The sequence below is a fragment of the Echeneis naucrates genome, chromosome 7, assembly GCF_900963305.1.
Source record: "Echeneis naucrates chromosome 7, fEcheNa1.1, whole genome shotgun sequence".
Lineage (NCBI taxonomy): Eukaryota > Metazoa > Chordata > Actinopteri > Carangiformes > Echeneidae > Echeneis > Echeneis naucrates.
Genome location: NC_042517.1, coordinates 16,112,676 through 16,393,565, shown reverse-complemented (window position 1 = coordinate 16,393,565; position 280,890 = coordinate 16,112,676). Strand labels below are relative to the sequence as shown.

Sequence of the window (280,890 nt, the reverse complement as noted above, 5' to 3'; positions counted from 1 at the left end):
CTGAGATAAACAGCCGATTCAACTCTTTGCTCAATTGCATAAATAAAAGCATGACGTCATTTGTCATGCCAAACAATGACTAAGACCTACTTTGTCAGCCACTGCAAAGTGAAGACAGCCGTGGCAGTCAAGGTGCCACGGGCGCAGAATTTCAAAATGAATGTTGAGATGACAGAAAACAAATCTTTTTCTTACCAACCCTTGTCTAAGATCTTTCCTCTGTGACTCTGTCTTTAATCCCTGCTTCTCTTATCTCTCCTCATCCTCTTTCTGTTTATAACTCCCCCTTGTCCCCAGGTGTGTGTGCGTTAGTGTAATGAAACCCCTTCACCTCATCTATCTCTCTCCTCTTCTGCTGGATGGCTCTGTCTCGTGCCGCCGTCTGGCTCGAAGTTAAAGGGAGCTCCCTGTCTCTGCTTTGTTCCCTTTCTTTGCTTTTGGTCCTCCTGTGATCTCTCTCCCTTTGGTTCTTTTCAGTCTGACAAATCTACAGAAAGAAAAAGAGAGGAAAAGGAAAGACAACAAGGCAAGGGTTAGACTAACGATCAGAAAGCAGGCCGCAAGCAGCAGCACCAACGGTGATGGGATGGTAGGCTGCTGCCGCTTTTCTTTCAACTTCCACATCAGCATTTAATACTGGAGGTTCTGAGGTACAGAATTAATTCAACACAGATCTGTGCCTTTAGGCAGCTCATATAATCAACAGCAATGAGCATGACACTGTTGGAAAACAGCTAGCCATCTTTGATTTGTCACCATCTCTTCACTTTGGACTTCACTGCAGCAGTCACCAGCAGTGATTCATTATGCGCTGCTCTGCTCATCGCTGTGTTCAGGTCAGCCAAGGAATACAACCATTTGTTTTCAGCCTTTTGTGTAGCACTTATATTATAGTTAAGTAGATCTCTCCTTCAATTAAAAAAAAAACAAACAAACAAAAAAAAACCCTCGAGTTTCACAGAAAATTTTTAACTGCTAAGGAAAAAAATTTTGGACGATAATTTGGACATTTCTTTAAAATCATTTTTAAGCCTCATCCATTTGTTCCAGTTTCTGTCTTTCAGGGCTGTTGGAGAGAGAAAACAACAAACAAACAAAAAAAAAAACAAAAAAACAAGACATTTCAAAATGTCATGTTTTAAATTGTATTAAGGCTTTTTACAGTCTGTGCTGACATTTAACAGCCCCAAAAATTATGAGCAGTTTAACCAATAAGTACAATACCAGCTTGTTGAAGCACTTTTTTGGATAATGTGTTGTCACGTTTTATCCTGCATGTGACAGAAAATGTCCCTACATCCAGGTTTGGACTGTAACTGATTATTATTGTCACTGCCAATCGATAATTTTAATTACAGCACAGTAAAAGTGGCATTTAGCATCTTCTGTAACTCTGGACTTTGGGAATCTGCATAATCAAAATCATCTTGATTAGTTGCAGCGCCGACATATGAAATGGGATTTTATACCAATCGCTGTTCGCACCATTTTCTTTCAACGTTAAGTCTTCCAATCAGACAAATACAAGCTTTCAGACCATCTGAGGACATCTGAGGCGATGTGGGGGAAAAACAACCGCGTCAAGTCATTTTCAAGACAGGCCTCACTATGTTTCCACCTTTCCTTACTAAATGGAAAAGCAGGGCAGGCGCAGTGCTTGTGAACTTACAGTGAACTGCATGTCCTTGTCTCTGCTGGAGGTGGATCTGGATAAGAAAGGTGTAGTAGCTGGAAAACAGACAAGCCACAATGTCAGCAGTCCACGATGAGCATGTATGCGTACAATCTATGACTGAAACATTCACAACCATCTTTTTTCAATTGAACATACCTATAAAAAAAAGCGGGTTTTATAAATGAGGAGTTAAAATCAATATAACTTGAAAAATATCTGCTGATATTTAGGAACTTGGCCGTTCAGTGTTGGACTGCAGTATTCCTATTTGAAGCGAGAGCTTTGTTATGGTCCATTATATACTGCTGGCCGGGCTCTCCCTCTCCTTCTCTCCCTCACTCTCACTCTCATATACACACAAATCAGGGATGAGTCACCATCATCGCACCATCACTCAGGCACACACACACACACACACACACAAAAAAAAAAAAAAAACCTGTTCCACACTCACACATATACAAACACACACCTCCACAGTGCTGCAGTGTGTGCACAGATACAGTGCCGGAGTGAAAGGAAAGACAACAACATACAGTACAGATGGCGCAGCGTCAAAAAAAAACAACACGGCATGCAACGTCATACAACACATATATAAGACAGAATAAGAGCAAAAGATCAAAAGGAGTGTTAAACTTTACATTAGATTAGATTTAAAAACAAGGCAACAACATGGCATTTCAAAGCCCTCCTGTTGATTTCCACTCTCTTCCCACAACTGATGAGGTCATTGTAATAAAACACATCAATCTACCTGTAACTGACTAAATCGTGCAGCTCCTATGAGCTGAACTGAGGCATGCACTGCACAATAGCTTGTCTGCTATCAGTTCCCTGGTGATATAATCCATGTATTGAGTCCAGGAAAAGCTTCTTAGTGGTCACCATTATGTAACATTGGTTTGTTGCTACCAGAGTGTGAATGCCTACCAAACAACAGATACCGCGATGAGCAAATGCCTTCCAAATATTTGTAATGCAAAGTGCTTGAGGAAAAAAAATGTGCACTAGCGTCTGTTTTCTTATACTGCCACCTGTTGGTTATTTCATAAAGTGCAGACATTGCACGGCTGTGGAGCACATTATGTAAATTTACTGTATGTCTGTGTATGTCTGTATTTTCAAATATGTTAATACTTACACAAGGTGGCGACATGGTGGATTTTATTTTATTTTTTTTATTTTTTTTTTTTTTTAGGTTGGCCTGTGGTTGTGTTGCAATGCATTGGATGCATGATTCACACACTCAGAATCTATCCAGTGCTTCCCGATGAAAAAAACAAAAAACAAAAAACAAACGAACCTTGTAACCCGCAGACTGAATGGCTTAACGTATTTTGACATAGCCAAACATGCCTCAGCATTGATCAAAAATATTGTGTATTGTGTAACCTGCCAGCAGAAATGTGTGCTCCCTCTGCCACTTTTCGAGTAATTCACGCGCACCACTTTTATTTTACATTTTCATTGTCTGCGAAGATGAAACTATTGGATGGTTTCTCTTTGATGTGTGAAAGAAGTCACTTTCAAAGCTTGTATTTTATTGAATATAATTTTTTTTTTTTTTTTTTTTACTTCAGATACCCATTTACCAAACATTAGTACAACAGAAAACGGTATTATTTTGCAATCATAGTTTTGTCAACTCTGGAGAATTTTCTAACTTGCGAAACAAGGCAGTTGTTTCGGCAACCGCATATCCAATATGAGAAAACTTCAGAAAAAAAGTCAAATTGCAGCAAAATTCTTTGAAATGTATTTTCTTTCCTTTATGCTCAGGCCCTTGGTAAAAGAGTTTGATTAGGAGGCTGCATCACAGCAGCTCGACTGTATGATTACACACCCTTACAAATGTTTTGTTCTACTCGCCGGTAATCAGCAGTCTGTACATTTTGGTTTCAACTTTATCTCACTCCGAAACTGGGTGGAGGTGATACACAGTACCGAGTACAAGTTGGGTTAAATCATTACCACCAGTGTACGGTAAATGCATCTTATGCACGCAGTGACTGGGGTGTTTTATCACTGTTTTCACAGACTTTTTGCAAACACACTTACTGCTGCTTTGTTCTGGGGGTGATTTTTTGTCAAAACTCTCTCTTTGCTCGTAACGCTCCTTCTCCTTCTCTCGCTCCCTCTCCTTCGGTGCAGCGTGGTGAAGTTTAGGATGTGAGTGGTGCCTCTGGTTCGAATAAGCCCGGGGACTGAAGTGCTGGTACTTGTGGCTGCCAAAGCCAGGTTTGTGGAATGAATGGTCATCCTTTATAAAACTACATCAGAGACAGAGGGGAAACATCTTTCAGAGCAGTGTCAGTTTCAATTTTGTCTTCAAATGCAGCACAGACTAAGCTGACTGTTGCTTTTGTGTGTAGAGAGAGCATACTAGGAACAAAAGGAAAATGCAAGGTGCCCCCTGCTATTGGCACCTCAGCCTTACTGTGATCTGTAGGATCGCCCTACAAACTTTGGTTTGTAAGAATTGGGCAACCATACTCTCGGTCTGGAGGGACTTAGCACTCGTCTGATCGGCCTCTTCTCATTCTGAACCAAAAGGGGTTGAAAACATTCATGATACTGAGGTACTTTAAGAAGCTAAAGCAGAACAACTAAAGTGCCTAAAAATGCAAGTTTTGAGATGCAACATCTGAGAACAAGATGTACCTCCATGAGATCCACAGAGCTGTCAGAAGGCCTCCTGTCCACAGACTCATCACTGGCTTCCCGGTGTCTCAACGTGGAGCTCTGAAGGGAGAAAGCACCGGGTTCACCAAAGTCAGTTCACTGTGCAGGGGGGTGGGGGGGTGCACACTGTCATCTGAAGAACTATCTCCAGCTACTACAACATTCATCATTTTGGTCATTTTCAAAGCACAAATGCCAAACATTCGCCGATTTCAGCCTTTCGGATGTGAAGATCAACTGTTTTCTCTGCTTCTTATGTGGCAACAGCGTGAATGTGTTTTAGTGTTTGACTGACAATTGGACAGAATTACATTCGGATTCAATCTATCTTTATGTGGCGTTCTAATTTTCTATGGTTGTCCAAACCAATGACAAATCAATTAATCAAACAAAACAAACACAAACAAATAGCTGGGGAGCTGCCTGGTGTTTTTATTGCTCAAAAAGTAGAAGCTTCCAAAGTCCACACCTTAAATAGAAAGTTAGATTGGAAACCCAGGCTGTGTAATTGACATATAATTAAATCCCAGCAGAGTAATATCTTGTTCCACCACACAGACAGGAAAACGCATCTACAAACGACCAACAGCAATAAACTCTGCTGGGTGAGACAATACTGAGAGAAAACGTGCTTTTAAAACTCAGTTTAGAGAGAATCTGCTGTGGAACTATTACATTATCGTGCCATTGTTGTTGTTGTTGTTGTTGTCCTGCCCTCTTTTTGTGTTTGTTTGTTTGTTTATAATTCGGTGTATCAGCAGGTGTTCGGATCCTCGTGCCTGCAGCGCTCAGGTGAGTTTGTTTGTTTGTTTGTTTGTTGTTTGTTTGTTGTTGTTTACCTTGCTTTGCTGTGTGTCCTGCAGTCGAACAGGATCCATGTCCTCCAGCCGGCAAGCGGTTTCAGATATGTATAAAATATACGCGTCGACTTTATTGCTTTCGATTCTCACAGACAAGGAAGTGAAGCACGGCCTCAGATTTTGAACCTGTCCGGCCGACACGTTGGGAGAATTAAACCTTTAAGTTCTCCATTCCCGTGTGTATCCCCTCTGCTCCTCTGCAGAGCCGGGAAAGGTTGGTTTGTTTGCAGTTGACAGCTAACCTGAGTGGATTGTTCGGGGGGAAATAACGCAGCGGGTTTCTTTACTTCCCGGTCAGCTTCAGACTGCTGAGGTAGAGATGAATGAAAACACACACACATTAAAAAAAAAAAAAAAAAAAACTGTCCGACCCTACTGCCGGAAACACGCAGGCCTGGTTCCTCCTGTCTGTTTGCACTAACTTTAATGTTGTGCAGTCCATTAGTGACTGTGAGTCACCACGATGTCTCCAAACGATGGCGCACTTCCACTAAAGCAGAGGGAGGAACTCAAGTGATTGTCAAGTTGAGACAAAAAAGAACAACAACAACAAAAGCCTTATTAAAAATGGGATTTAGACTTTAAGTGTTGTGTCCTTAATTCACCTTCAACACAAGTGAGGACATTACTTCATCCTTCACACAATCAGCGGTCGAGATACTAACTTTAAATGAAATGGAGGTGAAATTATTGTCAGTGTTTAGTTTCTTGCAGGACTCAGGGAGCTGTGTTGGTCCCCAGGCTCCATTTTTTAAACCTCCGGCTCTGTGTATAATAAACCCTGCTTCTATGAATCAAATAGGAAAGTAGACATTGGAGTCCGTTCCCAAAATCATTTTCTCGCTGAATGATATTTATCATTTTGTATTCCACATGCAGTAAATTCCCCGGACCCCGTGGCCCCTGAGGCACCTGGTGCAGTAGCAGTACTCTCTCTAAAAAAAAGCCTGAGCTTATGTTGCACCAAACTCAGTGAACCAAGATAAGGTTTCCTCCCTTAAGCACATGTTTCCATGCGGCTTGTCCATCATTAATCCAGAAGGCCTACTCCGAAAAACATTTGAATTCAGAGCATGGCTCATAAATGATCACAAGTGAAAGGACAAAGTTGTTCAGACTCGACGTCCCCACTGCATTTTTTTTTTTTTCCTGAGCCATCGGCTCTGTCACTGCTATCGCCTCTGAAATTCACCAGCTGAAAAATGACCGAAGGGAGCAGGCAGTCACAACACTGCCAAGTGAGGAAATATATTTTCGGATACCACTCGCTCACTCATTTCCTACCACTTATCTGTCAGTATACCGTACATATTTGATATATTGAATGGAAATGTCATATCGTGCATTAAATCAAAAGCATATGTCCATTGTGACTTTTAAATTACAATCGAAAATCATAAATACAAAAAAAGAAAAAAAAAAAAAATCTGTAGGCCTACTATGCCATTGGAGACATTTCTTCCAGGAAAAGGCACTTTTTTAATCTAGTGCTGGGACTGAAACAGTTCAAACAACAGAGTCCATCCCAAACTGACATCCTTCCCTGGAATTTAGCTTTCCTATCTCCACCCACTGTCTCCACCCACCAGACTTCTTCCTGCAAGGAGAGAGTGAGACAAAACATTCAGAAGATGTCTTGGAGTAGTCCTGTCCCACCATCCAGCTCTGTTTTCCCTCCATCTGTAGTAGATTTAGATTTTTCATCAGAGGCTGACTTGTGAAGGTAAACCTGAGACGAAACCACGACACACACACACACACACACACACACACACAGTGTTACTGCTGCTATTTTTGTTTGCGGTGGAAAACTTGTTGGACCAGATTTTCAACTTTGCTAACTCAGTTTCACTATATTCTGTGTGAATGTTGAGTTGACTTCTGTAAACCGTTCTTTCTGGGAGGAGAGGAATAATACGATCTGTATTTATTTCAATTTTCCTGGCTTGATAGTAAAACCTGACGATTTACCTCAGGATGTCTGTTACAGTTTACTCTACGACTTTGTCACTGATTTGAACAGGCCTTTACCTCTCCACAGTACCAAATGACCCAAAGTCCTTACCACGTTTCATTTTAAAGGTCCAAGGTCTCCAGGGAAAGCCATGAGGTAAGGATGACACAGACATCCTTGAAAAATCCTGCAGATGCTAGATAGTAAACTCAGCTCGTTCGTCAAAATGTTTTCTTTGAAGAAAGGTTTTGTAAGCAACCTACAATAGCTGGGCAGAGTGAAGAGCAGAATATGTTGCTCTGACATTACTCAATAGTGGATTTAACATTGTGTATTTTCAGCTTCTAATTTGATGTAGTTGTTGGTATTTGCACCCGCTGGTCTGTGTGTGCATTAAAATAAATAACTAATAAAAAATAAATACTACTGAGCCCGTATTCTCAGTAATAAATGTAAAATGTGTTTGGACAATAGAGGTCCTCAGCGAAAATAAAGCCACACAGGGCATACAGTTAATAATCATGATAACTATTTTCTTTGTTTTTTATTGAGAATGTGGTTAACGTGATGACAATGCGACGAGCCAATCTGAGTACTTCCATGATTAAATGAAAAGACCTAATGTAACAATTGTTTTTTTACAGGGTGCAAACTTTCCCAAGAGCTCAGATTCTGCAGGAGTTCCATTTTCAATGCCAGGCTCTTGCTGCCAGTAATAACCGCGGTTTTAAACAGGAGTTCGAGGTAACTTGTACGTTTATAAATTATATTTTATATGATTTCATGATTTGTGACGCTAGAAATGTCTGTCATGAGTGCTAACGCCTTTGGCTCTGTGAAGGACCTGAGTGAAGTTGGAAAGGAGCTCACTACCAGAGCTGGGGACTCAGAGGCCAATAGAGAGAAGAACAGATACCCTTTTATTTTACCGTGTAAGTGTAAAACAGGACCACTTACAGTCTCTCTTGCTTCTATGGCTACGTGGAAGACTTTCATTTAACTGACTTCCCTTTTCCAACCAACGTAGATGATCACTGTCGTGTGAGGCTGTCTGTTCAAAACTCCCATCCACACACTGACTACATCAACGCGAACTTTGTGCCTGTAAGAGCTCACTCACTGCATCCACTGATCTTTATCCCTTTCCTGCTCTTCTATATCCATCACTGACTATGAGTCTGTATTTAGGGAGGAGGATCAGAGAGAGACTTCATCTGCACCCAGGGACCTCTGCACAACACCACGATTGACTTCTGGAGGATGGTGTGGGAGCAAAACGTCAGGATAATCGTGATGGTGACATCTCTAAGAGAAAAGGAAATAGTAAGAAAGATGTTTCCAGCCTCTGCTAATGCATAGCGATTTGTGCGCCTGTGCCCGACAGTTATCGCCTCACCCCTAATTTCCAATTTTAGTGGAAGGGTTTGATGTTGTGGGAAATACTAAATAATGAATAAAATTCTAACAGATATTCTCTGGCTCCAATTTATGTAAAATCCACAAGAGCTCAAGTGCAAAAATGACGAGTTGTGGTTCTTTAAGCTGTTTTCAGTGCCTGTGCTAAGCTCAGCTAAGTGGCTGCTGGGTGTAGTTTTATGTTCATCATACAGACAAGAGCGTAGAATCAATCTTATCTTACACCGAGGTAATGATATGGTATATTGCAAAAACAGCAAAAAGATGAATTGCGGTTCCTTTAAAATGTTTACTGTGCCCCCTGTCCTTGTGTTCAGGTGATGTGTGAAAAGTACTGGCCTCTGGAACAAGGGACAGTTTATCATGGACTGATCCAAGTGACAACAGTGTCCCGCAGACAAGGTCCAGATTATTTTATCACCACCATTAACCTCAGACAGGTGAGAAAGACACATTCATCATCTCCTTTTGTGCCTGGCAACTGCTGCTGTTGACTTCTTTGTTCACTCACAGCAAAAAAAAAAAAAAAAAATCAAAGAGGAGGAAATCTTTTGGTTACTGATGCAAACTGCTTGCATTTCAGAAATACTGTGCAACAGACAGGATTATCACACACTACCACTACCCTCCCTGGCCAGACCGGGGCATCCCAAGAGACGCGTCTTCTCTATGTGCCTTTACTGACTTTGTGCGGCAACATTTAGAAGCCATTCCTCGCCTCGGGCCAACTGTGGTGCACTGCAGGTCTGGCCTCTGACTTTAAGCCATCCATCCCTTCAGGAACTCCATTACTCACTCATAATCCAGATATTTTCAGATCATTATCAGCCAGATGGGTGCATCCGACAACATTTAAAGTCAACCCCCCCTTTGTGTTTTTCAGTGCAGGTGTGGGGCGGTCAGGGACATTTATCACGCTGTTGTGGCTGATGCAGCTTGGCGCTCGGGGCATCAAGCCCAACGTCCGGGCTGCTGTGGAAGATCTACGGCTACATCGCATGTGGATGGTCCAAACTCTGGTCAGTACTGATACTATCAGTTTGTGGTCTTTACCTTGATCTAAAATAATCCATAACAAGATGTGTTTATAAAAAAAATAATAATAATTCTGGTTTTCTTAAACATTTAGACATATTAGCAGCAAAATGTACTTTAAATATCAGAAAAACACTCCAGCACTCAGACAAAAGTGACATATTTCGGTCTGTTTAAAAATATTACTGTTTACAGGATTTTAATGGTGCTTTTAATTTTAAAAGCCTCTATGTAGTTTAATCTTCTATAATAAAAATGCTTTTTTTCATAAACATGTAATATACACTATATGCAAAGCAGGTCATGTATTAGTGTTACAGATTTTAGCGAACACTGTCATTAAACTGTGCAATGTTTCCATGTGAATTGTAGTGGTGTGAAGCCCCATGCAATAAGAATCAAGTATCGCACAATTTCTTGTGTTGAATTACATTGCAGCTGACTTGCTATTCTTTTAAGGGTACTGTCCGACTACAACTGCTCTGTAACAGTGTTATGTTTATAGCAGAACCTTTACGTGTTGGTAATATTCTAGTTCAAACTGGAGTAAGAAGTGTACACGAGGGAATTACAAGTATTCACTTTGATATTCTGTTGTGTTCTATGACTCTCAGAAAACCAATCATCTCTGTGGTCATAAACACTGTGCGCGTAACTGGTTCATCCCGAACCCCATTAAATGAAGCATCATTATGCTGATTCCTTTGTGTGCACTCAGGAGCAGTACATATTTGTACATCACTGTCTGCTACAATGGCTCTGTCGAAGAACAGGAGGAACCTCAGCATGGTGAGTGTGCAGAAATAAGCTCCTGCTGGGCACCAACACACAACTTATTGAATTCCAGCACAGGCAGCGTGCTATTATTCACCGCAACCTATGATGGTATTTTAATTAGGTTTCTCTTTTTCATGAAAGCCCACAGATTCAGGGAGCTGCCACAAATAACAACCACCGCCATCAGGAACGACCTCATACTTCTGGGGGAGACCGAACAGGGAGGAGACGACGTCGTCACAGACAGGAGCCTCCGCCTGACCCACCTCAAAACACAATACAGCAGATTTTGCACCCAGGGAACCTATTAAGGAGACTCCTGCCCTCCTCAACCCCGTTTAATCCAGGCTCACACACGCCCTGAACTCACATACTGAGAAACATTATGATAGAAAGACATGCAAGATGAAAACAATCGCAGTACATGAGACAGTGACAGAGAATGTTGAAATAATGCTGTGTGATAACTGACAGCTCCTGCAGGTGGAAAACTAGCCCATCAGCATGAAAGCGAATGGTGGCAGAGAAACCAGACTGAGGCGTTCAATGTCACCAGGGGCAAAAAAAAACAAGCAAATCACCTGCCAGTCAGGTCGAACCAGTCCCTCTACTGAGGAATGTCTCTCATGACATTTGTGAGAACATGATGCTGCAACCTATGAATGCAAATAGTGCTCATAGGAATAAACTAAGGCCAATTCTTTCCCGGTTCACATCTACCAAAGACATCTGAGCGCTTGTGTGTTTTTTGTAAATTTGCATGCCTCCATTAGTGATAAAGTTGTGTGTGAGATGACCTTTATTTAGAAAAATCATTGTGCATCATTTTATATCACACAATGCAGGCTATCAGTACTTAAGGATGCATGTGCAGAGTTGATACTAGACTTGCTAGGAAGGCAGACACATGGTATAGTGGCTGTACAAAAAAGGTCATGTTTCAAAAACACACAGGCACTGCCATTCTCCTTAGATGACTGAAACCCATTACAGTACATGAAGGAGCTATGAGTATTATACATTATAGAACATTAAGGGCTATTCACTTAGAGTCTTTCATCTGTCATTTTATAAACATGTATGATACAACAGAACCCTCTGCGGGTCACTTTTGGGGTTGATGATGTACTGAAGAGGAAGGAGGCTCCAGTACCAGTCAGTATCCGGCATGCTCTCTCTGTAAAGTCTCCACCATGATGCAAATGATAGTAGCTGCAGGTTGAGCAGTGAAATATTGCGATAAAGTTCTCATTTGATTTAAGTCCGGATGTGATTTAGTGCTGCTGAGCAAGTCCAACACAGCCCGAAGCAGCATTCACTAACAAGCAAGTCATCTCCAGAGTTCAGTGTGTGTTCACGAGTGAACTCAGCTCAAAACAGACATGTGAAATACAAAGAAAAAGGAAGAATTCACACAAGTTGAAAATTCACTTTTACCCTATGGTTGTCTACTTAATGCAGTCTTAATACCACTGAGGTATTCACTGAGAATCAACAGTGACCAAGGCAGATGAGGGAAGGTAGAACAATAAAGAGGGATGTCGAAGAAAATCAGCACAGGCCAACCCCAGATAAAGTATATATGGAGTACATTACAGATCAAAACAAAATTGGGAGAGAAAATTAACTGTTCCAGACCATTGGAAAGGTGAACCAACAGCAAAAAACAAAAAACTTTAAATTAGAGTTCAGGTCCAATAAAAAGTTTAGACACTACATCCTTTGGCCAAAACAAAAAGAGAAAGAATTGCGCGATTGCCTCAATAAGACAAATTATTTGTATTGTTTGTATGTGTATGTACAGTCCATGAGCGCCAGATATGCTGACACATGATGAATATAAACATATGCATGCCACCCTTACAGACCACAAGAGGGTGTGAGAGAATAGAAAACTACTAATAATGAGCAATCAAAGGCTGGGTGAAGAGAAAGAGGGGAGAGTCTAGTCCGTTAACCTCACTCTTTCCGGCCAAACTAGTGCACGCTCTCCGACATGTGAATGGCTTCCTGGATTTCACGGACAACGAGGATGCGGGCAAGCATCTGTTCCAGCTGTTCTTTTGGGATTGGCTGAGTCGAATACCAGATGGGGCTGTTGGGGGCCACCACAGGCTCCGGAGTCAGGTAGAAGGTGTCATTGCGTCCTTTAGCACTCTGTGGACTGAGAGGACCAGAGAGTAAACAGTGAGAACGCTTTTATAGTGATGTTTACACTTAATAAATTGGATGTGAAAAATACCCTTACAACTTTTTTCTGCCTACAGAAAAAGACATATGATTCATGGGAACAGAGATAGCAAGGAGCCTGTGATTTTATATAAAATATCTGATGTCCATCCAACACTAAACAGAGGTAGTAATTTCTAATGTCCATTTGTTATGCAGTATTTAATTCCATTTGTATAGGTTGCTTTGAAAGGCAGCAAAGACCAGAGTAGATACTTTGTTTTATTCCTCAGCTCACAAGAGGCATAAAACACCAGAAATCGTCACCATTTTTGAGAGCAAAAAAGGTTATTATTCAGCATCTATGTTATTTGTCAGTTGCCAAGCAACAGTGATCTCACAAGTTTAAGCACTTGAACACAGTCCACTGTGTACTCCACATCACATGTCAATAATACATAAAGGTAACAGCAACAGCAGTACCTCCAAAAAAGAAAAACATTTCATGATAGCAGTGAGAGGCATTTTTACATGTTTTTTTCCATCTCAATTACGCCGTTTTCTAAACGTTTGTATTCACATTATGTCACGTAGAAGGCACAGAGTCAGATCATACCTGATAATATGTTTTCAAAATATTTACCCCTTCCTTTGTCATCCTTAAATTACGTTTTATATTTACCATTTGAAGAGGTAGAAATCATAGAGTTTAATGGGGCATCTCAGCGGATTCTCTGGGTCCTCCAGCTGCTCTGAGTACATGTCATCTGTCACTGAGCCAAGAGAGAAAATTGGTTGGTTATTAATTCTGAGGTCTCCTATCAGACATTACAGTAAAAAATTAAATGAATGTCTGCTCTTACCCTTTTGACCTATGTACCTCTCTGAGGATTTAAGATATCTAATGCTGGTGCTCTTGTCTTTGGGGTTGTTGGGACTTTTCCTGGTGTGTCTGAGCACCTTAGAAAAGGCCAGTTTTAGATGCTGTTCCACAGTTTTTAGGGTGAAATACCTGTTTAAAAAAAAAAAAACGGGGTTCTAGATTAAACTCTGTTTTTATATACACAAGAATGTAATGGACAGTATTGCGGCATGTATGCTAAGCAGTATGGGGAAATCAATGCCACATGTGGAAATGTATTTCAACTCACTTTGTGTTGAAGAACATTAGAGTTGTGAGCAGTGTCGAGGGCGAATGGGCTCCCAGCTGTTTACATTCCCATAGCATTTCCTCTGTCACATGACTGGGGATAACGTAACCTATTAGGAAATGTAAAGAGCAGCTTGTAAAAGCGTGACATTTTATATAACTGGGCAAACAACAGAGGATTTATCAGTTTCAAAGGGTGGGGGGGGATATCAGCACATAATCTGTCATGTTTTTCGATTATCACAACTTTACTCTTCCAACCACTGTAGGTCTGATAAGAGAGCTGCTTTACTAGAGTTACTTAAAAAAAGACCTGACCCATGATGCAAATTAAAGTTCTCAGTGATGAGCTGAAAATACGGTAATTCCTCTTAACATAGGTGCAGTAAAGCTCTGAGCATGACAGAGAGATGCGAACAAAGTGTAGCCCCGGCATCAGTTAATATTTATAGTGTGACTGAAAATAGATGAGCATTTCACAGATGTGCCACCCCTGAAGCGTCACTGTTAGAGAAAACTTCATTTAAACCTTGGCATGTCATTTTTAAGTGGAGATTGAAACCAATTTCCTAAATGGCATTACCAAAACCATCACAATGAAAATATGTGAGTCAGTCATTCAGTTCTGAGAACTGATGTAATAAGGTGAATAAACATTTTTCAAAAACCTAGATTAGGTTTCAATTTTAACTGTGCAGCTGTATCATATAGGTAAGTTTGTGTATTCACTTGTGGGCAACATGCAACTTTATATAGATTATAGGGAAAGATGCACCGAAAGGACATACTAGGTTTGATAAATACATTTAGTTCTCACCTAATGGATGAACTGATGGTCTCCATGGCTCCAGAATCTGGTGCAGAGCATGAGCAAAACGAGTATAGTATTGGTCTGAGAAAACGTCATCCACGCGACCATTATCAAATAGATACTGGAGGAAAGAAAATACACAAAGAAAGATGCAGTCAAAGTGTGCTTCCACGTCAAAGGCAAGGACGAACTAGAATGAATAGATATTTCATGGGTGAATAGTGCATTTGTGTGGCAAGGTGAACTTACTTTCTGTATGCACAGAAATACATAGTAAAGAACATCAGCCTCATAAGACTCTCCTTCCAGGCCCCGGGCCTCTGTTGTCATCAGAGAGAGTCCCATGCAAAGCTCAGCAACTGCACATGACACCAAATCCTCCTGGAAACGTAGTGCCTGACGTCCTAAAACAACACACACGTATCTCAGTGATCAACTTGCAATGAAATAAGTAGAAAAAAATATATATATTCTCTAATTTCTGAAAGTCCATGCATGTACTTACGTCCAATTGGGGCCAATTTGTTTTTGTCTGATTTATCCAACTCTGCATTTTTCCTCTGAGCCCAAAGCCGCCACACATCAAGCCCCTCCTCCGGCTTCAATGTGGCAGGAAGCAGCAACTCCTGCACCTGCACTTGCTGTTGGCCTTGGCCATCTACTTCTGCTACCACTGTCTGACCCTATGCATGTGCAAACAAGTCAGAATGATTAGGATACACAATACATTCATATTTCTTCAAGTATATGTGGTAAAGATTGAAGACGATCCATCCATCAAATCATATTGTAAAAGTACCTGTAGCTGTTGTGCATCTTGGCCTGTCAGTCCCTGCGTGTGCAGTACCTGCTGCTGCGGGTCCCAGATAAGAGACTGCGTAGCATTGGAGTAACCCTGTACTGCCACTGGGATGTGAATGTTTCCATTCATCAGCTGGGCAGGGAAAAGCGTGTTTGCAGCTAGAGTGTGCACCACTTCTTCTTGCCCTCCCATTCCTCCAGAGCTTGTGATGCTGGAAACAGCCTGAGCTGTTTGACTTTGACTGGCAGGATTTTTCAGCTTGTCATTTTCAACAGTAACTTGTGTTGGCATTGTGGTCATTGTTGTAGTGTTTGCCCCTGCGACTTGGACTGTTCCATAAGCCTCTTGAGGGATTGCAATGTGTGTCACTTGCTCACGGCCTCCAGACCCAGCAGGAGCAGAATATACAGGGATGGTCCAGGTCTCCCCTGTGGGACTAGTGATAGTGCCTGTAGCACTGTAAAGGTGAGAACTGTCCACTGTTAGGAGGTCTGGCCGTAGGGAAACGTAACTTTGCTGCTGGCCCTGTCCCTGAGGGATAGCAAGAACTGTGGCTACCTGCTGACCAGGCAGGGCATAGGACACGGTGATGGGCATGTCCACCTTGCGCTTCTTTGCTGGCTGGAGGACACCTGCTCCCTGGGTTGTGGCAACTGTGGTTCCCAGTACCCTTCTCTCTGCACTATCTTGATGCTGTGTGGGAGACAGGGCCCCAACCGTCTGGATTTGGATCTGTTGTCCTCCTGCAACAGCGGCTACCAACTGGGCCTGCAACTAAAACACATAAAAATAGATGATAGCTAGTAATTAAACAGAAATTCCGTCTTTGCAATTCTGTGTTCATTACCTGTAAATGTGTGAATCAGTGTACCTGTTGGTGCTGTTCCTCTGTGAGTTCCCCAGGCTGAATGAGCTGTGCAGTCGTCACACCTTGTAGCTGTTGATGGGAACCGGAGGGCACTTGGAGGACCTGACCCAGCATCTGACCTTGCTGCTGGCTCTGAATCTGCACCTAAAAATGTGTAAGATGGTAAAAATGTAGTGGCTCTGAAATAAAATGGAGTAGAATTGCATAAAAAAAAAAAAAAAAAAAAAAAAAAAAAACAGCACCAGGCTGCAATAAGGGCACAAACCTGCACTATCTGTTGCTCTGTAGTCTGCTGTACAGATTGTTGCTGAGATGTAGACTCTTGTATCTGTTGCTGCTGAGGCTGGACCTGCACCTGAACCTGCAACAATTTTGAAAAAAAAAAAAAAAAAACTTTATTTCAAGGCCAGAACTCTTTAACAGAGTTTTTAATGGCCATTTAGTAAACCAACAAACTTACTGGGCAAGCCAGTTCCAACAACGACCCTGCCACCTCTGTACTGTCAGTGTAGATGCAGTTAGCCTCTTGCTGGTAAACCATAGTGGCGGTGGTGGTAGTAGTGTCTCCACTTTGCTGGCTGAAATCCTGCAGAGCATCCGGACCCTTGGTGGCCAAGGACTCCAGGAACTCCTTCATGCGATGCTGAGGGATACTCCGAGCTTTCTGCCTTACTAGCTCCTCATAGGAGCCTGCACCGTCCAAGGAGTTATTCATCGTTGCTGACAATGTCCGCTGTAGAGGGAACCTGCAGACAGGGAATATACACAGTTGTTTTGTGGTAGTTTACCATTCAGGCGAAGTTACGGCAATATCAACATGGAATGAGCGTTGGCAAAGGATCAACACAAAAAACACACATTAGCGAGCCGAACAACAGCTGACACAACTAGAAAGTTTAAAGCGTTGAAAGACCTGACCTGCGGTTCGCCGTCCAATGGCAACATACACAGATAGTAATAGGAAAGGGTTAATTCTAGCTGCGTGTATACGAGCTGGGACAAAAGCGCGGTCACTTTCCAAATCCGATGCAGCGTTCAAAGTGGCGATGGAAAGTGCTGCAGGCGGAAAACACGTCGGCTTTGCACTACAATGAAGGTATGATAGTACATTTCATACAGCAGCTCAGTTTCAGCTAATCTAACAGCTGACTGCACGACGCGCTAGGTTAGCCAGATACTCGGCTAACTAGCCGCGTGTTGTTTGCAAATAATATGCAACCACAGCTGTGTATGACAAACGCCACCGTGTTCGTGAACGACAGTGGTCTGCCTTCGTAGCACATGGTTCATAAGAAGAAATTAACGGGAGGTGGCATAGCCCTCCGTTACACCTACTGTATTTTTGTGATCTCTGCTGCTAGCAGGCTAACGTTAGCAGGCGCGTTAGCTAACGCTCTTCCCCAACCGGGCCGATGATCGAGCCGCCCACTAACGCTTCTCTGTCCTCCAAACTGCGGTCTTCTTCCTACCTGCAGAAAAGCGAAGCGCTAATGGTGTCTTTCTGTGTGCGTTTTTCCCCTTATTTTCGCGGTTTTAGTTAGATGGACGGCTGTAGTTATTTCTTTTTCTCAACCACTCATATTTCGCTGGGCGCCATCTTACAACGGTGGGCCCAGACCAATAGGGAAGCCAGTTGTAATTGTGTCGTTCTGTCGCGATATTTGCATCGCATAATATCGCGGTAGGTGACGCATGTCGCGTGGTCCGTTAAAGGCGACACGCACAGGTAGAGCAGCAAGCGAGAGCGGGTAGATGTCATTCCACCTTAAAACCCTGTTATGCCAGACAGAAGCTCCTAGTGGTTCACTGACTTCTGAATCTTTTAAGGTAGTCCAAGAGAGATCCGCTGAATATTTGGGTGGTGCTCAACAAGCCGTGGGCAGCTGAGGGTTAATTCCCACGCACTACACTTCGGCATGGTCTGCGTCCAAGACAGTAGTTTGTGTTGAGCATATCTTGGGTATTTATATTGCTTATTATGGAGAAGAATACTAACCACACACACTTAATGTAGATATATTTTCATGCCTGGACCACAAATGTCTCGCTCCTTGGGGCAGCAAATGTACCCAAATTATATATTGTGCTTGCTCCCTAACCCACCACCTTTAAATTGCTATACCAATTAAGGTCACCCATTTATAATTTAAAACGTACTTAGGTAGGAAAACGTTCAATATCCATGTTGTCTTTCAGAAACAAAATGGCATATATTACTCCAGACAACAAAACAGCTCTTTTTCTTTGAAGTATCATTTATTCTTGTGCCATGTGAAAAAGGACACATGCAACCATCTGAGTCTTAAAAAAAAACACATGGTGGTTTGGCACTGATCCACCATCCTCTTATAAAGGTATTGTATGCCATTTGAAAGCATCTCCTCTGTGTAACGCCAGCTTACAACCTATGCATGAAGTGCTTGTTGAACGAAGTTGCAATACATTCAGCGAAGAAGGGAAAGCCAGCTGACAAATATTGTTGTTGTAAAAATTGAGACAAAAATCTTTGACTCCATCACTGACTGGCAAAGCGTGAGACTGACATGATAACATGATTTGATGGTTTTGGTGGCACAGCTGACACTCAAGAAATAGAAATATATTTTGCAGTTTCAATGGGATTCATCCACATGAAAAAAGTAGGTAAGAAATTTTACTTTAAGAGATTTGTGATTTGTGTCAATCTCAGCTTGAGCAGTCTGTGCGCTTGCCATTGTTACACAGTAAGTGATGCAAACAATTTGGGCATGTATCCGTGGGCTCATAGGAAGAAGGTTGTGCAGCTTGATCTTGTCAATTAGATCTTCCCAGGGTCTTCTTTGAGTGTGAGTGTTCTGTTGAACACAAGCTGTGGTGAAAGGAAGATTACATTTAGAGTTTATCCTCAGATAAGACAGGTTCCAAAAAAGTTTTCAACCTGACTAGATTATCAAAGAATTTCTCAAATAAAAATAAAATAAACATAAGCTTTTTAGCAATAGTAAATTATTTTAGTTTGTGTTTGTTTCATGTTTACTTTGTCTGTGGTGCTGTCAGGGTCCAAGGAGAAATAGCCAACTCTTTCAAACTGGAATTTATCAAAGACCTTTGCTCCCTTGACTGAGGTATCCACTAAGGCACTGCTGATCACCTGCAGGGAATTCTGAACACAAAAAATACATATTTTACACAGTCACTTCATCCATGAAGCGCAATGAAACCAAAAAAGGTCCTCTGTCACAGTAATGCTAAATGACTCACAGGGTTAATGTCACTCAGGAAGCCGTTAGGTACTTCAGATGGATCCTCTGGATGTTTGTGCAAGAATCTAAAAAGACAGGGGGAAAATGTTTTTACATGGAAAAAATTGTGTTTCAATTATGTGACGGTGTATGTCTGTGACTTACAGTCTATCATAGAGACGAACTTCACACACCAGCGGCTCGCTGACCCAGTGGATGAAGGCCTTCGGTTTCTCTGCAGTGTCTGAACTGCAGCAATTCACCTCCAGCTCAACCACTTTACCCTGAGCATCCTGAGAAACAAAGGAAGAAAAAAGAACAACGTGTTGTGAGGAAACTTTTCATAACACGTACTTGACAATTTACAACTAGTTCCCACCAAAGTGTGAAAGATATCATGAAACCCAGCAGAGATAGTATCATTAATTGATTGATTAATGGATCACTCGTCACTGGAAAAGGATTGCATGCCAATTACATTTAACTGGAATAAGATCATCGGAAAACTATCACAGAGTGTCTTTCTCTTCCATTACTTAATGTATTGCCAGGCGAAACAGGATTTGCTAACAGTTATAGTTTTAGAAATGTAAGTCATATCCTTCAGATTTAATTGAAATCCTTATATACAGGAAACACATAATATTTGGGGGGGGCAGGATTAGAACTTGGAAAATGGTTGTTTTATTTTTTTTTATCCAGTTTATTTTCAAACTACTAAGTGAAAGGACTTTAAATCTTACCTTAATGACCTTCTGCACAGAGATCACATACCCAGCATGCCTTAGTCCTACAGGCTGTTCTGGGGTGAGACGCTTGTAACCCTTCTCCATCACCTGCAAACAAAAACAAGTTTGTCATCTTGAATTCAATAAAAAACCCACAAAGGAAGTCTTCTGCTTTTATTGTGAGCACATTTATTTTTCTCCCTCTAACCTCTCTGAAGTCGCTCTGTTCAATGAAGATGGTGCGAGTAAAGGGAACTGTGTGGCTACCCTTGGCCTCGTTGGCAGGAAAGTCTGGTACAGACACATTTAACTGAGAAAGAAAAGGGCAACATCAAGGTTTAGCACCTCTGAGGTTCAATATGTAATATGTAAACTATATATAATAGTCCAAGGAACTTTTTGAGATGTAATATTGGCACATTTGTATGAAATGTACAAACCCAAGATTTCTCAGGAAGGTTAGTTATGGTGACTTTGAGAGGTTCCAGTACAGCCATGGCTCTGGGTGCTGCATCATTAAGCACCTCTCGAACACACGACTCCAATAGGTGGGGCTCTGTTGTTGTCTGGGAAACTGTAACTCCCACCTGTCAAGAGATGTAACATATTCATTACATAACAGCACTGCACTCTTACACTTTTCACTAGTTCCTTAATTCAATTATCCTGCATACCCTCGCACAGAAGTTGTTAATTGCCTCTGGTGGGAAACCTCTTCTTCTCAGTGCGGTCAAAGTGAAGAGACGAGGATCATCCCAGTCTCTGTAAAAAGAAAAGAATCAGTTCAGTTATGTAGCACGAAGACAGTTTGGGAGGTATAGGCCTTTAATGAATGGGTTAACACTCGTCAAATAAAATCCCAACAATTTCCAGTCAGTGAACTACATTCATGATTGTACATGTTTGAATTAAGTTCACAAGATCTCACAACACTTTGATTTTTGCTGTTACAATAAGTAGCAATAATTGGAAGGAAGGAAGCTTTTTTTGTGCAAAATAAATAAATAAAGGCACAATTTCTGAGTTGTTAAAGTGATGTCTTTTTAATCACTCAGACATGGGCAACTTAAGGTAAATATTCCTTACATCTTCATTAGAATATAGCAGGTCTTTGCGAGCAGATCAGCATGCTTGCCCAATATTTTGTAGTTGCAGTGCAAGAGGAAGTGGTATCACTGCAGGTAAACAGTGAGGACACATGAAAGAGTAATGCTTCCAGTCCTCTATCTTCAAACAGGCTTCACCACAAACTTGATTTGAAAGTTAATTTGTCATTTTAATAAATGAATTATTTTGTGAACTAAGGGTATCTGTTGAAATTTATTTTTAATCCATACAAATGCTCTCTCTTCTCTAATTTTTTTTATAAAGCATACTGCTTCAAACTCAATTCTTTTAGAATAGCAAAACATGAGACATTCACTCTATGTGCCAAATCTATGTGATTAAAACCAAAGCTGGCAACTGTCAGTAAATGCACTATACTTATTGCAAAAAAAAAAAAAAAAAAAAAGTAAAGGGTTGCTTCTCAACCACAATAATTTTCTAACACTGGTAAATTACTGATGGTAACCCACTAGTTTTTTTATGCGGGCTCAGAAATTGTTATAATGACAAAAATAATGGAAGAACTAACAAAAAACACCCCCAAACAAAAACAAAAAAAACATTAATTGTTATTTTACCTGACAACACCAGTCTCTACCAGTTTAATGATTTTCCTCTTGGACACAACAGTGTAGGTGAGGTTCAAGCGCCCGTATTCCCACTGAACAGGGCAGTACACATCCAGAGCGTTACAAAGCCAGTAATATGATGAACGCCTGTCCCAAAAATAAAAGAAACAAACATTAGCATTGACAGATTATCATATCGAGATGCAATATATGTATAACATGTATACCTGGCCTGAAACTCTTTGGTACACAGTGAGTGTGTGATGTTTTCAATAGAGTCACACAAGCAGTGGGTGTAGTCATAAGTTGGATAAATGCACCTGCAGAGAAAGATAAAAGAAAAATAAGTCAGATGGAGTTGATGTATTACATCTAAAATGTAGGAGAAGAAAAGCACAGGTTTTCATACCATTCATCTCCTGTTCGATGGTGTGCCGTGTACTTGATTCTGTACGCCACGGGGTCCATTTTCCCATCCTCCATTACCATCTTCATCCTGAGTGTGGCCTCTCCCTCTGCAAACACTCCCTTCTTCATCCTCTCAAACAAAACTAAAGACTCTTCAATGGGCCTGTCTCTCCATGGAGATGAAGGGACATTATGGCCCTTGAGTTCCTCCCCCTTCTGATGGCACACATACGCATGACCCCTTAAAGTGAACGAGAAAAATGAAACATTATCTAATGGCTTGTGGACATTTACAAAGGTAAAGGTGTTGACAGTTCATGCACTCACTTGCGAATAAGCTCCACAGCAAGCTCATAAAGTTGCTGAAAGTTATCCGATGCGTGTGTGATGGCATAAGGTTTATACCCTGTGGAATATTCACACAACAGTAAAAATGCCACAGGGATGCACTGTATTTCGCAAAGCTTAAATCAGGCCAAACAGTGAAAATTTAATCTCAGCTCACCAAGCCATTCAACCATGTCCTTAATGGCAGTGAAGTATTTTTCTTCCTCCTTCTCTGGATTTGTGTCATCATACCTCAGGAAACAAATTCCATTGTTTGCCTACAGAAGAGGCAGATGTTTAGCGGTCGAAAAGAATGCCTTCACTAGACAACCTTGAACTGCTTTTTGGTGTTGATAGGTGAGAAAGTTCTTTTTTACCTTTGCGTAGCCAAAGTTGAAGTTGATAGCTTTGGCATGTCCGATGTGGAGGATACCATTTGGTTCAGGAGGAAAACGGGTACGTATCTAAAAACATTGAGCAATATCAATTAGAAAAATAAACCATATGCATCATCATTTTCAAGTATTCAACTGAGTCTGTTAACTTTCAATCAATTTTTTGATATATAATGACCTACAAAGTCCCAATCACCCAAACTAACAATTTTGTGTTATTCAAGACAAGGACAAACAATCACAATTTACTGGAACTAAGGAAAACTTTTACTTAAACTAAAAATCTATAGATTATCCATCAATACCTGATTAATTTTATTTGTTATGTATTCATTTAAATGACATCATGTCTCTTATAAACACAGTAAGGTTTATACCTGTCCACCAGAGATCTCCAGGTGCTTTTTAATCAGGGCCATTGTGTTTGGTGTAACCACGTAGCCCTCAGTTTTATAGTTCTCCCCTGTATTACCAAAGACAAAGACAAAAAAATCAACATCTTCAATAAGTAAACCTTTTGAAATTTTCCTCTCGAGTTTGGAGGAAAAATATACAGTGGCATAACTTCATGGTGGTTCACCTGCTTTATGGAACTTCAGCGCCTCTCCTCTGAGCTGTTCCATTAGTGACTTTCCCTCTCCAGTGATCACCTCACCTAAACAATCAACACAGACAAAAACAAGCTATTAGCAAACACAGTTCAGTTCACCCATTTGTGCCATCCATTGTCCATTCTCCACTGCGTACCATTCACTGCCACCTCCTCTTTCTTCACCTGCACCTGATTCTTTACATCTTTCACTTTCTGGGGCTGCAAGATAAATAGTGTTATTTATGTATTAAATGAAACATTTCAAGGTGCTCACAGGTAGGAAATTTTATAAATGTTATTAAGAGCATGCTTTTTTTTTTCTTTTTTTTTTTTACAGCTAGCCATCGGTCAGCCAGAAAAAGGGGTAAACAACTAGTGTGAAAAAAATAAATAAATACAGACAAGAATTTCTGTTTACCACCACCTCTGAAGCTCTCTAATGAACCTGTATTTATTTTTGCCATATTTTCTTTGTTGAAACACCAAGTTGTGACTCTATAGAAGGTTATATCAGTTACGTCTTCTTGGCCAGACTCAGGAGGAAAACAAAGAGCTATTTAAAAAAAAAAAAAAAAAATAGAAGAGTTACCTTCAGCTTCTTCTCCAGGTCAGCTTCTGTCTTGGGTCCTAAAAGGTGCAGGACCTGTAAGATCAAAGCCAGAGTTTGTAGGTGTATACATTTAATAACAACAACCTGGCACAAATAATTTTCTCTTTTTCTGACATAGAAACAGCATATTCTGGAAACTCATGGGCCCCAGTGGCTTGAAGATCAACGCCATGTCCCATACCTGGAGGCCCATGATGCTCTACGTACTCTCCCTGGTGTGGGTTCAAAGGTACAGCAGCCTTTTGTAATATTCGAAAATAAAGTGAACTTGTAGTTGCATGTAATAATGGCTTTGTGCTATCCTGTAGGTAGCAGACTGTGTATGTCTGGTGTCCCTGGATAAGACAGACGCTGTGCCTATTGACACACACATGTGGCAGATTGCTAAACGTGACTACAAATATCCTGACAACGGACAGAAGAGCATCACAGATAAACTTTGCAGACATATTGGTTGGTATTCACACATCTTAGTAACTGTGTCTGTAAGATCAAAGCCAGAGTTTGTAGGTGTATACATTTAATAACAACAACCTGGCACAAATAATATTCTCTTTTTCTGACATACCTGCATGTCCACCTCGTTTTTGATGACCTTCCCGTCAGCCCATTTTAGAGCAGAACGTGCTTCCCCTGCAACAGATATAAAAGCTATATGAGACAATGCGCTGGGCCTCAGGGGTTTACAAACATGCATCTACTTAAGTATAAGATCTTACCCATGAGCAGTCCCATGTTGAAGTGGTACCTTTCCTTTAACAGCTGTTCCTTGTGCTTTTTGATCACACTCTCCACCTACACAACAGCCCATGGTTGTTCAACATACTACACTTTTAAAATCTTACAGGAGGACACACTTCTAAGAGTAAACTATGCACTTACGGCATCTTCAATCTGCTCCGGTGTTATGACCACTCCCACTCCACATGCTTCCTCAAATTCCTTCTGGTTGATCGGGTCCTGAGGATGGCCCTTCACAAAGTCTAGTGCAGCTTCAAAAATGAAAATGGCATTAAGTCCACTGAGAAGGGTAGTATAGATTATCCATTTACTCTTCATTTATTCACAACCTCATCCTCTTACCCAGTTAGACATTACCTGCCAGCTGTAGCTCTGTGCAAATTTTGCGCAGAGCTATGCTTTCTGAAAGGAATGCCAGACGTTTTGTGTCTTTAAGGCGAGATGCCATACTGTACAACAGTGTACCCATGGCTTTGTCCACTCCTGAGGGCCCATGGATATGCTGAGCCTGTTGCAACCAATGAGAAAGGACCAGTTATTTTGATTATGAAGTTGTAATGGGTGATGCTAAAGCTGAGCAACTCGGAGAACAACAATGTCACCATTTTTCCTCATCTTGACTGTAAAGCAATGGTCACCAAACCATGGATAGATTTGCCTTATTAGAGCCCCGAGTGCATTTACTTTCATAACTGATGGATCACTTTCAAGCCGTCTTTCCGCAAATACACAAAAATTTACTGGAACCACCTTCTCTAATGTGACTATTTGCTTTCTTTTTTAAAACAAATTTATTCATTTAACTGTTTCTGTGGTAATTGAGTCAATGTGCGGTTTCTGACGGTGCAAGAGAAAAAAAACAGACATTTTACGTAATATAATATAGTGAACTGAATTCAAAATTAATAAAAGATGTATATTTTATGGCAATGATTGCTGGTTGCAGCATAATGTTATTCCTATGATAGAAAACTACTATATTATTTTCTCTTTCTTTAATCGCTTCACAGGGAAAAGGCAATATGATAATATGATGATAGTTAAAAAGTGCCAAAGATGTAAACAAAGAATTATTTGATCCCAAACACAAGTAAGCAGTAAGAAATCATCTGCTAGGTACAACTTTGTTGTAAACAACGTAAAGGATGTGAAAATTTAATTAAAGTGACCTAACAACAACTCAAGAATGAGAAACTCTATGAGTAATAAAAATGGGCCATTCAGACATAGATTAAATCTAAAGCTACAAATGGAACGCGTTAAGAAAAACTAAAACTAAAAATGGCAGGAGGGATATAAGTAAGCCTGAAAAGTGAATGTCACAGCTGCTGTCCACCAGAGGCAGCTCAGTCTCCCCGCTGGCAGATACCCGAGTAACGGCGTCCTTCAGGGCACAACTCAGCGCTTCGTTCTTCAGCGTTTCTTTTGCTTTCTGCTCACTGAGTCCGATGGAAGTGAAAAGTGTCAACGTATCCGCCATTTTTCCACCTTAATCACCAGCTGCACTGGAGCCACGCCGACGCCGCACCGCGGTGCACGAGTTTGCTCCTCGGAGAGAAGCACACTTCCTGTACATCTCAAAGAAAAGGAAGGGAAGGAAACGCATAAAAATATGAACCAATAAGAGCCTGCGGGTTCACATGTACTAACCAATCAGAAATGATCTTGACTCAAAGCTGCCGCCTACTGTCAGCAAAACAGCCAATCAGCGGCTGTGTTGACATCAGTGGGAGGTGCTACCGAATCAGTGTAATGTTGCGTCAGATTGACAATAACAAACTTTCGACAAATACTAACATTAATTTCAGCATCGTAATTGCTTCTTGTTTACTTCAAATTGACTTTCAATGGAAACATGTCACAGTTTAACACTTTTTGAAAACTTTTCTAATCAAATATACGCGTCTATCCAACACAGTGTAAGGTCTTTGCTGTCCATCAATAACAACAGTGGTGTAGGATGAGTCCCAATGTGAAACCAAAACAGGAAGACTTTCCTGTTGAACCACTTTACGTGGGTGCGTGTGGTTCGTTTATTTACTGACTCACACAATGTTTCATTATGGCAGACATTGTGATAGGTTAGCACAAGGTTGTTTTAACTCATGACTAGCCAAGAGTGTACAACATACAGTTATGGCCAAACACGCGGTGCTGTCATCGGACACTCACCTATGGAGATCTATGACTTGTCCAAAGTCAGAGCTGCGTCTGGACCTCACTCTCGCCTGTGGACAGTCTTTCCGGTAGGATTTAGAAAGATTTTGAACACCACACGAATCGAGAGCCGAGCACTCCCCCGCGCTTTTGCGTTAACCTATATCTGAACCCACAGCTGGAGAGAAACCGCAGAGCACCATTGGACCGGAGTGATGGGGGGACGAGTGTGGACCCTGACCCAGACAGATGACACACTGTGGTACCATGTCTATACAACTGAAGGCAGGCAGACGTGTGGGAGCAGGAAGAGGACAGCTGCTGTTTCTCTCCAGGAGGAAAAATCGCCAACGAAGAAAGTCAAAGCTGAAGTGGAGATGGAAGAGGAGCCGGTGGCTGTGACTTCAGCGCAGGGCCACGAGGAGGAAGAAGAGATGCTGAGAGATTACTTCCAGTTGGGTGTGAATATGGGAGACCTGCGCAGACAATGGGGATCAGCTGACACCCACTTCAAACAAATTGCAGACATCTTCACGGGTCAGTGCTTATTTTTGCATTTGTAATATCATGTTTATGCAGTAAGTAATAATGAAGACAATATTTGTTTTCTGAATTATGTCTGTAATACATAGTTTGGTATTTCTCAGGTGTCCGAATGCTGCGTCAGGATCCTACTGAATGCTTGTTTTCCATCATTTGCACCACCAACAACCAGATCTCTCGTGTCCAGGACATGGTGGAGAGCCTTTGTCAGGCTCTGGGTGCCCCACTGTGCCACCTGGAGCAAACGCCCTACCATGACTTTCCTTCCCTGACTGCACTTGCAGGTGCTCAAAGGCCTTAATAAATTCTGTTGCCAGAACAAAAGTTTAAACTTTAGTCACAACTGGGTCAACTATTACCAAAAAGGCACAAGCACATCAGTGTATATGAACATATACATAAGGGCACAAACAAAGCAAAAGACACACAAAGCTATAGTACATAAGCATCACACACCACATGCATGTCTATATAATATGCTTAAGATTCATGTAATATATTTGGGCTACCCTGTCTATTAACGCGCTCAGATATCTTTTTCTAATCCAACTTTAAAAATTCCACTAATATTATAAACTAATAAAATAAAACTAATATTTAGTGATATTTTGATGTTTTTATCAACATACATGACATGTTTTTTGCATCGTAATTGGCAGACAGCAACGTAGAAGCGTGTCTCAGGGGTCGCAGTTTTGGATACAGAGCTAGATACCTGCAAAAGAGTGCAAAACAGATTCTGGAAACTCATGGGCCCCAGTGGCTTGAAGATCTACGCCATGTCCCATACCTGGAGGCCCATGATGCTCTACGTACTCTCCCTGGCGTGGGTTCAAAGGTACAGCAGCCTTTTGTAATATTTGAAAATAAAGTGAACTTGTGAACTTGTTGCATGTAATAATGGCTTTGTGCTATCCTGTAGGTAGCAGACTGTGTATGTCTGATGTCCCTGGATAAGACAGACGCTGTGCCTATTGACACACACATGTGGCAGATTGCCAAGCGTGACTACAAATATCCTGACAACGGACAGAAGAGCATCACAGATAAACTTTACAGACATATTGGTTGGTATTCACATATCTTAGTATCTGTAAACGTGAACTGTTGTGTTATGATAATGCTTTATGTCATATTTCTATGCAGGTGATTTTTTCAGAAATAAGTGGGGTCCTTATGCTGGTTGGGCACAGTCGGTCAGTGTTATTTTGCCATTCAGTAACTGTTGCTCAGATTCTGTCACATCTTCCTTACCCATACTCTTTATCTGCATATTCACAAAGTGTGTCTTTCTGATTTAGGTGTTGTTCTGTGCCGACCTCAAGAAGTTCAAAAAGCTGAAAGAAGCACCGCACCCTTTGCAGCTCAAGAAAGACAAAGATGCATTCAAAGAAGAAAAATCGACACCAGGCAATAAAACAAAAATTAAGGTGGAGAAAAATGGAAGTGTGAAGCACACAAAAACGAAGTCAGACTGCAGCAAGACAGCAACAATGCCTGTCAAAAATGAGAAGGTGGGGTGAGGTAAACAAGCTTCTTATATTTGGATTCAAGTCAGGTTACAATAACTATATATTGATTCACATTAAGGATTTTTTGTGAAATAGTAGAAAACTGATTCATGCAAATCAATTCTGTTGATGTTTAGCTTAACCTAGTCAGAAGAGCAAGCTGATGTAGCCTCTTGGTTGAGGGGTGAAACGTCTTCAGGGATATAGAAACAAGGGCAGTCGCATTCAACTCTTTCTTTGGACAGCTGCGACCTGGATGAATGAGAACCTTCACAGACTTATGTAGGTATTGCACAATTAAGAATGAAAAAATACACCTATGAATTCACTATTAGAAAATATTATTGTAGTTTTCTTTTACAATGAAATAAAAATACTTCACTCTTTTTTTTTTTGGTGTGTATATCTTGAGAGAAAATTTCGATATAAGCACAGTCATCAATAGAGTTGTTCTGACTGAAATCCAGTAAGTTCATCTGCTGAACTATATTGTAAGTTGCCCCTAGGTGGCACTGTGCACTGGACTAAATTGCCCTGCAAGTTCATAATACTACACAATGGACTAATTGCCTCTGACCGTTTTTTTTTTTTTCCCTCGCTCTCTCTCTCTCTCTCTCCTTTTATTTAGAGAACAAACTGCACTCTTTTGCTGGGTGAATATTTTTTATTAAGCCCCTAGGTTCCTGTTACACCATGTGTTCACACATTGTGACATTTATGTGCGTGTCAGAAAAGGTCATAGGGTGCAAGCATGGTGTTTCTTCTGTTAAATCCCAGCCTAAAAAAAGTATGTCTGTCTATTGGAGAATAAAAAAAAACTTTTTGGTTGGGTGGCCGTGAAGTGCCATAGTGTCTTTATGTGTATGTAGACTCTGTCAGCTGGTCTTTTTATAGAATGGATTGCAGTTATCTGCTGTCACTTTTAGTGTATCTGCATCTGGTGACAGCATGGACATTTCCTTTGATTGATTAATGGCCGTTTACAGCACTGACCAATCAATATTTAAGTAGTTTAAAATATAGGTAACCTTTCTGAAATGTGGCAACAGCATGCTGTTGTGGTTCGTGCCCTGGCCTGCAAGCTCATGGGCATAGGTGCATCATGCATGTAGTTGTGGAATCTGTGTGTCTGTTTGTGCATGTCTCCATACAAGTGTTTGTATTGTTTGTGGAGGAGTGTGCAGCCATCTGAGTTAATTGGAATGTGAGTCAGCTTTCATCTCCACTCCGGTTGAGCTGGGCAGAAGCGGGGGCCCAGCTTTGAGGCAGACCCATGCTGAAAAAAATAAATAAATAAATAAAGAAGGAAAAAAAAGTTAAGAGGACAGGAAAATTATTTGTAGGATAGGTGAAAGTGTGCTTTAGGTGGGGATGTGATTTAAAGAAAAGATATTTGTGCATGTTGACACACAGTGACTAACACAGTGCAACATTGGTCAGTGCATTATGTAAATGTTGGGCCACAGCTTGTGTGAAGCCCTCTGGGATTGTTCAGTTGAGCACAGTTGAGAGGACATTTCTGTATGCAACTTCCATTTCTAAGAAGCTTCTGCAGGCATCAGGGGCACGACTGATGGAGCGCCAGCAAAAGGGGAAAGGCTTTGTCCATTTCCAGATAATAATTAATTAAATAATTTCCAGACATAATTAATACATCTTAATTGCAATTTCCAAAAACGTGGATCATTCTAATCTTCAGGAAGGAGAATTATTTGAAGGACCAGTATATTAGAGAGCATATTTATTTAGGTTTTACTAATGAAGTGACAACTGAGTAAAAAAGAACAAAACGCAAAGCAGCTCTGCTCATTGATTTGCAACATTGCCCATAATGGCCTAGTTCAACCAGAGATAATAAATATAGATTACAATTACTCCTGGTAATAATGTTTCTACAGTCAGTGCTAGTCTAGAGTCAGTAGAGATACTATGCTGTATGTTGTTGTATGTTTGTTTTTTGATTGTATCTTTTTTATTTATTGTTATACGTTGACATATAGTGCTTCACTTTAATGATTTGTGTAGATAATCACTGGGCATAGCTCTAAACAGGGATATTTGTATGACATTGACGTATGTAACAATAATAATATGTATTATCTCACAGTGGACAGTTGATATTTTATAAATTATAATGTAGTTTCCCTTTTTATCGAAGCTAACTATCCTTGCCAAATGTATACACTTAAAAGACATTGTGTAGCTTTCTCTCAAAAAATTATCTCCACATGAATCCACGCTCTGCTACTTAAAATGCTAGATGTTATTATTGCTGAATGTGAACAGATGTATTACGTAACAGTATCTAATACAGTACCTTAGATGGATAACATTTAAAGGGAGTAGTGTTGATTCACCTTAGATGTGGTGAAACCCAAGGCTGCTGGAGACAGCCAGGGCAGGCAGTCCCCACATGGAAGTGTGTCTTTGAGGCCTGGCGTTGGGGAGGTTATTATTCAGTGTCTAGACAAACATAGGTTGAAGGGAAAACCAAGGAAAGCCAGACTGAGAGCACAGTGCTGGCAGAGGTATTTTGGATCCTCAGTTTTCTGGTTTGTATATATGTAGACGGTCATCAGTATATGAACACCTTCACTGTTCTTAATGGAAGTGAAAGAACTTATTTTGCGGAGAAGAATAACAATTTCTCCCATCTAAAAGAATCTGTTTGGCTGCTTGTGATTAAGGTTTAAGGCCTCATAGATTGGGAGGAAGAAAGAGTTCCGCCTGTTCTGGTGTTGAATTTCAGAGCCCCTACGAGGATCAATTCATGACTAAGTGGAATGTATTCCCCACATTCCTGGACAAAGATGGTCTAGAGACCCTATCTATAGTATATACGGGTTTGGGATAGCATAAGTTCCATGTGTGGTTTTGTTGTATGTCAGCATCAGTGATGCTAGCGTCTTCCTTTTTAAGAATTTGTTCATTCAGGAAGCTTTAAATAAGGCTCCCCTCTCGCTTTATTTAAAGCCCACTAAAACTTCACCACAAATCCAGAGCTGTCAGTCAAATTTTAAGGGGGTCACAGTAGTGGAAAGTAACTAAATAAATTTACTCAAGTAATGCACTTCAGCACCAGATTTGAAATACTGGCTTGAATGTTTTCATTATTATGTTCCATCACATTTCTTTATACTTTTATTCTTGGTACATTTATTTTAAGAGTTATTAGGATTAATTAAGATTGAACATTTAACAAAACCTGGAATTACTGCTCAGGGTGATTCACCAGTGTTTAAAACTGCTAATAATAAGTGGATAATGTAGAATTTTGAAAGGACCTTTACTTGTACAGGAAACGTGTTCATCATGCAGCGTTCCTTTTTCATATTAGTGCTTTTATTCAAAGAATCCAAATTCTCCTTCCACCATTTGGGACGTGAAAACCTACAGTAGTTTGAGTAATTTTATTCTTTGTTACAAGGAAAAATTAGGTTATTTCATTGAAAATGAGAAAATGTGTATCCATGTTTTGTTTTCTTTTTTCAGATTGAGTTAAACTATTTCAGGACAGATGGACAGGACAGGAGTGCTGTGACAGTAGAATAAATGTGGGGGTTTATTAGGTTGGATCACTTGAAAACCAGGAATGGAGGAGAGAGCTACCTAAACTCCAGATTTGAAATTTCATATGAAGGTCTAGGTGTAAAACATGTGGCCACCAAAGTACAAATATCTCACCTATGAGTTTAGACCCCCAAGAGCTCTGTCTTATTTATGTTTGCATTCAGACAAAAGGACAGGACAGAGAGGAGCAATTAATTTGAGCCTTTTTCATAGTTGTTCAAGATGAAAATAAATCTGACACAGATTACACTAATCTTATTATAGTAGTAATCAAAGTGAATAACAATCAGTTCATATTAGATGCACTGCCCTCAGGATGTGATAAGCTGACGAGAAATGGAAGTGCAGACACAATGCCTATTTGTGCTTATATGTAATCTCTTGTAGAAACTTGACTCATTGCCTCTAAATATATATCTTGTACATATGGAATATTAGTCATAATCATAGCCCAATAATGTGATTAGTCTCTTGAAATGTCGCCGCTCATCCTGTCCAAACCCTTCAGTGTTTCTGCTGCTTGCTCAGTAGTAAGATAATGGCATTAGCACAATCCTCCTAGCTGCACAGGTTATTTTAGGACTCAGCTGTACAGAACAGACAATCTAATGAAAGTGACAAATGCATCAAGAGAAAAATTAGACCAAATTAAGTGGTGATCTCCCGGTAACCCGGCCCAGTTTGCTTTTTGAGCTCAACCGCCACAGAGCTGGAGTCTCAGTAGTATGTCCAAACTGAAGTGTTTTGTTCTGTTTAAAGCATGGAGACAATCAGGCTGGCGATGAAGGAGACAGACTGAGTCAGTGGGCAGAGTGAGGAAACAATATCTTGTTGGCTCAGACTGACTTTCTCCCCTCCACAAGACCTAGTTGGAGGGCAGGAAAAGAGGGAGAGAGGCTAGAGTTTCATGCACAGCTCTCTTCCCAGCACATAGTTCCTGCTGCTGCTGCATCACTCAGACAGAGATGTCAGGTGTCTCCTCACAACACATTTTAGGGCCTGACAGCTTATATCATCTGAAAACCACAGACAGATGCACTGATGCAAGATGGTGATGATGATGTCAATGCCAGTGTCGTCACATTTCCACTGGGCACCGTCTTAAACAAGCTGGATGCAGCGCATTCGTGTACGCGGATATAGAGACTGCTGTTACGTAACAGACGTGCCAGGCGTTAGGTTGGTAGGTCTGCAGTCATCTTTATCCGGCCGTGAGAGGTAAAAAAAAAAAAAAACGGGAGGGAGGGAGAGAGAGATGGAGCGATCGGAGGGGGCGTACGTCTTCTTCCCGGCCAGCTCATGACCAGAGGGAGCAACCGGGGGAGCCAGGGCGCTGCTGGGTGGACGTGTGCGAGGACAGAGGACCATTTTCACTCTCCATCCTGTTGTCTTGTATAGAGCAAAAAAAAAAAAAAAAAAAAAAAAAACCCTTGAACTTGGCGGACGTCGGCATGTCCTAACCACAGTATCCTGCCGCAGAGAGGAGAGGCCGGCGGAGCGGAGCCGCACCGACCTGCCGCAGGTATGTCGGATGGACTTCAGATAGCAGTTGTGGAGCGACTGCTATGCGGCGACACTTGGCGCAGTAGTAACCAGCGCCTGACGCCTCTCCTGCCTGCCCCCGCGCCGGCAGGTCCTAACAGGCTTTGTTTTGCTATTTCTATTTTCCCGTCGGTTTCACCCGAATTTGGGTTCTCTTTGTCTGCGCTGTTATAGCCGATAAGGGCTAACGTTAGCAGCAGTTTGGGCGCATGTTGTCAGTCGGCTCGCGCCGCCGTAACGCCGTTACTTTTTCTCGACGCTGTCGGTAACTAATGTCAGCTGTTGGTGAAATACCAAGGGGAATCCCGTCTTCATTGAATGTAAGAGTGGATTTAAAACCGCCAAACCAAACACGTTGAAGGTAGGGAAGTTACACGGACACTTCTTTTTGCTAGCGTTACTACCGTGCAGCGTAGTAACGCGTTACAGTTGCTAATGATTACCGAGCTGCTCACGAGCGCCGTTGGAGAGGATCGAACGCAGGACTCGCCTGAGGGAAATACGGCTGTTTATTTGCGCACTTTAGTTTCACTTCACTGAAGACACAACCACCTGGGCAGTTTACGGCTACACCAGATTCACCAGGTTCATTTTCGGTATATTTGTTTCATTCATCTCAACAGGAAACCTAAACGCTCATTTGTATGTTCGTAAAGTGATCATAAATACCAGCACTGTAGCCAGAAAGCAACAAGTGGATTCCTCCATTTGGAGGACTCCGCTTACAGGTGCGCGCAACGTGTTGTATTTGTGTGCTTACGAGGTTTTGCCCAGCCCTAAACAAGTAAAAGGAAGGTTATGGGTCCTCAGAGGACCCAAGTCCACCTGTTCCTCATCAGGGTTTGGACGCATCCAGCGGAGGGGGAAAGCAAAAGAGCGGCGAAACCGAGCCAAGGCGCACAGACGGGAGGCTGCACAGGGCCGTCAGAGTGATTCAAAGTGCTACTGGATATAAGGCAGAGGCAGGGCCCTGCCAGAGGACTTAAATTCAAAAGACAAACAACATACTCTGACTCACTGACAAGAGAAAATGGCTGTATCCTCCTCTAAAGAAGCTCCCGAAAGATTTATCAGCTGCTTTGGTACAATTTTGTTTTGGCGAAGGGGGGTTTTGGAAAAACAGAAGATGATCCATGAAGGCATCCCTCAGAAATGAGTAGTATTTAAATGGCTTATTTTTCTGGATTATGTTTTGAAAAAAAAAAAAATCTATTAATCACTCACACTTCGAACCAGATGGTTTTCAAACAGGCAGAAACTTTAAATAAGACTTTCCAGCTGTCATGTATCATTGCCCAGAACAGATAGTCCTGTTCAGAGTAGTGGAAAATCAAGCATAACTCAAGACTCTAGTATATCAATGAAGCACAAACCCACTTACCACTAGACACATCTGCTATTAAACCCTTTTATGGCTGTGGGTATAACAAGCAGTCTAGTAAATCCATTATCACAGCACTGTAAATATCTCCAGGGCCAGTCAAACACAATGTAATACCATATGCTTATAAACATACAATTTGTTGTACAAATGCAGTGGTTGTGACACAATAGTAGTAAACACAGCAGTCATTTTATTGCATATATGAGTATTGGGTTGAAATGGAGTTGTGGTTAACTGCAGGCACACAGTTTATGACTTGTGATGGCTCTAATCCGTTTTCCTGAAAGTGTTTTGTGGCCTGACATGGTTTAGCAGCTGTCTCAATCCTTCACCAGATCTGCTATCTGTGTGTTGCTGGGAATGTGTAAATGCTAATTTGAAGATATGCATGCACAGTGCTAATCATTCACCAAATCTTTGGTAAAACTTATATCCATGGTCATCTTCTATATTTAAATATTTATGCCATGCATGTGTTTATGCGCAGACAGCTGTTTCTGTTTAAATTTTTGCTGTACGTGTGTATGTGTGTGGTCGGGCGAAAGTTAAAATGCCTCACCCCTTGGCGCTGACCTTCAACCTTTGATCTGTGGCACAAATGAAGGCAGACCATCAGTCAAAGGCGTTGTGAGGCTCAGCACTTTTAAGCTGGATATCCGTTTCAGTTGGGGATCAAAAGCATCTGCGATTGGTTCTGGAGCTTCCTCTCTCTGTGTAGCGTGACCTGTCTGTGTGGCGGGTCACTCCTTTGCAGTTTTGATAGCCCCCCAGGTAGTGGAGCACTACGAGAGAGGCATCCTTAACAGTTACATTTGTGAGCAGCTAAATGGACAGCTTTAGTCTGATCTAATTTTTAGAAGTTGGGTGGAAACTTCTTGGAATGCATGCCAACAAGTTCTATATCTCTTCATTTTTTCATTTACATATATTTTATTTAAGCATAATAGATACTGACGAGTATGTATTATCATGACTGTTTTATTTGATTCATTTTTAGCGTGATGGTGAACAAGAAAGTTCTGGGGAACAAGAAAGTTCTGGGGAACTGTTTGTTGTCCATATGTTATTTCAAGGTGTGGAATTTTTAACGGTCAAACCAGCCACCTCCCCAACCACTTGCATACCAACATAACCACACATACTCCCTCACCCATTTCTCCCCCTTCTCTGTTTCTCTGTGTCTTGTGTCTGCACACAAATCCACTAACATAAACTGCTTCCCAGTTTCACCTTTGCCCCTTTAGAGTGCAGTAAAAGTGTCCATCCTGGGGGGACCCTGGTACTGTATCCTTCTCACCTTGTAATATGGTTATTCAGTTTGATTTTTTTCTTTTTTGGAACTTCATCCCAATCTCCCACTAATCCCTGGTTTGACTTTTAAATCCTGTTTGTAAGTGAGTCAGGTTAACAGTGGATATTATAATGCAACTCAGGTATTGGACAGTCAGTCAAAAAAACTACCTTGCGGTAACACACAGATTCATTCTGTGATCGGTAATCGATATTGGCAGATACTGATTCCAGTAATCTGCAATTGGTCCAAAAGGCTGAGCATTCTTAGTCAAAGCTATGCTTATGTTCATATCTTATTTTGAGAAATATTAACTTGCTTTTGTGCTGAAACCTTGGCTCATTTAACTAGAGAAATTGTGGATAATCTTAGCCTAAATGAAATCTAATCACATTGTATCTGGCTGAGATCTTCTCAGACAACCACTGTGGTCTTTAAGTAGTTGACAGTTTTCAACACTGCTCCTCAGACATATTTTGGTCTAAGGACTCATTTTGGTTATCCATCACCAAACACTACTGGGACTCAACAGCCATTGCCAATAGAGGGAAGTGTTGACTAGACCAGTCTTTGTTGAAAAGACACAGATCCTTCTGTCTCTCAATGGATTTTTAAGTATGACCCCCAAATTAATGGAAATTTTGCCCTGGGAGATTGTATTTGGCAGCAAGAGAGAGAACATTTTCAAGGATGACAGAAACTCTCCGCAAACTTGGCTGCAAACTCCACCCTATCTGCCTAGCTCCACATGACAAGTGACATTAGTTAGTCATATTAGTACATCAGTGTAGACATTACATCACTAGTATAACAATAAATAACATCTGCTGTGGTGCTGAGTAATGTGATTGTATGACCATCAGGTCTATACTGTGTGCAATGAGTTTATGGTAATCTTCAGATTGTTGCTTGCTGCTGTACTATTGGATATTCTCCATGGGCATTTCCTGCTCTGGATAAAGAACATATTGTGTAAGAAAGGGTGACGACATCCACACAACATGCACAGCCCAGTGCAAATGAAACACAGAATGATCTGTCCCCTTGCCCCGAGGGGTTGAATGTGATAAAAATACATCCATCTGCCTTCTCTCCCTCTACAGTCATAGGGGTGCATGCTGTCTTATTTGTGAGCGTGTACTGTATGTCGGTAATTTACTCGGTGTTGAACAGGATGTAGGATATTTGGAAGTGTTATGGTTGGGTGAGAAAATGCAGATCTTTTTTCAAAAGCCAAACACTAAACCAGGTGATTACACCAATCCAGTCTTTGTAGTGTTTGGTAAGAAATGAAATCTAAAAAGCCTGTTCTCGATCTTTAACTCAGACTTCTTAGACGAGCTGGCAGTCAGCTTCCAGTCAGCTCAATTTGTCATACTCCAGTGGAAACTTGTAGTAGTGTTGTAGAGACTTGTTTCACCCAGTGAAGAAAAACATTTTGAGGGACCACTGCTGTGTGTATGTGCTTATGGCCAGCGTGCAGATTAAATTAATGACAGAATTTCGAATGTAGCAGCAGAGTGTTTCTCTCCGCTCACTACAGTTTATTTGCCCAAATGCCTTTTAATCACTCCTGCCTACCTTTAGAGACACAGGCTGATACACGTTGGATTACTTTGGGTCAAGATATAAGCATGTTTCTGAAAAGCTGTTTCAGCTTTCAATTGTCAGTTTGTTTATATCCTGCTGCACCTGCCAGTTAAGTTAAGAGCAAAGATGAGGAAGGCTCAGTTTTTCCACATGACATCTTAGACAGATTGCCACATCTCCACTTGGACCACAACAGATCTGATAATCCCAAAACATAGTTTCCTCATTACTCTTCTGCTCTTTCTCAAATATTCCGCTTTTGCCAAATTCTGGGAACTAATCGATCCATCCTCTCCACATCCAACTTGCAGCCTGCGCCGCTTCCCTCAATCCTAAATTTGTCACAGATCCCCTCCCTTCACCATGCCCATGACTGTCAGCTGCATTACCATCATTTCGCCTCTTCCACCTTATTTGCCCTACCATCTCAATCTATTTACTCATCCTCTCCATCATCCTCTCCATGCTCCTCTTGGCCATTTCCACACTCTTAGATCCGTCGCCTCCTTTTTCGACTTATCTTTCTTCCTTTGGGGCTTTATTTCATCCATCAACCAAAATCATGATGTAGGCGTGTGTTTAAGTAACTCCAGTTAAACGTAAGGGAGGCATAAGGAAAGCAAAGAAAGGGGGTTAAAAACAGGGATTAATCAGGGATTGGATTCCCTGACAGCCGACTAGACCAAGAGCAGAAGGTGTGTCTGAGACAGGAAAGAAAATAAACATTGAGGCTTCTGTAGTGGGCGAATTTTAGCTATATCCCCACTTATATTCATATGAAGAGAATGGCAGCTTTTCTCTACAGCCACTTCACTAGCACCTAGTAATCAGGGTAATAAAACATGGATAAATACAAGACATGCTTAAATGCATGCAGAGACTGTATTTGTTGTGCACTAAATTTCCTCACATACCTTCAGTGTGCTCTGTGACTTCCTGCTTTGTGACTGACTCCTTGTGTACACATACACACACAGTTTAAACCCAATTTTCCACACACTCACACAAATCGGTCACATTTTGCAGTTTTCATGGTACATATACCAACCATAGCATGCAGCTGCAGAAATATCTTGGGAGAGTAAGATGTCACAGCTGTGAATGAGCTCTAGGTTAGTCATAGGGAGCAGAATCACTTCTCCCCGTCTCCTCCCAGTGTTTCAGGCAGAAGTTTCTGTATGATCCTGATTCTGCTCCCAGAGGTTATCGCCCACTATGAGTCATTGGTATGGATAAGTGTGAACAAGGGAGGTTTAAGCAAGTTAGAGGCTGAAACAGTAAAAGAAAACAGGTGCCTGTCAGATAAGAAGTGCATGTTGAGGAGACGCAATTTACAGCTGTTTAACTCGATGACTTGTATGATTGTGTAATCTACCAGAGCCTGAGGGTTTCTACATGTCACCACACTCAGTGTTACAGCTGCCAGTTCCTGGCATTTGTGTAGAACCAGCATAAAAGGGAAGAGGAGAAACGAAAGTGATATTCTTCCAAAGAACATTATATGACAGAGTGGTAAAAGTTAATGTGTCTGTCTACCACTGAATGAAACCATTTGTGACTTCGATTGGTTTTTACCTCATTCATTATGACAACACATCTTATATAACTTTCAAGTTGAATTCTTGCCTTTGTGTTTGTCTCTGTGCCTGAAATAATATACCTGACCACACCCTCTGTGTGCCCTGGTGTCATGCTGCTTAAACCCATGGGAGTTTCATTGTACTTTCTCTCCAAATAAGCACAGCAGTGCTGCAGTATACTTACCTAAAATTAAACACAATTACAAATTGTTAGAGATAACTAATTTCATGAATTACATTTTTGGGAACCATAGAACATTTCTACCACATAGCCAAACATTCTGCAATGGACTCAAGCTTCTTCAGCTGAGCTGAATTCACAATAGCTGTCTTAACTGGATTTCGCCTGTGCAATATAATGTTTACACATCTACTTTATGTTTCTATGTGTAGTTCAGCCAATTATATCAGATTTACAAAATGTCTGTTTTTGTCTTTTAGAAGAAGCACAGACAAAGGATGGAGTGACAGACACAGAGACGGGCAGAGGGACCAGTCACTGCTCATCACTAGAGGCAGATCATGGCTCCCATCTCCTTCCTTTTCTTGGGCTTCTTCCTCTCCCTCCTCCATTGTTTAGATGCACAGACCACCCTTGGCTCCTCCTCCGCCCTGGATCTGCCCAGTAATGCTTCACCTCTACCAACCAAGCAAACTGTTCAGTTCTGGCCCTCTTTACCTCCCAGAGGACGTAGTGATGTGCCTGTCAGAGCTACAGCCCGGGATCGGCTGACAAATACAAATGCAGTGCAGCAGGGGCAAAGAATGACCCGTCCTACAGCACAGTCCGCTCCTTCTTTTATATCTACCGTCTCTATGAAGAACCTCAGCAGCAGGCCTGTTTTAACCCAGCCAACTGCCTCCAGGCCTCGGACTGACACAGCTAGTTTAGTTTTCAGCAGGGCTTTTGGAAAGGGAGAGGCTACTACAAAAGGCTCTCTCTACACCACTCTACATCTCCTGACTTTATCCTCTGCTGCTGTTGCTGAGCCAGCAGGTGGCAAGGCAGTGACAGCAGGCAAAACAGAGGAGGAATCGGTCAAAGAGTCAGAGGACGGTTATTCACAGGGGTTAGGCTCAGGTAGTACTCCAACAGCAGAGGAGGAATTACCTGTTCCCCTACCAACATTTGCAGATGAAATGGCACAGTATCGGCCACAGGCACAGACAGCAATATCTAAACCTTCTGACGTGAAGACACCACGAACAGACAGTCAGACTATAGAGCCTCAATTGTTTGCTCTCACAGAAGCCAGTAAAATCTCAACAACAAAACAGACTGAGAGAGCCACACCATCCCCTGTGGTAACACAAGCAACAGCTCGGTCTGTATTAACAGGTGAGAAATCTGACATGTTGGAGTAAATCTTTTGCTATGTTGTAATATGCCATATGCTTTCAATTGTTTTAACCATATCTTTTCAACTATATTTTAGGTGAACTGACGGTATATACCCCTCCAAAAGAAAGGGTTCCTCCAAAGCAAGACTCTGCCGTGATGACTACCACCACAGGTTCTACAGATAAACAGCCACAGGCTTCAGAACTTCCACTTACTAACCAGACCCAAAAAAGTTCACCTTCAAACACCACAACACCACGAGTGACAACCGCATCTACTACTACACAGGAGGCTGTTAAAACATCATCAAAAGCATCAAATCAGCCCAATAATACAGCAAAAGAAGGAAGGAATACAGCCAACACAACAGCACAGACATCAAAGCCAGGTAAGAGAGAGTATTGTGTTTCATAGCTAACCAGTTTTAGACTCTTCCAAAATCCAAAATGAAATCATTTGTGCAGCTAGGACCTTTTTACTGGAAGAATCTGGAAAAAGCTTCAAAGGGGGAAAAAAATCAGAGACACTTTTCCATGGAAAGAAGGGCAGTAGAGTGCAGTAGACACAGCAAAAGAAAAGTGAATGAGTAAGACATTTGGGGGGGGGGGGGGGGGGGGTCTGAAAAAGAGACTATTGGGACAGATGAGAGAGTAGACAAGGTGGGTGAAAGTGTGGTAGAAGGAAGGTACAGGCGTAGAAATGCAGGGAGTGAAGAAAGTAATGAAAACCAGATGCAGAGAGAACGGGGTGAAGGGAGGGGAGAAAAGTAAATGGAAAAGGGAAAGCATGACACATGGGACGCATGGGCCAGTCTCTTGGATACCATCAGAACAACATCGTGCTAACTTTTAAACTCTCCTGCCCTGTGAGCACGTCCTTGGTATCCAAGTCGGTTCCTTGGCAGGCCATTGAAAGAATTAACACTCTCCATTTGATCATAAGTTCCCATTTGTACGATATGTGTCTGTGTGTGTGTGTGTGTATATGTATGTATATGTGTGTGTCTGTGTGTGTGTGTGTGTGTGTGTGTGTGTGTGTGTGTGTATGTATGTATGTGTATGTGTGTGTTGTATTTCCTGTGAAATGGAGCAGGATATTTAGTCAGTTTGCTGCAGCATGTGGACATTTAGAGCAGTATGGGCAGAGAAAAAACTAAAGGGTAAGTTTAAGTGTATCCAGCTGTGAAATGTGATCAGCACATCTGGAATTTGTCGGGATCTTGCTCCTGTAAGAAAAAAACTTTGTGGGCAGGAAGTAAAACATGATTTTATGTAAATAAATGAGTGTATCTGTGATCTGTATGCAATACCAGTCCATGTGAGTCAAAGAACGCTATATATTAATGTGTGTATGCATGTGCGTCTGTGTTAGTGAGGGAGAGGAGTAACACATGCTGGAATGAGTCATTAGTCACAGTGTCAGCTTTATAGGTGTCTTTTAAAGGGTGACGACCTCCTTTGTCTGCCAAGTTCCTGGTGGATTAAGTGTTTCAGGACTGATCATTTTATTCCACCATCTATCAAGTGAAATGTGTATGAATCAAATAATTCCTTAAAAACAAATCCAAGCACCACTACAATGCATCTGTTCCTCTGTGCCCTGTCAGGCACTGTTCTAATTTGGAGCATGCTTTTTAAACATTTTCTGAAATGATTGCATTTAGTTGTACTTTTTTTCACATAATCTCATTGTGCTGATTTAGCTCCAGTATGTCATGCTGGCTTATGCTATTACTGTCACAGCTGAGTAGCTCAAAAAAAGGCAACAAAGAGACAGAGATCCTTATGATCAGTGAGTTTTTGATTTATACTACAAATTGTACAGAGATTTATAGATGTATTATAACACTCTGCTTTAGTATGTAATTAAGATGTTCTGGTAAAAATATATAATCTAAACCAAATAATTACTGCTGTTTTTCAGAGGATATTTGCTCAGCAAATGATTTCGTTATGAATGTAATGAAGATGAAGTGGTGTCATGATTATGAAGTCATACTGTGCATATTTTGATTTCTTCTTGTTTTATTGTGCTAAATTGTTTTCTAAATTACTCAAACATGTAGACATTCTCCTCTCCCCATATATGTGTGTGTGTATGTTAGTTTGCATTATGTGTTCTATGTTTGCTTCTATATGCACAAATGAATCATGTTAATGTTTTAATCTGTTGCAAAACACAAATTTGACGCAATTTTAATTGATGTTATTGACACTGTAAGTTGTATGTAGACCTTGGACAAAGTGTCTGATTTAAGGTATTAACAACCACTGGCTCATGATTTTGATGGTGAGCTACACCCCCCTAGTGGCTCTGACTGTTCCTATAACATTTTAATTTAACATTTTTTCAATACCTGTTTTTCCTTTTCCAGGAATGTCTTCTTTTCTTACCACTCGGGTTGTTCCAGTCACCCAAACGAGGTTTAGCCCCACCTTCCAGACAGGCAACCGCTCCATTCTACTGGGACATCCTCAACAAGCTCCCCACTCAACATCTTATCCAGCTCCTGCACCCAGTGTCAATCCCTCCCCTAATGGCACTCTTCTCTACTGGGGTGACCTAAGCCGAACGCTGGCTTTTGCCTGGGAGCTGCATGTCTATGGCTCAGCAAGTCTCTTCCTCCTCCTGTTTGCAGGAGCAGCCCTGGGCCTCACCTTGTCCCCTGGCACCAACTGTCCTCACCGGGGTGCGCTTGCGCTCGCCAATGCGCTCTTGTTTCTGGCTGGAGGCCTCAGGGCAGCTCTCTTTCTAATTGACCCCTACGGCACACGGAAATTGATTCCTCGCCCTGCAGTCACAGCCATCTACAACTTACCTCTACATCTCCTGGTGTGGACACATGCTGCCCTGGCATTGCTGGCTTTGAGGGTAGCAGGGATTAGTGTGTTGCCGTCAAATATGGAGCGCCCCCCTCTGGTGGCCGTGCTGGCTGTGCTGCAGTGTACCCTGCTGCTGGCAGCTGATATGCTTTCTCCAGCCCTCTCCCCTGTAGTGCCTGTCACTCTTCAGGTCCTGTCCCTGTGCTGGGGGCTTGCTATCTGTCTTGGCTTCCTGTGTTACGTCTTTCCACGCATACGCTGTCCTCCCATTCCCCAGCCTGGAGTCCCTGAAGAGAGCAGAAGGAAGGCCTGGGCAGGAAGTGGAAGGATAGGTCTTATTCTGGGGAGAGTGCTGGCAGTGTGTGCAGTTATTGGGGCACTGTGCTGTGGGCTGCATGTTCACGCCACCTTGTGGCTCTATGGACTGATTGGAGACTGGACACGCTTCAACTGGGGATGGTGGCTTGTTCACTTCTGGGCTCGGCTGCTGGAGCTTGCCTGGGGATTTTCCCTCTTACTGCTGGGTTCGTGGGCTTTCTGGAGGCCTCAAAGTTGCCAGGGAACAGAGGAGGGCGGAGCTGATCGTAGAGCAGGAGGAGACCTGCCATCACCTGGCCAATCTGCTGGGTCCATTCAAAGACACACCTGCTGGTCCAAGATAGTCCAGAGCTTGAGAGGGAGGCCTTGCAGAAAGTCTGAAAGTAACGGGGTGGGAGGAGGAGCAGGGGAGGTGCCTAACAATTGGGCTGGCCAGGAACGTTCTGGAGCTGACATCAGTAAAAGTCTGATCAGGAACCAAAACCATGAGCAGCCCCCCGCTCAGCTACGCTGCGTTAAAGACAGCAATAGGGGACGCAACCATAGAGGCCACTCTGCCGAAAGAGGCATATTGGAAGGCTCCACAGGCTCCCTGCTTCGACTGCAGACGCTAGGCCGGCCTCCACAGCGCTCAGTGAGTGGCAGCCTGGATCAGGAGAGGGACACTTCCCTCTCTCTATATGAGTTTGATCTTCGGCCCCCTTCTCCGATTGACCTAACCCGCAGCATTGATGAAGCCCTGCACAGGGAACACCTACTCGGTGGAGGCAGCCTGTTTCATCCTTTGAACCAACCCTCACAGTCCCCCTCCCAGGGCTCAGGGGTCAGTCAGGGACCCTGGCTCCGAAGGAACAGTGATCCTCAAATGCTTTCTGAAAGTAGTGAGGCCCCAACAGAGTCGTCCATGCCTCTGGGGGGCAGCATACTCAGCAGTGTGCCCAGCAGACAGGTAACTGCTCCCCCCACACCATCTCATCAGGGTCACAGGTGGGCTGGGAGCGGGATGGGTAGTGTTCCTTCATCAGTGTCCTGCCCCGTGTCACTTCGTCCCTCTAGAACATCAACAGGACATTTGGGGGAGGATGGAGTGGACGACACACGGCCCTTCATCACACCAGACTCAGAGAGGGTGCGGGGAAGGGCCGGGAGGCCAGTGGGGTCACGAAGCTACCTGGAGGTCAGCCGAAATGATGACTCTGCCAGTGTCAGCAGTGAAATTATTGACCTATGAACAAAACCTTGGACACGAGGACCAACGACAGCACATTATCTATACCAATTTGAACAAAATACTGTTCCAAAGTTCCAAAATCTGATCATTCCACTGGTTTTTATGAATGATTTTTAGAGGGGAAAGTCAGGGTATCTGGGTGATGAACTTCAAGAGAATCACCTAGTTGCCTTTCACCTTGTTAAATGACTCAGCAGCTGTGTTTGTGGAACAGATATGGTATTTCCTTTACTCTGAGAGTAAAACTGAGAGATAGAGCACAGATAAACACCACACACACACCCATAGCTGTCCATCTCATGCTTATGCACACATAATCTCCCTCCCTCCTGTTTTTATTCCTAACACCCACAGCAACACTGACACAACTTAAAGTACATCCATACCATACATTTCAGCTCTTTACCATAACCATAACTGTAACATAATGTAAGAAATCTTTGAATAGATTGTGGTAATTAATTTCTATATCTCAAGACATACCTAGCACCATTTAGAGTTTCAACAAGGTCAGTGGGGTTCTCCGAGTCTCCCCATTTCTGTTGTCTCTGTGAAAAAAAAGTCTGCTTGTCAAACAGTCATGAATATCGTTGTTTTCATAGCTTATTAGCTGCTTTCCATAATTCAGTTTGCTTTGAGAAGTAAATATGTGCCATACAAGACCTTGGTTGTTTCTGTGCTATTTGCATTAGTTCTATAACCCCATTATTTGGGTTAAGTCTCTATAGCGTCTTACAAGTATCATAGTGACTCAACTATGGATTGCTCCTGCTAAGCTCTTAACACGCTGCCACTGTTGTTGTTGTGCAGTCTGCCTTGAAGGTTGATGTGAAGCTGATTATATAAAGAGGCAGCAACAAACAATAAACCAGGACATTCAGTCACATGCTTGCGTGATGAAACGGTTGCCATGGCTTGTCAGTTTAAAAAAAAAAAAAATTTCAGCAATTCAAATGTGAGGTTAGAGCAATTCATGAAGGCTTTTGCCATTAAGCCGTCAAAAATGATGTACAACTGATGGCATTTTTACAAAATATTACACACAGTCACGATCAGTAATAGTCACAGTGAGTCTATTCAATCTCTTATCTAATTAAATGCTGTACAGCTTTGCAAGGCTGCAACATACACGTCTGGCTTGGCATGAACCACAACTCGCATATCTAACTCAATAACTGAGCACTTAACTGTAAGCCTGAGCACTAAGCTGAAGTATTTTATTACTCAAGAGGAAAATATCTTTCAAATATATAATGCATAAACACTAATGTAAATACTGTTATTTTTGATGTTCATGAAATGAGACGTATTTGAAACGTAGTCCTGGTTGTAGTACTGTGAAAGACAATCTAAAGTGGTATTGCATATGTGTCAGAGCTGTGCAGACAGACTCATCGGATTGTGGCCTAATGAGGACACGCAGAGCTGTGACAGTTGATACTTGAAAGTCAAGGACTTTCTGGGCTGAACTCAGGATTGTAATAATGACGCTGAAAAAAAAAAACAAAAAAAAAACAAAAAAACAGGATTTTTATTTCTAATTAGTTTTTTGTTTGTTTGCTTTTGTTTTAAATCAACAAATGATGACAAAGGCATTTGAAAGCAATGAACAAAGCAAATACCCTATTAAGTGTATTAATTCACTTGAAACTTTTTTTTGTGGTCCTGAAAGTAGCCTTGTTGGTCCTATAGTCTTATATCTCCCAAGTTTTATTGAAACATTTCATTCTCGTTGCTGTAAAACTGAGACTTGCTGTCACAGATTGATTACTCGAATGCTGTCTAGGGATGCTGTTCTGAATACGTTGTAATGAAGTTGGAGTTTTCCAAAGTGGATAAGGATGCTTTCAGAATAAAGCTGTTCCTGTTTAGATCCAGCCCATGATTAATTTTCCAGTTACCTCAGGGTGACATTCGGTACCTCCCAGTGATGTGAGACATTTTGACTTGTTTAGTATTTACAGTTCAATAGCCTTGTGTTGTTGTCATTCCAATAAATCTCGAAGACTTCATTGTACCCACTGTTACCTCTTTGATATCATGACGAGGTTGGTTCCTCCAACACTTGTAGTGTTGCCCCCCCCAAAAGCAGTATGTGCCATAGAAAATGTACACCCCCACTGTGTAGTCACAGTGCACAAGTATAGTGTTTGTTTGAACCATTTATTTTGCTCATTGAACATTGATTTATTGTATTTCTTGCTGCATTGTGTCTGGATTCAAAATAAAAGTATGAACATTTGTTTTGGACTCTGTGTGACAATGTTAACTAATTTCCTGTTGATTTTTTTTTTTTTTTTTTTTTTTACTTCCTTTCATTGCCTTTTCGTCGCCCTCCAGCAGGCGTGGACAGCGATGAAGTAAATTTATTTGAGTACTGTACTTGAGTTATATATAAATGATTAAAGTATTAACATGCATGACTGTGGGAACATTTTGCTGTTACTTGTGTAACAGAGTTAAAATACAAAATTAGCTCATTTGCCATCATCATACAGCTAATATAACTGAGGGTCCCTGAATGCAACACCCGGGTGGCCTAAGTTCGTGCACCCCTGCTAAGTGTGCAATTTATGAGCTCCAGCCTTACTTTTCTATTAATTCTCTTAATTTAATAATTAAGGAGCAGTTTATGGTACCGTTTATGAAAAATATAGCTCCAGAATGGCCGAGCATGTCGTGTTTCATCAATCCGTGTGCCAAATGCAGAGAATAAATGGCGGGTTTAGCCAAAGAGACGTAATCGTCCTTTGTGTAATCATACAATGGAAGAGAGTGAGAGTACACAACCGCTACAATTTCAGTTTAACAGAGCAGGGGCCTCATTTATATTTATTATTTTTATTTTTATTAACTGCGTAGGATCGTCACTAAAATGTACGTACGGCCAAAAGCCACGGGTCACAGTCATGATGAACTTATGTAGTCATTCCGACTTCTGCACCTGTGAAGCTTCTTTGGTTGCTTTGGATTTATGTCTAGGAACATTGTGATCGTCAGATTGCTTAGGGGTGCGCACACTCTCCTGTCAAGTCTGTTTTTTATAGATCACAACCTTCAGGGTTTGAATTACGCAGTGGCCCTCGAGGGAGCCCTATTTTACGGTGTGCAGTGTGACTTGCCAACCAAATGCGCATGCGCATATCTCTATCCAGTGTCTGCCAATGTAGCCTGCTTTTTTGCTTTTTTGCCTCCTATCCAGCAGGAGTCAGTCACAAAACATATATTACATGGACACAATAAACACAGTGACTAAGTTCTGCATGAGAAGATGTGTATTTAATTTGCGAAATCAAAAATATATTGGTATGAAAGCCACCTGACATGAATTCAGAGAGGCAAAGCCAAAACAACAAAACTTAAAAAAAAATAAAATATCTAACATAGGAGAGAACCCGAATAACAGACCTACCCTGCCAGACTTATCAATACAGCAGAAACCATTTTGAATGGAAATCAAAACAGCAGCAGGATGAGGAGAAGTCTGATTCCCAAATTCCATCTTGACTGCTCATATACTAGCACATGTGGAAGCAATAGCTGTTTTTTTAGGGGTTTTTTTTTTTTTTTTTTGGACATACTCAGCGATTTCACCTAAGTGACTAATGGACTGCAAGCATTTCACATGACATTTATGTCACGAAAATCCGTTTCACCAACCTGATTTTGAATTATTTTGTAACATCAGTCAACTTCTGTATTGTTTTGACAGTGTCACTGTCGCTTAAAACTTAATACCTGAACAGCCGGGGGCCTAAAGTTCAGTGCGAATCTTCAGTGTTGGATTCTTCATTTTTTTGTTGTAATCTTCATCAAAGCATTCGTTCTGGCTCACGGTGAAGTGGTTCTTCCAGTCACCAACTTTCCCTTGAAATGCAGAAACAATCATCCAATGAAATCACCGAAACACTGTGCGACTACTTTTTGACTAGATGTTTACACTGTACCTTTTCTCATGAATGGGGACACATTGTGGTTCATGATTAAGATAGTGGAGTAGTTGGTCATTGTGTTTTGTTTCATGCTGTCAAACGTCACTCCAGTTCGGACTGCTTCCTTCGCTGCAGCTGAAAGCGGTAGACCGAGGAAGGTGCAGAGTCGGTCTATCTCTCGTCCAGAGTCCTAGACACGTTCAAAGTCAACAAGATGAATGGAGGCAACTGCATCCAGAAATTGTGACAAGCTGGCAATCAAATGTCAAACATATAAGCTTTTATGTGTTTGGATCTTATGTTACCAAACCAACTGCAGGCCTAAAATGGCATGAGGAACTCATGTGCCTCTCTCAGACACGTCTCTTTGTTTTTTTTTTTATTATCACTGTCCCATGTCTCCTACAGCTGGCCACCAAATGCCCCTGGGCTCTCCCCCCTGTCTCAGCCTCCTGATGCCATAGCTCATCCATCTCTCATTCCCTAAACTCCCAGTTTCCCATTCACCCATCATCTTACAGCAGCATTTCTGCTGGATTGTTCACCCACAGAAAGTTTAAAATCAATGCAGCATTTCAATGCAGTTCTTTCACCATCCCACCCATAACGGCACATCATTTATTCATTTTTGACCGAGTCATTTATACATTGTTATATGTTTATATATTGGACTATATGTTGGTTTGCAGAGGCTTTCTCAGACCTCTCGGGCTGATTTGCTGCAGATAAGCGTCCCCCTTCAAATAAATTTTCTTTTCTCATCAAACTCTTGTCAAGAAAATTAATCTGTATTTCCCTGAATGCCAAAGCCTTCATTTTATTAGAGGGCCTGCTGTAATTTTTCACCAACCAGCATAACTGTCAAAAAATAAATAAATAAAATGCCCTCTGCTGCTCACTAATGTGCAACCCTCTGCCTCTGCCCTGTGAGAAATTTTTGCAGCTCACCTCAGTCAGATCTTCATAGAACATGTAGTGAAGCTTTGAATATGTCTCTTTCTTCTCCCACCAGCCAGTAACATGGTCGTACCAGGATCCAAACACCACTGAGGCAACAGAACAATGAATGAAGGAACATTTGGGCTAGAGATGAGATGAAAGTGGGCCTCCATTAATATGAACTCTACTTTGACCTCACTCTTTCCTTGCATGAATTTCTGCAGGAAGTTGCTCCAGTCTCCGGGCTCTGGCTGGACATGATTCATGCGGTCAAAGTGGAAATAGGACACTGCAGTGTCCTTTGCATTACGAGCAACGTAAATGATCTGTAAAGAGATAAAACACAAAATGAAAATCTGTATCTGAAGCAAACTCTGATCCATAAATGATAACTTTAAAAGAGTTTTTTTTTTTTACCCTGCAGTTGTTCTCCCAGAAGGACTTGGGCACAAACTGGACCGGCAGATGAGTCTTAATTAGGCGCGGAGTCGTGGTAAGTTTATCTGCCAGGTCTTTACCTTTGTGAAGAGAACAATTTGTGACTGTGATAAACATCCACAAAAGTCTCTTTTCAGACATTGTCCAGAAATTCATGAATTAAAAAAAAAAACAAATTGTTCATGTGATCATCAAGCAAAGTCAATTATACAGCCACATTTTTGCCTTCTTGGAATAAGATGTGTAATGATATGAGAAAATTATATTTTCATTTTATCATTTAGCTGTCCAGTCCATAATTTTATAGTTCCGGCTAACTTTCATGGAGAATTTACTCTTTCAATTGGAAAATATTCCACTTTTGCCTGATGCTGATTGTGACATCATTCAACCTGATTCCAGAGACGGCACGCAGATCTCCAGGAAGGGCACTCGCAGGTAAATAGGGATAGATGTCTCACGATCAGAACATTTGTCCCCAAAATGCATCAAGTCCAGAATGTATGAGACCCAGGTGGTCCCTGTGTTTACACACGCACAGAAACACAAATTCTTTAGTGGACATTAGCAAAGAGTTCCGGGGAATTGATGATATGATAACTAATGATGCCACAAGTTTAAGGCAATCACACACACATCCCCACCTGATTTAGGGTAAGTAGCTATAAGGATATCATCCGGTCTCGCTTTGAAGTTTTGGACATTGTCCCAGTTGTCTGTGAAGTATTTGGTCATGGAAACTCCATGGAAGTCAAACAGTGTTGGTCGAGGTGGCAGATCCATCTGTGAGAAAATATCAATAAGTCATATTGAATATTAGCTACGTTAGGTAGAATCACATCTCTGCCCGAACATGCAGCTAAGTGCATGCACGCAGAGGCCCCGAGTTCAAACCCCAGCCACAATGCAAACCAGTGGAAGGCTTGTGCCATTCTCAAGGCCAGATACTGTAAAAAGGAAGGTTTGATGCAGAAAGGGCATCCATTGTAAAAAAAAAAAAAAAAATGTGGCTGACTCAATCATGTGACAGAGCTGACTTGGGTGTGGCGACCCTGAACAGGGAAGAATCTGAAAGAGGGAGGGGGGAGCTGCATTTGCATCTGTATATATAGGTTGATGTTTATTTAATACATTGTACAAATAAGTAAAATTAAATTGATATTTTGAATTTGTAGCCAGTAAATTTGGAATGCGCAAGTCAGTTCTGTGGCTAATTCGCATAATTTGGCTGTTATTTACTTGTCAATTTTACATATATATATATATGTATATATATATACATATATATATATATATAGTCTCCTTACAGTGAGCTGTTAAGCACTGCCATTTCCTACAGGGTCACTAAAGGGACTCATGTAATGGCCACAGCTACGGCAGCAATAGAAGTCAATCCTGTGTACTGACACACTTCAGATATCCTGGACTTTGTCACCCTTTTATACCCACATTTCACATCCAAACACTGAAATGAGTCCTTTTACAACTTGTTTTTTTTTTTTTTTTTGTTAGTTGCAATTATATAGTTCTGATGTTCTTCTCTGTTTTTATCAGTTAGAGAGATTCCTTGCTTCCACTGCTGGAGTCATCATCGTCATGGCTCACCAAAAACTGGACCCCAATGCAGAAACAGATCAGGCAAAACCAAGTCTTTACTGAAGCCAAAGTACAACAAAGGTGGTCTGTGTTAATAACAGTGGTAATACGCAAATTACAGCAAAACGAGGAAGCGGAGACTGAGCGTGACACTCTAAAAAGACAAACAAAGTAAACACAGAGAGCGGGCGAAGCTCAACAAACAGGCCTGAATCAAAACCACATGAAGAACCAAGGGAGAAGATGACTGAGGCACACCCCATAACCCGAACGCAAACAGAGAAAACACGGTCACGAAGGAACTGGAAACCACGAGCAGGCAGAATAATCTGGCACTGAACAGAACAGAACAGAACAGAGAGAAGGAGAGCAGAAGCTCCCACTGGGGCGAAATGTGAACCATGACAATCTGACTAGGACTGGGTAAAATTACGGCATGTGCCCTGGAAAGCAGTGGAACGAAATCGAAGAAGTTCCGATGAGGCTGTACCAGCACCATCAACAACAGCTTGCCTTTGGTGGGCTGCATTGTGCGCAGTGAAGAAGACAGGAGCCTCTGGCATACAGGAAACCCCCAAACACAGACCAGCATACGTCAGAAGTTATCTGGGGTGTCAACGAGTGCTCAGGCGACAAGAAAAGGAGCAGGTTTCAGAAAGCGAGCACAACAGCCAGAAAGGACATCAGCGACGCACTGAATCAGTGTGTGGGCATTCTGTGTTTGGGTTTCCTTAGCCCTGCTCTGCTGTTGCCCCTCGCTGCACACATCCAGCCCTCATCCTCAATCCCCTTCTGTTCAACTGCACGCTCCCTTGGAATCAGAAGCCCTCAGCCCCCCCCCCCACTGCACCACCAGACCCCACCACCTTCCATTGTTTCCGCTTTCTTAATAAAATGTTTAACAGCTCATTTGCATGGTGGGTCCTGTTCTGTTCCTTGGACCTGTATTCTTTAAACCCAGAAAAACTAGTGCATACTCAGCATACCCCATTTGCAAATGGCATAATAATGTATATGGCTCTCCCTTTCTGTTTTTTCCACACCTTAGTCATCTATATGTTTGTGTATACCTTATATTCTTCTTTTTATTTTTTTCTTTCCTTGCAGAAACCGATTTGTCACTGCTGATTTCCCTTCCCGTGTTCTTGTACATTTTTGCAAGACAAATAACAATTCTTGAATCTTTCATCTTAGATTAGAAAAGTATTTTCAAAATTTCTGTGCAAGCCTTTTGCCTTCATACTCAGTCCCTTACGTCAAAAATATGTCTGATTACTACCTGTCACACTACCAGGGAGGAATTCAAAGGTTACACAATTTCCCATTCAGCCAAGTGTTTCAGCCCCATCTAACACACTGAAATACACACTCTGTTTTACACCTGTCAGCTAAAAGACTCTTCAGATTTCAAGCATTAATCCCATAGGTACACAAATCCACACCAACTCTCGAAATTACGAAATGTCCCCTGCAACCTTTTGTGCATAGAGCTACCAAAAAAAGCATGACTATGCTCTGTCTTAATAATTTACCAGTAAAAAAGTAAACCCAGTAAACCCTGCCCTGTGTGTCCCCTGTGTCTCTTAAGTTCGAAGAAGCTCACTACAAACTTACCCTGGTCAGTGGATATTTCCTGAAACTGTGATTGTGCCCTGGTCATGCACTTGAAGAAGTTTTTCTCTTGTGTAATACCATGACATTGTACACAACTTCCTGTAATGAATGTAGGCGTGGATATGCTGTGTCCATTAGTCAACAAAAAGCCTGGCATGGCAAACTAGTGTTATCAGGTCAGAAGTGCTATCAGGCCACTTGTGTTACCAGGTCAGAAGTGATCTGTTTCCTACCATATTCTTTATTTGCTTTTATTTTTACGCACGTACAAAGTAATAATAAACAGGACGAATGATTCCGTTGTTTGTGTTCTGTTTTGTTTGATGCAGTGGAATGTCGCTATCGCTGATTTCATAAATATCAAATTAATGCTAACACAAAAGATAAGGAAGTGTCTATTAATTGATAATGCCGTCATAAAGCAGGTATATTCTACTTTATGACTGCCATGGACCATTATGCTGTTTGTTATTGTATTCCTGTTACTGTTATTACTGTTACGTTGTATGGGTCAAAGTTACCTGTTTCAAAGGTTAAAGATAGAGGAAACATATTCGTGAGAACATTTGGAACATGAAACCTTTTCTGCGTGGCATAATTAGAGTAATGAAAATAATGAAAATAACATGCATGTACAACCTATTACATATGTTCTGTTTGGGTAATTTGAAAATGGAGGCTACAAAGGCTAAAAATATGACACGTAAACAGAAATTGATTTCATATATGAGACACACACACACAAATACAAAAACAAAATGCATCTTTTGCACAGCATTCTGTGGCATACAGTGTCTGCTGCAAGTTCCAACTATATGAGATTATATGTCATGTGTTGGTTTGGTTTTTTTTTTAAACAATCAACATGCCCCTGTTTTGATATACAGGTTTTCCTGACAAGGATCATTCAAGAAGGATTATACTATAGTGCGACACAACATAGCACTAGTCACTAGTCCACACTGGTTCACACATGCACCCAGTGTGTTTAGCTGGAGTATTTACCCTGCAGTCACACCAAGTAAACAACCAAAATTAGTTTTGTTGATATGTTGCCAGATGAAACAAAATAAACAGTGTACAAAAAAATTCCTGACTCACTTGAATTAGTTTTTGAGGTATTTCAATAAATCATCGAATGATGATGATGCACTTAAAGACAAAGTCTGTCATGTTGTATACACAGACACACACACACACAAATCAAACCCTTTTTCAAATCTTCAAATGCACGCAAGGAATGTAAATACCTTTAGTAGAGTAAAGCTGATCACTGGTTTTGTGACTAACCATGTACAATGCTTTTCTTTCCTATTGTTTCTCCCAGACTAGAAAAATGTTCATCTTCCCCTGCTCTCTCCTTGTTGCATAACCATATCCACATTATAATTGTTACACTGAAATTCCAACCCCTCCTCGTCCTTTGAGATTTCCTGGACCTTTGCATTCTTTTGTTTGTCTTTTTGTTTTGTTTTATTTTGTTTAGTTGTTTTTTTTTTCTTTCAAGAAGCTTCTACTCATTTTATACAAACAAAGCAAAGTTGACAGATTGCGCAGGTCTGTTTTTGTGTGTTGGCAACTTTGAACAGGGCAGAGAACATAAGATTCAAGTTTAGAAGTTTTACTACTTCTGTGCCGTGTTTGCTTTAACCTGATGGTACAAAGTGATTCAGTCTTTAAAATTTTCTACAACCGCTCAGCTGGAAGACATTAATCAGTATTTACATTGGAACAATACTAACCACCTGGGAAATGTCTGAAAACAGATGCCATTCTTTCTTTAAACTGCTATAAAAAAAGGTTATAGCATGTATGTAGAATTTATATTTTACATGCATAAATGTATATGTACCCTAAATGTTGTTTTTTTTTTTTCCTTAAATCTATAGCTTTGTGCACAGGACGCTAAGGGAAAAAAAACACACACGAGTATTCATCCTATAGCGCCCTGTTCGACCTATAAATCTATCTACCATTACTTTCCTCTGATAAATCATATTTATTTTATTTCTTATTATTTCTTCAACAGAGTACCTCTTCCTGGGTGCCTGCACGTGCTACGCAGTTCGCTACGCAACAAAGAAGCAACAGTTCATAACATCTGTCCGTTTATCTGCCTGCTCCTTTTTTTTAGCTCTAAATGTGGTTCCTATTATCTTTTTTATTTATTTATTTATTTATTTATTTATTTATTTATTTATTTATTTATTTATTTATTCAACCATCCAGCTAGTTAGTTAGTTTAGCTTAAATTTCCATTGTTGTTAAATGGCCGCTCGCGAGCACGTTTGTTTTTCTTTCTATGCTATTTGTCGGGCAAAGTGTGTGATACGGTTCTGTGAAAGGTAATTTGACGTAGATTGTACGTAGCTGAAGATAGTTCTCGTTTTATAACAACCACAAATCAATCAGATCATTTGATCTGAGCTAATGGTTGTATTAAACCAAATAGTTATTCACTGAAAAACAACTGAAGCTACTAGATTTACTTTGAGTGCCTTCTAGAGTTAATGTAATCGAAGCGGGAGTGACGTAGTCCTACGTCACAGGAGAAAAAAACGTATACAACAAAGATGGCGTCTGCTGGCGAGGCTAACGTTAGCGTTTCACACGTGGAGAAGAAGGAGAAGAAGGTAGTTGTGATTGAAAACGAAATGAAACGCTGTCAGTGGAGCTATAAAGTCGGATAAGAAATGCCGACAGCCTGACAATTTTAGAGGACGGTTGTTTGTCGGCAGCACTTTTTCTGAGGAGCCGAGACTCCTTTCTTCTCTCATTTCAGTCAGCGACATGAACTTCCTTGAGCCAATGTTCCTCTTCAGTCAGGGATGCTGACTTCATTTCACTTTGTTCTTCTTCAGCAGACTCCAGCTCGGTACTGGAAGGAGCCGCGGGGGGAGAAAGATGGAAACGACCATGAGGAAGATGGAGGAAAGACTCTGCACCAGGAGGAGCCAAGGCCACAGACAACGAAGAAAAGAAAGCAAGACGAGAGCCCAGCAGTTGGAAAGAAATTCATTTCTGGGGTAAGAGTTTTTACTTCTTTTAATCCCATGTTCTTTGACATGTGTTCCACATGTGGCTGCTTTTATTACGATTTACGATTTTATTATTGCTCCTGACCCAATCCCAGCTGTCAATGGGCGAAGAAGGGGTACATAGGGCAGGTTGCCAGTCTATCGTAGGGCCAACATCTAAAGACACACACAACAACCATTCACTCTTACACTTAAAGCCAATTTACAGCCACCAAAAACCCCTAAAGCCGCATCTCTTTGGACTGAGGGAGGAAGCCTACCTGTACCAGTACCTGCCGGGAAATCATGCAGGGGCATCGAAAACATTCACATTCCTCATAAATGGACTCAGGCCCTGAAATCGAACTTCGGGCCTCCCTGCTCTGGGTTTCTTGTCCTCATTTGTTCTTGCGTTAACAAATTAAACTTTGTTTATTTGTCTGTAACTATTGTTTGTACAGAAATCAGATCCTTTCCCTGGTCAGGCTCCAATTCCAGAAGACAGGGTGCAGAAGTTCAAAAGGAAAGATAAAACTAAAAAGGTAAATGTCACAATTTGTGTATTTTATTATTATGATTGTTCTTATTAATTCTACTAATGAAGTGGAGTTAGTTGAGTTTGATTGCTACCAGCAACTGGCAAAATTATATTTATAAGAAATATTTCTTCCTAGCATCGGCGTCAACATTACAAGCTGAAAGCTATGATAACTTGCTCTGAAGAAGTGTCAGAAATGGCTCAGAAACAAGCTGCCAAGTTTGACCTCCTGCTCCCAGAGGATGCAGGGTAAGTTCCTTTGAGAGTTGCCACTTTTTCATGCCACTGTGTGCAAATGTGACAGAGCTTAAAATCCCAGAAAGGACTCTTCAAGTTGTTGATCAAAAGCCTCTGATCTCAGGTTCCTGGAAGGAGAAGAAGAGGAAGATACATGTTTGATTTCCCAGGAAGATATTGCAGATGCTGTGGATATAACAGCTGGAGCAAAGGTTGGAACATTAGTTGTCAGATGTTGGATAATTTCACCTCTCATATGTAATTGCTTGGGACATACCTTTTCTATTAAGACCAAGTTGTCTGGTATTTTATGCAGGTATTTACAGTGAAAGCCTACAATTAAGCTGCTTCATTTAAAACAAACAAAAAAAAAAACTACTACCTTCAGAAAAAATCTTGTTTTTCCATAGGCTATGTTTTTATTGGTATAAATTGGTGTTTCCAGCTCACATCCATTTCAGCAGATCTATACCCCTATATTGAGGGCAACACAAATAGTTCAGAATGTGTGATGGCCATTTAGGAAAAAACTTGTGTATCAGAGTGAACGACCTGAAAACATGGTTATCGTAACGTAGCCCAACAGTATTGGTGTGGTGAAAAACCACTGTCTGCAAATACTCACAGATATTTAGTTTGAGTAAATAACAAAATCAGAATAGACTTTGTCTGTCAGAAGGTTGCTGTGAATGTCTGTGTGTCTCAATGTTTGTATTAGAATGAAAGACAGAATACAACCAAAGCACAAAATCAGCTCTCAAGCCAGAACAAAATGATATTGCAGGCCTGCTGAGTTGTGTTGCATTCCTGATAAGGCTCATCCTTATGCATCCTTATCCTTATGCATGTAAAAAAAAAAGAAAAAAAAAGTGGAACAAACTGTGAAGGTTTATGCCCTTCCTAAACACACATAATTACTGCTAACATGCATGCATTCATTCATTTTAGCTACTTAAAACAGAGATAGTCTTTGGTCCTCCTCACAACTCTCAATGCAGTCAGCATCAGAGACAATATCAGCTCCAAGGTTAGATTCAGTGGGGTGCCACTGATGACTGCGTAACCTTTAGGTAAAAAAAGAACACACCAGCACGACCAGGATGACTAAATCAAATGTACATTATTTAGCTCTCCCTTTCTTTTCTCTGGCAGGTCTGCAAAAATTTGGAGCCCTGTAGTGTCTATATGTAATAACTCACCATGGTCACAACTCTCACCTAAAATCAAATAGACGGTTCATCTTATTAGTGAGAGTTCATCTATGGCTGGAGCTTTTAAACACCTCCATCTTCTGTGGTCCTTTATTCAGTGTCTGCAGACCTACATGTAGACAGTTACTCCATCTATCCAGCAGAGGGAGTCTGTCCCTAAATCCTCCTTCATCTTGGGAAGCAGTGCAGATGTTAGCAGGGCTCTACTTACAAAAAAGTATCCAAAAGGGCTGGAGGAGATCATCTTCAGCCTTTGCTTCTATAACAGACATAAGCAAACCATGACAAAAACTATGTTTGGACCACATTTGACTTGAATTTCAAGAGTGATATTTGAAATCAGTCACTATTACTTCAGTTATTTTTTATTGATTTGTGTTTTCTGTCCCTGCAGTATTTTAACCTGAAACTGTCTCAGTTTGGACCATATCGATTGGATTACAGCAGAACCGGACGGTCAGTGTCTGCCCTCTATATTCATAAAGAGCAAGCGTTTGTCTTGCTTTAGTTGCTTTAGTAGAAGATTTGTGTTTGCAATGGAAATAGCTACCTTGGTTATATTAGTGAAATAATTGGCATTAATGTCTATAATCAAATCAATCTTATTTTTCCAATTAAGCCTGTGATGGTAAACCAAAACTGGCAGTAAACTGTGGCTGATTTATACATGCAGCAGATGCACGCCCAGATTCTTTTGAGTGTTGTTTGCCCTCTGATATCAAATCTGTAGTTCAGTGCTTGGCAATTAAGATTTAAAATGTTTGAATTGTATATTTATTGCTGGCATTGTGTTCTTTGTCCTTCAGTCACCTCTTGCTTGGTGGGAGGAGAGGCCACGTTGCTTGTGTTGACTGGCTGTCTAAACAGCTGATGTGTGAGATCAATGTAATGGAGACTGTCAATGATGTAAAGTAAGTGACCCTACTGTACATTATGCAGCACCACACTGAGCACAAAAGCTGATATTTTACAGCCAATACAGCCTTTATCAATAAAATCCATTCCTACCTTTATGTAGGTGGCTCCATAGTGAGGCCATGTATGCAGTGGCTCAGAAGAAGTGGCTTTACATCTATGACTCTAATGGAATAGAACTTCACTGCATTCGCAAATTCAATGACGTCCTCCGCATGCAGTACCTCCCCTACCACTTTTTGCTAGCCACAGCGGTAGGTTCATTAAACATATCATTGAAGGTGTTGGTTTTTTTTATTGCATGTTCATTTCAGATTTATAACCACCAGCCACAAAACAACACACACACTGTTTCCGATCAAACTATCAGCTGAAATTACTTTCCTCCTGGTGAAACTTTCATTTCTGTTGTTCCCTGTCAGTTTTCATTAAGATTTTTATTTATTAATTTTTTTTTTTAAGAGAGATGGCCAATATGGTAACATTGCAATGTTGTTTTAATTTCAGGCAAAGAAAAAGTATCACACACTACAAAAGAGGAAAGACAAAATCCAATTATGATGCATAAACACTTGTCTTTCAAGTGGATAGTTTATCTATCCACTAGAGTTGGACCCATTTGAGGTTTTTTGTTTTGTTTTTTTTCCTCACTGTTAGTCATTCCTGTTTGCAGTGTACACATCTGTGTGTAGAAAACTGCATTACTTATTACTGATACAGAGAAGGCAAGTTCAGCAGCTACAAAGAACGCAATTTCCATTTTACACATGATGTCAAGTTTATTAATGGGCATTTATTTGTGATTGACAATGGAAATAATTATGGTTGTAGGGCGTTCCCTGTTTTTTTTGAACACCAGCATACATGTTTTCACCTTGAGCAGCATATTAGCATAATGTTACTTCCTTCCCGCCTTACATAAAATAATATATATTTTTTTTAAATCTCACAATATTAAGAATTGGGTCTGACAAACCTTCCATTTGGTACTCTTGTCTTCAGAGTGCTAAAAGTTTCCTCCAGTACCTAGATGTGTCTGTGGGAAAGGAGGTGGCAGCCATCTGCACCAAGACTGGCCGGCTTGATGTGATGTGCCAAAACCCTCATAATGCCATCATTCACCTTGGACACCCCAATGGCACAGTCACCCTGTGGTCGCCCAACCAGAAAGAAGCCCTGGTCAAGATGCTTTGTCACCAAGGCGCCGTGCGTTCTGTCACCGTAGACAAGTCGGGCATGTGAGTGACTTTAAAACTCTAGACTTAATCTCATATAGGACTAAAAGGATTTTATGTTCCTTTTAGTGGCAGAAAGTCATGGTCATTTTCAAGATTTTCAAAACTGATTGTAAAATTTGGTGTTTTTGTGTCATTGGTATTTCACACTTTTATAGTAATATAATAAATCCTTGATCATTAATTGTAAAATGTTTTTCTCAGTGCTAAAGGAATCGTAATCTTTCATGTGCTTCCTATCCAGATAAGAACAGCCAGCAACCCTTCAGTGAGCCTATGGTGTACTCCACTGTTGTTTTGAATTTACATGGGAAAGGCTGTACCTTGCCTGTTGTATTTCACCTCTTGTTGGTTTAAGAGAACTGTGTGGATACCCATTAGTCATGCTATTAATTGCCTAGGGCCGGCCTCCTATGATTAAAACATAGTTCACTGACTAAAAATCCATTGATTTTCCTGTCCTACCTGATCCCACCCTACATTCAACAAAGATCACGTGCACGTGATAGATTGGAAACCTTTTTGGTTGAAGCAGTTCACTTTGTTTATCAATCTTGGTGCTTTTATTGCAATGCGGCTGCAATCAGTTGTTCAAATAACAATGGGAAATTGGAATTCTCCTGTCACCGGTCTTTGGCACATCACAGCAGAGTCAATGAAATGCTGCCACAAAAGACTGCAGGAACTGACAGAGAGGGATCCCTAATGTGCTGTTGTAAAATCCCAGTGTCCAAAGGTCCCAGGGCGTAGCTCTGCTATGCTGTTTTCTCTGGACTGAAGATAACAATGTCAAGAGCTGTCAAGAGCTGATTTCAGTAAAATCCTTGTGCAATGTTGCTTGTGCCAGATCCTACAGAAGTGCAAAGTTTGCTAATTTGGATATGTCATGGCTGTTAAATTTTACCTTTTATATATTTACAATATGTCATATTCATTAATTATTTTTCTGCTTTCCCACTTGCCTTTACTCTTCACTGCCGTATGAAATTGATAGAACACATGAACTACCTTCAATTTGTGACATTTTTCAGTTTAACAATCCTTTCCCCTTTTTGGACAGTGTTTCATTACCAGTTTGACTTTAATACCATCAGGCCCTTTGAGCAAATCTAGGGGTGTGTTTAACTTCGCACACAGCCTCAAGTAATAATTCAGATTAATGATTTACTTACTTTAGATATAATCATAAGCACAGTTGACTTTTTTTTCTCTCTCTCTCTTTTTATGCATTATTGATAAATGAGGGCTTTAGAATCCATGAAACCATCAGAGCAGAACTCAGAGTTCAGCTATTTACCAGTACACCAATCAATCAATCAATCATCTGTATATTGAGAAAATGTTGTGCTTGTTCAAAAAGATTGTGGCCAGCTAAAATGACACTGAAAGCTCAACGCAGGAGTGCTAACAGCAGGTTAACAGCTGATGGCTCCATGGAATCATTGCAGTGGTATACCGTCTCTGTTCATGTTGCTACATTAATCTTCCTGGAGGCTACAGGGGTCAAATGAAAACTCTTTTTAAACATGCAAAGCAGCAATCAAAACTGGCATGAATAATCCAAACTTGTTGAACAACTTCCAGCAGTAGAGCTTGATAATGAGCAACTTTCAACTTTTAATTTTCATGTTTTATATTGTGGCCATCAAACTGCTATTTCCCTATTGTCCACTGGAGTGCAATAAGTTTTCTTTTTTACGGCAGTTATATGGTGACATCTGGAATGGATAAAAAGTTGAAAGTGTACGACATCAGAGCGCTCAAGCCACTCAAGTCCTACTTCCTTCCTGCTGGCGCATCCTGTTTATCACTGAGTCATAGGGGCCTGCTCTCTGCAGCCACAGGAGATATTGTTCAGGTGATCAACATCTTCACACTCCTTGATAAATGACTTATCATTGAAAAAAGATCAGCTGAATGGGAAGTCGTACAGTTTGTATTTCACGAAGTTGTTTTCATCCTCAGTGCAGACGGCTGGATAATATACCATGATTAGCGGATACTGTGGCCTTGAATTGTAAATCGACATTTGTACATTCTTGTAAACAAGTTTCCGCTGCAGTAAATCAAGTTGAGGATACACAACAGACCAGCAGTCCTCTTTCTCTCTTGCTTGAAGTGTGACTGTCTTTGTCTGTACAGGTGTACAAGGACGTTTGGAGTACTGCTGCGACTAAACCCTACATGGCTCACAGAACCCGAGGAGCAGTGTGGGGACTGCACTTCTGTCCTTTTGAGGACGTCCTTGGGGTTGGACATGGAGATGGTTTCACCAGCATGCTTGTACCAGGTCTGGCCTGATTTCACATCATACCTACATATTCAAAAACAAAGTAAAACGGCAAGAGTGCACCAGATGAGATCTAACGTATCTATGACCACATGACAAATGCATCACTAAACTCAATGTTCAAAATAATCCACACATCACATCCTTCTGTACATCTGTCATTCCTGTTTGAAATCAAAGGTGCTGGTGAACCAAACTTTGATGGTCTGGATGCCAATCCATACCGCAGTGCAAAGCAGAGGCAGGAGTGGGAGGTTAAAGCCTTGCTGGAGAAGATTCAGCCAGAGCTCATCACCCTGGACCCCAATGAACTGGGACAAGTCGACCGTGCCACCTTTGAGCAAAGACACAAGGACCGGGTCGAAGCTCTGGTCAGCGTCTGGAACCATCATTGGCACACATCAAAGTTTATTTTGTGTTAAAAAAATTTGTTTTCATTTTGAGGGATTGATTTAATATTGTCAACGATATTTGTCTTTTCAGGGCTATGACCCACTTGCCCAAAAAAGGTTTATTCCTAAATATAAGAAAAAAGGCCGTAGTTCTGCTGGCAGCATTGAAAGGCGAAAGAAACAAGTGGCTCATGAGGACCAGAGGGTGAGTAATCCAGATTCTAAAATTATATTGGATTAAATCATCAATAGATTTAATTCATTTATTTATGTATTCTGGTGTTTTTTGGGGACTCATCTCTTGACTTGTTTTCCCCCAAGGATATAATCAGGCAAACTGTCGAGGACAAAGTGAAGATGGAAAAACAAAGAAATGAAAGGGAGAAAAAGAAGGCAGTGCTAAACAGCTCAAGAGCTGCTCTGGACAGATTCAAAAAATAGAGGAGGAGAATTAGGACCCTTTGTGCCACCCAAAGCCCAGTGACATTCTGTGGGAGTGACCTTTTGAACTTCATACAAAGGACACTTTTTCTGGAGACATTTCTCCACTGTGGGAACAAAACACAATCTACGAGTTCTAGATATAGTCTGCTAATGGGGAGCAGTTAATCTGTAATCAATGTTGAGTGCTGTGGTGTGGCAGTTCTGTTTAATGACTGCAGCCTGAAGCATTTTGTGTCTACATGGGCAAATAATGTGAGGTGCCGTGGTTGACATGGATGTCAACTTGAATTTGTGTTAAATTGTATTTGTTCTGTACAAATAAAATGACTTGTCACGAATATTTGACATTTTCAATGAGTGTGGCTAGCAAATGTTTTCTATTAATACGATTTAAAAAAAGAAAAACCCTCTGAGTTCAAACGTGTTATGACATTACATAACTAAAGCCCCACAATGTCACCACATTTGTTAACACAGTTGCTATTCCTTCAACGTTGATGTGAGATCTGGTAGATATTTGGTCTACTGTCACTGGTAACCATTAAAAAAGACTGTAAAGAACTTTGATTCGATAATGAATTATATATACAATGTTCAGTAAGTAGGTAAGGTAAGTACAATTGAGTTACATCTGAAACTACCAAAGAAAAATAAAACACAAATTGGGGTTTTTTGTCATGGGGTTCATGCTTTGTAAGCTAAAAAATAGAAATGACTAAGATTTGCCTTGTTCTTATGAGGTGAAAAGATGAGTGGTGATCCAGGGAAGGGCACAATGCCTTGTTAAAACATCTCTGAATCAAGTATTTGTTTGTCTTGCATTTGGCCTCCATAAAGTAGATAATATCTTAATTTAATGGTATTCAGTTGCCAACTGATGCCAGTGGAAGCATTTGTGAGGCATGTCAATTATCAGAAAGAGGAAGACAGACTGATTAGTCTGCAGGCGACGTTAGAGGCGACGTTAGAGTAAATAAGATGGCAAATCCGTCAGGGAGTTGGTCATATCATGTGGCAATAATGTAAAAGAAGTGTTTTTCATTTGCTGTATTTGATTGATTACACTGCATTTTAGACATGTTACAATCGTCCCAGTATTCTGGGATGGTTGCAACAGTTGAGTGACTTTTTGCAATTTTGCAACCCGTGCATAAAATGTGTTTCAGTAGTTGACAAATTGAAGTTTAGAATATAGCAAATTGGCTTCCCCAGCGTAAACACATTTTTAATTTATTGGAAAAATCACCAAAAAATCATTTTATTTGTGCTTTCTAGATAAAAACAAGCAGCATACAATTACAAAGAAAAAGAATTCCATATTAGCCCTCCCTCCCCTTTAGGACATTACTTAACATAGTAATATATGAAACATCGTTAAGAGAAAACCACACCATGAAAGACACAAAAACCATAAACCCATAAAACTTAACTGTGGGCCATTTTGTAAACGTGTGCTATAAGAAGGTTCTTAAAAGTTATGATGGAGTCTGCAGACCTTATGCAGAGAGGGAGGCTGTTCCATAATCGGGGGTGCCATCACTGGAAAAGTCTCTTTGTTTTCAGTTTGGTGTAAGGTACTGTTGAAAGGTTTCACGCCCCTGATCTCATGGGTCTGGCTGGAGAGTACTTAGTTAAAAATTCCTCAATGTACCTTGGGGCCAGACCATGGATGTCTTGTAAGTTATTAATACATTTTTAAAATGTTTTCTAAAATTAATGGGTAACCAGCGCAGTGCTGCTAAAATTGGTGTGATGTGACAGGACCTTTTTGACTTTATTAGTAATCTAGCTGCTGAATTTTGGATAAGCTGTAGTTGTGAAAGTGGGAGTTTGGGCAGGTGAAAAGGGAATTCAGTAGTCTAAGCGCGATCATATAAACGTGTGAATAACTTTTTCTGTCTCATTGTAACTGAGCATGTGTCTGATCTTTGAAATATTTAACTGATTAAAAACAAGCTTGGGCATCTGATATGGTGTTCGATTACTGTCAAATATTACACCAAGGTTCTTTGCCAAAGGTTTAACATCGTCAGTGAGTGAACCAAGAGAAGACTGTATCTGTTGTTCGTGATGTTCTGAGCCCAGAATCAAAAGCAGTTTTGCAGCTGTTGAATCGGAGGAAATGTGCTGCCATTCAGTCCTTGACGCTGGAGTTCATTATGGTGAAACTGTTCATGTCCATGTGGCTTTGATGAAAGGTATAACTGGATTTGAGCGGTTGCCTTTTGCTTTATAAGGTCTGTGTTTAGTACGCGTTGGAATATTTTGAGGTCCTTTAGTTAACACAGGAGGGAGTGGTATCAATGGTTCTGATTGGTGGACCAGCAGCTGACAGCTAAGGCCAGCAGGGAGAAGTGTTCAGAGGGAGGTAAACAGTCAGTCACGTGGGTGGGCGTGCACAGCCTGTTGCAGGTTTGCCGCTAGCATCCGAGCAAGCTGGGATGAAAGCCATCCGGATTGATTTATTTATTTAAATAAAGGAACGACGACACCAGAGCAGATCAAAACGATCAACAAAGCCCGCATCAAAATCCCTGCACACAGACTGGAGATCGCACCCACGGCCGAGAGGAGACTGTGGCCTGATTTACCACAGGTGTTGAGATACTGCAGCAGATGGCTGATCTCCCTAAATATTTAGATCTGAGGAAGGGGAACAATGGAAGCAATTTAGCCATAAGTGTGGCTGTCTCTGCTTGAGAAAAGCTTTGTACTTCGCACGGTCAAGTTAACTTTAAAAAGGGGCTCTCATACCAAACCTGAGTTGAGGAATGCAGTTTTGCTTTACAACTGAAGTAACGACCTGATTTCAGCTATGTGCACACTTAAAAGCAGAGAAGTCCATAAATAAGAGACTGGGTGTTTAGTTCAGCAATGTGAGACTTACTCATCTTTGCCCTTCGGGCAAACTGAAAATGATCAATTTTTTGTGACAAGATTTTTGGCTAAGAGGTCACACCGGACTCTCTCCCCCGAAGGTTTTAAAACGTTTGAACGGTTGCGCCATTTACGGTCAGATATTGAATGTGATGAAAGGCGTCCCGATGCTGCCCGCTGATGTGACGAGCTCTGCTGCTGATGAGCTGCTTTATTCAATGTGATGAGCAACAGTTACGGAAGTCGAGAGGTGATAACGATGTGAATAGTTTTAATTGTCTGTGCCTGTTAATAATACCAACTGTTTTGTTTTTGTGGTAGAGAAATAAGCGTAGACTTTCTTTGCCTCGTTTATCATGTAGAAAGGGAAAATAAAATCATGTGTTTTGAAAATATGAGCATGTCCTTAAAAAAAAGACAAAGCAAATTAAGATGTATATTTTTTTTATTGGTGGATCCATTTAATTCAGACATATATTTCCTGAGTCTAAACACACTGACATCCCTACTTTCTTTAAATGGCAGGAGCATAAAAGTCAGGTGCTTTATCTCTGACACTCAATGAACTCCTCCAAGACTGAGCAAGGGTCAGGGTTCAGACACACCAGAACATGATTAATCAATAATCTCACAATTACAGATCCCTGTAGACAAAAAAAAAACAACAAAACATAGGTCAAAACTTTTACAGTGGCCTTAAAGCCAAGTTTCACAACATCCTCATGATTATCCTCTTTTGTATTCTGTAATATTTTCAGTGATACAAGGCAGGAAATTTAGACCTGCTGCCTGTTCCCAGAACTGGCCAAATACATCTGTGACACATTGTCTCCAACGGAGCAGTTAATGCTCTATATTTGTGCATATAATCATGTCTTTGTTTAAAAAAAAAACAAACACAAAAAACCAGATCAACTAAGTAGTTGCTTCCTTCTTAGTGGGTATATGAAGCTTGTGGTTTGATATTTATTTTACTGTTTTTTTGGAGACATGCGTTTCAGCATCTTATTAGACTACGATCTACAATTTAAGTACCTGGTGATATATTACATGTGCAACAGGAGCAGTTTATACATAATATGTGAGTATTTGTTCCAATGTGCGTTTGTCGCATAAGTGACTGTATTTCCTTGCCCTACACAGTCAGCATGCCAGTGCTGTTTGCTCTACATCTACAGCATGTCAGTGCAATAATGGAGAGTGCTGGAACAGTCAAAAGATTGGCCAAAGCTTATTATAACACTTCATCATAGTACCAACCATTGTCCTCCTTTTCTGCAAGAAGTTTAATGCATTGTTTTCCTTAAAAAAATAAAGCTATAAAAATAAACTGCCATTTTCTGAGTGCACGGTGTGGCTTCACAATCGGAAGGGCACTTGTGCTGTTCACAGTAATGAAGTGATTCCAGTCTTCTTTCCCAACAGCCCTCACAGCCCCTGTTCCAGCCCCACAGCTGACCCCAGCATCGCTCTGACTTTGCACATCCCCAAAGAGGCACGCACACTCAGCCAAGAGCAGGGAGGGGAAGAATGAACTTCGGCCCAGAAGTGCAGCATTTCCTTGGGCGTGATGTGGTGGATGGACACCATGGCCTGATAACAGCAGCGCCCATAGGGAACACCTGGCCCGCCAGAGAAGAGAGGACAGTGTGAGGGGAGGACACCAGCTGCCCGAGCACACAGGCCTACAAACACATCCTCTGGTGGCAGGGGGGTGGATAAAGGGGAAGCTGAGGCTGCCAGGGAGATTTTAAGCAGTGCAGAGCGGGACAGAACGTAAGCTGTGCCACTGCAATAGTCTGGGAACACGGAGTTGGGGTAGGCCCCTGCTGGGAGGTAGTGCTTGCTGTCTGGGTCACGGTCAGGGGCCACATGGAGGTGCACCCTACCGAGGTACAGGTCTCCTTGTTCATAGGGGTTACGGCTTTTGTTCAGGAAGTGCAGGAGAGCGCTGGGGTTGAAGAGGACATCATCATCCACTTTGGCCATGAAGTGGGCATGAGGGCAGAAGCGGCGGGCCCAGCCAAGCATGGACAGGGTCTTCAGGGTCAGGTTGGAGTAGCTGTCCAAAAAGCGCCCTTGGATCAGGTCTCCTCTCTCCCGAGCCTCCTCTATCAGCAGTTTAGCCAGTCCCGGATCAGAGACCACGCCCACCATAAAGAGGGTCATGACCCGCAAGCCCCTTACCTCCACCTCACCCCCCCAGGTATCCCTGATGGCTTTGCGGGCCCTCTGATTGGCAGGGGCAGAGGTAACCATGGTGATGAGGTAAGGCTTGGCGCGCTGGCACACGAGCGGGCTGGGCATGAGCAGGAACTCCTCGGGGCGCGTGGGGGGGACGCTCTGCTGAGGGATGATGCCGGCGTGCGGCTCCGCCACTGCGTTCATGCTGACGGAGGTGACCCAGGACTCGATGAGGTCCACGAAGAGGAGGGCCAACACGGCGGCGCACACCATGACCGCGCAAAGATATGGCCAAAGCCCGAGTCGGCCCCCTCGCTTCCCATAGCGGGGTTTACAAAGCCCCGTACAGAGTCCCCGTCCGACCATGACCAACATCCACGGCCGCTGCGCAACTGAAGACGGCAATGTCTGCTGCAGGATCCCCCCCACCTTCCCCTGCCCCCCCTCTCCCTCCAGTTTCCAGGCTCCTTCTCTCCTCTTCGTCGTGGCTCCGGGTTGTCGACCTGCAGCGGCAGCCTGGTGGTGATGCTGCAGCTCGGTCAATTCAACCAAAGTGGGATGTGCAGCTGCGCAAATGAAGCGGTCGATCCGGCGGCGGAGCGAAGCTATTTGTGCTCTGTACTCCACCCCGAGGTGAAAGGCGTCCCGATGCTGCCCGCTGATGTGACGAGCTCTGCTGCTGATGAGCTGCTTTATTCTCCGCTCATCGGGCTGCGTGTCCACCGTCCTGCAGAAACTGGCTCAAAGCGGAGAGCCGCTCTGTCACAGCCGATAAATGCTGACCGAGAGAATAAACTGTGCGTCCGCACGCATTCTGTTGTCATTTATGAATTAGTCCAGATAACAGGCCAGGTCCACGTTTTCACCATGTAGCTCTTAAAATGCACAATTTAACCCTTATGATGGCAGAAAATGTGGTATTACCCGAGTGTGGTTATGATAACAAGTGCAATATGGGCAATAAATCGGTGCGGCTTTGGTTGGCTGGAAATAAAGAACTATGAACAGTATGATGCAGACTGAGTACGTAGAACAAGGGCAGCAGGGAGACCATGATCGGAGTGTCCAAGTCTCCTCATAATGCTTAATGCTTAACCTGGAAATAACAAGATGCTGGGAAGTCTTTTTTTTTTCTTCTTTTTTGCATTAATCCATTAGTTTTACAGTCACTAATCAGCATTTAGTCCCAGCATGTGACAGCGAATATTTCAGCTGCTCGTGCTTTTGCTATTGGGCATTTTCCCCCATTCATTATGACAAATACTATGTCAATGTATAATAAAGGGGCCTAAACAAGCCACAGTTCTCGGGGCCATGGTTCGGATCTAAATGAAATGCAGACGTACATGAAGCCTGTGAGGGGACTCCTTGTCTCTGTATATCGAGCATCCACTTTATAAGTATGTCCACTGCGGTAAATATCAGAGCATGGTTTCTCGTCGTTGCCTTTTAAATCCGTGACATTCCCATGAATGTGCGGCGTCTCCGTGCATCTATTGTTCCAAAGCGCGTTCAGCGCAGTCACGCCCGGCGGCACAGGGCGACACCTGGCGGTCACCTGGTGCCAATGTTCGTTTTCTGTCTACGAATACACCGGCAATGAGCACTTTTTATTGTTTTTATTTTTACAGTTTTTATTTCTCTTCCTCTCTTGTATTCATTTTGGAGCTGAGGTGGAAGTTGGACATTTCTATTACATGAGAGAGAAGGTAATCTAAATGCAAGTATATGGCACATAAAATTATGAAGTGGGAGGCCACAGACAAATGGAATGAATATTAGAAACTACAGGCCACATACACTATGAAACAAGACTTCTTTGTGTCTGCAGCGGAAGACATCCTGCTTTACAAGTACATATACCACAGAATTCGGCACACAACATATTTGAATAAGTTGTAATAATAACACATTATTTAAATATGCTGCACTCTCTGAATTTATTCTGGCAGCCTGCATGACATCTAATCAGGCCAAAACATGGTCATATTTCTGTGTCAAGGTTACTTATGATTAAGATTTAAATTGGCATATAAACAATACAATTTAGCAACATATTAAAATATCAACTTAAAATCCTTTAAACCTCAATCCCCAATCCTTTGAACAGCAGTTTTATCATGTTTAGAGAATAAAATGATGGATGACATAAAGAAAGAACAGGCTGGATAAATTTAATATTTGTTTGTAGTTTTTATATTCCAAATGCCTTTCGAAAAGGCTAATTTGAACTATTTTTTACGACTTTTTACGCATGTTTTTATGTGTCCTGTGATGTCACATTTATTTATGCCCATTCCCCTCATTTTCTGTTGAATGTATCCATTTAAAGTATACATCCAGAGGACACTTTGGCATTGACAGTACTACTTGTTCTGCACACAATCCTGACAGATCCTATGGTGTAAAAGATTTACCTCTGTTGGTTTTATTTGCATAAATCCCTGTATGATTCTTTGTAGGAGGAACTAAAAACAGATGATGCTTTTTTTGTCCGTCCTCACAAGTAGCATACATATGAAGTCTTGTAATAAAAAAAAAATATTTATTTAAAACAAACACCGTTAAGTTTTACAGATTATCACATAATTTGTAATATAGTGCACACTCTTTCCTAGGTTTATTGTTTCTATTCAGCTACTGCCAGTTGACCTGAAATACTTAAATGGTTTTGAGCTTGGGTTTAATATTGCGATCACACAGAAAAGTTAAAATCCAAGGTTTTCACTCCAGCACACTCCTCTGTAAGCTTAAATGTCACTGGTCATCATTGGCATGAAATAGGAAAGTGTAATTCTTAAGATTGTAGATGACCAGTATGTTGATGTTTAAATTGTTGCCTGATTGGTAAGCAAAAATTTGGTCACCAAAGTTATAAAGCTCGAAGAGAAATTCTAACAATCTTTATTTCGACATAATTGCATTTAGTTTAATAAAAATGTCCACCACTGTTTTTAATTTATAACTTGACCACAAATACCCCAGACAGAGTGACGTCATGCTGTCTGGCTCGCTCGGAGGAGGAGGGGGGGGTGAGCGAGAGAGGAAGAAAAAAAAAACCTTAACCATCATCAGCGCTGGCTGTGCGGGGTCACGAACTATGACCTTTAACAGAAGAAACCCAAAACAATTTTTTTATAAAATAGCAGAAGGTCCCAAATCCGACACCGCCATTTCCCGAAGGTAAGTTTCGGTCCCGGACTGAAAACCGTTGAAAGCTGTCGGAGATCCTGAGTGATAAAAGACCGCAGCTAATCTCCCGGCTAGCCTGTTAGCTAGCTGAGGCGCAGCTCCCTTCCTGCCAGCCTCCGGCAGAGCTCGGGATCCGAGGAAGGACGCCGGGCTCCATGTTACCTCGGCGGGTTATCCTTTGCACACGGTTAAATTGATACCTAACATTTGGTAGCCGTGTAGATTTAACCTAAGCCAGCTGCTGTGTGTCAAAGCGATAACTCAGGGGAGAGGGTCGAGTCGGCTTTCTGTGTTGGCTAACGTTAGCCGGAGCAGCTAACGTCGGGAAGATGTAGCGGCGGCAGATGAACTCGACCCTTTTACCTTTGCCATCCCGGGTACAGGAGAGGGCTGGAGGACAGTTGGGACTTTATTTTACCAAAGCCGCATCTTTACATTTACTACCAGCACTTAAACAGCCGTGCATTGTGCCGTCTGGAAAGAAAACAGCACCAATATGTTTATCATCAGGATACGTCTCCTGTGTTACTGGCTGACAGCCAAATTCTCCATTTTGTTCTGTATTGTGATGCGTTCAAGGGAAGGAGATATTGATGGACCTTCTGTTGCACCAATCAGTGAACATTATGAAGCAGCTGATGCCCCCTTTGGGTTGTGGGACACCGCAGACATATTCATAATATATCGCAATTAATTACCCGAAATCAACAAAATAATCAAATCTGGAAAGTGTTAGTGGGGGAAGGAGTTAATTCTGGTGGGATTAAACAATTTGTCCCTCATCCAATTATCTGATGTGCATTAATTTATTTGATGAATATAGTGAAAATCCGCTCATAGTTAACATTATCTGGTTTCGACCTTATAGACTTGGTAGGAAAACTGCTTTACACCTTTCAGTTACAAATTGTTTTTTTTTTTATTTTTCAAAATTTTTCCCTTATAGAAATCAAACAACAATGAATTAATTTAGCATCAAAGGGGAAAAATATTTTTTTTTATTTCTGTTTATTGGAGGATTGCGTTATTCTTTTCATTTACTGAAAAATCATATATATATATATATATATATATATATATATATATATATAGTTAATTGAACAGTATCTATTCATTATCTGTGTCACATACCTGTCAGGGTTGCTGAAACCAGTCCCAGCTGACACTGGATGAGGGCAGGGTACACTCTGGACACAATGCCAGTCTATTAGAGGGCCAACACATAGAGAGCTACAGACACAAACAACCGTTCATGTACATGTACACACCTACAGGTAATTTAAAGTTTCAAAATAAACCTAAACCTGCATGTCTTTGGACTCTGGGGCGACCACCACTTCTGCCATGTGTTTTCAAAGACTGCAAAAGAGTCAGGTTATGGCTGCAAATCTGCATTGACTTATAATTGGCGTGGAAACATTGTTTACCAGTGTTTACTGAAAAACCACAGAAGCAATGAGAATAGTACAGGGAGATGCAATGGGGCCGGTCTATACAGTGCATTCAAGAGGTGTTTTAGACCCCTTAATTTTTGCCCATTTTGCTATGTTGTGGCTTTAGTCTTCAAAAAGAATGTATAAATTCATCATTAATCCTTACTATACTATACTACAACTGCTGATTATCTTTAAATGTTTCCTCTTGTGGTAAATTCAGTTGATTTGTGGTTGGGAAGCATTCTTACACTAATTCTTAATTCTTAGACTAATTCTGTGTGAGGCTGTAGCATAAAAAATATTTTTCTAAAAATATCCCAGTGTTCCAGTGTTGCCCTGCTCTTCTACTGTGAATTGTACCTTTTGTGTTCAATTAAGGCTTGTGACATCTTTCCTCACAGGCTGTGCTAATGCACCTATATCATCATGACAACCAACTTGAACTTGTTGTCTCAGCAGAAAGGAGATTCTGAACACGAGGCAGAGGTGAGGGAAAGACTTTCTCAATAAACACGCTTGCTGGAAGTACCAGTTGTTTTGTATAACTCATTTAATTTTTTAAAATTATTTAAAGAAATGAACTACAAGGTGCTTTGTCTAGTTCTCTTTTTATTTAATTCAAAGTGTGTAAAATAGCATTACTATAGCTTGCACACAGTCAAAGTGAAATATAACTGCATTGCAGTCATTTGTGTATTGACTATGATTTATATGTCTTTTGTTGTTGTGTTAAAATGTTTCACAAATTGTAGTTGTCATCCTCTCCGTCAGACTCAGTTATGAGTGAGTCTCCACAGCATTTTCAGGTCATCTCCAATGAGCCTGCTACTACACCCCAGCGAATACAGGTAACCTAACTTCTGGAAAATTTTGGTGCATAAATGGCAGCAATACACAATGATGTTAGTCATGTTTGTGACTCAGCTCTACCAATTTCAATACCACTCTGTTCTCTTTTTTTCCTCCCTCCATCTTCCATCTTCATCAACCTCAGCTTCTAACTGACCAGCATACAAGTCAAAAGGTCCAGATAGTGACAGCGATGAACCCGTCCAATGTTCCCAAGCAGCAGTTCATTCTCACTACTGCTGACAGCTCAGGGGCAGGCAAGGTTATCCTGGCCTCACCAGACAGCCACAACACTAAGCAGCTCATCTTCACTGCTGCTGACAGCCTGATGCCTGGAAGGATACAGGTAAAGTACTAAGAGCAAGATGACCCGTGGTACACAGTGTCATGATGTTATCAGCAATATCTTGGTCTTATTGCTACAACTATGTTATTGCCATTAAGGTGACTGGCTCAATGGTTTGTGTTTGCTTTTCAGATTGTCACAGATCCAGTGTCAATGGAACGGTTGTTAGGGCAGTCGGGGGACTTGAGCCGATCACAGCCCGTGGAGTACTGCGTTGTTTGTGGGGACAAGGCTTCAGGTAATAAAGTAGCATTACCTGCTCAAGTGATTTTTTTTTGGTTTGTTTGTTTGTTTGAACTGATGGAAAATTGACAGTGCCAGCAATCTCAGTCACCCATTCAGTGACTCAGACACTCTAGTCTTTTGTGTTTAGGCCGTCACTATGGAGCTGTCAGTTGTGAGGGATGTAAGGGCTTCTTTAAGCGTAGCGTGAGGAAGAACCTGACATACAGCTGCCGCAGTAAACAGGACTGCATCATCAACAAACACCACCGCAATCGCTGCCAGTTCTGCCGCTTGAGGAAATGCCTTAACATGGGGATGAAGACTGAGTGTGAGTTTGTATCCACATACAGCACACAATTCATAGAACCAAGAGAGAAACACTTGGACTAGGTTAGCTAAAATACCAATTTTAAGTACTGAATACAATGTTGTATGGAGTCCTGTATTAAAGGATTGACTTTATTTTTCCAACTTGTTCGTGATTTTTTTATTTTTTTTTCACAATGGTCATTAAAAAATTATGAATTTGCATATCATTTGGTCTTTCAAAAACCCAGATTATGAATGTGTTGGGTAAAAAGAAGACAGACCTTCTTTAGATGAAATTCAGGATCAAGTCCCTTTCATTCATTGTCTGTCTGTGCTGATCAGTATTTGATTATGTATGTTTACAAAAACATTCCTTCAGTATCTATTTTCTAATAATAACAGTTTCTAATCAATAGAAAAAGGTAACATTGCTTTGTCTATTTATTATTTTTCCTCAGCTGTCCAGAGTGAGCGAAAGCCCATTGATATAGCGCCTAGAGAGAAACATGCCAACTGTGCTGCCTCCACTCAAAAGATCTACATTCGTAAGGACCTCAATAGTCCACTCATTGCCACACCGACCTTCATCTCCGATACAGAGACAGATGGCTCCAGGTGAGTGGGCATCATGACTGGACCCACACATCATACTTCGTCCCATTTCTCATCCTCTGGTTTTATGTGAACAAAATTTTGATAATGTTCTGTGCCATTGCAGATCCAGCCTGTTGGACCAGGGCATGCTGGTTAACATACAGCAACCAGTCATCCAAAGTGATGGAACTTTGCTGCTGGCCACTAACTCAAAGGTACGAGTCCCTGCAGATACATTTAATACAACATCTGTTTGTTCTGCTCAGCTGCTTCTCGCCTCCTCCTCCTCCTATGCTCCTTTTTATATAAGTATCATCAAGATCTTTCTAAAAAATAACGTCAAAATTTTAAAACTGACTTACACTAGATTTTTTCTTCCTTCAGCCCTTCAGCATGTTGTTATTGATATTTGAATATTTTGTGTCAATAATATATCAAGTGGCACGTGATATTTTAAATAACTGCATTGTTTCTTTTGCTTCCAGATGGAGTCTGGGCAGGGGGACCTTGGGACACTAGCCAATGTGGTCACATCTCTGGCTAACTTGAGTGATTCATTAAAAGAAAATCTAAACAATGGTGACACCTCAAACAACCAACATGAGGAGCAATCCACCAGCGAGATAACACGGTCAGTCAGAAGTGCTTTGCAGCGTCAAAATTGTGGCTGAGAGTTATCTGAAATGTTTCATCACTCACTGTAAGTAGTTACAACAAGGATTTCAGCAAGAGTCTTCTTAGCTGGGAATTTTAGGTGTGATGTATTTTGTAAGTACATGTCAATAACTTCTTCCGTTTAAACCAGAAGGTCACAGTTAATCAGCTAAAATTTTGATAATTTAAAAATGACTAACCCAATAGATATTTAAGATTTGTACCTTCCTTATCTTTTTGATGTTTTGAAAGTATGTAATGTGATGCATTAGATTGTGTTTGGAGTTTTAATATCTATAGTGATAAAAAGGAAATAACTGCAGGATTGCGCTGTTTTTTCAAGTGTACATAAAATTATGTACACTTGTATTTTTTGTGTTGTGCACAGTGCCTTTGACACCCTGGCCAAGGTTTTCAGCCCACCTGAAGAAGGAGTTGCTCAGAGTCTGGCAGATAAATCCCAGTGTTTGGGTGGAACAACAATCCAGCTGATTGGTGGAGACCAGGAGACCCCCATCATTGAGGTGGAGGGACCGCTGCTCACTGACAGCCACGTGGGCTTTAAGGTGGGTGTACTCAAGTCAGCTTAGATATAATAATATATATTATGCATATTGAAGGCACAGTGGTGTATAACTATGTAATGTCATTTGGATAAATGAATATGTAAATGAAGAAAGGCTAATATCAAATAAATCCCGAAAAGAATAACTTTGTTAATAAATGTAGAAATGTATAACACTAAATGAAATAAATAATTCATTAATAAATGTTGGTAAATATTTAACCTCTAAATCTTCTTTTAAGACATAGTAAATGCATATTTTTCTTTTGCATTTTTGCCCTTATTTGATAGTGATAGTGGAAATACCGACAGGAAGTGTGGGAACACACTCAGGTCCCTTTCGCAAAGCAGGTTTAGTGGAAACTCTTTAAATTAGGGAAATTCTTGAGTTTTCCGTTTCAGGGAGGTAACTCAAATCAGAGAAAGCAGGTAAGAGAGGTAACCTAACCTCTCGGTCAGTTACCGTGGTAACATATTCTTTGAATACTGTGAAACTAACCTGATCGGAACCATGTTTTTCTCAATAAACTTCAAGTTTCTCTCTGACTCCGCCCTCTTTCAGCCACACACGGTATTTGATTTCCTCATTCACTCAATCAGCAGGCCGTTTATTTAAAATAAATCAATCAGTAGCCCTATATTAGAAGTCCATTAGGCAACTGTTTTCATTAACATGGCATGTCCTTTTGATAACGATCCCGTGGAGGGAGTTGCAGCATTTCTGCACAGAGAATTAAATATTTGCTGGGAGATGGTTATCAGATCGCACATAGATGTTCTAGCTTTTCCAGACAATTATCTTTTTGAGCGGTACCGTTTCACGGCACAGTCCATCATCTACATACACAACCTAATTTATCCTTACATTTGTAACATTACCAACCATAGTCAAGCTCTCACATCACAGCAGAAATTATGTGTTGTGCAGCATTTCTTTGTTTTTTGTTCAACGTCCAAAAGCACCTGAGTAAGGGTGCTGTATGCCATAATTACTTCAGAGATTAAGTCACCATCATCACCACCACAGCTGTCAAATAAAGACATCATACACACTTCATTTGGTCTTCTTTATTTCCTACAAATACAAGAGCTACTTTAGTTAATGTTCCAATAGTTAACATAATTCACCTGTTTTTTGTTTTTTTGTTTTTTTGGGGGGGGGGTTCAAATTTTATAAATTTCTTTTACTGATAACTGGTAACACATATGGAGGACATTAAATGATATAGTTGCACGTGAATCCCCAGAATGACCTTCTGGTGTTTACTGAACATCCATCTCTGTCAATCTGTGCAGCGGACGATGAGGGACCCTCCTGCTGCTGCCCAGCCGTGCCCTGTTAAAAAGAATGAGAATGTGTTAATATTTCAGTGTAGGCTAAAGGTCACTCTATATTCCACCACAATGTTCAGAATGTGAATGGGAAGAGCGATAAATGAAATAAATGAAGAGGCTACCATTCAAGCAGTTTTCCCCTGTAATATTGATTGCAAAGGACTACGTTTAAACGTACGCATCGAACCGAGCAGCAATGTTCTCCCACGCCATCTCCCTCTCTTTTGCAGCCGCAGTGGTGCTGCACCTCTTTCTAAGAACATGTTCAAACTTGCCGTATGAGTCGCCATATGAGCATTAAGATGTCCAATTCTAGTGGGGAGAAAATCGCGGCCCTCCTCTTCCCCGTTGCCATGGTGACTTTTCGAATTGGCGCTCCATTGATGCTGTCTTTTTATAGTTGTGGTGCACGTACTTAACTCTAGGTGAAACTACTCTGAGTTGATCAAACTAACTCAAATCTGCTGTTCTGGAACCATCAACTCTGAGTTTCCTATCTCAGAGTAGATCAACTCAGAGTTTGATGAACCTGCTTTGTGAAACAGACCCGTCTTTTTTCTTGTTGTTGTTGTTTTTCTGGATTAATGTGGTAGTTACTTGTAACGCTTTAAATTTTTAAACAATTTTTCTTTCTCTGTCCTCCACAAGCTGACTATGCCCAACCCCATGCCAGAGTATCTGAATGTGCACTACATCTGTGAGTCAGCATCCAGGCTTCTCTTCCTCTCCATGCACTGGGCACGCTCCATCCCTGCCTTCTCAGCTCTCGGGTGAGAATTTATTTGACTTCAGTTATACTCTCAGGAAATAACCTTACAAGCTCTTGTTTATTTAGGGTAAATAATGCCGCAACAAGCTCACACTCATTTTCCTCCTTTGTGTCTTGTCTCTTTCAGTCAAGAAGCAAACACCAGCCTGGTGCGAGCCTGCTGGAATGAGCTGTTCACTTTGGGTCTTGCTCAGTGTGCGCACGTGATGAACCTCTCAACAATTCTTGCTGCCATTATTAACCACCTTCAGAGCAGCATCCAGGATGGTATGGACTACAGACCTCATCATCACTTCACAGTAGGGCACACGCATATAAACAGGACAAAAGAAATGTGGTGTTTAAAGTTATTACTGTATGTTACTAGATGCACAAGACCTAAAGAGCAATGATGTTGTTGCTGTTATACACTAAATGTGATAATTATGAAACTTGGAGATATTAAAATTTTACTACCAGCTTGTTACATTTCCAATTTTATTTTTCTTTATTTTTCAATGTTTCAACGAGAGACCGCTCAGATAAAACTGATTAAATATTGATGTAAACTGTAAAATGTACCCATCTGCCCCCAGCTCTTGCCATGGCTTAAGTGACGTAGTTATATATCACAAACAGTTAGGAGGAATTGAAACCTGCATTTTCTTTTGTCTTAGAAAAACTTTCAGGGGAAAGGGTGAAACAGGTGATGGAGCATATCTGGAAGTTCCAGGAGTTTTGCAACAGCATGACAAGATTGGAGACTGACAGCTATGAATATGCGTATCTGAAGGCTATAGTGTTGTTCAGCCCTGGTAAGTCTGCAAAGATAACATGTTTCATTAAACTGTAATCAGTTGAACGAAAGGAATATCCCACAATGGATACAATGAAGATGAAAGAATGAAAAAAAATAATAATAAAATTGAAAACTGGTTTGTAATTTGCACTGAAAGTTGTTTCTAACTCACCAGATCACCCGGGCGTGGAGAGTGGCGGGCAAATTGAGAAATTCCAGGAGAAAGCTCTAATGGAGCTGCAGGACTATGTACAGAAAACGTATCCAGATGACATGTACAGGTAGATTCATACTTAAAGTCCGCACGACCAAAAAAATACAAGCAAGTGACATAAACGTCGGGATGACTGGAACTGCTGTTTTCCCAGGCTGACCCGTATCCTGACTCGCCTCCCTGCCCTGCGCCTCATGAACTCAAGTATCACAGAAGAGCTCTTCTTCACTGGCTTAATAGGTAACGTCTCAATCGACAGTATCATTCCCTACATCCTAAAGATGGAGACAGCTGAGTATAACAGCCAGGACTCTGACCCTACAGAATGACATCTCATCACTGCAGGACCCAGACGGTTGACTTTTAAGATGGTACTCTCTTTGTCAACCAATAGGTTTATTGTTGAACTCCAGTCCAAATTCCCTCAGCGGCCCTTTTTTCTGAAATGATGCATGATGGAAATGAATTCAGGAATAGTTAAAGATTGTCTGGCATGGGAAATCTGATGCTTGGAATGTCCTGTAGAGCTGTTGCGGTGCAGTTATCCTGGGTTTCTCTCACAAGTTCAGCCACCTAATTAAATGAAAAAGGAACTGTTTGTAGCTATGACAGTGCTCATCTTCTTTAATGTCATTATAGCACTTCAAGCTCATTATAAATGAACTTAACTCTCCGACCGAAGCCGTTCATTATGTTTCAGTCCTATCAAAGCTTTATCATACACCCATATTGCTCACACACATAATTTGAAAAGTCTGAAATATTACAAAATATTGTATATCAGCACAGTCCAGAATCTGAAATTCACAAACGAGTTGTTGAATTCGAATTTCATGTATTTAATTTTTGTAAACTTAAGATTAAGACTTTAAAAGTGTACTTTGAAGACATGAAATATTTATTTATGGTGGCACATGATAATCTTAAATGGTTAATAATTGTGCTGTTAATTTGAAAATCCAGGCTTGTACAGTGACTTAATTTTTTCCTCTCTTTTTTGTAAGTGATAGAATTGACCCTTCTTTACACTGATTAAATGTAAATAAAAGTTGGAAAGAACACTTCAGTCAGGTACAATAACTTAAACCTCAATCCATCATTTGCAAAGTATTAGCCAGTACATTTGTACATGGCCAGTAAACATGTACTCATACACAGTTTGTACATAGCGTATTACAGCATGACCAAATTCAGATTGTATTGTCTATTTCAAATTTAATTTCACAAAACCGCATAAAACAGATTAACCGGTTAAATTGACCATATGCCAGTTTCATACAGAATGACATCTTAGACAGGTTTTTATGTTGAGGTACACACATTTCTGGGTTATCATGAACACATTGCAATTCAAAGCTGTGCAATCACGTCATCACTTTTCTCTTTTTGACAATCAGTTATATGTCATTTCCTTTTGTAGTGTCAATATCAAGGCTTTTCTCAATCTGCATTTTCTATGTGTATTTATCAGTGACAGTTATTTCTTTTAAAGAATTAGATTATCTTAAAGATTTTCAGTTTAGTGATGTCACATATGTGGAGCTATGCTGCTGTTTTTGTACTTGTGTTTGCATTTGTATTCTGCTAAGTGCACATTAATCAGCTTTTGTGGCATTCCACTGCATTCATGCTGACTAAAACTTTGTGTTTTTGTATGTTTTCTAAAATTTTTAATTTGTTGTGAACAAATTTGCTTGTTGCGTACTAAGTGTACTTAAAGTACTTTTGGGCAGGTTTCCCTAACTGACAAAAGAGGCAAAAAACAGAGACCTTCTGGAAAGTCAGTCTCTTGTGTATCAGTGTCTTGAAGACCATATGGAGCTGTTTATTGGCTCGTCCAGTTATATGATTCTTCAGAGTAAGCATCCACAGCGAAATGAATGATAATGTGGATGTAAACAGGTCAACAAAGATAATGTGTTGTGACGTCAATGTCAGCTGTAAGAACTGGGTTTAAAACTCATATACAGACTGTTTATTAAGGCACTGGTGTAAAATGACCTTTGTAATTTCATTAAAATGAGTGCATGTTGTTTTTAAGCAGGGTTTTCTAATCTTGTCGCTGTCTGCCCTAACAAGGCGCATTGTTATAATTTTTATAGTGCATTGCCGTGCATGGAAAAGTTGCTCAAGTGCATTTTATTAAATGCTGTATGAAAATGTTGGTTTAAATCATGTTTATCATGTACATCATGGCTTTAAAGCAGCTCCCATATTAGAGGATATTAGAGCCAATTTTGTTTTTCATCTGTTTTGTTTTCAGCTCGGAGGAATGAGTATCCCACGGTTTCATTTTATATTGTGTAAATATTTTGCGCTCCTGTAAAATGTACTTCATCAAACATTGCAAGTGAGAGCGATTCATGTTTTGCTGAAGTTTGTCACAACCCTACGTTTCTACCTCACTCCAATGACCATATAAAGCAAGTGTATTAACATCTGAGCTCCTATATCAGCATTCCAGTCTCTGGGGCTGGCTTCTCTGAAGCCACGATAATAAAAGAAATAAACAGTTATTCATGAAGTCACTGAGTCTGTGCTGTTATGTGGGCAACGTTATTTTTTCTATCAATGCCTAAATGCTACAGCTAAGCTTTGAAATTCCGTCCTGTATTTAGCATCTTCGAAAAAGGCCCATTTTATGTTTTAGAATTAGGGGCACCGTTTGTCATAAAGACTGGCCATAGAAACCACTTTGACTGCTTTTTATTATGTTTTGATCCAATTCTATATTATTTTAGTTGCAACTAAGCAATTAATTTCTTAAAAAATTAATGACACGTGACAAAAAGAGAAAAATAATATTATGACAGTTTTCTAACTTCTCATCTACTGACATGTGAAAAGTCTATTTTTTATTTTTGCTGTAACGCTCCGCCCTTTGGTCACCGCTGCTTAACACGTCATCAAAACGCGTTTGCGCGTGTGCGACTCCCTTAAGGATCGAGGTTGCTAATGGTGTATTGTCCGTGATATTTGTTTAAAATGCCCATGAAAGGACGGTTTCCGATCCGGAGGACCCTGGAGTACCTCCAGAAGGGAGACATCATCTTCAAAAACAGAGTCAAGATCATGACGGTGAATTACAACACACACGGAGACCTGAGCGACGGAGCAAGGTCAGAGCTAACAGCTAGCTGGCTGTTTATTTAGAAGCACAAGTTTATTATGTTGGCCTGTTTAAACTTAGTTACCATCGTGGTCTCCTCTAAGTGACCGATTGAGAAAAATCTGCTGAATTTATCAGAGATAAATCATCCACTAAAGATCCCCACCCACAAAAAAAAAAAAAAAAAAAAAAACGAAGCCAAACACTTGAAAATATCTCACATTTTTGGTTTCTCCAAAAAGTAACAAATGATGCCAAACTGAGTAACGAGGAAGAAACTAAAACGTGCATTTAACATTTAATATTTCACATTTAAGCAATAGATATAATTTCTGTAGAGGAAATGGAATCTATCACTGTTTAAGTGTACAGGACACTGTAGCATGAGAATGTGGACATCAGGCCCATTACACCTGACAGTATAAGTGACAGGAGGGTAAATACTTGGATTTAATGCCATATGATGCAGTGGTTAAAAAAGAAGTTCACAGTGATGGGGCCAGTTAAATTAAACATTCATGTTTTAGTTTATTTAGGACCCTTAAAACAACAGACCTCGCATTGGAAACAATTATTGCTTTGTGTTATATTTGTTGTATGAAAAAGAAAATATAACACTCGTGACACTTAGAAGATGCTACTGTTGCTAAAATATTCTCCATTTGTTTTTCAGGAAGTTTGTGTTCTTCAGTATTCCTCAGATTCAGTACAAAAACCCCTGGGTCCAAATAATGATGTTCAAAAATATGACACCATCGCCATTCTTGAAGTTCTACCTGGGTGCGTAACTTTCCACTGTGGTTTAACCTGTATTATTAAAACACTCAGTAGTTATTTTTTTTTTATTATTATTTGTTGTTGTTGTTAGTATTATTATTATTTCCACTTTAACTGTGAAATTCTATCCATATTGTCTCTTGTCTCTCGTGCAGATGACGGGGAGCAAGTGTTAGTGGATGTTGAAGGGAAGGATCACAAACAAATTTCACAGCATGTTAAGAAGATTTTGGGCAAATCAGAGTAAGATATTAAGTTATTTTCAAGAATGAAACATGTTTTGTGTCACTTTCATGGCTATATGTGTGAGATTAGGAATCTTTGGTGTTTGAACATTGTGAGGAATGTGGATGTAAGTTGGCTATTTCAGTTGGCTGATTCAAAATCAAATTAGAACATTTTACAAAATTGGGTTGGTTACGTTCTGTCTCTCAGATTTATTTGTTCAGGATGGTTTTCCTGACTCCTGGGCCAAGCGTTCGCTCATAGTGGGATTTGTTGGGACAAATAATACAAATAAATGAAATGCTGCACAAATAAAGTTTGGTCTAGACATTCTTTATATGTAAAGCACCATTTAAAAAAAGACAAACTCCATTATGATTTGGCGCTATTTAACAAAAATTTGACCTTTGTCTTTAACAGATATGTAGCCAGTATTTCTGTATTTATAAATAACATTTTTATACCTTTGTTTTATGACTGCCGTTTGAAAAATGACTTCTGTGAAAGTGATCCGCTCCTGTAGCAACCAGACCACCAATGCTTGTCTCTCTGTTCACAGAGAAGTGTTAAAGGCCGAGACACTCGCCAAGATGCAGGAGTCCAACCCTGCCAACTTTGGGCCAAAGAAGTACTGTCTGAGGGAATGTATCTGTGAGGTGGAGGGCCAGGTACCATGTCCTGGCACCACGCCACTGCCCAAAGAGATGACAGGAAAATATCGAGCCCAGATGGCAGCATCACAGGAGTAAGAAGCTGAGAGGGACAGAAGGATGTTGTTGATATACTGGACAATATTATTATTGGTTTTGTACATTTACGTGAAAGGACAAACAGTAAGTATGCTCAAGCTAATGGGGCCCACTATTCCATGTGCACTGAGGATTGTCTGTGCCTGGACTGACTAATTCACTCACTCCACCATAAATCCAGCACAAATGAAGTGAGTGTTGGCCAAGTTGGTGCTTAAAGCCAGGTTTGGACATCTTGACGTCAAACCTTCAGTTTTTATGTGATGTGATCGGGCTTAAGTTTTTGAGCTGAATATTTCAACGTTCCAAATGTCAAATAAATTTTAAATTGCCTGTGTGGCTGTAGCGACTAGTACCTTTTTTATGTAAAATTAAAAAAATATCTTTTTATTCATATGGCTGGCAGGATCAAAATTAGGTTGATTAGACACAGGGATGTCGCATTTATGAAAAAAAGAGAGACCATAATGGACTGTAGACAACTTTTATTTGTGCAGGGGTGAAATTTTCCTAAAGTCTGTGTCCAAAATGTTTTTTGCAGTAATGATTTTAAATGTAGAAGCATTAGTCAGATTACTTTGAGAGCTAACATCATCTTACACATGTGAAGAAGCTCTTCCAAGTTATTGATACTGTCACAAAACATTTAGTGTCGTTTTGCTCGGTCTTCTGTGGACATTGCAGCTAAGAAGCATGAGCTTAACGGACGACTAAAACACTTCAGTATATGAAGAGAAATAAGGAGTTTGGCTGGCAGGAAAGCACAATACAATTCATGTTAGGATTTACTTAGCTGCGCAGTGGATGATAATACTTGCTGGCGTTCATTCATTCATTCATTTTCTACTGCTTATCCAATTCCGGGTGGTGCTGGAGCCAATGAGGGTACAGCGGGCACTCTCACACTCAAACCTAAAGACAATTTATAGTAACTAATCAACCCAAACGTGCATTTTACTGGTGGGAGGAAACCCACGCATGCACAGGGAGAACATGCACACAGAAAGGGCCGGGAATCAGTCCACGACCGTCTTGTTATGGGGTACCAAAGCAAACCACTGTGTCGCCCTGCTGCCCTTGCTGGTTCATGTAGTGTATTTGTGTAAAGTGTTGCTTTGACCTTTAATTGTCAAATTCCTGTTCATACTGGAAATTCTGGTGCATTTATTGTTGACTTAAAGTTGCCTACAAGTTGACTTGAGAAGTAGTGTTTGGTATGTACATGAGCTAGCTCAATGAACTTTGAATTGACTTCTCAGATGAAACTACTGAACAGACAACATGCTTCACATACAGATCTTAGTCAACAACACAGTACAAGAGCAACATGTTGATGCAATCAGTTTCGTCTAAAAAAAAAAAAAAAAAAAAAAAAAAAAAAGGTTGAAAGCAGGAAGACAAGCTTGGCCATTAGCATGACAGAAAGACCAGCCAGCATCAAACAGCACTTGAAAGACATGTGGACATGTAACTCATGCGAAATCTTCAGTTGGATCAGTAGTGCCACTGTAAACAAGATCACAACCTGCAGGGATCAGTAGGATGTTGAAAGACTTTTGCTCACTCGGCTCACTCTAGCATTCAAGATGCACTTAAAAAAAAAAAAAAAGTTTGCTCTGTTTCAATCATGCAGATATTAAAATGTCTCTTAACAGGAAAAATTAAACACTCATTTGAATTCAGTTTTCACTGAAACTAAAACCAAAACAGTTTTTACAAAAACCTGTCATGGATATATTGTTTTAAACATATCTGCAATGATGAGCATTGTGATTATTGATCTAAAAGTGTGTCATTATAGTGATGATATAATAGATCAGCATCTCTAACTGACAAGGAACAAAAATGGATAAAATCTGTGTAATTAGCTGTTTAGTGTCCCTTTCCAAACTATGAGAAAGGTTTTGCAACAAAGACTGGTTTAACTGAACAAACGTCTAAATATATTTAATGATTACTTTCCTTCAAATACTACGCTGCACGACAACATACTCCCAAATCAAATTCTAGTTGAATTACAAGATGGATGTTTGGTCAAAGAATAATTCACGGTCCAGTTAGAAATGTCATGCATGGTTTGGTTCTTTGGCATTAGTTCATTATACAGCAGGAACTTCACAACCAGAAATTCAGTTGTAGGTGCAGTAGCACAATACCAGTAGTATCACGAAAATTAAGGAAACTCCACCAGTTAAAGTATTTTTACTTGCGTTGTGCTGCTGCATTTAAAAAGAAATGTAGTTTGAAGCCTTTTGTGCCTTCAGTAGGTGCTCCCATAAACTGATGAGTTCTTTAAGTGATGAAGCTGACAACTATTAAGGAATCTGGGGATGTGGATTTAGAAAGAGGTTTGCCATCTCTGTAACCTGCTCAACATCTTTGTTTGATGCTGCATTAAGCACTGCTTGTGTAACACAGCCATCCAATTGTGTTGTGGGTAATGTATGCAACAAGGTTTTGACGAGGAGGAAGAATGTGTGAAATTAAGGGCCATATCTCAGTTTCTTTTGTATCCACCTTTTATATTGTTATTTATCAGAGGAATGCTAAAATCGGTGGAGTCCTTTGGCTACGAAATGAAAAAGATTTATTACTGAACATTGGTCGAAAGCTCTCAGCTGTGGTTAAGTGTTTGGTCTTCACTCCGATTCTGCCAGAGAGCCAAATCACACATTCTGACTTCCACAAGACTCAATTCAAAGACCTGCCCTGTTAAGAAAATCCTTAGAGAAACATTCATTACACTGATAAAGCAGGGCTAATATCTTCAATAACACTTCCTGTACAAATGGATTTTCACTTGTGGTGCTAAAAAACTGTGCATGCTGGGACAGACTCCAGCTCTCTGCGACCCTGTGCAAGATCAGTGGTTTAGAAATTAATTTGGAAATGGAACACAGTCACTACAAGACTGCAGGCTTGTGTGCAGTTAATTTTAACCTAACTAAGCTAACTTCTCTGGTGCGGCAGACCTCACCCAATCTGAAGCTGGTGGGCTCATCAGTCATGTAAAGTGAGTAAGACTTGCAGGACTTGGTAAGTAGCAGGTGATCTGGGGGTAGGGGCTCATGAAGAGAAGGTGTCAGTGCTTCTTCTTTTGTTCCTGTAGGGTGTGCTGAAGCTCTCTCAGGTTCTCTGACAGGAGCTCTACCTCGTCGAGGCGGCCACTGTGCTTGGCATCAAAAATGTAGGCCCTAATGTTATCAATCTGCTGCAGCAGCAGTTCTTCCTCTATCATGTCCAAATCAGGCAAAGCATCATCATCATCTTCATCAAAGGGGTTGGTTGAGACTCCTGGAGAATTCCCAGAAGCCTCCATGAAAGGATTTCCTGGGTCAGTGTCATTATCGTCCTCCTCAAAGGGGTTTCCTGGTATAGCATCGGCTTGCTTATCTTCCTCATCGTCTTCATCAAAGGGGTTGTATTCTTTCTTTCCATTGGTTGCTTCTTTGTGTTCTTTCTTGATGTCTTCAAAGAAAGGATTGGATGGATCTTCTTTAATGGGAGAGTCATCTTCATCGAAGGGGTTAAGGGAGGTGCTGCTCTGTCCTTCACCACCAGGTGGAGTTACATGCCCCCCTAAGCTCCTCAGCCTGGGAGGTGACTCCTCCTGTGAGCTGAGAGCAGGGAATGCTCTTACTGATGACGGGCTCTGAGCTTTGGGCGTCAGAGCCTCTGTTTCAGTGTCTAGCTCAACCTGGAAGCCCCCCGCTGGGCTAATATCCAGAGATCTTTCCCAGGTGATGGAAGGCAAGGTGGAGCCCACAGCAGGCCCCCGGTTCTCCCTCTCTTCCCTTTCACGGGCCTCCAGGTGACTCAACACGCCTTGCTGAAGGTTCTCTTCCTCAGCCAGCTTTTGGGAGAGAGCGATGGCCAGGCTGGTCTGCTGCTGGTCGTATTCATCCTGTAATTGACGCAGGTTCTCTTCCAACATGGCAACCTCATCACTTCTCTTGGCCTCCCGTGCTTGACGGAGAAATGACTGAATGTTTGTAATTTGCTGGAGAAGGGGGTCTTCCAGCTCGCTGTGGGTATGTACAGCGTCTGCGGAAGGCAGCCAACCACCTGCTTTGGTCATGCGTGGTGCTCTGGGAGCCCGTGGCAGCTCTCCGTTGGTACTGACAGGTGGACGGTTTCTCTCAGACTCTTGCCTCCTCTTCAGGACCTCCTGTGCTGCCTGTTGATCAGTCAAGCATTTACTTTAAGTTAAATTTTTCACTCCAAATATCGAGAGAGACAAATCACTTCCCATTCTCACCTGTCTCTCTTGCTGGAGTCTCTTTTCCTGTTCTTGTTTCCTTTTTTCTTTCAGCTCTTCATACTTCTCCTTAGTGGGCAAAGACATGAGACCTAATAGCTTCTCCTGGAACAGGGAGGACGCACAGATTAAACAAATGCATGGAAAACATGGGTCTGGAGGAGAGGCATGTATAGCAGAAATTCTGAATTCTTGAAGGATACTTTAGAGTACACAATTTAAGTCCTGCCTGAACTGTTCCACTAAATTCTTATTCAAACAGGGTGACATCTTGAGTAGAAACAAAAGGCCCAGGGAGCTCATCAAATGGGCGGTATATCCTATTATAGATAATATTCTTTACTAGTCTACTTTGGTAAAGAAGCCTGCACGGGGAGCTAAATTAAAGGTGTCTAACACTATTTTAACAGTTCCATTCTTAAAATGAAAAAACAAAACAAAAACAACAACACACCCTTCTCGACATTCAGAAGCGAACAGAATGACATTTGGAGGGAGGACGTTATCCCCCCAACTTTTTTCATGCTGAGTACTTTCTGAATTCGGTCTCACCTGAACAAATAGTGTGGCTGTATATCGGATCATCTTCTGCAGCTGGAGCGCCTTTGGATGTGGTGGTGGATTATCTTTGACTCCCAGCGTTAAAATCTTCTTGCTGGCAAGAAAACCGAGAACTCAATGACCTTGTCAAACATTTAACAAGCGCGATGAAGCGTTTCCACTGAATTCTATTACTGAGGACTGATGAGTACCTTAGTGCATCAATTAGTTCATAGTATTTCTGTACTTCCAGTCGCAGTCCACCAGCAGTATCAAGATTGTATGTGGTTTCTCCGGCACTGTGGGAGCATACAGCCATGATGGTAAGCAAAAAGTAAATAAGTAAAAATTCTAAAATGAGCTTATGTACTTTGTAAATAGGGCTTACTTGAGAGACTCTGCCATTCTGATGTATTCTGGGGCCTTTTCATCCACTTTCTCCATGCACATCCTCAGTCTCTGGCAGGAAGACAAGTTTTCAGAAAATGAACAGGAACCCCCCCCCCCAAAAAAAAAAAAAACAAAAAAAAAAACAAAACAAAACACTGCTTGACAGGAAGGATACAATAGAGTAAACATGAGACCACTTGAAAAGAAAAAACAGGATCCACATCACTAAAGCCAAGACCAAAACAACAGGCAGATTGTTCTGAGTTCTGCAATGATCCTGTCCATGTTGTTTCATTTACCAACCTCATAGAGTTTCACTATATCAGGCACATGGTCCTTCTCTTCCAGCTTCTGCTGTCTCTTCAACAGAGTGTCCATACAGTGGTGACAGCAGCGGATCTTCTCATCATCCTTTTCTTCCAGCATGGAGGTTACACTACTCAGGCTGCTGATGCTGCCTCTCCTGGAGCCCATACCCCCACTGCCACCTCCTGCCGGGGAAGACTGGGACTGGCCAGGGCTTCCATGTACACACAGAGCTTCTCGTGTCCCATTGATCAGCTTTTCTGCGCAGACACACAAAGCAAAGAGACATTACAGCATTGGGACCCACACAGCTATATGCAAGTTGGTGGTTCAGAAATTTTTTTCCTACATACGGGCTAAAGGTAGGGGGACAAATTCCATGCACTTCCTACACATGATGGACCCACAAAGACGACAGTGGTGCCGTCTGTTCCGAATGTTGAACTTGTTTCCACAGTCAGGACAGAATGGGACATCTGAGTCATTCACCCAAGAAACTACAGACTTCTCTATGGCTGTAAAGGAGGGTGAACACTCAGTTTATAATATTACATAAATCATTTATATACATAGAAGTCATGGAAACACAAGAACAAACCTCGAATTTTGGCAGCATCTGAGTTCACCCTATCAAACGATGTCAGCTGAAACGATAGTTTTCATGGAAAATTAATGACAGCTTAGCCCATCTCAAATCTGACTTCAAACCATAACCCCAGAGTAGGTGGAAAATTATGGCTTGAATAGGTTTTGCTGTTGTAAGCGCACCTTTTCCAGTCTAATGATGAGCTTGTTGACCTCAATGACATAATGATCTATCCTGGCTGCCCGGTGTTTTTTAAATACATCCAGGTGACTTCTAGTTGCTCCTACAAAAGAAAGACAAGAATTATTGTTCATACATACACTTACTTAATAATGGTAAAAATAGCAATGGCACCAATATACAAGTCTTACCCAGTTCCTGAGGCTCCCACATATAGGGATCCACACCACCATAGTAGAAGGACTCATAGCTACCAGTATCTGGTCGGTCATCTCCATCTCTCTTTAAAAGCTTGTCTTTAGCTTTTTTCGCTTTTTGAACCAAACCTGTTCATAAAGAAAATGGGAGACGATTGACTCTTGACCTGAAAATATATATAGTACACACTATAGCTGATCAATATTTTACAGCGCTAAATCATTCCTTTCTTTCTATTTTTTTTTTTTTTTCAGATTTTTTTTTCCTCCCTCCACACCAGGATATTCTGCCAGTAGATCCAGTTTCCCCAGGGCCACTATCAATGTACTGCAGTGTGCTTTAATCTCTTCAAACTATAGCCAATAAGCAGCTTTCTAAAGTAGATGTCTTGTTTAACTGTTATTGTTATTTTTTTATGACACTGCATTTTTGCACAAGAACCATTTGTGACTGTGAGCAGAGTCTACATATACATGGGACTCACTTTTAAGCTGCCCCCTGACATGGCGGTCATCCCCAGAGTGCTCCTCTTCATAATGGCCTTGGAGTTGGTAAAATGACTGAAGATCTTTCAAGCAAAGTGGGCAAAGAAAGCCCTCCTTCACTTCACCTGTCCCCTCAAAGGGGGAATGGTAGCTGGAGGCCATGATAGTAATCACCTGTGGTGTTAGAAAAGAGCTGCAAGGTGGAAGGATCCTAATTTGGTCCACATGTCATTGGGTGTGCAACACTCCTCCTGTTAGCTCCATCTTGCCAGGCAGAATCCTTCAACTGTGAAAGGTAGGACAAAGCAGACAACTCAAACTTAAGAAAATCCACACATGAATTTAAGTTCATTTAGGGAATTCATATTAACTGTCAACCCCACATGCTCCTCTATGTCAATCTACGAATGCATCATTCACTGTGGTGACACAATGTGACTTTTTCACAGACTGACAAAGTTGTTGCAGACGATTGTGAGGGTGAGAAATAGTTAGTTTTCTTAGAATACGTCAGCATCACATCAGCTGTACTGAGTAACATTGAAGAAGACAAAGATTACATTTTTGTTCTAGGTTCTAACTAGGCGTCGTTACTGCATACAGAGTTTTATGAAACACCTTAAGGTGCTTGACCTTGCTGACATTGTCTTTGATGAGCTCATCCAGCGTTGACTGGAAGTTCATTTACCCAACCAATAGATTTTATCTACCACTAATACCACCTAGGGAGTTCACCCTAGGAATTACTTGGGTTCAAATCACCAGCCAAAGAACAGAGTTCGTGTTGGAACAGGACGTGGTTCCAAGAAAAAAATCTTTATTTGTAATGCAAATCAATATTATTAATTTTAAAAAGAAAAAAGGTAATACGTGTTTTCATACGAAAAAAGGCAAACCACCAGCAGTGCTCAGCAACTGGAAAGGGTAACAAAAACTAGCGGGTGAATTAACGACAAATAACCAAAGCACAAACAAAAAAAAACACAACAAATAACAACAACAACAACAACAACCACCACCACCAATATAGAAAACCAAATGGACAAAATAACCACAACTTTGAACCCAATCAAATTAAAACTTACAAAAAAAAGTAGGCCAATAGACAGCAAACAAAGGCAGAATAGAATCAAGATATATTAATAGCACAAAAGCAAAAATGTAACTCCAAACTAAATATATGGACATAAATATTCAAAACAAAAATGGTCATACAATTACACAGGGCACCGAATGGAAAAGCAAAGCAATCCACACAAAATCAATCAAACTAAAACAAATTGACTCAACTCCACATTTAGGACCGGCTTCCGGCGGCTGCCAGCAGACCGACACACACCCGAGTGCAGACCCACCAGCCGTAGAGGCCACAAATAGCGGCAGGCAGCGCCCACCAAGCAGAGCGGTCGGGGCTCAGGGTTCTGTTAGCATCTGGGGCTAACAGAGCCACGTTAGGGGGGTGACATCAACGTCGCACCGACCATCTAACGTGGCGAAAATCACGAAGCGCCGGCCAAACAGCTAAAAAAAATATAGCTTCAACTGTGCGGCCACTGCATGCTTACCTGCAACCGGTGGGATGTTGCAAATAAGAAGCGAGGCAGCCGAAAGTGGGTGTAATCTAAAGCCCAAGAGCAAGACAGAAAGAGATGGACACTGTCTCTCTTTAAAGGGTGGCCCCAGCTGTGATTGGACTGAGAAACAATACAGCAGGTAGGACGGACAGCTATCCTGCTACAGCGACGTTAGCCGGACGATGCTAGCTGCGGCTCTCGCTTTCTGTTGACGTCGTTTCTCCAATCTTGTGATTCAAAACGACGGAATAAATAACTTCCGACTTCGTTACGCACAAATACTCACGGACTTTTCATCACGAAGGGTCACCTGCACTTACAAGTGAACAATGACTGTGTTGTTGACAGCTCGGGCTCCCTGACAGCTCGACAACATCAGCGGCAGCAGCCTGGTCATGTGATTAGCGGTCGGTTTGTACAAGACGCGAAGAAGGACAAACAGCACGAAACGCGAATCCACGGTCTCCGCTGAATCAACATGACATTTTTGGCTGATGGCGTGAGCTGAGAAATGACCGCTTTTTTGTGGCTTCCTTAGCGTGAGACAATTCAAGTTATATTACTATTATTTAACCTTGAGGCTCTGTAGTATAGAGGGAAAATCTAGTTTCAAGACTTTCAATATTTTCTGCTCGGTTTATAGTTTTACAAACAATATTTTTCCATCGCTCTGTAGATACATAGACTGGGAAACGGAGGGAAGATGTAGTGTGCAGTTTTAATATTTAATTTTTGTTTAGTGCTTCATATAATTTTGAATGTTGTAATGTTTGACAAATGCGGTATAAGCAGACAGACAATGTGCTCCTACAACACAGACGGGTGATTTTCTGATTTGTCCACTTTTTAAATGCATTTAATTATCTAAATATGTGGGGGGGAAGTAAAGCCCCTGAGGGTGAATATTACTATTTTATATTCCTACCTGAGTAAGTGTTGGTCTTAAAAGTTTGTGCATGAAATATAATTAACAGATATGAGATAATATTCACATTCCCGCTGAATTATCTGTCAGTCCATGGGACGCTTTGTTGTTGGACCTGAAACTAATCTTTTTGTTTATGCGTGTGGTTGTGTGTGTGTGTGTGTTTTCCACTGGAGCATTTCTCTCTCCTTAGCTCTCATGAATAATTTGCATATTTATCAGGCCTGCAGACAGCTGCTCCCAAGGCTGTGATGGAATAAACCCAATTAAACGGAGAAGAGGATACCTGACACTCTGTCTGCAGCTGAAGTGCGGTAATCACTCTAGATGAGGCTAATGCAGAGATAGCAGAGATGCTGCTTTGTTGAACAACACACTAATTAGACTTAGTTGGATCGATCCAGCACTTCAATAGATCTTAGCTCAATGAGAGCCTGTATTCACCGCAACTAAAGCAAATTCTACGCTCTTACCAGTTCGACTTGTTAAACAAACGCATTAGTGGCGTAGCCTTTCATTTAAAGCATTAGGTGAGATGGACGTTATCAATGCGTTAATGTGTATAAAACAATAACCGACACGTTTTATTTGCTGTGGTATTCATTATATTGTACATAAAAAGAATAAGACACACACAGAGACAGTGAAATGGATTTCTATGCGTAAGTGTAAACGTCGCCACTTTTATTCAATTCCAGCATGTACTGCACTGACCGAGGTGTGTTTCCTCACAGAGGCGACATCGCAAAAGCCAGTAAACGAATGCTTTCATCCTTGGACTTGTTTTCAAAATAAGTAGCATGATTAACAGAACACGTACCAAATAAGGCCGGTGCAATAATTGTAATAATATTTGCTCACTGGTAAAGTTCAGCATAGACATCCACTCTTATGAAAACCATATTTACAGCGATATTATCACTTTGGAGGAAAATCGCACACAAGCGCCCAGAGGACACAAACAGCTGGCGAATGATGATGGCACGGTTATTAACTACCAAAAAAAGGGAAAACGGGCACGAAAAAGATTAAATGATGGCAATAATTTTTCTTTTTTTTTTTTTAATAATTAGCGATGGTCACTTCATTTACACATTTATTTGTTTACAATACAGCAGTAAAGCACAGGAGAGCCTATTTCCATGAACCTACTCTTCCACTAAATCCTCCTCAGGTGCAAATCTTTTCCCCGGGTGTTGTCTCTTCTCCTCGGCATGACTCTTGTTAATGCTGTCTAAAAAGTCGAGCAGCAGACTCGTCTTGCTGCAGCTCGTAGGATCCAAAACATCACATGGGCTGTTTGAGCCTAAATCCGGACTTGAGATATCCCATAGTCGTTTTCCGGGGTGCTGACGCTTTTCAAAGTCTGGGAGGTCTTCGTCTCCAACGGCGTCTCCGTCCCAGTCCTCGTCGCCGTCCTCCTCCTCCTCCTCCTCCTCCTCCTCCGGAGAGCGCTTACCGGGGTGCTGGCGTTTGCTGTGCAGCACCAGGTAGCGCTTTCCTGGGTGCTGCCGTTTAGAAAGTCCACTCAGAAATATGACGGGGCCGTCAGAAAGGTGGCCCATCGTGGAGCGCTTTCCCGGGTGCTGCCTTTTCTGGAGCCCCGTGAGCAGATGCATGTCGTCTTCGCGCTTCCCCGGGTGCTGCCTCCTCTGGACCTCCAAGTACTGATCGTCCTCGTCGTCTTCTCTCTTACCCGGATGCTGTCGCTTGTCCAAATCCTCGCCGTACCTCTTACCGGGATGCTGCCGTTTTAACACCCATTCAGGCTGAGAGTAGTGTCCATCTGGAGGGAGAAAAAGAGCGTTCATCCCCATCACCCAGGGACTTCAATGAAACCCTGAACCTGCTGAAATGGGTTTGGATCGCGCGTAAAACACGCACAAATAAGCGTAGCTGCCGGTCCACATCCCACGCGCCACACAAAACTGGAAATTGACTCTTTCCCCCATTCAAAATTTTTCAAAGCACATCTAATAACATTGTTTTTTACGATTATTCATAGTTATGCAAGTGGAGAGAAAAGTCCGTGTCAAGTTCAGAACTGCTTTGGCCATTTTAGTTTACCACACACACAGGTTGAAACGTCAAACAAAAAAAAAACAAATGTCCAAGTGGAGTACAAACCTTAAAATAGTTAAATAAAATGAAACTTTCTGGATTAAATAAACTCCTGCCTGCTTAATTCTCAGACATCCACATTTTATACGCACCGTTTTCATCGTGAATCTTCTTCAGGATGGATCTTAACAGAAGGTTTTCTGCTCTCTGCAGGACGATGTCGTCTATAGTCCTCCGGTCCGTCTCATCCTCAGCATGGACACCTTGTCCTCCACATACCGCCAAGTTGCAGAGCACCAGAGAAGCCAAGATGAGGAGACATGTCGACTTCATGGTAAGTTTAGTAGTTGGTCTGTTGGATAAATGGGAGACGGTCCATGAGAAATAGATTGTAGAAATGGATCTGATGCGAGAGAAGAGTGAAGTGGTCCATAAACACGTAGCTAAACTGCACAAAGTGATTTTACTTATAACTACATACATCCCATATAAAATACAACTGGCTTCATCTTGAATTGGCCATTCTTCTTGGAGCTGTTGGATATCGTTTAATTTCGATTTCAACAAAATCTCCAAGTAGCGGCAGAACAAACAGAGAGAAAAAACAAACTGAAAGCCAGAAAGGAATTTGAAAAAAACAGAACCACACAGATACGCTTGGGCATGTTTTTTTAAAACAATTCATTGTGATAGTTTATTTTAAAGTGTGCCAGACTCACCTGGGGGGGGGGTCCAGATTCTTCACTATCCCCGGCAGTGGTGATAGATGCTCTCAGCCTCCTTCAGCTGTTGGTGACCCGCAGAGGCCGAGTCTAGAGGTATGAGCAGATAACTTTCAGTCTCAGCATTTATACTTACCAGTCACTGTCGTCACGCCAACTGGAGTCATTTTTCAGGATCCCTCGTCCACATTGATGTCACCGAGTCGTGCGCAACTGGAGTTGGTGAATGATCTCCCTGTGGAGGCCAAATTTGTCATTTGAAAAACAAATAAATGGATGAGCCTGAGATAGACATACTACATAATGAGTGGAAAAGATAGATTCATTCATTTATCCACACTAACTTTCATAATCATTTTCCATTTGAGTTGAACGGCTTTTTATTTGTCATAGATAAATATTAATCAATAAAAAAAAAAATTGATTGATTGATTTTGATGTTTGCAACTGAGATGAGGGCGTACTGTAAATGGTCTGAATATCTAGACATGAAATCTCTCATGGGGCGCCAGTAAAGGCGATGTGTCCGTATTTTTCATAAATATCCTAAGGTCACAGGACTCAGGGGGAGAGCTGAACCCATCTGCTTCTTCTGAGGGATGCACTTTCCGGTCACGATTCAGCACAGCTCAGTGTACGAGGTGGACATGTTTGGTGTTTTATCAAACAGCCAGAAAAACCACAGGGTGGTAACTTTTAAACATCTCCATTGAAGATATATGCTGTTTACCCTGAGTGTATATTTCTACTCCAAGACTTTTTTTTTTTTAGGGGCGGGGGGCTGCACCAGAAGAGCAAATGAAAAAGTTTCAAATAAACTGCGCATCAGTTCAGTCTTTGATTTGTTGTCAGACAGTTTTTAAACTAAATCTCTGGATATATAAACAGGAGTTTATATGAGATAGCAGGAGATCTACTCAGCATATGTGTGCATCACACAGATGCGCAAATGTGTGTGTGTCTGTGTGGTCAAAATGACTGTCCCACTTTCTCAGAGTTGTACTTCAAGATGTCAATTGCCATAAATAGCACAAACCATTTTTACGTAAGTGTTATTTTTCCATCCAGGCATGTCTGATGTGGTTTGCTGAGGACTGAAAGCGTCAGCTGATGTCCACTCTCTAAAAAAGATCTGTTCAACAAGAATGATGTCCATGATGACATGGAAGTGGACGGAAACACTTTTTCTGTCCCAGATGAACATCAGGTTAGTTCCCTTGTGTTTTCACAACTGAGCTGGTCATGTGTACGGAGAAATTTTGTGTTGAACTGGCTCAATTTCAGAGCAGGTTTAGAATATGACCGTCATATGACTTATACTGTTGAGCACCTGTGAACTAACGCACGAGTCCCATGCCTTAATATAAATAGAAAAAAAATTAACTCTATGAAATTCACTGTGGATGAATCCTGTTCCGTTAAGAAGAGTCAAATCACTTCAGCAGTCAGATGAACTCTTTCAAAGCGACACTCGCTCCTTGGTGAATGTCTGTGTGAATGGAATTGACCGTGTAATGTCATAATTATTTGCTTTCAGCGAGCTGCCATATCCAATATTTCAAGTGAGTCTTGACTCCTCTCAAGCCAGCAGTTAAACTCATCAGTAATACGGTGGAAATCATTAGGAATGCATCATTATTGACTCTTATTTCAAATTCTTAAGGATTGTTAACCCAAAAACTTAATTGTCTTTGTAAGGAAACTATAGAAATATCTGTTTAACATTCCTTGTGAAAATGAGAATATAACCCCTGAAGAGGGGAGTTTTGCATTTTAGTATTCTAAAACTCACCATTCTTCTACAGGGAAAATTCCTTTTTAAAAAATGAGCATTTAAACCCGACTAGCCTGAAGTCCACATCTCCTTCCTCAGCTCATGTCAGTTATAGTGGGAAGGAGGGCAAATAATTCCCAATGAGACTAAATTTTCTGCCTGGGAGTGATTTCTATTTTGCACTGAATTGTCCAAGACAAACACAGAAAGCCATAGCTGCACAATTAAGACATGTCAGAGAAGGATTCCACACCTGCCTATGACTCATGTATGTCCTCTCCCTCCTATTAGCGTGTAACGGCTTGCCCAAAGGAACCAATTAATTGCCCCGGAGAGTGTATATGTTGGATTTTAAGGCCAACACGTGAAAGTCTGCAGTGAATGAATGGTCCTGATTTTGAAGGTCTGTGATTAAAATACACCCTCCCTCTTGAGTCATTCTGCATTCAAAAGCCTCGCTATCAGTCTTTCAGAGCTGAGAGACCATAACAATTAGTATTCTGGTCAGTATTATTTAGCAGATGCACTGCGGGAGAGGACAGGTTAAGGATACAGCCTGGAAGAAAATGGTAAGACTCATTAGCCTTTGGCAGCTTTGGCAGTATGTATCAGGCTGCCTGTCATCCTGTATTCAGATTCATGCTGCACTGTTGAGCCACATATTGAGCCACACAGGTTGCCATGTTCGCTGTAGCATCGCCTCATCGATGATCGCAATGGCATCAGTGATCTTTTGTTTTAGGTCAGTGACGTCCCGTATCTTTGTTTGATACACAATATCTGTACACAGAAAGAAGTCCAGCGGAGTGATATCTGGCGAACGAGGTTGCCAGGGTGTTGGGTTACCTATTCAACAGGGAACCTGAAATACACAAATGCAGTGTGTTTTTTATTGTAAAGAGACTTTATGGGCACCCTGTATATGTTATTTTGGATGAGCAGGTTTTCTGAAATCCCAAAGCTGTTTTTCTTGAGACTAATATACGAATAAATCCAACTTAAAAATCTGGCTGATCGTACTACTACATCAAAAAACGGTATATTGTGGCAGAGCTGAATACCTTCACTGAAATACAGTCAGGCTCAGGATATTTAAAATACACCAGTTTAGAATATTTTAAGCAACCACCAAAAATTCGTCGACAGCCTGACCGCAGGCTCTCAGATTACGGGAGTCTTGATTCCTACAGGATCCTGACAAGTCCTGAGGACTTTCATGTCTCTGTTTTGACAAAATGCTCAAAGAAATAACAACAAGTTCACAAAGTTATTACGCTAAACATAAGAAAAAATCTTTTTTTGTACAGCTGTACAACAATTGTGACTGGAGCCTCAAAAAATGCTTATAACAATAAGCCCTTCTGGGTGGTGATTATAGATTTATGTTCAATTCGTTTCTTTCATCTTGTAATAATTCCTAGCAGTATAAAAGCTGTTACTTTTAGTCCTTCAGTGAAACTCAGGACACGTTTGTGAGTATTGAATCTTTTTTTAATCAATGAAATAATTTTTGAAGAGTAATTTCACAAATTTTGTACATTACATTAATGCCTGTTTTAATGTGATGTTACACTTTCAAAAAGTACTTATGTATTAAAGGAACAAGTGGTTGTAATTTTCTCTTCTCTTCTATTTCACTGCCCTGATTATTTCACTGATATATGAGTATATGAGCTATGAGTGAGCTTTGAGTGATTGTACACCATAATACATAGTTTGCGTCAGTAAATTGTTTATACAGTGACACGAGTCTCACACAGTGGCATAGTGGTTAGTGCTGTTGCCCCACAATAAGAAAGCTGCAGGTTTGGTTCCCGGGAGTTTGCATGTTCTCTACATGCGTGTGTGGGTTTCCTCCCACCGTCCGTTTGGTTAACATGTGACTCCAAATAATCCGTAGGTCTGAGTGTGAGTGTGAGCAGTTGTTGGTCTCTGTCCGTCTCTGTGTGTTGGCCCTGTGATGGACTGGCGACCTGTCCAGGGTGGACCCCGCCCTCACCCAGAGTGAGCTGATGAATGAATACTCCACTCACAGTCCGGATTATTTTAAGATGAAGAAGAATAAAAAACACTGTGAACTCTCGCCTACATTACTTTGATCATCTCCAGTGATAATTCCTTCTCAAAAATGGACCTCAGTTTACCTTGGCTTGATATCATTTTCAGTATCTTTCGTAAGATGTCAGGTTTATCTGGATGACATCAAGCATGATGGCATCTGGCCCATGTTGCAGATTTTTATGACTCACGGAAAAAAGATGGGGGTAAAAAATATTTGCTGCAGTTGAACTAGAATACATTAAAAGGATATGTTTCTCGTCACTGACATGACACTCAGTAGCAGGGTAATACAACGTGCAAGACACTGATGTATTATCATCTTGTAATGCTCAAACGTCTCTGCAAACAGTCACCTATTGATACATCTACTGGATACAGTTTATTTAAAGCCAGTGTATCAGGCTACCTGGCCAATGCCACTGCGATAATCACCTGTTTTTCTAAGTTTTTGTAATTTCACAGTCAGTGAGGTACCAGGTCGGTTTAGCAACCATAAACATTTTTATTGTTTAAAGTCACTACAGTAAACCATAAGCCACAGTGGTGAAATATAACTTTTAGTAGTTTTAAAATCAAATTCAGGCTCAGCCTCTGTACTGCTTAATAATCCTCAGTATTTCTTTAGATTCCGGGATGAAGAATGTTCTGGTTGTTCACAAACAAACACATGCGACTCAGATTTTTTATTTTTTATTTTAAGGTCTTTGTGAAGTTCGGTAAAATCAGTAGAACTAGAGAGTAGATTTTTAGACAGATAAGACCCAACACCTCTGTGTTCAAAGACACTTTAGAGAAAAAAAGTCAGAGGTGGCAACTTTAGAGACAGCATGTCTGACTGTGACAGCTGGGGGGTGATGTGAGAAGCGCGTCGAAGACGGACAGAATGGAGGCACACACTAGAAAGCAAAATGATGCAAATAAATAAATAAATAAATAAATATATAAATAGAAATGCCACAGTGTGTGGATGCCGTGGCAACCCTGTCCCCAAAAATTGACACTGGCCTGACAGGGGTCACTGCGTAAGGGAGTGAGTGACAGTTTACAGGGCAAGTTGGTGGAGATCACTGTCTGTATTTGTGTGTGTGTGTGTGTGTGTGTGTGTGAGTGAGTCAGTTTTGGTGGGGGAGCTCATGTGTTTTTCTTGCGTGTTACTACTGTGCAGAAAGTCCAGGAAATCTTCTCAGTAGTGAACCTTTCCAAGTGAGCTCTTTTCTTCATTTTCATGCAGATGGATCATTGGTTCATGGCTTTGCGTGTGTGCGTGTCTGTAGAAAGTGAGCGCTCTGATTGTTTCGCCTTTAGTCTGCTGTGCCACCTACAGCGCTTAGTGGACGTCCAAATTCACATTATCAGGGAAGAGGTGATGGACGGGGATAATTTGCATCAGAATTTTTGCTCACAGGCATCGCAAGTAAATGTCAAAGTGGGCTCTTAAATGGTTCACACAGTTGGTGGTTCTACTGCAATATCAAGACCTTGATCCTTTGCCGCTTTCAGGAAGGCTTTAATATGAAGTCACACACTGCCATTTGCAGCTGGATGTCAACAGTGCGATGCCTCTGCAAAACTAAAGATTTAAAAAAACATTCTTTAATATTCAATACATTTTTTGCTAAAGCTCATCTCAGTACCATATCCACACTGAGCTTATTTATCCTTCCATGTTCACAAAAAAAGTTTTGGAGATTTCTCTCTCTGTCTCTGTGAAAGTTATTGATTTTTTTCACAACAACTTCCTCTCTTTTTTTTTGGCGGGGGGGGGGGGCATTTAGTGGTGAAAATTAAAAATCGATGCTGAGACTCACAATATACAATATACACACAGAGTAGGGGAGAAAGAGGATTTGCATGATTTATTTTCAAATTTCATCTCTGTCTTTAGCTCTGTGTCTGTTGCTCTGAGAATCTCATTATCTCTCAATAACCTGTGAGGCACCCGTGTGTATCTTCAGCTGGAGACCGTGATTAGTGCACTACTACCACATGCTACAGCTCACTTATCATTGAGCGCCCTCTCTTTCCCTCCGTGTCTGTCCTCACTCGTCTTTGCACGCCTCCATCACAGCCAGGTAGTGTCTGGGCCCAGCTGTAATTGTAGTAGATTGAGCTGATCTTTCAGTCTCATGCCTGGCTAAAAACAGCAGACGCTGAGATGGCTTTCAATATTTCACTGCTCAGGAGTTATGAAGGGGAAATATTTCACAAAAAAAAGGCCTATAAAGAGTCCTTAATTAGACCGGTGTGGAAAAATCTCCATATTATTATTATTATATACCAGTTTCCCTGTAATTGAGTCCTTAAAGTCAGATTTTCATAGAACAGTTTGGCAGAAAATTTTTCCTGAATTTTTCAATTCAATTCTCAAAAAAAAAAAAAAAATCACAGATGTGGGCAGTGATGCAGCGATCTGAAACCAACCTGTTGCCAGACCAGACTAACTGATGCCAGAGATGGGCTTTATTTGCCTTGTTCAGAGACCAGAGTGCTCTTGCATTAGAAATTGTTGTAAGCAGTTAATATGTGTGAATGAAGGGATGCGATAATCTTATAGCCCCATGAAGACTTTGATTTGTCTCAAGAAATTGAAAGTGTACCAAGTGATTTCTTTTCATAATCTCACCCAAAATCACGTTTACATCGTGACAGCTGCATTGCTTTCTGACATTATCATAACTATTTTTAAGGTTTAACCTTCCAAACCTAAAGTATTCTAAATGAAATTATGCTAGTCTCAAAGTAGTTTCCTTTAATCTCTGAGAACTCCACTGCATAGGTTAAAATCCCCCCAGTAGTGTTTTCATATTCTTGTGTTCCTTTTTTGGGTGTGAGGATGTAACAGGATAGCGGCGTGCTGCAATATCGCATAGCCGAAATGTACTGAGCTGTAGCTGAGAGGTGCTTAGCTCTTCCAGACAGACCATCCATCTTGCGTAGGTAACCAGGGAAGATGGCGAAGACGCACTCAGTCCTCCCGTATCTGAATATCTCTCAGCGTAGTTAACCTGATTGGGTAAAAATTATAGGAAGCGGCAATGCATATTAGAAATATATTTATCTTAAAATGTAAATGAATTCATATGCAAACGCTTTTGTCTTCCTCTTCACCCTCCTCAGCACAGAATGGAGCAGTTTTCAGGAATGGCTCATCGGAAACACAATGGACCTTTTAAATATTTCTGTGAGGAGAAATGTAATAAAAGTACAGCTGTCAGGGATCCACAGCTGTTAGTATTACATTAACCTCTCTGCCTTTTGGTAAAATAGCCTTAATGTTAAGGTTAAATGGGCCAATAAAATGGAGAGCAAAATAAAATCCGTCTCGCCAAAAACAAAAAAAAGCAAAACCTTATATCCTGTAATTTTAGCAAACTATAAATTCACAATTTCTAGTAGCCACTACATTCCACTGCTTTTCCAGGTCAGAGGGGAGAATGGTCCAATGCGAATTTGCGTCATCCTTATGTCTTGTTTAGGACGTCGTATTGATGGAAAGGACACCCGAGTAGTCAGTCAAGTCAGTCACAGCGAATTGCCTCTTGGATGTATAACCGCCACAGCAGGAGACGATTCTCCCCACTGACCTTCTCCCAGGAGACAGCAAAGAGAAAGCTCCTGTCTGCTCTGCCATTTGTGGTGAGGCTGCCAGCATAAAACAATGGCCGACATCTTAATCTGCTGTCACTACGAAGAGAGATCCACCTGAATCAGTACTAATAACGTTGTTTTCATCGTGTTAGGGTCAAGGGAATTCGCAAACCATGAGGTTACAGTCATCGTTCTCCAGCTTCATCTTCGCTAACGAGGTTGTGTCCAGGTTAGGGCCCGCTGCCATTTCTCTCAGCTGTAGCCATTCAATCTGATTTTGCACAGTGTTATATCAATGCAACGTCAGGCAGGTCTGCGGTCTCCTGGGATGACAACACATCCGTGGTTTACAGTAAAGAGCAGCACTGCCAGGGCCGTCTGTTCTACCAAGCTAATTGTCAGCAGGCATGAATGAAGATGCACGGTCTCCGCGGACGGTGAGGAGAGGTTGTAAAGGTCAGGCTGCACAGGACTGAGCTCAGGGGCAGGCTATCGTGTATCCTCACAGGATTGTGGGACAGCCTTGGGAGGCAGACACAGGATGGACTAGTGTTAATCAGAGATGCCACACTGCTGCGAGGTACTCGCTGAAGTGAACCTTTGTGTTTTCATTTTGATGCTTTCCCTGAACACCTTTCTGGTCATTACTGACTTGGTTTTTCTTGGGTCATAAAATAATCACTGGCACCTACAGCAGGATGGCAAATTAGCCAAAATTAGGTAACCACTGATAGCGGATGAAGCCCAACCATTTTTGCTTTCCTCCCGAGCCTCCCTATCGAACCGTGTTACGGTTTATGTTTGTTGTTTTGGGGGAAATTCAGCAGCAATATTAGATGGATTATTTGAAAATGTACACAGAAATGAATATTAATACCTACATAACTTTATTCACCTCTTGACATTTCAAATTTTTTATTTGGTGAACAGATAGACATTAATAAATGCTAAACATTAGCTTATTATCAATATCATTATGAGCGTAATTATGTCAGCATCCTGATGAAGGTCCAGCTGATAGACATCTGAAGTGCTCAGACTCCAGGACATATGCGAATGATTCTCACACCCCGGTTAAATTTAACAAAGGATCATGATGAAAAAACTACTAACACACATTGACATGCTGCTTCTGATAATGCAGCATGTCAATGTGTGTGTAGTTTTTACACAACAATGCAGGATATATCCAGAATAAACTGCTTGCTGCTTCCGGCTCTGAGAATTTGAACTAAACGGAACAATAGTGACTTGATCAATTCGGTGTCTTTGTCTAGTTGAATGAGATGAGTATGTTGTTGTTAAGGACAGGAAGTTAAGAGGGGGAAGACGGACAAAGGTGGGACAGCTGGGGTCTCATCGCATGTAAGGCAGCTGAATGACAAAATCACTTTACTTAGGCGCTTTGTTGCTGGTGAAACGCCATTGAGTGGCTCAAAAAGTGATTTAATTTCAGCTAAAAAAAAAAAAAAAAAAAAAAAAGGCAATTTACGAAAACATAATGGCGAGTGATTCTTGTGTGGGTGGCTCCCTTGTTGTCCAGGTGACATGTATGTACCAATGAAGCCACACAATTACCTCAGCTTTCCAAGTAATATAGGATTTTTCTTTTCTTCCCTTCACGTCACAGATTCTAAATACCACAGGAATCAATTTGTTAACTGAAGCTGATGTTCAAAATGAATTATGTCCATGGTGTCTTGTTTACTTGCAGCTGACCTATTTCCCTGTCTGTGCAAGATACACTTATTCCCATTTGGAAAAAAAAGTTCAAATGTCATGTCCAAAATAAATCCTGATCCTGTCAAAATGACCTTCTTTAGTATTCTTCCCATGTAGTGCCTCCTTTGTCATTTTTCCAGAAGCCTCCAAAATGCAGGTATCTCCATTTTGTCGCTGATATCAGTCAGTCTGATGAATTCAGGTGAATACGGCTTTCGAGTGTTACAGACACACGAGGCGCGGCAGCTGATTCTCTGCAATTCGTGCGTTTTGGTTTTCACTGATAATAGCTTTGTGATGAAGTCAACTTGAGACTTCCAGCCTTCCACAAAGGTCACGCTCCACATACATCCACTGATATTGATTCTTATTCTGCTGTCAAAAATGTGATGGACTTCGGTTAAGACCCATTTGAGTGCTAAACTGAGCTGATAGTTTTCAATAGAAATGTGCTTAGGTTTGTTGAACTCTAAATGGTTTCAGTGAACAGCCTAACCCTTCTGCTGATGATGAAATCTGATTTCATTGCATGACCATTTACGACTATACTGTGTTGTGCTCTTTATCTGCATCCTCTCTTGCTTTCTGGACTAAGACAGACGAAAGGTCTAAATTTAATGCTGTTATGTGACCAGTCTCAAACCCCTCCCTCTCTGCTCCCTGTCAGTCACCCAGGCCTCTGTCCTGCAGCTCTGCCAGCCAAATGCCTGCCTGCTGCCACACTGACGGAGCTGAGAGACAGTGAAGCTGACAGTCGCGGTGACTCACCAGCCCCAAATGAGTTTTGTAAAGACCCCCTACCTCAACTCATCCAAAATAGAAACAATGCAACTAACTCTAAAGAACTTTTTAGCCATATCCCACTGGTTATGCATTTGTAAGATTCAGTTTGAATATTAATATTAAGTATTGAGCATGTTAATATTCACATAAAACATGATCAGTGATACCAGAAAATGACGAAAGGAAGAAGTACACATTTTCCAAATTCCCAGGTTTCTCTTCGTATGGTTTCATGGCTTTTTTTATGTAGCTTATCTGTAGCTTTACTGTGCATAGTTAACTATTTTTCCACTGTTGGCCACAGGAATCTCTCATACTTAAGACTAGATTTTGTTTCTTTTTTCACTTGCTCTTTGTTGCTACGGTGAAAAAAATGATCCAACTTAATATATCCTGACACCTACAAACTGGTCGTTTTAAGTTTAGAAGTTTCATGTTAAATCGTAAAGAATTCAACAAAGTTGGAATCAACTGATAAATAATTCAACATGTCAGACAATCCCCTCTCTCATTTAGAGTGTGTTTGCCTATTTAATGATGTTTTATCGCTGTTTTTGGTCTCCACCAACCTCTCTGTCTTCCTGTTGCTCCACTTGCCAGCTCTTTAGAAATAAGCAAGTAAATCAATAAATTCGGAGAGCTCACCTGGAACAAATACCGTGGCAGCAGTGATAGTAAACCAAAACAGTAAAGCGTTTATTTTTATCTGCTATGTTAATATCGCTTTCTTCCAGCTCTGTCCAAACGAATATAAAGTGATTTTTTCCGCTCTGAGCTGCATGGACTTGAAAACACAATGCATTTTGTGACTGCATGGATCACTTTAAGGAACATTTGAGGCAGGCTCGATCAACACACACAGTCAGGTCTGTTAACGGATCACACAGCAGGAGCAGGTGTAGCTGAATGTCTTTATATCATTTTTCTGCCCATTCATCATGCGCAAGTGCCCGGATCAAGTTGTGTTTTGAAGCAGAGCTGTTACCTCCCCGCATCCAGTCACAGCTTTACTATTTATGGACTATAAATTTGATATATTAATCGAAGCTGAGTGCACAGCTTCTGCTGCTGTGTTTGAAAAAGTTGTCCCTGCATAATACACAAGCAACAATTAAGTGTCTTCAATGTTAGCATTTATGTAAGGTATAGGCTTCGTGTAACTACTAATTAACAGGATTTCCTGACAGCAATTGCCACCCACAGGGGAAGGGGAAGGCTAAGCAGGGTTTGTATTTGTTTGCAGGCAACAGTATGACATCTGCAGGAGAGAATTAAAAAGACAAAGATAGCAAGGGGTTGTTTTTCTTTCTCTCTTGCTCTCTTTCGCTCTCTCTCTCTCTCTCTCTCAGTCGGTGTGTCATGGCCGCAGCGCTGAGGGCTGTAATAGAGAGGAGAGAGCATTAGGCACATTCAACACTGAGGCAGCAGGAACTTGGCGCAGAACTCCACAGAGTCCTCTCCAGCTGTAATCAGTGAAGTGAGAGGGGAGTCACACCTTCTTTTTCTCCCGACACAAACAGTTGCTGTCTTTCTCAGACCTGCCTCCTTTATTATCACTGCTTTTCATTTTACCCATTCTATGCTTCCTGTTTTTACTTTAGTTTACATTAATTCATATTCAACTGCAGATTTTTCCCCCTTGTGATACTGTTTGAAACCTCATTGCATATCCACAGATTTCAATTTAGGATTTCCATTGAAAATACTGTACACAGTGAAATGCAGAAGAGAAAATGTAACAGAAACAAGCAATAATGTGCAGTATAATTCTTTATTTTGTGGCCAATTGAGATGAAAGCTCAAAAAACAGATACTTCTCCGCAGAACCAAAGTCCTGTTAACTGGTTACAAATGACAGCACAAGGCTTTCCAGATGTTCATTTGTCTCCTATGACATCATTCAAATGTCTCCCATGAGTAATATCTCACTTCAGCCGCGCTCTCCCCTAACTCTGTTCTTCACAATAAGTGTGTCTCTCTTAACTCCTCTCTGTGCATGCCTCTGTTTTTCATTTAGGTTTTCCCCATTTACAGAGACGGCCGTCAGTATACCTGCAGTCTGTCCTCCCTGTCTGCCACTGCGCTGGTCCATCAGTATCAGCAGGGTCATCTGTATTAAAAGACTCATCTCTGTGGTCGTCCCCTGGCTCCTCCAAGGAGCCAGTTCATGAATAAATGAATAGGCAAATGATTGTAAGACTATTACAACGTTGTGTGTCTCTATTTGTGTGTGAGAGGGAGACAGAGAGAAAAAAATACTGACTCGTATTTCCTGAACAACCTGAACCATACGTATGCAGAACTACCTCCAAAATATCCCAGTTTCACGTGAAAGACTGAATACTGAACTCGTATGTTCATATGTACTTTCCTATCTTTTGAATCCTTTCTGGGGTTTTTTTCTTTTCTTTTCTTTTCTTGAGCATATCTTGCTTTATTGATTTCCTGCTCCACCATGGTTATACCATCTGTTCCGAATCAACCCAACGTTTGTTTTTTTGTTTTTTTTTTTTGTCTATTTACTGTCTATTTGCTGTGCTGTACTGTTGAATACATGTGTTCATACCGTAGAGTTGGATCTAAAATTGGAGAGGGCACCTTAAAGTGCAAAGAGCAAGCATTTGGTTAACTTTTGTTAATATTAGTGGTAACTTACAACATGCATCAGTGCATTCAAACGATAAGTGGCAAAAGTAATAATTATAGTAAATTTAGCAGCAGGTGTTAAATACCCACTTTAACGCTTGTGCCGGATACATCAGAGGTTTGGTATCCCTAATGAGGTTTATCTTCATGAGAAAGGATGGAGCTGCTGCTGGAGGACTGCTAAGGTGGAAACTATTCTTCAATGCAACAGCCATCCGGCCACCTTTTAAAGATGTAGCAAAATCCAAGAATGAGGCAGAGGTGGGGCCTTACACAGTGCCAACTCTGCATTGCAGTGACGGATAGATCCAAATAGCTTCCACGGATCCTGTAGTCTCCTTACAAGACTCTGTACATAGTGGACAGTGAGCCTTGTTCTGTTTTATAAATCGTTCTACAGTATGAGCTTAAGTGGACTTTTGTCATATGTGCTGCTCTGCAGTTGTAGAAATTGTACCTGACATCATTGTCTTCTTGATGCGAATTTTTTTTCTCGGTGTAGCTGGATGACAGAATACAGACACACGATATGATTCTGTTACATTTCTCTCCGGGGATACTTTAAATAAAAACTAATAGAGGGTGTATTGAATAGAAATGCACTATAGATATTTATGTCATTAAATGTACAAACCCAAACTCAGCGACATACAAAGCACTCGGCCGTTGACTGGCGGAGCCGCCTACTCTCTCTTGCCTTTAATTGACAAATAAGAGGTTGAATGTAGCTGTTGCTCGGCTGCTGTCACAGAGAAGGTCAGAGCTGTCACATGTAAATCGTTGGTTTGCACCATGACGCGTGCATGAGTTTGCTACGGTATGGTATGCTGTGTATGCTTATTCGTTGTTTCCGAGAAGTGCTCGGTTTTTTAGTTTCTGCCCTTGTTAAAATTTGCACACAAAGCCAATACAGGCAAGCTCTCCAGTCCTCTCATTGCACAAGCCAGCAATCTACAGCCTATTAAGCACGAGAAAAATTTACATTCCATAATCCTGTGGAGACAAATGTGTATTGTATTGTTCATGCAGTCTGATTTAAATGGTAGTACAGCGGTAGTGGCAGTGATAGTAAGTGGTAGTGGTGGTTGTTGTGGGAAATCTCATGGTGGATATTAGAATTCAGGTGCCAGGACACTGTTGGGATGTCATCAGAAAAGCCTTCTTCTCCAACAAACTGTTCTGTATATGTGACTTTTAATTGCTCACACCATTATGTTGTAAAAGGTCTTGCAAGACTTCAGCCAAGAACTTTAATAAGACAGAATGTGGGTGAAACTCAAAGTGGCATGTCCTATTAGCACAACATAAAGGCAATCTCGATGTGTCACTGACGCAGACTGAAGGGCTTTAGGTGAGTTGGTCTCTCCTGCTGACTTCCCAGTGTTCATACGTTCGGTTGTGTCAGTGGAACATTTTAATCAGCTACATTACAACAAGCTGACACGCAAAAAGTGTTGTTTGCTGATAATGCCATCTTGGTGTTTTGGGAATGTGAAGAGAGGAATAAATGATTAGAAAGTTGAATTTCCTAAAAGGTAAACAGGCATGACTTCTGATTGAACTGTTTTCACGGGAAGCTTATTCATTTTTAAAGGAATACACATTTGTTTGATAGAATCAGCCTATTCCAACATGCTCGTTATTAAACTTACCCACAGTTCCCAAACACTAATGATCAATTTAACAACTTTTAGGTAATACCTACACACTTCAGCGACAGCCACCCCGAATTCAGTGTATAATCCTCATCTGTTTGATATCTTCCAACAAGAAGTTCACATCCTCTTGTGTTTGCGTTTGTCAGATGAGAAGAAACAAACAACATATGAGCGATGACCCTCAATTGTTTCTAAAAACACTAAACCTTCATTAAAAGTTCTGCAAAATTTTATTTTTTATTCCAGCAAAACGTATCACATCAAAAATGTCAAAGTGGAGAACAAAGTAATAGCTCCTCTCTTTAGTTCCATCTCTTGCGTAATGAGCCGTACAAGTAGAATCCGGCACATAATTCAATATGGTTACAACAATCTGAATCATCCATTCGTATTGACAGAGGAGTCCGTTATTTTGGTCCAATGTCATATAGATTACTTCACTCTCGTTACATTACATCAGATCAATAAGAAATGTCACTACTGATTCTGACGTACACCAGTGTATCTTGTTGTCACGTTGCACTTTAGGGATTAAAAGCCAATTCCAACCTTTTGGCCAGTAGCTATCTCTCACAAATGTCTTTTCTTTGTTGTAAGAGGAGCACAAAGGAATACTACATAACACTGACGGAAAAAAAGAAAAAAGATAAGAGATGCTGATGGTTTCCCAGTAGCTGTTGAAAGGAAATGTTCCTGTTCACCGCATATCTCATTCATTAACAAAAATCCCTTTTGTCCAGCGCAAGGTGCTATTAAACTGATGCTATGACTCACACTAAATTGTGAAGTATTTTTATTAGAGCCCACCACTATTCCCTGGTAATGAATACACCTATAAGACTTGTGGCTGTAAATCAGGTTCAAAGAAAAGCAATTTGGACTTACTTTATTTCTCAAAGTTGACAGCACCCTCTTCTCTTCTATTCTATGACTATCAATGACTTTACATCTGCCCCTGCCTATTTTGTGAACCGAATTGAAGTTGATTATTCAGCCCCTGATGCCTCTCTTATGCACTCTGTAGAGAATTAAATTTGTATTTACTGTAAATTGGCAGCTATTAAAATTTAAGCATTGACTTTTTCTAAAACACGGGTACAGACGAGGTCGCCATCTCAAGCAGACATGGACTTCCCATGGCAACTTTTAGCGTCCCAGCGGAGTTTGAGACAAGCAGCAATTTAGATTATATTGTGCAGTGTTTATGGTGTATGCCACTGCTGTCTGGAACAAATTTTGCCAGAGAGTCTTGGAAAAGTTGGGGCACAAGAGGAAAAAAAAAAAAATCATACGGTCATTAAATATAACAGGCTTCATCCTCTGGGGAACAAGAATGGATAAAAGCGCAAAAGATTTCAGTCTGGACTAAAGTGCGAGCGACTTATTTTGGCATCCGTAAAAATGCCATGATGCTCAGCCCTCGACTGCCAGGGTCCCCTGCAGAGTGAAATTAGTTTAGTCCTGTAACAGGCCTGGTGGCAGGTGATTCTGGGGGTAATTTTGCCAATCCTTTTATCAACAGTTGTAGGCCTGGTGGTAAATAAGAAATAACTTCAGCTGTTTTTTTTTTTTTTTTTTAACAAACAATATTGCTTTGGTTAAAACACCATACTTCCTGCCCTCTGAATGCTAATCCAAAACTAAAATGGCAATTTGTCCCATTAGCATGCCAATCATGCTGATGCAGAACACTGAGGAGGAGGCAGAGGTGTCCTGACCTTATCAAAGCCTGAGAAACAGTGGACAAGCTCAGAATATAGAGTGAGTTTATGCTTGTTCCTTAAGTTGCTCCATAGATGTGTCTCTTATATGCCTGGCTTCAGATGAATGACCACCTGTCGTTCAAAAGGCGGGAGCTCATTGAATTCATGAGGCTGGAGTAACTCAGGTGCTGGTTGAGCAATTACTGCTCTGGTAGGATTATTTTTAAAGACTTAAGGCTGAAAAGATTCACTTTCCCTTAAGCTTTATTCAACATAACAGCAATGGAGGCACCAGACAAGACGGACAAGAGGACAAGACGCTGCACCATTACTTCGTGCCATCAGCAACAGAAGCCTGGAGCTCAAGAGGAGAAACTATTTCGGATTTGCGCAAAGCAGTGAGAATAATGACGTTGTGAGGTCAGAGGCAGACCAACCAATACACAAACAAGGATGGAACCATATCTCCTTGAGTGTTACCTATGTATGATAGAGAAGAAAGATCTGGTCCCTCAGTCCCCAGGCATTCCTGTGTTGGCCCCCCAGCTGTGCCCTCTACGTGGCAGAGGATCGATCTTGGTACGCCTGCCTTGGCTCCCGTGCTTCAGACTCTTCATTAGCCCCCGCCTGCTAGAGAAGATGCTGTAATTGGCGAGGGCCACTGAAAGCCAGCATCCTCGTCTGCTGCGCCCTGAGAAAAGAGGTCACCAGGCACCAGCCGCTCACACTAATCTTTCCCATTATCCTCTGCTCTTCCATGGTGGAAAGAAGCAGCCTGCCTGTGGTTTGTGTGTTTTGTTGTGCGAGGCACATGCTATATTTATGCCCTTCTCTCTATTCTGTGACCATGTGTAGTTTTTGTTTCAGTTCTTCGGTGATGAGAGCTTGAGTCTGATCAAATCACGTGATAAACAAAACCTCACTGATGTCATCGCTGACACTTGTTTACAGCTTATTTTTTGAGCATGATGCTGTGGCATTATTTTCTAATTTCCACAGGATGTTTTTCATGTGAACTCTGCTGAACTCTGCTCTTCCTGTTGTGCGAGCAACTGTGACACATATTTTAACAGCTTTTAAAGCAAAGTGGCACAGAATCCTGCTGACTGTGCTTTATATGTCATTGGTGCATTTTTACACGAGTAGACTGGTTTCCTTTTTTGCTCCAATGGTGAGTCGTACTTCTCCTACATCTAATTTCATTCTTTAATCATTGTGATTGAGCATTTTAATTTAGAAATTAAAGCAATTTGCAGCATGCCAATAATAATTTGTAGGTCACTTACAATCTTGCACGGCTTAATGAGAAATTATTTAAAAAATTTTTTTATTTACTTTGCATGAGTACTGTTTTCTAGGCCAACAAACAGGAAAAGGGTCCAATGAGTCAGAGAAAGAGTTGCGCTCAAAGGAGGAAGATGAGGGTGGCAAAAACATGTGAAGTGCTTTACTGCCTTGCAAGGTTTTTTTTTCTGACAAAACACACAATGCAGCACAGAATAAAATATTGTGTCACATATAAAATATGTGTCTTTTTTTTTATCTATATGCACTAAAAATTATACCAAATATGCTGCCTGTCATTCGGTTTCACCATCGGTGAGATTCTGGCAGTGATTTATAAACCATCCTCTTAATGTTTTAATTGCTTGTTCCCAAATTCGAAAAATTAAACAGCCTTTCCTCTTTAAAAGACAGAAGGTGTCGACTTCTTTACCACTCCCACCTGGAACGTTAAATGATTAGTCAGTATTTTAGGTTTACTTGGTGTCTAATTTTGCTGATTGTGTACATGACAACCACATCAAGTGACCAATTAGTATCAGCCATAATGGTTTTTCTCAGAATCTCACATCGTCAGTTGCGCTTGAATTAAGATTTTTTTTTTTTTTTTTTTATGATGAAGAGTTTCTTAAATGCTTTCAGGTAACATTCATAAGTGTTTTCTACAATTTTATTCTGACGTCTATGCAAACTGAAATTGGATCCTGTTCTCTTATTCACTTCAGACAAGGATTTTTGTCCAGATTCTTCATTTGTAGATATTCCCACATTGATAGATTTTTTTTTTTTTCGATAATCACTCTATTGTTCCAATTGAAGATCATAATTTAGTAGAGATGCACAGTTGATGACCTTTTATACTTGTTTGTCCATTAAAAGCTCCAAAATTCGGCCTTGAGGTAACAATGCATCTATTGAACCAATAAAAGCAACAAGATCACTTCATGTCTGCATCCCCCTTCCTGCATAATATGTTTTTGGTACAAGTAGTAAAGCACAGTATTCATTTGGCACTTACACTGAAATTGTACACTTGATTATCATAATTTTATTCTTATTATTTTTATTTTACTTCATTCTTACTCGCTTACATTAAAGACGCACCTGTGCAAGAACAGACCCTGCTGTACTTCTTTTAATTTTGTGAGGACATAATAAAGTTTTTATTATATTATATATTTTTATTATATTATATTACAAGCTAGCTGCAAGCTGAGAATTTACAAAGACCATCACACTTGGTTCAATTTGCTGGAATTGGGTGCAAAACAACTAAAGTGACAGCACATTGAAAAGTGTAGAAAGGAATGCAGAACAGTTTGTGGGAATTTAGATGAAAAAAAACAACAACAACAACAACAATAAAACTAAACAACAACAACAAAAAACTAAAGCAAAAACCATCCACACAATCACCTGCAGCCATTCACAAGTCAAGACAATAGGACAAGTAAAGAACGGATTTTGATACAAGACAAAACCCCACTGACGGTTACATTTTAACAAAGCTGAACAACAGGCTACTTACAGTATGTTCTGATACAGCTGCCTGTCAGAAAACGCACAACCAGTCACCAGCATGTTGGAGTCGCCATCTAGTGGAGAGAAATTAGACCACAAGTCCAGCAATGAATGCTATCATGCAGAATTGGTTTAGACGACAGTGAAGGAATAGATGCAATTACGCACAAGTACATACACACACTTAGGTACAGACATACATTGATAGATATAAACAGATACACACTTGACATATATCAGTCTGTGTGACCTGAATCTAAATAATACGCGTTTCACCTTTTGAATGAAATTACTGAAACAAATCAACCTTTTGAAGATATTCAAACTAATTGAGATGCAGCTGCATGTATGTATTTTTTAGGCTTTACAATTGACTATGCATTAAAATACGCATTTCAGACTGAGTAAAAGATTAAAAAAGACAAACAAACAAACAAACAAACAAAAAACAACCATGGTGATTTTCAGAATGATGCTCAATACCTTATATAGGAGAAGTTAAGTTGTCCTTGATTTATTCAGCCCCATAAAGATGATTTCCGCAGCCTGTTGAGACTTAAAAATACTTAGTGTTGAACTGAAAATGCACGAATCATGATGTTTTCATTTCACTAAACATAAAGTTGGCTTCAGTGTTGTGTATGCTTAAATGCTACTCTTAAAATCTTAAAGGTGTCGAATTTACAGCATTGATGCTGGCGATATATTTTATGTTGCCATAGCTACTGAGGCTATGAGACTGCGACCTCTCACTTATTATCCAGAAATGAAATACCAACACCAGCACATCATCCCATCCTCCAAGAGAGTGAGGAAACAGAACATCTAATGCATAAAAACTTTGACCTTATGATACCTTATTGGAGCTGTACTTTTTTTCAGAATTTCTGACCACGCATGGCACGGTTTCATCACTTTTTTAAATCTGAAAATGCTGACAATTATTTTAGGTCCTTACTGCAACAGTTCCATAAATTCAAAAACTGTTAAAGGGTGGCTCTTTTTCCAGGTTGTTGGTTCCCTGACTGAACGGTCCAAAGGGCTGTTCCAACAGTGTGGCTGGTTTTGTCGTAGCATCGGCAAAATATTGTCCTGTTGGGTGCCCAATCAGAAAGCTGGAATATTGACAGGTTGTAAGGAAGCAGGTTAGGTTAGAGGCCTCAATGTATGTCATGTCACACAGTTATACATATTTGTGTTACTAGAACCTGTATTTGCCAGCAGTTTATTGGGCAAGTTTTGGCAAGTTTAAATGCATTTGTAAGTTTTTTGTTTGTTTGTTTGTTTGTTTGTTTTTTTTTTTTTTTGTAAGCATTAATCCCAATGATTTAAATGGGCTGTAACAAACAAATATTAGTTAATCTGCCCAAACTATTTCTGAATATATCTAGCAACGATTCTGGCCAAAACATTACTTTAAATGAGAAAATTCGTTCCCAAAATTACTCACTGCCCAAAGATAATCTTTAAAAGCTTCCATATTTAAATTTGTAATATTATCCAGGGAATGGTGAGAAACAAAATGGACCGCTTTCACGATAATAACTCAGTTTAGTGCCACAGATTACAAATATTGGATAAGCTGTAACTAAATTGGGCTCCTCGTTACACAACCGATCTTCGAAAAACACTTCCGTTTTTCGTGTGGACAGTGATTTGACGTTTTTTCAGGCGACGGGCAGAAGCGAAGATTTTGAAAAACGGACGAAGTGATCCATCCTCCCGGTAAACAATCTTCGGCTCGCTTGTCGCTGCCTGACGTCATGACGTCAGAGCAGGGAGGGACAGACGGCAGTCGGAGGTGCCGCTCGCCCAACGTCTGTGTGAGCTCCAACAGTTTGCTATCACCCCGTGTAAGTGGCAAATGCGTTTCTACTTCAGTTTTTCTTTGAGCTGTTGTGTTGAGCAGTTGTGCGTTCACACGATGCGTGGCGTCACCGTGTCCCGGTAGGAGAAGCTGTTAGGCCGTCGATGGAGGTGTTTCATCGCATGAGTCCGATGACACATTAACGGGACTGTCAACCTGAATCCGTTAACGCTCATCGGCAACAACACCGACTAACGCTCAACTAACATTTCAGGCTTTTCGGGGCTGTTTCCTTCCGTCGCTTCACAATATATTTCACAAGCATCGTCTTTTATTGCTTCATGTCTGGGAAATGTAAATAACGCTGGACGTTACTCCACAGCGAAATTTTAGTCGTATCTGTCGTAACGGTCGATGTATGTCCTGTCACCGTGTGCAGCTTTTTTTTTTTGTTGTTGTTGTGTTTTGTTTTTTTTTTTTTTGAGGTTGATGCATTAACACCAAAATGACGGAAATGCAGCGTAGTGTTCAATCAAACATCTGTTTCTTCCAAGTAGCTGGAAATAAACAGGCAAAAAATAAAATAAAATAATAAATAAAAAAGAATTAAATTCGTGGCATATGGAAATAGTGTTCTTTTCTGTCACATCATACTCAGGCTTTACTTGATATGGACATTAAGGAAGTTATGTCCACGGGCCTTTTTCCAGTCATACAGCATTGTTGCTGTGTACTATGACGCCTTCTTATTGATATATCCTCATGTCTTAACTATGGCTCTATCAGTTTCCTGCGAGCCACAGAAGTTTATTTTGGTCTCCTCTGGCTCACCTGGCTGAGGACATTTCATGGCCGGGAAAGGATGGCAGTCCACTGCCTCATTACATCTGATGCCTAGTGCTCTTCAGAGGAGCTTTTTTCTGCAGCCTATTATTATCAGTGTCTGGGAGACAGACGTACACACTTTCACACACAGGCATACAAAAGGAAGGCAGACACAGAGTACAGTGTGCCAAGGAAGCATTTAGTGGATTACAGTTTCAATCTCACTTTGTTTCTTCTTTTTTAAAGATTTATGGGCCTGATGAAGCAGATCGACATCTCTGCAATGAAGGAAAACTGCTCCAGCGTCATGATCATGGACTGAAGGTTTGTTTTCATCTTTTTACTCGTCTCATCATAACAGTTTCCATCTCTCCTCTCTGACCATTTTTAGAATCTGCTGGTTTTGATACTGCACTGTGTTTAGTGTAAGAACATGTGCGGAAAGGTGCAGTAAGACATACTATATCCCACTATCTGTTCAGCATAGTCTGCTAAGTGGCTGAGCGCTTGGCTGCCCCTCCAGGGCACTTCTAACGCAGCCATTCATGTCTCACTCCGATGGTCAGACCACCACGATGACGCTCCTCCTCCACCTCCTCCTCCTCTCCTCCTCCTCCCACTGCTCTCACGTTGTGCTTTCTCTATTGAGAGCTGAGCTAAGAATTCAAAGTCCAGTGCAGAGTGCAATGTGTATTAGATGCATGCATACATCGATACGTGTGTGCACATGTGTATGTTTGTGTGTATGGTGTTTACAAGGTAAAGATGGAGTTGCCTCCACATCTGCTCAGTTGCATGCAACATTTCAGTGTTGGATATGGCAAAGATGTGCTCATGATGGATCAGATCACAGGCCAGGCACAGATTAATTGGGTTTTTGTTCAGGAAGTCATCTTTTAATGAGATTTGATTCAACTTTATAGTCATTACAAGTACAAGGCAACAAAATGCAGTTTCACATCTAACCAGAAGTGCAACAATGTTTCATTTATTTACAATATTTGTAGACACTTGTCAAGTTTTCTTGAACACATGAGGTGGGGGGTGCCATCCCCACCTTTTTATGGGGATGGCAGTTTGGCTGGTATATGATGCCTATGCAGGACTAGCTGCAGTCTTTTGATCGTTTACATTAAATTTACCACGTTATCTGTATAAAATGGGTCATGCACAATTTCATAGTTGGGTCAAGTGGGGAATATTTCCCCACTTCTAGTAATGAGGAGATTTTTTCAGTTTTTTGTTCAGTGCTTAACACATACTTGGTTGTTCCCTTGTGTTGCAGAGGGAATGTTGACCTGTCTGTGCAGCATAGCTTGTGTTGCCTGGGCTCAGTACTTGGTGCTCTCGGCTTGGTTGTGCTTTCCACCCGACACAATTGTTTCTGTGAGTGTGAAGCCAGTGAGGGATCATGTCTCTGTTACTGCATTAGATATTCCATCTTCTTTGTTAAGGCCACCTGAATGGGTCTCAGTTTTACCCCGTCACCATAGCTGTAGGTGTTAGGGTTAGTCTGAACTGGTTTGAAACACAAAAAAGTTATGTTAGTTCATTTATAATGATGAATCATCATATTTGACTGACACATTTTAATTAGTCAAAATAATCTTAACTGCATAGAATCTTGGTTTGTAGCTTTACATTTGTATTCTCATTTTCACCTAGCACAATTTTGCAGAAGTTATCAGTTACAGATTCAAGAGGAACAAATAATATTTTTTTGCCCCACTGGAGTCAAATTGATGTCAGCATCACTCAGACTTGGCTCTGTTCCCTGAACCAAAGGTCCAACCATGGCTGAAGAGGAAGTGTATGTCAGAGAGGAAACAGTTTTTCCCTTTCATTTTTTTCTCATATTTTTCCTCTTCCAGATGCGTTTTGCTGTTTGGAAACCCATAGAGAAACTGAAGGGTCTCTATGTACCTTACTGATAAATTAATTCATTTTTTACCACTGCTGCAAACTCAATCATAAGTGAAAGTGTCTGTACCAAGTAATGCTTTAGCAGACTGGGTTTCTTCTCTCTAGCAGGACTGACTCCCACACTTCCAGAATGAAGGTGAAATTCCTTTTTAAAGGCTGTGGTTTCTAGTGGCAACGAACTGCCCTCCTCCCTACGATCCCTTCCTGTTTGAAGAGGAAGGCAGAAAAGAAGCAGGGATCATAGAGTGTCACAAGAGTTTGCACTTCAAAACATGGCTGGGCCCCATGTTTAGATTAGTCAATATTTTCAAAAGGTAGTCTTTTGAGATTATGCAGCAAACCTCTGTTCAGACCTCTAAATCTGGATGTTAACCTGATGGCAGTTTAATATATTGGTCATTACCGAAAGGTCAGCACAGAAATCTTGTTGGGTCAGACCTAGTGAGATTTTTTGCCTGAATGCTGTCAGACTGCTGTAAAAGCTGCAGCAGCACACAACCAGACCATGTGGAGAGACAGGCAGTACAGATTAAGTAGTGCTGTACATGCAGCATGTGTGAAAATAGGATTTAAAAAAGTCTCAAGGTCATAACCTGTATTTCAGTCCTTGTGTACTGTATCGTGTAAAGAGGACCTTTCATTAATGTCATATCTAAATGAAGCCACAAGCATTAACATGAGTGTTTACGTAACCTATGTCTCAAAGATGAGAAGCCACCAGCAATGAAGCTGGCGATGTTACTTATTCCCTCTCTGAAGAGCCCTAAAAAAAAAAAGGAAATTCTGTATAATAAGACTGTAACATTGGTTAATGTCCTTAAGGTTTCATATTAGCTTCTAATTTGCATAAATGTTGCAAAAGCAAAAGTTGTTATATTGTTCATACACCTAAAAGGTGCTGTATGGACGTTTTTGCTTTTACAAAATAGCCAGCATTGGCATTAACGGCAGTTTCCAAGAGCTTCAGACATTGGTATGCTTATAAATCAAGATAGAACGGTAGAATCCACTCTCCGGACAGCGTTGCTTCTTCATTGCCTGATACTCCAGTGACACAGTAGCTGGGAGTATTATAAAATGGAACACGCTTGAACTTGCTGGTTAGTATGCTAATTTCAGTAGGAGAGAAGTGATGGCAACAGCAGCAAAGCTGTTTTTGAGGTTTCCTTTTTGAATATTTATACCAGGCTGACTGAGTTAATCAGACCAATATTATCTAATATGCATTAGATGCACATTTCCTTTTGCAAAACTCACATTTTGACAGTTTTTGGTGTAAGGCTCACAAAGTCACCTTGTTTTTTGATAGTGGATGGTAAGGTTTGTGTATCAGAGGGATTTTCATTTTTCTGATTAAAACTTTTCCCAAACTGTAAACCTGATAATGTTGAGCAACCGCCTACATGCTGAGCCCAATATCATGTTCAGCGTAAAACCTTTATGACCAGAGCCCATCAACCTCCAGTGAGCGAGTGAGGTGTCAAGTTACTTGAACGCGGAGGTCTGATTGAAGAGTTATTTAAATAGGTGACGCTACAGATGAGTTATATCGGAGTTCAAAAACCTGTTGTCACCTGCTGGCACCAAAAACAGCAAGATACATGACCTCATAACCTGGTGCGTTTTTCTCAGCTCCACAAAATGTGCATTGACCCTGACTCACATTCCTTTTCCCATCCTTTACGACTGTGCGCCTTAAACACAATCTCTGGTATGAGATTTCAGCTGGTGTGTAGGTGGTTTCCAGCCTGTTGACAGTTGATGATTCTCTGCCAGAGCTGGTGGAATATGAGCTTTGTTGGCCAAGTCAAAAGCATGGCCACAGTTAAATATCTATCAAGTTAGTAAGTGAAGGCCACTTTACAGGGCTTGCAATCTGTAGTGCTGGAAATCCCCTTTGGAGATAATATTGTATTGTATTGCTTGTAAATAGCAGGAGAATCAGATTTTTAATACACCTTTAATCAGATTGGAAACTTAAAACTGCACCATGTGTAGGTGTCGTTGTAGCAGGCATGTTTCAGTGTCAGGTCCATGAACAAGGTGAATTATTCATGAAGACACTCGCTGTGGTGTTGAGCGTAGGTGAGGAGATGCCTCTTAAACAAGCCTTCTCCTTCTCTCTAACATGCAGACGTGTACAGCATAACGTTTCATCCCTCACAGCAGTGTTACTTTTCATCACTTAAATGCTGTTGACCAAATGATCAATAACGAATGACGAAAACAAAACAAGAACTAATAAACAAAAACAAAAGTAATGACTAAAAGTAAATAAAATTCAACTGACATTTTCATGAACAAATAAAAACTAGGTGAACAGTTGGAGCCAATTGGAGGAAATCTCTTTCTGAGGTGGTGGGGGCAGGGCTTCAAACACTTGTGTATTGGGAAGTCAACAGTGGCTAGTCAGATTTTCAAGTCCCCCCCCCCCCCCCCCCCCCCCCAACTTGATCTAAGATTTGCCTAAATCTTGTTTCAAGTGATAACACTTTTTTGAATTGATCTTTTTATTGTTTCCTTCATACCCATAAAACCAGGTAATTTGGAGCATTAAGCATCAGGTTCGAGACTGTCTCATTCTAACAAACAAATAATTGAGTAAAAACCCTAACCCTAACCCTAAATAGATAAAGAAGACAGAATTAAAATGTGTCTATTCATATATACCATAGATTTTGTCAGACTCATAGCAAGTCTTAAATTATGTTTAACACGACTGCCTCCCTCTCCCCATCCAACTATTCTGCGCAACCAATAACTCGAGATATGTTTGATCTTTACAGCCTTGTATAAGTTTCAGAGTTTTCAACCGTTTATTTTTGCAGCTTCCCACTCACCAGACTCTATTAGTTGGTGTTAGGTGAGTCAGACTTACCTCACACCCAATATTCCATCTACAGTTCCTATTGTCTTTGTGTGTGTTATATGTGTACTTACGTAACTTTTTTTGTTTGTGTTTTAGCAAAAAAAAAAAAGTAATCTCAAAGCAATATCGGTGTAGAGAAGTAAAAAGAGTCATTGCTGCAGATGATCTCCTGTTGCCTAAAATCTAAATATTAGCTAAGATGGACTTTTACGTCTATGTTTAAGTGTTTAGCTCATTAATGAAATTCATGCGATGAAAAGCTTTTAGAATATAAAGTATATGCAGGTCAGTTTCAGACAAACATCAGGTGTGAGCCAGAGTTTCTTAAATTAGTCTTTTTGGCAGCTTTACAAGCAGAAACAATCTTTCATGCTTTAAGGCTTTGTCAACAGGTCCGCGAGCTTATTAAGCAATACACAGATATGTGTTTTCTTGTCTGTATGTGTTTGACTTAACTATTTTATATTGCCTAGTGTGTCCCATTCCTGGAAAGCTGAATGCAACTTTAGCAGTCGGGCCTCCCTGTGGGTTTCATCTTGTACAATAGGTCGTTGTGCCTGCCTCCGTCAGGGAACAACTTGCCATTCACCTTCTCATTCAGACGGGATCTCTGCTAAGCATCTGAGCTGACCCTGATGCAGCCACGTAAAACACGTTTTGGACCATAGAATACCTTTGATCCAGCTTGAGCCCTTTTTACTCCCTTTGTAACCGACTGCCTCTCCCTCTCACTTACTCACTCTCTAGACAAAGAGTTGTGTCTCTTATCGCACTTTTTGTCCTATGCTGAAGTCATCTCCTGCACTGTCAGGACTGATACAACTGTCCTATTCTCTGCCTCCCTGCCCCACGGACGTGCACATAGAGACAATAACGATTGTTCCTGTTTCCTGTCTATGCTGTCATTATGCAGCTGCTGAATGAGATATGGTACTTTTTCCATTGGTCCATGTCATGACACCAGACACAAATTCACACATGCTCAAACTTAGGTGGGCTGCTCATTTCTACACAATATAATTCCCGCTATATCTCTTCTCCTCTGTCCTTTTCTCTGTGTCAAATACACACAAACACACACATTCATGCCACACACAAACATCGCTGCCAGAACTCTCTGGCCTAATTCCCGTCTTATTGATGTGTGTCTGTCAGTGAAAGAGGCGCAGCACAAAGAGCAGCGATGGGTCTGTATGTGGCTCAGTGGAAACAAAGAGCCATCTATTCCATGCCAGCTCTCAGATCCTTCTGGAAACACAGCATGGGCTTGTTTAAGCTATGGCTATATTTTGAATTAACCAACTGTATGTTCAGCAACGAACAACATGGCCGCTTTAGTGTCAAAGAGCACAGGCCAGATTGACCTCCACTTGTGTTGTTCAGTTTGCAAAGTAGAATTGAATTAAAAAATTAGTCAAGGAAAAAAACAAAAAAAACACACACACACACACACACACACCCCCCCCATCCAAAAGAAAAAACACAACTAAATATTATGTGAATATTATGTTTTTCATTTATTGTCAAATTGAAATCATATAACATTGAAAACATTACATACAACACGATTCCCTGAACAGATTGTGGTTCTTTTTAAATGAAAAAATACCTGGGTCTAGGTAGGAAGATAAAAATTACTATTAAAATAAAGATCAATTGAAGTGCAGCATGTAGGAAATATTGTAAGCATTTACAAATTCACATTCAAACTGCTTATGTCAATAAAAAAACCTCTTAGGCCCGGTGGGCTCTCAAGCTCTGGCTTCTCACTCGCATTTGCTATTTGAGTCTCATGCTCCTCTATGCTAACACTAGGTGCTGAAATGAGTGCCAGATGGCTCCTCGTGGCTCATCTTTACTGGTAGACTACTACTTCTAATGACCCAGTCAACTGCTAGACTGGGTCATTAGTTAGTGAACTTGCTCAAATTTGTGTTTCAGCTCAGTGAGGCTGGTCTGTGTTACATACTAAAGGAAGTTGCTAGAATAGCTCGACAACAACATACAGGGCTTTGTGATAATGCTCCATCACCTGGAGGAAACAAGGAGCGGCCTTAATTTTGTATTAAATAATTGCACAGTCTTTCTTTTTTCAATAGTGATAATAGATGTTATTTTAGAAGACTTGCATTAGGGGTGGGAATATTTTACTATCCAAAGGTTCGATTCAATGATTTCTGTTTCAATCTATAGGTGTGCCAAGGCTCCTCCTGTCTGCTTTGCAAGACAGAATGACAAATGGAGACATTAAAGTGTCTTTTTTCACATTTATTAAGTTTTAAACATTCATCCATGCTTAGATGGAATGGTTGCAATTGTTGCATTAAAGCAATATTACATATTGCTTAAATAACAAAAATAAAAGTGTGTCTTTATTAAAAAAAAAAAATTGTGCAGTTAAACATGGATTCCTCATTTTGCAAACCTTGCACACTGTGAAGCTCATGTCAAGCTTGGTCTTCCCGGGCATTCAGTAAATAGGGCCCCATAAAATCTGCGATCAGGGAATCACGGAATCAGACATTAAAAACAGAATTCATTACAAACACGGAGTGACAGAACTGGCGAACATTTTACATATTTTTTTCTGGAATAAAAAGGAACATATATGTTGGGAAATTGCACAGAGGCAGTCACTAATAATGCACGCCCCCCTACCCGTGAATGAATAAATAAATAAATGAATAAATGAATGTGGTGCCTTCAGCATAGTGGGCATGGTTCAGTTCCCAGTGAGGTGCTGAACATGTCTAGGTTAATTGGTGACTTGATTTAAATGTATGTGGTGACCTGAGCAGCACAGTGGCGTAATAGTTAGCACTGTTGCCCGTCAAAAAGAAGGGCGTGGTTCGATTCCCGGTGGGTGAACTGGGCTACAACAAGGAATAAGGAAGGGCGAGCAGACTAGTGGAGACTAGATCAGACTAAATGAGATGGGACCTTCCCAGATACTAGACCAGACCAGATACCGGACCCATGCAGAGAGTAGAGACTAGACCAGAGACTAGAGTAGACACGACGAGAAACTGGACCCCTCCACAGAGACGGGCCCCCAGTCTTTTTTTGGAATAAAAAGGATTGTATCTGTGAAAATTCTCAGAGGGGGTCACTGATAATTCATGCCCCCCACCAGTGAAGCAGCCGTCTGAGTGCTAAGTCAAACGAGTCACTCACTGAACTCTGAGCACTTAGTTGACTATCATATACTTCAATGGAGATTTCAGGTATTCGGTGGAAAACCAAAGAGCATGGGAATATAAGAGATTAAAAAGTTTATTTGGAGTGCATTTGATATTTCCACCAAAGTTGTGGGAGATATGTTTCATTGTTTTATTGTTATGTCTTTGCTTAAATGTGTGACAGCATCAAAGTTTTCAGTTATAACTGAAGAAATTGTCTATTTCTTTACTTAAAACACTGTCTCAGGGTTAAATTTGTGTAAGATGCTAAAAATGGAATTCTCAAAAATTAATAACCGTGAAAAAAAAAAAGGAATTTGGGGAAAATTAAAACAGATTTTATAGGGCTCTAGGTAAAAACCAACATGAGTCCCAATCTTTGCCTTCAACAAGGATGGGGCCGGTTTTAAATTGATTCTGAATTGTAATAAAAGAGAATTGCGATTCTTATGAATCAATTTTTTGGCACACCCCTAACTTCTTTCCACTTTCCACAGTCTATCAGTGCCATATTTCTGCCGAACTTTCACTTTCTCTATAGCTTAGCTGGTCAGGGTCACTGGGTATCTTTATACGTTTGTATTTAGACAAGGGCATGAGTGACAGAGGGTGACAGAGTTCCACTGGCCATTGTCCATGCGTTCATTTACCGTTCACCCTTGACATTGTGAAATCTGTGAGGAAAATGCTGACTCCCATGAGGCTGCTGACCCAGTGGTCACTGACACCTGCTGATCACAAAGAATCAGGCATAGTCTGTCACCTGCTTGCTTCTGTGGTCCATGAAATGATATCATTATTGAAGGCATGTTTCTGAGGTTTATCAGAGCCACAAGTGAATATTTTTATTTGTATTTTTTAAGACAAGCACCGAGTTGCCTTTTTTTTTTTTTTTTTTTAATTTGACTGAAACATACTATGTTGAACATAGTCTTGCTTTATCACATTATTTTTCAAAAACATTACAACATACCAATTTAACCGTTTTGAGAGTAGTATAATGTTGTGGGATTATGTATTTTTGGATCATACAGAGTAGGTTAGTCGGTGAAAGACACATCTGGTCTTTAGCATCATCACCCTGCCAAGGTGGAATGATGAGCCTTTGTCATATTGAACAAACATCCAGGAGCTCTTGTGTCTGCACAAGCATCTACACCAAGTCTGACAATAATGCTTTATCCTCGAAAGGATTCTGAAAGAGGATTTAGTTTGAATAAAAACTGTGGCAATCAAGAAAACATCCAATCCAACATGAGGATCAGCTTGGGGATGAAGGAGGGGATTTACAGACACAGAGAAGGAATAGGCACCAAGGTCGAGACAGTGCGTCAGGTTCTGCTTCAGCTTGAGGACAGGATTAGTTTTGGTTTACCTCTACTACCACACTGCAGCTTCAAAACAATACTACCTAACCCTAACCCTGTGTGTATGTCCATTCAACCTCTATAAGGACCTGCTCAATTGAACAGCCTGGTCAGATGCAAAATAAATATCAAAAGAATTATACACTCATGATTATGACCAAAGATGTCTACAAACATTCGTGTTTGGGTTTTTTATTTACTATCACAATACAGCACGCAATACCTAAGTGGTTAAAAATTATCATTATGAAGCAGCAATGGCAGTGAGTTAAAAGCTGTGTTGTCATGTTGAATATTAAAATCAATTTTGCATTGTAGTGAACTTAGCAGTAGTGTATAAAACATTTTCATAATTCATTTTTGGATCCTGTACACAATACGATTTTGTCCAAATCCGTTTATGTTAGAAAAATGTGGTTGTATGTTTTCCAGTAGAACTGTGTATCATGATAACTAGGTGTCTTTTTCAAAAATCATGATTTACTTTATTTCCCATGAAAATGAATATTGAAGTTACTGGAATTATCATCCAGGTGTGATCAGTAAAACACAGAGTTAGGGCTGTGTTATTATAAGTGTCAAAGCCACTGCCTTGTGGTCGACAGCACAATGTCATGATCGCTGCAAGCAACATGGTGAATAAAGTGAACCGTTCGACACCTGCTCTCTCTTTCGCTCTCCCCCTCCCTTTCACAGTGACAGTTGCATTAAACTGAATAGTGGCAGCATATTAACACCTCGCCTCTATATTCAACACACAGGTACCTGCTCGCTTTAATCTGCTCATTGAGCAGAAAGGATTATATCAAATCAGAGCTAAGATCAACGTGTAGAAAGTAGAAGCTGTTGTGCTGTGAATGTGTTTATGTGCATAAATGCATCTTTATGCAGTGCTAGTGTGGCTGCTGTGAAAAGAGATATACTACCTGCAAGTAGCTCCATGGTTATCTTCTCTTTCTTCTAACTCAGAATCTATTATACAACTTAACAGCTGAATGACCAGTTTTATTTGCATAGATTAGACTCTTGTGCAGTTGCGATGTGTGTGTGTACGTGACCACATCTGTCAGCCCAACTTTGTGCAATTCTTCATGACCCAACAGCGCAGCTGAAGGAATATAGGTTGAATAAATAACTCCCCAGGCTGTGAATGTCCATCCCTTGTTTGTTTTGCTGGGCTCAATGGGAGCAGCAATTGATGCTTCAGGGAGGCTCAGACTGTCTCTCTGTGGGTCCGTCTCTGAGCCGATCACTTCCCCACCAATAGGATTTCTTCTCGAGGAAGTTATTTTATCAGGTGTCTTTGTTGATTTTGTCACTGACTTTTAAAAGGCTGCAGGAGGCATTCATGCGCCCATGTTTTGTTTGTGACATTGCACTACGTGTTGGTGCTGGTGCGGAAACCCTTGTCCCTTGATACTGCCAAAGGATGAGGAAAGATTGGCTCTTGGGATTCCTGAAAATGAGCGCCTGAAGGAACACAAACAAATGCACACACACAAAGTTAAGTCACATAATATCACAGGTTCAGTTCAATATTTCCAACACATCCTCAGCACATAGAGAAAAATATAATTAATTGCAAATAAAGTGAGTTGTGCAATGGATTGAATATGTTGAGGTGACTAAGGGAACTGAAGTTTCAAATCAATTTCAAAGTCTATTCCTTTTTTTCTGTTTTTGGCCCTCCTCATCTATCGACCTCTCTCTCAGGTAATCCACAGGTGTGAGTCACACTAGGCTGACGGTTGGGCTGATGGTAGGTGGGTTTTCCTTCATCATTATTGCTTTCCTCATCTCCCTCCATTTCCATTCAGGCCATTTTTTTTATTGTATTAATCACTGTGTACCTGCTTACATTTGACTGCATTCATCCTTTATTTTGTGGCCCATTTTACCATACTACCACACTTCCCTTTCTAACTTGTGTTTGCTCTTGAAACATTGCTTTTGAATATTGAACTACATTGGCAGAACTGTCACTGGGGAGGTCCCTCCACTTCATGATAGTGTAATCATCTCACATCATTTTTTAGACTGTAACTCCAGTGTCATATTGGTTGGTGAATTTAGTGTAATGCTTTCTAGTCTTTAGGCTGTAAAACACTAACCCGATTACTATGTATTCCAACTCATTTTAAAGTTGTGCGTGCATGCAATTAGTGATTGCATAACAATGGCTCTAAGCAACAATTCTGCCTCTTATAATTCATCTCCTTTCTCTCTGTACTAGACCAGCATGACTACTTGTTCCTGAATGAAAGATGCATGATCCCTGTTTGGATTCATCCCCCTGACCACCACTGAACCGATTGAACCATCCATCAGACAGTCCCATCTTCACTTTCACTGTTCTCTGCTTCACTCTACTGTAGTCAAGTCTTCTCTCCTTCACAGTTGCCCCATTGTGATCCTCTAGATGAGAGAACTGGGGAGAGAAGTGTTAGCGGTCTGTTTAATAGAATGATTCCTCCCTGCTATACATGAGAGAGCACTGGGGCCACATGGAGCAGGGGAATGACAGTCAAGGCGAGCCAGAGGGGGTGGGTCCCACTTCTGGTCCTGGAGGTAAAAGAGAGGCAGAGGGGTCATCGAACTCAGGGTTGAAGAGGGCCTCATACCAGTCAGAGCAGCCGTCATTCAGTAAGATGAGCCAGAACGCCAGAGAGAGCATAGAGGTTCTTGGCCAGGGATTGAAACAGCTGTTCCAGCAGCAGCGTAAACGCCTCTCCCTCTCTCGCACCGCCAGCACCTCTTCGTCTTCCTCCTTAGTTTCAGCAGGCAGCAACTCCCCCTTTGCCTTTGAGGATGCCTTGGGGTCCTGCCTTCCTAACCCTGACCGCGTGTCTGCTCCTGTGGTTCCTTCTGCAGCTGGCCAGGGCTCAGCGGCTGTGGGCAAGATGAGGCGTGGGACCAGCCTGCAAAGCCGGCGCAGTAAGGGCTCAGGATCGGGGAGCGGAGACCGCGACCCTCTCCTGAGAGGTAGCCCCCAGGCCCCACGCCGTCGAAATACCACCGATTCACAGCACCATACCAGCCGCCCACGCTCTTCTTCCACCACCGACACCACGCCCAGCAGCCCCGCCCCTGGATACACTTGTGCTGATGTCGTGCTGTCATCAGGGTACCAGTCCACAGAGGAGACAGACAGGGTAAGTGACGTTGGTCATGAGTCATATTATCACTAGACAACCGGATCAATGTTCCTCTTTTACCTGTTTACTGGTGTCAGGCCTTGTTTTTGTCAGTCAATCACAGTCTGAGCTTCACCTTGCTGTGGATGTAAGAGTTCCTCTTTCAGCTTTGAGCACATGGAGTGGGCCTTTACTGCTCTCTGATTTTGCCTAGCACAGCACATTGATCAAGAGTAAAGATGTGTTTCTTATGGTCAAAACAGCATTGATCAAACTAAGGACACATATCCACTGCGTGCTTTGGTGACAAATTAAACACTCACAGCACAAGTATTCCTAAACATATAGATACAGACGTGTTAATGTATAAGGTCAGTGTTAAAGTGTGTCAGAAAACAATAGTCAGGTGCTCACTGTAATCCACTGTGACCCACTGTAATCATTCCTCCTCTTCATACTCCTTCGAAGATATACTATTCTACAGAAACACACTGTCTTCCAACCTTTTCCCCAGGCCAAGTCTCCCAAATAAAGTCATGATCCAATGATATCTTATTGCTTAGTGTGTGTTTTAGAATGTCAGAATTAGATTTGGTTGCCATTTAGCTTGTGTCTTTTTTTTTTCCAATTAGTCCTGTCGGGACTGCCATTTCTGCCATGTCCGTATTAGTAGATAAAAAGCATAGCTGTTTTTCTGAGTGCTATATTAGATTGCAGCCCACAGAACTGTAGGTGTTGTAGGCTGCAGTTTGGTCTTTCTTCCACCAGAGATCACTGTCAGATAGCTAACCTGCTATGAGCAGCACTGGTCTTGGTTCATGTGGAGGTTGTGTTTGCATTATGAGTTCATTTTTGTGGAAGACTGTCATGTTCTTCGGGTTAATGAAATAGACCCAAGGCCTGGATTTTGTATCAGCGTGTCACAGATGGAGTGGCTGACTATTAATCTATCAGGAGACAGTAACTCAAGTGTAAGACTAGTGGGAACTGTAGAAATAATAACTGGTGGCTTTAATCTCTGAGATAAATTAAAGTTTTTGTCAGTGCCCGTTTCCTCACCCTTGAAATCATCCTTCATTCCTATCTAAAAGGACCTTACCTGAGATGAGGAAGCAGGACAGAGAGCCAGATGTCTCTTTGCTCCATTAGTCCTGCTGCTACTGTGTCAGGTGACCATCAACCTTTCTGTGCTCTCGCCCCATTCTCATACATGTCTAGCTAGCATTACAGCCATGTTTCTGCACAGCAACAAAGCAGGTCTTTCAAGCAGTCACTGTGGTTACGCAGAAACTTGCTGCGTAGAACTACGCCCTGCTTGGGTTGCCATAGTAATGGCGTTATCGACCTTGTGGGTGTGTGACATCCTGCTGTTAGTATAGGTCAAGGTTTTAGATGTGCAGGGATGATAAATGTTGTGATCAATTCTTCTGTCATTTTATCCTTACCCTATTTCTTTCTTCTGTCATTCATTATTTTCCTTCCTTCCTTCTTTCCTTTCTTGCTTCATGCATCCCCTTTGTCTTTTCTTCCTTTTTCTTTCTATTTCCCTCCCTGTTCCCCACCCTGTATCCCTGGAGAGACTTAGTATAGGCAGTCAGCTGGTCCCTCGCTCTCTCGCCTCCTCCCCCCACCCTTCGGCTTACTGACAGGAAGCAGGAGGCAACCTTCCCTCCTCGTAGATGAGTGAGAGCTGAGCACATGCTGTGTGTGAATGTGTTATTGGTGCTGTGGTTTACAAGAGGATGTGGAGGGGTGTGTATTTATGTGTTTGTGTTCTGGTAATCATTTCTGTACTGACAGCCATGTGATGTGAGCATCTTGTGTGAGTGACTGTGTCTGTGAGAAAATCACTGTTAATATGAGTAGAGGGCAACACAGCTGAGCTGTCTTTATCTCTGTTCACCCTCCCTCCTTTTTTTCATTTCTCTCTGTCTCCTTTCAGAGTAGCTGAAAGTGGTGTAGATTACAAAATGTGCATGCGCATAGGTGTAGGAGGGGAAGGTAACGCATGTGCTTTTAGTATGTGTGTGTGTGTGGAGTGTATTATGTGAGTGGCTTGCCATTTGGTGGGATCTGAGTGGAGAAGCATAGAGCAGGGGGTGCAACTCTGGCTCCATCAGTCAGTCAGGATGGTGCAGCGCTTCAGTCTTCGTAGACAATACTCAAAGGTAAGCTTAAAATACACAAAAACTTGTTTTTAGCGGCTCGATCAAAGCTTGACGTTTTTGCACTCTCAAGACAGCAGTGGAAATGGTACTGTAAAAACTGTGATGAAACCGTAAACATATGATGGACTGCATATTAGCAGGCTTTTTCATCTGAACTTGTGTCCACTTTTATGGAGATCGATCTGTACAGTAACTAAGCAGTCCATCTGTGCACTTTATCTCAACTCTCGTTAAACAGTAACTTCTGCTGCAACAGAATGGCAGCCCAAGAGATCAACCAGAGCTGTCATTAAGTGATGCAATTATTAATCAACATTATGCTTGAATATTGCTGACTGGGGAGCATGTATGACTTGTTTGAAAAAGGGTACTTTAGTGTGCTCTAAAGCTGTTCATGAGACTTGTGATTTTTCCCCTGGGGGGAGCTCTGTTAAAGAGAGTAGAGGGGGTATGTGAAAACTCAACATTAGGTCTGTTCTGCAGCTGGTGCTCAGCCTGTGGGATTAAGTACAATTAGCTACTGATTAATTGATTGCATGACTACACCTTCCTTGTTATCTTTAGCTGGGGGTTATGCTGTTGGTAGATGTTCATATGCCTGGAAGCATCAACATGTACATGTACAGATGCACACCTGGGCAGGCTCTCTTCTCAAACGGATGGAGGGATAGAACAATAGTAAAAATCAACAGAGGGAGGTAAGGGCTGGAAGGCGCAAAATGTTTGGTATCTGAATGTAAGACTTTTTTGGATAAGAGATGGGGAAGAACACAGGAGGTGGTTCTAGTGGGATGTGAGCTACAGAATTGAGACAAAACAGAAGCTAAGCCTTGGGGCTAGTTTTTGTGTGTGTGTGAGAAAGACTGAAGCTGTGTTTGTCTTTGGAGGACGCAACCTTCCCTGGTGCCTGTCTACAAATGTTCTACAACCCTTTTACTTCTAATAGTGCAATGTTGGGCTATATTGGAAAGGAAGAGAGTTGGGTAAATGACCCTGTGTCTCTCTGAGCTCACATCTCCACATGCTCACCTATCTGCCTGTCTCCTATTCTGTCATCTTATTTTGTTACTCATGTTAAATTCATTGTTCATCTGCAGTACCCATAACCAGTGCAAAACACTCCATGAGGTTTTTTTTGGTTGTTTTTGTTGTGTGTGTGTGTGTGTGTGTGTGTGTGTGTGTGTGTGTGGTTTTTTTTTTTTTTTATGTCCACCTGAGTTGTATGAGCAGCTGTATACTGAATTAAACAGAAAATTTGCTGAGGAATGCAACTGACAATTATAGGATTGGTAACAATGGTATGGTATGACATACAAACCAAATAGTAAAAAATAATTAGAATTTATTTCTGCCTTTTAAAATAAGTTTCGCTGGTGTGATCCTGTGGTGTTTGTCCTATATTAGAGCATTAGTAAGTGTCAGTGTCAGACTTCACCTGGACCCCTGAAACTTTTTCTGTCCCTATTGGTGTAACATCCTCATCACTGTGCTCTCATCGTCTCTCATCTCCCCAGGCTACTGGCTGTGTGATGATGAAAGCATTTGTGCCTTTTGTAACACAACTCCATAGCTTGTCCTCGAACAATTTTAGTGACACAAACCTGCCAAAGACAAACAGGAGGTATTGCTTGATCACATGTACGCAACCACACCTGCAGATGCATATCACCACAAGTCAGTTTTATCAAATCACTGACACAGCCCCTTGTCCTGAAGTCATAGTAAACACGATCCCAGGAACATAGAGTCAAACCAGTACATAATCAAACTGAGGTTGTGTGTCCTGTCTCTCAGCCGTGGAGATGATGAAGTGTGTGCTCTTAGTCCACACTGAAGGATGATGTCATCCCAGCACTGTGTTTGCCAACTACCAGCCCGTAGCTAATTGTTTTGCAGATACAGTGTGTGTGCTGTTAATGCACCATCATGACTCTTGTTCGTTCAGGGATGTTGACATTAACTATGAGTCCTGCATATCAAAAAAGTGTTCCACTCAAATGTATTAATCTCTCTTCTCAGCTATTTCCCCACAGTTGTCCTTGTCCTTTTATCAACCCGCTAGTTATTTCCCTTTCCTGCCATGTCTCAATAATCCTCTGTCCCGCAACTCAGACAAGCAAAATTCTCCTTTGTTTCAGTTGTCCTTTCTTAGTGTAATATTTATTTTCCTACTTTTCACGGCAGCAAGCCCTCTAAACCAAAAGTGGAGTTTTGTGTCAGCTGATGATTGGCAGAGCACTAGTGTCTTGATTTTGGATTAAATACAATGGCTCTCCTGTTCGGACCCTTTGCCTTTCTTGTTCTTTGCTTTTTCCTTGTCTGTTTGTGTCCGTGTTTGTGTGTTGTGTTGTGTGTGTTCTTGGTGCACTAGTGGATGTTGCCAAACTAACTGAAGGTATCAAACACCATTACATGGCTAGATGTAGCCATGTAATGGCTCCTGGCTCCTGGCTGATCCAAAAATAGGCAAATAGCAGTTGCATGTGTGAAAAGATTTTTGTTTTTTGATTTCGTAATTTGTTTTCCATTTCATAGTCACCCCTGTTGTCATGATCAGTGGGCAGTTGTGGAAGTTGAGAAGTGCCCTTGCTTTACTTTTTTCTTTTTCTTTTTTCTTCTGTGCGCAAGCATCTGCAGGCTTGTGAGAGCATTTGTTTGGCTATTGTTTTTACGCAATTTGTATTTAACTGTAGCCTTTTTTTTCTCTGCTTTTTCTCAGTTTCTCTGCTTTTGGAATGCGCTAAGTCTTCTATCTAACTCTGGTTCAGCCTTAAAGACTTTGACTAGGACTCAAACACTTGGGACATTAAAATCAACTTGGTCAAGAGATTTGGAGCCTTGAGAACTGGCTACTGTGGTTTTGTTCAAGATCTGTAATCAACAGGATTTCCTCACTGAACAAACATCTGAATCCACTTCTCTTCTTTTATTCATGCCCTTCACTTCTTCAGCAGTTTTTCCACCTTTCCTCTTTGCAACCTTCCACCATTTACCTTCTCACTGTTTGTCTTAGTTCTTTTCTTAGCTCCTTCTCTCTTCACACCCCTCTCCCTCTCATCTGTGTCCAGTTTTCCGGCAGTGTAGTTGGTTGCCAATCTCCATAGTAACAGGATGATGTTCAAAGGGGTTGAAGTGCCTTTACTCAGCTGAATGCTTAGAGGTGCAGCCTATGATCTCACAGCCACCTCATCAGCCTGCCTGGTGAAACAAAACCTCCTACAGTGTGGAAAAAGTGTCTCCAATAATTAGGCTCTTGTTCAATCCACCAAATGAGGAGACTTTGTGCTAAATGCTAATTGTTCTAAACTTCATAATTAAGCTTTCTCTCCCATAATGTGTTTCAAATGCCTGATGTATAAAAAGACATGTTGGAATGGCATCCAATCACTTCAAACTCAGTGCTGAAGCAACGTTTCTGGTTCCTGTTCCTGTTCTGATGCATATTTAAATTAAGTCCTTTGAATGAAATACAAAGAGCGCTGAGGATTGTGTGGAGGTGTCGCGAAATAAAAGTTTGTGTTTGACAGTTAACAGGCCTCAGTGGGCATGCTGTCTTCCGCTTCACAGGATGTGAGCAAAACAAAATAAATAGATGCACTGTAAATATGTTGTTCTACCATGGAAAATCTGGGGAGTGGAATTGAATCAGATGCTCATCTTTTGTGTGCAGGCGTGCGTGTGTTGTGCATGTATGTCTTTGTGTGTGCTTGAACTCTCCGCCCAACTGTTTGTTTTCCCTTTGAAGCGCAGCCCCAGCCTGTTTAATTTGGCAATTGAATATTCATGTGATTATACATGTAGGCCAACGCCCTTACTCTGCACTCACTCCCATTAGCATTCGCAGCACTGGAAACAGGCTCAGCTACAAACGCACACATAACAGCTTCACAGTTGATGCGTAGCAAGCAATTTTGTGTGAAACCATCAAGGCAGATGTGATGGTCTGGAAAAAAATTGACAAGACTAAAATTGGCCTAAATGCAGGTCTTTGTGTGTGTTACTGTGGGGTTTTATCATCAATATCCATGAAGTAATGGGGAAGGAAACAAAGATAAAGCTGTGAAGTTGATGTCATTCTTCCCTTTTAGCCAGTTTTATAGGTTGCTGAACTGGGTCTGAATGAGGAAGGAGTCTCAGTTCTCTGCCTATTTCTAAGTTGCTATATATAGACAGATGTCTGAACCAGGGTTGGTCAAGTTCGGTTTTCAAGGGCGTTTCAATGTTTGAGTTCATTATTAGAAAAGAAAATGTCACGGGTTTCTAAAGTTCAGATATATGCACAGCACTTATGAGAAACCCCTGTAGATCTCAAAAGACAAATGATATTCATTCAGATATGTTTATGGAACAAACAAGCTGACAGTTCTTTTTCCTGGGGAAGAGTCAAAATTTTAATTTGTAATTTTAACCGGTTATTCAGATACTTACTGGGGTCTTTGCTGTCTTAACATTTTTTACTTTGGTGACTATGTTTGAGGTCATGTGCATTTTAAATGTACATGTCAGCAGTGAGTCACTAAGGGTCATCCTTTGTATATTTATTTTTGGTGTGCAGCTGGTCCTTCCTCTTTGAGTCATTTCTGTGTGTGTGCATGTGTGTGAGAGAGAGAGAGAGAAAGGACATTCATGTCGGCATGTATGAATATCTATACTGTTTTCTCAGCCGTTGAAGGACAGCCACATATTTTTTCTCATTCAATCACTTTGGACGTTCAGGTTGACCTTGACCCACATGCTTGTTCCTCATACGCTTCTGGCTATATTAATTTCAAAGATCTACAGTGCTTGCTTTGACTAAAGGAGCTGCCAATATTAGCTCTGGATATAAGTCATTAGAAATTTTTTCAGGATACATTGCCATGCACCTTTCTGTTGTGTTTGGTTTAGCTTTCCTGACTCAGAGTGACCAGGAGATTGGTTGATTGATTGGAGGAGAATTACTCATTCTGAGAAAGGGATGACAGAGGCAGATAGATCCAGAGAGGACATTCTCTGCATCCCTGCCACTCCCTGCTCGGTTTGTATCATTTGTGTGACTCCGATGAATTATGGATGAGGCTATAGATCGCTGAGCTCAGCCCTGCTCCACTGACCCACTTAGAACGCACAACCAGACACCGTTCAAATCTGATCACATCCTCTGGGAAATATATTTTTTGTCCACTAATACTCAGATTCCTCACATTCTCATGTGTGTCAGCCAGCAGGAATGCTTTATTTCTTCACCACCAAGATTTAGTTTCCCACCGGAAGATAATCTGGTCTGCAGACCCCTGACACACTACATACTTGTTACATCAGGCAAATAATGCAATTGGTTAAAGATGTTCTATGTGAAATGACTGAATGATCTTTTCTGATGATCTCCTATCTTGCACTGTTTCCCCTCCATGCAAATATGAATGTTGCTGCTACGATTGCTGTTTTTTATTAGCGAGCAGAGGGGCAGAGCTCTGGACTATACCTTTGGGAACTAGATATACATACTTCAAATTGCACCTATGTGAGTAAAGCAGCTGTAGGAAAAATTGTTGTCCAGTTTCAGAAAAGTACTTGCTGATAAGACTACACAAAGAAACACATATCTCTGCAATCAACAACATTTAGAAGAACCATCTTGCACGAATTGTGTCATTTTTTTTTCTTTTTTATGGATCAATGCCTTAATATATGTGAGGGGCCAATGTGGCACATGAAAGCCGTCAGAGGCTCTCACACAGTGATATTAACGTTACATATAATTTATATAGGAATCTTTTATAGAAACATCATGAAAGTTATATTATTATTGGAAATAATAATATTGTATTTGAAGAAATTAACATTTGTGAAATAAATACTTATTTATATACATATATATGGTAATACAACAGTATTGTTATGCAAGCTAACTCTGGGGAAAAAAAGTTGAAAACTAATAAATGGAACCTGCGAGCTGCTAGGTAATATATTTTTTGTTTAATAAATTGCCTATAGTTCTTGTAAATATTTTACTGACATTTAGTTCAATCAAAGGGTGCTTTCTTAAATTTTGAGATTACACCAGTTTTCCCAAAATGTGTTCCCAAATGCACTAATCTGATTTGGCCTAAAGTGTCCGTCTGTTTCGACTGGATAAAAAAACAAACAAACAAACAAACAAGCCTAAAGGCAGGGAACATTTTGCAATAATAAAAGTATCCTTTCACAGCTAAAAATACATTCCAAACATTAGTCTTCACATACTATACAACCACAAATGTTACACCATTTTCCTCCCTTACTCTGGACTTTTCTGTTCACCTCCTTGACATATCCTGCCTTCCTCCCTGTTCACACTATCAGCCCACAAGGCACCTGTGTGCTTTGATGTGACTGCCACATCAGGTCTGAATTATGTTCTATAAAGGGTTGTATGTCAGTCAGTAGGGAGGATGATAAATCAAGAATGAAAAACAAGGACTTACTGAAAGCAAACCTGACAGGAAATGACTGCTGGTATAGACAGACAAGTAACAGTCCATTGTCCATGCAGGAGACGATAATGACATGTAGTATAGTTGTGGACTAGCTCCCTCTGGTGGTTTGAGGCTGTAGTTGGCTGTGAGTACATCCCAATCAAGTGCAAGTGGATATTGAAACATACACTGAGACACCTTCATAGACTGGGCCATCATTAATGGAATTATTTACACGTATTATTCTCACTGTGACAAATCAAAACGTCTGGCTTGAAAACGCTGTACATTTCTTCAGTTACCAGTTCAAAATTAGATGGAAATGCCAGAATGATTGTGATTGTAAGTTACCCTCAATGCAGAAGACCACCACCATTGTTTTGTGAGATAATAACAATTTGGCAAAATGAGAATGCAGTCTAAGATTTTGCCTGGATAATAGTTGTCCAGCACGGATGAGAACCAAATGCCCTCCCTCAATTTCCGTTCTCCTGTTATGAAGTGCACTGTATCCAAGTGGCCTAATTCACACAGTGGAGCATTGCTGAAAACCTAGACTTTCCAATAATATAAGTATGTTTGTGGAGTGGATAGTGAGGTCAATATGGTGTCACTATATGTGGAATATGGTCTGGATTCAGAGGAAAAGAAGTTGCCACAAGAATGCTTTTTAAAAGAACAGGACAGTAAGTCACCACTAAAAAGACAAATAACACCTTTTAACTACATTATTAGCTCTGGATTAGTCATCTAATCAATTTCTGTAAAACATTCATTCATTCATTCATTCATCTTCTACCGCTTATCCGTTTCCGGGTTGCGGAGGGTGCTGGAGCCAATTCCAGCTCACATTGGGTGAGGATGGGATACACCCTGGCCAACACATACAGAGACAGACAGAGACAAACAACCGCTCGCCCTCACACTCAGACCTACGGACAATTTAGAGTCACCAGTTAACCCAAACCTGATGTCTTTGGGTGGTGGGAATGAACTGGAGTGCCCGGAGGAAACCCACGCAAGCACGGGGAAAACATGCTAACGCCACACAGAAAGGCCACAGGCCCGAGAAATGAATCCACAATCTTCTTTCTGTGAGACAACAGCGCTAAACCACTCTGCCGCCACAATAATTTGTTCTTTTATTATTTCATTTTACTGTCACATAAAATAAATCTTTAGATTTCATTTCCTACGAGTTACAGCCCTCTAAATTTTATAGCATTGCATGGTGTACATATTGCTCCTTTACTGCTGGGATTTTCCAGCGTAAATTATTGAGCAATCACTGACATATCGTGTGCAGCCAATATTATGCTGTTTAGAGAAAATCTATTCTTTTTTCATACTCTCACTTCCTCCTTGACAGTGACTGCACAGTGTCATACAACTCAAACTTGCAGTCAACTCAATGTGAAAGCTTCTGTTTTACAGCAGCAAACAAGACATTATTTCTGGGAAAACTGATGTGTTATTTGTGTGTGAAATAGAAACGTTTAGTAATAAATGATGTGGTAACAGATAAGTGAAACAACTACTCATTGAAAAGACACTTCCTATATGGGAATCTGAAAGTAAACAATTGTAGCTCTGACAGCAACAATGAAAGCAAATAATGATTTTGTTTAGAGTAGAGAGAACTATTTTTACTAGATTGACAATGTTAAGTTGTTAAAGTCAAATTTTTCGGATCTTTAAGCACCGCAAGCTGAATTGAAATAATACATTGTCAACATTTGGGAAAAAGATTATATATAGTTATTTTGGTCAACTGACAGCAGTATTAATGTCATTAACATGCTTACTTCTCTGAACTGCTGCTGTTCTTTGTTCATTCATTCATTCATTCATTTTCAACCGCTTATCCGTTTCCGGGTCGCAGCGGTGTGGCAGCCAATCCCAATTCACACTGGGCGAGGGAGAGGCGAACAACCACTCACCCTCACACTCAGACCTATAGACAATTCAGAGTCACCAATTAACCCACCATTTAAGCTAACCACTATGCCGCCGTTACCCGCTGTTCTCTCTTACTAATGCTTAGTTGTTTACAGTATGTTTTTAGTGTGTTTGTTTTCCTTCGTGCCCTGCTCTTGGAGGTTCCCATATTAGAGTTGGCTACTAAACTGTTTCATGCTCTCTCACCTCATCCCGCCAGTCATAATAGTTCCTCTGTTTAAAGTGCCCAGTTGTTTATGTAACTGCTAATAGGACCATTGATTACACTGAAGCTTAGACTAGGAAGGAGTGGACAGCCAGGGTTGGACTTCAGCCTTCCCTTTATGGGAGGAAGTGTTGTTCAAAGGGGCCTGAGCCCCAGGTCATGGTTGTCTCGTCTCTCAGGCTTGAATTACCCTCAGTCCACACAGACAAAGCTCTTGCTCTTCTGCCTTTATGTAACCTGTCACACCCCCCTCTCACCATTTCACAGCACAAGTCATCGTAATTTACAATCAAGTGGAGGTGACTGTGGTCTTCACACAGTAAAACAAACATACAAAAAAAATGGTCAGTTTGCTGTAAAGTTTTACATTTTAAAACATTGTCTTGTACTAATACAGTTTACTTTCACCGCTACTTCAACTCAACTTTAATGTTTTACTCTCCCTCTCTGTTTATCTAGTCTCACTTTGCCCTCTCTCCAACCCAAGTCCAGTTACATCAGAGCCAGTCCCTTCCCTTTCTCCTCTCGATTCTTCCTGAACATTTTGGCTGTGTGGCATCTGTTGGCCTCAGTTTGGCACAGGACTCTTTCTTCACGGTGACAATGAGTGTTGTGTACTATGTGAGTGTTGTTGCCTCTGTCCATTGGCCGAGGAACCATCTCTGCCTTAATGTGTGTGCTCATCACTCAGTGCTTTGTTTATCAAACCCATACAGCATCTTTGTTGGAGAAACCCCATGTAGCTATTGCATTTTGCAAAACGTCAGACCAAAGGCACCACAGTGGTTTCACACACAAGAACCACAGTAATGGCAAAGCTGGAGGTATGATGGAGTTCATTCTTGTACTGCTGCATACCTGTTTGCAGTCATAGGAAGAAGCATGCTTTCATATTTTGATAGCAAGTTTCAACAAAAAAAAAAAAAGGTTAGTACAGCATCTTTACATAGTGCAATGTCCTCCCTGGGTGTAATTCTATGTGACTTAATTGCAATACATGTTGAAAAATTATTTCAACAGCATAGTATAGTTGCATAATTTATCATTATTGTCTCATATTGTAGAGCCTTTTCTTTGAAGAAAATGTGGACATCTGATGTTTTTGTTGTGAAATTTTCTAAGTAGAATACGGTCCACTTAGTTTTACCATGATGACATTCAAATGGCATATTATATTACAGGCACTTAAGCCCGAGATTGGTGTTGTCATTCTTCTAGGACCTCCTAACCTATAGATTACATGATGCCATATCAGTTATTATTCTTACTGCTGGGTGTGTCATGTAAGTAGATAAACGTGCCTGCTCTGGATTGGCCACATATCTCACCAGTTCAGCAAGTCATGTCCTCACAACAAATGGGTAAAATGTATGTGTGTGTAAGAGCATGAGAAAGAAAGGGATATTGTAATGTGATGCATTCATCAAACCGGGTCATTGTTTTTTCCGCAAGGCACGTCTGTCTCACACCCATTACATGAGATGGCACAGAAGGATCTCAGCAGAGCCAGGTTTTTTTTTTTTTTTTTCGTTTTTGTTTTTGTTTTTTGTGCTTGTTTGTTTTTAGATTTGCCGGCTGTTTCTAGATTCGGCTCCATTATTTAACAGAGAACTGGTCAAGAAAATGTGACTTATAACTACTGGTGTGTGCAGTGTTTGGGCAGTTGGTGAAGAGAAGCATTGATCTGCCAAATTTCATCCTGTAAATTGAGCCACTGTGTCTCGTTCTCTGACTTCTGTCAGTTAGTGATTTTCTATGGATGTCAGTAATATGACAAGCCACAGCTGTTCTCTCTTTCCTTCAGTGTGACACTAATAAGGTAAAACTGCCCTGGGGACAAACATCTCCATTTTCTGTTTCTTTTCAAGTATCAGGCACATGTCAGAACATGAATATGCCCCCCCTCTGTGAATTCATCATTGCGGAGCCACTCTGCAATTTGCAGTATGTTGTGAAGGCATGCTAAGAGAGACTGTGGTGTAAAGATGTCCTGAGTCACCCTGAAAGCTTGTTTATTCCTGTTCTGCCATGAGCTGCTGGGGCCGCGCAGCCTCCACAGGAGACTCGGACCTCAGGCTGCAATGACCCTGGGCAAAGAATGTATGCAATGCATTCATGTCTGAAAGGAACTGATTAGTCAACAGATCCAGTGTAGAGTTCCCCTAAGTGACAAATGTTTCACAGTTAAGTCATGTGTAAGAAGACCTCATGATGATTTTAACTTTAATATATTTCTGTGCTCAGTCACACTGCAGGCAGTCAAGAAACGAGTTGTACCCCCTAACCCTTAAAGCACCTGTAACAACAAATCCAAAGGGAATTATCACCTGAATCTGCAGCTGTTCGCAGCACAAGGAAGTTCATCACTGTCCGTACTAGCTAATTTCTTACATTTAAAAAGTGAAACCCAATCTAGTGATTCTCTCATTTCAAACTAGCATTTCCTAAGAACTTAAAAGGGATTTTACACACAAACCAAGTGAAGGATTCATGCCTAGCTGGTGTAACCCACACCAGATGCATCTGTGTGTGTTTGTGTGAGAGAGCAGACTGTTGACATTGAAGGGAAATAAAGAAAATATACTGTGATATACGTCTTTGGAATATCTAGCCCTCTTTGGAAAATTAAAGGAGTCACATCAGACTTTAAACTATTAATGTAGCCACTCTGCCTTTTTTTTTTTTTTTTTTTTTTTTTTTCAAGATCAACACTCCACGTCACTCAAATGCTCTTTCATTTAAGCAAGTTCGGTTTGTTCTTATATAAGTAGGTTCTTTCTCCGTAAGTCCTACCCTCCCGATCCCCTAGCTCCCACTGCTCTCTCAGTGAAGCCTGTATTGATATTCTCATTTCCCCCGCCCTCTCATCAGCCTCTATACAGAAGTCTTTAGGAGCCCTTGTTCAGCCCTTACCCTCAATGCTTGTTTGCTTATTCACCCTAATTGGTTTGTAGACTTTTGTGAGTGATGGCTCGAGAACATGAAGGCTTTTATCTCAGAACACACTGAAGCTTATAAAATGGCATTTTCGGGGGAACATCAAAGGATACTTTTGAAAATGAATTTTAAGGAGAAGGAGGAATTTACTGTTGTCTCTAAGTATAATTTTGCATGCCAATAAAAAATTTTCACTATGCTGTGACTGAAATTTCATTCAAATGTTACCGAAGTAGTTCTAAAACACGTCTTTCATCAGAGGATAAATATTGCAGTGATGTAGTCACAGGCCATACTTGTGTGTGCACATATGCACACAGCTTTGAATAGCAGCTTTGTAATCATCATATGACTGTGTAATCTTTGTAAAGTAATACTGTGTTAGATTTTCCTGCAGTATCCTTAAACAAACCCCAAGAACTGTTTGCATCATTGTATTTCGTGCTGTGCAACCCATGAAAAACGTGTCACTTTGAGCACAGTTCACTCATGTCAACAGGTGTTACTTGATCTAACCCTGATTGCTCGAACATAAAGGCAGTCAAGGATGATTCAACGGCATGATCACTCAGAAACCTGATTGGCCTAGACTATCAAACTGTGTGATAATTAAAAGGAGGGAGTGGAAGATTTTTCTCCTTTATTCTGCCTGAGCTAGCCACTGTTTTGAAGCTGAGCTGCCCCAGAAACTCCAGCAGAAGAAAAGCTGCTCCCCTTCCCGACCCCCTCCAGCCCCCCTCCGCTTGACAAAGCTTTCTCACAACCCCTCTCTCCTTTGCTCCCTCTCTCCCTCCGTCTCACTCTCAGTGACAGCTCCTGGTGGGCTCTTTTTTCCCCCCGTCTGCTCCCTCGCTCCATTCACATCCATCCTCTGGGTCTCTGCCTCTCTCTTTCTCTCCATGAGGATTTTATACCCAATGGACTCTTTAAACACTTAACTTCGCAGTAAACTCTTTACCCTGCCTCCATCCCACTTTACCAGTCTTCATCAGACTAACCGGCTGCAGCACGGACTCCTTGCTCCAGAGGAGTCCTTGCGCTCCCATGAATGCACGCTGCCTGGACGTCTTGCTTGTTGAAGTACATATGTGTTCCATAGACTCTCTGCTGGATGCTGTGTACTGCAGAGCGTGTTTTTGCACTCAAGCGTAGTTGTGGGCTTTGGAGGAGCGTCTGCTCTGTGAACCACCAGCACAACGCTCTTGAGGCTCTGCAGCTATCGATAGCCATGGTTCAGTGCTGGAGGCACTGAGCACGCTATGGATTCTGGATATTCAGTCAAGCCAACAGTAACTCGTTGCCCAGCTGAGCTTTTGTCCAGAGGACTTTGTTTGCGAGAGTCGTCCTGAGTGATGAGCGCTCTCCCAGGGCTGTGCCCTTTCAATTTCTTGTGCTTTTTTCCCAAGGGATGCCCAAATAAATAGACAAACCAAAGGGAAATCAGTCCAAGTTGTGAGCAAGCACCTCCCTTCCATGGAGGTCATCCTGAACCTGGTAACTGCTGACACCTCAGCACTTCCTACTCCCACCATCGTGAGTCACTTCCTACTTACAGTATTTGTGTCTTAATTTATAATCTATTATTTATGTTCTTGTCTGATTTTATTCTCTTGCTCACGGATTCAAGTTAGCCCAGCAAGTGTATCACACTCATTTATATAAACGGTAAAATTCCCTGTTTAAATAATTGTATTAATTTTCCTGAGCTTTGTAATTAAACAAGATATTGCGTTGAAAACAAAAGACATTTCATAAACTCTTAGGCTATGGGTTCTGGCAAGAGGCCAATGTCTTGGTGTGAGAAGGATTTTGCCTTGAAATCAGGGATTTGAAGTCTTTGTTGTGATAGTGGAACCCTGGAAATGCCAGTGGCTTTTTTTTTTCCCCCCTCTCACTCTTGTTCCCTAGACCTGCACTCAGCCTTTTCCTTTTGGGTGTGAAAATTAAGGGATTCTCTCACACCCTCTGAATTCCACAGGAAATTCACTGCCGGGCATTGGCTGTACATGTGTGAGAGAGTGCATGTGCTGAGTAAACTGCTCCTTGTCTGGCATCACATGGACTTATGTAATTTTCCATAACTGGTGAATGGGGTTGATTGTTCCCAGAGTGGGCCCCTTAAAGGACGCAAAAAGCAGATTTCCATTAAAAATTTCTCTTTTTTGACTATTTCAGCACTGTGTGTACAGCATGACTGGGACGTAACGGAAAGGGTCGCAAAATATAGATTAGGGGTAACACACTTATGTTTTAGTTGTAAAGTAACACAAAATGAATAAATATTTCATATACATAATAACATAATCGGTAAATTCACGCCATGCATACCCTATCATGTTCAACCTCTGATTGACAACTGATTGTCTTTATCTTTAGAAGACATCAGGATCACTCGGAGCTGTCATGTTGTCATAACCATGTTCACTTTCTGATCCCACGGCTGCAAGGTTAAAGATCAGACCAACTAATCAGGGGTGTGAAGTTCAGTCTGCCAGAGATGATTGGCTTCAGTGCAGGGGGAGTGATGAAGTCACAGAGATATAAGCAGTATAAACGGAGAGGGGACAGCTGGTGAATTCCAAATGACTATTTAGATGCAGCAATATCAAGGAAAATTAACTATTACAGATGTGGGTGTATACTTAAAAATTCAAGGTCCAGTGCCCCATGGATATTGGACTCTACAGATAAGCCAAGCTACAACAGCTAGAACGTTGGACCATGACACATCAGCACTGCACCTTTTCCAAAATACAGATAATGCTGTAATAGGAGAGCTGTAAATTAGAGTAGATTTTTCCAGAGAGTAGCCTGAAGTGACAGTAACCTCATGATATCATACTTACTTACACTTGGGATGGAAGACCGTTGCTTGACAAGAAACGCGGGATCACATATCAGAGGACGCTCACAGCTGCTCACCGGGAATGCGAGGTTTAGCGACCCACAAGGTACTGTGCCTTTGCACTTGCACAGGAAACAAGCAGAAGCTCAACCTTGAACGAAGAAAACACAAGTTTTTTGTTTAAAAGAAAACAGAGTGAAGCGAAGATAACTTAAGCCTTTACAACCATCATGTTTATATCCAAAACAATCACAGCACGCCTTCATCCTGTTGTTTACCCTTGCTCTGTTTATGCTGAATGCTGTGTTTAAGACCGTTATGTTATCCATACGTCTAACATACAGTACAGGCCAAATGTTTGACACACCTTCTCATTCAGATGAATGAAAGGAAAGGAAAGTGTGTCCAAGCTTTTGGCCTGTACTGTATGAAGTAAAAATTCATACATGTTTACACAACAAGAAGATGTCAGGGATGGAAATAAGATTTGAGGTCCATTCACAGTCTGATCAGGTTAATGTTTACATCCATCAGTGTGTGAAAAGAAGCTTGGCACAGTCTGTTTCCTCTGTTATCAGAATATCTCAACATTAACTGAATCAAAATCTGACAAAATAAACACACTAGGTGGAATTTACAGAGAGAAAAGCATGTCTGAAGCTACAGGGTCACAAGGAATGTGAACTGTGAGATTGATCAGAAAATAGGAAATGTCTTATGACAGCATCGGTTTTTCTGCTTTGTGACCTACATTGAGCAGACAGGAATTTGGGGCATATGTGTGTCCTGTGTGGCTTGAGATGGGGCAGTACAAGATGTTCTTGTTGGGTGTATCTAAGTATGTGTGATGCATATCTAATAACATTAGCCTAGCAATGAGCTCTAAATGCCTGTTTGTGTGACATATGGCTTTTCCCAGGGTTCTGGTGGATACTAGGTAAGTCAGTGTTGCCCTTTCATGACTATAACCAGCTTTACTTGGATCAGAGGCTCTTGCACAACCAGGCCCACCAACAGGCAAACCCAGTTTGGGACATGGCCTGGGTGAGAAAGCATTCCTCTAGGTGTGTATGTGTATATACAAGGAGCAGAGGAGAGGTCCTTGCAGACCCTTTGTCTTCCCATCTTACTGATAAAGTGTAATCAGAATGTTATTCGGTCCCATTAACTGACACACGCACATACACACACTCTCACAGTCTTTCCTTAGGCTACACAGACTTCTTGCTCCAGTGGCTCAGCACATCAACATGTTTGGCTTCTAACCCTGGGAAATTATCCTGATCCTTCAGCTCACCATCTTTAATTACATGCGTGATTAGTCACAGAAAGTCTTGGCCATTTGTAGATGATAATGATTGTAAAGACAGTTTGTTTGGTAACTCCGTGAAGCATTTCTACTGCTACATGTGATAAAATAAAAGAACATTTATGGGCTGTCTGCATAGCTAGAAAGGAGGACAGTTTTAGAAAGTACCCAACTTACCAACTGGTTCCTTTGCTTGCGTAACTGCTTACACCTATTTTTTTTTTTTTTTTTAAATCAATCAAAGGGCGTGGATTCTGTGCCAGTGTGTACAGTTCACTAGACCTCTTTTATCACACCGTCTACAACCTCTATCTGTTAGGTTAGTTGTCCTTTGCCCGCTTTATCTAACATCTTCAGTCAGATATATTTGATAATTTGAATTATTGAGTCATCTGTGAAACCTGAGAAAACACTAAGGAGCGCTCGTGTGGATGATATGGGCACTTCATTCATGCTTGCGCTCATAAAGCTATTAATACTTTTTTGTTTATAGCCAGGAACAGACCAGGCGCTGCTTTGAAAAAGCACCTCTCAGATTTTTTCTGGGCTGGCCCGGCAGGCTATTCTAATTGTGTGATTCATTGGATTGCCTTGGTCTCCCGTCAAGGGGATTTAACAATGATTAGACTTACTGTACGCTGACTGTACCTGTTTATTAGAAAAATTGGCTCGCAGACGTCAGCCATCTTCTATTTAATGCTGCTGTACTGTAATTAACATAAAACCTAGTCATTCATTTTAAAACCAAATTACCCAAAAGCTGGAATGAACTGCCAAACTTGTAATGTTTTCTGGCACTCAGGAATGTGCCCCTGGCTATGAGAGTGAATGTGGTAATGCTACGTCTAACTGGTTTTTCTGCCCTCTAGCACTGCTATGCATTCACTGGCACAGAAATAGAGAGACTGGAAGTTGATATTGTTTCACATTGTGGCCCAGACTGTCAGTCTGGCCTGTAGCCTCTTATTCAACTCAAATATAGGATTTCACTTCCCACGCTGACTGTCAGATTGCAAATATTTGGCACCACTGTCTGGTTGTCGAACATACTGTATAAAAAATTAGCCAAGAAAGTTTCTCATCTTAGTTGTGCAAGCCTGATATATTTAGAGTGTTTGTTTTTGTGCGGTTGTGTGGGTTTGTGTTGCTCATTCTTCTGCAGGTCTCTCATTTGTTTGGTGTTAAACGTTAAGTAGAAGAGATCAGTTATTAATCTTGTCACTTGCAGAAAACAAAAATCCTACTGGCAAAAACAATTCAAGTGATCCATAGCTGTTAGCCTCTTCTGAGTGTATTTTGACAGCCACTAGTGTTTGTGTTCAATTCCCTTATATATGTTAATACACTTGGTCAATAAAGTTGATTCTTGTATTGATAGATTAAACAACTTGATCCAAGTAATGTTTTGAGGAAGCACAGAGTTTTGTTTTTTTTTTACATTTGTCTGCGATTTTTGCGATTCTCTCAGGAAACCTCATACACTAAATTTAAAAAGTCTCAGGCTGGAGATCTATTTTTGGGTGATTGGCGGCTGCCTGTCGTGCAGCTCAGAGCATGATGTCATCCCTGAGCTGGGCGGGGCGTGTGGAAGGGGGCGGGACTCCGCCAGACTCACCGAGTTTCAGGTGCGCTTCAACTTTCACAACAAACCCGTCGGGTCGGAGCGGCGCGATCGTCCGCCGAAACCGCAGGAGGTTTAGCTGCTTGGCGTGCGTTGAAGTGTCCGGGCAGATGAAACGAAGCGGCTCTGCTTTTCTCTGGAGAAAATGCACTGGGAACAGTTCCTCCGTTTAACGCACGGAAAGGTGAGCAGCGCCCGGTGACCGACTGGTCGGCACAAACAAAGTCCGGTTTGGGGGCCGTTTCTCTTCAACTTAAAGCGCTTGGCTGACTGAAACTTCTTGTGGGAGATTTGGCTTTCTCCCGGATGCGGTGTGGTTTCTGTTGTTGACTGCGATGCCTGTCATCAATTAGTCATTTCAGTGCGATGTTTGTTTTTACCTGTTGTGTGCGCGTGTGTGTGTGGTGTAATGTAATAATCAAACCAAGCCCATTCACACGCAGAGTGTGTGTTTTGGGATGGGGGTCCCGGTATGGATCACTGTCACCGGCGCGTTTCAGGCTTCTGGCTTGATTTTCTAAAGCCCCCGTGATGTGCTGAGGGGTTCAGCTGCTTGTTTCATGTGCATCTACAGTGATGATGAATATTTTGATCACTGCCCCCCCCCCCCCTCTTTGGAGCATGATCAGCCTTGGTAATTTCAATGTTCACTGTGTTGTTCCCTGAGGCGCTTGAGGATATGAATCACACCGTCTGCCTCTCATTTCAGGTGAAATAGGTTCATCATATTCTCAGGTTGAGTTCATTAAGGCAGTTTTTTTTTTTTTTGGAATCCAGAAAAAAGTTAATTCAGAGAGTGTGTTTGATTTTTATATATATATATATATATATATATATTTTTTTTTTTTTTAAACAAATATCTTGTGTCCTATTGACAAAATCAGGTCAGCTTCCAAAAAAGATAAACAATATTTTTTAATCTGCGAAGCCTCTCAATCCTGCTGCATTTTTTCCTATGCTGGCCCTTAACCCAAATATGTTAGAAATGTGTAGATATGGTTTAGACCCGAAATTGTGATGGCTCAGTTTTTTACCAAAGAAAAGAGATGGATGATTTCTGAATTTCAGCCTTTAAATATTAAGTGCTGGGGGGGGGTTGTTCTTCCACTTTTGTTTCTTTGTAAAGCTCTGGATATCATATCTAGCATCTTCTACTTCAGACTAACCGAAAGTGGCCTTCTAATCTGCCTGATTTGCCCTTTTTTTTTTGAGTAACTGGCTGCAAAAATGCAGAAGCCTCTGTTTTCTGAGAGTCAGCAAAATGACTATGAAATCGTCACATGCAACTGACACTTTTCCCCTTTCATAACCCCAACTCATTTATTTTTCTGTTAAATTCTGCATTTTGTCGTCTGACCTACATATTTACCTCAATCTCCCTTTTTTCTTATGTCCTTCAGATCGACCGGTTGGAGGTGAGTGGGCTGGGGCAAACACCCCTGGCTGTGTCTTGTGGGGCAGATAATTCATTCCCAGGGGGAGAGGATGGCACTCTAGACCCTCAGCGCACAAAACAGGCGATTGCCCAGCTGCAGCAGAAAATCCTCAAGCTCACAGAGCAGATTAAGATCGAGCAGACAGCCAGGGATGACAATGTTGCAGAGTACCTCAAGTTGGCCAACAATGCTGACAAACAGCAAAGCACACGCATCAAACAGGTAAAATTAAGACTTATTGCCCCTTCTTAAAGTTCTTAAATTTTACAATTTTGTAAGATTATTCTGGGTGACTACTTGACATGAATTATTAAGACTGCTAAAGAGCTATGACCAGTTAATGTTAAATCTGTTGGTTTGTACCTAGAGTTAGGGAGTGAACTTAATAAATAAATAGAAGTGTACTGTGTTAATCCTTTTTTCATCTGTAATATCTTTATTAATGAAATCTTGTTCTGTTGCTGTCAGGTTTTTGAGAAAAAGAACCAGAAGTCAGCACAGACCATCCAGCAACTGCAAAGGAAGCTGGAACACTACCACCGGAAGCTACGAGAAGTGGAACACAACGGTATCCCACGCCAGCCCAAGGATGTTCTGCGGGACATGCAGCAGGGCCTGAAGGATGTTGGAGCCAAAGTCACAGGCTTCAGCGAAGGTGTGGTGGACAGCGTCAAGGGGGGGCTGTCCAGCTTCTCCCATGCCACTCACTCTGCTGCAGGGGCTGTCGTTTCCAAACCTCGAGAGATTGCCTCACTGTTTCGCAACAAATTCGGCAGTGCTGACAACATCCCCTCGCTCAAAGACTCTCTGGATGATCCCTCATTGGACGAGGGTGTGACAGGAGCTGGCGGGCGTTCATTGGGCAGTGCTGCACATCACCTCCAGTCCAGTCCAAAGTACGGTAGCGAGGATGACTGCTCCAGTGCTACGTCAGGTTCTGCAGGAGCCAACAGCACCACAGGGGCGCCAGGAGGCCCGCCCAGTTCTAAGGGCAACACACTGGAGAGAAGTCAGAGCTCCAGCCTCGACATGCTGCTACAGGAGGTGCAGGAGCTCAGGGAAGGCCAGGCGAGGCTAGAGGAGAGCCTTGATGGTTTGAAGAACCACTATCAGAGGGACTACACTGTTGTTATGCAAGCACTACAGGAAGAACGCTTCAGGTAGGTAGCATATTAGACTGTGTGTATCATACATTCCTGAAGCATTTCTAGTTAACACATCTCAACATGCAATCGTGTGTAATCAGGAAGAATGACCATTTTTAGAAAGACCATCTTGAACACATACAGCATAGTCAGCACACCCCACTGCTTCTGCTCTAGACTGATTTAAGGAAGATTGCTCAAAGGGGATACAAACGAAATCCTAATCTGCATCCAATTTACATAAACATGCACAGCTACATGCAGCTATTACATTCATTATGCAGACAATGAGTGGCAGCCTTATTGTTCTCTGTGTATCCCTCGTGAACAGGAGTGTTGCACTGACTAACAAGTTCTTCTAGTGTTTATGAACTAAATAGTTTTTCATTTCTCCAGAAAACAATCCAGTTTTAGTTTTGTTGTTAGAAGGGAGTTTACATTTGAAGTAGGTGCTTCACAGAAGGGACAGCCACACCTGGACTCACAAGTGTCCTCTAAGTACAAAGATCTTCTGTGTTGTTTCAGTGTTACATGCACTTATACTCTACATATAGACTTTGTTGCCTGTGAGGTTTTGTTTAGCAGTTTGTTTAAAAAAAAAGAAAAAGAACACATCCACATTCCTCCAGAATGTCCCGAAGAGAGGGCATGATGATGAAGAGAGTTATTAATGAAGCAGGACAATGTTCAAAGGCGGAGATAAAGTGAGCATTTTTCTCCCTAAAATGTCCATCTGAGTCCAGAATGGTCTGTGTTTGTCCTCTAGGACCAAAATAACAGTGAGCAACAAAGAGCTCTTTTCAGCCTGCCAATGGGGAATAATCATTCATAAACCCATCGTGTTGCTCAATGGTGCCTCAGGGACTGAATCCATCTCCAGCATAACCAAGCGTCACCTGAAATTACACTGTCACAAGAAGGGGCTGTAAATAATTATTATTTTTAACCTTTTTCAGTTTCAATTTGAAATTGAATTATTCAAATGTTACTTTTTTACGATCAATTAATTTTATGATCGAGTAATTAAGTAATAGTTCAGCAAAAATCCCCAGAATTCTCTGGTTCCACCCTCTCAAATAGACATGTTTGTGTTTTGAAGAAGTAATTTTATAATGAGCAGATTAATTAATATTCAAAAGAATCTGTACTTCCGGTCCTGTGTGAAATTTTGACTATTTTTGGTGAGAGAAATTAATCAGAACTCAATATAACACTGTTATCATTAAGTTTAAGGATTTGAGTTAGAGAGATATTAAATTAAACTAACAACTGTAGAAGTCATTCCCACTTCCATCACACACTGTATACTGTTCATATTACCAACCTACAAATAAGAATATGTGTATAAGGCTGTTGAATTAAGACAAGCATACATACAGGCTGTTTCCTTTTCTATTCTTATTCTATGCTGTCCATCCAATTGTATGTCCATGCCAAAATACACAGCAGTGTAGCTTCATCTCCTCCTGGGCAGATCCCATTGGTCAGTCTCGTGCTGCTGACTGTTTCTGATTGGCCGGTTGGATCAGCAGATGAGTAAGCATGTCCTAATCTTGTTAGGGCAAGTCATCATTTGAATCAGGTGCCATGTGGTCAAATGGCTCCGGGGTCTATTTCTGCTAATTCCCACATGTGTTGCTTTGTCTAAGCTAGTTATGCCACAGATTTTCACGTGTCTGTTCTGTTTCTCTGTTCGTGTGTTCAGGTGTGAACGTCTGGAGGAACAGCTGAATGACCTGACAGAACTTCACCAGAATGAGATCCTGAACCTCAAACAGGAGCTGGCCAGCATGGAGGAGAAGATCGCCTACCAGTCTTATGAGAGAGCCAGAGACATCCAGGTTTGTTTTCCAGGCTAGCATCCATAAGGCCACGGTCCAAATGTCTGAAATAAATAAGCTGCAACAAGAATATGCTCTATAAGAATTACATTCTGAATGTCTATTTGGACTTAAAATTGAATTTGTTACAAGGCCCCAAGAATCACAATATTTTTTGAAGCTGATAAAGAATTTTATCTGATAAGGTATTTAGTATTCTGTTAATCAAAATCATCAAAACACATGAACCACTAATATCTGAAATAATTCAGCTCATATCAATATTGTTTTGTCCGTCCTGATGTGATAGTTAGATTTCAGAATTTTTCAGGTCCATGTTTATTTCACTGTGATATTTTTACACAGTGAAGCTTTTATTTTCATGTTAATGCCTATCTCTGTTTGCTGTCAGTCACATGCCTCTCAACCTCTCAGCCCACTCGGCAGCTGCTACTGAATTAAGCCAGGTAACTCCTGTCAAACAGGGCACAACAATGCTGAGGTGACATTTCGTTTCTTTTATCACAAAATAATAGCTTTTTCAGCTTTTCAATTGTTTGACAATTTTTTTATTTACTTCCAGTAAATATTAAAATTCCCTTCATACCTCCTGTATTTAATTGTCAGAGTTCCACACTATAAAGTAGCTGTGCGCAGCCTTTTTTCTTCCTTCCTTATATCGCTGTAAGATAATATGGGCTTCTCAGACGATACGTCACAAACTTTTGTCTGCAATTTAGAGATGGTCACACACACCCTTCTACGGTTAAAAGCATTATCTCATTGTGCATGTTGACACTCAAAACAGAAAGGTGAGACAGAAAATCCAGTCTGACCATCTGCAAGTCTGTTTGCTCAAAACACACGCATTTCCTTGTACATAAGACTCTTGTCCATTCGTGTGTGTGTGTGTTTGTGTGTGCGCGTGTGTGTGTGTGTGGGTGTGGGTGGGTGTGTGTGTGGGGCGGTGGGGGGCGGTGCGGGGTTGTTTGTTTGGTTTATTGTTAATGAATGTACCTGTATGAACTCTTTGCTCCTTGCTGCATTTTCTTTATCTCACAGTAGGAGGTAGTAGAGGTCTATGAAATATACTCCCAGTGGCCACATTAGGCCATTAGGTACACAAGTAAAACTTGGAGCATCCAAATAATTCGGGAGATTTGTAAATTGATAGAGGATGATAATGTTGACTTTGAATTGATAGTAACAGAAAGGTCATTGTATCATTGCAGTGTGCAGAGATGTTGAACTAAACTGCATTATTCTCAGAGGGGATGTCTTTCCCATATTCACTTGGTGGAGGGGGGGCACTTTACTGTACTCCAGTGCAGTAAAGCGCTTAGTGAGTCTGTAGTATAGTTTGTTTTTCTATAGATATTTGGATGTATATGACTTGGCTGATTTTTCTTCTTCTGCAGGAAGCGTTGGAGGCCTGTCAGACCAGAATCTCTAAGATGGAACTTCAGCAGCAACAACAGCAGGTCGTCCAGTTGGAGGGGCTGGAAAATGCGACAGCTAGGACCCTCCTGGGAAAACTTATCAATGTGCTGCTGGCCCTTATGGCTGTCCTTCTGGTCTTCGTCTCAACTGTGGCCAACTGCGTTGTCCCCTTGATGAAGACGCGCTCGCGCTCCCTCTCCACCCTCCTCCTCATCCTCCTGCTCGCCTTCTTGTGGAGAAACTGGGACGCTCTCTCGGGGTACACATACCGTGCACTGCAGCCACCAGGATGACCAGATTGAAGCCAGCATCTCTTGCTTTGGTGACACCAGGTGATGTAACTGTACCCAGGGTCATGCAGGATGTTTGAAGAACGTCATTGCAATCAAGATGGTGGGTGGCCGGGAACTGAAAATTCGGCTGAGCACTTTCAGACCTACCTGGAATCAAAATAAAGTGGAAGGCACAGAAAACAGTTGAGAACATTCATGATTTTCATTTAGGAAGGACAAGACTGTTTACATTTTGAAATGAACTATTGTGTTGTTATCCCTCACATGCAGCATTGTACTGTTTTTATCTTTAGAGTTTAATCAATTATAATGTTATTATTTCTAATAATATTATTTTTATTTTCAATGTTATTTTATTCAGTATCATGTAGCGTTATGCTTCCCTCACTCTAAACGAAGGGGAGTTTAGTCAGGAAACTGGGATGGCGATTTCGCTCCAAAGGCCCAGTCCAACTGTAGAGACATGCAAATGTGATAATGTGGTTGACTGCCTTCAGGAACAGAACTCTTACCTAGCTGTGACTGGTAGATTTGACCCATGGCTGAAAACCCTTCTGGGAGTTGTTTCTTTCTTGCTGTGATATTTGTTCAGATGGAACATTTCGAAGGACCGACCACAGCTTTTGAGTGTCATGACTAAATACTTTTTGTGCTTCCTTACCATTTCTAATAGCAACGATCACATGCTTTTACTTATTTCCTGTTTTTGAGTGAAACGTCAAACACGTTACACAGGGGAGACTATTAATGAAATGCTGAGAGAAAATGGGCCAGTTTTGGAGGGAAAAGCTACAACTGGCTGCTTACCATAGAGACGGCACATAAACCCAGAAACATCTGGTTACTCTCACATGCTGCCATATTTGCAGCATGTGCACAATGTTGCATGTTTTCATCAAGAAAATTACAAAGAAACTAGTTTTATTTTAAAAGCAATGAGAAAAAGCCATTGTCCAAGTAAAATCAATTTGCTGGGATAATTGCCCCTCCCCCTCATATTTGATTTGATCAGCTTTGGAAAAGAAGACGCTGGTTCTTTTCCAGATCCATCTCATTTTAAACAATAATGCTGCTGTTTGATATCTACAGTGCAAGTCGTCTCCACTGCCAATCCAGTCAAAAGCACACTGCTTGTACGGGACATTGTACAATTAATCAGATACTCTCCCTGCGTATTGTCTCTGTGGCCATCCTTTTGTCTTCTACATGCGCACCGTGTTAATGGTGTAATGACCCAGTGCCAAACCTTAGGAAGCGCAGCTCGTGCACCCAAAGGGTCTAACCAGAGAGCACGGAAAAGGGATGTTGCTGAGCAGGTTGAGCTTCTATTCACATCTTTCATGAATGTCTTGCCTTGATGCCAAGGATGTATCTTTTGGAGATGTACATTTTGCAAGGGAAGATCTGTTGGAGAATTCACAGTCTGAACTTGATTTTGACTCATCTTCAGTTGTGTACCTGCAGCTTGATCCCTTCAGTGCGGTTCCTTGGTTCAGCGTCCCGTCTTACTTAGTTTCTCTCTCCTTCTCATCTAGTCAAGGACACGACCAGATGACCTACCACACTGAATAGTCCACCCTGCTTTTCCTTGCTGAGACACTGATTTCCTAACAGATAGTGAGTTCATTTGAACCGTACAGCTGCACTTTAGCACACTGCTAGATAACATGCAGGACAGACTGAGGCTCGAGAAACCTTTGATAGAGACTTCAAAGGTTGTCACTCTTAAGACGTTAGTCCTCAGCAGCATAAGATGAGGTCAGGATCACTGTTTTCTTTGTCTAAGGATAAAACTCACAGAGCAATTTAGCTCATTTCTTGTCAAAATGTTAACAACGTTGATGCCTCTCAAGTCGAACTTGCACTTGAAATGGGAGTAAGGAGATTCATGAATCTGTTAAAATTTTGCCATTGTGGATGCGGCAGGCGAGATGAGAGTGAACTGATTTTTGACCTTAACTTGACCTTGCAGTATCTCTTATGAAGTAGGGTTGTGTGCTAAACCACTCTAGTGCCTTCTGATGTCCTTTTTTAAGTGTGGAATAAATAAAGTGCATTCCTGACTAACTCGTGTGCTGTTACTATTTCTTCAATGGAACGTGCTTTTCATCCTGTCCCTTTGTATGTCGGTCTGGGTGTGTGGGTGTGTTTTGAGACAATGTCACAAATGAATCTTGCAGGTTCGTCGGTTGACCACTAGATGGAGATCCTTAGCCTCGGAACCCCCTGGTGTTTTTCCGTTGGGTTGAGTTTGTGTGAATGGCCTGTTATGTGAGAAGTGGGTGTTTGAACACAAGGAGGTGTCGGTCCTTATCAGGAAGGAAACAGGTTTTGTGGAAGGCCCCTTTAACCGCAGTCTTACTGCCAGCAGCCGGAGTGGGCCACCAGAGACAATCTTTCCCCATAAACTGGGGAGAGACTATTTCTATCCCACTTAATTCCACACCCGCTCTCTCTGTCTTTCACAAGCGCGCGCACACGTCTAAATTCCTTTTGATGTGTTTGATTGAGCGGCACCGAACCGCAGCACTCAGTCACACCTCTCCGGTGGCATGTGATGCTGGCAGGTCTGATCCAGCAGCCTCGTCCCTGCTGGACCCCATGTCCGCTTTCTGGCTGACCGCTGAGACTCCAGGCTGTTGGAGGTTCAGTCAACTGAGCCCTACCTTTTTTTTTTTTTTTTTAGGGGTGATTATGTTGCACTTTATCAGGCGGTTTCCTCCTCTTCTACCCCGCCAACTTTGATGCGCATGGCTGTGCGCCAAGGTAAACGCAGGGAGCACTTGTCTGCCCTCCAGAAAGCTGCAAGTGGAGACGGACAGGGGAGAGCAGAGTCTGTCCCCAGAGGAGTCCGTAGTAAATAGGCACAAGTGATTGCGCACGATTTAGCATCAAGTCTAATTATTGCATGATATTTCACAGATAACACTTCTCGGGCTCGATTGCAAACTGATTCATGCAGCGTCTGAGACACTCGTGCTCGTTTCCCTAGTAGGGATCATTTATTTCTATTCTGAGATGTGAGCATATGCGCACTCCATCCACAGGCAGAAAAAAAAAAAAAATAAAAATCTGTGAATTTTTGAGTGGGGGCGCATGTGTTATGCTTGAATATTTATGAGGCAGAGCGTGCAAGAAAGCTATGTTGGATAGATGTGAATGTCAAAAACCGGAAAGGTGTGCTGATGTGCCCATCTGGTAGCACTTTCACGGTTCTTACCGCTCCGTATGTGCCCAAAACAGAACCCTCCGGATCTGCAGAACTAATCTGAGAGCCAGGCCGCTGGGGCGCACCGGAGGTGGGACGGTGACCCTCCATTAACCCCGCGATGAGCGGAACCATGCTGGGGCGGAGGTTCATCAGGTGACCCATCTTATAAAGGAGAAGGAGATGATCGTCATAACTTCACATGGCACCACGATTTCAACTTAAAGCTGGACAAGAAAGAAAACGTTTATAATGTGCAGATGGACAAAATGAAAAAAAAAAACAACAACAACAACAACAAAAACGAGATATCTGATAATTGGAGGGTGATCCATCAAAACAGATGGGGGGTGTCATTACAGGGAGGAAGTGGTACTCCTCAGAGAGTTTGTGTACTTTAATAATCTTTGATGGATCAGTCGTTGAACAAGCCGCAGTAAACATGACTTGTGGCAAGTTTGATCAGATCTGTGACGGCATTACTTTATCCAGCTATTGCGCGTCAGCGAATCTACTTTAACGGAGCTGGTTGTCAGCAGCAGTCTTTTGTTTAAAGATCACGGAAATCTGAGCGAGGTATTGTGGCTGTGCTCTTCAGGGGAGAGGCTGCTGAACGGCTCAGTGGGCAGAGAGGGACAGAGGAGGCTGCCTGGAAAAAGGAAGCACGACTCGCTTATCGCGTCATTCTGGGTCTAGGCGTTGAGCAGGAAACAGCCTTTCCTCTCGGATTGTCGCAGTAGGAACAAACACACAATTTTGTCTTTGCTCAATGCACCCCTCGGCACAGAACACGCGGAAGCCGGTCAGAAGGAAAAATGCCTCCTTCGATAGAGATAGCCGTCCTGCTCCTCGGCGTCCTGACTTTGGAGATGCGCCGGAGCGCCAGCGCGCTTCACGTCCAACAGGCGTTCGCGTCTCCGAATCACACCAATAACTTCGTGGTGGACCCGGTTTCCAAAAAGGTCTACCTGGCCACCGTCAACACGGTGTACCAGCTGAACGCCACCCTGAGTGTCGAAGTGGAGAAGAGGACCGGGCCGGTGGAGGACAACCTGTTGTGCCATGCGCCACAGCTGCCCCAGGCTCCGTGCGAGCATCCCAAATCCCTCACCGACAACCACAACAAGCTCCTCAAGCTGGACAGAGACCAAGGGGTCGTGGTTGTGTGTGGGTCGGTGTACCAGGGCTTCTGTGAGCTCAGAAAAATGGAGAATATTTCGGAGATAGCGGTGGAGTTCCCACCGCAGGGCGAGAAGACTGTTTTCCCCAGCATGCTCAACATCGCCGCGAACCACCCGAACGCGTCCACAGTCGGGCTCATCTTCAAGAGCCACGGAGGAAACACCCGGCTGCTGGTGGGGGCCACTTACACCGGGGCCGGCACCCCGTTTTTCCCCAAGAACCACAGCAAGGAGGACCTGCGCTTTGAAAACACCCCGGAGATTGCCATCCGCTCCCTGAATGTCAAGGACCTGTCCAGACTGTTCACCTATGACATTAACCCTTCAGAGGACAACGTGTTCAAGATCAAACAGGAGGTGAAGACCAAAAACAAGCTCAACTTCGTCCACGCGTTCATCCAGAAGACTTATTCCTACATCGCCTTCAACAATGACGCCAAAACGGGCCACAAGGAGAGTCAGCCCAACAGCATCCTGGCCAGGATCTGTCTGGATACCGAGAATCCCCGAAAATCCTCCGGACCGGAGATCAGGAAACTCACCGAGTCCTACATCCAGATGCCTTTACAGTGCGGATTTAACGGGAACATCTACAACCGGCTGCTGTCCGTCTACCCCGCGGAGATCCCCACGGACTACGGGCCGGACCCGGAGCCCTACCTGTTCGGAGTGTTTGCAAAGGAGAGGCAGACGGACAGAAAGTCCGCTCTGTGCGCCTTCAAGTTCGGAGACATCGAGGAGGAGATCCGACAGGGCCGCAGGAACTGCTCCAACTCCCCCAGCAGCGACGTTCAAGTGCTGGACAGCGTCATCCAGGGCTCCGGGGCAGCCTGCATCCAGAAGGGAAACCTGGTGGTAAGAAACACACATCTTTTTCATTCTGTATTTCTTTCTTTCTTAAAAAAAAAAAAAAAAAAAAAAAAAAAAATCAATTCGTTTCATTTTATCAAATTAATTGGTCCAAAGTTGAATTTTAACGGTCACAATGATTAAAAATAATGTTGTGTGTGTGTGTGTGTGTGTGTGTGTGTGTGTGATGGCTCAGGTGTTCTGTAAACAAGGCCCCAGCATTTTGGGGCAGAATAACCTTCACAGAAACGGAACAACAATTTACATACCTCACCAGCAAATTTTCATTTTTAGAAACATTAGCGGGTCCAGCCCCTCTGACTGCATTGTCTTTATGCATCCCCAATGCATGAAGATAATATAACTGGAGGTTTTATTTATTTAGCACCCTTTTTTATGAGCCGTACTACTCTAAACCAAGAGCCAGCCTTCCAACCGTCCATGCCTAAACATCTGTGGCACATAAACCTGCTTCTCAGGCTGATTTATGAAAGCTGCAAGCCTGTACGTTTGTTCAGCATGTTAAATAAGAAAACCCCACTCACGACTGCTGTAAATATCCAACGGCTTCTATTTAAGCTTTAAAAAGTTATCCTCTTAAGCGCAGAGATTCATGATTTGCAGAGAGTATCTCCTGGGTCACAAGCAGGGGTCATGGCAGTTGGAAAGAGCCACACAGAGCCACACCCAGGGTTATGGGAAGGATAAGACCCTTCTCACATCCAGCACCTCCCTGTCTTATCAAATATGAAGAGAAGAAAGGGTCAGTAGTTTAGGATGTTCTCATATTAAACTGCAGACAGCTTCTTCTTCTTCTTTTTTTTTTTTCTTTCCATTTTTATTGCATGTCGTTTTCTTACTTTAACTCAACCAAACATTTAGCACAGTTGGTGAATAAATAGAAGCTTTGTCATGAACACATGGTGAGATTATCTTGTGTTTTTAATTACATGCTTGCAGACCAAACCAAATATTTGCTTTGAATAAAACTTTGTACAAAAGCATTGCACGCTATTTACCTCCCTAAGGAGACTGTCGGACGATAAAGTCAAAGAAAGCTTTCCACGCTTTGATGGGAATGTGGTCAAGTTCCAGCTTTTCATTTTGCTGGTGCAGGTCAAAGGAGCCTGTGCTGTCAGGTTAGGATGTTGCCCCCATGGCTGGTGCAGCCTTGTTGGCGGCAGCCCCAAGGCCCACTCCTCTCGTGACCAGTTTTCTGAATGCTCTCTTAATCAGCCTAGAGGCCCTCCAGAGATAGACAAATGCTCAGTTCAAAGTGGTTTAGATATTTTCTCTATCTACGATTCAACCTCTTCACTCCTCAAAGAATAAAGTTCACCTTTCTTTAGTTGGGCATTTTTGTTGTTGCCATGACCGCTGAAGTGGTGCGATCTTTTTTTTTTTTTTTAATAGTCAACAGTCTGGGGTCCAGCACTGAGGGAAAGCCAGACACAATTTGAGATAAGAGAGACAAGGCCATGAACGGAAGGGCCCGTGGGAAGCGACTCTACAAATATCCATGTGCTTAATTCTTTTTTTTTTTTTTTTTTTTTTTTTTCCTCTGCGTGCTCTAAAATATTCAGAGAATTCCCAGTAGATCCCGGTGCTCATCCAAGCGTGGCACTAATGTTTTATCATTGCCTGCTGAGGATTTGAAAGAAGGAGAGTCTTAAAAGTGTTGAAGACCCTTGTAAGCCCTTTTCAAATATTCACTGAGATGACTGAAAAGAGATTCAGAAGAATGAGCAGCACTATTGTGATAGCTGCTATCACTTCTTGTTTTCCATTTCACTTTCATCACCCAGCGTTTGTTTCATGCTTTAATCTCTCCTGTTTTCTCATCCTAATGGCATGTTCCTATATTTAAGCTGAACCGAACTGATCTCCGTCTTCCATTTTGTTCATCTTCTAGTTGCAGCCCGAGCAGCTCGACTGCGGTGCGGCCCACCTGCAGCACCCTCTTGCCCTACGGAGGCCCCTGAGGGCCATTCCTCTATTTGAATACCCAGGCCTTAGTTCAGTCTCTGTCGACAACATTCACAACCACACCGTGGTTTTCCTAGGAACCAGTAATGGGCGACTTCGTAAGGTGAGACACACTAAAAATATAAATTTACACACACACACACACATACACACACGGTGTTTATAAAGTGAACAAAGAATGCAGCCATTACAAACTAACCCCAGGTGATAACACTGTTGCACCACATGGTTGCCACTGAGCGGAGTTAATATTTTTAATGTGATTGAGCCCTCAAGCTCGGAAAAAAACTATAACAATAACAGTTGCATAGTCCTGCTCTGATGTGGCTGCTGAATTGTTCAATAAACCAAACGTAGATGTGTGATGAAACACACAGAGCAGGCAGCGATGTCTGCTTTCATCTGATAGGTTCTCAGCACTGTCACCCCCCCCCCCCCCCCGCCACACACACTCCATCACCCATACCCCGTCCTGGCACGTTTATTAGTGCTAATGATTTGTTCGGTTGCTGTTTGAGACCTGTTTAACAAGGTTGGTTGACGATGTATGAGTCAGTGCTGCCATGCGTTGGTGTGCGACCTCAGCTGTGGAGCATCTGCAGTGGGTCCACCTTGTGAAAACCTTTCCCACCTAAATGAACGGCATTCCTCAATTCTGTTTCATCCACATCCTTAGTCACCCCTGACTGGGCTTACTTAGTAGAGGCCTGCCTGCAAGCGCCACAAGCTTCTTCTCAGCTGTCTGTGGGAACAACATAAACTGGCGCTGAAAGCGGTCTGACTCCAGTGTTTCACAATAGCCTGGTACCTTTTACGACATTAAACCCATTCTGCTATGGGGTGCTGTGTTTTCAGCTCCTTGTTTTCCTCTCCGGATGAACACACTAACTTGGCCCCAGCTGAGCATGCAGTAATTGGTTTTTGGATGCACAACACTGGCTGGGACTGTGTAAGCAACTGTGTGCATGAGCGTGTTTGTGTATGTCAGGTTGCCTGATTGCAGGTTTGACTCTGTTTTTAGGTGTGCGACTTTGTCTGTTGGCCAGCGCGAGTGGTTTTATGATTTCATTTGTTTACTCAGATGAATGTAAACCCTGTGATTATGAGCTACATGTGTGTTCTCTCAGAGCGTGTGTCAGCCCTGTTACATGGGGAGAGTACTGTTTCTGTGACCCAGGGCAACAGCGTTCTCTGCTTTTTAACTTTATGTGTCTCTCACTGTTTGTCGATGCAACTGTGTGTGTGTTGCAGCATCTCTGAGTGTGTGCCCCTCCGCATGTGTTTGTGTGTGTGTGTGTGCCCTGAGGATAGAGCTGTTACAGAGGTTAATGGTGCTGTTAGTGTGTGTAATGTGATTCTGACTGTGAGTTTGGCTCAGACTAAACACAGGGGAACAGTGGTTGAGATTAAGTTAGGCCTCTTTTACTGTCTTTGAGAGAGCCCTCAGTGAAGTAATTTGTAATTACATGCATTTTTTTAATGAAGTCTCTCCCTCCCCATTACAGCTGACTTCCATTTTCTGCCCCTCTCAGAGCATCTGCCTTTATCTTGCTCACTCTCGTCCAATTTTACTCCCTCAGTCAGTCCTCTGTGCCACTCCTCAGTTCATCACTTCATTGTCCCCTCTCTTTTACTCAGTCTCTTATATAAAAGGCCCTTTGATTCATTTTGCAAACACAATTTATCTCTGTTGTTCTCTCTTTCCGGACAAACCTCCATCTGCCTTTATTCTCAGTTTTTTTTTTTTTTTTTTTTACCAGGTACCAGGTACATCCCCCCCAGACACACACACACACACACACACACAAATAGAGCACACGGCAGCTGAGCACGCTGGTTGAATAGGGTCTTTCATCTGCAGGCAGATAGACAGAGAATAGAGTCAGAGTGACCTGCCAGTACAGCAGGTGTTCTGTTGGTTGACCTGGTGGCGCACTGTGCCACTGCTCCCTCCCCGCCGCTCCTCCTCCCTGCACTTATTCTGCTTCCCTCTCCAGGTGTGTGGGCTGCTTTTTACTTACTGCTCACTGTGCCACTCTGCTTATGCATTTGTTGTCACCGGAGTGTGGGGCGAAGACATAGCACAGCTGCTTAATATCTCTGAGGAGGAATTGTGTGTGTATGTGTGTGTGTGTGTGTGTGTTTGTGTTTGTTTGTGAATGGGTGGGTGGGTGGTGTTACAAAAACGACAGTGATATTTGGAGGCAGAGATAATGCCTCTCATCCAAAGCCAATGGTTTACTAAGCTTCTGTCTGCTTTAGTTAAACAGTAACCAGAAAGTCTCAGTGGGTGGTGATGGTTTTGTCTCGTGTGTGTGTGTCTGTGTGTCCGTTTTTTCGACAGCGTGTTTGTGTATTTAGCAGATTGAGAGGCAACACAGCCCGTGCTTGTCTCCAGATGCTGGTCAGTTTGCCAGTTGCTCAGGATGGGCAGGATGTCGCCACTGAAGGGAGACCTGACAAATCGCAGAAATAAGAGCCTTTGCTGTCTGCGTGACAGGAAGTCTCACTCAGCACAGTTTGTTTTTCTACACAGCTCTGTGTGTGTGTTTGTATGTGTGTGCATTTGTGAGTACGTGAGAACATGTCACCAGTTTTATTATCTTGAGTTGTAAGAAGGCCAGTGTGGAGATAAATTACTGCTTTGGAGGAACAAGATTAGACACACTGTCTGAACAAAGGGCCTCTTAAAATATTATTTAAGAAGGCTGAGCATGTAAAAATACTTTAAAGTAAAGATTTATACATTTTGCAAAATCTGGCAGGTATTGTTTATATATTAATTTCATGAAAAAAAAAAAAAAGATTTTGGTACAGTTTTGTGTGTCTCAGTCAGGTTTGGAGGAATTCATGTAAAAGAACAAATTTAACTTGCCAAAAACACTTGAGTGCTCATTAGGTGCTGCAGCCTAGAAGTTAGCAGTGTGAGGATGATGTGAAAATTGCTGGCATGAATATGAAGCTGCTTCCATTGAGGTGTTAATAAACAACACCCTGACTCTTTCTGAGCCGCCTGGTGACGGGAAGCGAGACAGGTTGATGCTCAGCTGACAGTTGACTGTTAATTTTTAACTTGAGCACATGTTCCACCTCTTCCATCTAACCTTTTGTGTTCTGCTCTTTTTCACAGCTGACCCTCCTGGCAAACATGACCTTGGCCAATCAGTGGACACTGAAGCTGTCAGCCAGCGAAGCTGTCCACCACATCATGACCTTCGACCCCAGTGACCGGAACTTCCTTTATCTCATGACCTCTCACCATGTAAGAATGCGTCTGCAGTCTGAGGGACTAGTCTAAAGATGTTTGTTGATATTCTTAGACATCACTGATTTATTCGTATCAGCACAAAGAGTGATTATTGATAGCTATAATAGAAACTATATAACATGTGACCTCATTTCCCAGCTTAAGAATCCCCCTCGCCTCGATTTAGCTGATCATTCAAACGTATTCGACCAAAACGGCCACATGTATAACCCAACATTGGGTTTCGCTGCTGTGTTTCAAAACCATCATGACATGATGCGGCTGTGTCTCTAGCTGTCCTGTTTTCTGGTGAAGAATGTGTTTGAATATGAGTTAATGATGACCAGGAACTGGTGGTTTGGTATACACAATAATAAGGCACTCACATGCAATCATCCACGTTGGAATGCAACATGATCAGGAACACTAATGAAGGTATAATCCGTCAGATTTTCATCACATTCACTTATAATGTGCATTTTTCTTGCAGGACTGTAAACACATTACAATAGTCTCTCCTTTCATTTGCTGCCCCGGAAATTTTGTATGATCCTGCACCGGCAGAAAGTACCTGTAACAAAGTGTGTCATTACCGCGTCTGCCTCTTTGCATCGTCTATACAAAGTAATTGAATGATTAATCAATGTTTGATAACTTATTGGTATTAAAAATATAGGCTATGTAACTAAAAACTATTTCACGTGAATGAACACTGATGATAGACAACATACCTACATTATAGCTCATTAAATTGACATATGTTATATATGTTATGCTCTTTGTGCCCGTTTAAAATTTTCCCAAGATGAGATCTGTAAGACAGCAACTGGTGTCATAGATGTTTTCTTGTTTGGTAGATTAGCTGTTCCGCCATCTTGTCAGATTGATGGTTTGGTCAATAAAATGCCAGGAAAGGGTGAAAATGCCTATCATCTTGTCTTGGAGCCAAACATGATGTGTTTGAACTGCCTGTTTTGTCAGACCTACGGTCCATATTCAATTTACAATGGATCACACAAGAGATTAAAGCACTGGAGCACATGTTTAAAAAGCTGCAAAGAGTAAATGCTATGAATTAGACAATAAAATAGCTAACTAATAATATGTCATTTACTTCAGCACTTTGTTTCTGTTTGATGAAATGTGTTCACTTTTTCAGCGTATGTGTGTGTGTGTTTTATGTTTGTGCTGTGCTGTGCAGATGCTGAGGGTCGGGGTGGCAGAATGTGACCGGTGGAAGAGCTGCCGTGATTGTTTGGGAGCAGGTGATGCCCACTGTGGTTGGTGTACTCTAGAAAACAGGTACACACACACAAACACACACTTCTCTATTGTCCCAGTTAACTCTTATGTTCTGGTGGGCTGTAACTTTCCTCTACTTCATTCATTCAATCATTTTCTACTGATTATCCGTTTCCGGGTCACGGGGGGGCTCTGGAGCCAATCCACACTGGGTGAGGGCTGGGCGCACCCTGGACAGGTCACCGGTCCATCACAGGGCCAACACACGGAGACAAACAGGGACTAACAACCACTCACACTCACATTCAGACCTGCACACAATTTAGAGTCTCCATTTAAGCCAAACACGATGTCTTTGGACGGTGGGAGGAAACCGGAGTACCCGGAAAAAACCCACGCAAGCACGAGGTAAACATGCTAACTCCACACAGAAAGGCCCCAAGCCGGGAACCAAACCCGCAACCTTCTTGTTGTGGGGCCACTAACCACCATGCTGCCCTCCTCCACTGCCAGTGAAACATAATTCAATCAAGCTGTCATATGTGATGGTGTCCCGAACATGTGACAAGCTGTTTGATGTAGGCATGTGAACATGCCTGCCTTCTGTACTGTCTGTGTTGAAGCAGCTGGGACTGTTTATATGTGTTATTGCTTCTTTGACGCAACGAAAGATCAGATTGATGGCAACATAAAATGACTTGAGCCTTTTGTTTCTTTTTTTAAACTTAGAGTGTTTGAATCCACAGAGACTCCTCTGCTGCTTTTCATCTTGCTCATTCTCAGTTTCAAAATGTTGCCTGGCTTGAGCCTTGCCAATGACGGAGTGTGTTTTTGGGTTGCAAGTCTCTTGTTGTTCATTAGGCCTATGATTAACATCATTGTTTGGAGCGTTCTCTTGGTTCTTTGGTAGTTTTTAGTTCGTGACAGGCTGGGAGCAGCCAGCTAGGAGTGACTTGGCTGAAGTGTTGCTGTGAGCGAGCAAGAGCGCACATTGATTAGTGTGGCTCTGTCAGGACTGGCTCTCTGGCTCTGCACTCACTAGCTTTCAGGAAGAATATGTGCGGTGTCGAGCTGTGTTTGTTTGGCTGTTTTCTGTCTTCATGCTGGTGTGTGTGTGTATGAGAGAGAGAGAGAGAGAGACACAGACAGACAAACAGTAAAATGGCTGGTTGCTTGGTGATTAAAGCAGATCAAATGAGATAGTGAATTTTGTGATGAGTTGTGCTGCAGCTCTGGAGGCTGTGACATTGCCAGGGGCCATTCAGAGCTGGAAGAGTGGAACTGATGAGGGTTGTGCGTTTGTGTGTGTTTGTGTGTATGTGTGGTCAGACTGTCTGGCTGTCATCTCCCTGTCTTTTCTTCTTATTTGTCTATCTTTCGTCTCTTTATCCGAGTCGCTTTCTTGCTTCGCTGCATTTTCTTTACCCTTGTGATTCTCTCTCTGTCTCTGGCTTTCTTTTTTTCTCTTCCTCGCGCTCATATTTTCCAGTAGCATTGTGAATTTAGCTATCCCTCTCTCGACCTCCCTCTCTGGCTGCCTAGTCTCTCCTCTTCCTCCCCCAGTGCCCTTGTCCTCCTCTCTATCCCTCTACAAAGAAGCGTTGATTGTGATGATGGTGGTGGGAGGGAGAGTGCACACTGGTTCTTTTGACAAAGAAATGTCAAAGTGTGTAAGCCTGTGTGCAAGTGTCAGCATGAATGTGTGTCGCTGTCTGGCTCCCGAGGGCCAATGAGCTGATGTCATGGGTGTGTATTTGTGTGTTTGATGCACTGTTTGGCCAGTCATGCTTGCTGCTGCGCTCCTGCGGTGGCCTCGGAGCCCTAGGGATCAGTAGGTCTATGTGTGTGGGTGGACAGTGCCACTGTCTGATACAACTACAATCACTGAGAATTGAGAAAAAAAAAAAAAAAAACACTAGAGAACTATCTAGAATTTGTGAAGCCACCACTGTCTCTCTGCGTGTGCCTGTTTGATTTTATGCATAGCGCTGACATCTCTCAGAACGTCTGCATGCCGAGCATGAAAACATGTCTGTTCGCTTGTTGGAGTCTGAACTATTGTCTAAAATAGAGAACTAGTTCCTCTGCCAGAGATAATGTTCAGTCCTTGATCACTTTTTCTCATGCTGGAGCCGGTTTAATCTGCCACATGTCACAAGAAAGCACTTTAATATCTTTATTTGAATCAAATTATGTGTCATGTGCCGTCTTTGCTATTCACAAATTATCATGCCTATCTGAATGTGCTTGTCTCACAGTGACTCTGTGTGTCCTTGTGTGTGTGTGTTTGATACGCATATGTTCTCCTGCTGTTTAACAGTCTCACTGCCTTCCCGCCTCATCTGACATACAGACACTTAGGAGGTTAGGAGTTTTCTCGGGTCATATTTTAGCTGCATATATTGACTATGTTTAGTTTAAGGAGCGGTTTGAAAAGCTTTTAAATCGTTTAAAGTCAGCATGTTGCTGTGAGGCAGGTGAGGTGAATCTTTGTGCGTCTGTGTCTGCTGTGAAAAAAGATAAGTGTTTTTGAATTCATTACTCCTCACTGCTGCGTTTGATTCAATTATTGTTTGAGTTAGCAGGCAACTCATGAGTGCATCTAGTGCATCTCAGGAGCAAAAAAAAAAAAAATGACAGGAAGAATTATTACTATGTGACTCGTGTATTTGCAGGGCAGTTGTTACAACTCATGTTTTTTTATCAATACTCAGATGAGACTGGATGTTTTTTGTTGTTTTTTTTTTTCTTTTGCAATGTTTCCTGGATGCTGCTTCAGTGGCATCCATGAGGTATTCAGTTCTTAAAGATAAAATCTGGAGTTAACTGCGTAATCTAAATATATTTTTTCCACATGGGAAACACGGAAAGGACATTTGACCCGTTGGAATCCATGAGAAATTGTGCTTTACTTTGTAATCACAAACTGAAGTGAAAGTACTGTGCGTTTCAAATCACACAAATCAAACATGTTTCTTATTACAATTTGAAAGACAAGGGGACTATATTACCCTAAACCTCTTTAGTTTGAACAGTTATTGAAATGTATCAGCAGGAAAAGTTATTGAATCCTTATGAAGTTCTAGTTTCATTTATTTAGTTCCACAGCTACAACTTGGCCAAATGCTAACAGCATGCTAATGTTATACCGTGACTGGAAGGTAACTAACATTTGCTATATTTTCACCACCACCATCCAAAACTTTCATCTTTTTTTTTTTTTTTTTTTTTTTTTTTTTTTTTTTATCTGATGGTGGTGTTAGATGAGAGATGACCAGAATGATAAGCCTTCATTCCCCCGCGGAGGACCAATATCTATAAAATCCTGTCTTTTAATCCACCTTTTTGACACATTTCAGATTTGGCCATCATGGTGGACCAACCAGCTGACAAGTTTTACAGATCATTTTGGATCATTTTCAGAACCTTACATTACGTTACAAGGAATGGCTTTCAAAAGGAAAAGTAAATCAATAGTTCCAACATATGTGATACAGTTTCAGCATGTCCCTCTGTCAATCCCAAAGTCCACTGTAGTATGGCTGTTAAGTTTCCTGAGAATGTGTTCAGAGTTTTTGAGGTTGTTTGTGTCGAGGGGATTTTTGTCTGGCTTCCAGAGCCACTCTGTTCTATTTTTGGTTCAGCGGCTGACCGCATGTCCCTTCTCAGTCCATCAGTGCCAGGGAGACTGTGAATCTGGACATTTACATGCAAGCACACAGCGACACGTACTGTTTTTTGTTTTTTTTTTTCTAAAACAACTATGATCGTGTGAGGGAAGTGGGATGTGCCAAACTCATTATGTGGCGTGTTGGGACATCGTTAAATGGGGCCTGTTTGGTTTCTCCTTACTCTGAGGTCACTTTGTCCTTCCAATCTGGACTGTGGATGAACTGAGCTCTGTGCCAACGGTGGGTGAAGTTCATTAGTGAAGCAGAAGCCAGGCCACCTTGCTTGTTGAATGCCCTCTTCCAATCCTTCTGTCCTACCCCTACATAATGCACAGAGGCACACACATATTGGTTGTATGCTCTATGCACGTCCACACAAACACGTATTCACAAATGCACTATTGGTCTACAGAGATAAAGAATCAGTCGTTGTTTTTTTTGTTTTTTTTTTAATTCACGTATTGGTAAATGGCCCTTGAGCTTAGTGCCGGTGGGATGGGTTGCTATAGCAATATATGTGACCCAGAGTCAAGTAGTCTCTTGTGTTGAGCTAGACAAACTGACAGCCGAGGTCTGAATGTGACATTAGGAGACCAGAGCACCTCATAAATCTGTGGGAAGCAGACCATGAAACCCAGCGGTGAGAATTCGTCAAGTCCTGAAATGAAATGAAAACACAAAAGTTCATGCTCTCCCCACTGAGGATAAAATGCTGCGCTTACAATTCGGCATTCACACACTAGTGTGGGCATCCAGCGGCTGACTGGGTCTCAATTACCTGCTCTAGTTTTGACAAGCAATTACTGTATAGGAGATGAACATATTCTGATGTGGTCCTGCTGTGCTGGAAGTTTTCAATCAAGGCAACATGTGGAAGGTCATTATAACTTGGAGAAGTTGGTTTCTTGAGTTTCTCAGCATGAGTATACAAAATGTACAGAAAACTTCCAACAATTATTGAAGTCTCTTGGTAGTGCAATTTCATCTCAACCCAAAATATCGCAGATACGATCAGAAAGATAATGATATTTGACCTTCCCTTTGTTGCTTTCTGTCCAGATGCACCATCCAGAAGGAGTGTGCCCAGGGGACGTTGGCACGCTCTTGGATCAGCATGGGTGAAGGTCCCCAGCAATGTCCGTCCATGACCCTGACACCCCCAGAGATCAGTATCTCTGCAGACATCAAGGTATCATCAACTCCCTCTATATTATTGTTCTCAGCACACCCTTTTCATAGGGCCAAATACGCACAGTCAGTGGGGGCAGAGTATTTAAAGCTGATGAAATGGAATATCTTGCGGCCACCTGTGTAATCAGACATGTCTCACTATTATTATACACACTGTTATTATTACCCCGCTGATAAAGTCATGTGAAGACGGCTCCTGCAGCTGCCTTACACTTACAAGCACACACTCAGACAGACGTGCAGATAGATAAAATATTCAGACATTGCTACATAAATGCTACAGAACACCACCAGTCTGATATGTATCTAGGCAAAAGGAGTATTTTCATTGTCCTAGGCTATAGCACGCAAACTATTGTTTTCAATCACCTACACTCCATGTATCGTAACAGAAACATAATAACAATGTGATAATTAGCTCACTGAGATATGACACTTGAAATATATTTGACCTTTAATTACAGCTCATAATTAGAAGAGGATGAGAGACGACAGGTCATTAATTGGTTCATTAATTGTGGATATTTTCTTGCTATGTAGGTCATTTTGGCTCGTTTTAATAGATCTAGCAGCTGTCTGAGCCACAGGCATCCTGCAGAATCACAGGAAACTCAGCTCAAGGTTGTCTCTCTGAACAGGAAGCAGCAGACAGGAAGTTGGTGTCTTAGCCAGGAAATGATCAATTACAGCGAACAATGAAACAGATTTTTAAGACTTGTAAGCACATGTCACAAATCACTTCACTTCAGCCTGCTGAAGTGAGCTTACTGAGCCACAGAATCTGGCTTACTTCCCTTCTACCTACCGCGCCACCTTTTTTTCTCACATGGAAATCATTTAGCTAGAATTCACACATGTCAGTGAGGTGTTATGGCTCTCATTTTATGTCATGTTTCACCGCATAGCCAGATTTAGACGTGAATCTAGCACTCTGCCATCGAGTTCTTCATTACACTTGGGTTTTTTTGTTTGTTTGTTTTTTCCTCTGCCTGAACTTGAAGTACCACTGATATGGATTTCTAATAAACTTTTGTCAAACGAAAATTGTACTCATGGAAAGAGGTGTGTTCCTATTGCAGGATGTTGGGATCCTGATAAATGGCAGCGTTCCTGATCTGGTCGGCTCCAGGGTGGAGTGTGAGTATGGGCCGGGTGTTTCGACAGCTGCCACGGTGCACCTGGACTACGGTCCTGCTCAGATCCAGACCTGTCCCTTGCTCCCTCGAGAAAACTATCAACCAATCCTTCCTGGCACAGGTGAGACGGCAAGCGAGCGTGCATTTGGCTGTGTGCCAAGCCTGCCGGCCACATTCTCCCGCACAATACAAGTACAGTTACAGTGTGCGATTCATTTTCTTTCCATTTACAAGATGTCCAGGTACGCTGCAGCAAATGTAATTTCCCCTTTAATCTTTCAAAGTCCAGCTAGAAGACAGCTCGGCGTCTAGTGTGTTATGACGCTGATAACATCTTGAATGTTTGACACCCGCAGCTTTGTTTACATGGCTTTGTTTTTCCAGATCATCTTACTGTTTCTGTGGCAATAAAAGTGAATGGCACATCCGTGGTATCTGGGAGCTTCATCATGTACGACTGTGAGAGGACTGGAGCAATACACCCCAAGATGTCGTGAGTCGCACATCCATTCTCAATGCTGTTTTTATCGCAAATTCTTGATTTATTAAGAGTCGTCGATGTTTGGGCAACATGCAGTATCACCCCGACTTCCAAATTCACGATGATGATATCACATGTGTGACAAAAATGTGTGATAAACCTTAAAAGCGATAGTTGTCAAAAAGTCATGCCCTGTTGGGGCTCTTGCCATCTTTATGGTCTCTATCAATTACTTTCCCACCAAACTGCTTAAGTACTAACTTACTTAAGTAATACAGCGGATGTCAGTAACTTTTCCACCACTGCATGGACCCAGAAGTTCCGGCTATTTGATTTTTCAAGAGGGCACCTCAAAACAAAGCCACCTTAATGAGACTTTTATGGCAAAATACTACCTGTTCCTAAACATAGCCGAGCTATAGCGTCACTCAAATATTAGCTAAATGTCAGCTAAACTCTCTGTGTATTTGTTGATGTGCACATATAGCTGGGGGGTGTTGTCTCAGTGGCCTTTCTGCTGTTCCCTGTAGTCTTCCACTTCTGATTTTTTTTCCCCCTCCTGTTGCCTCTTTAGGCCTCAGTTGGTAAATATTGCTGAGACGTCCTCTTGAAGGGATCACTGTGTGTTTGGCTTGCTCAGGGTTTCTCAGTGCAGGATCAAATGTGGAATTAATATGGAGTAAACATTAAGCCAGAGGAAATTGGATATGTATATCTGACTGGTCATGTTGATGTTTGTTTTGGTGAAGGACTGTGACTCGTATGACCTAATCACAAAGGCACACCAGCTGGCTTCCTTCTGCATGTCGGACCATGTCAGAGGATCTACTACTATCGACGGCCAGATCTGGGGCTTACACGGGCATTAGTGTGTGTCCCAATGCGTGTGTTTGTCTGATTCCCTGAGATTGAAACCAACCAGGGGTGTGCCCCTTTTGTTCGCTTTTCGAAAGCAGTCTGGAGGTGTGAACACAGTAGTTGCAGGTACATGTGTGCAAGACTGCCTAATATGTACACATGGCCTCAGTGCTCGGCGAGGTCCAGGAGTGTGAAATTAGATGGTGGTTTGTTGAAGGTGATAATGAGCAATGTGCCATTCTCACAGGATGAGCAATGGACTGCAAACTGCGATGCTGCCATACTCTATCTGATTATAATCACTTCAAGGTGTTTTTTTTTTTTTTTTTTTTTAATAATCCCTTAGGAGAGTCTTATGAGCCACATTTCCTCACTGAAGGAATAGATTAGAGCAGTCCCTTTGTTTTGTGTTTAATGGTAAAAAGGCTACCACTTAGAGGGTTTTTTCTTATTTTAAAGCAATAATCAGTTTTGGATACATTTTTTAATTTCACCTGCATGGGCAAGTTTTTATTACACATAAATTGCACACCGATCTGTGATCTCTAAATTAATAACTAGAGCAAAACAGCTAAAGGCTAAGAGGATGTCTAGGCTACTACTCGCTCCATTATTTTTTAAAATGGTGCCTTGTGAATCCACATGATTAATGAAAATGTGATGGTTATTCACCGGAGTATAGTTTTAATCAGTCCTAATGTAATAACTTGGGATAACCATATTAAATGAGCCCACATTAGACAGGAAGTATCATCAACAGATGCAGTATTGAGATATTGTTTGATTGAACATTGACTTAAGAACAAAGAGGAGAGTTTCTGCAGCAAGATGTCTTCATTTAGCGTATGACATCTCTGTGCTGAATCAGCATGTGTGCTCTTGAGATAATCTGTGTGACTGTGTTTGTGTGCGTGTTTATACAGCGCTCCCATGACCCTCTCAAAGTGGTTACTAAGCAAAGTGTTAATGACAACCAGATGAAGCATTCCAGCCTCACCAAACAGCCCAGGAGGAAAAACCACCTAACCTTCCCTCTCTCTGCCTCTGTCACTTTTCCTGCATCCCCCAGTCCCAGTTACACTCGGTCAAACACACTCTTTCTGTTTCTATTTACATTGTATGCCTGTCCCTTTTTGTTTTTTGTTTTTTTTCTCTTTCCCGTCTCTGTCTTTTCTGTCCTCCTCCATTGCTCCCCCTGAAACTGGCCTTTTCTTCTGGATGTATTTCTCTTTGACAGAGACGTGATTGAGGATGTGTGTTTAACCGCTGTGTCCACTAAGAGGCCCTGAGAGTGTGAACCTGACTGTGTATTTAGTGTGAGTGTGTGTGCGTCCGTGCATGCGTGTGTGCGTGCGTGTGTGTGTGTGTGTGTGCATGGTCATTTTGACTTGAGGTGGAAACTAAGTCATCAGGTATTTACTATCAGTGTTAGGTCAAGCAGAGAGAGAGAGTGAGTTCAAATAATCTGCGTGTGTGTGTGTGTGTGTGTGAGTGTGTGAGTGTGTGAGTGTGAACATGCAGGGGTGGTCGTGTATAGGTGTTATAGTCAGACACAAAGGGAGTCTGGGAGGGAAAACAGAAAAGCTGTATCTGATATGAGCCTTGCGGGGCTGGTCTGTTTCTAATCAGAACACACACACACACACACACACACACACACACACACACACATGTTTCAATCACACTTCTGCATTTTCTTACACTCTCTTCTCTCCCCCTGCAAGTGGTGCTATCACTTGGAGGCACTATCATTCCCAGTGTGGGACATCTGTCTCATCCTGGAGGCGATTCAGGGACACACACTCACACACAGACACACCATACATTGAAGGTGTTCAGTATGAGGTAGTTTATCTGGAACACACGCGTTTTTACTGCATCCACAGTAAAGACCAATAGAATCCATATCACCAAACACTAAGGCTCATCATACAGGAGCTGCCGCACATCTGACCAGAACAATACCCCGTCTTAAAGGATAGATCGCCCGAATCAGAAGGCATTTTTAAAGGAGATGACTATCTCAAAAGCTCAGGAATAAAATATATAACTGTCTGACAAATTAGAGGGAGTTAAATCGAACCAATGGCCTAACGTAAAACTCAGACTGGGCTAAAGTGGAAAGGTGTAAAATGGACTGTGTCTTTTATGGAATTCATGAGATGGTAAGCACAAAAGATTGTGGTATATGAGCAAGAGCACATGTGGCTGATTTGCTAAAATTAGCCGCAATATGCTGCGAAAGATCATGAGTGTAATAAAGTGAGCCAGACTGTTTGTTATTGCATAACAATGAGACTTTTCAGGAGGAAGCAGGAAGAATAGTGCGTTATTTCTTCGGACAGTTATACAGTTTACAGATTTAAAAGATGAGGCTGGTGTCAATTAGTGCCAATTAATAACACCTAAGTCTCCATAAACTGGTTGCAAATATACAATAATTTCCTGACACACATGGCCATTAACTATGGCTGGTTGTGGAATTTGGATACAATAAAAATATGTCATCAGATATAGGCTTAGATTGGGCCCTAACCATCAAACAACCCTTTGAACTGTAGGCAAAAGCCCTTACTTCATAAACACAGGCATTTTAATCTTTCAGCTCACCAAGAAGAAACTCCCACATCCGACAGTTTGTAAAAGGGATTCTTTGAATCATATATGAAGGCATGTCTCAGACAAATGAGCATGAATTGAAGCAAGCATTAAGCTGCCCATGGACCCAAAATGTCATCACTTGAGGCAACGTTGAAGTTTAAATAGATTTGCAAGGACAGAAATGTAGGAAGCCGCGCACTTACACACACACCATAATCATCATCATCATCATCATCATCAGGATTTACCAGTCTGAGTGTTTATAGAGAAATGCCTTGTTTCATTTCAGCAGATTTTGCCCTGTTTGACGTCCATACTGACTCTGTTGTATCACAGGATGAATGTGTCTTCCACTGTGACTAATATTTACTTCCTCTTTATTTGAGCTCAACTTTGATGCCGATAATCTTTTCAGTTGCTCTGTTTGTGTTACACTCCCAATGAAACGGAAAGCCGTACACTAAGCTTTTTACATATTTACTGCAAAATAACAGATCAGAGCGAGACACAGAGGCGAAAACATGCCAGATGTGGCAACATTCGATCCCTATTTCTCAAGTCTTGTCCCGTGTGTGTGCATCTATCTGTCAGATGTGTGAGCTGCCTGAGCACACGGTGGAAGTGTTACTGGGACCAGGAGAACCACCTTTGTGTCTCCAGTAAAGATGAGTCAAAGCACAACCTGCTGGAGGTGAGTAATGCTCCCTTTTATAATCCATCAACTCTACAGCTGCCCTGATGGTTTGATATTATTAAGATCCCACAAGTCGCAGCCCCTGACACGGTCCAGACTCTGCTGTCTAGCATCTCCAAGTCTGCTCTAACGAGCTGAATCCAGACAGGTTAGGCAACAGCAGTTATGTTGTAATTTAGGGTAACAGTGTTTCAGCTTTAGTATGCAGAAATGTTTTAAACCAGATATAAAAATACAGGAGACTTTGGAGAAACCTGACAATACCCATGACTATAAGGGGAACTGTGCACGTTACTCCAACCCAAAAAGTTTCTCTGTTTGGCAGTTTAGTTTGATTTCCCAGCATGTGGCAAATTAGATTCACTGTGCCCCTATTTTCCCAGGGAATTATTATTACGTGTCAAGACTTCTTGCTGCCTTTAAAGAGATAAATCTACACCTACATTTTCAGCCAAGGTTTTATATATCACATCATTTTAAGTAGGTAACTCTACAAATGGATTGTGTAGGTATGTTTGGGAATGTTAAGCACCGTGAGGGTGTAAAGTACTCTGAAAATCAAACAAATTAAACAATGTAAAAGGCCTGGCAGGAGTACATGAAACAGCAGTGAAATTGATAAATGTATCCAAAACTAGTTCAGCCTCATTGAACCCTATTAAAGCTCCCCAGATAACAATTGGGCATGTTCCTGACTACGTGGAGACTAAATCTGCCATTATGTCATTCCGGGTCCCGACTAAAGGTTTATTGTCCAGCCAGGTCCCATGGCCTGTGTGTGTCTTTGCAGACATCCGCCCTCAGGCTGAGGGTCTGAGTGTATTCAATCACACCACTGGTTCCATTTAGGGGGGAAATGCTTTAACTCTAAGTCATCTGGTCAGCTGCTAGTCAACTGCTCTTTTTCACTTTGTTAATGGTTTTACTGACATGAGCGTTTAAAGCGCCGCTTCATGTCACAAGACATACTGAAAAGAGATGGAGGGCTTTTCGTTAAGCAGCTGTAGCAGCCTAATAAAGTTATCTTCTTTTTTTTTTTTTCAGCAAACGCAATCAATCTTAGTCAGGCATGCTGTTTCAGATCCCAAGATACACAAGGACAGTCACTCCAAAGCACGGGAGGCTTTTTCTTTTTTAGTCACTTTCAGTGATTTCAAATGTAGGTTCTTAAACATAAAAAGCTTGATTAGGTGATTGGAATGTAGGTCATAAGCAGAAGATAGGGGGTGCTTTTCCTGTTCAGCTGAGCCCATCACAGTGTCCGGTGGGTTTGTTTTTCTAATCTCTCATCGTCCCTCTATTTGAAGCTATTGTTATTTCCCTCCGAGTGAGACTTCACCCTCTCATTTCCTCCTCCTCTAGATAAACAGGACAGGTATTTTGGGTTGCGGATGTGTGCAGGGGAGCCATTGTTTTCTCTAACTACTGTATGTCACTTCCTGCCCCTACATCCCACCTCATCACAGAATGCAGCTTCCTGTCCCAGCCTGGTTGCCTCCGAGGTTCCTCCAATGCCGACAGAAATGGCCCAGGATTTCATCTTATCCCTGAGCAACATCAAGGAGGTACGGCAGACAACCTCCAGCTATAGAGCTGGACTTGGATTTTGTCCAAATTGCATGTTGTGAAAATGATTGGAATAAAACTGAAACATATGGTGTGTTCGCTTCACACTGAGTTAAACACAGATGGACATTTGTGTGCTGTGATTTGGGTCACTGAACAGGCAAAAATTTAAGTATGGGCGATCTCCATGTTGTTAGACAGAGATGCAAATGAGAAATGAGAAGGTATCTTTATGCTTATGCTGCTCTTTGCTCAGCTGTCTTGACTTGCCGCGGCTCTGGTATCTCAATGTGTCAAGCTGAGTTGTTTCTTCGTCAGCACAGTGTACAATGTGCAATCACTTGGAGGAAGCACACACTGCAGGAGCTTTATTTGCTTCTGTTCATTTTAAATTCAGCAAGTCCTCCTAGGCGAGTTTCTTAAACTCCTTTTCTCATCCTTTATCCACGCTGAGTGAGTCAGACGCTGATCTTGCATCACTGATAAGGACACAACTGGGATCCTCTAAAAATTCCAGTGCTGACTTGTTGCCAGGTGTGGTCAGTCACACATGCCCGTCCCTGGCAGGCCTTTCAAGCTCTCTCCTGGTGTGTTGCTATGGTGACAGACACTGAGTCACATGCAAACTCATACATATAACACAAAGGCCTGGCGTCGCTGGCTGTTCATAGGACTCTTTATTATGAAAGTGGCTACAAGCTGATGTAATTTAAATAATGTTTAGCTTGTCAGCAAGTCAACAGAGCTGGAAAAGTGGTGTCAGTCATTGTTGCCATCCCTTGCAACTAGTGGAATTTGTGGTTCGATTTGGTTTTGAAATAAAAAACAAAAAAACAAAAACGCAGACTCTTGCAAGTTTGCCCTGCAGTGTCTATCTGTTTTCAGACTGCACGTAAGAACGGGGAACATTGTGCGGTATTTCCCTGGGAAAAATAAATAAATATCTGCCAGATGCAACAAAAAAAAAAAAAAAAAATCAAGGTTCTCTGGTGTCAAAAAGCACAGAGAACTACCAAAGTCCTGGAGAGGGTGATCAAAGAAAGCCAATTTCAACTGGCTGGATTCACAGACATATGGTTTCCCCCACTTTAGACACTTATCCTCTACTGCCTTCACCTATATTAGCTTCACTTGACATCCATTTTCTCGCTTCAATTCAAGTCACTCAGTTTATAAAGAATACATTTATATTCATTACTCTGGTTCCCAAATGAGTTGCCGAGGTATGGGAGACCAGATGTTTATGAATATGAATTTTGAAATGATTGCCTCTTTTTTTTTTTTTTTTTTTTGGCAGGGACAATTATTGTGGGTTATTCCAGTTTCCTGTTACTTTTTGGCTTGTCAGTTGTAACCAGATGAGTTTCAAAGAGCATTTCTTCGCGAAAAAAAAAAAACAAAAACCTGTGTCTAGCTTTCTAAACCTGTGATTATATCTTTCTGAGAACATCATAATAACACGGTTAACCTGATTTTTACAGTTGAAATGCTGCATGATGTTTTTTGCCTGACAGGGGGAGGAGCTGGAGTGTGACTTTGGGACAGAGCAGCGGTATGAGGCCACATGGCTGAACAGTTCAGCTGTCAAATGCAGTGAAGTGACAGTAAGTATAGACAATGACCTACCAAAAATAACCAGTGAGCCAGTTTTCCATGGGTGATTAAAGATCTGTTCAGATCGCTGTTACGGTGCAGTTGCTGGTTTAGTTTGTTGCTTGTTGTCAGTTTTATTGTGTTTCTAAGCCATATTTAAGACAATAATTTTCAAAGCCCTTTTTATAATCTCAATTACAATCCATTATTATCAAGAGAACCAAGAGTTGGAGGCAAAATTAGACTCAATGCGCACACTAACTGTGTAACACCTACTTTCATGTCCATGTAGCTTTCCACTAATCAGAGGAGTCAGGTTTACCACCTCAACCTGAGGAAGAGACAAGGCTTTAATGGACGTAGGAGGGATATATTTGTCGACAGCCCGCAGCCCATGAAAGGTAAAACATTCCACTAATGGTTTTTTGTAGATGTGGGGGGAAAAAAAAAGAAAACAGATTAAAAAATACAATTGCCATTTGCTACGCTTGAGCTGTTTTCTCAGCTCTCTGGTATTTGCAATGTAATTAGATGGCCTCAAAAAACAAGACAAAATCTGATATAGCTGCCACTGCAGCTCTCAGAATACTTTTCACCTGCACATTGGATGTTTTTTGATGAGATTTGATTAAACCTGGAGAAAAATACAGAAATGCTTAGACTGTCTTTCACTTGCAATAATAATAGTTTGTGTATAACAACACATAATTTGCTAGCAACTAGTAATTTGGCATAATATCATATGCTACAGCCATCTAATTACACATAATAATTATAGAACATAGGGAGCTGCAATTTGAGAAGTTATCAATGCCTCTTATGAGCTATGTCCACATGTGTTGTTGCAAATAGAGTTTAAGCTATATGAGATCAGGGATATGATAAAAAAAAAAAGTGGCGTGCTTGGCATGTTGTCTGCAGTGCCATTACAAGCCAGCCCTTGCCTGTCCCTGTCCCTGTCCCAGATGTGCTGTTCACTGCCCATGTGTCTCCCATATGAACAATGGCCCTGGGCTTCTGCCAGACACTCTGTTAATGAACATGATGGCTGCTTCATAACATGCAGCATCATCACATTTCCAAAAACAACATGCACTTTATCACACACACGCAGGGTCACAGATACTTGTAACATGCGCACAACTGCACACACAGTGATACAAATGGGACTTCTCACTGGGAGGCACATTGGAACAGGAATGTAATCATCTGTTTCTCGTGGCTTTGTTCTTTTCACTAGCTCTCTTTTTTGTGGTTGATTTTCTGGCCACGAATATATCATCTTGAAAACATCCTTCAAATACTTATGTTGTTTATTTAAAGCCTGCCGCTCCCATGATTCATTTTAGGGATAAAATAATCTTACAAGGCTAAAATATATTAACTTAATAAATTAGGGCAAGCATTATTCAATAATGTTGCGTCATAATAATGATTTGCCTCGCTATCCTTACGTCTAGTGGAGGTGTACAACTGCGGAGTGGGTAGTTCAGACTGTTCCCAGTGTTGGGGTCGGGAAGATCAGGGACACCTTTGTGGCTGGTGTGACAACAGCTGTAGGCCACGTGATGACTGCCAGCTAATCAGGGATCAATGTCCAGCTCCTGAGATCAACAAGGTAAGATCAGATGCTACACATGCGGATTGTGGACAATGGTTATATGCCCCTCAGCCCCATCCCAACCTCCTTGCAGTGACCTCCTGACTCTGTTTGCAAGCTGTAAAAAGGTAAATCATGGGGTCACCCACACAGCGTGCCCTCAAGCCCTGTCTCTCCTGTGTCAGCTGCTGAGGGAATGTTTGCATACAGTCTCATTAAAACAGTCAACTCAGTAATAACACTAACACTCACTTAGCTGTAGGCCTCTGGGGACACAGCCAAGTTGAGCTGCAATCACTCAGGATGGCATGGGAAACACCTTCTGCCCTGCCAAACTACAGTATATGTGTAAACTCTTTGGAATGGAGTATTAAATCTATTCGACCCTTTGTGTAGAAAACCACAGAAACTAAAACAAAGCCAATAATAAACATAAGGGGGGTTTTAGATATGTGACCACAATAAGAGCAAAACCACAATGGTAATAGAAATCAAGGAGCTGACCGCAGTCATGTCAAAATGGCCATCACGTTCACCGGCAGGGCCTTTCTTCAACACTGTTTATGGAAGTCATTTGTTTAATCATAGTTATCTGTTTGTCAAATTGTAATGGGAGATTGTCATCCAAGGCTTTTCTGCTGTTAAGGAACTTTACACCAGTGCAGCCAAGGTAGGCAGTCATGGGAAGCATGGCTCACATGAGACCCAGTTGGCCTCAACTTCCTGTAGATAAAACCTGGTCAGCCCAAGAGAATAAGCAAGCAGAACAAAGCAGACGGACACACACACACACACACACACACACACACACACAATCTGTTACACAAATAGGCCATATTGAAGCATTCATGATTATCCCTCATTCTTTGTAGCTGTCAGCATACTGTGACTAACAGGATGCTCTGTGAGGGTGTGAGAGTCTAACTTATGTGGACTTCTTACGTGACTGAAGTTAGCTCGGCCGAAATGCCGTATGCGTGGGTAGACTATTGTTGCGATTCGCTTTCCCTCTCCCTTTTTCTCTCTCTCTCTCTCTCTCATGTGTGCTCTCCAACGCACACACACACGCACACACACACACACACACATACAGACAAACACAGACTCCCACTAGTTCTCTCAGGAGAGCGGGTTGCAGAAAGGAGGCAGGGGTTGTGGTTCTGTGGAGGGTGTGATGCAATACTTTGGCAGCCATGTTTTCCCAGAGAATCCACAGGGGTTAGAGCCTTAGCACTCCGGCTTATGGAGGAAAAGATTCACACAACCCTAAACATTTACACACACACATCCCCCAGCAGCAGTTCTTTGTTATATGGAACTGGTGTGTACAGCTTAGATGATGAAACAATTTTTTTTCTTTGTTTGTTTTGTGTTTTTTTTCTCTGCTGTCACATACGGTCTCTATCAATGATTGCAATGATTAAAGGTGCTTCAACAACACCCCCCCCCCTCTCCCCAAAAATAAAAAAGAAAAAAGAAACTGCTAGGGACAGTTTATTATGAAAGTAGAACAGAGGCATTTGGGTGAGACACAAATGGTTTGGGATGCAGAGCTATTTGGACAGAGAAGGGGTTGAGAAGTACAGTATAGTGAGAAGCTTTATCCTGTTTTTGGTGCATATGTCCTCCATGATTAGTGTGATGCAAGGGAACTAAAATGAGGAGGGGATGATGAAAGCTCGGACCTCAAAGTGATCTGATTAGAACGAAAAGAAAAGGCAACATATGGATTTTATCACATAGGCAGTTTATCTGGTGCGTGTTACGTATCTGAGAATAATGTATTTGAATACAAATATTTAATAGCTCCTTGTGGAGGTTTTTGCAAAGACACATGCACACTGGGGGATCTCCCTGTGTGCCTGGCAGAGTTAGTGCTGTAAATCATGACTCTCAGACTTGCAAGAGGTGTAAATGAACAGCATGCCAGCTGATGTTGATGTCAATGCTCTATGGCACCATAGAGACACAGAAAGTGCTATAAGAGGCATAGTGATAATAAATAACTCAGGTTTCTGCTGAGCTCTGTGGAGAGGGTGGGTACACTTCTGTGTTGCTCTGCCATTCTGTTTGTCTACATGCTCACACAAGCATTTATAGGCTGTTTGAGCATGTGCATGAAAGAATGTGGGGATGTTTTTGTTAATGGGCGTATATTGCTATATACGTGGTGTTAAGTGGGTACGGGGTGGTCACACATGATATCCAAAAGCTTAACCACAAAAACATTTACATCATTTCCTGTGGTGTAGATCTCACAGAAATACTGTAAGTAAAGGGTGGGTCTGCAACAGTTTGTTTTCACACAATATTAAAAGTAATGTCTCCATTTTAAGCTGGGAAATATATATATATATATATGGTTTATTTATCTGTGCTGTCACTCTTTTGGGCTTCCAATTATCTTGATGCAGAGCCTGTCACCTAGACGAAACAGAAATGCTGTTTTCATTCTTAAGCTCAATTTCTGATAGAGCTGGAGCCAGGCTAATAACTCAGACGGGTCACGGTGACCTCAGCTCAGCCAGGGGGGTCATCCAGAAAAACATGCACTCTGCTGGGCTGGCTATGGAACAGTGGCAAGATGATGGTAGATTGCTTCTGAGATGCTATCTCTAGAGCTATGTTTCCATGTTGAGCTGGAGAGGTGACAGTCCTCTCTTTTCTTCCCGTCATGACTGAATGGAAAGTTAAGAGACCAAAGGCAGGGGCTGAAATGGCGCGTGAGAGTATGCCTCTTAACAACAACAACTGCAATGGGACTAAGGAATTTGACAGAGCAGACAGATGAAAACAGATGAAAGGGAAAAAGGACTCAATTAATCCTATTATAATACTGAGGCCTTGCTCTCTTACTGCCACCATCAGCGTTCACCCTGCTCTCGACACTCAGTTCCCTAAATTGCTTTCCCACTCATCCACCTTTCTGCTGTGCTCTCCACCTTGCCTCTCCAGGCCCAACTCTCTCACTCTCTATCTCTTGTGGGATGTGAAGGGGCTCTTAGGCTGCTCTTTATTTGCATGTGCTATAGAGGATTAGGGGCTGAAGAGTCTCAGACTGGCACAGTTAAGAGTCTGCTTTGTGTCTGTCTGTGTGTGTGTGTGTGTGTGTGTGTGTGTGTGTACCTAAACCGAGTGTCTATTTAATTAGATCTCAGTCTTTAGCAGAAGAATACTTACACTTATCCTTATCTGTCTGACGCTGACATGGAGTGTCAGCATTAGAGACAGCGTCTCCATTGTCTCAATTCTCTGTCATGTGTGTCATCAACCACCATCTGTAGGGTGTTTTAAAGGATGCAATCTACTTTTGAGCTCTAATTTATTGCGCACATTACAGGGTGTTCACAGTCCTTTCTTTCTGCCTGCTCATGACTTCACTCTGTCTTTGTCAGATTTCACCCTCCAGGGGTCCAGTGGAGGGAGGCACCCTGCTGACAGTGGAGGGTAGAAACCTGGGCCGCAGGGCTGGAGCAGTGAAGGTCTTTATTGGAGATGTGCCATGTATTCTTCTGCCTGAGCGCTACACTGTCTCTGTAGAGTAAGTATTACAGCATACAGCTGAATTATGATTCTCAGGTCGTCGTCAGTGTTTACAGAAGCACAGCAAAAAGTGCAGACACCTTTTTTCTTTTCTATATTGTCAAGATTAGAGAAATGAAAGCTTTTCCTATACATCAATGTCATTTATATTTAAAACCTTGTTAAGATATGCAGTTATGCTGCTGCCAGGATTAGACGGTAGCTAACAAAGACCTGTTGTCATAGTAATCAGACATGCTTTCAGGCAGGTGAGTGTTCAGGTGGACAGCAGGAAGAGACTGAGACTGTCAGTGAAAGTGAATGAAAGATTTGTCACAGTTAATAAACACTAAAGAAGTCCTGACATGTGCAGTTCATCACAGCCATGAACACAGTGTGAAACCAGACCTGAGCCATGGAAAGTAGAGCTCAGCTCAGACAGCACAGTGAGAGCTACGTGACTTATTGCATTAATGGGAGTGAGCTGTCCCGCAGTAGATGGACTAACAGGACAGGAAAAGCATGAAAAAGCTTATTGGTTAAAAAAAAAAAAAAAAAAAAGTCTTGGATGGACAACTGAATTTCTAACACAGATGTTAAAGTATGTTTACCCACAGAACTGCATGCGAGTTTTAATATATAAAATTAGGATGAAACCTCTTTTGGTTTTACAGGGAGCAGCGAAAAAGATCACAGTTTTTCAAACTTAACTCTCAGTAAACTAAGCCAACTGTGAACCAATAATCCTGTTCAGTGTGTAACTGACAAGCTTTTAGTCAAAGAAAATGGCCAGATAAACCACCTTCCTATAAATAACTTTCCTTCCTCTCGCAAATCATCAACGTAGCTTATAAGTGGAATCCACCTCTCATACATCCACCAGTCTTGAAAATAGAGTCTTTCCTGGCGTGGTTTAGTTTTCATGTATTCATGAGGCTAATTTTCGCAAATATTATTATGCAGCACACTTCTCACACACTTCTCCATTGGTGTCCCTTCGAAGCTCAGGGACCATCACACTGTCACCATGGCGACAGCAGGGCCCAGCTTTGACACTGGCAGTGCTCGATGGAAGTCAGTAACTACAATCACATTCAAACTTCCAAACATCGTAATATTTTGTGAATGGAACTGTTTATCTGGTTTTGCTCCACTGAAGCCAATCATTGTATAAAGACCGGTTGGAGGGCGACCTTTGGGTCTTACCCGTCACTCCAGCTATCTGACACATTCCCATGAAACTGCACATGCCGAAAACATTCATTCATTCATTTTCTATCGCTTATCCGTTTATGGGTCACAGGGGGTGCTGGAGCAATCCCAGCTCACACTGGGTGAGGGCGGGGTCACCCTGGACAGGCCCCCAGTCCATCACAGGGCCAACACACAGAGACAGACAGAGACAAACAACCACTCACACTCAGACCGACGGACAATTTCAAAAAGTCACCAGTTAACCCAAACTTGACTGTCTGAAGACTCCGGGAAGAAACCGGAGTGCCTGGAAGAAGCCCACGCAAACATGGGGAGAACATGCAAACTGCACAGAAAGGCCGCAGGCCTGGGAACCAAACCTGTGACCTCCTAATTGCGGGGCAACAGCGCTAACCACTATGCTGCCAACTTGCCCATGCTGAAAACAGCAAATCATATTTCATTCCAGAGGTGATCTCATCTTTTGTCGTCATTCTTCATTGGCTCTTGAGGCTAGTTGTTATGTCAGCAAAGCATATCTTTGCTGGAAGTGGCACTGACAAATCACAACACGTCAGTGCATCTGACAGTGTCATCACATCTGACTTACACCCACACACATGCACAAACACATCATTCCGCTATCCTTGTGGGGCCCTTCTTGGATGATTTGATTATATTTGATCCTATTATGCTGAACCCTTTACATTCAACCTTAACATTTAATCATTAATGTTCTGGAAATTAGGTTTAAAATAATCTCATTATGCATTAAAGGATTGAGTGAAAAAAACTAAAAAAAAAATTCACAAAAACATCCACATTCATAAAATATAAATTCAAACTGGCTCTTGAAGAAATGCCAGACACACACACACGCACATACTCTCTCCCATGCTCATGTGACCTCATTTTCCAAGGCTGTTGAGACAGGTGTCTGCTCGTGTGCTGAGGGGTGAAAGTTCACATCTGCATGCCAAAAGGAAAATGTGCAGTGCCAGAGACACGGCGCTCCACTCACTCTGTGTCAACATTTTAATTAATGGTGCAGTCGGTCTGGGCACACCTCATTTACTGGAGTACTTCTCTGGATTTTTGGCTCACATCCCCCATACTGCCCTCCGTATCATTTTAATATGATCCTTGAGTGGCTTTCGCACTGTCCATTTAGCAGAGACCAGACAACAATCACATCCAAACACACAAACACACAACAGTTTATTGTTGATGATACTCATCATCCACCCAAGGGAAATGATCCCAGACATATCAATTCTAGCCAAAACACTGCCCTCTGAAATCCATAATATCTCCACAGTGGGGCTGTGCTGGAATGTGGATCAGGGGTCAGCTCAGGCGCTGTCTGTTCCTGCTGGGACTCTGCTTGTCCTTTGACTGGGATCACACACACATACACGCACCAGGGCTTAAAAAAACAATCAATTCAACTTCCTCAAAAATGGACTTTGAAGGCATAAAATATCCAAACACACACACACAAAAAATATGTGTATGTTGTATGTGTTTGCAGTCTGTCATGAGACACCACACACCTAGAAAGTGCCATTAAAATTCTTAAGACAGTGGAATGTGTGCACAGGAGGCGCTACAATCCTCTTTTGTGGTGTTTAAGTCAGCGCCATAACCTAATTTGTCAATCTAACCATTCTCTGACACTTGTGCAGCTAAAGGCCAAGTTCATTTAATAGATTATATCATTGCGCTGTTGGGGAGTATTGAAAAAATGTATTTAATAATTGTCTCTACTGGTTCTTCGTTGTGCCTTCATATTTTGGCTGGGGTAATTGTGACTTGCGTGGGTTTCCTCCGGGTACTCCGGTTTCCTCCCACCGTCCAAAGGCATCAGGTTTGGGTTAACCGGTGACTCTAAATTATCCGTAGGTCTGAGTGCGAGGGTGAGTGGTTGTTTGTCTCTGTCTGTCTCTGTGTTGGCCCTGCGATGGACTGGCGACCTGTCCAGATTGGCCCCAGCGCTCCCCGTGACCCGTAAACGGATAAGTGTTAGAAGATGCATGAATGATTGAATAGTTGTGAGACAGGTGTTACCTATGTGGTATCAAAAAGTTTTCTTCGATGAACTCTGCTACAGGCTTTCATATACATTAATTGACTGTTAAATAGAAATTTTATTTTGGTCGTTTCATTTGGTTTTTCCACAGAATAATCTTCAGTACTTTGGTTCAGTAACAGATCGTATAGTATGCTTTCGTACTTTTAGAACCAATTGATTGATTCTCAGCCTGAATCCAGTTAGAGCCTGAGGCAACACTAAAGGTTTACCGTCACTCAGGCTTCAGTTTCTTTTATTTCCCTCAGGCTTGAATCTGCGAACAGTCATGTTTCATTTTATTTGGTGTTTTTTTATCCCTAAATCAGAGCATGTACAATGATGCATTTTCTTCAAACAGGTGCATGTCTGCTCTCGTGACTCATAACTGACAGGACTGTAATCTGAATATAACAACATATATATATATATATACATATACAGCTTCTGTCGTTTAACTGGGGTAAATTCATCAGTGGCTTGGGTTCATAGTTATCATGGATACTATAGTGTGCCTGTGTGTGTGTATATATATATATATATATATATCTGTGTGTGTGTCAGCCTGTCTGGAATGAGGCCTGACATCCAAGAGCATCTTCAAATACAGCTCTCTCCCGAGTCTCAGTCTGACCCCAGCCAAGCCCAAATGTGTCCAGCCCAGGCTCATTTCACTGTATGTCCTGCCAGCTCCTCCTACATAAAACACAGATCCTCTGCTTATGTAAATGCTCCTTCTGTCAATCAATAGCTGAAAAAGTACAACCACTGCAGCACCACCTGACTAAATGAACCGACAGGGTGTCAAGCTGGACGTGGGGATCACTTGAGGTGATAAAGTTTGTGTGTGCATGCGTGTGTTCCCGCTGAGTACATTAATCCCAGCGAGGCCCCAGAACAGTAGAGCCCTGTGCCGTGGTGCACCACTGTGTCATTAATATGAGACATCCCTGTAGAGCATACACTGATGACACACGGCTTAATCACAGCCAGGAGGCAAGAGAACAAGCCTCAGCAGCCCCTTAATCTCCTTTGTGGTTAGACACATCTGGTCTGAGGAGCTTTGAACTTTACATCTCCTAATATCTGATATCTCGAGGCTTTATTGGATTGCATATGTAAATGCAATATGGTTTGATGAATTTGTTCATAACTGCCACTATCCAAGTTTAATTATGTGTCTTTGTTTAGCAGTCACCATGAAGATCTCCTTCTTTGTTTTATATTTGTTCTGCTCACTCGCAATTTGAATTCAGGAATTCCTCTTTATTAAAATTATAAGTTGCAGTTTGAGTCTTTCTTCCCCCCACTGCCATTGTTTCATCTTTTTATTGGCCAGTGTCTTATCATGCTGCGAACAAGGCATTCACTTTTTTTTTTTTTTTTTTTAATTCCCCAGGCTGGTTTGTGTCACTGGGAGGTCCACTCATGCCAGAACAGATATTGTCCAAGTGGATGTGGATCAGAGTGGAGTGGGGACATCAAAGGAGAGCTTCTCATACTTAGTGAGTATTCTCCAGACATCCACCCCTCTACTGATCTTTGCTTTCGGTTCTTTCTGTCCCCGCCTCCACATTCTTCTTCTACACACTCTTTTTCCACATTCCCCTTTGGGACAGCCTTCCCATGTGTGTCAGTTGACTGTTAACAGATGCGTTTTATGATTCAGAAGAATGCAAATGTGTGGGAATCCTCAAACATTGATGTGAACTGCAACTAAGAACCATTGTCATTATGTTTTCGCTGCCAGCAAAAACAAATATGATGATTGTTGGAATGTCCCATTGCTCTGAATTCATCACCGGTCCCAGCGAGTTAGCCAGCATTGTGTTAATTGACCTCGACCCACGCGGTCTCCCATTGGATTAAGACTATTTAGCCAGTGGAAATACCCGTGTAAGCTCTTATTTCTTCATGTTTAGACTTTTCCATAATTCTGTGATGGAAAAGTTTTCATTTTTGTTTGAGTGGCTTCTAACATACATTCCACTGAGACATTACTGCAATCTGGAAGCCCTTCTTTACATTCAACCATGAGCGAAATATAGAACAATAAACATTAGGTTGCACTGTTATGGGAACTCCTCTTGGGCTTCCTTGTCCAACCCTGAGATGTTCAGTGTGAGAGAGGTTTTGAGGGGAAGATGTGGGAGAAAGGGAAAACAGATTTGGAGACAGGATATGTGCCTGCACTGCTTCTCCTTCCTCAGACCTTTAGACGGAAACATCTGCCTCCTTAACGCCCACTCTGACACACAAACACACAATAGGTCTCCTCCATCTGTGCATGCTGAGGAAGTGAATCCTGTCAGTGAGGATAAGAGGTTTCCCTTGAGGTGAGGTTCATGGCGGGGATAGAAAGTATGCAAAAAGGGGGAATGCTGATGCTAGTTGCTGCAGAGCTGGACAAGGCTATTCATCTTCACCCGAGGAATCTCACTGTATCTCTGTGTGTCCTATATATGCCTTGGCATGTGCATAGACGACTATGCTTGCACTTTTTAATGTATGGATGCTTGAACATTACTGCTTCTTACCTGCAGTATAGCTGTCCTGCAAGCTTGGGCCCAAAGGCCTGTTGGCTTCAGTACCAATATAGCATAGTGCAGCATGGGCTGTCTTCACAGTTCTTCACTAATTTACTGTTGTAGTCAGCAGCTGTCCGAGCTGATCAGTATAGATGAGCTATCTGAACCTCAAAGGAAGGGAAGATTTTATTCGGTGTCAAGAGGAGCATCGCAGAGCATAAAACAGTCTAACTGAGTCTGTCTTTCGCAGTGACAGAAGCTGTCATATATCTAGTGATGAATGTGATGGCTTTTTGATCATATGATTCTCTTTCTCTACTCTGTATTCAGGTCCCAAAGCTGCTGTCCATGGATCCGAAGAAGGGCTCTCGTGCTGGAGGAACACGAGTGACAATCATTGGCGAACACCTGGACATTGGTTCTCAGGTCAGAGTCAGGGTCAACAGCACGCAGGAATGCATCATCACAGAGTGAGTACCATTCCTTTTAACTCCCTTCGTGCATCCAGTCCCTTTCACGTCATGCAAATCTCAGGCTAGTCTAAAGTGGCAGGATTTCATACATTTCAAATTACAAAGACAAGTTTTAATAGTGTTTTCACGCTACTTGCTGTCAAAGTATAAAGTATAAAGTTTAATAACATGATTTGATATGTAAATGGTGCCAGTTTGTTATGCTGCATCTGTTCACAATTTGCGAATTGAAAGCAAAGTCAATCACAACTCTCGAGTTCTCTTTTTTGAGTCAAACATGTGTGTCAAGTTTATACAGTCAAGTCAGCAGCTCTACTTCTATCGCTGCATTAAGTGTCCACAGTAATCCTTTAGAATTCCGCAAATTTGCAATGAGCATAATTTAAGATTCTAAATGAAAAACACTGCAAACATTTCAAGACATGTTGGTTACAGTGTTTTCTCATCTTTCTTTTAGGAAAACAGATGAAACCATTGAATGCACCATGCCTCAGGCCTCGGAGGTACACACTGACTCAGTGACAGTGTGCGTGGAGTTTGAAAATCTTCCCTGCCAAAGCGCGGAACTTAGTGCCACATACACCTATGAGAAGAATCCCATCATCAGCAACATTCACCCCAAAAAGAGCTACCTCAGGTAGGTAGACGCCAGCACACACAGGAGTTACCATAATGCCTCAAACATCAGGGGCTTGTGTATCATCTTCTCCATATTGGGTTGTAAATAGCAGAGTCTGAGAAACAGTGTGTTTTCGGTGACATGTGTGCAGTTTTTCACACCCGCGGAACTGCTCTGCATTATTAGACTGGCCCCTGTGTCTCTTTTATATTGGTGCAGTGTCCCGCAGTATCTGCATACTGATAGGAATTTGATACATTTTTGTCATGGCTGAGATGTGACTCTCTGTTTGTGCATGTGGTTGTACGTGTTTCTGTGTGTTGTGTGTGCTGTGTGTGACACAGTGGTGGCAGGACCATCACAGTTACAGGGCAGGGATTCGATCTAGTGCAGAGTGTCACCATGCAGGTGCTTGGGATTGGACAAACAGTGAGTAATCAGCTACATTTGCTTTCTTTGTTTTCCGTGTAATACACGCTACGCCAGATACGCAAATATAGAAAATAAATGGAATAATTAAGGCATATATTTTTAACACTACTAGAAGATTGAAAACCTTAAAGGAATACTGCAACAAGAAATGACAATACATTAACTATTCCCCCAAGAAACCACAACTGGTCATTTTTCCACATTGTTTTTTGTGGGTAATTTTTATTAAACCTTCAGGCAGATTTTGGTAAATTCCAAGCTAAGTCCAAGCTAAGATCAAAACTTACCAGCAGGTAATTAGCCTCCATTTAAGGAAAACATGTGAGATTGCTATCAGCCCCTTTATATGCCATCCAGAGATCTTATTTACCAAAATGTTGTGTTCTCCTCCTGCAGCAGTGCGCAGTGCTGTCCTCCTCCATGATCACCTGCCTGTCCCCAGTGTCCAGCCAGTCCCAGCAAACCTCTGTGCAGTTCCTCCTGAACGGAGTCCTCTACACAGGGGACAGCCCTTTCTCCTCTGAGGACGACGCAGAGGAAGAGGATGGGGAGCCTCATAAAGGTCACTTCTCATTGGAGTATGTGGAAGATCCTCAGTTCTTCACCGCCAACAAGGAGAAGCTGATCAAACACCACCCAGGAGAGCCGCTGACACTCATCATCAATGTGAGCAGCACTGCAGACAGGAAGTTCACATTAATGCTTCAGTGACATGCTGGTCTGCACACTGTGGCTCGTTGTCACATTTCCTCCAGTAGAAAATTGTCCATATTTCACTTTCAGCTGCTTATTGATCACATATGACTTTCACACAGATACAATTAAAGACAGATGTGCAATAATAGTTTGCACTCGTACATGGGTCAAATGCCATATATCAGATCTTTATGAGCTATTATTCAAAACTAGGACTATTCTCCTCTTTCAACACTTTTTAGTAGAAAATGTTTTAAATAACCTAGAATGAACAGAGTTCAGTTACTGAAGTTTGGGCAGTGGAAACAGCATTTTTATTAACTTGTTGCGAAGTGGTGAAAGCCGAAATTTGGTGTAAATCTGGTCCAAAATCACAAACCCATCGATTAACGCCATTAAACTGTCTTAGCGGATCTAACTGTAGCGCCGCATGACGCAGTATTCATTCGCCACGCCGGTGGAAGTAGTCCCTGGCGCGACTTGCCTTCATGACGCAACACGCCAGAACAAGGTTTGTCTGTAATGAATTAAATTGAACTTGAAACGTCGTTGGTCAATTTTCTTTGGTGCTAAAAGATCCAATAGGGGCATGAATCTACAGTCATGTGATCAGCTGTGAGACACAGCTGATGCTAATGTCCACATGCTAAACTAGGCCCATTAAATTATCAGTGTAATATTCACCGTGTCCGTTTTTTTAGCTTCCAATGTTACCACATCAATGATTGTCTTTATAATTGGGTCGAAGTAGCAAAGTTGCGGATAATGTGCGAGATCACACAACACTGGCTCTTAGCCTGCGTTCAAACTCTGCATGGAATAAGTGATGGGATTTTCCTTGGCTCCAAAGGCAGCGCTGCTGAAAAGTGTGTGTGTGTGTGTGTGTGTGTGTCCCCCCTACTGTGAACAGCAAACAGGGTTTAATGTTTTTTTCCTTCATATTCACATAAAACACATCAAAGGTGTTGATTTCTGTTGGGGGCCTTACAGGGTTGGAGGGTGCAATGGCAGCTCAGTGGGAGGTCCTGTGGTGCTGTTTTCTGGCTGATCTGAGCACCTGTCTGCCTGGATTCATCACCCTAAAATGTTACCGGCTGTGACACAGTGCGACAGGGACACGCCAACAGCACAGACAGGAAAATATGAACATAGTGCCGCTTCCTCGTTCCGCGCTTTGAGTGTGTCGGGATGCGGCCCCTGCAGGAATCACTGCCTCAGCCTGTCTGCATGCGGGACTTGTGTGTTGTTTCCTGTTTTCACTTGGATGGTGAATTCCACTTATGGTGGACCTGAAGGCGGGTGACTGGGGAGAGAATGTGTGTTTGTTTAATAGGGAAACTTGCTACTGAGCCAGATCCTATATTAAGGTCCTGAGCTGGAATGTGGGTGGGTTTTGTTTGCCTTCACTCTGTTTTGGCCTTTAGATTTCATTGTTTTGGTCCAACAAGTTTAAGTGTGAAACTGCTGAGTTGCTTTCTGTGGTTGCACAGCGCATTCTACAATATGCTCATACATATTTTGTAATTTTCATGTGTTTTTGTTTCCGTCTATTTGTGTTACATGTCTGGATGCATATGTGTGCGTCTGCTTGTGTATGTGTTTTTTCTGCGTTAGGAAGCATTTGTTGACAGACCCAGGGGGTGGCATCCTGCAGTAGGGACGAGACAGGGCCCCAAGGGCGCAATCAAAGCAAGGAAGCACACAGGGGATAAACACACACAGACACACACATACATCAACAATTCCTTATTTGTCATTCTTATAGTCAAGGGAAATTACAGTTTCATATAAACCGGGTTATTAGGGTTGTTTCAACCATCGTTCCTCTTGGTAAAAAAAAAAAACATTATATACATACCAAGATAAATTCAGGCGAATATGAATAACGAGCAGTTGTATGGTCAGACAGATTGGAGATAAAACAACAGGTCAGCCTGCATAATTCGGCAGAGAAAACGTGGAAGTGGGAAATTATTACCCTATAATCTGGTCTGTTTTAAACGGCTGTCAGACACATCCAAGTAAAGGGTTATGAAAATCCAGCTCAAGGTAAAATCTGGTTTGTTCATAATCTGGATGACCATCTCTCTGCTCATGCTTCTTGCCTTGTAGTTGTGTTGTGTTTGTGTTGGGGATGGGGGTGAACTGTATAAAAATAATATGTTGTTACAAATCATACATTTCATTTTAGGAATAATATGACTATCCTTTCATACAGGCACTTTGTCAACAGACTATACAATGACAGTTTTAGCCTAATATGCTGTCACAAAAAATTAAATATGGATATTAGCATGTTTTACATTCATAGGGTCATGATTTAATTTCCATCAAAGGGGCTGCAGTGGATGCTGCATCTACTATAAATGGTCTTAATACTATTTTCATGAAGCCCTTCCTGTGTACTCATAACTCCATGCTCACAATTAGTTTAGCAGGCTTTCTATTTCAGATTTGGACTGTCCAAGCTTTGATAACTCTGATGCTATCACAGTGACATGATCAGGGTCTTTTGTTTCTCTAGAAGGCAGTTGTTTTAACAGGCTTTGTGGAGCTATCGTGAGGTAGTGAGGTACTGAGGACTTGAATGAAACAAGCTCTTTAAAGTAGCCAGCAAGAAGCAGAGCTTGGATTAACACAGGACAGAGTTAGAGTGATAAAGGAGGCCGGGCAGCTTATTCCAACGGGCTCCTGTTAAGGCCCTGAGAATGTTATTTTGGGCAGCGGCAGGGATGACTGTCAGCAAGTTTGTTTGTAGAAACTTCCCTGGCCGTGTGAGAAAGGCAGAGGGAATGTTTGCTGCTTTAAGCTGAACTCTAGACCAAACTGGATGAGCTTCCTGCTGGCTTCCTCTGTGTGACAGCTTTGTGACAGGCCCGCCACAGCACGGTTTCTATGTGTGTGTCCATATGTGTGCGTGAATGTGTCTGCACATATGTATGGGGTAAAGCTGCTATGTTCTATTTGGATCTTATCCGTGCCTGTTCAAAGCAGGCCCCTCTTCCCTCTCTCTCTGACCAGCTGATGTCTGTTTTTGTTCATTTTCTGGCACAGAAAGGGCCGAGCGATCTGGAGCTGGTGCCAGAGGAATATTCGGTGATGATTGGCTCTTATCCTTGTAACATCAGCTTCCATAATGACCAGCTGTTTCACTGCACTATCAATGGACTGCTGAGCTCACATGAGAGTGAGCTACCTGTTACGGTAAGAAGTACACATTTGTATGAAGCATCAAAACACACCCAGACTTTTGTTGAAAATACTACTCTTTAGACCCAGATGATTCAAGGATATCATCTATTTTTGAGTCCAAAATTTGTCAATCCAGACCATCTGTGGTGTTCTTTCAAACAGATTTAATCTAAACACAGTGATTTTTGTGTGTGTCTCTGTATGTATTATGAATGGTCTCTACTCTCTGGGCATGCCACCATGAATCAGCATTTACTGTGGGTGGTGAGCCTTCGCTCTGTGCCACAGCGCTACAAGAGAGTAGCAAAATGTTTACCACTTACCCTTTATCTCCTTAAACCCTCCTATCAGCCCCATCCCCCATCGGCGGCACCATCATCTGTCATGCAGACTCTGATTTCACTCCTCACTTGTGTTTTTATTTTGTCTCCGAGTCCTCTCCATAACAATACAAGGTCTTAATCAAGACATGGCTGAACTCTGCGCAGTTTTGATAAAAGCAAACACTCTTTCCTCTTCCTCGCGTTTCCCATCTGTGTTTTGATAGGGCTTTATAATGGGGAGAAAAGCATTCATCTATATTTAAATATGAGCCAAACTGTAAGTGGTTTGCTGAAATAGCTCAGAAACATACGTTAGTTTCTCTGTCTGTCAGTTGTGTTGTACTGTACAGACACTTTTCCCTACTTTGACACAAAAATAGAAGGAAAACGCTTTTATTTCTCCCGGTGTGTGTATGTCTCTAGCTCTTCCTGTGTACCTGTAGCTAACTCAAGTGTCCACCCACCCCCCGTCGGTCTGTCAGAATGTCTGAGAATAAACACAGGCAATTAGGAAAGACATAAAGCCAGGGCAAGGGTCAGATGAGATGCCATAATAGAAATGGGTGGGCTGCCTGCACTTGAGCTATGAGCATGATTTGTGTGCACATTTGACAGGGGCATAAATACACAGCGTATGTATATAATCCTTTGTGTTGGCACATTTGAATAAATGCATGCGTGTTTTGCTGTTGCATAGCTTATGGCCATTTGTATTCCTTCAGTTGCTTTTGGTGGCAAATCTATTTTTACATGCCTGTGTTGTGCTTGGCTCTGAAGTAGAGTTGAGCTACAGAAGTAGATGTAGGGAAGCAGTGTTTTTGTACTCCAAGTGAAACAGGAACATGGAACAATGGCATTTTCCCCTCCATTACACTAGGTCTGGTTGTTGCAGTCTCGAGAAGAGGGCCTTCTCTTGCCTGGTCTGGGTAAACAAATGCCCGGACTGGTAAGCGGCAGCAAGGGAAAAGGAAGAGAATCAAGGAGCCTAGTGAGCAAGTTTCCCCCTCAGAGTAAAACCAGTATAAGAAGGACTTGGTTTGAGGATTCGAGGTTTTTCATCTAGGGCTTCTTTTCATGAAGTATGTTCGGATTGGGGAAGGATGTGAGCGGGGACCACAGAGACCCTGCTGACTAATCAGTAGGCAGAAGTGAAAGTCCTTTTCTTTTCACATCTGGGCTACTCTGAACTGAGCAACTCCAGTAGCTGCAGTATGAGACAATTTTTCAAAATCCACAGTGTCCACAGTAATTTTCTCAGGTGTTACTGCACCTGTGTCCAGGAGAAAAGGGTGCAGTGAGAGCAGTTGTGCCTGTGTGCAGACACTTGTGTTCCCATTAAGCAAAAAATTACACTGCGTGCAGAAATCCTCAGCGTACACTCTGTCTCTTCCCAATACTTCTCCGTTTGCTTCTCTCTCGCTGCCTCTAAAACATAATTTGCTTTGATATTATAAGGGCATGATTGTAGAATTCCAGTACAATGATATTATTTAGCATTTCTGAGAGCAACGGCCACAGTGGGTTCCGCTCAAGACCATCCATCATTTGACAACCAGGTTGTACAATCACCCTACCTTCAACTTCAATTTTTAGGAAGATCTCTCGATCCCTTTTCATTTTCCCTCATTTGTACTGCTTCGAGTTGATATGAGTCATTTGCTGCCATGTCCTATCATACCCAAAATTTTAATGTGTAGACGACTAGCATGAGTAATAGAATGAACAGGAGGTAGAAGTTCATTTCAGCTCATTTCAGTTCTGTCTTTCTCTCTCTAGGTACAAGTTGGTAACTTCCGTCACATTATCGCCAAAGTCCAGCTTGGTGGAAGTGAGTTGGCCATTGTGGTATCCATTGTGGTGTGCTGTGTGCTGCTGCTGCTGTGCACTGTGGGTAAGTCGTGTACGCATGCTCAACAGCTGATGATGGATGCTCCAGATGTGATACAGATTAAAAGGGATTTGGCCATCATAGTTTCTTGCTTCATCCCTCTACTCGCTGTAAAAAAGACCTGCTCACTTGGCTGTGCACTCCATCTCTGTGCTCATGTGTGTCTGTCCGTGTGTAGTCTCAACTGCAAACTGCAGCGCAGGTGTATGGGTGGAAATTGGTGCTAGTGTGTTTTTTGTCACATTTCCCAGCATTTTCAGAATCTACTTGCAAAGCCGTTTTGTTTTCTTGTCAGACTTTGTGTAACCATAGTTTAAATCATTTGTGCAGAAATTTAATTTTCACATTCAGAAACGTTACTTTCAATGAAACCGTCGCATAATTACACGTTCACAGTCACATACGCACATGTTTTTCCCACACTTACAAAATATTATGTAGAGCTATTTATGAACATAATTTCATGGTCTCAAAATCTTTGAGACTCAGTTCCGGTTCTGATTATTATGTTTCTAATTTAGTGGAAGCTGTTAGTGTGATAACAGTTTGTTTGTTGTTTTTTTTTTTTGCTTTTGCTTTTTCAGCTCTTGTAGTTTACTGCACAAAGAGTCGAAGGGCAGAACGCTACTGGCAGAAAACTCTGCTCCAAATGGAGGAGATGGAGTCCCAGATCAGAGAGGAGATCCGTAAAGGTATTCTTACAAAACAGCACACACATACACAAAAAAAAAACAAAAAAACACAAACACACACCATTACAGTGTGTTAGATGACAAATAATGGTTTGTGTCAACTGACAAGAAAAAAGAAGACAAAAATATTGATCACATATATTTGTATATATATCTATTTGCACATGTCTGTGTGTGTCGTCTGTAAAATGTGTGTTTGTTTGAGATTTTTTTTCTGCCATAAGGTGGGAGGGGGATATAACGGTTGACAGATTTGTGCCTAGTAAGTGTGACTCATAAAATACAGAGTCTGACAAATGATCAGTCACACACAGACACACTCAGTGGTCACATCGCTTTGGCTATGTCTCCACTACACGAACAAGGTCTGCGTGTGTATTTATGTGTTTGTTCATCCCTGTGTCAGTGTGTATTTGTGTGTGTCTAGGTCATTAGAGTAAAGCCGTGTGAAGGCCACTGCACGTCTGAGCAACCAGATTTATGGTGTAGAGATGGAGGGGGACGGATAGAGAAAGAGAAATGGAGGGAGGAAGTGATAGGAGCAAGAGTCAGGGCCACGAGTCCGAGGAAAAGCAGAAGAGTGGGGAGGGGGAGAGGAGGAGACGAGAGGTTATTTAGTCACAAGACAAGGATAGATTCGTGGGCGAGCTCAAGGGGAGCATGCAAAAAGCAAGGGATAGTTTTGCTAATCGGAAAGATGCGATAAAAGCAAAACAAGGACGAGCGACAAACTGTGGGAAATGGATATATTCCAGGTTAAGAAACGGGAGGGATTGTCTGAAAAGAGGCAGATGGGAGGTTTTGGTATCCAGCCCTGTGTCTAATCAGAAGTAGATGTTGTGAACTGACTGGTGGTTTGGAGGACACTTCAGCAAGCAGGGGGATAAATAACCTGCAGGAGTGAGGAAATATGTTTTAAATCCCTTAGGTTTGGTATTGCCTTTTTTCTGCACAAACAGTGTGAAGAAACTGGTACTGTAACCTAAATATGTCTCTCATCCTGCTACAGGAAGCACTTTTCCATAAAGGGATCTCCAGTGTCTCATTAGAGGAGAACATTATCCTCTCCAAGAACATGCTACCCCAATAAAGTGGCTACAATATTAGCAAGCAGATTAAACCCAGTGTGTGGACTTGCTGATGCTGTTTTCGCATGTAAACCTCAGCCTGCACACATGTTTTGGATGAGGCCTCAGACTGGATTTGGCTGCTCTGATTTGTCATTTGGTAAATATTTGTGAGTGTGCTGTGCTGAGCTGCACAATCTCACAAAGAGGAGGGAGAAGAGAGAAAGATCAGAGGATTAGCGTTTGGTATATTTAGTACTGAACCAGAGCATGACACCAGGTCTAAGAAATTAAACGATGCAATGTGTTCCATCTAAAGCTTGGAAGAATTTTCGATTCATTGCATTAGCCTGCAAGCTGATTTCTGACTTGTTTTGCTTAGCAACAAATGAAGCTTAATGAGCCAGCTATATTAAAGCACTGTGGTTTAAAAACAATCCCATGATTTATGAACATTTCTGTTCAGGATTTGCAGAGCTGCAGACGGACATGACAGATCTAACCAAGGAGTTGAATCGCAGCCAGGGCATCCCCTTCTTGGAGTATAAACAGTTTGTCACACGGACCTTCTTCCCCAAGGTGAGAAACCCTATTTTTCTTCACTATCTGATTTTACCTTGCATTGTGACAATGCCATTTTTCTCAATGGGGCTTTCAATTTTGTCCACCTTCATGTCCTATTTAACTTTTCCCACTGCCAGTAATATGCAGGATAAGAATTCACCCTGGAACCTTTAAACATATAGTAGTCGTCTAGGGAAGTGTGCCTCAGTTTGGCACCCTGCTGGAGAGTTAATGTGTTTTCTATAGGTAAGCATTTTTCTGATGTGCGATCCACCCCGAAGGTAGACTGTGGGTCTATCTGTGGGTGGGTGTTTTTCCACCGGTACAGACAGACAGCACTCAGCAGGCTTTGTCTTCCAACCACAGGCATGGACTTTCAAGGAGACAGAACAATGGCGGGCACTGTGACAAGGAAACTTTCCCCCCTGATTTCTCAAAACACACTCTTCACTCAGCTCACACACCCACACAGTTTTGCAAGTATACATGCTCTTGTGCAATTTCAGTCTCACTGGCTTGTTGCAGTGGACACTGAACACTGTCTTTGGGTTGTGAAGGAAGTGAGTGGGGAGAGTGTTTAAGAGTCGCATAGAAGGAAACATAAACTCAAGCGTTGCTACTTTGGTATTGTCTTTCCATAAGACAGAAAACGCCCAACTTGTTTTTCCACTACAGCTTCTGGTTCTCTAAGATTACACACACATACACAAAGCAGTGTTACACTTAGACACAGTTAAAATACCAGCCAAATGTAGCTGTCCTGAAATGACAGTCTATGTTGAAAGGCTGCCTCTTAGCTCTAGGTCAGTTTGTCTCTAAAGCCATTAAGGCTCATGACATTTTGTGTCACAGTGTCATCTTTCCTTTTCATGGTGAGTCGGAGTCTATTCAAGGCCCTTTGGTTCCAGATGGCAAAATTACAGCCAACGTCTCAAGGCCATCTCTTCTTCTTTCCCCTGTCTATCTATGTGTCTGTGTTTATCAGCGGAGCTTTGTATCAGGGTTTTCTGTGTATGTTTGTGTGTGTTTCAGATGTGTTCAGATTATGAGAAGAGTTTGGTCCAGCCCGTCTATGAGAATGATGCACTGGGCCCTCGAGCACTGCCAGAGACTCACCCGCTCCTTCAGGACTGGCAGGTGAGGGGTTAAACCATTAGGATGTTGAGTTAAGTTGCACTTCCTTCTGCCAGAGTGCCTTGATTCGGGTTCTTTTTTTACTCCCTTCTTTCTCAACTGGGTCACGCTGAAGCTTACTAAAGCTTCACTGTGGACTTGTTGAGGAGGAGTAAAGAAAGGCACATGGCATGTTTTTGTCTTTGCGTGTTTGATGTAATGAATGTGGAACACGTCAGTATACTGTATGCGTTTGTGTGCAATTTCATGCTTTTGTATATGTGTGCATGCGTGAATACTAATGTGTGGAATTCATTGGCTTGTAATGAGTGATTTTCTGCTTGTCAAACAACACACAGTCCACAAGTTACTGGTTGTTGACACACTTCCCACTGGCTTTTGGACAACCAAGCAGTGTGCTATTCATTGAAATCCATCTCTCGTCATTGTTATGTGTGTGTGTGTGTGTAATGGAGGGGCAGATGGGAGTGAGAGTTATGAAGAGAGTGGGAGAGGCAATATGCATTTTCACACACCCCCAGTGTGAATGTGCGCAGAAAGTGAAAGCACTTGCAAGTGTATGTGCGCACATTAGAAAGAGAGAAAGTAACGATTGCAGCGCTAGTTTTGGGTCGGCAGCCAGGGGAGACTGTCTAACGGTGATGAAGTGCCTTGGATCCACTTTGTCTTCCCAGGAAGTGTTTTCCAGGTCACAGCAAATAAATCTCACAGGCGAGCATTTATCTTAATGGACACCCCTGTTCTCCTTCTGTCAGGCTGCAAACCACACCATATGGCTGCAGTCCAGGGGGAAGACTCCATCACACTGCTGCTTAGTCGCACCCATAGATAGACCATACTCATTAAGCCGACTCGGCACATTCGGGGACAATCGCACACAGTCAGGGACTCGAGCATGAGATACGGATACCAAACAGAGGACCAGAGAGGGATGTGCCATAGGAAACAGAGGGAAGAGCGATGATAGAAGGATGAAATGTTCACTTTATGGGTCACTTGAGAAGAGACATGGTAAAATAGATTAGGGAAGGCACAGCAGGTGTTTAATGTAGTTTAGGTGAAATCGCGCACAGGAATAATTGTTTCACACCCACCCCTTTTCTCTTCTGTCATCAGGCCTCCAACACAACAAGGCCTAATATTGAAGAAGGCATAACCCTTTTCTCCACGCTTCTCAATAACAAACACTTCCTGATCACGTTTGTCCATGCCTTGGAGCAGCAGAAGGACTTTGCAGTGCGAGACAGGTAACCGCTTCAACCAGTAAATGTTGACAGAGTTGACAGAAAATAAAACATCTTACTAGATTGACTCCAGGCCGTCAGATCAGTAGAATTTCTTCACACAACTGTGAGAAGCTTATTTCACCTGCATGGTCACTTTTCATGTTGAATTTAGCAGTGGTAGGATATTGTTAGGTATTTTTTAAAACCGCTACACTGAATATTCATTTCAGGTCGTATTGGTCGCACTGATACACCAACAGTGAATTAGCACCCAACTTTGTGTCTGTCTCATCTCCACATAGTGTTTTGCTGTCTTTCATCTCATTGTTTTGGTTTTTGAACCCATGACTCTAATCTTTGGTTTATTCTCATTGCTCAAGTCATCCTGGTCACTGACCACAGTAGACATCTGTTTTGGTGGAAAAATCCACTGTGTAACTCTAACCGCTAGCATCCGATGGCAAACATGCACACTAAGCAACCAACCAGTGAAGAAGCGTTGAGCTGATACAAATCCAGTTAATGGAAGCTGATAGAGACCACAATCAGAGCTAAAAGAAAAGAAAGTATATAGGGTTACCAAGTGTCCTACACCACGACCACAAGTAGTTTCAACCAAAGACCAACAGTTTTGTTTTGTTTTGTTTTTTCATGTTGTGTTAGTGGAATTACATTATACAGATTTCTCAATTTGTTCACTCTTTTTTTTTTTAACCTCTCATGAATCTATTTTTAGCTAGAAAAAACAACATTAGCAACACCATCTTCACCTATCTTGGTCACACATCGCTGTAATTGCTCCAGTCTCCCTAAAACTAGCCAGTCATTGTGGAGAAACTGAGAAATTCCAGACCTCATCCCTGTGCCAACTTCGCATCAGCACTAAGTGACTGATGTAGTCTCTTTCTCCTGGATTACTGAGGCTTTGTTCGGGAAATCCCCTGCACCTCTGGATTTAGTCACCCCGACACTCCCTGCATTAGATCAGCCTTTTATTTGGCTCTGCAGTCACAGGTGCCGTGGGGAGGAGTGAACCTTGTTGTTGTTCCACTAATGTATGTTTTTATCTGACACTGACCACACACACTGACAGGGCATGTTTGCAAAGACTGTTTTTGCTCATCTGTCTCCTCATTAATCTGTTTTCCCATCCATCAGATGCAGCCTGGCGTCTCTGCTCACCATCGCCCTTCATGGTAAACTAGAGTATTACACCAGCATAATGAAAGATCTGCTGGTGGACCTGATTGATGCTTCGGCCTCAAAGAACCCCAAACTGATGTTGCGCCGTACTGAGTCTGTCGTGGAGAAAATGCTGACCAACTGGATGTCCATTTGCATGTACAGCTACCTCAAGGTGAGGATGGAAAAGAACAAGGCTGTGGAAAGCAATGAGGCCGATTAGAATAAATATTTGCCACAGGTCTGACTCCACCTCTCACATTCTTCAGGAAACTGTGGGTGAGCCTTTCTTCCTGCTGCTGTGCGCAATCAAGCAACAGATTAACAAAGGATCTATAGACGCCATCACAGGGAAAGCCCGCTACACTCTCAACGAGGAGTGGCTACTCCGGGAAAATATTGAGGCCAAGCCACAGGTTTGATACCTCACATACATGTATATTTATCCTCCACAGCCTCGGTTTTGCTGAACAGAGGTCATTGTCAGACTTATGTGTTCAATTAGTAAGGTCTCAATCATAACGGAATTGAAAAGGTTGTGAAGTGTATTCCTCTGCATTTGCTTTCGCAGAACATCAACGTGTCATTCCAGGGCTGTGGCATGGACTCGCTGTCTGTCAGGGTCATGAACACAGACACAATCTGCCAGGTGAAGGAAAAAATCATAGAAGCCTTTTATAAAAACCTGCCATTCTCCCAGTGGCCCCGAGCCGAGGATGTAGACCTGGGTAAGAGCACATTTTCTCTGATTATTTTCATCCCCTCCTATGCCCACCCATCTGAGATATAGTAATCTCCTTTGCAAAAGGTCAATTCTTCTCATGAAACTCAACTAACCTGAGGCTGCAATATAATAAATGACAGAATGCATTGAGGAGAGTGTACAGTCATAATCACAAAGAGTTATTGCTTTCAAAAGCTGGGCAGCCTGCAGAGCTGATTTGATTAATGGCCTGAGAATATTTCCACAGGTCATGACATGGAAAGTTAGAGTGTAGCTGCAGTCCGTCTCACATATATTCTTTTCCAAATTTAGGATGGAATTGTCTGATATCACTGTCCTCCCCCTTTCTGCTTTTTGTTACCTCCAGAGTGGTTTGACTCTGGTAGCAACAGTAAACTTCTGCAGGACCTTGATAACTCCTCAGTGATGGAGGATGGACGCAAGAAGCTCAACACAGTCTTCCATTACCAGGTGTGTGTTTGCGTGAGATGTGCCTGTGTATCTCTGCCATTGTAACAGTGGGGGCTCTGAAGGTGATAATTTCAGGATCCTCTGGAGAATACTCTCTGCTATACATTTAGCTGGAGGCTGTTCCTCTTGTATGCTCAGGTGGACGATGCGTTTTTTTTCTGATTGCGTTGTACAGGTCATTCACGCCAGCTTAGCTGCGAAGGAGCACTCCGGCGCTTCGTCTGAATTTAGACATACAGTACAAGACAGAAGTTCAGTTAGGCTGACTATATACACATATAGTACAATAAAGTTTGAGTAATATTCATCAAATGGCCATTTCTGACAGCTGATGATAAAGTGCAAAATTTTCAGGAAGGTAGTATGACTCAACTGCTGAGCAGCATATTTTTTGACTGAGGTCTGCCAGAAAGGATGGTCCCTTTGAGAGTGACTGTTGGCCTGTTGCAAAAAAAAAAAAAAAAAAATGATAGATGTGGGGGAGGGGGCTTCTGAAACTGTTTGACCATTCAGCAAGAATTTACAAGTAACTTATAATACCTCGAAAATAACTGGGGACGTTTATTTAAATTAGGAATAATGCAATTTAGTAGTGTTTTGTTTTGTTTTTTTTTTCCACTTCATCTACATGTTTGGAAATATGAATACTGCTCATGTTAGTCACTAGGTGTAATGAATAGGTCTAGTTTATCCATTAGCTTCTTACAATTCTTATATTTTGTGTGCCCACCCTTTCCTTTTAAATCATACAAATTGTATGATGTTGAGATCAGTCTATCTCAGTCTAGTTCCTACAGAACAAGCCTTGTCTCTGGAGAGAATCTAGTTGTGCGTTTGAGCCCCCCTAAAGCTCCCTAAAGCTCTTCCACTGAACTGTATGGAATTTTACTCTCACTAATGTGATCACAGAGAAACATTCCCCCATCAGAAAATGAGAATAAGTAAGTTTTTTTTTACCTAAATACTAAAATAAATCATAATTTGTAAGTCAGTTTAAATAATTTGTCTTGTAGTTAATATATTTGCTTAAAATATGTGTTTAAAATAAACAGATTGAACATACACAGCATCCCACAGCGTATAAAATCATAAATATAATTATAAATATACAAGAATGCACTCAGCATTATCCTTGTTTCATCAATTTGTAGTTGCATGTGCACAAGATGCAAAGATAATAATTTGTAATTGTGAACATTTAATTCAAAGTTTTACATTAGTTGATAGAAAAAGCGTGTACTTAAAGTCACACTTACCCAGAACCAACTTTTAACAGATATGGAACAAATATAACGCCATGCACTGGTAGCCCGTTAAGAGTCCGTATGTGTGTTGTTTATGTCTCTATTTATTTGTGCGTGAGTGTGCCTTGACCTTTGACCCGTTACCTGTATTTGCTAAGTGTTCTGTTTAGTTTTCGCTGAGCCATGGGGACAGAGCTGTGAAAGCAGCGAGCTGTAGCTTGTACTAACAGTCTGGGTTCACTGGCAAGGCTGTTCAATCCATTTCACCACGGCTTGACTTTAATGGGCCCAGCCAGGCTCCCGCAGACTTGCCACCAGTCTACATGCATGCAAGGACACCACACACGCATACGCACAAACACACGTGCCTCTCAAAGCCACACTTGCGTGGAGGTCATGCTTAATGATGCTGTGCTGGTGCACCCCAGCTCACCCCTGACCCCGTGCCCTCTCTCATCTTTCCTCCTTCCTGCCTTTCTCTTTCTTCTCTCCCTTTGCAGATCCCAGAAGGGGCATCACTGGCCATGAGCATGAAAGACAAGAAAGACAACACTCTGGGGAGAGGTACGTCACCTTCAAAACACACCCACTCTCCGTCATTTTGTCGCCCACACTCACCGCCGCTTGGATAAATACACACACTCACTCGATCACAAGGAACAGTACATGCTTAGTTGACCACGAGGACATGACACACTCATGTAAGCATGAATGAAACCACACACCCTTCATCCCCAAAAGGCACAGCAGCCATCCAAACACTTGCACCTCACAAATCACAACACATATGCGTTGAGGTTATGCTACTGCCTAATGTAGAGCTCCTTTCCACGTTCTAGATGTAATGCATTAACAAATGTCAGCTTGTGGGTTAAAATGTGACACATGTTGGACTGTTGTCCAGCCACAAGTTGGAAAATAATGACTGTCCTGCCTGTTGACAGATGAGTTTACATGCAGACTTTAATGGGCTTGTCCATTCATTGTCTAAGGTCTAACTTCTATAATCAGTACCAGACCAGAGCTCAGTTCTGCTCGGAGTACGTCCCTCAAAGCCTCTCCCCTCAGTAATACAGGGCCAAAAATAGGCTTATGTCGACCAAACCTGGCTTTGGCTTCAAAGCGTCAAGGGGGTGTTATGATGCTGTAGTGCTCCCTGGCTAATATAGAACACTGTCCTGCCTCTGATCGGTGTTGAGGGTCTGGCCTGAGGCCCGCTGGGCAGGAGAATCTCTGGCAGCTCAACCTGCAATAAGAATATGCTCGGTGTGTGCGTTTTTTGTGTGTCTGTGAAACAAATGCCTGTCTTTGTTTTTGCTGGTGTGTGTAATCATTTACTGTATTTGTTTGTGTCTGCATTGATGCTTGTGTTTGGACATGTGTCTGCATGCATCTCTCTATGTGCTTCTGCATGTGTATGGGCGTGTTTGTGTTTAGACCTATATATAAACCAGCAAGGTTTAATGCTCCTTCCCAGCGTTGGCCGAGAATTACCATCTCATTACACTGGCTCCAGAGCCAATCACGGACCCTGTGTGTCTGTCTCCCTTAATCTCTTTCCTTTCTCTCTCCTTTCACTCGTAATCTTTCTTTTTCATTCTCTCAGACAGCTCCCCTCCCCTACCGGCCCACAGTCCACCTTAATCACTTTCTCCTCTCGCAAGTACTCTATCTCTCCTGCTCTCCTGTCAATCTCCCCCTTGTTTTTTTTTTCCTCTCCTTTCTATCTGTCACACACCTCTGCGTTCCCTCCTCCTGTCTCCTCTCATTCTTTCAGGACTCGAACATGCTGATTGCACATTGTTTCATGCTGTGTTTCCTTTTTTTGCATGTTTCTCCTCAGTCAAAGATCTGGATACGGAGAAGTATGTACATTTGGTGAGTACCTCCAAATACATAATCGGAGCATTTCCCGAAGGTGATTGCCAGTGCTTTTCCTGTGTGTGTCAATGTTAGTCAGCCAAGAGAAGGCCCCATAACAGAGAGAATGAGGGTGAACAAAGGTGAAAAGGAAAGCTGCTGAGAGGACATGACAGCACTAATGCTCCTTAAGCTCTTTTATAAACGTCAGCCAAGATATGGGCCCTTTGACTTTAGAATAATGAGTTCCTTGGAACACAATTTGCCGGGTGAATAGTTAGTTTTACAGGACACCTCTGTAGTCCTTTTTTGACACACGTAGATAGAATTTGGCTGATTTTTCTTTCCCTTAACTCCATTTAGGCCTGTATGAGCAAGCCAGAGATAGGATCCTGTACACAGCAAAATGAAAAAAAAAGACATTTCCCTAACCCCCGTCACTTCCCAATTCTGCCTGTTAGTAAGTGTGCAAAATACCCTGATGTGATTTCTGGATCATGTGTCACATCATAAAACTGAGAATTCCCCTCTGGCAGCTGAGACAGCAGGGACAATGGAGCTTTCATTTATCATGTCCTGCGGGAAGTTGTTGCTTCAACCTATGTGCAGTATGTTGACCTTCAGCCTTTGTTGCGTTCCAGGTCCTACCTCATGATGAGCTAATGGAGACCAAGAAGTCACACAGACAGAGCAACCGCAAGAAGGTGCTGCCTGAAATCTACTTGACACGGCTGCTGTCGACCAAGGTGTGCAGAAACAGGAGACCACTTGTGTTGCCATATCTATGTCATCGTTCCATTTCATGGTTTTATTACCCGTATTAGCCTGAGGAGCCAAACAGAAATTCCATCACATGACATGAAAAAATGTCTATGCGTATTTATGAGCCGCCTTTTTCCTTTTCTTGTACAGGGAACTCTTCAGAAGTTCTTAGATGATCTCTTTCAGGCCATCCTAAGCATCCCCCCGGACCGGCCTCCTCTGGCTGTCAAATATTTCTTTGACTTCCTGGAGGAACAGGCAGACAAACGGGGCATCACAGACCCAGACACCCTGCACATCTGGAAAACCAACAGGTAGAACACCTGACAATACAATTAAAGTCCCATTTGGTTGCATCACAGGGGAAGTGTGTGGCTTAGAAAGTTTATCTTACCCTCCCTGTGTCCAGTTTACCTCTGCGTTTCTGGGTTAACATCCTGAAGAATCCTCAGTTCGTGTTTGACATTGATAAGACGGATCACATGGACGCCTGCCTGTCTGTTATCGCCCAGGCTTTCATAGATGCCTGCTCCATCTCCGACCTGCAGTTAGGCAAGGTGAGTCTGCCCATCATTTTAAAGCTTTCACTGTCCCTGAGTAAAAAATGACACTTCTTCTTAGTCTTCCCAAAGTTTTGGGGCTTTTGGCGTGAACCAACACACAGAGAGACAGAGACCAACAACCACTCGCACTCACACTCAGACCTACAGACAATTTAGAGTCACTAGCTAAGCCAAAAATGACGTCTTTGGACTGTGGGAGGAAACCCACGCAGACATGGGGAGAACGGCACATAGAAAGGCTCCAGGCCCATGAATCAAACCCGCTACCTTCTTATTGTGGGGCAGCAGCGCTAACCACTATGCTGCCGAGCTGCCTGGATGGTCATTCACTACGTATTTTTCACTTCATCTGTCTTCCTGGCACTCCTGGGGAGACTCATGCCACATCTTTCTGTCTTTCCGCTTGTCTCTCTCTCTCTTTCTATATGTGTATATATTTATTCTACACGCGCGCGCGCGCGCGCACACACACACACACACACACACACACACACACACACACACACACACACACACACACGCACACACACAGACACAGACATACCTCCCAAGTACCCCTGTGAACCCTCATCCCAAAGCCTTCAGACTGTCAACTCCATCTACCTCTGCTCATGTTATTCCAGCCCAGTCGGCTGATCCAAGGTCACATGTGTGTGTGTGCGTGTGAGTGTGTGTGTGCATTTCAATGTCCTCACTGCTCACAAATCCGTCTCATCCCTCAGACACCGTGACCCTGAGCACGCTCTGCTTCCTGTCTCTCTCTGTGACTAGTTTCCTCCCTGGAGGAAGTCGAGGACTCATCAAATAATACTATTCTTTCACGGAGAAACACTCTGATTTATATACCTCATTTCCAAAGCCAGTGCACTCAAATGTCCATGCAGGCAGATACATACCTATGGGCACCCAGACATGATGTGTCTGTAGCCTCCTCATTAACATGTCACAGCTGGCTCTGAAAGTTCAGTGCTGCAGAGTCACCAGGTTTAGGGACCTGGCCACATTCTCTCCTGCAGGTCAAGGAGACTGGCATGACACACAGCACATTTTCCCCGCGTGCGAGCCGTGCTTATTTGTGCATGTATATGAATGTGTGTGTCAGCCTCAGGCCAAGACAGTGAAGGGTACAGGGTCTGGATTAGCACAGCAGGGGTGAGAAACAGGGGTAGGAAACTAAGCAGCGCTAGCTGTTTCCACGGAAACCCTCTTATCTGGCAAGATGCAGACATGGAGGGCCAAGGGGTCACAGGGGGGTTACCAGACAGATGGGGTAACAGCAGGAAGTGATCATGTGGACAGGAAGAGAGAGGGTTCCCTTTCAGAAGGTGTGACTGTGGCTGCAGCCTTTCAGTCCCCCAGCACCTTTAACACGCACAAACATGCTCACGCACAAACGTACATTAGGTGACACAAATAACACATGACACATAGAAATATTAAGGTGCACTGTAAGCACATTCAGTGATGCTGAAAGCTGAGGCTGCCCGTCTCTTGTACCTCCTTTCCTGCCCTACTTTCTCTCTGTCCCTTCCTCTTTTGCTCACACACAGCAAACAGAGACCTACACACACTCACTTGGAACAGTAGTCACCACTTAAAACCTGAAAATGCCCACAACCTCTTATCCCCTCTACTTTTCTTCCTGCCTGAATAAACATTAGTGTGTGAGCTTGACGTGACCATGGAGAGTGGCAGAGGAATGAAGGAGTATTGTTCGCACTGAAGTGTTTCTTCTCCTGCGCCGGCTTTTTTATTTTCTTTTTTCTTTTTCTTTTTTTTTCCTGAATCTCCTGTTGTGTGGAAAGGAAACTGAAATATTACCAAAGAAGATTTTTATTTTTTTTTTTTTAAATTTTGGATCAATGAGAATAATGCTTTAGCTTCTTCATATATTCTATAATAAACAATCCATCAGGTCGTTTGACTTATCATGTGGTTTCTTAAGTCATCTGCAAAGTAACTTTCACGTCAATGCAGTGAATTGAAAGTAAAGTCTTTGCTTTTGAAATGTGTAACATGGGAGTAAAAATTGGCATAAATTTACACAAAAACTTTGTGATTACATGTCACGTCAGACTAAATTTAATAATTAAGGGAGTCTGACTCCAACCACCCCCTCTATTAGCAGTTTGTATATTGTGAAATTTTCTTTTGATGGGTTCAGTTTTGTAACTCAGTGTGTGCCAAAAGCTCTGTGATCTCCAAGTCTGTCAAGCTTCAGATTGGTTCCAGGGCATCATATCGTGCCAAATTAATATTAGTTAAAACTCTGACATGAAATCTGTGTGTGCATGTGTTTTCTTCCCAGGACTCGCCAACCAACAAGCTGCTGTATGCCAAGGAGATCCCCGAGTATAAGAAGAGAGTGCAGTGCTATTATCAGCAGATACAGGAAATGGCTCCTCTCAGCGAGCAGGAGATGAATGCTCACCTAGCCCAAGAGTCACGTGTGAGTAAAGTGATCAGCCCGTCTATTCGCAGCCTGGCCTGCTACTGCAAGTTTGTTTTCTGACTTTAATCCAATGCTCTGTCGTCTATCCTGCAGAAATACAGAAACGAATTCAACACCAATCTGGCCTTGACAGAAATCTACAAATATGCCAAAAGATACAGAAACCAGGTAAGAAAAAAGACTCTTAGGCTACTTCTTTGAATTTTGGGATTCAGATTAGACATGTAACTTGTGTACAAGCTCTACGACAGCCACAAAATCCCAGCCATCCCCCAGCAAATTACTGTGAAAGATCATGAGCATGATGAGAGATATATCCGCCAGTAAACAGCCCAAAATCCCTTAAATAAAAATCTCTTATTGTTAGATGCGTTTCGAGGAAAAACAGTATATGTACTATCTCCCAAGCAGCAGCCACTCTTCAATGTGTCCAATCCTGCCTTCCAGCCCACATATACCTTTCACTTGAAGTAAACAACCTGCTGTTTACCTTGGCTGCATCCACCGCCCCTTTCTGTTTAATGACAGTGTTAAATTGCAGCTTCATATCTCGTTTCACTTTGAACTAGCCCGCTTCCAGCCCCTGCTGTCCTCCCCCAGGTCTCCTCACTGACGTGACTATTCTCTGGAGAGGCTTAGTCAGTGGCAACTGTGACTTAATGGAGCACCCTCATGATAATACAGTTTAGCTGCTTTCCACTGTCATGCTACTGTACTGACGTGGGCCAAGGGCTTAGGCTCTGATTCACAGAGCTCTGTGAATGGCCCCTGATTGCCTTTTCTCTCGCCTCAGCTCACTTCGCTCTGCCTGGTAGCACACTGTTGCTAAGAGCCTAAAAATCCCACTGACACGGTGACAACTATTGGGCATGAAAAACAGAGCAGATGTGGGTTTTGTAAATATGTGAAGTGCAAAGGTTTTTGTGGTGTGGAGGCACGCACGGAGGCGAGAGAAGGGGCTGAAGCACTTCACTCGTTCCGCTGCTGCTCTCCCCTTCCCTCACGTTTCACTTTCTATGTCCAGGCAGGTGGCTGATTTTCCTTCCTGTCTCAGATAGATAGATAGATAGATAGATAGATAGATGCATGGATGCTCAACAGAATAGTGAAAGTCATCTTTGTTTTTCTTTTCTATCCACCAACCCGTGTCTTTGTCTCAGGTGGTGAACGCTCTGGAATCCAACCCCACTGCAAGGCGCACTCAGCTGCACCACAAGTTCGAGCAGGTCATTGCCCTCGTGGAGGACAACATCTACGAGTGCTGCAGTGAAGCCTGAACCTGCCATCCTGTTCTTCTTGCTCTTTCTCCTGCTGACAGCTGCCTTTCTCCCATCCACATGGTCACTTCGGAACGTCGGGCCACTGTGGAGTTAGCCTTCTTAAGTGTTATTATTCCCAAAGACTCTGACAAGCGCAGAAACTGGCAGAGAAACGGACTTAAACCTGCCATGCGAGCATTACACATTTTATGAGGTGTCCTCCTGCCATCTGAGAATGCCAAGGAATTTTCCCAACTTCTTCCCCATGACGTGGACAGAATTCCAGTCTGGCTCAGCAATGCTTTAGAGCGAATGTGTAGGAACTTGGAGATGAGGCTTTTTTTTTTTTGTGGATGTCTACAGTTGCTGGGAGCTTCAGTAAGCCCTGGTGGCAATCTTAAACGCACTGAGCCCTTTTCTGAAGGGAACGAGCCAATGATGCACTGTACTGTATTATAATGTCCATAGCAATATTTATAGATGTGTTATAATGCTTTCAAGTGGCCTGTTCATCGGGATGAGGAGCGTGATGAACTCCTCCCATCTCCTAAAGCCTGCAATGTTCTCAGGTGTGATTCGTGAAGAGGGGTGACTCGCTCTCATTGATGCTCTGAACAATACATGCCGATGTGCTTTGCAGGTTGATGATGGGTTGAGGGGGAGGCAAGAGAGGAATATAAATGACTGAAATTAATGAAATCAAAGGTTATGTAGTTCACTGGGAAGAGCTGCATCCGTATAGTGTTTATCAGTGTGCTTGTAAATGAATGACTATCATGTTGGATTATGATCAATTCAAAAGAGGGAAATTTACATTTATGAAAAAAAATGTGACCTCAGTATAATCTGAAGAGAGACTGTATTTGTGATGCCAAATGACTTGTCTACGTTTGTGAAATAAATTGCAGTATTTAGGATTTTAAAGTGTCTAATGATGACAACATTTATTGTACGCAAGTCTCAAAGTGCCTAATTCTTAAATACCTTTCAGCAGTGAGAGTTCCAACAGTTGAAAACCATTTAGACTTGGCCTGCCACCCAACAGCCCACAAACGACCATCTGGAACATGTCAAAAAGCCTCGTAAATATTCTCATGATGCAGCGAGTAAGGGAAAGGTTATGGAGACGTTTAGATTAGTTTTTATTGCAGGACAAAGAACAACTTCCACAAGATCCTAGCCTTTACACAATGAACAAAAAAATATCCCCGAATAACAACCCCATATCTCTTAAACACACACACACACACACACACAGATGTTCTGACAACCTCCTATGAACACACTCCACACGCACACACACACACATACATACATACAGTCTCTTGCAGGAGGAACCTCCTTTGGCCCATCTGTTTACACTCTTGTCTCAGTTAATGCCAAGAATAAACAAACCACCTCAGTCTCATCACCATAATGACAAGAGGAGAAACAGAGAGGCCAGCAGACAGCGCTGTCTGACCTCAGAAAAACTCACAATATCTACACAAATTCATAATTGGTTTCAACTGTCCATAAATGTGATTGTTCAAAGCGCATTTTTGGGGGGATATATAGCTGCAACAATTACTAGAACAAGAGTTGCTGTGGCTTTAATCATACATTATGGTTTTCAGTATTAGATTTTTACCCATTATGTTGTTTTATGTGCACTGGGGACATTGGAACGTGTTCAGTTGGATCAGCACACAGACATCACTCCTTTGATACGGGGGTTAAACTCTGAAGCCAGCTGAACACTTTCCATGCCGCGATTAAATGGATTGAGAGTGCACATGCTGACTCTTGAGCAGCTCAGTCCTACCAAAGGTGTGATTGTGTCGCTGCTGTGAAGACACATGGAGAGTTAAGTCAAGAGGATAGGCCAATATAACATACTGCTGCCTGGCGGTAGAGGGCCCCTACGTGTTCAGGGACAGATGGGACGCTGAGGGAGGTGGGGCAGGTCAAGCAGGGGCCACCTGGCTGGAGGACACAGATGAAGTCTGGGTCTTTGTGGCGGCGGCGGCCTCATCATCTCCGAATGGGTTCTTCCCACAGCATACCGTGGTGATCATGCAGTTTCTGAACTGCAGGACAAACACAGGAAGATCTGAACCACATTTATGATACAGCTTCACATCAGGACAGAAGAATATTTAAATAGTAAAAATACTACTAACAGCTTACCAGCTAAAGGCCTGGATTCAAAATCCTAATCATGTACAACAATTTTATATGAGAGGTATATTTGCTATTTCAGAAGGACACAGAACTTGCTACATAGAAAATGTCTTCCCCATTTAATGATGAATTGTTTCATTAGCTCCATGAGACTCATTGATACTGATGCAACAGGAGCAGCATTTCACCGCTGTAGTTGCTTTCTTTAGCTGCAAAGCAGTAGTTTAGGCAACAGGTGCTTAAACGAGGTGTCACAAATAAAATCTGAGGGGTCCATGATAATGACTTCAGTCCAAATGAATAAGTAAATAACAATTTAAAAAAGCTAAAATAAAAACTAATATTACTTTTTGGGATATTCGTTTTTTTATTATGTGTGATTTGGGGTTGATATGCCTCACAGTAAATCTTGTTACAACCCTCAGAGGTATAACACTACTTTCTTAGTATGAGGTCATAACACAAAAAGGTTAAGATATCATTTATAAAATGGGAGATTCAAGTAAAGCCAAGTACCCTTGAATTGTTTGGTACTGCACTATTGGAGTATGTACTCCTAAATGTACGCTATTAAAAAATCATAATAATATTTGCTTTACATACCTGTCTGTTTAGCAGAATGTAGATGACTGGGTTGTACAGAGCAGCACTCTTGGCGAAGAAGGCTGGAGCAGACATGAATATGGGTCCAAACTCAATTCCTTGATTGGCAAAGATGTACCAGGCCACACTGGCATAGGGCACCCAGCACACCAGGAAGGAGATGACCATGACAATCACCATACGGGTCACTTCTTTCTCAGCTCGCTGGGTGGTTTCAGACTCCTGCTGCAGAGCTGCAGCCTGAACAAAACAAAACAAAAGCTTCAAATTCTTTACCAAGTCAAATAATACATGTATAAATATAAATGCTACACGTACAAGTTGAATATACATTACAGAGATATTTGCATTTATACGTGCGTGCGTGTCAAGAACTATTTTAGATTGAGCCTTTAAAAGCACAAAGGAAGAGGCATTTTTCCAGTTCTTTGATCTATTTATGGCTGCTAATACATTATCAATGTTGTTAATTTATTATTAATGAGGGCATCAGGATAGCACAGTGAGCAGGCAGACTGCCCTTCTGCTTTGATGACCTGGCTATAAGCTGCCACGCTGGCAACAATCTGCCCTCCTGAAATGTCCTTGAGCCATTAAATCCCTCACATCTCCAGAGACTTCGCTGTGCGATGCGCTTGTCTCCCCATGGAGGGGATTAAGGTAAAAAAGAAAATATAGAGATAAACAAGGTATCAGAGCCTTACTATTAACGTTACATCTGACAGTGGTGTTCTTACCGCTCGGACAGTGCAGAGCAGACGACTGTAGCAGAAGAAAATGATGACGAGGGGGATACAGAAATGGAGGATAAACATATATATGACGAATGAGGTGTTTCTGATCTCAGGCTTGGGAGTGTAGTAGTCAATCCCACAGGAACACTGCATTCCCTCTGGGATGTACCTGCATCCACACAAAAGAATAATCCATGCAGTATTATGCACAATATTTCCATTTCCATCCAGTGCGTCCACATGTTGAGCTATATTCTCAGAGGTGATTCTATTGTGTAAATTACCTGCAATTTTTTTTTTAATATCTGTAATTCTAGCAAGCACAGTCAAGACACTGAAACATACAGTACCGGGACCATCCAAACAGAGGAGGTGCAGCACAGGTCAGGGCCATGACCCATGTGAATCCCAGGCCACCAATGGCATGTTTTTCCCCAAAACGGAAGTTTGTCATTGGTTTACAGACCACTATGTAGCGTTCAACAGCCAAAACCACCAAGGACCAGAGTGCAATCTCTCCTGAGACACAGATAAAAATTTAGATTTAAAGAAAGCATTTGGATTCAAAAATTATATTCAGCTGTTGTGGTTGTATTGATTGGGTAGTATTTTACATTTCATGCGCTTTTACATTCAAACATGCTTAGAAAAGATTTTCAATTATGAGACACAAAGGAAAGATGTAACAATCATCAACATGCTCTCTCTGCTCCGTCTCCTACCTCCTAACGTGGCAAAGAATCCTTCAATGTTGCAGCCAGTGACCCCTAAGATGAAATATCCACGCAGGGCTGTGTAGAGAGTCACTGTGAAGCCCCCAACGACCATGAAGAGGTCGGCCACCGCCAGGTTGAGCAGCACAAAGTTCAGAGGGGTCCTCAGCTTTTTGTGTTTGACAGTGACATAGAGGGTGAGGAAATTGATGGGGAAGGCAGTGATGATGAGGAACAGCATGTATGCAGCCAGAAGAGAGTACTTCCAGGGCTCGGCCAGGTAGTACTGTGGGTGCTCAAATGGGCTGCGAACCAACCCGGTCTTATTAGACATGGGGACGTAGAAGTTGGGTCCTTCTGTGCCATTCATGGCTGCAGTTGAAGATGCGTTTTCTTCCCCTGAGACCTTGACACCAGATAAAATAGTCTGTGCCTTTTCTCAGAATGCTTGGATGGATCCTTGTTGTGCCGTTGAAGTGCAAATGGGGGACAGATGGAGGAATGGATCTTAAGGTGTGCTCTGCAGCCCCCTGAGGAGGTGCGGCACCTTTTTAACAGGCCAGGCGGATTAGGGATGTGCAAGGAGCAAAGTGTTAGCAGAGATGGAATTAAGACACTCAATCTCAGTCCTCCCTCTCCCCCACTTTCACACTTGCATACACAAAAGCATTACAGGAAAAAAACTCCAGGAATAGCTCTTGAGCATGCCAAACATCTTCAAGGTGAGAGGTTACAGCCATTGCAATCCAAACCCCATCATTACTGTCATGTGTATCAATGCATTATCAGAACGAGTTGGAAGAGAGAGTAGGAGGATGGCAAAGAGGAAACCACCCTGTGATTTAAACCATTCACAGTGGACAAACTACAAATGAAATTTATTGAGCAATCCAACTTATTTGCATCTAGGAAAGCCTAATCCCCAACCACTGCATAATGCAGAGCTCAACTCATTGCCTTAAGTGTAATCAGAATCAGTGGAGCATACCGCTCATAACATGCACTCTAACTCCAGCTCTCTGTTTCATGGACACAAATCCTAAAGTTTCGTAAGAAAGAGTAAAAAGTCAAGTTGTCTTAGTAGCAATATTATTAATAACCACGATAATAAAACATGCCAAAATATTTAATTTGAAAGGCTTATTTTTTGTTTCTTGTAATATAAAAAATACATTCTCAACAGAGGACATATCCAGTACCGTTATAAAATCTAAAGTATAGCTTCAGGATATATGCCTGTGGAATGCATTTGTTGGCAGATGTGTCTGGCTTTTGTGGAAAAAAAAAATATTTTAGTAAACTGGTGCTCTCTATGAGGTGAAAATAGTTATTATTTTCAATAAATTAGTTTCTATACCATCATTATTGGGGTTTTTTTTTGTTTTTTTTGTATGCTCATGTTCCCTTTAAAGTGATGATGTAATCAGTGACAGCCCTGGGTAATCTTATCCTAATAATCCAATCAGGTTGATTGGCTGATGTTGCACTTTTCTTACACTCTATAATGAACAACGTATAAACACTATGGGCATTACCACTGTGAGTCAGTGGGACCTTGCAGAATAACATCTAACACATTCTTGTGATTATAAATGAGTATCAACATTAATGCTAAAAAATGTATTGCAGGATAAAAATCAAAGAGAGAAAAAGAGTAGCTTGAATGTACAATAATTTCAAAGTTTAAAAAAGCTGCTGTAGATCAGTTTGGTTCGTCAATGGGCCTACGACAGTAAGGACAACAGTTGTGCTGAAGCACCAGAAGCTCATAGTCCTCACTGTGAAACATCTGCAAGGAAAGAGAAAGAGCAAACAACCCCAAGGTTGAGATCCCAAAAAGTGTTATTAAAAATCAAATATGATCTAAATTTGTATAAGCAAAACAAATGTAATTAATTAAAGAATTCAAAGAGACAGACAAACTGTAGTAGTGCACATCAGGTTAGAGGAGCCGAATGCTTTACCTTGAAGCAGGTGGGGCACATGGTGATGCTCACATCAGGCAGCAGAGAGCGGAAGTATTCCCATTTGAGAGGCCTGGGCCAGCGCTTGATCAGGACATCCCTCCTGCTCATGGAGCGCAGCACTGAGCGGCTCACCTTGACAGGGACAAAGTTCGAGCCACCCTGCTGTTTGGATACACACAATCCCCACTTTATATGGACCCCGTCCCTTCACCCTCTGCAGCTGGTTTGCACAGTTGGTGGAATATTAATCATATCATTTATTCAGTCCTTTTTATTTACCTCAAAGCTCATTTTGGCTGTAAATGGGTCTTCCTCTGCACTATCCAAACCATCATCCATTCTCAAAGCCTGCAGGTCTGATCAGCATTTATCAAGGACAACCAATTCATACATTTTACACATTGCACATCATATATATATATATGTTTTGTTTTTTTTTTACTTTTATTGGTTTTCTACAATGGTATGTTTTTGAGGCAGTAGAAACCTGTAGAAAATTATTCCTCAACAACTATTTCTAGTGAGTGTTCAAAATGCCAATCAGTCGTGCCTGTCAGTCACATCAAGGCTGTGGGAGAACAGAGCAGACCTCAGTGCCCTTGAGAGTCTGCCAGCTAATGCAGGTTAATCCCTACACTAGGGCTGTGGCTACAGCTCTTGGAGGGTTAGTGTCATTAAGATGAGACAGGAGAGCTTCGCTAACCCTATTAGCTCAAGAGCTAAGATGACTTAGCTCTGACAGCTTACCCACCAGCACAGAATCGGGGCCAACGGAGGCTAAACAGCTTCTTGGAACTGTCACAAGGCACAGCAGCGTCATGTGCTTCATTGTGAAGAGATGTGCAGTGTGTTAGGGGAGAGACTCTTACTCTTAGGACCAGGACAGTGAGGAGTTAATAATTCATACAAAGGTTGTGAGTCATCTGTGTCTTTGTGTGTGTTTATGGATGGTTACATAAAAGATCAAAGGATACCACCGTTGTCCGTATGCTGTAAGCGTGCATTCCTCTCATCCATGTGAGGAACTTCCAGGTCAATAAGAGAGACAGCGTCCTCGTCACTGATGCCTTCCTCCAGGTAGAACTGAACCAGGGGCAGAACCTCTGTGCACAAAGAAATGCTTTAGAAAAAAATGTATTGCTCTGTGCAAAATACAGCAAAATGTGTTTGTGTGCTGCTGACCATATGACGAAGCTGAGTAGATAAAAGGCTGCCTGCAGTTGATGCACACACTCCCCTGGTTGTTCAGCAGGGGGTTGTTGGTGGAGCAACGGTAACACATCATGCCCTCAATCAGATCCTGCAGTAAACACATGGAAGCTTAAACTATACAAGAACGCAGATGGTGGACATTTCCAATATTTATACGTTATTTATAAAGAGTTAAGTGTAGCAGCATGTATTTCCAACACACCTCACTGTCATGGAAAGGTTTGGAGCGAATGGTGAGGCTCCCCCGTTCTATGGACTCTTGGAAGCGAGAAGGAATGTGAAGCTCCTGAAGCTTCTCATAAGAATACCTGGCAAGCTTGTATGCACCCAGTTTCTGACTCTGTTTAGCCAATGCATACAATGTGTTACTAATAATCAGGTCAAGGAAAATACTTGCAAGGATAAGGGCTATAGATGTTTTTATGTTTGTTTTTTTTTTTTAGATATCGCATTCAAAATGTACATGTGCATGTGTGTGCATTTGTAAATTTGTAAATTTGTAAAAGATCAATTCCCACGTTCCCTTTCATGATAGAACAAAAAACCTGCTAAGCACTGGCTGAATGCCTTGAAATGAATACCTTTGTTAGGTGTTTGGGGAGTGTGTGCTTCCACAAAAATGCATGTCTGTTTTTCTGTTTTGGGTTGAGGAAATTGTAACTTATTTGTATTTATATGCAGACAGACTTTTAGGAGAGCAGCCTGACAATGGCTGTGACAGGTCAATGAGTTGCAGCTGCAACAGCTCAACACTGGCATTTCTCCATCACCTAAAACTTCACACTACTCCTCTCCACTCAGCTCTTCTCCTGCTCCTCCCACACACCCAGTCCTGTTCCATGGCTGGGACTGTTTATAAATACATCCTCCTATTGTTTAGCGCAGCTTTTTTTGATGACATTGTGTTTAATTGTTCAAACCAAAGCCAACACAGTCCAGTTACATCAGTAAATCTAAGTTCAAAGTTTTCCAGTTTGGCCGCAGAGTATCCCAACTGCTCAGCCTGATTTCCTCTTCAAAGGCTGGGCTTTCCTTGCTCATACCACTGTGTTAGACCGCATGGATTTGTCTGCGTTGCTGTGGGTGACCTCACATGTTTTTTCAAATTAAACCATGTTGTTTAGCGTGTTTATGTATGAACACATATGCAGAGCAAAGTAATCAGAGCATTTGTTTAGATAACAGAGACTGTGCCTCTTGGAGCCATCCTCTCCCCCTACCCATGATCACCCCTTTTCTCTCAGCAGCAGCATGGTTTCCAAAGTGGCTCCAACTCTTCAGTTTGCTTTATCATCAACGTCTCTGCCAGGCTTACTTCAGATTGCTATGTTTGCACTTGAGAATTTTCCATAAAGGAAAGGGTGAAAGAGGAAGCCCCAGAGAGTTCATTCTAAAAATATTTGCCTGACGTTAGATACCTTTACTAACTGTAGGACTACTTTCATGAATGAAAGGATACACTTTGGAAATGCCTGGTGGTATGTCCTTGGTGAGGTTGTTCAGCAGGAACCTGCAGATATTGAAGAGTGTCTCAGGCATGTAGGAGCTGAAGGGTTCATCCTGATGAAAAATGTTCAAATAAGCAATGGAAGATGGATGGATTACAAAATGAGTGAAAACACTGATAAAATTTTGCAGGTTTTACATTCTTTGAAAAACTACATTGCTATTCTACCTCTATTACCTTTTTCATCTTTCAACCTGGTCTAAAAGTAGCCTAAACATGTATAGTGCCACACTGGATCCCACACTGCCCAAAAGGGAAAGATGAATGTGCTAAAGCAATCAGCATCAGCACTTTATCCCAAAAGTTGATAGTTCAAATCTATTGTGCCGGCCCCAGAGGGTTAAAGTTAGATATCAAGGTTTCCTGCTCTGGTTTGGATCACAATGATGCCTCTGTATTGCAGGAGGTACAAGCACAACCAAACAGAAAGCTGTAACAACAAACTGAGGACACTGACACAGGCCAGGTCACCCATATAGTGCTCATAACCAGGAAGTGCTTGTTTGTAAGTAGGTTAGGGCTGGGGCCCTGAAGACGACCACTGATGAGGTAGTTATCTTGATCAATCAAGCAGTAGGTTGCCATGGTGATTGGGGTCAGAGAGGTTTCAGGAAGCAAAGAGTTTTTGCAGAAAGAAAAGTTTAATAATGCTAGCTACTGAGCACTTCAAGTTGATTGTCCACTTTCAGTACTCAATTGCAAAACTTCCTCATCAATCTCTTTTTTCTTAACTTTTTAATGTCTGTGCAGCGCTTAACTTTTTCCCTTCATCGGCACGTCTCTTTTTTTTGGGGGGGGGGGGGGGGGGGGGGGGGGTTGACATAATCTTGCAGAGTCAGACCTCCTTCCTGTCAAACTTGCAGTGGTCTGGAGAAATTTGACTACAAAAGTTGATTAGAAAGTGGGCAGAAACACAGCGGGCTGTCAGCATACTTCAAGTGGAAAAATAACAATATTGGGAACATGTTTGTTTGTACCAAAACAGAAATCTAACTACATGGTAGGTACTACTTCCAGGGCTCAGCAGTTTCAATTTGACGATCAGATGGCTGCCATGTAATTTCAAAGCTTCCTCAGTTTTTTCTGGTCTGGCTAAACAAGATTAAGGTTGACAAAGTAAAGTATGTTCTCACCGTGTAACGCTGAATGGAGCGATATACATGGTAGAGCTCAGCAAGGTGCTGAAAACGCTCAAACTTCTTCAGAATTTCATTCCTCTGCTCTTCGCTCTCTGGTTGAAACAAAGAAATAAAAAACAACAAATGCATTAAGCTTTGCAGTAAAAATTCACTGTTTGCAGATGGTGTTATCAGTACATTGCAGATGTGTCTCACCTCTAGCAATATCCAGACACTGCATAGACAGCATCCAGTAATAGTACCCTGCATCATTGAACCTGTTCTCCACCACTGCATTGTGTGTGAGCTGCTCCAAGACTTTTACTGCTTCATTTTGTCGCCCTGCCTTGTGAAACGCTAAAAAGTGAACGCATAAAAAAGTAGATTAAAGGACTGTTATAATGAGGCCTTGAAAAATAATGCTGGATTTAAAGACAGACCAATAGAATTGTTTTAACAACGTTGGTAATAAGTCAGCATGTAAAAGTGATAAATTTTTTGACATTCAAACAATGGACCAGTGCAATGCCAGCTGTATCTATTTGCAGTAGAGTTTTGTTTGAGAAGGAAGAGCATTTTGCTTTTGGCTCTTCAGCAGTGTTGTGTCAAAGCTTCACATGCACACACTCGCAAAACATATATAAATGACAAGATCAATTTGTTCTTAATGTATACAATGTTCTTCAAATGGTTCACATGTAAAAAAGTGAGGTTGCTCCGGAATATCAAACACAAAACCTCCTTGACTTTAAAGCATTATTAAACATGAGCACTATTCCTCATGTCCCTATCAGAGGGTAATTAGAAGCAGCTTTAGGGAGTTGACCCCACGAGTGACCTTGCCACGGAAAACAGTGGGGGTCAGTGTGTATTAGTGATAAAAAAAATTTATCAGTCTACCTAACTGGATAAAAACTACATTCAGCTGTTGTTGGTTAAACTCAGGAAGGAGCATAGAATCCTCCCCCTAACACAAAACATAAGCTAATAAAAGGTGCAACGCGCATGCACTAAACATTTTTTTTTTTTAAATCAAAGCCCTAAACAACAACAAACAAAACAAAAAAAAGACCATTCACCATTGACTATAAATAGGCAAATAAATCAATAAGTTTTAGGATTTCATATATTTCTGCATTTCAAAAGTATTTGAATCAAAAAATATGAAAACTAAAAAGTTACATGAATATGACATAAACCATAAGTAATGGTAAAAACTTGGAGAAAGTCAAATGGCCTTCAGGTGTTGATGAAAATCCACTGGAAAATCTTTTTGGATCCTTGGGTGGGTTATTCTGGGGATTATGAAGCTTCATTTGAAGCTTGCAAAATATGTGCTCAATCAATTCAGCCAACTGTTAACCATCTGTGAAGCTGTCATTGAGAGGTATCAGCCCAGTGGACAGGCCAGAATGTTAGATGCCAATGCAATCATTGGTAACACAATTCTGCATCAGCGCCTAACTAAAATACACACAATCACCAAAATGCATGACCATGGCCAAGCTCCAATACAATCAGGCCTGTTCAGTCAGGTACTCTATGTCGAGACAGGCAGAGGAAGATTATGGAGAAGAGGAAGTACGCCTGCTGAGATCATAATTATAAATCTATGAGCTGATTATAACTATGGTTACAGTCGGTAATCATCAGCAGAGCTGCTTGTAGTACTGGTGATTAGAGGCATGCATGCATGTCATTCAGCTTACAGGCAGGCCAGCTCTGTTCTGCTCTGCTCCAGCAAAGCGGATCATGTTTTACAGTGGATACAGAGAATCTTAGGCAAGTAGTAAAACACGTCTGTAGCCAGTGCAGTCCAGGCTTTATCACTGCCATATGCAAACATTTGCCATGGCTATAGACTTCAATATTCACTGTGCAAGACATGGAAAGGTGCATTTTAAAGAATAATATGAATATGTACATTGGAAAATGCTATGTAGACTGAGCATTGGCAATTTAAACAATTTGTTGTTTAATACCGTCAGATATCACGACTGTTTATAGAAGAGAAGACAAGCTTTGTGTTAACTAGATGATAATGGCACACATTGTAGACAATCCCTCGTAAAAGGCATTCGCAGTGTTAAACTTACAGGAGTTGTTGAAAAGTGACAGAAAAATAAAAAAACTTTCTTGCACTCTCATCTGTTCACAACTAGCACACAAATTTCATAGTGTGAAATGGGTGTGAATATCAGACTGCCAGATTTGGACAGTTACACGGCCCAACTCAGCATCCCTAGCATCCCATTCAAAGCCACACAAATAGAGGATTACTGAAGCTATTTGATGGAAATTGTAAGAAGCACGCTAAAGGGTTAAAGTTTGAATTCCATGGGGAAGGCCTCTTTGGTATGTTAACTTACCTTTCTGTGCCTCCTCAAAGCGATCATTCTCAGCCAGCCATTGGGCATAAGGCACAAAGACGTCATTTTTGAACTGGGGGTGCTTCTCCACCAGTGAGAAAGCCTGACAAATGGACAGGTGAGACCGACAAACAGACATTAGTTGTAACAGACCACATGTGACGACGTCAGATGTTCCACACATTGTGAAATCTAGAGAACAATGTCTGAGTGCCATGAGCAATTATAGCTGAACCACAGTCGATTAGGGACACGCAAGTTATAACACATTATTCTGTCAAAACAGCCCTTCAGAATTATTCATTAGCTGAGAACAAAGAAAAACGTATGAGCTAAGTTGATTTCACACTCAATTACAATTACACATGCAGCTCTTAAGCTGCTTGAATGACAGGGCATAAAGAGCTAGTAGTGCCCTGTGTACACATTTTTACTGGTCGTAGTGACTGATTAATCTTAATGTCCTGTGGCAAAACATGAGTCAAGAAAAACAAGCCAGTCATACTATACAGTAATAAAGAAGAAGACAGTGTGAGTCCCGGGCCTCTGTACCCAAAGTCATTTAAATTAATGCTTTGTTGTAGGACAAAGTGGGTGCCCTGAATAACATCCATATGGTCCTTGCTGTAACTCAGTCTGTGCTGTGTCCTGTCTTCGTGTCCACCTCCCCCAGTGAGGCACATAAAACAGTTCTCGCAACCTCTGCCTCCCTCACACTGCTCTCTTTTTTTCTCTCTGAGGACCAAATAAATATCCAGGAAGACATCCTCAAACACTACAGCAGAATCATTTGATGATAATTCGATGCTCTGTTTTGGGCTTGTCTGTTTCAGCACACAAATTATCAATGGGCATCTCTGTAACGCATTTAACTCATATAAAAGACTGCAAAAGGATTTAAGAAATGGAATGTTTTCTTCCTTCCTGAACTGCATGATCTGCCCTGATGGAAGAGTTTGAGTGGAAGCAGAATAAAGCTTTAAGCTGATACTTTTTCAGTGATTCTGTGTTTCATGCTTCTCACTCTCTAATCATCATGTTGGTATGGATTTAGATAATATAGATTTAGATAATAAATACAACGCTACATAATCAGCTCTGCAGTGTGTGGACGATTGCAGTTTGGAAATTAGGCAGATGCATTGTCATTTTGTTGCATTCAACTGTGGTTACTTTAACAAATAAAGTTGGTCATCATCTGATTTTCACTGTACCACAGAAATTCACTTAGCCCAGTCCTGTGTGGTTCACATTATATTTATAATTCTTCAGACACACTATATATAAGTCATGATGAGCTGAGCAGGTATGCCTTCAGTGTCCCTAAGTGTGTCAGACCTCTTCCCAGTGGCAGGTTTCCACATGCAACTGCATCAGAGCCTGCAAGTCTCCCATCTTGGAATAAGTCTCAGAGGCATAGCCGTGGTGCTTCAGCCTCTTGAAGTAGAGTGCACATTTTCCCAGTGGCTCACGTTCAGCCTTGTCCAACTTGCGAGCGATGTCAATTAGCCTGAAAGAGAGTAAGATACAGAGTCAGTTAAGAGTTCTGATATGACCACCAGTCACTGGTTTATCTGGTTTTTAAACACCCCACCCTCCCATTACACATACATTAGTGAAAGCTAATGGAAAGGTCATCATTCCCTTTCTTATCTGTTGTAAATTTCCCTAAGGGATGATGGCAATTATCAGTCTCAAGGACACATGTTGTGGATATTTACTGTGTTACTTACAATTTAAACTTCAACTGCAAATCACAGGTTAAATCTGCCACTTAGATGTATTTTGGGATCATCAGTCAACTAAATGATTGTTATTTTACTAATCTTTACAGTATTTAGTCAATGTCAGTACATACAACCCACAAAGCAAATTGACAGAATTCAATTAAATTCAAATTACTGAATTACTGTAAATGTATTAACTCCCGTTCACTTATGACCTAAAATAACTTAAACTAGAACAAGCAGTTTGGATTAAACTGTAATTATTTCTTTGTTTAGATCAGGTAAAATAGAAATGACAGTGTTATTTTGCAATGTTTCATACAGTGATTGACACCTACATGTCTGCCCAGCCGTGCTCGCCTATAATTTCTATGGCTTTGAGATGTTCTCCAGCTGACAGGTACATCTCTGCTGCTGCGCGTGGCTCTTTACTACTCTTAGCCCAGTCTGCCTGCTTCGTCATCAGAATCCGCGAGCTGTTTGGGTCTGTTGCACCAACAAACTCCTGCCAAGAGAAAGACACAGCTAAAAACGTATATCAATCCAGCTCCCCATATACCAATTTGTAAATTATAAGTTCTCATTAAGACCAATGAAAAATAGGTCAAAATGAAGAGCAAGAGAAGCTATGTTCAGATACACAAAACCATGCGGGTTAAGGCCACAGGAGAAGGAGAGTCAACCAAAAAAGCAGACAGTTCCAAAAATCTCTCCCTCCAGTGTCCATCGTATCTAAAACAAACAGCCCGTAGCACCAGATGGCCACACAGCCACATAAATATACAGCAGACACATCAAATACACATACAGTCTGATACATAAGAGCACACAAATATACATGAACAAGTCATGGCTGTGTCATCTGCTCCAGCAAAGTAACGGTAATGCTGCATCCCCCCGCATGTAAACACAATAAAGGATAAATTTGTCTCAACTCCTACTGACCTCCTCATCAAAGTGCTAAAGCAAGAGCAGATGCAAGCCTTATTTATCCCTGCTTGTGCTCAATTTCTAACTCTAACTATGTGTGTAATTTAAACTTGTGTTATACAGGGAGATGTATGTAAAAGCACAGTGCCTGTTTGTACTGATCAGAAAATATATGTGGAGATCCTAGTGATATATGAGGAGGTGAAAGACAGACCCTTAAAGGGGGAATGTTTGAACAGAGTGCAGGGCCTCAACTTGGCATAACTGCACATGATGAAGAAAAACACATGTTTTACAGCCCTAATAGATGCAAAGCTTCCCAGGTCTTTCTGTCTACACAGATATAAAGGTATGCTGTACATGTGCATGTATGGTGTTGTCAATCAATGTTTTAATCACCTTGGCATACTCAAACATGCGCAGGTCAGTGTACATGCTTAGGGCTCTTGATTCATGGCCAGTACGTTTGTAGAGCCTGGCTGCCTCATGGAATTTCCCCTGGTAGGCATAGACGTCTGCCAGGAACAGCTCTTTGTCGTTTTCACCCCGCTTCTTCCTCTCCTACAAATCAGTCAACACAAACACTGGCATATAAGCTGAGATAAGGACTTGCACAAACACATCCACATATACTGTAGGAAGGCAATTTTGTTCACACACATTTCAGGCAACAGAGAAGGCACTAAATTTTCTGGACTTTTTTTGCTGAATAAAGTCAGTATCATAATTTTTAAGGGGAAACACAGCAGAAGTATTCTCCTGGTACTGACATGAATTATTATCCAGTGATGTGGATCTGTTGAACTGCATGTACATGTTTGCTTGCACATGTGTGTGGACATGACCCAATAAGTTCTGTAAGGATATAGGTTCCTCCCTCCTTGTTTAAGGGTTGAAGCAGAGCCCAGAGAAAGCAATAAAATGTATGATGGCAATCATAACTGTGATTGCCCTAGACACTCCCCACCCTCCCCCGTCTGTCCTTGATGATGTCAGCCGGGGGGGGGACGACAAAATTTTTCCCCCCTCGTTTTTAGAATAAATATTACCTCAATGCTGTTGATGAGCTCCAGGTATCGCAAGTCTCTGATTCTAATAAAGGCCTGAAAATTGGAAGAGAAGTAGTTGAGAGGATGAGCATTTTTGTAATTTGTTCAGAGATGTAATATGAGCATTACCTGTGTTTATTAATGGATAATATGCTATATATAATATAAATTAATGGATTAATGTCCAGGTGTCTTGAAGCAGAAGAATATGGCTGAGGTATAAGCACCTATAACCAGACTTGGAAGAGTTGCTGTAAGAAGTAAAAATGTATTGGTTGATAACACTGTTTTGGTCAGTTTGTGTGGTGTGCGTGAAAGTGTGCGTGAAAGTGTGCGTGTGAGTCTGACGGGCCTTCTTAGCAGTGTCAAAGTCAAGTCCCTCCAAGGCTTCTGTGGCTAAATCCCTCCAGTCACTGTCCGTCACACCCAGACAGGCAATCTGGTAGGCCTCCTTAAACATCTTCCTCTCCAGGTACTGGTACATGGGTGCTGACTAAACAGAGCAACAACACCATTCTTAAAAACTTTAGAAAAACTGACATGGTGAAAACATCAGCAAACGTATTAATTTGCAGGATGAGGGCAGCAAACAAAAATCACACTTTCATGACAAACTTGTCTCATTAACCAACTCAAAAGGATTTCATAAAAGTAATTTTAGTTCACATGGCTGACAACATAGGACACACCTGAGGAACTTCAACAGCAGACATAGAGTAGACATGGAGACAGAAGATCTTAGAGCCATTGTAGCCGACCATAAAGCCTTGCATCTTCTGCTGGTGTACAGGAAAGTTACTAGCCTTGATGTTTAAGTAGCCATTGCCAGAGAAGCACAGCATATCCTCACACTGGGTGTTCCAGGCCACACTGTTAGCATTAGGCTCCTACAAGAAAAGAAAAAAGGAGTAAAGTGTAATTGTAGAAAATGGCCCAGAGGTGATTGCAGAATACCCATCAAGCAGGAGAGCATGAGCAAAATATGTGACTGCTCATGGAAAAAAATAACACACACGCATGTCAGTTTTATTCCACTCCAATGCGACTCTGAAATGCATTTAAAATCTGTCAAGTTAGGTTCTTCAGCCAAAAACTACTCATTTCACTGCTTACCTGAAAAAGCAGTTCCTTGCTGTTGATGTCATAGACCAGCAGAGTGTTGTGCTCATCTACAACAGCAAGTTTATTCCGGGAGGCACTCATGTCCAGGCAGCGCACAGACGTTGAAAGCTTCAGCAACGTGATGGGAAACGGATTGTCAACAAATATCTTCAGGATCTACATCACAAAATCAGAGAGCAAAATCAATATTGCACATTTGTAGTGATGTTGGCGAATCGATTTATACTAATATTAACACCTAAATGGCTGTATTGAATCCCCCAGTATTGTACAGATTAGTCTCATCTTTTTCAAGAGAAGAGGGCGAGTTTATCTTTCTGGACCACAAGCTTGTAAGCTTGAGATCAACTTTTAAATTCAATTTCAGTCATTTATGGTACTTAATGTAGGGGTGCATTTCCTCAAAATACTCACAGCTCCATTCTTCAACCCCACTAGTAGGCCCTCTCTGCCTGGTGGGCCACCAATCACTTTGATGTAGCGAATCAGGGACTCCATTACCCATTCTTTTTCCCTGATACTGGTGAAGGACAAGCATTGAAGCCTCTTCTCCTGCACAGAATGGAAAAGTGAGACCACCATCAAATCCCACACATTGACTGGTTCAGTATGACCAATTCAATCTGTTTTCATCATTTCACACTCTGGTAATCTCACCTCCTTTACATTATTTAAACACACTTGTAAATCTGTCACAAATCTCAATTTATTTTGTTAAACACTTCAAAGTGTGGCTTTGTGCCAAAAGGAAATGCAACAGAGATGAACAATGACTTGATTTGACACAGGCATACACAGCCCATTCAAGCCCAGCCCATTTATAGCATCTAAAAGGTGTCTGTATCATGAAAAACGAGCATGACTGTTAGAGAAAGATCTCAAGCTGCTCTGTCACACACAGACAGATTTAAAAGAAAATAACCCGTGGTGGATGCTCCTCCTTCCTATTAGCCTCTGTCAAACACACAGAGACACAGAGAGGGGAAACCCCAAAAGACAACCGCTGGTTCAACAGACTGTGGTCCTTCCCTTTTATTCAAATGTCTTTCTTTATACAGTTAGAAGAGGGTTGAGAAGAGGAGAGAGGCAGAGCCTAAAAAGCAGATGCACAGCTGGAGCCTTTTGCAAAACAGGCAGAAACATCTGGGAAACTAGCAATTCATTGATATGACCATTTTTCTCAGGGCTGTTTGGGCTAGTAGTGAATGGCTGAACACTGATTCATTCTGCTTCCATTATTTTAATAATCCTCAAATGTCTCTACGGGCTCTTGCACAATCTGTCAAATATGCATTAGTCAAATTTAGGAAGAACAAAAGGTCAGCCTTTGACCTGACAAACATAACGAAAGGAAAACTGTCTCATTATGGAAATAAAAACTTGAAACGCAAATTGGGTCTTGGAAGCAACAAAGAAGGTTAACCTAAATGCATGTTTATAGCTTAGGTACTCTTGCCTTTCCTTTGCCTAACCTGACACAGGATGATATGAAGGGAGCAGACAACCAGTAAGTTGCATTCAAACTTCCTGCAAATTTTCTCCTTGACACGGTAGTGCATGTCGGAGGAATCATCTGAATAGAGCTCATAGATGAGGATCTTCTCGGGGAGCTGGATGGCAAGACGGTTTCTGTAGATGGCGATCTTCTTCACCAGCTCACGACATTTAATCCTCACTGGGGAAAGAAGGAAATGGAAAAGAAAGAATGTGGACATGTAAGGGGAGATGTGAAAGGTTTAATCCTTAAAAGCAATGTGTTCTTCTGAATAACTCAAAATTCTCTCTACTAATCATCCTCCCCTTATGAGTAAAGAAGACCTGAAAAAAATTGAGCTTCTATTCGAAATCAAGCAGACTATCTGTCCTTAAAAAAATAAAAACAAAATTAATTACATGATGGTATTGACATCAAAATATTTCTTCCCTCTGTATGCAGCAAACTATGATGGATATCAACACAAACACCTATTTCCTGTTGCTCTCACAAATATGTACCTTTCTGTTCTGTAATGAGGTGCTGGACAATGACATCAGTCATGCTGTCTCTATAGGCATAGCGATCCTTGTAGAGGCCGTGAACTGTACTGAAGATAAGTTGGTAGCAGGCTATGGTCCCATCCTGGCACCCCAACACCTAGATAAGAGATAACAATGTAGCAGTACATCTTATTAACACCTCTAAGAAAAGACTGAGAGTGGGAAATGTTACTGCTGTTAAAACATTTACAGAGTAGAACTGAGAGACTCTGCCAACAACCAATTCTCTCCTGTGTGCCTCATCACTTTCAGTTAAATATAGTCAAAGGAAAAGCTGTAAAGGTGTTGCTGTCAGATAAAAAATGACCTGTATTTCTGTTTAGCTTAAGACAAGAGTGTGTTATCAAATCAAGAAAATGAAACAAAGAAGGGCAGGTCTTAGCATATTGTAGTTTTGTCTTGAATTCTCCTACCACATCTTGCATGCTATTATTTAAGGGTTGGATCATTTCTGTAGACATATGGCCTCACAAGCTGTAGACCCACCACAAAGTTGGAGTCAGGCCTAACCCGGCAGGTCCAGACCCAGGCATTCTGCTCTCCAATGGTGCCTAGTCGCACACCATCTTTTGTGTAAAGGGAGGCCTGTTTATCAGACCCACCCATGACTATATACTCGCCCTTGGAGAAGTAGCTGATGCAACACGGGTCATAGGTGAGAGCCCTGTCTTTTCCAATCTGAAAAACACAAAGACAACAAGATATAAAACCAAGAACTAAATAAATAAGTTTGAGAAACTTTTGAGAAGAGTTTCTCAAATTTATTGCAGAGTCCTGAGCCAACACACATCAAAGTGCGTCCAAGCCTTTTTCTGGTTTAAATAACCTCCATTGTATTAATGTTCAAAGTGCATTTACACAACATCACATCAGTTCCTCAACTTTGCGCATCTGTTTCTCTTCATCCTGGAAAAAAAGTTGCCTGACAGTCCATGGTTATTTTCTTTCACTGCAAACAATTGCTTGTGTTATAATCATAATAAAGTGTTCACTTGAATAGATAAACAGGCTGATGGCAATATATGAGCCTAAAACATATGTCAGAGTAATGAACTCGGCATATTTGTCTATAATTACAGAAATGCCCTCAGGTAATTTAGGAGGAAGGGGAGCAGTGCAGGGGCCATTAAAGCATTGTAGGATCACTTCAAATATGCTTTTACAATTTCAATAGACCCTGACAGTCTGATTACAACAGGAAACACAGCTCTTAATCTTAGTAAAATGTTTCCAATACCCTACATTTTGGAGTGGCAGAGAATAAAGATTTGTTTTATTTGACGATATCACATGAATATGGCTAAGTATCCACATATCACTATACTTTGGCCAGAAACACCCGGAACGTTTATCTCGTAGACTTTGCAATAGTCACCTGCTTTCCACTGAGCTGGTAGAAGGAGAGCCTCTGACCCCAGTCTGCCACTGCCAGAATGTCATTGTGCTCATCCCTGTAAAAGAAAAGAGAAGAGAAAAAAACAAAAACTAAATGAATCTAGAAGTGTTAATGAGAGCAATGAGGCCACCGTTGATCTAGGGGACCTAAAGCCACTTAATTCATCTACCAATGAAAAGCTTTACTGCATAAACTGATTCAATTGTGTGCCACAAGACAGTATTGTATTGGCATTTATTTTTATTCTTTGTGCTTATCCATCAAAACAAACTAAAATAAGTCATGTATCCATACCAGCATCCATGAGCAAGAGATTAAATACCAAAGAGCTCAAGAGCCCCAGTTCCCTAACTGACCTGACCAACGTTTAATTACCAACCATATTTCCTGTAGCAATCCAATAATAATATATCTGGTTCATCTCATCATTGTGTCTTATCACTGCTATCGTTTTTCTATGTGCTTCCAATTTTTCATCTCACTGTCTGCCCTTTGCTCTTAAATAAGCTGTTCAACAGGCCATTGTGGTGGGCATAACGTTGCTCTTTGCTTTGGCCACATAGGGCATCGAGGAGGAAAGATAACGGTTCCAAATAATCATATGGTTTTCCTTCCCAGAAACAGTCCCGCCCCTCCCTGGTTGAACACTGCCACCTGCTGGCTCAACACAAGTTATTCACTGAAAACGCAACGTATTTCCACTAGCAACTTTTTCATCCAATAAAACTTGGAAAGTAGATAGGGGATTAAAACGTTCATGCGGTAGTGTTAGGGATTGTATGTACTTAATTGCTGAAGGTGAAATAGCATTTTTTTTGTATTTTTCTACTGACTTAGAAGGATTCCAGGCTATGGACCAGATAGGCGAGGAAGCGGCTCCTGGACGCTCTATCTTAACCTTCTCCTCTCCATTCTTGTTTCGTATGCTCACTACCCCGTTCATCATGCCAAGGGCTAGATACTGGCCATCGTTTGTCCACCTGCAAACAAATTGAAAGAATGCCCCTTAATGTAAATGTATGATTTGAAAGTGTACTACTGTTGCAAGCAGTAACAGGTAAAGTCTTCACTTACCCACAACATGTTATTTTACTGCTCACTTTATGTTTGTTCACAGATTTTTGTTCAGGTGACCACAGACCTAAAAATATAAAAGATGCTTTGATGATCAAGGCTAAATATGGGCTTTCTTTTCCTCTTCTCCTAATTGTTTTACTGTGCATTATTCACAAAGCAAAATAGAATTAGACCTATGGTCCACTTACCAAAGTCACCCGAGGAGCAAGAGGCAAGTTGGTGAGTAACAGGGTTGTACGCAACACACTGGATAGAGTCATTGTGACTACAGATAAAGACAAGGAAAAATACCAAGAGTGTTGAAGGAATACAAAGTGCTCAATTGACATGAGCACTTAAGTGATGAGCAAAAGAATGACACTTACGTATATTTTAAAATACCCTCCAATTTGGATGTCCAAATAATGATGCTTTTGTCTGCTGACCCAGATGCAAACCTTTTACCTAAAGAAGGATATAGTAATTAGTGGGATATTAGTTATGTAGTGATGAGGGAAAATATTCTGTATGAATGCAAATGCCAATTGAGTACCATCTTTAGCGTAGGCAACACAGTATACTATGTCTTTGTGTCCTTTTAAAGGCTGGATAAGAGATCCATCTGCTGCATCCCAAACCTGCAAAAAATAAAGAATATGCATAAAATTGAATAATAATAATAATCTGTGTTTTTCGAATATGTGAATTTATTGGCCAAAGAAAACAAGAAAGCCTTACAAGGACACGATGCCCAGCAGCAACGATCAGCTGGCTACCATCTGGCTTGAAGGCAAGGTCATATACACTGAAAAATTAGAAAAATGGATCTGTGCTGAAATGGTTTTTCAATCATTTCAGTAACAACAGATTTGCTGACTCATTCATCAGTATCAAGAAAATATTCTTGGCTCCCAGCATCTGCGTAAATGGATTCAGTTATTTTCTATTTTATGAAGTTAAAGAATACACACTTTCGCATCAGGAACTTTTCCTGCAGATCATTTCAAACTCTGAGGTATTGTGAGACTTTCTTGGATGCACAGTATGTTTACATCTGTATTCACTCCTTTGGCAGATCAGTTATTCGGAGCAACTCAAGAAAGTTTAAGAGAATAAACTACAAACAGATTCTACATCATATTTAAGATGGTCAAAACTGTTTGATGAGCATCTGTTTGTGTTTCTTGATGTATAGAATGGGGGATTTGAAGTATGCTTGGCATGATTGCCCTGAACAAGCCTTTTTTCAGGTTCACTTTACTGCCCTGTATAAGTTTGTTTACATTATGTATTTGCTTTTTAGTTATTTATATGCCATTTTAAATCAAAATTAAAAGTTACATTAGAATAAAAATGTCTTTCTGGTAAATGTGTTGAATTTAGAATTACTCACTTAAATAAGAAATAAGTGACTTCGGCGATTAAACACAACCGAAAAGTGATTGAAAGATTAATAAAAATCTGAAGTGCTGCAGCTCTTTCAACGCGCCACTGTTTTGTAAATCATTCATAAAGCAAACAAAGCTGTCACAGTTTTACAAACTAATATTTGATTGAGAGGGTTATGTATATATGCTGATAACCAAAACATTCACATCAAAGATGCGCAGCAAGAAGCAGCACTTACGTTTTAACACGAGCTAGTTAGCTCCGACCTAAGTGCGATCCTGTTTAGAAAGAACGCCGATGTTCTACGCTATTGAAGGAGGAAATGCTGTTGCAGAATGGCTCGCATTTAAGAAAAATCAAACGACTTCAGGATAACGATACTTTATCACCATTAATCCAGTTGCTAATGGGCTAATGCTAGCTGGCTAACCCTAGTGTACATAGCAACCACCGTTGCTAACCACTTAGCGTTACACCCGGCAGAGAGCAAACGGTGACAGCGACACTTCAATATCCAGAAACTCACCATTCATTTGTTTCTTTCCATGCTAGGACAGCTCTCATTTCCACCTCTTAACAGAAAGCTACTTTCTTTTTTTTCACCCCTTTTAAATCAGCAGGTTATTTTTGTTTGAGCAGTCGGTTTTTTCACACTAAGTCCCGTTTTCAGGCTTTGCTCGTACTGCGCAGACTCGAATCCTGTGTTGCCAGATTGGACGAGATAGTCCGTGCCCAAGCTTAACCTAAATAAATTCACTTCGTTGTAACTGTTCACTTTCTCTCACTTTCTATATTATATCATAATTATATAGTTTGACACAAGCATCACCGGGTTAGCTTGATAACTGAAGAAATATGAAAAGCTTGATCGGCAAGCTCTGCAATAGTGAGAGGAGTGTATTTTTTTACGAGTTTATTTGCAACACTGTACATCGGAAACTATTGGATCTTCGTAAGTCAATAAAGTTTATTGTAAATAAAGTAGATTGTAGTCTTTAAAAAATCAATCATTATGAAAACCCAAAATCAGCATGATTCGGTGGAAACTTTGACCAATCTGGCAACCTTGCTCTGAGGAACTCCATACTTCCTGTCTGAAAATTAGCGCCTGTTCGGTCGTTTCATCTCGACATTTACTCCGGTGTTGACATGTCGACGCCGAGTCTTTTCCCTACATCTGTAAGAAAGGAGGAGTCCGAAGCAGAGTAGTGTAATGTACGTTACTTTGGACACTTTGTCATATTAACAGCTAATGATTTGCTGTTTATAATCCATGCAACCAAGTATAACATGTCTGGTGTGTTTTGCTGGTGCTTTATATGAAGTTGAACCAAGAAGATCTGTCATGTTTATGTTTTTCTTGTAAATTCTATGCAATCTTTAATCCCACACTTCAGCGCCACCCCTCTCCCAGTCTGATTCAGAATCGACATCAAATCCTTGATGCATCCCACCAGCTGTGGCGTCCAGCTGGGGACCAGGGCAGACATTAATAGTCACAAGGATGGTAATGAGTTGTGCCACATTCCCACAATGCCCCCGGGCTGGATCAGGGAGGTGAAGCAAAGAAAATCAGGCAAGACAGCAGGAAAACTGGACGTCTATATTACAAGGTGAATATGTTTCCATGTCATCCTCTCTATTTGCGATTATACAGAAAAATGATTTCGTGTGACCACTATTATCCGAGGTGCACATTCAGTCATGCTCAAGGCACTTGGCTAGTAGGTTATAAGAAACATTGGAGAACTTGCCAGAGTTGCTCTGTGCATTTTGTGTCTCTTCATGCAATCAGAAACTGACTCCAGTGATGACCGTGATGATGGTCCTATCTGATCTGAATGTGTACTGCAGATAATAGTGAGATAAGAGTATAATTGTTCTTTATATTGTTTAAGTCCCCAAGGGCTGACATTCCGGTCAAGGGCCTCCCTGCAAGATTTCCTTCAAAAGAATGGACAAGGGAACTTAGACATAAGCATGTTTGAGTTCACAGCATCCAAGGATGATGTCATCACCACTTTACAAATCCTCCCCTCCCGCAAGAACCAGAAGAGCGCAAAGAAAAGACAGGGTGATGCACAGCAGGAGGCAGCACAAGATACAACAGGAATACTGGACCGAGCCCCTGAGAAAGAAATTGTACAGTGTGCAGATAATACTGACATTTTAGTAGATGTTTTAGAAGTATGTAGAGACAAAACAGACCACACTGTAGTGTGTTGTATTCAAGCCGCATCTTCTGCATCAGTGGATGATGCCAACCTGCAGAAAAGCTTCCAGAGAGGTGGGCTGAGAGAGAAGATACTCCGACTAACTCCGTCGTGCACACAAGGAAACACTTCCTGTGTTCCTGGGGAGGAACAGGCCGAGTGGCAGCCTTCTGTCCCGACTCTGAATGTTGAACCTGCCAGTGAGAGTGAGAATGAAGGTGAGGAGGAACGAGGTGGAGACAAGACACAGATTCACAGAAAAAGTGGCAACAGGGAGGAGGTGTTGTTACCTGACATCGCCTGCAGAAGCTGTACACCAGTGAGAGATTCCCAGAATAGTAAGTTTATTTTACACATTGCTGTCAGTTTGTGAAAGCATCAGTCAGCTTAGTTTTCCCTGATTCCCTCTTAGATTTGTCTAACTTTTGGTTTTTAGAATTTTAAACAGTAATGCGTAATCAATACTGGACTATTGCAGAACTACACTTTAACCCAATTAATTCTGTAAAGAACTATTCTCTAGAATTTAGATTTTTAAACAAACTCACCATGCTGATCTATGGTCTTTTTTAATCTACTGTACACACATGTACTCTCTCTGCCTAGAGTCCAAGAGCTTGGAGGACAAACGGAAAACAAGTCCTTATTTCAGTGGGAAACACTTAAAAGATGGTAACAATAATATTACTTTGTTACAAGAAGCAAGAGGAGGCTTCTCTAAATTCAACTATGTTTGATTTGAGACATGTACACTGTCCCAACTTAGAACTTAGCCCTCCCAGGAGGAAGGTCTTCAAGAAGTGGACACCCCCTCGTTCCCCATTCAACCTTGTACAGGAAACCCTTTTCCACGACCCCTGGAAGCTCCTGGTTGCCACAGTTTTTCTGAACAAGACCAGTGGTAAGACCCAAAAAGCAGATATTGCAAATCACAGGATGTTTTACCATCCAGTACTTCACATTTTTTCCCCTCCTTAATACCCCAGGCAAGATGGCCATTCCTGTACTGTGGCATTTTTTTGAGAATTACCCCTCTGCAGAGGTGACCCGGGAGGCTGACTGGAAACCAATGTCTGAACTCATGAAGCCACTTGGCCTCTATGAGCTTAGAGCCAAAACACTCATACGCTTTTCAGGTGAATGAGCTTGTCCAGTCATGCAGAATAGATTACAGTGTCCATTTCTTTTTACAAGCATAATTATAGTCAGATTGCGTTGTTAATGTGTTGTAACAGGAAATTTGGTTTGTTTTTCTAATAAAATGTGAAACGATTCCAGCAGCCTGAAAAAGTTTACACTGCGTTTTCTCCTGTCTAGATGAATATTTAACTAAGCAGTGGCGTTATCCTATCGAGCTGCATGGGATTGGAAAGTATGGCAACGACTCCTATAGGATCTTCTGTGTGGAAGAGTGGAGACAAGTGAGTATAAATCTAAACTGTTTTACTTAGTGAACCATATTTGTGTTCGTTAAATGCTACTCCGATATTTGTTTGGCATTTTTCTGTTAAAGGTGACACCTGAAGATCATATGCTAAACAAGTACCACGCCTGGTTGTGGGAGAACCATGAAACACTTGGACTCTGAAACAGAAAATCCAAGGAAAAGTTGCTGGGCCATGTACAAGAAAAGCAATTAAATCACGTAAAAACTATCATGTATTAGCACTGTCAAGCCTAAATTACCTTAAAATTGTGCAGTGATATTCTGGAAATAACAATGTCATCTTTTCTATTAATAATTTTATTTCTTGCATAATAAACAGTTTAAGTAAAGGTTTAAATTATTCATTCAGGTTTTTTTTTTTTGGTATATAGTCCCTTTGTATGTACATAACATCCAGTAACATGTTCGTCCATTGTCACAGACTAGCAAGCTGTCTTTGTTTGCAACAATGCATACCCTTAAATTCAACAGCACCTTTTCTTTTGTTGGGGGGTTTGACGGGCGGCTGGGGGTTTAACCTGATTTCCAAAGCAACAGTTACCACCACAAAACACAGTGAATGCACTGAACTGTCAGGGTTTAATCTCCAACTAGGACCAGGACAATAATTTTCTATATTCAAATGTGGGTTTGTGTCTTGATTTAAGGCTAATAAAAGTTCAACTTTAAGAAGAAAATAAATCTGTGAAAGATTTGGCAACTTTGGAAATTCTGTACAAGGATTGGACCTTTTTGGTGGGTGAACAGAAGAACAAATGAAACTACGTAAGAAAACAATCTTTCTTTTTACATTTACTGTCTATTGTGTTTTGGTTTTTTTCCCCTACCATAATCTTACCAGTAAACATGTAAAACTTGTTTATTTAAAACTTCATTACCTCAGCAGCCATCTCTATAGCTTCCACACCAGGGTGTATTCATCGTGACACACCTCCTTCACGACTGAGATGCACCCTGGTGGTCACTCCCACCACATTTCCCACCATCTCAGGCTCTGCCCAGCTGCTGAAAAGCAATCAGGTGCACATACCTTCACTAAATCCTTAGTCATTGTGTAACAATACTCCTGTCTTGTGAGTACTGTTTGCTTTGAGGTAATAGACAACAAAGAAAAATGATTCTAAATATTCCCCATAGACCATTCCGAGACTGAACCCTTTACATCCTCCACTGGCCCATAAACGCACTGTCAGTTTGGAGACACCAGCTGTTCACCACCATAACCACCAGAGGACACTGATCATGCAGCGGAGAGAGCATAGCAGGTAGGCTCACTTGGTGATCTCACTGTGATTTTTCTGCTAAGTAACTGAGAATATCACCAAATCTATCTTTGCGTCAGAAAACTGAGTTCAAAGTCTAACTTGTAGTCAACATTTCAGGTACCATCAAGTATGGCAAAAACCCTTTTACGGAAGCAGCAATGAAAGAGAAGAATACAGGTCAAAAAAAAAAAGAAAAATCACTGAATATTGCTCTGCCAATTAATCCACTAAAACTCTCCTGAACTGTACTGCATTCTGCTTTTCCTGTAGAAAAGAGTTGCGAGAGCAATTAAAGAAGCAGATAGAGCAGAAATGTGAATCACTGAAGTTGCAGCTTGCCAGTAAGGCCAAGGAAACTGAGTATATACAAGAAGTGGACCGCCTTTCCCTATCCAGTGAGAGACAGCAAAGGATCCGGCACAGAAAAGCAATGATGGCGTACAGGGATGAGAACAAGAGGGTACAGTCTCACACATAGACTACAGTACATCCATTGCTTTTGTGTTGATGTCACAAGTGTCCTGAAAGTGCTGCAACTTGTTCTCAGGTTACAATATACACAGGGAGTGTTTTAAGTTTTCCTCCCATCTGTGTGTGTGTGTGTGTGTGTGTGTGTGTAGCTAATGGAGCAGAGCTGGAAGGACAAGGCACTAACACGCTCCCAGGAGGTTCTGAAAGAGAGAGAGCTGCTGCACCTTAACCCCATTAACTGGAGTGGAACACTAAAATAGGTTAAACCTCAACCTCAACTTCCACAGACTGAATTTTCTAGTCTTGCAGTTTCACCCAAGAGAGCATGAATGTCAGATGAGAAAGAGACACACCACACAGCATATAGTACATGTAACCAATGTAATAGTAGCCATTCAAGGAACCTAAGAGGGATAGTTAACAAACCTACAAACAAGTTCAGATTTGCCTTTTGTGCATCTTGCACTGACGATGAAACATGCCATCGTTGAAAATGATTTCCCACAAGCTACAACGTTTTTCATCATCATGTTTTTAAAAGTGAGGAAGCATCACAAAGTAAAATAAAAATTTCTAATCAAAATATAAGGAGTGACAAACTTTTATTGTAAAGCAAACATCTATACTGAACAGTGACTGCGGACTACCCTCCACCATAGGAAAACCAAGAATAAGTGGATGGATAAAATGCCTCAGTGGCATTTCAACATGATGCTACTATACCTGCTAGAATTAGAATCAAGTAGATTTTTTTAAAAACTGCATTTAAAATGCACAGAGGAAATGTCAAGAGCAAAAAATGGCCCAATAAATATTTCTTTAAAAAATAAATTAAAGGCAACAGAAAATGGCTTGCATCATTAAGATCAGAGCTGGTATTTACTCAAGCAAGCATCAGTAGCAGTATTGTTGGTGATCCAGCAGCTGTTAAGTCAATCCTTCATGCCAAATTAAGACGACTTAATAGATGCGTTATAGTATCTTCAATTCCTACTATCATGCAGTATCACTAAAAAGAATCATCATTTGTTAAGGAGATAAAAATTTTGTGTGAACATAAATAACCAGTGTTTCATCATGGAAATATCCCAGAGTTTGAATGAGCCGATATGGAATTTTTCATCTCATCCCATGTCCCAAGCAAAAAGCTTTTAAGGGTTGACATAATTTGGAATAGTCACAAACAACATACCATTCAAACTATGGGAAAAGCTCTGCTTCAGAGAACTGACGTGGTGAAAAACAATGGACATAATGACTTGAAGTTTTGATTGTGTGGAAGAAATCGACATCATTTCTCGGGGTAACATCAAGGCTGGGTGGAACATCCAAATGCATAATAGATTTTAACAATCAGTGGTGGTCTTCATCTCACCCTTGTTCCCAACAAAGTTGAGGTAGGGGATTAAGTTGCTGTATATCAGTGCAGTGTATCCATCTTATTTCTTCTTCAAGATGTACAGCTCCATGGCCAAGTTCGCCCCTTTTCCTGCATTATCCTATTCAGAAATCTAAATGTACCTAAGCCCTTTCAAGTAACTCCCCAAACCAAAATAAATCCCTGAAAGATGAGCATTGAAGGGATAGTTTCTTCCCCCAGATGAGTCTTATTCACTCTACTGGCTGGTATTCTGAGGTCTAGCGTCCCTTCAGGAATCCATCCAGCATGTAGTCTCCCTTTTCTGTCAACCAGTATCCAGCCATGGCAGCCACGCCTCCAATGAAAATGGCTGTGAAAACCATGTCTCCCTTGGCTGCGAGCGTAGCCAGGGCACAGATTACCACGCCAAAAAACATCTGCTGCAGTACAAGGACTTCATCATCTGTCATGTCATCAAACAGTCCCTTTTCTGGGCCGGCTGAGGAAATACAAGAAAGAAAATGAATCATTAGATCTGAAAGGAAATCAGCAATTAGTGTTTTGCATAATAATTCCCACAACTACTTACCAGGAGGCTTATTCTCAACACAAATGCTGTCTCTTCTGATGAATCCATCAGCACAGTCACAGTGGAAGGAGCCCTCCTCATTGATACATGCCTCATTGAGTCCAGGGCACGCTATTGCACGTTCACTACATTCATCTACATCTGTATAAGGGAGCAAAGAAAACAGTTTAAGGTCACCAGGAGGGTTTTGAGAGGCAAGAGTGGCAAGTAGTTTATGCTTACCAAGACACTTGGCTCCTTTCAATCTGTAGCCACGCGCACATTTTTTACAGCGGGCAGGACCACTACCCATACACCCCACACATGCCTGGTCACAGCCTGGACACACAATCACAGCAATCAACGCTACATACAGAACTGGGCTTTAAGTGGTATGTTGACAACTGCAATAGTGTAATTTCTTTAAAAAAAAAAAAACTCTCCAAAGAAAACTACATCTCTTGAAATTTTCACCACTCAGATGGAACTGCGGAGATAGTTAATTAGCAGTGTTATAACTTAGCAGCTACATAAGTGCCTACCTCGGCATTCATAAGATCCATCTGTGTTGTGACAGTATGTGTTAGTGGGACAGCGAGCCAGCTCCGTACCACACTCATCAATGTCTAAGAGACATACAAAGGCAGTCAGATATCACATATTATTCAAACTTGCCTAAAAGGTCAATCATATATTCTAACATGACTTCTGAATCCACACTCACCTACACACTTATTGTCATGAAGGATCCAGCCAGGTTTGCAGTCAAGGCATTTGTAGTCCTGCGGTCCTGCGCACTTCTTGCATGAGTGGTAGCAAGCTACAAAAGACAGGAGACATGGAGATGTATTTTAAATGAAATTAAATAAAATTCAACATATGTAGATGGTTCGAACGATTTTCTGAATCTGAGGCACCTGAACAGGCTCCTGTGCTGTCATTTGAGGCTTTCTCTCTGTAGTAACCATCAGCGCAGCTCTGGCATAGATTGCCTGAGTATCCAGGATCACAGACACACTCTCCATCTCCCAGGCGAGTGCCCTCCCCCTCACAGCGGCCAAGACCTCCACACACACCACCAGCGCTTGATGGACATTCTGTATTGGATGAACCTGCTGTTAGATGTACTCTAGAAAGGGAAGCTTTATAACAGCATTATTAGAATTACAATCATTTCATAATACATCTTGATGATATCTAAATCAATAATAGATAAATTAGATCTGGAATTGCGAGGTTCTTTCTTTTACATTGTTATCCAATCTAAGTGGTAGCTTGTGCCTTGTCCCCTCATGGTTCATGTTTTCCACACCTTTACAATCAGGTCCAAAATGTCCAGGCGGACAGCATAGTCTCAGCTCCTGTATGCACAGCCATTCAAACAGGTCTGGTGCTTCCTGCTGCCTGCAGAACACATATATCATCTTAATCACACGGTGGTGCCACAACCATAAAATCTGTGATTACAATTTCATCATATCCAATTTTAAGGCACTGTTGGGCTGCATTGACAGAATATAATGAAGAGTTTACATTAACTGCAGAATTACCAGAGCGAGAGAGAGAAAGAAATAGTGACAGGTGTGAATGACAATGGCACATTGGTCAAGACAACTTACAATAACAGCAGTTCTTTGTTCTGAAAAACATCAACTGCTTCTGTTTTAACAAAAAAATTGCCATTGCCATCACTCAGTACTAAAGACGTCATCCCAAATTGTCACACACATTTACCTATGGAACCACCATGTCTCCACTTGGTCTTCTATCTGCTCCAGCAGTCGGTTGCATTCAAAATCTGTTTTCTCACAAGCGGCTTCCACTATTTCTAGGAGCCGAGTCTCACTAAAACAAAGAGCAAACAATTAAGAGTTGCAGTAAAGTGGTTGAATAACAGGACGGATTCAGCAGCTTCTATCCACCCACAAAAAACAGTGAAACCATGCTATGGGCCACAAAGGAACACTTTAGTCTCACAATATGAATCACACACTATAAAATATTAGACACTTGCAGAGCAGACAAAGGATTTCCAGACTGAATCAAAGTCTTGAGGACGACTCCAGTGATTCAAACTGAGAAAAGAGTTTGTTATGTAAGAATGTGAACACATTTCTGGAAAACGTTTTACCATGTGATTCTTGGCACTAATTGGCTGCACAATCCCTTTAAAATGAATTAAGAAATGAGTCTTTTGGTGGTTAAATATAACTCTTACCTGCGAGCATACTTAGCCAGCTTCTCTTCTTCCCAGGCAGTGTTACCACCCCCAAAGTTTTTGTTGGCTGTTCTTTCCAAGCCCTAAAGACAGGGAGATGTCATGACTCATGCAGGCGTTAACTGCCATATTCTGTGTTAACTGCACTACCTTGAGGAAACTCTCAGTGAGTTTTCCGCATGTCTGGCAGGGTGCAGTCTGCACCCTCACCACAGAGAGCTCCGAGAGAAGCAGCAGAGCAGGTAGGAACGGCTGGGCCCACCACATGATCCTTCGGAGGTAACACAGGCACACAAAATGAGTATGCATGCCCAATTAAACAGGGATAGATTTTAAATGCAAATCAGCAGCCATCACAGCGTTAATCATCAATAATACAAACGCTTGCTTGCTTCCTTTTCTTTGAGTCCTCCTACTCAATATATATATTAATTGCAGCATGTTATTGCTACAATTCTTATGTAATGTCCTACTTATAATGACTAAACAGGGAGATTTAACTGAATTTGTTTCTGGTAAAGGTTTTACCTCATGTGTGTCTTTTCAGAGACTGAAATAGACGGTACATCAGGCGCATGTGTGTATGAAATACTCCATTACATCCTAAAGCTCTCTGGTTCTCATGGTTTTTGGACGTTTTGACGATCAGTCGTGTCAAAGTGGTGATGAATTCAGTCTGATATTTTTTAAGATGTAGTTTTTGCATACATCATGTTTTTACAATGCCTCTGAGGCAGTCCTGTTGTTTTGTTCACCTTTTGTATGGTCATTGACATTATCATTTCATAGATTTAACAATTTTTCATTATTAGTGTGAAAATTAAACTGCCCCCACTGTCCTAAGATTACATTTATTCGGTCCTCTTTAAAACACCTTGCAGCCTTGTCGGGATGCTGTAGTTCCTCTTTAGCTTAGCTTGCTCAGCATCAGCACCACACAACGTTAGCCTGCTAGCAGCCGGCTAAGGTCGACGGTTAGCTGCTAGCTAAAGCTAAAGCCAGGTCGTCCGACCACATGAACAAACAGCAGTGCAATCATCTGTTAAACTGTCGGACACCCAAAGACAACAAACTAGAAGTGTGTTTAAAAAGTCGTGCTAATCTGCTGGCGAGTTACCTTCGTGTCTGATGTTAGCTAGCCGGACAGTGTTCAGTTCAGCTCTTACCGTGTTGCTAAACCTCCAGGTCCGCTGCACCGCTGACGATTGTCCGATTCCCTGCTGCTTCATACAGTAAACGGGGACTTTCATACTTTGGACAGCCGGTGTTAAAGCGTCATGTGTGCCATTTTAGTCGGCAGCCTAAAGAACTGGTCATGCAGCTGACTGAGTGGTCCGGGGATGGACAGATGAATGGATGAATGACTGAACGGACGGACAGATGGACCGATGAACGGGAGCTTCCGGCTGGTTCCTGGTTTATCCCCTTCACCTGCCACACAGATTACGGCAGCACCCAAAACCTGCTGGGGATTTCATTGACCCACCAAACTGTCAGCACACTCAGTGATGTGAACGCACAAACCGCGTCCAACAACACGTTTTAAAAAGCAGATTGTGTCTCAGCTCCGACACGATTACCTACAACACTGAACCTGACGGTGGCCCGGAGGTACCGAGCGCATTGTACAAGACACAAAAGCAAAACTAAACAACAAAGATTTCCGGTATTTTGTTGAGAAAACAAAAATACAGCAGAAAAAAACCATATCATCAAACCCGAAGACTCAATAAGTAAAACTAAAAAAGTTTTAGCTTTCACATATTCAAATATTAAAAAGCATGTTAATAAACTTGAAGCATCCTTTTGGCAAAAACGTTCTCTGGTGTTTTCTGTAGTCTTTGCATTTAGTGAAATGTTTTTCATTTTATTGTATTTCATTTCAATTTTTTTTTTGTTTCAGTTTGTCTGATTGATTTTAAAGATGCTATTTCAACAGTTTGAGAAACTGCTATGAACTGACTGTGCAGAGACAGCCTTAAAAAGTTGATTGCTATTTATTGACTGCTCCGTAAATAACTCATCCATCCATGCTGTGATTTGCTTATAGTCCGTCTTAGTGCAGAATGAACTCAGAGGAGCATTGCAACATTCAGGAAACATTTATTTATTCAATCCCAACAACCCATGAAAACAAAACACAACACATATAAAATGGGCTCACCCTGCCCACAAAGCAAGTAAATATTCTTATACAGAAATTCAGCTTATTCATGTAATAGTTTTTCTTCATGCGTTATCTAATACTTGGATATACGGATTCTCCAATAACAGAGGATAAACACGCATGCCTTCAGAATGAAAAAACAAACAAACAAGCAAACCAAAAGAAACAACAACAACAACAAAACGGTTTGTGTAATTTGTGTAACTGAAATTTTGTTGCTTTGTTGTGTAATGCTGGTTTTGAAATACACACACAACAGGTCACTTTGTTATCTGCGCCAGGCTTTTCCTTGAGTATTTTTATTGTTTGTGTGAGGTTTTAATGTTGTGCTCTTCCAATTTCTCTTCTGTCACATCCCAGATGTTTAGATTTGCAAGTTCAAAGGCTAAAAACTAATACAGATTTGTAATTTCAGGCTCTTCCCAGTCATTATGGGCTGCTCATCCAAAAACCTCTGTCATGGTTGATCCTCTCCTGTGGTTAGATCCGTTCCATTTTACTGGGGAGGCGTCATTTGACAGGGCTGCAACGGCACCATCTCCCCAGAGTCCTCTTTTCCTACCCCGACACAGCTCTGCGATACACCCGCAAGGTGTAACACAGTTGTCCCTCCCGTGAATCCTGACAGCCGTTTTGCCAGAGCTCGGGATGCCACCCTGAGCCCCCCTGTCCTCTTCCGTCTGGTTGCTGCACTGGCTATTTTCTGAGGCCCAGCCAGTTCAGTCAGAAAACCCAGGCTCTGGGAGGGGAGGCTGTAGACATGAAGGCCACGGAAAAGTTCTGGAAGCGGGCGGAAACCACCTGGGGGCCTAGGTGGAAGTGACCCAAACTGTGCCAGCATGAACCGCTCGCCAGCACGGCCCTGGAAATAGTCGGCCAGAATGCAGCTCAATGAGGCACTGAAGACATCTACAGAGGCAGAAGAAGCTGGATAGTTTCTTCCTGAATCTTCCTCCACTCTGTCTCTGTTCCTCTCCCAGAGCTGTGCTCCCCATTCCTCAGCCCTTTTCCAGGTGGCTTGGGTTAGGATGAGCACCACTTTCCCTCCCTGCCTTTTCAATCGGTCCAGCCTTGAATGGAGCCAAGGCACAGGTCCCAGCACGCTGAGTTCAGCCTGGCTCCACAGGTCTAGAGACACACTGAACCCCAGGGCTTGAAGGGATGAGCCCAGGAGGCAGATCAGCTCTGGCAAGGCCTGGTTGTCATCAGGTGGGTACAGCAACACCACATGACTGCCACCCACTGCACCTGAAGGGGAGGATGATGAAAACCATTTAGAACGTTTAAAGGAATAGCTTGATATTTTGCTTGCTTCGTGGGATGAGTTAGATGAGAAGATTGATCCTCAGATCCAACCAGTAGTTTATTAGATTTGGTTAGCGCAAAGGCAAGAAATAGTAGTAAAAAGCTACCAGCTATCAAACTGCTGCAATATACACAAAATTATTTTTGTAGAAGCAGTATTATGATTGATATTATGTGCTATTTCAAACACATGTCTACAAATGCATGAATTAAATTGTTAAGGTTTAATATAGGCTATGTAGAAAATAGTGTTTGCCTCATCTGATAAGGATGTCAGTTGGCACATACCTTTCACATCATCATCTTTCAGCCATCTCCACACATAGCCTGAAAGAAATTCAAGCACACATTGAGATGTTTTGCTAAGATGCTCTTAATATCTAATTAGCAACAAATAGAGAACTGACCACGCAGGACCCCTTGTATAAAATAGGCTCCCAGTACGGCCAAACAGATCAGCAGAAATCCGACAAGAAGTGGCAGGCTCCATCTCCAGCGAGATGCTGGAAAAATAAAGCGCCTTTAGAAAATACATTTTAAAGACATTTCCCAGGCAATAATAATGCTTTTTGTTTTGCAAAGCACCAAGGTCTCGTTACGTAGGTCCCATTACAAATGAAAAAAAAAAGTTAGTAAGAGTTAAACATTAAATCACCTTAATCTGAGTTTGGACAATAATTATTGATATACAAATAGACTTACTCTCAAAAAGGCATTGAGGCTCCAAGTATGAATCCATCCCCTGTATCTTTATCTAAAAATGAGTAAAGGGGTTAATGTTAGTGCAGTACACACTGTAGACAGCAGTGATGAAACATTTACAGCTACACACTGGGCTCCACAGTGCGTACTATGCAATATTACCATACTGTTATATTTCTTAATTCATGGGGATAAAGGTGTTTAATCACCTGAACACAATGCAGAGGATGTGATGACACATTGAACTCTCCTGTTCTCTGAAACGGGAATCGCATGATTACATTTTGAGAAAATAACTAACAGGACGCAGAAGAGTCATCATTACTCATGATTTATCGAAAATGTGTTCACTCTGAACGTGTAAAATGTAGATATCGTAATGATTTTTAGATAGTAATTTCAAGGTGAGCCATTAAAATCAACTCAAGAGATGATGTCAGATGACTCATTAAATGATTGTAGACAATAGGAGCAAGCATTTCAGTGGACTTCAGTGCAAAATTCTTTGCTGCCGCCAAGATTTATCTTGCAATAAAATAACCCAGTTTAAACCCTTTTATAACAGCTGTGCACGTGTCTGTTTTTTTCCCCATATGACTGTAGCATAACTTTCAGCAGTAACTAGTACATTTTTTTTTACGGTAACTTGCTCAACACTGATTAGCCGTTAGTAAGAGAGAGTCTCAAAGTCCTGACTAGATAAAAGAGATAAAAAGAGCAAATAATGGTCTTTGTGTTTTTACCCAGTATCGATCGTGTGTTACACTCCAGTCGGCATGCCTGTGCAGTGTCTGCCTGGAGCCCAACACCTCCTCACAGTTGCCTCCCTCCAGGTTTTTCTTGCACAGCTGCACCTCTGCCTCCAGTTGACACGGGGCAGTCACCCTCCAGCCTGTGCCACCATATCTCATCTCCATGTACACAGACACGCTGTGCTGCATTCTTTCAAGTACACCTGAAAAAACATTGCCATGATGCCATGCTTTACTGTTTTTGAGATGAGTCTGACCGTCTTTACCTTGTTGGTTCTTGAAGGGGCAGTGTCTTCGAAGTGGTTTTCCCTTAAACCCCAGCTGAAAACAAAAGCTTTTATGTTATCAGATAGTTACTCATACTTTTATCATCATTTTTAAAATGTTCACTATCTATTGTGTATTACAATAATCATGTGAGCTACCTGGAAGCACAGGCATGGGACAATAACGACTGAGATGTTTACTTCACTCTGTCCTTTTGGCTGCAAAGGTTAAAGATGGTTATGCAGATATATAGAGACACTATCAATATTTATATTGGATGGATTTGATTACACTGTTTGGATAATTTAGCCCTGACTGACCCACGAAACAATCTCAACAAGCATATCATCCCTCATTATCTGGCACATGATGTCGTCTTTCGTGGCATTCGTGTTGTCCAGCCGTAGGTTGACCACGTTTCTCTGGAGATCAGCCTTAGCTCTGAGTCTGGGACCTGAGGCAAAGAGACATCAGCTGTCATATGTAATTCCTGTCACTCTAACACAGATATGTGGAACGGGTTTTTCCTGGCACGGCCTACGGTACACTCTGTATCAATGTAGACTGCATAAAATCACGTGCCATTATAATACATGTGTGTACAATGAGGCTTTTGTTTTCATTGACTGTCTTACCCACACAGTCCTTTATAGCCCCTGCTGAGTTCATGGAGCAAACTGAAAGATACAGGATGGACATGCTCAATGACATCATTCTGCATTTCAGCGTGGTTGTACTTAAATCACATCGCTCGACCTCACCTTCTTCTAGAGATGGGATCATGACATTTTGGACCTTTGACGTTCCATTTGAATTAGCATAGACCTGCACTACGACAGGACTGCCAAATGTCACCGTCTCAGTCAACAGCAGCCACATTCTCTGGAAACGTGTGGAAACATTTGTAATCTGAAACTCTGATAACAATAAGCCAAGACAAAAAAAGACTAAACTTGTTTTGGAGATGAACCATTCAGCAGAAATGCAACACATTGGGGAGTGGAAGAAGTATCCAAATGACTTCATTCGGTAAATCAATCAAATCAAATGTTTTATTCTTCCTTCCTGTCTTAATCTTAAATCAACTTCAAGTGAACTATATAGTGTTCACACATAAACTAACATCAAATGTAATTAAAGCAAAGTTCCTTAAAGTATCTAAACTACTGGCTCTGTACAGTTTATTCATTTATTTCTTTCACTAATAAACAACAGAGACATCTCCACACCTGCCTGTTATGAACGGCACCATGTGTGGGCTGTGGAGAAACATCACTGAAGAGGCTTAGTTTAAACTGTAGGAGCTTCCAACTTTCAGTGGTGTACGGAGAGCTGAGACTAACTTTCACCGAAGCTGTCAGCGCGAACAGTGAAAAACACAGAAACAAACAAACACACAGTGCAATTAGGGAAAGAAACACGAACGATTGTGAGAGGATTTTTGACTTTTGAGCTTGTGATTTTATACCTCTTGGCTGAGGGGAAACAACCTTGCCACTTCCCTCTTCTTCTTGATACGTGCTGGAAGACCTCTCCTCATCAGACGGTTCATCAAACGCTGCAACTATTTACGCAGTGCAGTTGTGGTCAGTACAGCAAGGCGCACAATATTTTAAGGTGACAAACCAAACAGCAAGTGTAACAAAGCGCTGGCAATAAGATGATCACTGTATTTACCAAAGATGCAAGATTTATGATAAAGTCACCTTGGACTGTGATGATGATTTGTAGACAAGGCACACAGCCTTGCGTGGGTGAACAACACAGCATCACCTTAAGCTGCATTTGTGTAACATTGACCACATCATTTGGCTCGGGCAGGAGAGCCGAGTATGGATAAACTTTGGAAAGACACACATTCCTGTTTTAGACAAACTGCAGGCTTATTCCAGCGTAAGCTTAGAGCCAGTGTGATATACAATGTTCTGTTACCTGGGCTCATCTGGCAGTCAGTCAAACCCTAAAAAAAAAGGCATGATGTCAATGAGAACGATACAAGCCCCTTCACGATAATGAAACTCTCCTCTTGACAACCATAAATCTCATCTGCGGTGAACAAAGTATCAATAGTCCTGACGAAAGTAAAGTAGTTCTACTACAAATTATGTTTCTGCTTGGTATTTAATGTGCTCATTATGAAAGCTGGTCAAAAAGTAGCCTTAACAAAGGCGGTGTTTTTCTTTTATTCCGTGTTAGACTTACTTCTCTGGAAAATATTTTTGACAAAACTCAAGTTTGAACAACCTTCATTGGAAATGGAACAGGGGAATAAGGCGTCGTGCCCAGACACGATACTAAATAAATAATGTGTTTATCTGTGTGGTTTCCAGTGATCCACCACAAAAAAAAAACATAATTGCAAATAATCTGTATCAAGAGGATTTTTTTTTTTTTTTTTAAACAGAAATGTATACATTTGTTGCATGATGTAAGATGCTCTTACAGAATGACCAAATCTAAAACAGCTACAAAAACACAAACTAAAGTCAACCGTTAGAAAGTAAAGAGCACATGAACAGACAAAGCAAAACTGAGGTCTCACTGTATTGTGGGCTCATGTTACCTCTGCACAGGTGAGTTCAGGTGCGCTCCGGTCGATCATATCCAGCGCAGCCACCAGCAGGCGGAGGCGCAGCGGGAAGAGCAGCAGCAGGAGGCCGGTCGGCCCCCGGAGCAGCGTGGGCCCCATGGCCCCCAGATCCAACCAGCCGAACCGCACCGTGCTGCCGGAACTGGGTGACAGAGCCTGAGCCGCACCGGCCCGCCCAGCTCCCGCTTCCCTGCCGCTGATTGGCAGCTGCAGAGAAGAGGGCGTGTCCCCGGTGCTGAACAAACCGGCGCAGCCGCATCAACACACGCGTTGGCGGCATAGAGCACGCAGACTGACTCAGGTGTTGTTTAAATAATGACAAACAAACATGATAAGGCATTAAGGAATATTTTTATCATCATGAAAAATGCAATAGTAACCATTTCAACCTTAACATGTAGCCATTTTTTTTGCTCTTAACAGAACCAAAAGACACTAGTCAACCAATCAATTAGTGCAGTTTTGATATCTTTGCAAATGAGTATCATTTCCAGTTGCAGCGTCTTTTTTTTTTTTTTTTTTTTTTTAATCTGTACTCAAATAAGTATTGATATTGTTGGGTTAGTGTAGGATTGTCCAAACAAATCCTATTTGCAGCTGCAGGAATCCATCCTGTGATTAGTTACAGGGTTGTCCCATGACCTCACTGGGCCTCTCTGTTGGACTTGGCCGTTGTAAACACAATGTATTGAATGTATTTACTGACATCTGGTTTAATTATTAACGTCCTTTCAAGTGAATAGGTCAGTTAAGTGCATTGTGCATTCAAATTCGTAAGTGTCCTTATCTGGAACTGTAACACCTGTCCAAACTGTGGCGCTTTTTTGGATTGTACAACAATCCAAAAAAATTCAAATTCAAATTGCTCAACGCGACTAAGCTCATCCAATCTACACATACAGGTATATTAATTGTGTGAAATTATCTCCCCTGCTGTAGTCTTGTATTGCACCAACTATGCTTATCATTTAGTTTTATCTACACTTTGGATTTGCATCGTGTATGTCAGCTTCGTAAACATGTACGGCTGAATTTTTTTTCCCTCAGTCAATGATTCTTCTGACGTGAGGCATTCCTAAAGTAGGGATTAAACAACTTCCTTATTAATCCAGTCAAGCAAGTCTTTCCCCCAGAATACTGTTGACGTTTTGGTGGCTCAGTGTCACTCATTTAACGGAACAAGTTTTAAAATAAGCATGAAGCTAATGCGACACTCAGTGAAAGAAAAAAAACAAATTTCAGCAAAAGGTGTCGTTGACAGTAATTACATGTGTCTGTTGCTTTAGACATACAAAGCATAATGCCAGCAAGGTTGGGTTAACATCTCAGGTGTTCAAAAAAAAAAATCACATTTGTGTGCACGGCTCAACAGGATCTGAGATTTTCCTTTAATGTTGCTTTGCATACAATTTATTGTTGAACGCAGTAGAATTCTGCTCTAATGCTGTAAGATTTTGAGGTAAACTCTGTATTTGTTATTAAATACATTTGAATAGTACTGTTTTGTTTCACTTTTTGAAATAAGGCAGATCCTTCATCAACGGTTTCCTGTATGAAAAGGCACAATATAAACAATCGATTTATATTTTGTTCTTGAATGCAGGAGGTAGTAAGTGTGCAAACAACTAATCATCAATCAATCAATCAATCAATTAAGATATAGCAGTAGACTTGTAAAATGTTCAACTTCTGGCAGGATGTACCACGTTGAATATTCAACTTGAGAATAAGGCATGCTTCAGTACAGGGCACTTAATCTTCGTGTGTGTGTGTGTGTGTGTGTGTGTGTGTGTGTGTGTGTGTGTGTCGCAGTCACATGAATCCTGGCATGACTTTGGCTAAACATTCATGTTCCTATGCAAATTAGCACGCTCGAGCAAACCGCCATAACACAGCTTGCCTGTGCTGCTCCAACGCTTTCAAACATTCAATGCGCCAGTGAAGAAATGATTTGCAACCATATTTTCATAGCAGTTAGCATATTTCGGAAGATAAGACAGGTGTTTAAGTTTCAGCCTGAAAAGCAGCATAAAGAGCCTCTGTCAGAAGTGAAATCCAGGACATGGAATGGAGAATTTACCTCAATATGCAAAACCGCTGATGCTGTTTTTGACATGACGGCGTGAAGTAATGAATAGTTGGTACTGACAGACTGGTTCTGAGGTGCTTGCAATGGAACACCAGCTCACATTTCCAATGTCCATATCATGTTTCAAGCTGAACTGTCTGGTAAGATGGGAGAAACTTGAGATCGATGTTTCTTTGCTTTCACGTACGGAGCCTCTTGCACTTGTACACTTTTTGGCCTCGCCCTGCTGGCAGTCAGTGGCAACTTGAGCTTGGTCTGTGTCTCTCATCTGATATTGTTTTCTGTGATGATGTGACACTTCGCCTTCTCATTTTATTCCCTTGTCCGAGGTAGCTGAGTTTGCAGTCTGTGGGCTAGCCGCCGTGCCAGCCCTATTGACCGTACTTTGGACACAAGCCGGGACCAGCAATGCCACCTAAATTTACCAGTTTGTGTCCTTCTTTTCATCCCTCCCAGTTCCTCTATTAAACCCCTGAAGTCCTGTGGTAAGCAGTACCAAGGGACACTTCTGTAGGCTTTTGGGATGTCCTTGCTGTGGCCAAGGCCCTGAAAGTAGACAATGGCAACTCCTTGACCTTTGCCCTGCTGTAATGTTCCCTGCAGGCAGGACAGAGCAGCTGCAAACACTGGTGCTGTCACTGAAGAGGCTTCCTTCTGTGAGTGGCAGTCTTTACCATCACACAATCTGACACACTCCTTTCTCCCTCTAGCTTTCTCTTTTTTGCATTTGGTCAGTCCTCCATCCAGTTTATAATCCTCTTTCACAGCTGTTCCCATTTTCTCAAGTCTCACATCTTCTTCATTGCCATCTTCCTTCTTCCTCTCATTCAGATTGTCCACCTTCTCCCTCCAGTTCTCATAGGCCGTCTTGGCCTCGGGGCTCCAAATGATCAGCACTTTTCCTTGTGCCTTACGTACGGATTCCCACTGCCCGTACAGCCAGGGAAGCGGGCCCAGATCTGTCACTGCAGTCTTGCTCCCAGTCTGCCTTTGTGTGCTTTGGGCCCACAAAGCCATGTGTACCGTGGCACTAAGCTCCCCCTGCAGAATCGAGCCTAAAGCACATACAGCAGAAACATGTGCTGACTGATCTGATGAGCACACCAACAGAACTGGCTTCTGGATAGACCACCAGCCTAGAGATATGGGAAAAGACAAAGACGGGAAAAAAAAAATGATTGAGCGTCATTTGCTTGCTGAAGTTTAACTAGCTGTTGGACTCGTAACAATAAAACAACTGAGGCAATATCCATCCATCTTCATCCACTTATCTGGGGTTGGGTCGCAGGGACTGAGGCAATAAAACTCTTCAAAGGAACCGAAATCTGAGAGCGAAGACATGTAAGCCCTCAAAGATAGAACCAGTGATGATTCAATTCAAATGAACTAGAACCCCGGCGGTGTGTCTAATGAGGCAACTCAACTAACCTACAGCTCCACGTTTGGTAAGTCGGGTGATGAAAATTCCCAGTAATGCCATGAAAACCATGAGTATCAACGCAGCCACAGCATACAAGCCATATCTCTGGTGTGTGTCTGTGGAAAAACAGAAAAGTGGCTGTGTAACTTGTGGGAATTATTTGTTCATTAATTTATGATGTGAGGAACAACTGTGTTTGCACGTGTGTGTGTGTGTGTGTGTTAATCTTGAGCACACTCACAGACAGGACACAGAATTCTTCTACCGTGGAGAGCAGGATCAGACCGCCACACCTGCAGGAACACAGATCGAAATGGTAAAGAGGGCGACAACAGATTTCCCGGTCCTGCACAAAGACGTACAATCAATTTTACCTGCACACAGGTCTGTTCAGCAACAAAGTGTGGAGGCATGTTCATCTTTGCTTCAGCAGTTTTCTCCTCCTGTAAATGAATGACGTACAAAGTTAACTGCAGAAATATTAAATTACCACCACCCCCTTACCAAAACTGCCCGAGACATGTATGCTTACCATTCGAAATGTGTGCACTGGCCCGATGGGTGAACATCCCATCTCATCAAGGACGCAAAATTGGGCCGAAAACATTGCAGGGACAAGAGATGTGAGATACACAAACAGACTCTGCTTTTCTGATCCAATGTACACGTCCCATGAAGACATATCTGTAAAGGACAAGGAGAGAGGGAGTCGAGACAGTTGGACCGTCTGATAAATGAAGACTCATCAAGCTTAAAGCCAAAAAAAAAAACAAAAAAAAAAACAGTGTTCCCTGTTTTCCTCACCAGCTTCAAAGGGGCAAGAGACGTTGCGGCTGCCTTGTAGAGAAAACTGCAGGAATTCAGCAGAAGTATGTAAATCGGCAGTTTGAAGTCGCACAGGTTTCAACGCAAGCCGTTTCTTACCTGTAAACACATGTTAGGGTGCTTGTCCACTGAAGATGTGTTAAATATCTGCCAGGGAGACACGGAGGATGTTTGAGAAAGCCTTGTTCATTTCTGTTTGGAATTTTCCCCCAATTACTTTCCCCCCCCCCCTTACCAGGCTTGCTCCCTCCTCCGACCCTTCCAGTGTGGAGTTCAGCACAGGTATGCAGAGGTGTTTGTGTGGTCTCCAGCAGAGGGAGGCAGAGATCTTCAGGTCACTGGCAGGACACTCCGAACGCCAGCGTAAACTTGACTTGTATGTTATGACTTCAGAGGAGCTCCAAACATCTCCAGCATCTGATGAGATGAAGCGCGCGTGCACACACGCACACACGCACACACACACACAAAAGATGCCTGACTGTCCAGGATGCAATTCTGGTTAAACCTGACAGATTTCAATTTGCCTGACACAATTAAGAGTAGACTGTGTCATAGCGTACACAGCAATATCAGACTGATATAATCAGTGAAATTAATGTGTGTGTTTAGTTTCCAACAATTATAATATAATAATATTCTCATGCCTTGTGGTGTTGAACCAGACAAATAGTTACGGTTTTATGAAGTTTTCAACATCAACCACCAGACTGTTTCTCCCTGCTTCTGCCGTTGGTGTCTTTGCTCAAGCAAGTGATATTGAAGGTTTTCATCGAACCCTTTGCATCAATCATTTTTTCCCCATTATTCATTTGAACTTGTGAATGTAAAACCATTTTCAGCACATAAAAAAAAATGTCTTTTCAGAACAATTTCTGTGGTAGCAGTTCCAGTGACGCAAAGGGGAAATGGTTCCTGTTTACAATATTAAGTATGTAATACATCCTTAGTAGCGAGAAATATACCCCCCCCCCCAATTTCCCTTACCTGTACATCTCATAAAAATTATTCATTTAAAAACCAAAACAATCTGCATAGCCACAAGGTGTAAATGTAAGAATATTTTTTATCTCTATTTCCATCAGGTGAATTGAACTTTTAAAGGAAGAATGAACTATTTGCTGTGAAATGTCAATCAACAGATCAACAGGGGTGGCCATTTGTGCACGTGAGTCATCACAGTGTGTCTCCATTACAAAGGATTGCTAAAATGGCACTTCTTGCTGCTTAAAGACATCTTAGTTTTCAGTCTTACGTTGAACATCGAGCACTCACCTGTGACCTTTCCCCTTTGAAAAGGACACTTTTTGTTTCTCCGGGCATCTCTGTAGGTGTAATAAACCTGTGAACGCAGACAACACGTGTGCAATGGCATGTGCAGGACAGCTATGGAATAATATTTAGTAGATAAAAAAAAATGAAATGGGGTACCTGTATGCACACACAGGGCAGCAAGTAAGGTACGTTAAGAACAACTGATGATTGAAACCGGGATGGATCAATCTGACAGCACAGAAAAATGTTCAAGTTGGTTTTTTGTCGGGAACACACAGTATATGCAGATAAATGTGCCATTGGTGCTTACAAGATCCTGGGAGGAACCAGACGGGTTAACACAATCCTCTCTGTTGTAACACCATCTGGCGTACACTTTTTCTCCAAGTTCCACACTGACAGTGATGGATTTAGAAGTCCGATTCACAGATAGCTCAAACTCTGGTGCAGGATCTAAATTTCACACACAGAAATGTACAAGCGTGACACATTCAGACAAAAGGTGTCAATTTACCAGGAAAATAAGGATCATATTAACAATTACTATTTGGAAAGGAAATCTAAAAATATCTGTTTCATGTCTGTCTCTGTTGCCAACAATTTGTGCTTCAAATAGGAGGAGCACAATCTACGCTAAGTCATAACAACTGATAAAAAGTTGCCAACACTTTCAGTCTCAAGATGTGTGTGAATTATGTGAAGCTTTTACTATTGTGACCTTAAAAAGTCCCCTAAGGTACCTCATGTTGTTTAATTTCCTTTAAGTGACTAAAAGGCAAATCAAAAAAATGTGGGAGGTAAAAATCAAATAGAAAGGGGGGAAAAAAAAAAAAGAAAAAAAAAACCCACCAGACCTGATGCAAAAAGGTCTGCAGTACTTTACCTGGCACTGTGTAAGTGACTTTGCAGCTTGTTGATGTTGTGCTGTATGACACAGAAATATTTGCTGTTTCAGGCATGAAACAATCATATTTGATCTCCCACTGTAAAAAAATAAAAATAAAATAAAAACAACGTCATCACTATCTTAGTAGATCAGTCTTTTCTACGTCGGCCGCTGGACAGAAAAACTTACCAACGCATTGCTGATATTACTGTGTGTCGACTGTTGTGTGTCACCCTCACAGCACCTGACTTTATTTCTAGACAACCTTTCTGGCTTCATACACTAAGAAAGCAAACAGAGCAGAAGCGATGAGGCCATTGTATATTCCTCAATCATTTTGAATTAGGCAGCAGCTCACTGACAGTTACATTTGGAAGAATGTGCAAAGAAATCAGGACCAACCTTTGTTTTGTTCTTCGATTTTTTCATTACAGGCTTAATTGTTTCTATAGTTGTTGAGTGAATTTCAATATTTGGAGTCTTAGAGAAGTCTGGCAGAAAGGAGAAGGGCGTTTTATTAACTACGGGAAGCATGGAGGATCATTTGGCACCAGATTACAAAATGGACTGTGTACCCTCGGCCTTGATCCAGACCCAGACAGTGACACATGCGAGCATCTCTCCAGACTTCCAGTCTGCCTTCAGTCTCACAGGGCAGGATCCATCCACATGATCTGTGCAAACCGAGAGGACTCTAAGTCAAACAGCAGCTGACACATGGAGCCTCTCAGACCGAACCAGAAACATCAAAATCCACAGCTTACCGTTTGGACTCCCCACCTGCAGGAAAAAGGCACAGAGAAACACGCTTGAGAAACAAAGCAAACACACGACACGCCAGACATAAACAATGCAATCTTATCCAAAAGTTGTCTGCGTTTGTGAGGAGTCTGAACTCACCTGGCAGGTTTTATTCCCGGCCCATCCCAGCTGAGGAAGCAGCACGGCGGCGAGAAGCGCCAGCGCGCTGCCAAGACGCATCGTCAGCAAACACAAAGACACGTGTGGTGTTGCGCCGTCAGGATGCCATCGCTTTCCCCAAGTCCTCGTCGGTGGTTTCTGCTCTTAGGAGCGGAAAACTACACCGATATTGTCCAAGCCAAACGCCGCGGCCCCCGCTATGTTCCCCACACGGGCCGTGTGGAACATCAACAAACAGCAAAACCACCGAGCGTCAGGCAGCAAACGGAGCAGCAGCCAGTCTGTCAGTCAAAGCAAATTGTTCCTTCAAACACAGTGCAGAGGCGGGAGGACTCACAGCTGAGTCATCAGCCAGGTGTGTGGTTTTTCTTTTTACAAGCAACCTGTCTGAGACATTTTTACACACCTCTCCGTCACCCAAAATCCAGCTTCAGGATCAGGACTCCATTCCTAGTCCTGTTTAACGTGTGTGGTTTTGAAGGGAATACCTCTCAGCTGCTGGCATGCCAGGAAATCTAATCCACAAATTCATGCACGATCCAACGACGTGAATTGTAAATAGAGACATTTCATCAACACCTGAAAAAGAAATATGGCCAGCCAGTCAGGTTGGAATTTTTGATATAAGATACATTCAAATCCCCCCACCCACGGCAAAAAGAAAAAATAAGACCAAAAAAAAAACAAAAAAACCCTGCACGCTTTCTAATGTTTAATCATCAACAAGCTTCTTGGCCATTGAGCTTCTTCAGTCAGTCTTCAGTGGCAAAACAGTATGTACATCTAAACGTTACATTGCGAAAACCGTAAACTTATAAGATACAGCATGCAGATTCACTTTACATCAAAAGGTCAGTGTGCTTGAGGTTAAATGAACTGTTGTGCTGTTACCTAAACTCCCTGGTTTTGTAGGTTATTTCTGCCAGTCAGTACAAATGTACAATCACATTAAAAACACACTGAGTGCCCCTCTACTTATAATCCGTATCACGTGACAGGTAACAGACAGGGGTAGAAAAAAACCCCCAAAAAACAGGTCTCCTCAACACATTGAGGCCACCATGTGTGTGTGTAAGCTGCATATTCAGAAACCACTGAAAGATTCTTATCTGTCGTTTCCCTTCACACTCAACATTTCTCAGGATAGGAAAGGCGGCATCTTCACTCAAAGCAGTCACATGTTCTTTGCAAATCTCTACATTTACATGTTGTGGTAAGTGGGCGTTGGGTGGGGGATCTTTACTGCATCTGGAAAGATTGATCAAAAATTCTGGTTTGTGGAGTTGGAGTTCCCACAGGTCGTGAAGAGAGATTTGTCACGACTGCAAGATGAGCTCATACAGCAACTGATCAGGTGAAAGGTGCATCATTTTATGGGAACTCCAGTTTGACTGTGATTCAGGCATTAACATGCTGTGATATGGTTATTATGCTGGTGACAGAGTAAAATGATTTTTCTTAATGTTAATTTTGCACAAGGTTTAGCTGGCCAGATCTTCAACGAGTTAAGAAAAAAAAAACAAAAAAAAAAACTGAGGTACATTAACGACTTGTTAACTGTGTTGTGTAAATGTTGTCTGGCCAGTACAACCAGTGCCCAGGAAGTCTGTGCTGTAAGTACACTAAAACCTGTAGTGTGAGGGGACTAACAAGCTGTCATGTCCATACATGAAAGTAAATTCTGACACTACGGTGCTATCATCATGATTAAGCACATTCCACTTGTGTTCAGTCAACTCCTATAGCCATAATAAAGAAAGCTTGCTGGATGAGCGAAGTATGTGCTTGCCTAAGGTATCACGTTATGACACGTTATGTTTCTCGTCTTTATGAAAGGGGAAGTTAATCTGGGGGTTCGGAGAAATGCAAATGGAGTGTCGACAATCCTGCTAAAGAATAAAATCTGACTGGTCACGTTCACAGACATCCGTGTTCACATCTGAGCTGAAGCGTCGAGGTCCTTTTCATTCACTGTCACACAAGCAATCTCCACCACAGCTTCACGGCCCGCTCCAGATGCAGACAGAGACCACAATGCAAACCACAGGTTTAAAAAACTCAATTCTTTTTATTAAACTTCTATCTTTATGTAATCTGTTTATATAAAAGTTCTAAAGCCATTAGCCTGAGACTAAGACAAACAGTGAGGCGATCATGTGTTTCAGTTTAGTCCTCAGTGACCAACAGCCTGTGTGACAGATACACGTTACCAAAACCATAAAAACAGGAGATTCGCTGAACACAGAGTGACAGACAAAAAGAACCACACAACGATGCCTTGTGCAGTCAGAGTGATTAGAAGTAGTCCATAATGCAATAAGTTTTTGGACCTTATTCGGAAAGAGGAAGCGGAATAAATAACATTAACCTCAGTTTGCCCTCCGTTAAGGTTACGAGTCTCTTTGTGCTCCACTGATAAATGACACTAGCACCTGTTTTTTGTTTTTTTTCCAGAGCTGAATGATTGAATGATGTGAAAACGTGCTTGAGGAACTGCATTTGCAGCCATACCCACAGTATGTTCATTGATGTACACCACATGCATTTCCCTGTTCACACTGTAAAACTACAGTGTGAGAAGAACAGGGAGAGGCAGGGTTGTGTGAAGAGCATACTGTGACACTATGTTCATTTTTCAACTTTGTAAACCATCATTTCATTTGTTATTTAACATATATTTCACCCACATACAAGGAAAATTCAAATTCATGATTTTATCATTAATACTATTTCTTTTTCAATTCTCTTAAATACAATATTTTACATGTCAGATTAAATACGGCTTAGTGTGCATGACTGTGCGTGTCTTGGGGTTAATGAAGTGGATATATTTTATTCCACTCGGCACTATCTCTTGTGTTCTCGTGTTGTGAAGAAGGACTGGGTTCCCTACTGAGAAACATATACTCCACAACACGTGTGAGGACCAACACTTAAGGTCTGTGAGGGTTCAGTCACTGTCACTGGTTTCGCTGCTGGGGTCTCCCTGCACCTTGCTGCGGTGTTGCATAGCACGGTGATAGGCCACCTGTACTGACTTTCGGATGTTGGATTTTCGACCTTCCAGCATTTTCTCCTTGTCCAGCTCCTGGTCCACTCCGAGCGGCACCAGCTTAGAGCGTGGCAGCCACTGCCTGCATGAATGTAAACATATAAACAGTTAGAGGAATAAGATGACTGTGCATTACATGGGGAGAGGAGAAAAAAAAAAAAAAGAAAATTCATAACATACAAAAGTTCCAAGGCTATGCCATTTCCCACAGAAGACAAACAAGCTGCTGTTTTTGCAATTCTTTGACACTTCACCAAAGGAGACCTAGTTTATGTGCTGTGGTTAAGACAAACATTTACTGTTGTCATCAAGTTTGTCACATTTGAGCTCTGAACCTGATGTCGCATATAGGTAATGGTGCAGCACATGGTGACCTAAAAAAAATCTGCTCTTTTCCTCCTCTTCAATTCTCAAAAACATTTGCTCCATTTCTGCACATTTGTGCTTTAGTAACGCCGTTTCCTTTGAACTTATACCACACTGACTGTTAGACACACACATCCACTGTGTCAGCCATATTGTGCTTGTGGTTTGTGTGCAATTCTAAATTTGATAATCATTTTCGATAAAAAGTCAGAATGTCAGCGAGAGCAAACAAATGAATCAAATGCAACAACATAAGTAACAGTGAAATTAGTGAACACAAAAACATGAGTCAAGATGACAGAGAACACTGACCAGGTTCTCTTGTTGTCAAAGAAGAGAACCAGGAAGAGGTGCTCCCTGGCTTCCTGGGTCATTTGCTCCCCGAGTTTCAGCACATCCAAAGGGGGGACTGGGATTGGGACGCCCCGATGGAACACCCCCTCCCTGGGCATCTTTGGGTCAATTATCTGCAGGCACCCAGGGGCAAGAGGAGAATTAGAAATACAGCCATTCGCCTGGAGAATGTCCAATATGCCACAATGCTCTGGGCTAAAGTGCAGTTCACTGTTTCGTGCTGTCTACTTGAATCTCACCAGCGCAGGATATGAAGGGTAGCCTCTGCACTTGGCCCACACCAGGTCCAGAGCTTCCAGAGAAGAATAGTCATCAGAAGTCATCCAGCATCCTGATCTAGCCCGGCTACGTACCACTGATGTGTAGAATCATAGGAACAAGATAGTCACCATCAGGCGAAACCCCCTTCCAGCTAAATGTGAGGAATCAAACTGTTCCTGATGCATAATATCAGATCCATCATGGATGTATCAAAATAAACATTGCAATAATAATCTGCTTCTGTAATGGTGCCACTGGCCGAGTTAAGAAAGATACAGCCATCTAAGCTGAGCCAAGATTTAAGCCTCAACTATTCACTGCAGCATTCAGTCCAGCTTTGAAATGTTTTCCGTGATCTATGCTTCATGAGTTAGTCTTTGAATTTTTAAACACAGACAAGAAGGTTGTGTACTTGAAACTAACATATACTGCATTGTGGCTCTGTTAATGGATCTGTTGAGGAATCAGGCTACAAGATCTGTTGGTTAAAGTACTGCTGATCTTGTGTACTGATTGCTAACCTCATTATACAAGTTCTATAAAAAGAGAAACCAAGAGGTAACTGTGCACATACAGAGAAACTATTGTGTGTATATCTGAGGGTTTGAGCTTTTGAAAATGTGCTTACAATGTGAAACACCCCTTGACCCGCCAACTGAGTAGGAATCATTTTCTGTGCCTGACGTTTCCTCGCTGCTGTCTTCCTGGAAAGCTGAACGAGAGAACGACGCCTTTCCTCTGCCCTGTTTAGAGGGGGTCGTGCTGAGAGAGAACAGAGAGAAGACCATGAAGACTCAGAGATCTTTATCACCAATGCTTACAATTGAGCTGGCAAAAGATGTTATCAGCTATTGATTTTTACACAATAAAAACACAGCTAACCACACCTTTCAGGTTCATTACCGACTGATATAAGCAAGGAGTTGCTGCTCGTTTTGTTTTTTTTGTAGTTCGATACGTTTCCTTTTTTTTCCTAATCTTAATGTGAAGAAATTGGGGGAAAGGGGAAACTAAAGTTAATAAAGTTCAGTAATTAAGCCATTAGATTGTGTTTTTTTGACGTGTTTCTAGAATGGAGGCCAGGAGGACTTACTTCTTGAGCTTTTCACCGGGCTAACTTTAACTAAAACTCTACGAAGTCAGGTATTGAATTCCTTCCTTTTCAGAGGTGGGACACTTGGCACAAACATATTACAACTGATTACCTTGGTTGGAAATTGTGCTATTGAGGGCAGTGGGAATAAACCATGTTTAAGTAAATTTGTGTCACGGTTAGAGCTGATCAGTTTCTCCAAATGGCCCATTTCAGCTGATAGATTGGTAACACCAATTTGTGGACTGCATGAACTCAGGAACCCAATGTGTTTCACTTTGCCAGCTTTGGTAATGTGCAGTTTTTGCATTAATCACCTGGTCCTGTCAGAAGCCGCACTGCTGCTGCTGCTGGTCGTGGACTCTGAGTCTGAGCTGGAGCGAGGGAGGCGAGGCTCATTTCTGTACACACGAAAGCTCTCAGTTACCGGCTGGTTTCCCCCATCGAAACCATTACTGGGCAAACCTGAGGAAAAGAGATATGAGTGAAGGGGAACTGAGTGAGAAAAATTTTGGAATGGGAGCGTTCATTGTTTATCTGTGCTGTATGTGTCAAATGAACCTGGCAGCAGGTCATCATTGTCACTGTCGCTGTCAGAGCTGGAGCTGGTATGGGGGCTGCGAGGCCTTTTCCTCTGCCTGGCTGGTGACAGCAGGGGCAGCTGTGGGGGACCAATGGGACTTTGGCTCACGCCTGCTCCAGCATAGCCAGCATCCCGGTTCTTAGGAGGGCGTCCCGGCCTTTTGGGGGGTCCAGTCATTTTTTGGTTCTTCTTAGAGAAGAGGACAGATGTCCGCCGGCCAACCTCTGGAGCCAGAGCAGATGAGGAGACGCTCAGATCTTGAAGAGAAGAGAGGTTTGTATGTTAAAAGTGCAAGAAAAAGTCAATTATATTTCAGCATTGTGATATTATGCATCTTTTGAAATGTACCTTTTCCACCAATCTCCTGACTACTGCTTTCTCCCCCCTCGTCGTGGTGTCCTGAAGAGGATGCATGATGGGGGAGAGAAGAACCCCGGTCTCCTCCTCCCACAGACTCCCGCCCCCCCATGCCAGAACCTCCCTCCCGCTGGTGTGCAAGCTTCCTCTTGATGACACTGATCTCTTTTCTCAGAGCTTTGGCTCGACGTGACTGGCCAATGCTGTGCTTCCCAGAGCTGACCTCATCAAGGCGCACCTGCAGGAAATGCAGCTGCTCTTCCAGTGGCAGCCGTCGCCTGTTCTCCGGCAGGAGGAGGTCTGTGAGAAGCAGTAAATGAGGCTTCTAAGTGCCTTCACAGAAAGTAAGGCGTTTCCAATGTGACAGTGTGTTTAGCGAATTTTTGTAGTTGGTTTTAAACAAAGGATGTAAGAAGAATGAGTGGGAGGCCCAGTTCTTAAAAACATGAGCGTTTTAGGGGATATTTGTGGTTATTCAAGTGCATCAATGACATGCGCCATCTTCTGGTCAAACAGCTTTACTGCACCAAAGATCAGGGATGTGCCAATACATTGGCCAAACATAGGTATCGGCTAATATTGACTCCACTGACTAACATTGGCCTATCAGTAAGAAAGATAGAATTCATCAATGTCAGAAGCTGGTTTTTTGGTTATTTGCGACCAGACTCAGACAATAGCAAAGATTGATGCACCGATACATCAACCAGTCTGGCATCGGTTGATATCAACCTCGCCAACTGACCCTGGTGAACTGCATGTGAGCTATTGTCAAGTCAACGCCAGCACACAAGGGGATCATTGGTCCACACCTAGCTGATGCATCGGTGAATCTCTTTTTGTAGAGCACTGCATGTATATTTAAAGGCAATCCAAATCAGTGAATGAGTTCCAGTCCACATTTTCGCTGTTACCAGAGGTTTCTTAAGAATCGCATGCACACAGTTCAAAGTGATGAACATCTGTTAAGAGACACCAGAATACAGGAAATGACATTTGCTCTACTGAAGATAAATCTCTCCTACCCTATCACATTAGATTGCTCAAACCACGTTTTGAATGCTTCCTTCGCCCATGTTTATACCCATTACCTATCACTGCTTTGATGCAATCTATGAATAGAAACATAACTCATACTCTCCGCCTACCATACCTTTAGGCCAGCGGTCCCCAACCTTTTTTGTGCCACGGACCGGTTTAATGTCAGACAATATTTCCACGGACCAGCCTTTAAGGTGTGGCGTATAAATGCAACAAAATAAAATGATACGATCAGCATAAAAAAAGCTATTTTCTAAATGTCATAATAAACGTGACTCCACTGTGCACTCGTATGCAACTTTATTAGCGGCGTCATCGTAACATCCTCTCTGCCCCCTGACCCCGAACCTAAATGCAGCTTTCTTTTTCATGGAAGTCACAGGCTCTTCTTCTGTCTCCTCACTGGGCCTTTTCCCCTTCACAAAGAAACTATCCTTTTTTAATCATTTCGCTAGCTTGTGGGTTTAATTTTAGCTGTAACGTATCACGTGACCGAGACAAGCTGAAGAGTGAGTCATAGATGGATGTAACGCAGAGAATCATTTTTCAAAATAAAACATAGCTCAGATTCAGATAATAAATAAAACATAAATAATGTATGTTATTTATTCTTTCTGCGCCCGGGGCCCGGGGGTTGGGGACCGCTGCTTTAGGCCATCAAGACACACCACCTCACACTCTTATCTGTTGAACAACTTAAAAGTTCTCTTTAATAAGACAAAACATTTGTACTGTTTTATCCTCATCTGTTTTTGTGTTGTTCAAGAAAACCTGGTTTGTGAAATATTACTTACCATCTTCATTGGAAGACAATGGTCGATCTCTTTCTCTGTCTCTATCTCGCTCACGCTCTCTCTCTTGCTCTTGGTCACGCTGACTGTCTGGACTTGGTTCCCGATGGAGGTGCATGCCAGTCTCATAGTCGAAGCCGATTCTTTCTGCTTGGCGTCTCGCTGTTCTGATCACGGCACCACCCATCTCTCTGAGTCGCAAGGCAGCACGGTAAAACACTGTGTCCTTGGCGTTGTACTTGAGGCAGTTGTTGACAATGAGACCAAAGTCTGCCTCAAAGGCCTCAAAAGTGAGGTAGCGATGGGACTCCAGCACGTTCCACATGGTCTGGAAGTCCATTGGGGTGTCAATATGGTCCAGGTAGTCTGGCACCTGGATAAATTAGGGAGAGACATCACCTTTTAAATTTCCCGCAAAGTTGTGAGTACATGCGTGTGTGTGCGCCTGCATGCAGTTTTGTGTGGGTGTCTGAAATCATTCTTGATTCCTGATTTGTCATTTTTATTCAATGACAACTTGACTAATACAAAGGATTTTCAGCTAATGCTGAAATTATGTGGTGTGTGTTTGTATGTGATAGCACTCGACTGTATAAATAAAAGTAAATCATTATAAATAAATACCAAATTTAATAAAGGAGAAGTTATAGTTCATTATGCAAACTGTCTTTACCTCTGCCAGTGGTACAGGCTCAGTGAAAAAGTTGTTTGTGTCTCTTTCCTGTAACTGCTCCAATGTACTCCTCAACAACACCAGGAAAGGTGTCAGCTGCATCTCCAGCGCCATCTGCTGGACTTTAATCTGATCAGGCAAAAGTAACAATGATGTAAGTCTGTTTCATGTATTTAAAAAAAAGAAAAAAAAAAGAAAAAAAAAGTTTTGGGTTGTGAAGTCTGTTTTGTAAGAACTGCATGTTTGTTCGTGTACAACCGTGACAGCACCAGTAGTGTAGTAAACACAAAACACTGAATTGACCATAAAATGGACAGCTAATATAGAACTAAAGTAGATGTGGAAAAATAAGGTCATCAATGTTTTGTTGTTTTTGGCATCTAATCCTCAAATGTGTACTGTGTCAAAGCTTCCCAGCAGCACGTGGCCCTCCCATTCCCCAAAACATAAATTCTTAAATCTTTGAGAAAAACAACGTGGAAACTGCGCGGAAAAATACAAACAGAAAATACATGACAGAAATAGCTAATATTTAGAAGACTCATATACAAATCACTGTCCTGGAATAATGCTGTGTAAGATTTTGGTTAGTGAAATAAATCTATTTGGTGTCTCACCGTCTCCCTCTTGAGCTTTTCCCTCTTGCGGATGAGCTCCACCAGCAGCCTGGCTCGCTCCAGGTCGTGTCTCAGTCTCTGCCATGCCTTAAGCTGCTCCTTTAGAGCAGTCTGTTTCTCCTCACTGTCCCTCTGCAACACCAGCAAGCATAAACCCACAAACATGTCAGAAACTGTCTGATGGAAGTATAACATTAAAATAAAAATACAGTAAAATGACTTACTGAAGGTAGCTGTGATGAAGGCTGTGGTGGGAGAGGGTCAATATGTCGTTGTGACTGCAGGTGGGTTTGGAGGCGGCGCAGCAGAGGTACACCGTTGCGACTTTGCCTTTTCAAGGTCCAGTAGCTGTGTAGTCGTTGCATGAACTGGCTTTTCCTTGGCACTGTTAAATTACTAGTGATTTTGCTGAGCCTGCAAACAAACACTAATTTAACTGCACTGACATCTCAACAATGTAGGGAAAAAAAAAACTTTAGTGGTATAAGGGAAGTATAAGGGAAGGATGAGGATAATAGCTACCTTTGGAGTCAATACGGTACAGACGTGGTATTATGCCTACCTGTGGGGGGGTATGCAGGGTACAGACACCACCGGGGCAGCAGCTCTCCTCTCAGCTAAGATCTTCCTTGCTCTTTTCATCTTCAGTCTTGATTTTGCTTTTGCCCTCTTGGCTCTCTCTGAGCTCCAGCCCTTGGAGTCATCATCATGACCAATGCTGGGCTCATCATCCTCCTCAAGCTCGCCCTCACTGTGAGACGAACCCATACTGGCCCCACCAACTCCTCCCAAAGGTCGGGCTGATCCAGGTGGCGTGTGGATGTCACAATAAGCTGTCTTGCGGACACTGAAAGAGGTGCCATTGGCCCCAGTCTCTCTGACAGGCTCCATTTTCATATAGAGGCCCGCTTGCTGGGCACAGGTGACGTGAAAAGCTGTGTAACAGTTGGCTTTGTGACACTGGATGCAAGCCCCTGAACCCCGCTGCTTACAAATGTAGCAGGTAAGTTTCCAGCGTGCAGGAGGGATGTGCTCAATACTATCAATTGGCTCAAGAAAGACAGTATTTGCAAAGCAAACCTGAGGAAAAAAGCAAAATCCACTTACATAATAATTGCTTAGATAATATGGCTAAATTGTAGGTTACCACATGGCAACTGGCTATATTTCATTTCAGTGGCTTTCTTCACTTTCCAATATATTGTGTTTAACAATCAGCAGACAACTAAGATTAAAATCTGTAGGCAGCAGAGATGTACACAATGCCACCTCAAAACCTGCTTGATTATGTAATTCTAATCAAACATGCCGGTGGTGCTTTATGGATTTACCTCTGGGATCCAGAGGGCGCATACAACATGTGCCCACCGTGCATCGTCTGTCTGTTTGAAGGCTCCTCCCTTATTGGGACAGAGAGCACAGTCCACGGCTCGACTTGGTGACTGAAGGCAACGACGACATAACCATTGGCCCTCTGGGATATAGGGTACGCCATAGCACTCTTGGTGTACAGCCAGGTTACACATGTCGCAGAACAGGATCACATTGCTGTTCTGGCACTCTCCATCATTACAGATGCAGCAGACAGCATCTTCATCAATTAGGGTGCTGGGATCCGCCTGATAGAAAAGGAGAAATCCAATTTCATACACGGTGGATATAGATATATATAGTTAATACAGTATACAGGTTAAGGTGGCCCACCTTGTTGTGGCTCTCAAAGTAGGACTCCTTCTCTAAGCGGTCCATGAGGTACTCAAAAACCTCCTGAGGGATGGGTGTCACACCATCACGCCGCCGCTTGTCGTTCATGATGTCAAGCCAGATGTAGTCCTCCTCATCAATGTCATACTCCACCTCCTCATCCAGCTCCTCCACAGATTTATCAATGTACCTGGACACCAGAAAAATAGTACATGGGTAAAAACGCATGTAGTTAAGTGGGTGTGTAGAATTAACACCCACTTCCACTTTTTGTTGAAACAGGAAATAATGACCTGGTAATACCAGGAATCCAAGTTGAACTTATTTTAATGGTACACGCACAACCCTGAACAGCTGCATTTGTAATTGGATGCTTTAAATATTTTCAAATCCAATTTCTGTATGAAATAAGACACCTAAATAAATACAAGCCCCCTGTCTTTGAATTGCCTGGAATCCACATAATAATTCCCCCTCTAATTACTGTGCATGCTATGTAATTACTACTGAACCAGAGTATAATTCTTAATGCAGACCTGTAGTAAGAAGACGGCCGAGGAGGGGCATCAGGTCTCTCTTGGTCCAGCTCTCTGAACACAGCCTCGGGGAGCTTGACTGCAGGCCCAGACTGTGCACTGTGATGATGGGATGAGCCATCCTTCTTCTTTTCTTTACTCTTATGCTTCCCAGACTTAGGAGTGGCTTTTCCCCCATTAGAAGATGGGATATCTGGCCGGTCCTTGCCACTCCCTCCTAACTCACTACCTCCGGCTCCACCATCACTACCATTGCAAACACCTCCCCCACTTCCTCCGGTGCCAGATGGTGGAGCATCCTCTGCGTCACTGTCTTCTTCTGACACCACCTCAATGTTCTCAAAGATGCTAATGCGGTGAATGCGTCCTTGAATCTCCAACTCCACCATGCGCTGTGCTTGGGCATAGGTCATCGTCTCTCTACCTGGGGAGTGAGAGCGTTCGGACCGGTTTGGGCTTCCAGGGGTGTTCCCGCCATGCCCTGGTCCTCCACCTCCGTTGCCTCCACCATCATCTGTATCTCCTGAACCGGCCAGTGATGCTCGAGGAGGTCGCCCCTTTCTCTTCTTTTGCGGTACAGTCTGTGCAGGAGTTGGGTTGTCATGATCATAGTGGTAGAGGTGATACTCAATGCCACTGTAGCTCTTGTAAACTTTACGGCAAGTCTCCACTGGGCACTCATAAGGGGGCTTGGTGGCCCGGAGATTGTGACAGAACGTCTTCACATCAAAGTCCAGCCCCATCGTGCCAACAGCGACTGCTGGGACAGATGCTGTACAAGATTACATCTGAAACAAGGGAACATGGAGATGAAGTCAGGAGGATCACTTTCACAGACTTAACACGGACTGCTGCTGTGCTAAAATACCATCCAGCAGTGATCTACATGATGCTGCCGCTCATCTTTAGCTGTTGCAGACAGTATCCCAGACTGTGCACCTGCTATGGTGCAGTCACGTGACCACGACCCCGAGTCTCAGGAGAAAACAAATTGTTTTGTCAGTGAAATAACAGGTGCAATTTTGGGCAATCATGTTTGCTTCAGCTGGTCCCAGCTACCAACAGTTGTGTGTTCAGTTGTCATGCTGGGAGGTAAACAGATCAACACTCCACCGAGTTTGTGGCTAATTCAATAGGGGGGAAAAAAATCTGGCCTAACAGTGCACGTTGTCAAATTTAGCTAAAAAAAAAACAAACAACCCACTGAGCTAACCCAAAGGGCTTAATGCACTCAGGTGCTGCTAACGTTAGCCGTAGCATTTTGCTGCTGCTTCCTTCTCAAACAATGAAACATTGCAGCCTGCCTGGCGCTGTTAGCCAGCGAGCTAACAGCGGCTAGCCAACAACAACAACAACTAATTGAGTGTCCAAAAAGCGCGGCTGAACAGATTACAGCTCCCACTCAAAGCTCGATGTTACACACCAGCCTCTCACATCTGGGCGTTAATTTTTCATCTCGATCGGCGCCGAGTGCTTCATTCGGGTCGGCATCGTCCAACACTTGGTTTAATTCACGAGCTAAACTGCAGCTGAAAATCTCAGGACAGACGTTAGCCACACAAAGAGCTGTGTCTGTAGCCCGCCCGCCGCATTTTCCGACATTTAAACGCAATTAATGATCCAAAGTGCAAGAAGTTACACACACTGTCGCCTTCATTTAGGATGACCACTCAGCCATCCACAGTGTTTCCCTCCACAATGACCTCATCCCGTGAATACCACACTCCGAGAGGCAAAAGGACAATGTAACATCTGATTTTGATCAGTTAACAAACTCGTCCAGCATCCGTGGTCGGATTTAGCGGTTAATTGTGTGAGGGTCGACCCATTAGTTCTCCTCCTCCGTGGCGGAGAAAAGCAAAAAAGAGGAGGAAAAAACACACCTAAAATGAGCGATACGAGGGGAAATAGCCAGGTTTATTTTTCATGGGGTCTTTACCAGTTCCGTGTTTGTGTTCGAACGTAAATGAAAACCGCAAAATTGCACACTAAGTGAGACTAGACGGAGACAAGTGTGCCACATAACCAGCCTTAATACGTTTAACGCTACATATCTGGACCAACGTTATAAACACTTACTACTCCACGTTCCTCCAGACTGCGTGCCTCGGAAACCTCAGACCAGATCGGAAGGGTCGTAGGTCGATTTTAAACCATTAGACAATCCCAGGCGAGAACGCGGGAGGCACGGGCACAGTGAAACGGTTTAATGAAACAGTATTTCATCCCGATCATTTCATTGTGTTGGGAATAACTCAGAAACCAGGCTGAACAAAAGCGGCAACCATTGCTGAAGCTTTTACGTCGCAGCTTCACGGTTGACACATTCGCCACACAAAGCGGGCTCTATTTTTCCACATTGGTGTCGAGACGGAGCCTTTCTGGGTCATTTTAACCAAGAGTTCGCCTTAGTTCAAATTATCTTTTTATGTAACATTTACGATGGCATTTGTGCTTGATGTTACTCGACGAACTGTTATTTCGCGTTGAATGTCTCGAATCTGTGGCTTTGTTTCAAAGTTGTCGGGCTGGACTGAGTCTGGACAAGCCTGTGATATGAACCTAATTTTCAATTCGGCGGATTAACACCTGGATATCCTCTATTTAGGGTTAATATAATAAGCTAAATATATCATATTCGTTTATTGAGACCATCTCATAACAGCTTGTTGAGAAATTCAATTTCACTGTAATACAGCCAGACATAAATCCACATAGAAATAAAAACGACACACAGCATCAAGCACAAAATAATATTTATTTCTCTCTGAACATACAGCCTGTGATTAGAGTGCTGCAGGGTAGGGTGGGGTAATGCAGTGGGACATCCAGCAGGCAGAAGCAATCCCACAGTTTAAATACAAGCTTTGGACAACCAGAGTATATTCACCGGGGGGGCAATGCTGTCCAGAGAGAGGTGGAATACGCAAAGGGCGAAGAGTGACAGGACTGTTCCTCCTCTGCGCATTTCATCTCTTCCTTCAACCACTGCACCCAAATGAATACATCAATGATAATTATTCCCTCCTCTGCTCACGCTGAGTTAGCAGCAAGGGAGTTGGAACAAAAAGTACCAGATATAATACAGAGAACAGAAATCTCTTACTACTGGAAGTATTTCACCAAAGCAGAAGACTCTGCATAATATCCTATAAAAGTCCAATTCAAACCGAATTGATGGAATAATATACATCAAAGCAACCCATCCATCACCACTACCGCCACCACCACCCCTTAACATTTAAACAAAAAAAAAAAAAATGTACAAATATAATCTACAAGAAAACTGTACAATTCACAGCTTGGAAGGATTGGGGTGCTGAAACCTTTCAAATGTGTTGTGGAAATGTGAAATTTCTAACCACAGTTGCTGCATCGTATATCATTGCGTTGTGGAACATGAAAAGTTGGCCATGCTTGTCAGTGGCAAAACAACAACAACAACAAAAATAGTACAACCGGTGTAACCCACTATATACAGTGTAAGAAATGTTTTAACTCAGAATTAAGGGAGATTATCTGTTGTGCAAATCTCCCACATCAAGTATCATTTGACTTTTGCAATTCATTACTGACAAGACCAAAAAAAAAAAAAAGGCTGTCATCAAAAGCAACCTGGGAAATCAACACATCAAAATTTCAACAAAGCAATAACACTGCTTCTGTGAGCATCTCATTTGTTAATTTGAGAAGTCTTATTTTTCAGTACCATCTTGTGTGAATAGAATGCTTTTAACTGTACAGTGGAACCACCTCAAACAATAGCAGCATCAAAAAAAAAAAAAAAAAAATCAAGCTTTAAACATCAAATAAGTTAAAAACATTACTTAACTGGTGATTGCACAGAACATTTAACATACAGTGTATGCCGTAATAGGACAGCCAAGTTGAAAGAACATTTAGCAGTAGTGAATTCAGAGTCTGCAAGGTGATTCCTCATATTATACTTTGCCTTGTAATTTCTGTCTGTTGCTAAGTGAATTGTGACTTTGTTCAACTTTTCAACTTGCTCCTTTTGCACACAGAGATAAGGCTTGTGGCAAAGCCACGATCAAAGCTTTATTGAGGGGTTAAATTGCACTTTTAAGCCTCACGCCATCACGTATTGACTGCTACATTCTGATCAGAGCACAACCAAAGGCATATACTGTAAAAAGAACTATGTACAGTATATATGGCTCTGGACACTGCCTTTCCGCTGAGCACTGGGGTACAACACTGCCAACCTTGTGCCGTCCAACAAATCTGTTGTCTTTTCAAGAAAAGGGCTGTGTCCAACTGAGCCATTCGACCTGAAGGAGTGGATTTTGGCTGCTGGCATAATTAATTTTCCTCCTCTCATCAGTCGTACATTAACCATTTGTTTCTGCAAGGCAACGGTATGTCTCACCACTATGGCATTCCATCTGTCACAGGGGTGGAAAGTAAACAAGGGCTAAAACTTGACTTATTTAAATAAGAGCATATACTGTGTTAATAGTGCAGTACTACAAGGGCATTCATATGTAAACCAAAAACAAAACTGTTTGTATCGCATTGAAAAAAAAAAAAAAAGAAAAAAAGACTGCAGTCAAGCTAACACCAATTTAAAAGAAAAAAGGAAGTAGCTCAGTCTGCCAAGATTAAAGCTGTGAGCAGCAATGAGTATATTTCAGGTTTGACAAAGCCAAACAAAGTCACATCAGCTAGTTAAATATGTTTAAATGAGTCAGACAAATCACACACTTCATCACTCAATGTTCTGCCACTTGAGAAACTATAAATGAAACCAAGTGTCTATTTTAGCAGCTGGCACAGAATTGTATAAGATAAGCCACATCCGATTGCAATAATCAATATGGTGCTTCAGAGTTTGGTTAATACATCCCCAGAGTATGCACAATCCTGTCAACTGGGCTTTGAAATACATTTTTTGGTATTTGTGTCTGGCTCAAAGTGCT

General features: G+C 41.8%; 22 protein-coding genes and 1 long non-coding RNA gene across 49 annotated transcripts in view; 10 read left to right on the top strand and 13 right to left on the bottom strand.

Annotated features, from left to right (window-relative positions):
• LOC115046790 (periphilin-1) overlaps window positions 1-5,575 on the bottom strand; it is a 6,810-nt gene extending 1,235 nt beyond the window's left edge. The window contains exons 1-6 of the mRNA XM_029507399.1: window positions 5,200-5,575; window positions 4,340-4,420; window positions 4,116-4,219; window positions 3,737-3,948; window positions 1,670-1,728; window positions 332-487 (exon numbers count right to left, since the gene is read on the bottom strand). Coding sequence (XP_029363259.1) covers window positions 332-487; window positions 1,670-1,728; window positions 3,737-3,948; window positions 4,116-4,219; window positions 4,340-4,420; window positions 5,200-5,238 — 651 coding nt within the window. The 5' untranslated portion in view covers window positions 5,239-5,575. The remainder of the gene's footprint in view (window positions 1-331; window positions 488-1,669; window positions 1,729-3,736; window positions 3,949-4,115; window positions 4,220-4,339; window positions 4,421-5,199) is intronic.
• Window positions 4,927-11,008, top strand: LOC115046789 (receptor-type tyrosine-protein phosphatase V-like). 5 transcript variants are annotated; one of them, XM_029507395.1, is made up of 12 exons: window positions 4,927-5,152; window positions 6,810-6,943; window positions 7,262-7,330; window positions 7,819-7,918; window positions 8,016-8,106; window positions 8,202-8,278; window positions 8,363-8,497; window positions 8,908-9,030; window positions 9,174-9,334; window positions 9,474-9,609; window positions 10,344-10,414; window positions 10,544-11,008. In XM_029507395.1, the coding sequence occupies exons 3-12, from the start codon at window positions 7,326-7,328 to the stop codon at window positions 10,764-10,766; spliced, it is 1,122 nt and encodes a 373-aa protein (XP_029363255.1). In that variant the 5' UTR covers window positions 4,927-5,152; window positions 6,810-6,943; window positions 7,262-7,325; the 3' UTR covers window positions 10,767-11,008. The 5 variants fall into 5 exon arrangements, with proteins under 5 accessions (XP_029363255.1, XP_029363258.1, XP_029363257.1 ...); XM_029507398.1 differs by lacking the exon at window positions 4,927-5,152 and having other exon boundaries at window positions 6,401-6,943; window positions 9,479-9,609; window positions 10,544-10,715; XM_029507397.1 differs by lacking the exon at window positions 4,927-5,152 and having other exon boundaries at window positions 6,405-6,943; window positions 7,303-7,330.
• On the bottom strand, window positions 10,354-17,801 carry LOC115046788 (glutamine-rich protein 1). Its single transcript, XM_029507392.1, has 12 exons — window positions 17,538-17,801; window positions 16,663-16,948; window positions 16,468-16,563; window positions 16,206-16,346; window positions 15,332-16,108; window positions 15,038-15,215; window positions 14,782-14,936; window positions 14,539-14,653; window positions 13,723-13,831; window positions 13,435-13,583; window positions 13,254-13,344; window positions 10,354-12,566 (listed from the first exon to the last, which is right to left on the bottom strand). Exons 2-12 carry the CDS (start codon window positions 16,915-16,917, stop codon window positions 12,380-12,382), a joined length of 2,253 nt encoding a protein of 750 aa, XP_029363252.1. The 5' UTR covers window positions 16,918-16,948; window positions 17,538-17,801; the 3' UTR covers window positions 10,354-12,379.
• Window positions 17,802-18,445: 644 nt separating this feature from the next.
• qars1 (glutaminyl-tRNA synthetase 1) lies at window positions 18,446-27,199 on the bottom strand. The gene is made up of 24 exons (XM_029506841.1): window positions 27,073-27,199; window positions 26,270-26,476; window positions 25,258-25,408; window positions 25,042-25,151; window positions 24,879-24,954; window positions 24,728-24,792; window positions 24,139-24,192; window positions 23,705-23,768; window positions 23,538-23,612; window positions 23,335-23,420; window positions 22,940-23,026; window positions 22,741-22,840; window positions 22,563-22,641; window positions 22,237-22,476; window positions 22,055-22,147; window positions 21,837-21,974; window positions 20,826-20,913; window positions 20,592-20,738; window positions 20,360-20,461; window positions 20,167-20,259; window positions 19,589-19,716; window positions 19,443-19,509; window positions 19,219-19,344; window positions 18,446-19,050 (listed from the first exon to the last, which is right to left on the bottom strand). Exons 2-24 carry the CDS (start codon window positions 26,378-26,380, stop codon window positions 19,000-19,002), a joined length of 2,331 nt encoding a protein of 776 aa, XP_029362701.1. The 5' UTR covers window positions 26,381-26,476; window positions 27,073-27,199; the 3' UTR covers window positions 18,446-18,999.
• On the top strand, window positions 26,763-29,497 carry ogg1 (8-oxoguanine DNA glycosylase). 2 transcript variants are annotated; one of them, XM_029506843.1, is made up of 8 exons: window positions 26,763-27,146; window positions 27,236-27,594; window positions 27,705-27,884; window positions 28,260-28,438; window positions 28,523-28,667; window positions 28,747-28,796; window positions 28,902-29,114; window positions 29,249-29,497. In XM_029506843.1, the coding sequence occupies exons 1-8, from the start codon at window positions 27,037-27,039 to the stop codon at window positions 29,273-29,275; spliced, it is 1,263 nt and encodes a 420-aa protein (XP_029362703.1). In that variant the 5' UTR covers window positions 26,763-27,036; the 3' UTR covers window positions 29,276-29,497. The 2 variants fall into 2 exon arrangements, with proteins under 2 accessions (XP_029362703.1, XP_029362704.1); XM_029506844.1 differs by having other exon boundaries at window positions 28,902-29,124.
• Window positions 29,498-33,918: 4,421 nt separating this feature from the next.
• LOC115046388 (proline-rich transmembrane protein 3) lies at window positions 33,919-48,024 on the top strand. Its single transcript, XM_029506716.1, has 4 exons — window positions 33,919-34,203; window positions 40,510-41,407; window positions 41,505-41,798; window positions 43,785-48,024. The coding sequence occupies exons 2-4, from the start codon at window positions 40,591-40,593 to the stop codon at window positions 45,779-45,781; spliced, it is 3,108 nt and encodes a 1,035-aa protein (XP_029362576.1). The 5' UTR covers window positions 33,919-34,203; window positions 40,510-40,590; the 3' UTR covers window positions 45,782-48,024.
• A 1,273-nt stretch (window positions 48,025-49,297) lies between these two features.
• Window positions 49,298-61,456, bottom strand: LOC115046329 (cytosolic sulfotransferase 2-like). 2 transcript variants are annotated; one of them, XM_029506631.1, is made up of 8 exons: window positions 61,439-61,456; window positions 51,735-51,873; window positions 51,483-51,611; window positions 51,070-51,170; window positions 50,852-50,978; window positions 50,662-50,759; window positions 49,729-49,903; window positions 49,298-49,648 (listed from the first exon to the last, which is right to left on the bottom strand). In XM_029506631.1, the coding sequence occupies exons 1-8, from the start codon at window positions 61,454-61,456 to the stop codon at window positions 49,536-49,538; spliced, it is 900 nt and encodes a 299-aa protein (XP_029362491.1). In that variant the 3' UTR covers window positions 49,298-49,535. The 2 variants fall into 2 exon arrangements, with proteins under 2 accessions (XP_029362491.1, XP_029362490.1); XM_029506630.1 differs by lacking the exon at window positions 61,439-61,456 and adding an exon at window positions 55,551-55,655.
• wdr46 (WD repeat domain 46) lies at window positions 56,860-64,960 on the top strand. 2 transcript variants are annotated; one of them, XM_029506628.1, is made up of 14 exons: window positions 56,860-56,933; window positions 57,162-57,326; window positions 57,779-57,859; window positions 57,992-58,104; window positions 58,217-58,304; window positions 59,698-59,759; window positions 60,110-60,214; window positions 60,322-60,472; window positions 61,221-61,456; window positions 63,158-63,311; window positions 63,596-63,743; window positions 63,924-64,114; window positions 64,227-64,340; window positions 64,457-64,960. In XM_029506628.1, exons 1-14 carry the CDS (start codon window positions 56,874-56,876, stop codon window positions 64,574-64,576), a joined length of 1,788 nt encoding a protein of 595 aa, XP_029362488.1. In that variant the 5' UTR covers window positions 56,860-56,873; the 3' UTR covers window positions 64,577-64,960. The 2 variants fall into 2 exon arrangements, with proteins under 2 accessions (XP_029362488.1, XP_029362489.1); XM_029506629.1 differs by having other exon boundaries at window positions 56,864-56,933; window positions 57,165-57,326.
• A 3,924-nt stretch (window positions 64,961-68,884) lies between these two features.
• b3galt4 (UDP-Gal:betaGlcNAc beta 1,3-galactosyltransferase, polypeptide 4) lies at window positions 68,885-70,015 on the bottom strand. Its single transcript, XM_029507245.1, has one exon. It carries the CDS (start codon window positions 70,013-70,015, stop codon window positions 68,885-68,887), a length of 1,131 nt encoding a protein of 376 aa, XP_029363105.1.
• A 2,678-nt stretch (window positions 70,016-72,693) lies between these two features.
• nr2c2 (nuclear receptor subfamily 2, group C, member 2) lies at window positions 72,694-83,430 on the top strand. Of its 2 annotated transcripts, XM_029506924.1 has the most exons (15): window positions 72,694-72,823; window positions 74,670-74,754; window positions 75,021-75,116; window positions 75,263-75,463; window positions 75,596-75,701; window positions 75,837-76,016; window positions 76,456-76,612; window positions 76,716-76,806; window positions 77,077-77,222; window positions 77,634-77,811; window positions 79,794-79,915; window positions 80,042-80,181; window positions 80,571-80,708; window positions 80,868-80,973; window positions 81,061-83,430. In XM_029506924.1, the coding sequence occupies exons 2-15, from the start codon at window positions 74,695-74,697 to the stop codon at window positions 81,233-81,235; spliced, it is 1,896 nt and encodes a 631-aa protein (XP_029362784.1). In that variant the 5' UTR covers window positions 72,694-72,823; window positions 74,670-74,694; the 3' UTR covers window positions 81,236-83,430. The 2 variants fall into 2 exon arrangements, 1 of the variants encoding a protein (XP_029362784.1); XR_003840930.1 differs by lacking the exon at window positions 81,061-83,430 and having other exon boundaries at window positions 80,042-80,213.
• Window positions 83,431-83,891: 461 nt separating this feature from the next.
• mrps25 (mitochondrial ribosomal protein S25) lies at window positions 83,892-87,120 on the top strand. Its single transcript, XM_029506152.1, has 4 exons — window positions 83,892-84,025; window positions 84,689-84,795; window positions 84,948-85,035; window positions 85,577-87,120. Exons 1-4 carry the CDS (start codon window positions 83,892-83,894, stop codon window positions 85,764-85,766), a joined length of 519 nt encoding a protein of 172 aa, XP_029362012.1. The 3' UTR covers window positions 85,767-87,120.
• rbsn (rabenosyn, RAB effector) lies at window positions 86,222-94,681 on the bottom strand. 3 transcript variants are annotated; one of them, XM_029506147.1, is made up of 12 exons: window positions 94,604-94,681; window positions 92,709-92,995; window positions 92,218-92,352; window positions 92,029-92,129; window positions 91,859-91,904; window positions 91,614-91,775; window positions 91,258-91,520; window positions 90,953-91,023; window positions 90,777-90,863; window positions 90,577-90,679; window positions 90,025-90,129; window positions 86,222-89,943 (listed from the first exon to the last, which is right to left on the bottom strand). In XM_029506147.1, the coding sequence occupies exons 2-12, from the start codon at window positions 92,869-92,871 to the stop codon at window positions 88,849-88,851; spliced, it is 2,331 nt and encodes a 776-aa protein (XP_029362007.1). In that variant the 5' UTR covers window positions 92,872-92,995; window positions 94,604-94,681; the 3' UTR covers window positions 86,222-88,848. The 3 variants fall into 3 exon arrangements, with proteins under 3 accessions (XP_029362007.1, XP_029362009.1, XP_029362008.1); XM_029506149.1 differs by having other exon boundaries at window positions 94,275-94,667; XM_029506148.1 differs by having other exon boundaries at window positions 94,570-94,655.
• Window positions 94,414-98,116, top strand: LOC115046054 (uncharacterized). The gene is made up of 3 exons (XR_003840912.1): window positions 94,414-94,822; window positions 95,431-95,522; window positions 97,483-98,116. It is a non-coding gene; the product is annotated as an uncharacterized LOC115046054 (long non-coding RNA).
• Window positions 95,875-98,057, bottom strand: trh (thyrotropin-releasing hormone). Its single transcript, XM_029506150.1, has 3 exons — window positions 97,989-98,057; window positions 97,422-97,621; window positions 95,875-96,994 (listed from the first exon to the last, which is right to left on the bottom strand). Exons 2-3 carry the CDS (start codon window positions 97,600-97,602, stop codon window positions 96,357-96,359), a joined length of 819 nt encoding a protein of 272 aa, XP_029362010.1. The 5' UTR covers window positions 97,603-97,621; window positions 97,989-98,057; the 3' UTR covers window positions 95,875-96,356.
• A 20,392-nt stretch (window positions 98,117-118,508) lies between the features above and the next one.
• On the top strand, window positions 118,509-159,511 carry tmcc1a (transmembrane and coiled-coil domain family 1a). Of its 9 annotated transcripts, XM_029506093.1 has the most exons (9): window positions 118,509-118,584; window positions 119,610-119,687; window positions 130,415-130,460; window positions 130,935-131,244; window positions 131,573-131,853; window positions 152,717-152,974; window positions 153,221-153,912; window positions 155,603-155,738; window positions 157,136-159,511. In XM_029506093.1, the coding sequence occupies exons 5-9, from the start codon at window positions 131,602-131,604 to the stop codon at window positions 157,448-157,450; spliced, it is 1,653 nt and encodes a 550-aa protein (XP_029361953.1). In that variant the 5' UTR covers window positions 118,509-118,584; window positions 119,610-119,687; window positions 130,415-130,460; window positions 130,935-131,244; window positions 131,573-131,601; the 3' UTR covers window positions 157,451-159,511. The 9 variants fall into 9 exon arrangements, with proteins under 9 accessions (XP_029361953.1, XP_029361954.1, XP_029361950.1 ...); XM_029506094.1 differs by lacking the exon at window positions 130,935-131,244; XM_029506090.1 differs by having other exon boundaries at window positions 130,935-131,853.
• Window positions 159,512-160,812: 1,301 nt separating this feature from the next.
• Window positions 160,813-217,615, top strand: plxnd1 (plexin D1). Its single transcript, XM_029506105.1, has 36 exons — window positions 160,813-162,694; window positions 164,601-164,777; window positions 167,805-167,936; window positions 169,123-169,223; window positions 173,894-174,023; window positions 175,105-175,282; window positions 175,546-175,654; window positions 179,693-179,792; window positions 181,262-181,360; window positions 182,876-182,965; window positions 183,247-183,355; window positions 184,415-184,572; window positions 187,950-188,095; window positions 192,738-192,843; window positions 194,197-194,336; window positions 194,797-194,976; window positions 195,303-195,387; window positions 195,787-196,056; window positions 199,141-199,290; window positions 201,378-201,492; window positions 202,074-202,181; window positions 203,715-203,827; window positions 204,845-204,949; window positions 206,063-206,193; window positions 207,331-207,529; window positions 207,624-207,770; window positions 207,926-208,082; window positions 208,446-208,549; window positions 210,294-210,357; window positions 211,637-211,671; window positions 212,295-212,399; window positions 212,566-212,729; window positions 212,825-212,972; window positions 215,287-215,427; window positions 215,524-215,598; window positions 216,591-217,615. Exons 1-36 carry the CDS (start codon window positions 161,474-161,476, stop codon window positions 216,705-216,707), a joined length of 5,709 nt encoding a protein of 1,902 aa, XP_029361965.1. The 5' UTR covers window positions 160,813-161,473; the 3' UTR covers window positions 216,708-217,615.
• Window positions 217,616-217,874: 259 nt separating this feature from the next.
• On the bottom strand, window positions 217,875-221,546 carry exorh (extra-ocular rhodopsin). The gene is made up of 5 exons (XM_029507380.1): window positions 220,912-221,546; window positions 220,540-220,708; window positions 220,193-220,358; window positions 219,456-219,695; window positions 217,875-218,758 (listed from the first exon to the last, which is right to left on the bottom strand). Exons 1-5 carry the CDS (start codon window positions 221,270-221,272, stop codon window positions 218,636-218,638), a joined length of 1,059 nt encoding a protein of 352 aa, XP_029363240.1. The 5' UTR covers window positions 221,273-221,546; the 3' UTR covers window positions 217,875-218,635.
• Window positions 221,547-221,679: 133 nt separating this feature from the next.
• ift122 (intraflagellar transport 122 homolog (Chlamydomonas)) lies at window positions 221,680-240,441 on the bottom strand. 5 transcript variants are annotated; one of them, XM_029507374.1, is made up of 29 exons: window positions 240,308-240,441; window positions 239,131-239,197; window positions 238,946-239,030; window positions 238,779-238,857; window positions 238,602-238,678; window positions 238,411-238,477; window positions 238,029-238,316; window positions 237,316-237,391; window positions 236,427-236,618; window positions 235,899-236,037; window positions 235,376-235,578; window positions 234,318-234,455; window positions 233,895-234,059; window positions 233,471-233,668; window positions 233,134-233,274; window positions 232,782-232,835; window positions 232,132-232,293; window positions 231,141-231,307; window positions 230,414-230,585; window positions 229,076-229,178; window positions 226,923-227,063; window positions 226,722-226,810; window positions 225,541-225,641; window positions 224,284-224,449; window positions 224,052-224,169; window positions 223,847-223,972; window positions 223,149-223,225; window positions 222,867-223,031; window positions 221,680-222,691 (listed from the first exon to the last, which is right to left on the bottom strand). In XM_029507374.1, the coding sequence occupies exons 1-29, from the start codon at window positions 240,343-240,345 to the stop codon at window positions 222,605-222,607; spliced, it is 3,681 nt and encodes a 1,226-aa protein (XP_029363234.1). In that variant the 5' UTR covers window positions 240,346-240,441; the 3' UTR covers window positions 221,680-222,604. The 5 variants fall into 5 exon arrangements, with proteins under 5 accessions (XP_029363234.1, XP_029363235.1, XP_029363236.1 ...); XM_029507375.1 differs by having other exon boundaries at window positions 223,844-223,972; window positions 226,722-226,819; window positions 238,170-238,316; XM_029507376.1 differs by having other exon boundaries at window positions 222,867-223,028; window positions 223,844-223,972; window positions 226,722-226,819; window positions 238,170-238,316.
• A 422-nt stretch (window positions 240,442-240,863) lies between these two features.
• On the top strand, window positions 240,864-245,758 carry mbd4 (methyl-CpG binding domain protein 4). Of its 4 annotated transcripts, XM_029505579.1 has the most exons (14): window positions 240,864-240,996; window positions 241,179-241,394; window positions 241,680-242,332; window positions 242,601-242,666; window positions 242,761-242,895; window positions 242,981-243,130; window positions 243,312-243,415; window positions 243,508-243,639; window positions 244,089-244,206; window positions 244,325-244,461; window positions 244,579-244,706; window positions 244,824-244,883; window positions 244,977-245,166; window positions 245,327-245,752. In XM_029505579.1, exons 2-8 carry the CDS (start codon window positions 241,225-241,227, stop codon window positions 243,580-243,582), a joined length of 1,353 nt encoding a protein of 450 aa, XP_029361439.1. In that variant the 5' UTR covers window positions 240,864-240,996; window positions 241,179-241,224; the 3' UTR covers window positions 243,583-243,639; window positions 244,089-244,206; window positions 244,325-244,461; window positions 244,579-244,706; window positions 244,824-244,883; window positions 244,977-245,166; window positions 245,327-245,752. The 4 variants fall into 4 exon arrangements, with proteins under 4 accessions (XP_029361439.1, XP_029361438.1, XP_029361437.1 ...); XM_029505578.1 differs by having other exon boundaries at window positions 243,508-244,206; window positions 244,328-244,461; window positions 245,327-245,757; XM_029505577.1 differs by having other exon boundaries at window positions 243,508-244,206.
• Window positions 245,551-250,916, bottom strand: creld1b (CRELD disulfide isomerase 1b). The gene is made up of 11 exons (XM_029505581.1): window positions 250,490-250,916; window positions 249,474-249,594; window positions 249,324-249,406; window positions 248,840-248,950; window positions 248,418-248,509; window positions 248,023-248,202; window positions 247,830-247,925; window positions 247,648-247,731; window positions 247,349-247,444; window positions 247,127-247,267; window positions 245,551-247,036 (listed from the first exon to the last, which is right to left on the bottom strand). Exons 2-11 carry the CDS (start codon window positions 249,588-249,590, stop codon window positions 246,816-246,818), a joined length of 1,221 nt encoding a protein of 406 aa, XP_029361441.1. The 5' UTR covers window positions 249,591-249,594; window positions 250,490-250,916; the 3' UTR covers window positions 245,551-246,815.
• A 136-nt stretch (window positions 250,917-251,052) lies between these two features.
• On the bottom strand, window positions 251,053-257,456 carry LOC115045746 (uncharacterized). Of its 2 annotated transcripts, XM_029505576.1 has the most exons (16): window positions 257,080-257,456; window positions 256,449-256,476; window positions 256,223-256,357; window positions 255,985-256,080; window positions 255,746-255,870; window positions 255,278-255,398; window positions 255,152-255,193; window positions 254,837-254,970; window positions 254,675-254,734; window positions 254,516-254,570; window positions 254,241-254,452; window positions 253,707-253,754; window positions 253,498-253,549; window positions 253,203-253,298; window positions 253,084-253,122; window positions 251,054-252,738 (listed from the first exon to the last, which is right to left on the bottom strand). In XM_029505576.1, the coding sequence occupies exons 1-16, from the start codon at window positions 257,203-257,205 to the stop codon at window positions 251,987-251,989; spliced, it is 2,121 nt and encodes a 706-aa protein (XP_029361436.1). In that variant the 5' UTR covers window positions 257,206-257,456; the 3' UTR covers window positions 251,054-251,986. The 2 variants fall into 2 exon arrangements, with proteins under 2 accessions (XP_029361435.1, XP_029361436.1); XM_029505575.1 differs by having other exon boundaries at window positions 251,053-252,738; window positions 254,241-254,570.
• A 137-nt stretch (window positions 257,457-257,593) lies between these two features.
• LOC115045745 (uncharacterized) lies at window positions 257,594-265,434 on the bottom strand. Its single transcript, XM_029505573.1, is given in 21 exon segments — window positions 257,594-259,459; window positions 259,462-259,519; window positions 259,521-260,331; window positions 260,624-260,731; window positions 260,857-260,908; window positions 260,990-261,058; window positions 261,148-261,299; window positions 261,420-261,465; window positions 261,540-261,587; window positions 261,676-261,857; window positions 262,716-262,782; window positions 262,872-262,943; window positions 263,026-263,168; window positions 263,599-263,698; window positions 263,791-263,883; window positions 264,004-264,092; window positions 264,177-264,275; window positions 264,366-264,381; window positions 264,502-264,803; window positions 264,929-265,101; window positions 265,414-265,434. Coding segments are annotated over 19 exon segments (2,427 nt in total). The 5' UTR covers window positions 264,583-264,803; window positions 264,929-265,101; window positions 265,414-265,434; the 3' UTR covers window positions 257,594-259,318.
• Window positions 265,435-266,564: 1,130 nt separating this feature from the next.
• Window positions 266,565-278,235, bottom strand: brpf1 (bromodomain and PHD finger containing, 1). Its single transcript, XM_029505932.1, has 16 exons — window positions 278,030-278,235; window positions 275,951-276,738; window positions 275,415-275,604; window positions 275,042-275,329; window positions 274,273-274,790; window positions 273,935-274,124; window positions 273,711-273,842; window positions 273,094-273,222; window positions 272,424-272,793; window positions 270,580-270,888; window positions 270,210-270,488; window positions 269,966-270,113; window positions 269,184-269,317; window positions 268,534-268,649; window positions 268,253-268,407; window positions 266,565-267,656 (listed from the first exon to the last, which is right to left on the bottom strand). Exons 2-16 carry the CDS (start codon window positions 276,691-276,693, stop codon window positions 267,473-267,475), a joined length of 3,885 nt encoding a protein of 1,294 aa, XP_029361792.1. The 5' UTR covers window positions 276,694-276,738; window positions 278,030-278,235; the 3' UTR covers window positions 266,565-267,472.
• Window positions 278,236-280,890: the final 2,655 nt, after the last annotated feature.

Coding starts and splice junctions, on each gene's coding strand:
- LOC115046789 (XM_029507395.1), top strand. Junction 8,107..8,201: donor ATACCCTTTTATTTTACCGT/GTAAGTGTAAAA, acceptor CAACCAACGTAG/ATGATCACTGTCGTGTGAGG. Junction 9,610..10,343: donor TGTGGATGGTCCAAACTCTG/GTCAGTACTGAT, acceptor GTGTGCACTCAG/GAGCAGTACATATTTGTACA.
- LOC115046788 (XM_029507392.1), bottom strand. CDS start 16,917: ATGAATAACTCCTTGGACGGTGCAGGCTCCTATGAGGAGCTAGTAAGG. Junction 16,347..16,467: donor CAGAGCAACAGATAGTGCAG/GTTTGTGCCCTT, acceptor ACACATTTTTAG/GTGCAGATTCAGAGCCAGCA. Junction 14,937..15,037: donor CAAATTGGCCCCAATTGGAC/GTAAGTACATGC, acceptor GTGTTGTTTTAG/GACGTCAGGCACTACGTTTC.
- qars1 (XM_029506841.1), bottom strand. CDS start 26,380: ATGGCGGATACGTTGACACTTTTCACTTCCATCGGACTCAGTGAGCAG. Junction 22,841..22,939: donor TCAACTTTGGCTACGCAAAG/GTAAAAAAGAAC, acceptor CCTCTTCTGTAG/GCAAACAATGGAATTTGTTT. Junction 20,260..20,359: donor AACAGAGCGACTTCAGAGAG/GTTAGAGGGAGA, acceptor TTTTGTTTGCAG/GTGATGGAGAAGGGTTACAA.
- ogg1 (XM_029506843.1), top strand. CDS start 27,037: ATGGCCAAACACGCGGTGCTGTCATCGGACACTCACCTATGGAGATCT. Junction 27,885..28,259: donor TTCCCTGACTGCACTTGCAG/GTGCTCAAAGGC, acceptor CGTAATTGGCAG/ACAGCAACGTAGAAGCGTGT. Junction 28,797..28,901: donor ATGCTGGTTGGGCACAGTCG/GTCAGTGTTATT, acceptor TTTCTGATTTAG/GTGTTGTTCTGTGCCGACCT.
- LOC115046388 (XM_029506716.1), top strand. CDS start 40,591: ATGGCTCCCATCTCCTTCCTTTTCTTGGGCTTCTTCCTCTCCCTCCTC. Junction 41,408..41,504: donor AGCTCGGTCTGTATTAACAG/GTGAGAAATCTG, acceptor ACTATATTTTAG/GTGAACTGACGGTATATACC. Junction 41,799..43,784: donor AGCACAGACATCAAAGCCAG/GTAAGAGAGAGT, acceptor TTCCTTTTCCAG/GAATGTCTTCTTTTCTTACC.
- wdr46 (XM_029506628.1), top strand. CDS start 56,874: ATGGCGTCTGCTGGCGAGGCTAACGTTAGCGTTTCACACGTGGAGAAG. Junction 57,860..57,991: donor GGAAAGATAAAACTAAAAAG/GTAAATGTCACA, acceptor ATTTCTTCCTAG/CATCGGCGTCAACATTACAA. Junction 59,760..60,109: donor GATTACAGCAGAACCGGACG/GTCAGTGTCTGC, acceptor TTTGTCCTTCAG/TCACCTCTTGCTTGGTGGGA.
- LOC115046329 (XM_029506631.1), bottom strand. Junction 51,171..51,482: donor CGTGCCGTCTCTGGAATCAG/GTTGAATGATGT, acceptor CTCTTCACAAAG/GTAAAGACCTGGCAGATAAA. Junction 49,649..49,728: donor GTCCCCATTCATGAGAAAAG/GTACAGTGTAAA, acceptor CTGCATTTCAAG/GGAAAGTTGGTGACTGGAAG.
- b3galt4 (XM_029507245.1), bottom strand. CDS start 70,015: ATGTTGGTCATGGTCGGACGGGGACTCTGTACGGGGCTTTGTAAACCC.
- nr2c2 (XM_029506924.1), top strand. CDS start 74,695: ATGACAACCAACTTGAACTTGTTGTCTCAGCAGAAAGGAGATTCTGAA. Junction 80,182..80,570: donor TCAGAGCAGCATCCAGGATG/GTATGGACTACA, acceptor CTTTTGTCTTAG/AAAAACTTTCAGGGGAAAGG. Junction 80,709..80,867: donor TATAGTGTTGTTCAGCCCTG/GTAAGTCTGCAA, acceptor CTAACTCACCAG/ATCACCCGGGCGTGGAGAGT.
- mrps25 (XM_029506152.1), top strand. CDS start 83,892: ATGCCCATGAAAGGACGGTTTCCGATCCGGAGGACCCTGGAGTACCTC. Junction 84,026..84,688: donor GACCTGAGCGACGGAGCAAG/GTCAGAGCTAAC, acceptor TTTGTTTTTCAG/GAAGTTTGTGTTCTTCAGTA. Junction 85,036..85,576: donor AAGATTTTGGGCAAATCAGA/GTAAGATATTAA, acceptor CTCTGTTCACAG/AGAAGTGTTAAAGGCCGAGA.
- rbsn (XM_029506147.1), bottom strand. CDS start 92,871: ATGGCCTCCAGCTACCATTCCCCCTTTGAGGGGACAGGTGAAGTGAAG. Junction 91,024..91,257: donor ATATAGTGAAACTCTATGAG/GTTGGTAAATGA, acceptor TCTTCCTGCCAG/AGACTGAGGATGTGCATGGA. Junction 90,864..90,952: donor AGAATGGCAGAGTCTCTCAA/GTAAGCCCTATT, acceptor ATGCTCCCACAG/TGCCGGAGAAACCACATACA.
- trh (XM_029506150.1), bottom strand. CDS start 97,602: ATGAAGTCGACATGTCTCCTCATCTTGGCTTCTCTGGTGCTCTGCAAC. Junction 96,995..97,421: donor GAAGATTCACGATGAAAACG/GTGCGTATAAAA, acceptor TTCTCCCTCCAG/ATGGACACTACTCTCAGCCT.
- tmcc1a (XM_029506090.1), top strand. CDS start 131,185: ATGAGAGAGCACTGGGGCCACATGGAGCAGGGGAATGACAGTCAAGGC. Junction 152,975..153,220: donor AAAGCACACGCATCAAACAG/GTAAAATTAAGA, acceptor TGTTGCTGTCAG/GTTTTTGAGAAAAAGAACCA. Junction 153,913..155,602: donor CTACAGGAAGAACGCTTCAG/GTAGGTAGCATA, acceptor TCGTGTGTTCAG/GTGTGAACGTCTGGAGGAAC.
- plxnd1 (XM_029506105.1), top strand. CDS start 161,474: ATGCCTCCTTCGATAGAGATAGCCGTCCTGCTCCTCGGCGTCCTGACT. Junction 179,793..181,261: donor CAAAGCACAACCTGCTGGAG/GTGAGTAATGCT, acceptor ACCTCATCACAG/AATGCAGCTTCCTGTCCCAG. Junction 195,388..195,786: donor TGCTTGGGATTGGACAAACA/GTGAGTAATCAG, acceptor CTCCTCCTGCAG/CAGTGCGCAGTGCTGTCCTC.
- exorh (XM_029507380.1), bottom strand. CDS start 221,272: ATGAATGGCACAGAAGGACCCAACTTCTACGTCCCCATGTCTAATAAG. Junction 220,359..220,539: donor CCTCTGTTTGGATGGTCCCG/GTACTGTATGTT, acceptor GTGTGGATGCAG/GTACATCCCAGAGGGAATGC. Junction 218,759..219,455: donor ACATTCTGCTAAACAGACAG/GTATGTAAAGCA, acceptor TTTGTCCTGCAG/TTCAGAAACTGCATGATCAC.
- ift122 (XM_029507374.1), bottom strand. CDS start 240,345: ATGAGAGCTGTCCTAGCATGGAAAGAAACAAATGAATG. Junction 239,198..240,307: donor TGGAAAGAAACAAATGAATG/GTGAGTTTCTGG, acceptor CTAATTTTTCAG/TGTATATGACCTTGCCTTCA. Junction 238,317..238,410: donor AGTAAAATAACATGTTGTGG/GTAAGTGAAGAC, acceptor ATTTGTTTGCAG/GTGGACAAACGATGGCCAGT.
- mbd4 (XM_029505580.1), top strand. CDS start 241,225: ATGCATCCCACCAGCTGTGGCGTCCAGCTGGGGACCAGGGCAGACATT. Junction 242,667..242,760: donor TGGGAAACACTTAAAAGATG/GTAACAATAATA, acceptor GTCCCAACTTAG/AACTTAGCCCTCCCAGGAGG. Junction 242,896..242,980: donor TTTTCTGAACAAGACCAGTG/GTAAGACCCAAA, acceptor TTAATACCCCAG/GCAAGATGGCCATTCCTGTA.
- creld1b (XM_029505581.1), bottom strand. CDS start 249,590: ATGTGGTGGGCCCAGCCGTTCCTACCTGCTCTGCTGCTTCTCTCGGAG. Junction 248,203..248,417: donor TTTTGGACCTGATTGTAAAG/GTGTGGAAAACA, acceptor CATCCAATACAG/AATGTCCATCAAGCGCTGGT. Junction 247,445..247,647: donor TGGATCTTATGAATGCCGAG/GTAGGCACTTAT, acceptor TTGTGTGTCCAG/GCTGTGACCAGGCATGTGTG.
- LOC115045746 (XM_029505575.1), bottom strand. CDS start 257,205: ATGGGGCCCACGCTGCTCCGGGGGCCGACCGGCCTCCTGCTGCTGCTC. Junction 255,399..255,745: donor GTGCCGTTCATAACAGGCAG/GTGTGGAGATGT, acceptor ACACGTTTCCAG/AGAATGTGGCTGCTGTTGAC. Junction 254,971..255,151: donor GGCTATAAAGGACTGTGTGG/GTAAGACAGTCA, acceptor TCTTTGCCTCAG/GTCCCAGACTCAGAGCTAAG.
- brpf1 (XM_029505932.1), bottom strand. CDS start 276,693: ATGGGGCTGGACTTTGATGTGAAGACGTTCTGTCACAATCTCCGGGCC. Junction 273,843..273,934: donor CTTCATCACAGCTACCTTCA/GTAAGTCATTTT, acceptor CTGGTGTTGCAG/AGGGACAGTGAGGAGAAACA. Junction 270,489..270,579: donor TCAGGAGATTGGTGGAAAAG/GTACATTTCAAA, acceptor CTTCTCTTCAAG/ATCTGAGCGTCTCCTCATCT.